Here is a 281,667-nt window from a genome sequence, read left to right on the forward strand (position 1 = left end):
TTAGCATTTAGCATAGCCCTACAGAAATGTTTTAATTAAATTGTGGAATATCGCTGAATAATAAACTGTTTGATACTTACTCGTTTTGTTCAGCAAGATAATCCTCACAGATGAACACCACTTTTGAGATTTTCGAGGCGTACATTAAATCGCCCGAAGTAAAATGCCATTGCTCGGCTACAAAGACACTACATTGCGGTAGCATGACTTTAATAGACCTGAAGAAAAAGTTACACTTTTTGGGAAATATGCTAGTCGCTTTCTGTTGCAGATGACAGGCTTTATCAGAATTGTCCATTATAGCATAAAAACAAGAAACAGCTGTCTTGGCCCTGACAAATGGTAACAAAATCTACAGAACAAGCTCAATAATATTTCAATAATAATACAAAATATTTAAATTTGTGTAAAAATATCTTTTAGTTAGTGTAACATCAACTTAATTAATTTTTATGTCACTGACAAAAACATGCAGCGTGTTCATCATTGTTCATCATCAGCTTTGTCACTGAAAACATTTTGACTTAAAGGAGGACAAACGATGCGATACGATATTTTGCACACATCCAAAGACTGATTCAGGCATGTGTTTGGACCTATAAAAGGTGAATACATTAAAAACATGACACACATCATAGAAGGAAAAGCACAAATGTTGCTTATTACTAAATCTACTGTATAATGGCTGGGTACAAAATCTCTATTATGAGAAAGACCTATCGGACTGAGTTCCATTATCAAAGGTCTTCTACACAAGATTGAAATCAACATTAGAATGACCCACATTAGTGCCATTTTGAGATGTGGAAGGTATTCAAGCTACGGTTATTGATACTAGAAGGAAAACATAGGGTCGTATTTTGTCTGTGTCTTGTATTTCCATAGAAGCCAATCTCACATTGAGCTTGAAGCAAAAGTAAGTCTAAAAGTAATGCTCCTATGATTTTAACCATAACAATTTATCTGTGTCTCTCATTTTTTAGTTGCTTTGAAACAGCTTTTCTTTTTTGTATAAAACTTGAATATTAACACTGAAAAAAACACATCATATATATACACCTAGCTTTATATGTAATAGCCAATTAAATAAACACATAGGGTGTATACAAATCTGGATTGAATTCATCTAGTCAGATTTAACATTGCAATAAATGGGAAACTTTACATTGAGTGTTGTTTTAGAACTAGATGGTTACATATTTACATGTAAATATTCAGGGACATCACTATTTTTGAGTGTCTTGTGTTAGAATTTAGTTTGAATTCTTTAGTCATCTTGGTAGTTTGTGTTATGTGGTTTACTGTCCAAGATAATGTAGACTATTCAATGAAATTACAACAACAATGTAGGCTAATGAACACATAGAATGTCAATCCTGTCAGCAGATTAGAAGGTTGAATTAGGCATAAAACCCAGGTAGTCCTCAATTGACAACCATTTTAAGTCCAAAACTTTTTAAAATTCCTCTATTCTTCTAAATCAGTGCATGAAAACTACAGTGCAATTATGTTTAAGACACCCACCATAACCCTCCTCTCTGCCTGTGCATAAAGGGCACACTTTCTGCGATGGCACTGGACATAAACCATGAAGTTCAGAATCATCCAATACGAATATATTTCCTAGGACTTGCATTGCTATTCCACCGTATACGAATAAATGTGCAACAGCACATTTGGGCCTCAGGACCCCCTAAAGTCACTATTATAGCAAATTATTTTTTCGGTGCAACATCAGCATTATTCTTACTATTTACTATTACTGATTAATATATTGTATTGTTGTAATGCCTCTTCCCTTACAAACACAAGTAGGCAATTATGTCCCCCCAAAACTAAGAAAATGGCATGCAGTAAGCCTAAACCTGGGTTTTTATGTGGGGTCCCTCGGGATCTCAGGCTTGGGGCAGCTGCCCAATTTGCCTGGGTGGGTAATAAGGAGATCAGCTGAGATCAGGTGGAGGTCGTGACTGGGCCGCACGGCATTAAATCACACCATGAAACATTCAATGACCCTTAGACATTGTATGGAAGCATCTTTGTTACTGATGTTTCTTTTTTTTTTACTTGTAAAGAGAGAGATAAAGCATTTAACGTAGATAAACAGACAAACATCACGTACTCGCAGCAGATCAGATTTGGACGATTCGCTGCACCGACTGTAACTGTTCCTCGGCAACCGTGACGTCACTGCCCCCACCAATCGCAGAGCTCGCAGGACTGACGTTCCTATCGCGAGGTTATCACATTAGCTTGGTTAGTTAGCTAGCCGCGAAAAGCTTGACTGTGTAGCCGCAGTTTACAGTTTTTATTCTTCTTAAAGCACTGTCTGGACTGCGCACTGCTGTTTGGTTGTTGTCTTCTCACGCCTGCAGAGAAAGGATAATCGCCGGACCTTGTGTTTGCACGGTAAGTTGTGTAAACGCACACAGTCTGCTAACTAGCCAGGGCTGTTGCCCAGGAGGAAATGGGTTTGTTTTGGAAGCGTCGGAGAATTTCAAAAATCAATTTTTAGTGGCGCTAGCAAGCTCCCAGACGTTATTTACGCGCAGAAATATCAGGTCTGTTGTTTTGGTGTTAATTTGTCATTTTGCCATAAGTGTGTGTCGTCCATGTTTGTGCTCAGTCCTCAATATCTATCTCTGCACGGTGGCAACGTTACTGTTCATGTAGGTACAAACTGTGACCAAGCTGTGTCAGTCTTGCTCACGTTTGGCTGCTTTTCCAATGGCTTTCCCTCTTTCCAGGATCCCAATGATGAGTTATGCTGAAAAGCCAGAAGACATCACAAAAGAAGAGTGGATGGACAAATTAAACAATGTTCACATACAGAGGGCGGACATGAATCGGCTCATTATGAATTACCTGGTGACAGGTGAGGCATGTAACTGGAAGGCAGTTACTTAGAGCTGAATGTACAGATTGTACAAGTGTAAAAAAAAAAAAGAAGAAGGAGTAATTCATTAACGTCCTTAACGTCTTTGTCTGTGTCTGTTTCTTATCTGTTTTCAAGAGGGTTTCAAAGAGGCTGCAGAGAAGTTTCGGATGGAGTCTGGGATCGAGCCAAGTGTGGACCTGGACTCTTTGGATGAAAGGATAAAGATTAGAGAGATGATCCTGAAGGGACAGATACAGGAAGCTATTGCACTTATCAACAGCTTACACCCAGAGCTGCTGGACACCAATCGATACTTGTATTTTCATCTGCAGGTACATGTGCACAGAGCTTTGTGATTACATCAGTAGTTCTCCTTTTTACATGTACCTCTGGCAACTGGAAAGTAGTTGGTACCAAATGATGCATTTCATAGCTTCGCTTAAGTGAGTTTGAGGAACAGCAAAAGTATTGAAGTGTATTTAGAAAACTTAAGAGCCGTTCATCCCCTGTAGGTAAGAACCCAGGCCAAGCCATCACTGAACATAATGAACATTTTTCTTTTTTAATAGGTAAATATTGTGACACTAGATACAGCTTTAACTTAATCATTCACTGCCTGTGCTTCATTTCCACTCTTGCAGCAGCAACATCTGATTGAGTTAATCAGGCTAAGGGAGACTGAGTCAGCGCTGGAGTTTGCCCAGACGCAGCTGGCTGAGCAGGGAGAGGAGAGCCGCGAGTGTCTGACAGAGATGGAGAGAACATTAGCCCTTCTGGCCTTTGACAACCCAGAAGAGTCACCCTTTGGAGACCTGCTCAACATGATGCAGCGGCAAAAGGTTTGTTTGTTTTTATGAGTTCTTACTCAGATATTTGGTTACAATTCACTGTGTCTGCTGATTGTTTGATTTGCAGAAAAACAAACAAATATGGGCAGCAATTATCGGGTGCTTTCACATCTTTAATAATCCTTGTAATATTATTATTATTATTATTATTATTATTATTATTATTATTATTATTATTATTATTATTACAAATTCATATTTTTAAGTCTGTTTTAGCATCAGAGCTCCCGTTCTTTTTATTTCTGATCCACAGACTGCTCAATGTTACATGGACCCAGTGGGAAAATCTAGTTGAGTAGACAAGTCCTGTCGCCCTTCTCGTGTTTATATTTATGTTCCCTTTTGTCACAAAGAGTTCATGAAGAAATAACTGATTATTATAAGTGTTATTATTATTAGCCCCATGTGTGTGCATTTGCACAGGATAAGTGAAAGCTGTATCGTACTTTACTGACATAATCTCCTGGATGTGATGTCAAGGCTCTGTTAAGCGACGAATGAAGCATCTCTTCCTCAGAAGCCAAATTATAACCATAGTTACAGTTAATTTGTCTACTTTAGTTTCTACATGTGTTAGAAGCAGGGTGGGAATTTCATGGCGGCCATGGCCCCGCACTTTGGCCTTGATGCCCCATGAAAAAAAATCATTGTACGGCCACAGTGGCCTCTGTGCCCCTGGCCCGGTCAGCGTAGTGGGCTTGCCCTGAATTACAGCCACCTGAGTGCACAGTAGTTACTCACAGTAACTTCAGTGAGTTCGCGGTTCGTGCAGGTGGAGTGTCATCATCACGATGATCTCACGTCAAAGCCTCTCACACAGCAGCAGCATCTCAAAACGTAAGAACAACACTTACAGCACAGCAAGCGAGCTCAGCCAGTTTTGATATGATACGTAACTGACTTATGTGGTAGGATTTACTTTGGTAAAGTTGGAAATATATTCACAGATTCAAACCGCCGAAACATTGTTTAAACACAAATGATGACTCTTAACTACCATAGTAGTAAGGTAGTCAACGAGCTACAACTGTATTTTCATCAAAACGAGCTCCTCCAGGCTGGACATTAACACTGGTCTCTATGGTCAGCCGTCTGTGAGACGAGGGGAGGGACCGTCTGCAAAGTGCAACTCCGAAAAGAGATTCTACAAAAGATATTCAATAACTTCACTATTATTCACTGTAGTGTCACCAAAATCATTCCACACATCAATGGTCTCCTGCTGGTTATTATACCATTTTTTGTTTTGAAAAAATGTGCTTTGCCATTATTATTGTATATTGTATTATATTATCTTTGATCTTTTAATACAATATACAATAATAATTGTAGAGGACGTCTGTCTTAGTCCTGTGCAAATTGGCACCTCTATGATTGTGGGTCATATTCTGTTTTTCTGTTGTCCAACAACTGAAAGCATAAGAAATTTGACTGTAGCTCCTGATATGCTCAACAGCAGTCAACGGCTATGCTGTGAGATCATTGACTTTTCATATGTTGTTAAAGAAGGTTAGGAGCTATGCACTATATGAAACACAAACGAGGAAGTCATTTCTAAATCACATCAGGTCCCCAGATGAACTACATTCTACTATAATTACAAACAGAGGTATGTCAGAAAAGATGCATCTTGTTCAACAAGTTTTTTACAGGGGGTATTATTGTGGCATCACACAGAGGAGGATACAACCAGAGCACTCTGCTGTTTCAGTTGCATTTTACTTTCTGATCAGGGAAAAAAACTTTACGCTCAACTACTGAGAAGCATACATGTCACCATGTTTACCAAATTATACACAAATCGCTTATAATACTTGTTTATTATATAATCGCTTCCTGAACAGTTCATGAATAGCAAATGGATCTAATAGTACACTTAGCTTTTTAGATAAACACAAAAAAACCACCTCATTTGACAGCTGTTATACCAGATTTTAAGCAAACAGGCAAATGCACAAAAGTTTGTTCGACCATAAACAGGATACGCATGAAAGAACCTTTGAATGAAACCGGGTTGACTGAATTCATTCCTTTTGTGTCAGACCACATAAAGCCATTCAGAGAGCAGTGAATGCAGGAGATAAATGGGTGGACTAGATAATAAATAATTCTCTAATCTCGACCAACTTTGATGTACAGGTGTGGAGTGAGGTGAACCAAGCTGTGCTGGACTATGAAAACAGGGAATCGACGCCCAAACTGGCTAAACTCCTGAAGTTACTGCTGTGGGCACAGAACGAGCTGGACCAGAAGAAGGTGAAATATCCCAAAATGACTGACCTTAGCACGGGCACCATCGAGGACCCCAAGTGAACACAACAGCAGAGAACAGCCACCTTCCTCGTCCCCTTAATTTATGATCAGTCAGTGACTGTGTGACAACCAGGTAACATATATGTATAAACAAATGCTACATTGTTTTTCATGTTTCATCCATGAGAGGTAAGACTTAACTCATTGTGCAAACTGTAAATTGCTGTATTTGCAAATTGACAGAAATTATTTAGTTTAAATACTGATCCTGGATTTTTAGATAGATCTCAGAGACAACAAAATTCAAATTGCTGTTTTATATTTTGTCTTTCTAATGCCTAAGCCAGTAGTATTATTTATTGTGACCATTTTCCCCACTGAGACTTTATTTTGCCAGAAAGAGAGACGATGGTATACATGAGCAATGTTAGCAGTGTGGCATGCGTGGAGCCAAAAGCTGAGCTCCTCTGGATGGAGGGGAGAACAACTGTAATGGTTTAAACTTCGAAACCGCAGACACACAACTGCCCTTTTTCTAGTGAAGGTATGTTTAGATCGAGATGACACACTGCAAGAGTCTAGATTGTTTCAAATCAGAAATAAGTTTAGAATTTAAATTTCTTACACAAAATGTGAATATTTTTCAATTAATGGAAAGACAGTTTATCAATGTAATATACTTTTAATTAATATAATATTTTATGTTTTTATTTAGTGTGATGTTTGAAGATTTGCTAAAAAATCAACCACTTGCATCCTACACCTTGAAATTTGATTGTACCCTTACAGTACGACGTCTACGGGATAAACTGGTTTGCAAATTGATCCTTTCACTTAATGTTAGAGAGTGATATCCGTCCTGACTGACATGTTGAAGTCGGAGATGGGTTTCTGACTGAGCATGCACTCCCCCCAACATGTTTCTAATGGTTGCTTTCGGTTTCATGTTACAAAAGGTTGATGTAAGGAAGAAAGCTCTGCCAAAACTCATTGAAGGTGGGACGATGAGAGAAAGAGCCGCTCCGATCAATAGATGCAAATGAACGATGGGGTCAATCACAGCAACTCTGAGGGGTGAAATGTTTCAAATCTATATGGACAGGTTCTTTGGTTCATTGGCTTTTCTTTTGGTCATTCATATAACGATCAAATGCATTTAAATTTTGAAGGCGTCTTGAAAAGGGTCACAGAACTTGCTGTTCATTTTGCCACTTTCAAAGCCGTTAGTATTTTAACTTTATCTGCATGTAAGTGTATCTTTTTGTTTCAATGGGGAAAGGCACTTGTGCTTGTTTATTTTGTTTGTTTACTTTTATAAAAAAAAAACAACAAACTTGCTGCTAGTTGTCCATCCTTAATTTCTTTTAAGGTTGTATTGTCTTTATAGATATTGGCTTTGACAAATACTGAGACCCAGAGAGCTCACATCCCTTTTATTATTCAACATTTTTAAGATCAGATTTGCAGTTATTAAAATAAACAAAACTTTTGTGAACCATACAAGAGCTGTTTCTTTCTTCTCCATTTTCTGAGTCTGCATGTGCGCAGATTTTGAGGGAAGTTCCACTGATAATTTTAAGATATACTGTAAAATATTTCAAGAACTGAAAATGTTGTTAACAACCGAGAGCTTTATAATCAACAAATACGTCTCTGACATTTAAATAGAGGCGTAGGCAAATGTTATACCCAGTAATAACTCTGCCCAGACCTCAGCTGTCAGCCTTGCAAATCAGGTGCTCAATTTAAGTTTTGTCCCAACAAGTTTGACCTGTTCCGGCTCGTCTGCCTGTAGAAATGAGGTAGAGCAGCAGCACTTCTCTCCGTGGGAGAGACTTTCACAGACGACAGAAAAGGAACCAGTGTTGTCTGAATGGCCGACAAGCACACCTCAGGAGACGGCAGGAATGACTACATTGGTTCTATATTGGATCCCAAGATTTGCTCGGCTAATGCCTGTTCTGAAGAGGAAGCAGAAGACCCACACCTGTGGCCCAGGTGAGACTAAGACAGCCTCAAAACACCACACTGAGGTTTATTTTACACGCTGTCCTGCTGTTTCTAACAAGATTCTACCGAGCTGTACTCTTGTATCTGAGCTAAAACACAACTGGTGTTTTTAAGAATAACAATGTGGAATAACAAGGACCCTGATATCATCACAGAGCATATATCTGAAACTATTTCTTAAAAGAGTAAAATGTGAACCGTGTGTATGAGACGAATAGATACCTCGATTTAAACTGACACGGCAAAGTCAAAGACAAATAATGACATGCATGGCTGGTAGTTCATTGGAAGAGAAGAGCTTTGTTTGTTTTTTGCTATGCTGGTGGCATGGCTCTGTGGATGGTCAGTCTGCCAGTTGGCCTACTGCTTTGCTACAGACTGAAATATTTCGAACAACCATTGGATTAATTCCATTCAAAAAGTTCCCTTTCCCGACTTCCTGCTCAAACTGTAATGCTTCCTGTCAGGCTGAGACCATGACAACAAGGTAACACATAAATAAAGAGCATTCCCAAAAATTAAACGGCACATACATGATCATAATTTGTATTTTTTTAATCACTACATCTGGTGGACCAAATTGAACTGTACGCTGATCAGCCTTGGTCTTGATTATGACCTTTGGTAAAGATACCTCAGAGGAAAAACGTGCAATCTGTTAAAGGATAAGTTCACAAAAAAATGAAAATTAATCCATTGTATACTTACCTTCGTGTTGATGTAATGTCTGGTCAAGTGTCAAAGTCCACAAAACATTTCTGGAGCCTTAAGGCAAACCAGCGTTGCAGCATTCTCCTAAACAGCTGATTTAGAACGGGACTTGCTTTAAAAGTTTGACTATTTAACAACCCCAAAAAACCTAAAACAGCAATTTTGCTTGCACTCTGGCATAATCCAAGTCTCCAGAAAGCCCTGAAATCCCCAATTGATTATTAAAAGATGTTATTTACATCCTCAATGCACAGTCCAGCTTGTCTATGTCAGATGGGATGCATGCTTATTATTTTAGTTTAGCAGCTGCAGTGAAGATTTTGGTGAAAGAAAAGGCCAAATGTAATGTAAATGTCTTTTCAAATCAGTTCTGGACCTCAATCAGTTCAGTCATGTGTTTAGTGTTAATATATGCTAATATTTATATATATAAAAAAATCTACTTAAACAGCTTCATGCTAAAATAATTGTGACCATGTTAGCAACTGTTGATAGCCTTTTGCTTAGTGCTACAGAGCAGCTAGCGGTGGTACTGCCCGGCTCTGTGTGTGTTGGTTTGTTGACCTTTACCTTTGTAGTTGCAGTAACTTTGGTTACAGCTTTGATCCATTATGTTTGACATCATCAAGTAAAACCTGTTTCCCTTCATGCTTGAAGACCGCTGGCACGGAAATGGATCCCGACACTGTTTATGGGCACCTGCCTGCTCCTCTGTGCCAGGATGGTCATGCCGGTCTGTGCAGTGTCTATGTCAGCCTCTCTGAACTGGAGTAAGATCGACACTGGGCTGGTACTGGGTGGATTCTTCTGGGGTTACTGTTTGACTCAGATCCTGGGAGGACATGCCAGTGACAAGTAAGCAAGCCAGCAGCCTGTGTTCAAATGTATTTCAGTACATTTACTACAACTCTGTACCTCTACTTCACTACATCTCAGGGAAATATTAAACAGTGTGCTTCTCTACATTTATCTCACGGCTTTAGTTACTAGTTACTTTACAAAGTAAGATTTTTGCAGACAAAACATGAAAATGTTTGTTGTTGTTGATACAAAAACAGCCGTAGCGAAGACATCACTTTGGGCTCTGGTTAACTGTGACAACATTTCTCACTTTTTGCAGAATATTCATAAACCCTGAATCAGTTAATGGAAAAATTAAATACCCAATTAATCCATTGGGAAAAGAGATATAGAGATGTAAAGGTATTAACTTAACTTGTCTATTGGTAGTTTAAAAGGCCATCATATAGTTTAGAAGAAGAAATTCAAACTCAGGATTTTAATATTTAAAATATTAGTGAGGTGACAATACAAACAAACAATTTTTTTCCATAACTGAACGAACAAGCTGTTCTCAGAGGACAATACGGTCTGAACACTTTCTGAACCAAGAAAGGTGGCAGGGTCCGCCACATATAAACAAAGTAAAACAGTATGAAGCTATGTCGTCCTTTAAGTTCAGTTTGTTTATTCAGTTTAATAATCTTGAAAACAGAGAGTTTGTTTATTTAGTTTGTTTCGGCGTAAAGATTTTTCTCCTGATTAGAATTTCTTCCTCAAAACTCCACCGCGCACCTTTAAGTAAAGGATCTGAACACAGCATTGCTGATCTGATGAACTTTATAGAAGACTGAGTGTTTATTCAGGTTTGGATTTTTCAGGCTTTAACTCTGTGATGTTTGTTGTTTATTAGAATGGGAGGAGAGCGCGTCCTGTTCATGTCTGCAGCCTCGTGGTCTCTCATCACAGCTGCTACTCCTCTGCTGGGCCACATGGGCTCTCACACCGCCGCTCTCATGACTTTGGCCCGATTCCTGATGGGACTACTGCAGGGTGAGCACCGTACCGGTCACAGCATAGGAATAGGCAGTTAAAGGAGTAGTACAACATTTTCAGATGCAAGTGCAAGTGCCTGTTCTGCGTTCAGCTTTCTCGAAAATTGCTCATCCGAACTACTTTATATATGACACTGCGCTTTAGAAAGGCGAAGTCGCGCCCCCTCCGGTTTGCCCCATGGGACCTTATCACGAAATAAATTTGTACAGTAGTTAATGAGGAGAGACGAATACAGTTTTTGATCGTGTTTGGATTGTGCCATGATTTACACATATGATGTTTGTCAATTAAAAAGATAAAAAGTCCTAGTTTTTAATGATAATGAAGTGTCATTATTTTTGTGTAAGACTGTAAAACACTTATTACGATCAACATACGACATCAATACCGACTGCACTTCAGTGGAAGGAGAGTTTGTCAGCTTGGCGAGTTATCTGACATACAGGACAGGCTCAACAGGGTTTCGGTGAACATTAAATGAGACGTCACTCGCACAACTACTGGGTGTGTAGACTGTATAACCACATATTTTCACAGTCTTACCTGTCAGTAGTTTCATGACAAACTGCCACTTTGTGGGGCTGCAAATGTATCATGTTAAATTGACAATTTGACAATTTGACAATTTGAATTTGAATTTGAATCTTAATTTATGGCACAATTCAAACGGAATCAAAAAAGAATTAATTACTAATTATTATTATTAAAATAATGTAATTTTTTGAAAAAGTGGAAGGTCCATGCCTCTGTGTACACCAGCCAAGTGTGAAGGCGATCGGATGAACGGTTGTCAAGAAACTTTATCAACAGACAGACATACTGAGATTCCCTTTTAGTTAGATAAGTGAGTTCATTTTCTTGCTAAGAGATGGATAATAAGATCTGGACTGACAGCAGTTTCCAGGCAATGAGCAGGGATGATGGGAAGCCACTGTTCCTGGCCAGGCTAGCTGTTTCCCCCTGCTTCCAGTCTTTATGCAAAGCTAACCCATTGCTTTACATTTCATACTGTGCAGGCATGAGAGTTGTGTCGATCACTTCATCCAACTTCTGAGTGAACACACATTTCTTCCAAGTGTGAAACCTTTTTAATAAAAGCTCCTGTGAATCGCAATTGGTGACTGAACTGTACCAGCTCACAGATTTTCCTTATCCACTAATGTCCTCCAGGTGTTTTCTACCCGTCCCTGGCCAGCCTTTGCTCCCAGCGTGTAGTGGAGGGAGAGAGAGGGCTTTTGATGAGCACCATGAACGCCGGAGGCAATCTTGGGTATGTTAAACTTACAAGCTCATCTGTGCTTTAACACACCCATCTATCTCTGGTGACATTTTTGTCTTTGATTTTTGTTTCTCTGTCAGAATGTTGTTGGCAGGCGCGCTGGCATCCCTGTTGCTGGACCGGTATGGCTGGGAAAGCGTGTTCTATGCATCTGGTTTCTTGTCTGGCCTCTGGGCAGTCATTGTTTGGAGGTGTTTCTTAAAAGGTACAGCAGCTACACTTGTCAGTCATTCCTGAGTAGCACACTTGCACAGTGGCAACACGGCTTTATGGATGCCAGTGTCGGTCGCTCCACCACTTACGGGTATACGGGCTAAAATATTCCATGATATTTTGACCAATTTAGTTTTTTCAGGTCAGGTACAGATACTGCAGCTGTAGCTCAGCGGGTAGAGCAGGTCGGCTAGTGATCGGAATGTCGCTGGTTCAAATCCCAGATCCTAACCTTAACCCTAAATCCTTGAGCAAAATACTGAACCCCAAATTGCTCCTGATGAGTGGTTGGCACCTTGCATGGCAGCCTCTGCAGGGCCCTGCGATGAGCTGGCCACTTGTCCAGGATTTACCCTGCCCTCGCCCGGAGACAGCTGGGATTGGCTCCAGCAAAAACCCCCGCGACCCCATAAAAGGGATAAAGCAGTTACAGACGATGGATGGATGGATAGATACAGATACTAATTATCAGTAATCAAGGAGCACGATAATAGATATTTGTATCTGACTGGCAGTAAAAATGAAAATCTTGGTGTGCGTACATGATGGAATGTAACTATATTTATTTGATGACTTTGGTAACTAGTTACTTTGCAGATCCAGGCTATTCAGTGTTGACAGACTATTACCTGTGATGTGTAACCAATCAGAGTTGTGGGTGGGACCGTGAGTTGGACTACAGCCTGAGAAAGAATGCATCCCCTGAGCCAGAGTGATGCATTTGGAAACTAGAACGGCTCTACAGTCCCCTTTAAATCAAACAAGCCTGAATTTTCTTTGACCAAGATCCATACACTATTCCCTGAGAAATTAGCAAACATCTTGAAAGATTCCCTCTCATCTCGCAGTGTCAAAGAAAAAGAAAAATCAGTCCAGTCAACGATTTATCTGGATTTGAACCAAAAGTTAATGGGAATCTTTTCTGGGATGGGACCCGCTTCCATCCAAGATCTGTTGAAATCTGTTTATACAGACGTGACAAACACGCCGTGAAACAACTCAACTGTTGGATTGACTGTCATGACATTAGGTAACACACGTTCATGCCCCGCTTAGGATGAATTCATAAACTTTGTTGACCTCTTATCTTTCCATCTGGAGTGTTTTGTTTATGCAAACTAATGACGTTATCATCAGCCTCCGCTGTTCTTTGTGTTCAGGTCTAATGGTGGCTAGCCATGTTAGTTTGTGCTCTGTTGCTAAAACATGCAGTAACTTTTATACAACAGTGTTACATAACGTGTCGTGTGTGCTTCAGGTGAAGTCGCCCCCAAACCGATGCAGCTGAGTAGAGACTCACAACATGTGTCACTGATGCGCTGTCTGAGGCTTCTGAAGGTGCCATCCGTCTGGTAAAGCTCACACTCTTCAGTCCTCCAGTGTTCATCCAACACATGCTCGCTTGACTTCTCAGCCTGATCCCAGCTCCCTCTCTTCTCTCTCAGGGCCATGGTGTTTGCTCACATGTGCATCTCCAGCACTTCCTACACTTTATTGTCATGGCTGCCAACATACTTTGAGGAATCGTTTCCACACGCCAAGGTATTTGTTCTCTCCACCATGTGTTGTCATTAAGCCTATAAACTTCCTGATCTGTATGTTTTGATTGTTCCACGTTGACACTCCAGGTTCTAGACTGAGGCCAAGTACACTACATTGATTCAATTCTTCAAGAAAACTGATTCATGTTTCTCTCCAACTCGACTGTTTGTGCAGGGATGGGTGTATAACATAGTTCCATGGTTTACTGCAATCCCATCAGGAATTGGTGGAGGATGTCTGTCAGATCATCTCATAAACCAAGGTATTAAACAAGAGTCTTCATTATTGTGTTGTTGTTTTATCAGGTTTTTCTTTTCTCATAGAAACAGAAATATTAATACAAATATTAAAATCTCCTGTTTCTTTCTCTGCAGGATATCGTGTATCACATGTGAGAAAGTTAATGCAGGTAAGTGTGGGGAAAAAAAAGTCTGTATATAATTTTGTTAATGTGATGAAAGGTGTGTCTGTGTGTGGCGTAAAGGTTTGTCCTGACTCGCTGTGTAGCCTTTCACGTTTTGAATTTTTGTGTGTGTTCCAAACATGTGAATACAAGCCTTAAAGCTTCCGGAGGGCACGTAGAAGAACTGTGAACCACTGTTGTCTTTTGGGACACGCTCACTCCACTCACAGATTCTCTATTCCCGTCCCGATGTTGTCACACTGCCACTCATGATGAACCACTAGTATTAAAGATTTCATGTAAAGATTAATTGATCGGTGTAAAGCCTGACTGATGCTTGATAGCAATATTAGAGAGTATAAAACCCTGATATTAATTTAATTGCTGATATATGCAAGTTTTTTGCAATGAAATGTGGTTTTCAAAGACTATAATCACACAGCAGACTAGTCCGATTTGTCCCTCAAGTCAAGAGTGTCGGCACTGATATTTGCAAGTGATCAGGCTGAATTTTCTGGTCCAGACGCCAATATATCTGAATAGGCTGCTATGTTGTAGGTTGTATTTAAACTCCGTTCACTGGGGACGCAGCTCTCCAACATGGAGACACGATCAACTGTCCTGCTCTGCAAACCGTCACTCGTCAGGTCGAGCGGCACATAGTTTACATCAGCGTTCAACGCCAGGCTGTTGTTCTCTGAGTCGTCTTCGTATTTCACGCGCTTGCACATATAAACTGTCGAACTGAACAGCTTGACTTGATTAGGACTTTTTATCTCTTTTATCTCTTGTCACTCGGGTTGTGCTTGTACACCTGAGAGGCTCCACTACAGAAGTGATAAATGAATAAATATAATGTATAGAGAAATCAAAGTTGTTTGTCAGTCTGCTGGTGTGAGTGATGTATTCAAGTTGAAAGTTTCTGATTGATTGTTCCTTTAAATATCCCACCTGTCTGTCTTTTCATCCTCAGTTCCTTGCCATGGGTGCATCGAGTGTGTTTATTCTGCTGCTGTCCGGAGCTGTCACATTCCCCTCAAGTTTGCTTTTCGTCTGTGCTGCGATTGGTCTGTGCACCTTCACCAGCGGGTACGTTACTGTTGGAAAGATTCTGTCTGTGTGCTTGAAGGAAACGTTTTACCTAAAGATGAAAATTCAGTCATTATCTTCTCACCTTCATGCTGACGGAAAGTCAGGCGAGTCTCCAGAAGCCCTCAGGTCCCAAATGAACTTGAGACGATGTTATTTACAACCGCTACACATGTTGAGGGCTTATTGGGGACTATTTCCTGCAGCGGATGAATACACATTTGGTGCTCTAGTTGTTGTAATGAAGGAGTATGTCGCTCAGTGCAGCAGTGTGGCTCTTTTGTGTGTTGTTAACAGTTTTTTTTTTACAACAACAGAGTTCAGTTATTTTAGCAACACTGATTTCACTGTCTGTCCACAATCCTGCATGAAATCGTCTGCTATATTGTTGGAGGTGCAAACACAGAGATGCCTTTTCTGAGCATGCAAAGAAAATATGGAGTTGATTTTCTGTTTTTGAGCAACGTTTGTTGACTGAAGGATTGTTCCAACAAAGTCCTTGGTGACATTTAGTTAAATGATCCTCAAGAATCTCCACCAGTGGACAACAGAGACATTTGAGACTGTTGACCGACCCAGTGGCTGATGGACCGATCACTCAGTGCGGCTCTGGCTTGACTGGATCTTTTTCTAGAACAGCCTTTCACCCACAGTGCTCCTCCCTCAGGCTCTTATTCGTGGCTCAGGAATTTAAGAGGTGCATATTTGTCGCTCCTGTCATCACTTTTCATCTGATGATGGTTCACACAGCTCACAGTCCACCGCTTTATCATGGTTTTACACTAGCACCGGCCAAAACTAAATATTTATGAGTGATAAGCTGATTGATGACAATCTCAACAGCGACAACCTCTTTGTTTGCACCTCCAACAAAAATGGTGGATTTGCTGACAGTTATAAAAAGATGAACTACTGCCAGACTTACTTTTTATACACACTGTTTTTATAGTGTTGTAAATAAGTAAATTAGAGTTAATCGTTATTTGTTTTGTCGTTGATTTAACTGTTGAGGTAAGGGCGTCTGTTGTGTTTCAGTGGCGTGACTGTGAATGTCCAGGATCTGACCCCATCATGTGCTGGTGCCCTCTTCGGTGAGTCTTTATCTGTATTTATGTGTCATAAAACTGTGATACTCTTTTTGCTAATAGACATTTAATCAATATTTCCTTTTCTGCAACAGGTTTTATGAACATGTGTGGTGCTTTTATGGGTATGTATCTAAGTTTTTATTTTATTTTATATACTTTTTTCAATATACAGGAAGCACCTGTACTTGTTAACTAATGAATCTGGAATTTAACGGTAAATTCTCAACCCAGTCACCAGAATAAATGTTGGCAGTGGACATTTCTGACATTTTTTGTTTCTCATTTTGCTGACATTTCAAATGTCTATATAGTCAATTTTAATTTGTATCATGTGTCGACGCTGTGCTTATGCTCTGGTTAGGTGTAGGCACAAAAAACACTTTAGTATTTTAATTAAAAGTAGGACTTTTTTCCTAATCTTAACCAATTTTGAAGCCACAAACACGAGAGCATACGTCCCAACTTCTTGTCAAAAATGTCTGTTTTTGTCGCCACAAACATGGCAGGAAATTGTCCCAAGCTCCTGTAAGAAACACAAAATTTCTGTGCAACAAACACAACTGGAGATGTCCTGACTTTCTGTAATATATATCTTTTTTGGGTCACCACAACTATGCTGGAGATGTTCAAATATATTGTTTTTGTCACTACAAACATGGCTAAAGAAAAAAATGGCTTGAGAAGTCCCGTCTTCCTTTAATATATATGTTATTTGTCACCATGAACAGGCTCACAAATGTTGCAACACTGTCTAAAACCTTCGTCAGCCGTGTGGCCTACGTAATGTGAACATCATATGGCGTGTTTTTGTATGGTACGCTGCTATGACGTGTACAAATGTCAACGAAACAGTGGTTTGCAGAAACATTAACTGCCAACATTTCATCCTTGTATCTGGGCTGAAATTCCCAGTTGTAACTTCCTGCTCTGATCTCACATGACTCTGTTTTCCTTGGTGTGTTTCACACAGGACTGATGGTGGTCTCCGCGTCGGGTTACCTGATTGAGGTCACGCAGTCGTGGGTCAGCGTGTTCTCACTCATCGTTTTAATAAACGTCACGGGCCTCGGGGTTTTCCTCATCTTCGGAGATGCTCGTCGCGTCGACTTGGACGGATACAGAAAGATGGATGTGTCTTGACCCCGTGTTTCAAATACCAGTCCGTATTTGATTGCGAGACTGGACATTACAATTAGGTCTGTATCAACAGTCAGTCGAATTAACGTTAATTTGGACTTATTCTTTGCTGAAACTGGCTGTGAACAATCCAAAAAAAATTACAAAGACATTAAGGTGATTGAGAGAAATAATGCAGTGTTGAATGGCTGTTATTATTAATGTTTGGATGAAGGAAAATCAGTTATGGTGATCCTAAGAAGTGGAAATGCTGCACACCTCCTCTCCTGAAAATGAAGGAAATTGAACATTGTGCACAAGTTTTTGTTGTGTTTAAAGTGAGTCACTTTAGAAAACACGGTCTACTAAATGTGACTACACGGTGCAAATGTTTGTGAGTGTTTGATATATTTTATGGAGAAAGTTTGACGTGCTCACAGAAATGTTTACATTAATGATGATTACAGGACCAATGTGAGTTGCTGGTTGCAAAGATGGTGGATTAATTATAGCGAAATCTTTAAAAGGGCCAAATTAAAACGGTCTATTATCAGAACTGTTGGAAGGAGACTTTAGGAAAGATGCTCAAATCCACTGAAACTAGTGAGGTGCTACTCATGAGCGAAGTGTGAACAAAGATTTGTTCTGACAGGTAGTTTGCTTTAAAACAGTCCTTTGAATGTGTATTTATAATGACATATTTTTAGATATTTATTCAGCAGAACATTTTTTAAAGAAAGCTCTTCAGTTGTTGTGGTATTGTACAGTTTGGCTATGGTGACACTTTTGTACATGCAAGATTAAAATATATTAAATTGTTAATGAACAACCTTTATGATCCAAAAAGACTCTTTTTGATGAAGAAATGTTTGTTTTCTATGTGAATCTATCAAATTACATGCAGCTTCCTCTGGAGCCACAAGCCAAACACTTTATGCAGTTTGCACGCATGTTTATGTAGTTTTACTCCCCAAGACCTGTAAACACACTATAATGACTCACCCAGTTGTAGTTACATCAGTTGAAGGACATAATGAGTGCAGAAAATAGAGAAACTTAAACGGAATTATTTATAAAGTTAGAATAGACGAAAACAACTATACAAGAGCAACAACCAGTCCAACAGCCAATTGAACATAAATGAAATGTGGCTACAGAGGGAGGCTGGTGAAACACGTTCCACCAGGACGAGATCAAAGACCGACAACTTGGAACTGCTTAAAATAAATCATTTCAATGGTTTGCCATAGTGATGAGTCAGAATCATGAGATTTCTGTTTGTATCATAGTTTTTGCTCTTTGTCTCAAAATGTTGACGTTTATCTCATAATTCGACTGTTTGTCGACTCTTAGATTTTTTAAACTTGCAGTTTTTATTATTTTTCTCATTTTTTTTTTTTACTTTAATCTCATAAGATATATTTTTCATCTAAATTTTGGCTTTTTATCTTAATATTTTAGTTTTTGAAATATAATTTTGACCTTTTAGTTCATAATTTCGACTTTTTTATCTTTAGGTTTTTCGTCACATAATTCGGATTTATTAATCCATAATTTTCGTTTTTTTTAATCTCATCTCTTAATATCATTGAGTTTTTTTTTAGCTCATTATTTTGGTTTGTATCTCAAATTTGAGTTTGTAATCTCATTCATTGACCTTTAGCCTCATAATTTTTTACTTTTTAGCTAAGAAATTTGAATCAATTATCATAATATATATTTTTTTAACCTTGTAATTTGAACTTTTTAAAATATCATTTTGACCTTTAAACTCATAATTTTCCATATTAGTGTATAATTTGGCATTTTTTAATCTCATAATTTTTGTTTTTTGCTATAATTTTTACTTAAATTTTACTTAAATCGACTTTAAGATCATAATTTGAGTTTTTAAGCTAAATTTTGAGTTTGTCATTTCAATATTTTGAGTTCTCATAACTTCATAAAATCTTATTATTTTGGCTTTTTAGCTCAAAATTTTAACTTTTTTTAGCGGTTTAGATTTAGATTTTTATTTTTATTTAATCTCATATTTTTGGCCTTTGAGTTTATAATTTCATTTTTTAGTTTGTTATTTCAATATTTGTACTTTCTTAACTAAAAAATGATTTTTCATCTCATAATTTTGACTTTTATATCTTAATTTAGATTTTCTATTTTAACTTCACTGATTTATCATCTGATAATCACGATTTACTATGGGAATATTTTTTTCCTCAAGTTTGACATCGTTTTTTTGTTTTGTTTTCTGGCAGAAATGGTCTTCCATATACATGTTATCTGTCCTGTTTCAGCACCCTGGTCAGCGTCTGTCACAGCCCACAGTGCTCCTCTGTCCTCAGGTGGAGACATGTGAGAACACATACAGGACATTAGGATGGTGGAGACATGTAAGACCACATACAGGACATTAGGATGGTGGAGACATGTAAGACCACATACAGGACATTAGGATGATGGAGACATGTCAGACCACATACAGGACATTAGGATGGTGGAAACATGTAAGACCACATACAGGACATTAGGATGGTGGAGACATGTCAGACCACATACAGGACATTAGGATGGTGGAGACATGTCAGACCACATATAGGACATTAGGATGGTGGAGACATGTCAGACCACATACAGGACATTAGGATGGTCTGATGGACGCTTTAATGGGGGCTGGCGGCGTTTAGCGTTTGACAGCGAGGAGTGGATTCACGTCATGACGTCATCGCTCCAGCCTATGAGGACCCGGCAGCACGCTCATCAGGACAGGGAGGCTTTGATGTAGAGAAATGTTAAATACAAAGAGAAACCAGAACAAACAGTCTGGTGTGCAGCTTCATCCTGCAGGTGAGATCCGACCGGAGCGCGTCTTCATCTCCTGACAACGCGCCCTGACAGGACATCATCACCGGGCCTGTCCGCCTCTCTGCGCCGCTGCCAGCACCGGGGACGCTATTGTTCGGCCTGCTTTCACCTCCATGTCCGCCTCTTTAAATCACATAATGCGCAGGGATGTTTCCACCGAGGACTGTCAGCTGTGGAGCTGAACAACAGCTGCTGTGTTGCGGAATGAAGGCGCGCAGCTGCGCACACCGGAGCTGGAGCTGAGGAGCTCATTATGATGGCGTTAGAGAGGAGGTGATAACAAGGACAAGGAGAAGAAGAAGAAGAAGAGGAGGAGGAGGAGGAGGCGGACTGATGTGTGATTTAAATGTGATGTTTGTGCTCGAGGCTTGTTTTATGCGTGGCCTATAAAATGCAGATCTCTTGTGAGGACATTTTAAATATGCATCGCGTTTAATGGCGCTCAGGCCTGTCGAGTCATTGTGTGTGTGTGTCTCAGTGCGTGATGGTCACAGTCAGACGCGAATAACAGCTCCAACTTCCCTCGACCAGGGACCAGGGGGCCGCTCCTCGTGTTCACGGCGGACCTTGATTTATTAGCCATACAATTAAGGCACGCGGTGAATGCCAAGAGAGGAATCCCCCTCCACCTCCTCCACCTCCTCCTCCACCTCCCCGCGTCCTGCAGCATCCATGAAGAGCTTTAAAACATCTGCAGGAAAAACAGCAAACACTGTGTTTCATCACCAAAATGGAACCAGATTGTGATTTTCTTGAAAGGTTTTGTATCATTTTGTAAGATGTTGATGTTTCCATGAGGTTGTCACATAAACCAGGAGTGCTTCTTTATTTCAGGGTGGATTGTGGAGCATCAGCTTATTTATATATATATATAAAAAGAAGACATTATTGGGGGTCGACTGACGTTTTTTTTCTTTTCTTTTCTGGGCCAATACTGACACTAATTATCAGTGATCAAGATGACTGTTAACTGATGATTGGAACTGATTTCCATTTTCAGTGAAAATAAAAGATCTTGGTGTCAAAATGTAATAAAAAATCAGCGAGAAAAGATAACACTTACAATTTTATGGTACTTGAGTGTTTCCATTGTTTCCTGCTACTTCCACTCCTCCACATTTACTCGGTAACTCTAGTGAGGAGTTACCTTGAAGATTCAGATTATTCATTACTGATGGGCTTTTACTTGTAACCAGTCAGAGAGTGATGTGGGCGGGACATAGAGGACATTTTACATTAAAGGTGCACAACTTAGTTTTTAACTTATTAATCAGAAGAGACAGATCTTCACTGACTGATTTCTTTCTGCCTAAACAAACTAAATAAACAAACTCTGTTTTTGTGACTGAATAAACGGAATAAACAAACTGATCTTAAAGAACAAAACAATCATACTGTTCACTTTGTTTATATGTGGCGGACCCTGCCACCTTTCTAGCTTCAACGTTCAGGGGACCTTATTTTCCTCTGAGAATAGCTCAAAATAAATATTTCTGAGTTAATATTATTACCTCATTGATATTGTCTCCAAAACTACATAGTGCCCCTTTAATCTATTTCATAAGCAATCAGAGACAAACAAAAAACAGACACCGATAATCAGACAAATGCTGAATTTTGGCCCTGATAATCAGTTTATCCCTATTTATTATTAAATTATCAATCCCTTGATGTAGTTTAAATCAGAAAGTAAGCAGGTGAAATCCTAATTTATAAGGTCCAAGGTGATCTGAAGTTAAAACATTTGTCAATTTATCAAATTACTCGATCAACAAAATATATTATCTGCTACTATCTTAATAGATTCGTCTTTTCAGGCAGACAAAAAAAAAATGCCCCAAAAAATCTGAATTCAATTGTGAAGATTTGTTGAGTTTCTTTGTCATATGACCAGTAAACTGGATATCTGAACAGCTGATTAGACAAGATACACAAAAGTCTGACCAACAGTCCAAACACTGAAGACATTCAGCAGATTAAGATATTCAGTCCTCACGATGACGAGGCTGCTACCGGAGAGGACTGGGAGTGTTTGGTGAATAAAGTTGAACGCATCAGCTGTAAAAACAATAATCCCACTATCTGTGCTTTTGATTGACTGCTGACCACCCCGCCCGCTGTACCTCCTGAACAACAACTGCTGCTGAGAGAGTGAAAGGTCTAAATAAACATCTGAAAGTGCCCGTGCTCCCCTCTTGTTCTCGCTCGTAGATACCAGCCACCTAAATAAGGCTGATTTTTTAAAGATCCGTGCATTATTCCCTGAGAAATTAACGATAAGGGTGATTTCATACAATGTTAAAGACAGAAAGATATCCGTACCAAAAACAGATCCATCCTCCATCCAAAAAGTAGTTTTTGTGTAATCCTGCTGACAAACCAACAGACACGGGTGATAAAACACAATATATAATAATAATAATAAAACATCTGACATAATAAAAAGCCCACAGAGTACAGATAAGTATATCTTTAATAATGATCATGACCAAATCTAAGAATGTGATGGTGACCTCTGATACAACGGATATTTAATTCAGGGATGACTTAAATTTTTTTTTTCTTTTTTGCATAAATTTTTCTATATTCCAATAACCAGTAATATAACTCTGATTGCTCCACAATCATACTCCCTCTCTTTTCTTTCACTCTTGCATACACACAATACAGCAAGCAATAAAAAGAAGAAAAAAAAAGAGTCACAAACATATACCATATAGGCTAGTCTCTGGGTTTTCATACACTTGACAATAAATCAGTTAAGTATAATGCTACAGTTAAACATTTTGAGGCGATCTCAGTTAGAAATGCCGGTACATTAAAGCTTACATTGTCTGAGGATGATGTGGACAGGTTATTATAGCTATGAAAATGATGAGAATGCCAAGATTATAATCATGTTAAGAGAGAACAAGAAACAAAAACAAAAATAAGAAGTGACAGGCCTGGCTTGAGTTTTTAAAAAGCAGTACATGCTACATTTTCCTCCAGAATTTCACTAACAGAGACCTCTGTCGGAACAGCGAGGGGAACAGAGGGAAAGTAAAGTCACAGGGAGGGGGGGGAATCAGACAGAAAGCAAATTTTGTGTCGATAAAACCTGAACTCATACAGTATATTTGTTTTTCCATCCTTTAAATAAGAAAGAGAGGGACCACCTTTAAGAGCAATTGATCTCTAGACGTCTTTTCCCTGAATCTCTATAGCTGAAAATTTTGAGGTACAATTCTGGAAAAAAAAAAAAAAAAAAAAATTACAAATTTCATTTTGTACTAGTGCTGAACAGAAATGTTAAGGCTCCACTCTGGAGACACGAAATCCCACATTTTCTCCACTAAATTTAAATCAGTTTATAAGCCAGGTGATACATTATTCAAAATATTTTTCTAACATTTACGCTTCCTAACGTCACAACCTTGCACGATTAAGTCTATGCATACAGAAACTCTCAGTGTACACATTCCTCCACCAACGTAAGACGCCCCCTCACATTGAAAAAAAGGGGCTTTATAGAAGTTGTTTTTTTTCTTTTTTCTTCTGATAATATAAAATACAACTGGCCACACACAGATAGCAGACATTTGTCAATAAAGTGTTGTTCACTCGTTAAGATTAACCAATACAAGCACTTAACATTTCTCCAACACACAAACCACAAAGTGAACAGTCACTGAATATCAGCAGCATGTTGTCAAGAGATTTCCAAAAAACAGACGTGCAGATATTTGTTACTTATATTTAGTTTAAGAATGCAAGTTCCGGGGTAGCGATAGAGTTTTATAAGGCTAAAAAATACAGAAAAAACAAGAAAATATATATTATTGAAGCGATTCGACTGGTGGAACTAGCTTCATCCCTGCACGCATCTTGAAGACTAGGGAACCAGGAGCAACGTGGGTCAAGAGTTTGACGTGGGCCGAAGTCAACAAAATGAACTAGAAAAAAATATTAGTTTTCAATTTCTTTATGTCCTCGTGTTTCCTTTTTAAATCTAAATTTCGTTGGCAGCCGTCTTCTGTTTACTTCTGACGGTCCTGGGGAAGAAAAAAAAAAAAAACATCAAGACATTTTTAGACGGATTAATCAAGATCACATCACTCGCACATAATATATTTTAGGACAACGCTCATTCTTCGACATCACGCCAGACTGCGTAACAGACCCGCTGGCTCCACATGTCATTGTCACATTTGGTCTATCCATGAAAACAGCACGACCTCTTTTGTGGTCAAGTTAACAATCAAAGACATCTGCGTACATATTCAAAATAAAGGCACCAAAACTACTTGGTTAGGTTTACGAGAAGGAGTTATGGTTTCGGTTAAAATAACCGCTTCCTCAAAACCACCACCAGCTGTTTGTCTCACACAGATGCTGGTCACTTGTGTGTAACTCCTATAAATAATGGGGATGGGACGGAAACCTGCTATTAAAACAGGCTCTGGGGCTAAATTATGAAATACTAATACACTTCTTTTAGCGGTACTTTTTCAAACATTTTGGCATTGCTAGGTGATTGACAGCACTCCTTTCCACACAGACGCCCTTCCTCAGTGTGTATTCTGGCAAAATTGTTATGAAAAAGAACCAATGAGAATACCAATAAAGAGCCAAATTGAAAGAGAGTATCAATAAGATCAGTAGTATCGATAAAATCCTAACGATACCCATCCCTAATGAATTAAACCTAACCATCTCTGACCTCCTAACTCGGACTAATTAATTGCTTCTCCGATTGTGGTCGTCATTTGCTTCCATCATTATTGACCCTTTCTGGTACCATAACTTCATATTCGCCTGTTCTTTTCACAACTAGGCGAGCTGAATTGTCACCCTCACACAACTGAACACTAGTGGAACTGGAAGGTCTCTAACACACTATGGCATGAGACGGTGTTTTTCAAACGGTGAGTAACAAAAGTGTTAGCTATCACCAAGAGACGCTCAGTGGAATTATTTCATGAAAATCTGACAATGTTACGTTATCATTTTAGCATAAATAAATGATGTACAACAGTAGAACACATGTAATTGCATCAAATATCAACGTTATGTCTTCTTATCTGTGATTCTGCATACATTTGTCTTACAGTGATATCTGTCAATATCAGGCCAAGCCCAGAAAGAGAGAGAGAAATAAGTTAACATTACCTGATCAAGTCGGGATCGGTTCGGTATTGAGGCAGGCTCATAGCTCTGTAAAAAAAAACATACAAAGTCTTACTGAAGAGACACATTAGGAAAGGAAATCTCATCACGTTAAACACCAGAAAAACTTTTCAAATAAAAAGAACGACAACAAGCTAACAAGTAACGGAGTGTACAAATATCATTAGGCAGGGAGGGGGTGGTTATTTTCTTGCTGAAGGGAGGGAGTGGTCTGTTTTGTGAGAACAGGGAGTGTCTTTCAATTTTATATATCTGCCTTCCTTTCTAACATTCGTACATAAAAGGAGAGACAAAATCAACATGACAGCTTTTATGCGTGCCATCCGTCATAAAGGTGTGCTTTGCTGGATACAAAACAGAGGTTTTGCCTGTACGAGCGTTTTGTTTTCATCATTAGGGCCAAGAGGCACCAGAGTAACATAAAAGGAGTAGCTGACTGATGTGTCAGCCCATGTACTGACACACTGTACTGTACTGCTTTGATAGCATCTTTGACATCCACTCGAACTAAAACTGTCATTTTCTTCGCCTGTGACCCGACATTCTCCAACCTAACGCTAGTGAAAGTGTTTGTATTGATGAAATATTAAAGCTTTTTGGATTAATTAGATGTATACACACTCATGAAAAAGGATATTTCATTTGTATGCAAGGAAGTACACCACGCACGCAGGTTTTCTCAACAGTAAATACTGCAGACAAACACTGTGATTGGTTGTAAAGAGGAAATTAACCAGTTAAATTTTTTATTATTTTGGAATTAAATCCGAGTCAAATAGAGGCTCCACTTCAGTCATTATGGTTTGGCCTCTGTACGTCTTTACTCCTCTAATTAAAAAATGTCATGTGTTGAGTCTGAAGGGAATCACTACCTTTTTCACCACCTCCTCCTCCTCTTGCTTCTTCTCGTAGTGGGAGAAGTCATCAAAGATGGAGGTGGTGTGTTTGTACTGGGCGATAATCTTGAGCACCTGCTTCGCCTTTTCCAGAGGAACCTCTTGAGTGTCACGTGAATTGGTGACTGGCTTGTTGTCATTGTTCTCTAGGCGGATGTGGCGCAGCTGGCTATTTGGCACGTCCTTTACAAACAACCAGTTCACATCAAACTTGCCCTTCCACTTGTCCTGCGCCCAAACGCCAGCGCTGGTGCCGTAGTCCACAGGCGAGCGCATTTCGGCCACGCCGCAGAAATGACCGCTGCCGTTGACGCTGAACAACAAGTAGACGGGACCTTTAGCGTTCATAGCTCTGAAGGCTGAGTCCAAACGTTTGTTGCCGTGCTCCGTGCTGCACCAGATGGAGTACTTGATGGAGCGGTGGATGTCGTCCTCAGAGTAGCTCTTGATGATGAACACGCGGCCGTTTTTCAGGTTCCAGTCGAACTCCTTGGGGTTGTAGCTGTGGGCTGCACGCAGCTTCTCCAGCACAGGGTGGGACTCTGATCCCGGCTCTGGGGGCACGCCCCCACCCCCTCCACCTCCATTACCAACACCGCCGCCGTTAGAGGAGCCGCTGCTGTCCAAGCTTCCACCGCCATAGCACAAGTTGCGGTTGCGTGGGGCTACCCAGCGGGTCTGAGGTGTTGGAGCAGAGTTGTGGTTCTGATAGGACTGTTGAGGAGGTGGAGGACCCTGCATGGTCATCTGCTGCACAAGGGACTGGGCAGACTGCAGAGACTGCTGGAGGGGGGGTATGAGACTGGGAGCATGGGAGTGAAGCTGGGGCTGGTGTTGGTGCTGGTGCTGGTGCTGTTGGTGGTGGTGGTGGTGGTGGTGATGGTGGGGGGGTAAAGGAGGGGCCATTTTGGTAATGGTCCCTTTGTTATCCCATGTATCAATGTCCATGTTGTGTTTAATGGGGGGTGGAGGCAGAGCTCCACCGAGGGGTGGTCCAGGTTTGTTCTTGGTCTTTTGCTGCTGCAGCTTGGCAGGTTTGCTCGCGATAGCAGCCCATGATGTAGGTTTCGGCGGGGGCATCCCAATTGGTGTGCCACCGTTGCCTGTTGCGACAGCCGCAGCTACACTGCCACCTCCACCAATCACAGAACCACTCTTCAAACCTGAACCACCTCCTGTCACATCCCCACCTATTTTGAGGCCCAGCATGCCCTGCTCCAGGCTGTTCATACCTGGAGCCTTGCTCAGGGTGTCACTATGAAAACCTGTCTGGCCATCAGGGACTAAGGTGCCTCCTAGAGAGCTGGGTGGGTAGCTGTAACTGCCCCCGTAGGCTGAGCTCTGAGTCTGCTGACCCTGAGAACCGCTGGTGCCCCAGGCTGAGAAGGCCGGGTTCTCTGGGAAGAAGTTAAACCTGTGAGGATAAATGCTGCTGCTGAGCCCTCCTGGCTGCCCAAACACTGTGTCGTGCATGAAGTGATGGTCTCCATTGCTGAGGGGGGCATAGGGTGTCAGGTAGGGGATCGGTGGGTCACCTCCTGTAGACCAAGGAGCCTCACTGAGCGGGTAAGGAAACCCAATGGAGGGGGCATAGTAGCTGGACAGGTATGGGTCTGTCATGGATTGATAGCTGTTATTCTACAGAAATAGAATGAAGCAGAAATAGAAGGAAGATAATTTGTTAGGGCGGCAGACTGCGACAGGAATTAAATCAAAATAAAGTGATTTTAGGTTCACAGTACCTGATTAGACTGACTGGTAAGATAAGGCTCAAAGTCATTATCATGGACTGTATCCTTCTGGTGGAGGGAGCCATTCTGCACTGAAACTGGAAAGGCTGCAAAAAAATCAAAGTCTTGTCAAAGCTGGAACAATTTTTTTTCCAAACAGGGCTGCACAGCATGGTAAGAAAATAAATCTTACTGCGATTATTTTTGACAGATATTACAAGTTTATGATTTTTACATTTTTTCAGAATGATCATGTTTATCTATCACAATTTACATTTCACTGATTAAAAGATTTAAATCATGATGACATCTTTTCCGGTCTGTACCAAACACACATGTTGTCTTAAATCATAATAGATAAACAGGATTTGTAGGCCAGGGCGTCTCTGCAACACCACAGGACTTCAACAGAAAGCTAATTTTACCTTTAACAAGAAACTGAGGCTTCTTGCGATTTAGATGTTGCACTCAGCCATGTTACGGTTTTGGTAACATTTCAATAAAGTGCATCTAAACAATAATGATGCCAAGTCTAATATGAAGTCTAACATATCTGCATTGTACCAGTTCTGGTAAATCAGAGACTTATCACATAAAAGAATGCAACTGTAATTCTATCTGCGCTACTGCCACTCATTCATTTCTAACAACACAGTGACAGAGCAGTGTGAACCCCGTTACAGCTGTACTGAAAGATACAGTCCGAGAATTTAAGGGCAATTCCACCAATTTTACACATTTAATAGTGTTAAAGGGTCTTCTGGAGAACTACTGTATATGCGAAAAAAGTAGTATAAAGTGTTTTGTGGCTGCAGAGGAAGCGGCATATAATCTGATGAATTGCTCCCAGTGATGCCTCTCAGTGGCTACGTTGCATTGTGGGTAATGTACGAGCCAGGTTTACTAAAGCAGTCCACTTGGGTAGCATTGCAGTCCAACAATATTGCCTTTTTCCCTCCTTGCAAAACCTGGTGCCTACATTGCCCACAATGCAATTTAGCCACTGAGCAATATCACTGGAGGCAATTTATCAGATTACATGGAGCTACAAAAGGCCCTTTTTAAAAAAAAAAAAAAAAAAAAAAAAAAATGTTTTTCCACATGCAGTAATACTCACAAGACCTGTGAACACACTTTAATGTGTAAAATCGGTCGAGCTACCCTTTAAAACAATCAGGATGTGTAATGATTAAAAATAGATTATCCTGTCTGTCCAAATGTAACCTTTAGTGGAGCTGACCTTTTGAAAAGTGAGAGGTGTTTTACAATGATAAGCTGTTTGCTCTCACAATGATCTATCTTCATTTCACTATGAAGCAAACATGTCAACCAAAACGCTGCGGATACATTATTTATTGCTATGTGGTTATTGTTTGTGTTTCTCTGATGACATAAGGGCCATTATATACGACACATGAGGCATCAGGTGACAGGTATGTAAACAGGTTTGTGTGTCATATTTTGACAGAGGAGCGTCTCTTACCTTTGCTTGCATCTTGTCCTTTCGATGTCTTGGTGGTCGCAGTAAAAGGAGGCACACATGTGAAAGGGGGGATAAAGAAAGCTGGCATGGGTCTCCAGTGTTTTTCAAGGCATCACACATTATCCTAGCTACACATTGAGAGGTTTAGTCGTCTCATCTGAAAACCTGACTGACACAAAACGCAACAATAGAAATTTAATTAAAGAAAATACCGGGCCGTGTGGTGTGACAACATTTCGCCAGTGAGGTACCCACTGGAAGCTGTGGTCCAGGCCTTTGGTTACCAGCAGAGACCAGTTTTCTAGCTAACCTCCCCTCTCAGATGGCTAACTAGCTGACTAGCAGGCACCGTCCTCAGAGGGGGGGATGCACACACCGCACATCTCGCCTCTCTGGAGATATAAAAACCCGGAGCTCTTCTCCTCGCGGCTTACCTGAGGGTCAATACTAGCGGCAGACATCATTCATCCACCAGGTGTTGTGTCAGTTGAAGCCTCGACAAGACGTACAGTGTGTGAGCCGCACAAAACTCCGCTGTGTGCTGAGGCTAATAGCTGAGGCAGAAGAGAGAAGCTGTTCCTCTGCGTTACTTTGCTAACAGTTAAACACAGTTAGCAGCAGCTGTTAGCCGCTGTCTCTGTTCGGCGCGGACAGTTTGCTCGTCGTAGCCCTGCTGGCACTCCGCGCTGCCCTGTCGACATTAATCCTGCGGGGCTTCAATCCGCTCCGACCCCCTCACCGTTAAATTAAAATCCAACCAGCCTCGGTGGCCCTGCTCACTTGCCCCAATGGCAGCTTCATCCGGGGTCTGCGAGGCGGAACTGACGTCGGTGACGTAGACGACGCATCCGCGGCTACCTAGCAGCAGCAGTTGGTGCGTTCCATAGTAACCGTGTTTACATTACATTACATTTACCACCTGAAACACGCGATTTTCTCATTATTTCAGCTTTTAAAATGAATATAAGATCAATCTTAAGCCTGTAAAACAGAGGCAGTGCAACATTTTAGTTTCTTACCGAGACAAATTATAAGCAGTAATGTTAAAACAGTACAAAAACACAATTTTCTCATCATTTCAGCTTTTAAAATGAATATAAGATCAATCTTAAGCCTGTAAAACAGTGGCAGTGCAATATTTTAGTTTATAACAGAGACAAATAATAAGAAGTAATGTTCAAACGAAACAAAAACACCCTTTTCTTATTATTTAAGCTTTTAAAATGAATATAAGATCAACCTCAAGCCTATAAAACTGTGCAATATTTTGAGATTTCCAGTGTTAGTATTTGAGAAGTGATGTTAAAACACAAAAAAATTATTGTGCTTTAAATGTGGTTCAGAACAAACAAACAAATGAACGAACAAACAACAAACAGAAAAACATACATCTCCTTTGAGGTAGTTAAGGAGGCATCCGGGACAAAAAACCCCAAACAAAATGAAAACAAAATCACTTCTTACATATCTTACAAATGTTTAATAATAAACTATTGTGTACAACACCTCGATACAAACTGTATTGTAGATGTGGTTTATTTCATGGTACACTTAATAAGTTGGTGTGGGTGGGTTTTCACACTAAAATTACATATTATTAAATTATGCATTAAAAAAACATTTTAAAAAATGAGCTACTTATTTACATCTTTTTAAACACACTTTTCTTTTGTACTCGAGTGCTTAATATCCAGTGATTACTATCTCTTTCGTTCACACATGCACACACACATACACACACAGAGGTAGATTTACATTTAGCTTTACAGCATTTAGGGGTCGGAGGAATAACACATCATATAGTAATACACTGATAATTCCCCTCTTGACTCCAAACAGTGTGTACACTAAGTTTCGCATTATTTTTTATTTGACAAGCAGGCAAAAGCAACTTCACGATCTTCAGTTGTTTCCCCTTCTGTCCGGCTTTTCTTCAACCATTTCTTGTGGTTATTTATAATCTACGCAAAAACATAGAAAAGATACATTATGCATGAAATGTTGTGTAAATAAGATGGAAAATGAAATTAAAAAAGTAATAGCCATCGTGCCACTAAACATACCAGCAGGTCAGTAGAAGAGCAACTGAGAGGGTTTGGATGGATGATGGAATTCACCAATGAAATTAACTGAAATCAAGTGAGGAAAGAACAACGTAAAAAAAAAAACTCTGACAGAGAGCAAAACAACCTCTGTGCATTAACAAAAACATGACAATATGGAATGTCAAATTATGTCGAAATATTCCGTTATATTTTTGGGATAAAACAACTCTAAAATGTCTGGATGGATATTGTAATTATGTGCAGAATAAACGACATCTGTGGTTTCTATAATTGATCAGCAGCATACTTACAGCTGTCCTCCTCGTCTGAGAAAGTGCTGACGACGTAGCAGGCGTAAACAAATCCCAGGAGCTGCAGAAATTAACATAACAATGTTAAAAAGTGAGTCAACACAATTAATCACGCAATTATTGTTCTTTCTCTGATCTTTAAAGGCATTATTCATCAGAAAGCACACTTTAGATACACTCTCCTGACAGCAGGGCAGCACAGGTGTAAATAATAAATTAACGATGACAGAATTAAATTTAGCTGCTTTGTTGGTGTTATATTTAGAAACCCCTGCGTGTGACGAGTCAGAATGTCTGGTGTGTCTGCAGATCTACAGTCTTTGTGCCGTGAGAGAAAACTCACACCAGCTTGTATCAAAATAATCAGTACACTGATTAAAAAACAAGATTATCTTGCGGTTTTTTCAAGCAGGACTGTGTAATTATCACCACACCAGTTTCACAGGAAATTGTTGCTCAATCACATACAAAAAAAGACATATTGCATCTGATTCGTATGAAAGGAAATGGACGATGGGAACTGAATCTTGTTTCTTATAGTGACATAAAAAAGTCATGAACAAAAACTTGAATAACTGACCCTAACTGTAAAAAAAACTAAAAAACAGAGTAAAGCAGAGGAAAAACAATGTATGGTCATATTTATATTGATTTAAACAGGAAGGCAATTTTTTTTTTTTAAATGTTATAAAACCTTTGTTGTGTGAAATACAACATGCTGCTTTCATTATACAATAAAAACAGGACCAACGTCACAACTTTTTAGATGTTCTATAGATATTTATCATTATTTGTTAATGTATTCGTTACCAATTCAACACAAAGCAGACGGATGCCTCCTCAGAAGCTCTTCTTCTTTTCAATGGCAGATTTTGGTTACTATTTTTACTAATAATTACTTTTTTGTTTGTTTTCTAGATGATTAGTTGTTTTACACATCAGAGTTTGACAGCATTTTCCTTTGCTAGTTATCTGTTTAAATCAATTATTGTTTAGCATGTTTAGTCTTGTCTAGTTAGTATTTTCTATCGTTTGGGAATTTGGGTACCGCAGTGTGGACCCGAGGTTATAGAGGGAGAAGGATAGTTGCAGGTCCATGATGCACCTGGGTGGGCCTATGTTTTGTTTTGTTTTTTACCAGTGCAAGAAAATCATGCAGGATCCTTTTGTTCCTTGTTCTTTGCTTGCTTTTTGGAAAAATAAACCATGAAAATAAAGGAACCTTGAATGGACATTGAGCTTCTTTGGCCTGCGTACAACACAAACCTACGGTGCAGCAGTGGCTGTTTGATTTGTATTTTGAAGTTTGATTTAGATTAAAATCCATCCTTGCGGCCAGTGTACAGTAATGTACATAATCTGGATGTTTGGGGTGAATACATTCGTGCAAGCAACACAAATGATCCTGCGATCAAGATTGCTTTACAGATAAGGTAATGGTTTAAAGTTTTAGTCATGTTTAGTTTAGTCTCATTAGATGACTTTCCTATCTCAGGAGCAGCCACAGATAACCAAATGCATAATACCTTTGAGTCAACTTTGTTAACAACAAAAAAAAATCCTGTATCAAACCAAAGTCTAGACGTTTTTAAACACTTTGAAGCAGAATTCTTTAGTGTTACATCCTCAAACTAATGTGACAGCCAGCAGTCTCACCGAAACGAGGAGCTGGACGATGCAGTGCAGGATCTCTATGTACTGGTATTCCAGCCAGCAGCTCAGCACCGTGGTCAGCTCGGGGTTCTGCTGGTTCTGCCACCCATCGGAGGGAAGGCCGTCGCTCCGCTCACAGCCCGGCCCGTTGTCCTTCCACCACGAGCGATGTGACGACACTCCCAGGGAGAGGATATCGCTGTCCTGCAGGGAGAAAAACGGGCAGAGGAGATGTGAGGGCGACTCCTGAGCTCTCAGGTTCTTGAAGATATTTCTGCTTTAATAGAGCGCAGAGAAATCTGACCCGCATGGAGGATCAGGTGCAGCGAGAACCTGATATGTTTGAGTATGAGCCTCGCTTCCTGTCTGGAGCCACTACTAACGATTACGTTCATCATCTATCACAATATCATTTTTCTTTTATTTCATTTATTTCTATTATTAATTATTGTATAAAAAACATTAGCAGCTGTTTGGTCTTGCTCAGTTTTAAATATGTCTCTGAAATAATGAGGACAAGAAGCCATAAAACAGCAGAAAGCACAGAAACAACTAAATGAATTGTTCTTGTGATGACTTTGATTCAGAGGATGTAAATATCTGTGTGAATGTTTCAAACTGTAAAAAGGAGTTATTTGTTTTATGTGCTATTGGATTTAATTCCACATTTAAATGTTCATAAAAAAAAGGATGTTAAAACTGTTTTACAAACGTGCTTCAAAAAAGTCGGGATGCTGTGTAAACAAAAACAAAATGCAGTCATTTACAAACTGTTTTTACTGACAACACTCATGATGTGTTCCTGATCTCAGGTAGTAATATCCTTCATACGGTCATGTGTGTCCTTGTGAACAACTGAGCCTATTTGAGGATGTCCCATTCGTACCCAATCACAACACCATCACCTGTTTTGGAGCATTCAACAACTTTTCCCAGTCTTTTGTTTCCCCTGTACCAATAGCCCTTTTTAGATGGAAAAGGCGGCACATTTGCTCCAAGGTAAGGACAGCAATGTGCCGGCCTGTCTTTCTAAAACGGAGGCGTAATATTCCTCCTTTTCCAAAAGCCGCCTCTGAGGTAGGCGTAAACATGTGACGTGACGTGAAGCTCGAAGTTCAGCTGTGAACAGTCACAACGAATTTGACTTCAAAATAAGAGCTTTACATTGCACCCCATTGGAGTTTAGAACTGGGTTCTTAGCGGGGGGCTTTTAATTTGAAAGTAGCGACCGTTCTCAGCTTGCCGACACAACAACAAGCTAACCCAACCAAACAGCTACAGAGACCAAGGAGACGCTAGCATCTCCCGGATCTCAGCAGCTGTCCAGTTGTTCATCTTAATGTCCGCGGATTAAATGATGGACTGACTGCTGTGATCAGCTGTTTCCTGGTTTTAAAACTCCCCGGCTGTGGGTCGCACAACAGTGCAGGTCATTGACACCTCCGCCCACCTCACGCAGAGGCCGGCACATTGCCGCCTCGTTTTTAGATAGCAGGCGAGGAGGAAATAAGTGTACCCTCCGAGGTGGAAAATCAGCGGACAAAAACAGACCCCCAATTTGCCGGCCTCTGTCTAAAGCGGACCGAGCCGCCAAAAGTTCAGGCAAATTGGCGGCTTGGTGCCCTGTCTAAAAACGGCTAAATTCTTTAAAATTCAGAATAAGTACATGTTTAAAAAAATCAAAGTTGTTGATGAGGTAAAAAAAAAACATATATAAAATAGAATGTGATAATTTACTTGTCTTTTTTGACATATACGCAACTAAAAACAGTGAAAAGAATATAGGCTGAATGCAATCAGGGCTGTACGTCAGGTCCTCAGATCCTCTGACTCAAACCTCTGGATTGTTCTTGAGGTCAGGACTAAAAGGGCACAGAGAAGAAGCCTCTGATCCAGAGTTTCTGATTGTTATTAACAGTCTGCTCAGAGGCATTTATTGACACTTTCAAATTAAATCTTACAACCCAACCGGTCGAGGCAGATGGCCGCCAACCATTAAGTCTTGTTCTGCTCCAAGGTTTCTGTCTGTTAAAGGGCAGTTTTTTTCTTGCCACTGTCACCAAGTACTCGCTCATGGGGGAAATGTTGGGTCTCTGTAAATAAATTAATCAAGGTGTGTATGGTCTCCATCTGCTTGATTTGGAGAGTCTGAAGAGATGACTTATGTTGTAATTTGGCGCTTTATAAATAAAGATCGTTAGATTGACGTACTCTTGTCTTCCTCATTAAGTGTTTTTACATGACGGTTGTTTTATCTTGTCCTTTCCTGTCTGTTTAATTAAAATTGACTTTCTTGTCTTTATTGTTTCATTATAAAAGTTATAATTATCTGCTTTTATGGTAAGCACTTGTTCTACATAAATAAAGTTTATTACCAGTCGTATTATTATTAAAGGAAGGGTTCAGTTTATGTCTAATAGCTTTGTTTGCTCTCCCAAGTCTCACAGAGTTATGGCTTGGCAAAACAGCACACAGTGAAAAAAGAAGAAGGCAGTTACGTAATTGATATAACAGATTAATACCAGTTAAGTGCTGTATAGTTACGGAAATTGAATGCTTCACTTCACAGTGACGAGTCCGGAGAGAAAGATAAGAATGATGAATCTTAAAAGCTCTGTCGTAGAGCCGAGCTGCTGGCAGGAAGAGGCCTTTAAAAGAAAAGCTGCACGGATCTATAAAATATCAACAAATAAAAAGCAAACGCCCGTCAGAAGTTATCACAGACAAATGTGTTTAAAATGCTAATTATTAAAAGCATGTCATTCCTATGACGCCGAAACCATCAGACATTTTGCATTTTCACTTGATCGAAGAGAAATATTTGTTTTCAGCATCAACCAAGACAAAAAAGAAAAAAAAGCCAATTCAATATGTTCCCTGCTGCAGATCTGAGACGTTAACAAGCTACAGTCACTTCACAACACTAAACGTTTTGCACCTGAGAACAGACACATACAGTCAACATGCTGTTTATTCATGTCACTGGTTCTGAAGGGAGGTCCTGAGCTGAACACTGTGTTTATGAGCTGAAGCTGCCCGACTCTCTAATTATCCGACGCTCTACGTGACCATTAAGACTTACCTTTGAAAGCCCTCCCAGATCCAAGTAGAGACAGCTCACAAAGACATTCCAGCCAACCCACAGCAGCATCCACAGCAGGTACTGAGGAGACAAAAGGTGCGTTGATTACAAAGGAAATGAAATCTTCCACGTGGTCGTAGTGAAGCACTGCGCTGCTCTTTTTACTGACAAATGCGCTGAATCTGACATGAGCGGTTTACAAGACAAATATGAGACATCGCAAGACCATAAAGGGGATGTTTCTCTGAATGTTGCCTGTTTCCTGTGACATACTGATCACTATCATCACGTCAGGCCTCCAAAGAAGAATAAACGGTGGTACAACTGAAAAGGGATTCTGAATCTCAGTGGGAATATTCCTGGTAATATAAATACTTTTAAAAATAGCTCTCACACCGTTACTGTCGCACACCGCCTCCATACACACGACCACAAACAAACACACATCTCAGATATCTAATCAATAAATACTCCAGTTACCTCTGCACATCACAGCAGCTGTTTTCTCTTGATTAAACAGTTTTTTCCTTTGTTTTCTGCCCATTTTATACTTATATGTCACAACTGTGTCACGTAAATAATAGAGGAGTTTCTTATGGTTGACCTTCATCTGTGATGAGGAGCTGGACATGTTGCTAAATATATTAATTCACTTCTTTTTAATTATAATAAGAGAGAGAGTTAGATGAGATGAGATGATCGATTTCACTCTCTTGACTTTATACTAAATATGAATCCACAACCAGGTTAGCTTAGCTTAGCATAAACACTAGAAACACGGGGAAACAGCTATTCCTTGCTCCATCCACCGGCAACAAAATACACCTGCCAGCTCCATTAAAACTCAATAATTAACAAGGTTTATGTTGTATGTTTAATCTGTAAAACAAAGTGTAAAAGCTTCAACTTTGTGGTTTTATGAGAGGTGATGTGTGGGACTGTTTTTAGTTGCTGCTCTTAGGTGTAGGTGCTAAAGAGTTTTATCAACTTTAAATCATTTGTCGACCATTTAGAGGTAATTGTTTGCCTCAATTTCTTTTTTAAAGTAAGATGACTTTGCAAGATTTTACAGTGTAGACAACCGCCAACCTTGACAGCTATTGTTCTGAACGGTTTAATAACTACTGAACAGCTCGTGCTTTAAAAAACGCATTCTTTAAATCCTTTAAATGAAAACTTCCTTAAGTCAGCTCTGTTCACATTAAAGGTGCACTATGTAAGAATTTTAGTTGAATAACATTCCAAAAAAAAAATATCTAGAATTATCAACTGATGATGAAGAAAAAACAGTTCTGACATTATGATGTCTTCGTATTGATGTTACAGAGATATCGTCTCAAGTTAGCGTGCAAACTAGCTGGTCCCAGTCGAACATACCTGTGCTGGTAAACAGTCTCCTGGTGCTTTGAGCTCCCAGTCCCAGACCACTACATGCACGGCTAACCAAGCTAACTAGCTAAAAGAAGCTACAGTTACTCTGATGATATGCTGAAAATGTAGAATTGTGACTTTAAATGATCCAGACTTGAATTTAAGGCTCTCCTGAATCACATGGCAGTTTCCTCACCATGATAACGTAGCGCGATCTGTACTGGATGACGCCAAACAGGCCCAGGATGACCACGATGACGTGGAAGAAGTTGATCATGATGGGCGCCCACTGGTAGCCGAGGAAGTCAAACACCTGCCTCTCCAGCGCTGTGATCTGTTGGGGAGCAGAAACAGTTCAGACACCCTGATGATGACTTATAGAAAAGATTTGTCTCTGTCAGGTGGGGCGGTGTTGCCCCGGGAGGCAGTTAGGCGCCGATTCTTTGCTCGCGTGTCCCTCATAAGTTGTCAAGGCAACTGAGCCATGAGGGACAAGGCATGCTGGGAGAAAAGACAGACGTGGTTATAGTGCTGTGTCCTCCTGAGGGTCGGATGAAGAGGGGGGGCAGGGTGGGAAACACAGAGGAGGAGGAGGACTCAGTGGGTGCAGCCTTTCATTGTGGTGGTTGTTGTGGAGGGCGGTCAGAGGGCCTCCGACTACAATAGAGCACAGTTCACCAAAATAAACTTTAAATAGGGCTGTAGCCAAGAATCATCTTCAATATCGATCAATCTGCCAATTGTTTAATCTAAAAAATGTACGAAAGTAGTAAAACATGCTTTTGATACGTCACCAGAGCTCAAGGAGACGTCAGCTTTTCTTTTAAGCAAACTTGCCAAGATTTCTATTTTTTACAAGTTGTTTTGTGCATTTTTTTGCATTTAAAATAACTAAAGTGATTAACTTAACTATTAATAGTTCATCAGCCAATTGATAAAAGCACTAATAAGCTCAGATTTGTGTCTTTTATTTTCTTTAGTTTGCAGTTTATGCAGAGTCCTTGTTTGATCGTGACAATGTGAATGGAAGGTCATCAAACACAACACCGAAGAACAACGAGCTGGTTTGGTGATTATTATCAAATTATTGTAATCTGTAGTGTTAATGTGAGAAATGCTCAGACACTAAACGAAAAGTGAGGTTTCAAAACACCAAAAAATGAACTTTACTGTAATCAGTAAGAAGTGTTAAGTCATCAGAAAATGTTGCTTTTACTTGTATTTTTTAAATTAAGTTGTCCAGCATAGAGGAGAAGACAGTCCTGATGTGTGAACAGATGTGTTGATATCGACGCATCCTGTGTAAAATAAACAGAGAAACATCTTACCAGCTGCAGGCAACACAGGAGGATCAGCGTGCATCGCGCCGAGCAGCAGCCCATCTTCCTCTCCTCTCTGGCCCTGATGATGATGATGATGAGGAGGATGTGGGGTCACAGCAGTGAAGAAGACTCTGGTTATTTCTTTACAGTCGCCCAAACACAGAGAAGAACCTGCGGAGCTGTGGGTCCATTACCAGACGTGTGAGGAAACGCTCAGTGCACTTTACCTCTTGAGGAAAACACGTAGGCTGCCCCTGTGTGCGAACTACAGAAGAAGGGGGAGGGTAGGCTGTATGAGGGGCCATCAGTGCCACAGAGGAGCAGGAAAGAAGGGGGGGAACCCTGAAGGACCTGATCAGGATCAAGAGGCAGTGACGCGTTTTATAGTGGACTGTGATGTCTGTGAGGAAACTCCAGGAGATATTTTAACATCAGTCAGTCATACTGTGGTTTAATTGTCTGAATCACGTGCCTATTAAATACTTGAGGTTCAAACTAGTAGTGATTGCACAGAGTAGTAGAGAAAGGATAAGGACAAAGAGATAATTGTGTTAAAGAGGTCATATTGTGCTAAATTTCAGGTTCATTCTTGTGTTTGAGGGTCCTCGTAGAACAGGTTTACACACTTTCATTTTCAAAAATCACTTTATTTTTCCCATATGGTGCATTGCTGTATCACCCTTTTAGGTGCTGTGTCTTGAACGCACCGTTTTAACTACAGAGTGAGACATTGTGCGTCTGCTGAATCTTTGGTGAGAGTTTTATGAACGGTTCCTGTCGATTCGCTGCAATGTGATCCTTTGAGTCATCCGCAACGTCAACCAAAAGTGCTTGTTTTTGCTGCTTCAGGCTGAGGTTGTTATTCCAAGGGTCCGGCAATGATTCCTTGTGTTAGTCTTGTTAGATTGTAAGATTTGTTTGGTGAAGATAAGAGGTAGTTGATTCTGTTTTAAGTTATAATTGCGTTTAAAGCTGCACTTATCGTGGTTTTATATACAGCAGCAATCCGTCGAGGTGACCTCTGTTATCGGGTGTTTCTGTTCTGTGATGCCGACTGCTGACTGGGGCTGGAGAAGAAATTACTTTACTTCGTGAGCGTAATGTTACGAGGAGGAGAGGCGGACGGCGGGGAGGGAACCGGACTCTCTGGTGAGTGCTGAGTTTAGTGAGTGTCGACCTGAATTCAAATACTTAGACACACACCAGCGACTTGCTCGCTTACTAACATACATTAAAGTAATCTGGCTTTTTGGGGCAAATGATCTTGCTGTCAAACGTGCTTCCCTGGTGGTGAACACGGCATTAAGGCATATCACTAATATTATTATCTTTTATAGGTGGGTCTCGCTGTTGTTTTGTTTAGCAGCACGATGTTCTGCTTCCCTGTCGCTGCTACGAGCTGCTGCTCCAGAGGGAGCGCTGACGGTCACCTACTGCAGGTAACACACTGACTACAGGTGAGCACCTCATACAACCCCCCCATCAAAAGACATGAACTATCCCTTTAAACAACCACCACTGATGATGAAAATCTACCTTATGTGAATCAAGGTTTTAGTTTTATTCCTGTTACGTTTACGACTTCCTTCCCCAGAAGATTCAGCGACAGGCAAAACACGTGTGATGATGTAAACAAACAACTCAACAAAAGTCTCGTTTAGACGTGTTAACCAGAATTCTCACTTTTTTAACTTTTTCTTTCTCTCTTAATTATATTACTCCTCTGTTTTTCACCCTCGCTGTGGCATGGATTGACCCTCATACAGCAACACCGTCTCCTGCAACCTGATAGGTGGTTTCTCTCTCCAGCAATGCCCGCAAGTCGTCAGCAGGTGGTGTTAGAGAGGTGGAGGGTTTAGGGGGGCTTTAAAGGTGCGAGAGAGTGGCGAGGTTAAAACAGGATGAAGAACAAGACAACAGTGGAGCACTTTTACATGTTTACAACATTTAAACTGTGTTGTAGAGGAGATGAAGAAGACAACATGTCAGGATGTCTCTGAGCCGAGGGGTCAGGGTGAGTTAAGAGCGGCTGAAGTTTTTTGTGTTTTCACTTTAAAAACTCTCTCTCATGTTCGGAGAGCAGCAGTTTGACCTGTTGTCTCTCTGATGAACCTTTTTTTTTACTTCTATATTATAATAAAGTCAGTGTAAAAAGATCACATGCTGGTTTCATGTCAACCAGATGTTTCAGAAAATATTCACTTTTAAATACAACAAAAATAATTGAAAACATTTAATAACAATAATTCAGACTGGTTGATCTTTACGGTCCGCGCGTAAAAGTAGGAGCTGGCTGTGATTCAGACTGCGGTCGCGCTGATTGCATCACTCTAATAGCTCCTGATGCGCTTCATGCACCTTTAGCAGGCTTTGAGAAACATCCTCCTGAGCCGGAGTCAGCCCCGCTCATTTGACAGCTCCACCCGCACTTCCCCGTCCTTCCGAGGGATGACGCTAGAATCAAAAGGCGAACTAAAAATTGGGGGGTCTCCAGCTCTGCCTGTGTCACATGGAAGCACAGTAGCCGAGCCGAGGGGATGCGAGTACAGATGGAGGGGGCTTGAGGGACTGTGGAGGAGAAACCCTGGCACTTGGAGGTAATATTGGACATCCAGCGGCGGCAGGTCGGACTCTTCCCAGCCTCCCTTCTGGCTGGGGAGCGGAGGAGCGCAGGGACGGGGCGCACAAGCGGGTCAGCGGGCGCGCAGAGGATGTCACATGCAATATGCTGCATTCGTGTTCCGTGAAGCCCAAGAACGCCAAGTTATCGCCTTTGATTGATTATGCTCGCGGGCAGCGGCTGGTCCGTGTGGAAGCAGAAGGACGCGACCAGGGTTGACGCTGCGCCTCCCAAAATCTCCGAGCTGAGTGAGTACAGGGATGCTATAGCGCAATGCTCTGTGCCTGTGGCTATGTGACAGGCTGGAGGGAGGGAGGCATGGAGGGGGGAGAGGAAAGGGAGGGAGGGTGGGGGGGTCATTCATATGTGCCTATAGATCCCGTTCGATAAGCCGCACACGCAGTCGGCGCACGGCATCCTTTTTATTTCTGAGCCAGGGGGGATGAAGCCGTGCGCGCTTTGGCTGCTTTCCTTTGTGCTCGCCCTGCCTGCCTGCCTGTTTTCCCCCCCTCTTCATCTGCTCCGGTCATACATTTAACACACAGACACGTGTGCAGCCCACCTCAGCCTCACTGCATCGCCCCCTTTTTTAATTTTTTTTCTATGTTGGCGATTTAAGCCCCGAAATGAGCGGATTTGATCAGAGAACTTCATTGTGATTTGACGCGAGGAAGGCGCAGGGAGCCTCCAATCACGCGTTTGCTCTGCGCCCGACAGTGAAGCATAAAGATAATTAACGTCAGACCTTCCGTTAACATTTGCACCCCTCCCCTCCCCTCCCTTACTCATAAATAGGGGGTGTGGGGGGGGGGGGGGGGGGGGGGGGGAGGAGGTGGACTGGCTTTGTCGTGTAAGTTGCCAGCTGACCTCAGGGACACAACATCCTTTACCATCCCCACTTTGATCTGGAAATGAATCGGAAACGCTTTGATGATTAGAGAAAGAAAAGGAGGAGAGAGAGAGAGAGAGATGGAGAGAGAGATGGAGAGGGGGGTGAAAAAAAAAATATCTCAGGCTCTACAGGCTTAATGAAACATGATAAAAAAAAAAAAACCCAGCACACTGCATCAGCTCGAAATCCCTCATTCTGTCCTTCTCTCTATGGCCGCCTATAGCCTCCACCTGCACACATCACACCCTTCACGTTTTTTTCTCCCCCCCCCCTCCCTCCTCCTCCCTGCCTCAGCTTCATCTGAGTAGTTGGTTGGTAACCTGTTGTCAGCATCACTGCAGTTGGAGGTGTCAGAGCCCAGAGGCGCGGCGAGCCGGGCAGCCGAACCGTCACCCAGCGTGTGATTGATGCCTGCTGAGTGGGTGCCATCATGAGCCACATACATCCAACCTCCCCTGACACACACACACACACACACACACACACACACACACACACACGCACACACACTGACACACGAGCCCTCCATTCTTTTATCCTTTATCCCACCGAAGCGTAAAAACACCACTGCGATGATGATGATGATGGTGATGTGGATGAATCCATTTTTGAAACTTTCAGCAATCTGTGTTGTTGTTCTGCCTGTTTTCAAGGTCCCTCATTCTGTCAGAGCAGCTGGGGGGAGGGAGGGAGGGAGGGAGGGGGGAAAGAGGATAGAAAGAAAGATAGAAAAGAAGAAGGGTTGTGAGTAATGTGATCAGAAGAAGACATCATAATTATTCTTTAATTCGCTGTGAATAATGTCAGCCGCTGTTTGTATCAGAGGCCAGCGTCGCACAGATAAAGACAGAGCCTCAGCTTTCTTCCTCACAGGGGCATGGTTAATCGTTGTTGCAAGCAAACATTTGACCTAATTCACATTCTCACACAATAGCAGCCTCCTCTCTCTCCCCCCATCTCTCTCCCTCTCCCTCACACACACACACACACACACACACACACATTGCTGTTATTTGTGTCACACAGAGGGTGAGGTTTTTGCTCCACATGAACTCCCAGGTGGTTTATCAAAACCTGAGCAGATTCGGCACAGAGGCCACGGCCGGCTGGCAGGCTGGCAGGGTTTGCTGAAAAAAAAAAAGAAAAGCAGCTCCAGTGTTATTAATTATGAACACGCATGTAAATGCAGCGCATGTTCCTAGAAAATTATAAGCCTACCGGTGTTAATTGCAACAACTGTAGGGCTAAATGTGTTCCTGCGAATGTATTTTTCATGAGGATTACAGCATAATTCCTTGTTTGACTTCGTGGCCTCGTCAGGTGCCGTGAGCGGAAACCATCCACGTGTTTTGGAACGTTCAGAGGGGGAGGAGAGTTTGTTTTAAAAAAGAAATCAGTCATTTGTTTTCGTTGAATTTTAAGCCAAATATTTCACACAGCATGTTTTTACACTGAAGGTATTTAAGTGATCAGGTCAGATCGAAGTCAACAGGTGATGTGTTTCCGCCATTTACGACTGCGTCCAACCATTACGCTCCTGATTAATTAAAACATCTTTTAGTATTTAATAAAACACAAGAAAACTGTAAAAAAAATCCAATGAGACAATGTCTTCATACGTCTTGTATTCTCTGATGAACAGTTTGAGATGTAAAGAGAATCTATTGACTCTAACGTAAGACGAGAAAACAAAAAGTCTCACATTCAAGCTCAAACAATTGTCTGTCAAAAGAAAGAAAATTCATTGGAAACTATTTGGATGATGATGGATTACAGGGATGTACCGACATGTTTGTTCTGGCTAAATATCGATACCGATCACTTGTAATCAAGGAGAGGAACAACTGATACTTGCAGCCGATGTACATTTGCGGTCAAAAATAAAAAAATCTCTGCGTTAAAACTTAGAATAGACAGTGATGGAATGTGACCACATTCAGTTCACTCAAGTACTTAAATGTTGAGGTATTTTACTTGCGTATTCCTGCTGCCATCAGAGCAAAAGTATTTTATTTTCAAATGAATTAACTTTATTTATCCGCAATTGGACACAAAAACAAACCCAGATGATCAGCCAGGCTGTCATCTATCAACCCCTAATCGATTAATCATTTAAATCATTTTTCAGACAAAAACATCGTCCAGTCTTTTCTCCATTAATAGTAAAAACAACAGACGAGTCCATCGTGAAAACAGCTGCGAGTTGTTGAAGCCCTTTCACAGTTTAAAGCGATGTAGCTTGAAAAATGCAAATCAACAAATAACTAATCGTAGTAGTGGATTCATCTTCCAATCAGACTGATCAGTTAACGGACAAATCTTCATCCATGTTGTATCATTTTGTAAATTAAACTTTCATCCACTCCTTCACTCACCTGTCACGTCTGCTGATAAGTAGATTCATTGATTATTTGATAAACAAAAACAACACACATTTGATTCCTCATTTGATAGTTTTGTTAATTATCTTTTGGGAAATTCTTTTTGTGTCACGTGATCATCAGTGTGCCTCACATCATCTCCAACAATCGTCTGATCCATAAAAATGCCCCAAATTCCTCAGTTCCAGCTGGTCATGAGTGAGATTCTGATGTCTTTCTTTGTCTTATGTGATTAAAAATTAATGATCGTGTTCGAACAAACCAGTTCATTTGTCCACATCGTCTTTGGCTTTAGGAAACTGTGACGATCATTCACTTTGACTAGTTTCTGATAAACTGCAAGTCACCAGTCCTACTTTTCTGTTTTTCCACTGACTGAAGAAGAGAAAGAAATAAACAAGGAGCTAGAACAACACTCAGTAGATTGTATACCTCTGCCAAGGCTCAACAATCCCCTTTAATTCAGTCACATCTCATTCAATATCAAACTCGATGACCCTGTATCACTCCAAACTCCAAACCACCCATCATCGATCACCAGATCTCGTATCTGCATCAAACCTGACTTTTTTCATCGGGATTCCTGTATTACGCCCTGAGAAAATCAACAAAAATGTTGAAAAGTGAGATGGATCCATCCCGTTTTCCGGATCAGCACCAAAGGTTCTTTTGGTCTATTCTGGGCTGAGACGCATTGTCCCACCAAGTTTTGTGGAAATCCGTTCTCTAGTTTTTGTGTAATCCTGCTGACAAACCAACAAACAGCCGGACAAGCGTGAAAACTAAACCTCCTCGGTGGAGGTAGTGAAGGAATTTCTTTTCAAGATGCAGCAAAATAACCTAAACTTCTCAAAAACATCTTAACGTCTTAATTTGCTGATGTTGGTGCGTACACCGTTCCTAAAGGTAAAGAATGAACTTCTACTTTGCTTTAACTGAACATACGCTACATGTGAATCACTGAAGAAAGCACGTACTAATGATCGATGATGCTCCGGTCTCCTCGTCCCTCTTGGTGAAAGTAGCCGTCTGGCCCGTGATACATGGTCGTGGCAACACCTGGCAAATCTGCACCTGCAGGTATTCGCTGGTAGTTTGTAACGAGCACACTGAGCACCACAGGCGGGGGGGGGGCTCTCTGAAGCTGAGGTGGAGGGGGGCTTTGTTTAGCAGAAAAGCAGCCGGGGGAGGACCGCTTCTTGCTCTTGCTCTGAGCACTACGTCCAATTGGTTGGCTCTGACGAGGCAGCTCTAGGGCCAGAGATTACACTGCAGTGCTGAGGCGTCACTCTGGCTGAACACCGCAGGCGGAGGCAGGGGGATAGAGGGAGAAAGAGAAGAATGGGTGGGGAGGTGTGGACAACACTCATTGAGACAGGGAAGGCAAAGGGAGAAGGCCGGGAAAACCTTGTTGGGAAATGTGACAGCTTCTTCTCATCATCTGCTTTCAGCGTCTTCAAACACCTGCCACGAGAACTCCCACGCATGTCTTCCTCCCCTCCTCGCTCTCCTTTCTTTTCCTCCACACCTACACCTTTCCCCTCTCATTACCCTTTCCGTCTCCGCTCCTCAGCTCTGTTTGTCAAATCAGCACAGATATAATTACACTGACGCCGTTGCTACTGTAATTCAAATTATCACGGCGTCACAGGTGCATATGGTTCCTTTAAGTCCAGCGTAACATTTCACACCGCTCGCTCGGGAAGTGAAGTCGAAGCGCAGTTGGATAAATTAGTGGCATTAAAAGCAGGTCGCAGTCTGCGAAATGTTTGCTGGCTGCTGTTAAAATACACCAAAACAGTTTTGATAGACGTGCTGGGAAAACATGTTCACTGCCGCTGTCACTTCCCGAAGACATGCTCAAAGAAGTGTATAATTATGTTGGATATCCGGCGTATGAAAACATGACTTATTGATAGATCATATTAACAAGAATTGGCATGGCGCTAATTTGAATTTGGAAACAAAGCAGTCGTCTTCCGGTCAGGACGCCCCGAACTCACAAAGAAAAACTACAAGCGGGCGTGCAGGAGAACCACCGAGACGTCCGAGTGTGAAATTTGGTGCATATTGGATTTCATGCAGAGAACAGCTGGGTTCAAAGCTGGATCTGCAAACAAGAAATGCAAATCAACCCAATGCCTGTGAACCTTTCTTGTGCAGAGCCTGATAAACTGTCCCATCCGTACTCTGCCTGTTACAATAGAAAAGCAAACACATAAAATAGTGAAAGTCAAATATTGTATTCTGGAGAAGAAACCTTCACAAAGAAAGCAAATAAAAGATTGAGGGAAAAGTTCCACATGGGTAAAGCTTCAGTCAGCGTAGATCATTGAATCCAACAGTGCTGATTTTATTGATCTAAAGGGGGATATTATAGCTCTAACAGGCCACGCCTCCACTGACAGATGTTCCTCTTCTTCGTCTAAAAACAACTAGACCTTTATTATATATTTTTGAGTTTTGGACTTATATCATCCCAAATGTTTCCAACAGCATTCAAACCCAGAGAAATCCACATGTTCACTCAAGATAACGTGTGTTTTCTGATCGCCTGCTGCCACTCCCTACTGCGTCAGCGTGTTTGATTTCAGGTCATCCTTCACTAAACTCAGCACTCACCAGAGACGCTGGTTCTCTCGATTCTCTTCCCCCTCTCCTCTCTGAGCAAAGTGCACTGCTAACATCAGTTTGCAGGCTCCATAGCCAATTAGCTAAATATTTAACAGCCTCTAAATGCGTCTGCAAGTATCACATGTGGACCAAACTCTTCAGTACCACCAGTAGACGACATGATCCCCCTTGTTAGCTAAATTCCATCCCACCTTCATCCCCTAGTTGCAGAGAGCGTGCATGGGCAGAGGGGTTGTTTGGATGAACAACCTGATTGATTGATCCTCTATCTGACTGAGGTTAAACAGAATCTAAAGCCCTGATTTAGGCTCTGAAATATCAGAAGCCTAACTGTGCCGTGTGTTGTTAAATCTAATGCGTTGCCCATGGTGCTAAAGAAACAGACGGTTCTGTAAATGTGCCTTTTTTTCTTGTCCCCTCATGTCAGTTTGGTCTTGGATCTATAATATTCACTCAACTATATACTCTACAGTGTAGTGCCACCTTTCGAAGTGTAGTCATGGATGAACCAGACGACCATGGAGACACACTGCTGTCCAAAGTATTGTTATAGTGTTACTATATTGAATCAGTAGCGTCCATGTTGCTAAAGATACACCAGTAAGCACGCAGGTGGTCGAGTGGTTAGAGCGCATGCCACATATGCAGTCGACCCTGGTTCAATTCCGACTGAAGGTCCTTTGCTGCATGTCACATCCCCCTCTCTCTCTCTCCCATATTTCCTATCTGTCTACTGCTTAATAAAGGTGTCTATGCCAGAAAAATCTTTAAAAAAAAAAGATACACCAGTAGACTAAACCACCTCTGTAACAACTTATTTTAGGCGAGACATGACTACAAATATCTTCTCGAGACAAGTTGGCTTCAGCACAAGTTTGTTTACTTCGCCTCTAGTTCCCCTGCTGGTGTTCAGCCTGCCAGCGGCTGTCAAGCCAACACACTGACGCCCCCTCCAACCATCTGAGACGGAAAGGATCATTTCTGATATTTCCCCAAGGACCTTTATCCCTTTTAATAAAGATTTTTAGCAATACAAACAACAAAGGATCACTTAATGAGGTTTCAGTTGGACTCCCATGTCTCTCACTGATGGCACAATGTGTGACATGTCGTACCTGCTTGTTCACTGGACTGCTTCCTTTATGTGTGCAGACGGACCTTCAGGGTTAACTGTTGTTAACAATAACACAGAATATCCTTCAGTAAAAGAAATTCCACAGGACTCTTTTTCTTTTGAAGAAGCTAGTTTCTTTATTTCCCTCTTCCGTCTGTGGTCAAAACAGTAAAACCCTTGGTAAAAAAAAACACTTTGAAGTTTACCCGAGAAGTCAGATCAGAGTGACTATCTAATGTTTTGATCAAAAGTGCATTAGACCAAGACTGGTGATGTTTTTCACAACGCAGCTTTGAGCACATCTGTGTACGTCGGCTCTGGTAAACAGACCACTGACGGACATGCCAGCAGATGTCGGACTGTCTGCCAGTCCACAACTTCGGTTCACACCAAAATACCACCACAACTCTTTGACATTAATTTAAACAGACATTTATAAAGCTCAACAGTTAGGTGATCGATCAACCATATTTAAACGGCGGCCATTTTCTCAGGGTGAGAAGCTCAATTGCTGGGATGCTGTCACGCTGCTGAGTTCCAGGTGGCGAGTGGAATAAACGCAGGGAATCCGACACATTGTTAAAATGTCATCCCAATTCCTGATCAATCAGAAGGTTAACGATCATGAATATTGAAAAGGAAAAACAACATATTCGATAAGCCGTAAGCTAACCTTATCTCCTTCACTAACATTACTGTTGGATTACATCCAGTGTTAAACAACTGTGTCCAAGATGTGCTCAGATATTTTAGATTTGGTTTTACGCCTTACCGGTCTAGGAGGTGTTTGAAAGCTGGCGTTAGCTGTTGTCTAACAGGTTAACAAATATGTTGTTTTACCTTGAATTGTAGCCCGATGTCCCGCTGGATTTTCACTATCAATTGTCTTTTCGGTGTCTGATCAATCAGGACTCGGTGAAATGATAACAGTTTGTCAGGTTCCCTTCCTTTAAAGGACTTGCAATCTGAAACACTACGTTTGAGCTTCCTAAATGGCTGCCGTGTGAGTACGATCTATCACTTTTCATCCGACATGTTTCTCCAATACTTTTTATGGCCTCAGATTACTATTAGCAATAGTCTGTTTGTCAACCTTACGCAGTGTTATTGACTCAATCTTGCTTTCTGGATAACAGCTGAGCCAAAGGGTGAGTGAGCAGAGTATCTCCCGCTGCTGAACAACTTCTCCGTTGCGTAAGAACCTTATTTATGATCCCATGTGCCGTATCGTAGGCAACTGGATGTGTTTCAGTTTCTTGAAGACGTTTCACCTCTCATGATTTCAGAGTCGTTAGGGCCACAACGACCCAGAGTCCAAACTCAGAGCTCGCACGTGTCCTTAAGGACTCTGTAAGGACACTCCCACACAGGGTTTAAAAGCCTGGCAACTCCTCCCCAGTTTGTTAGAACTGAAGAAGCCTCTTGGATGAGAGGTGAAACGTCTTCAGGGAAATGAAACACATCCAGTTGCCTACGATACGGCACTAAGAATGACCTGGAAGACTGAGAACCTCCATCAACTTATGTGTGATTGTTCCAACTTAAAGTAAAATCTCAGATGTTGGCAGGGAAACGGAATAATTGCTTGACGTTATACTTTGATCGCAGAAACGCATGAAAATAAAAAATAATGGTCTTTTCTTTGGCAAGTGGCCATCGTATAAGTGGGAGGCAACCGTCTTTTGCCGCGTTGCACAGTTCTGGCCTCCCCATCGTCCATTAATTCCTGATAATGAACGCCTCGTCGGGCACTATCCTTTACTTAAATCACAAGGTCATGAGCCGATTATTTTAGTGTAGAAGAGGCTAGAATGAAGAAAAACGTACCAGCAAGTCATTTGAGCTGCTCCAGATTGACATGTTTGCTGTATGTGGACAGAGCGCCCAATAATGTGGTAGTTTTCTCCTAAAAAACAACAACGACCGTAGTCTTAAGGGGTCCATGATTTAGCAAACAGTCAGAGAAGACACACATTGTTCACCAGGCTACAGCAAATGGTTATCTGAAGAATTAATTCTGCCTGGAAGCAAAGGATCTATGTGGAATCCATTCCTAAAGCACGTTGTTTAAAGTCTCAGATTGAATCATTAGCGAGGACGAGGGAGGAAGAGTTTTGTCTGAATGTGTTGTTCGAAACTGAACAAACACATGCGAGACACTCGGATCAGACGCAAACTCAAAGTTTCACATCGAAAACTTCACTTTGACACGACTCCCTCAGGCTGCCATTCAGTTCTCGCTGTGGCTGATGGACAAGCGACACACACATAATAAACACACATGGAAACACACAGTCACAGCAGACAGATGGCGTGATTTGACAGAGATTAGAACAGGCTTGTTTGGTCTTTCTGTTACAGCTCTTTGTTTTTATTGTTTATTTGAAACATATTACACTGCCAAATGTGAAATTGTCTGGCAAGCGGCGTGGAGCAGAGAAGAAGCAGGAAATATGTTTCTGTCGGCTCGCTCTGCTTTCATACTCGTCTCCTTCAGTGGTTCAGGCTCAACTGGCTGCCGGCATGTTCAGCCTCTCTGTGACTCATTGTACCTCCTCAATATGTATGTTTGTTCTTATTTGACTGGTTAAAACCACAGGAGATTTGTATTTACTCCCATGAATTGTAGCAGCTACCTGACAAACAGATGAGCAGTTGATTCTCTGTGTTTTCATATATACTTTTTCATTATGGAGCCGCTTTTAAATGTATAACTGTTGGATTACTTTCAGGTGCAGGCTCACTTTCATGCTGTGTAGACCTAGATACCTCAAAATCTTTGTTGGTGAACAGATATAATGTTGATGTCTATGTAAGTGTGACACACAAAGCTCAGTAATCCTTCAGACAAGGTAAAGCAGAAGCACATGCCGGAGGCATAATGTCTGTTCACTTCACTGCTTCAGCGCTGGATGGGAATTCTCACGTTTCCTCTTTTTCAAACTGCTGGCCCCCCTCTGCTCCCTCCACCGTGAATATTTTCCTTCTGGTTCCGCTGCTTTGTTAACCTACTTAATGTTTTGTAAAGGTTAGATAATTTTGTAATGAAGCACCACTCTTTGCCTGCAGATCCCAGTGACACCGTGGCACTTCCCTGCGTGCATGAGTTGTAAGGGTGTGAGTGTGAGTGTGTGAGAGCAAGTGAGCGCCAGCGCTCCCACATGGCCTCCATGCAGGACGGGCTGAACTTCACGGCTCCTCCCTACGGCAAGGTCCTGCTGCTGGGTGCTATCGCTGCTGCCTCAGCCTTTGTTGTCACGATCCTCATCGTGGTGCTCTGCGTGGGCTGCCAGAGGTGAGAGCACGCACTGTGCACACATGCATGACCACACACACACATACACATACACACTGTTTACACATGCACACAACAATAGTGGAAATCCTTTACTTCAGAAAAAAAATACTCAGTTACAATTAAATGTAGGATTTACATTTTTAATTATGAACTTACTTTACTATTTCTGTTCTGTTTAAAAACGTTGAGTTGTGCACTTGAGCTGCAAACTTTTGATAAACGTAAAATGTGTCCCAACAAACCTGACAAATATAATATATGATTATAAATGAAGCATTCTTGGTGCTACAGAGATGTCCTGACCTAAAAATCATCTAGACATAAAGAAAAATGCTTTAATAACATAAGAAGCATTTTTATAGTATTTAAAACAAAAATTACGATTGATATATAATTTTGTACATGAAAATACTCAATTACTGTGCTTCAAAATTGTACTCAAGTAAACTACTCTTCAGTAAATGTAATCAGTTACTCTCTACACTGGCACGCACACATGCAGAGATACTCTGTGTGTCCTTCTCATGCACGCACACACGTGCACAGTCACGAGATGACTAAGACACACATGGACGATGACTCAAACACACACAAGTGCATCACTGTAGTAAGTGTCAACCTGTGTGACAGAGCGGTTGTGTTTACCACAGGAAGGGGAAGACACACAATGTTCCCGGCGAGGGTGGAAAACACCGTCTCATGGACATGGTAGGTATCAGGCGACGCTGCCCCTCCATGATTTTATGTGTTTGTGTTCGCTGCAGAGGTAGCTGGAGTAACTCTATTCATCAGGGAACAATATCATTCAGAGGACACCTCTTCAGTCTTAATTAGTGTTTAACCGGGCTTTTGTGTGTGTGTGTGTGTGTGTGTGTGTGTGTTGTGTTGTCAGGGTATTCTCAGGCAGTCGAAGCTGCGGTCCATCAGCAAATCAGACACTGAGATGAACAAGATGAACTGCAATGGCAAAAGTGAGTCCATCTTTCACATACAAATCCTGACCTGTGTGCTCTGAACGCCACCTCACTCCACCCTGGTGAAAACCTTGTTATCGACCCCTAACGAATCCGAACAGACGGGTTCCCTGTTTCAGCTGCATGACGAAGCACTTTTGACGCCATCGGAATAAAGAGATTTTTGAGCGAAAGGGGTAGAAAGTTTGTAATCCCGCAGCTCATTTAAAAGCGTGAAAATAAAAAAAGCAAACAGTTGAGCTACAACGTTTCTACACTAACAGAATCAATATTTGTGTCTGTGAAATGGAGAATTAATTGGTCGATTTCGCAGCAGATCAATGGCATGACAAGCAAATACATAAATGGAACATGTTCTGATTGTGCTTCATCCGCTTTCATTAATGCCAGTCAACAAAAAACAACCCCTAAAAATACAAATGAACATTTAGGGAAATCATCTCCGAACAATAAAACGTGTCACCACGCATTTTTCTCCGTGCGATCCGTCTCTAATCCGGCCCTAAATTTATGCAAAACCTTTTCTATATTAAAATTTAAGGATGCTTTGGAAGAGAAATTTACCCTAAAACAGAATTCACATCGCATTCACGGCTCAGCCTTATTCCACTGGACTGTTCGGGCTCGATTTATGAACATGCATCTCTCTCTCAAAGACAGAAATCAGAGAGCCAAGACGAGTCCTGGAGCGCCATCACTGACAGTCAACAGGGAACTGTGTTTGTGGGCACTGTGACAGTAGCCTGAGAGCGTTTGAAGGAATATAAGCATATGTCCTGCTTCATGTTTGTCCTGCTTCCACTGCAGTGGAATGAAGTCAAGTTGGACGCAATATTCTCAAACATCCACGTCAGCTCCCAGTTAACTGTCAGCTCCAGATTTTACTGAACCAGCGAGAGATTTGTCCACGTTCAGATATCTTTGTTGAATTGTCCAGCGCGAGAGAGGAAACGTGTGTGAATTCTGTTTTCTGGTGGGCGTCCTGTATCTGCCTTGCAGAGGCAACTAAAAAGAAACGTCCAGCAAGCATGGACCTTCTGCTGCTGCTCAGCTGCCGGTCTAACTCTGACCTCCGTTCTCAAGGCAGGCAGCTTCCCCAGATCCCCTCTGGGACTGGAGAGGACGGAGAGCACACTTACTCAGAAGTGGGCCGACGCTCCTCCACCACACGTACTGACGATGCCCTCTACGCCATGGTAGGCAGGGCCGGGCAGACGGACACGCCGGCCCCTCCGGCAGTCCCTGCCAACACCCCGGCTCCTCCTGACCCAGACGGGGACGTGGAAGGAGGGCTGCCCGAACCAGAGGCCCAGGTCATGACTCCACCTCACCAACCAGAGGCGGCCGAGTACGCCTGCGTCCGGAAGCTGAGGAAGGCAGACAAGGCGCCCCAGAAGAGGGACAGCGGGACGGATATGGGGGAGCCGCCGGCGCCGCCTCCAAGACACGCCCCGCCGTCGCATCCCGCCCCTCCTCCACCACACCCTCACAGCACGAAGTTGCCCCGCAGAAACGTGGATGCCTTCAATGTCCCATCATTCCCAAAGGTTGGTAGAGGAACTTTTCTTTTTAATCTGATGATGTTTACAAAACAGTTTCTGAGCTTTAAAGTTCATACAATGGATATAGTGCTGTAGTTAAACCAGATCAAGGCAGGAAGACCACGAGACACAGCTGAAATCTAATAAATGAAACTCATGTAAAGATTGTTTTAGTTATTCTTGTTTGGGATAAGTTTAGTTAAACATAGACCTTTTTCACATGGCAGCCATTTTCTTTTGAAGTCATGCACGGGGCGAGAAGCTTTAATGCTGCGATCATGTCGCGTTTTCTTAGTTCCAAGTTGGTTAAACTGGTGAAATCTGACAAATTGTTATCATGTTACTACTTCCTGATTGATTGGCGACTGAAAAGATGGTTATAGTGAAAATCTGGAGGGCCATATTTCAAAATAAAACAACATATTTGATGCCCCATTAACTAACGTTAGCATTCAACCACTTCCTAGCTAACATTAGTGTTTCACTTCGAGGTTCAAATAGATGCAATCCAAGATGTCTGTTCGGTTAACTAAAACCTTTCCTGACATATTATAATACAAAGGTAACGTTAGCTAAGAAGCGGTTGCCTGCTAATGTTAGCTAACAGGGTGAGCAAACGTTGTTTCACCTCGAAACATGGCTCGATGTCTCTCTGGATTTTACCCATCTATTGTATTTTTTTTTTCCTGATCAATCAGGGAGTAGTTAACTGATATTTTTTCAGATTCTCTATGTTTACGCGACTTGTAACTTGAACGCAGGACGACAACATTCAAGCTTCCCACCCTGAGGAATAATGCTGCCAGGTGAAAATGGCTGCTGTGTGAATATGATCTGTTGTGCTATTTATACATGTGTAAGCAACTTTTGAGGTGACAGGTCATGGAGAGATTATTTTATGGGTGGGTAAGGATTAGATTAAGTCTTTAGATTAGATTATTTTCATGGAAAGAGATTAGATAAAAGGGCAGAAAACATGTGATATGTGACATGTAATTTAATTGAGAACCATTCATTTTGTTATTTGATGTCATTCAAAGGCAATAGCTTCACATCTTCCTGATCAGCCTGGACAGCATCATCGTGTAGAGGTGAACAGGATTCAGTTTTTTGGGCAGACGGAAGTGATGACTGGAGGGGAGAGAAAGTTAACAGCTAAGTCGTGTAGTTAGTTTTTTCTCCGGAGGTCCGAGGTGAGATCATACAAAGCAGATCAAGACTAAATCAATGCACTGACTTGCCAGGAAGGCCCTAAAAATGGATGGCGATGTCTGTCAGTCAGTCATCTGGACCGAAACACTTTGGGATGATCCCCTGATCTCTCCTCTGATGTCACCATGAGGTTGACACTTAATGAAATAGCTTAGATCCAAAAGGGATAGCCGTGAAATCTGGTACATAAAGTCATATAAACCCCCCACCATGAACTGTAATAACAAAAGACCTTCGGACTTTTCACAGTCAACCGATCCATTTTAGTTTTTTGTCTAAAACTTCGGTTTATGACCTGCACAAATAATGACGTCCCATCAGCCTCAGCTGCACTTTGTGGTAAGTGCTAATTAGCAAATGTTAACACGCTAACCTGCTAAATTTAGATAGTGAACACTGACTGTGTAACATCACCATGTTAGCATTGCCACAGTGAGCACGCTGACATTAGCATTTAGCTCAAAGATCAACCGTGCTCACGTATGCACAACCTGATATCACTGCAGTGGTGTCGTTCATGACACATAAACGTTAATGTTACTCCAGGACTGTTATTGAAACTGACCAATCGGGTTTTTGCAACGTTGTAGCGTAGCCTGGAAGAACACACACACGGGGGGAGTTGTCCTTTTTCAAATATACTTTATAACTTCTACACTTAACCCACTGAGCCACTGACAGTTTGCTCCAGATGTGGACTTTGTCCCAGTTTCGTAATATAGAATTCCTGGAGCGACATGAAATATGATGTCTCGGGAACTCCACCAACACGAGCCGCAAAGCTGTGACATCACAACCGCGTGACTGCTGCGTTGCAATGATGGTCCTGGAACAACATTAATTATGATGTTCTGGGAACAACACCAACCGAGTTCAATCTCACAGAGCTGCTAGCATCACTGGAGCTGTTGGCAGGCATTAAGATTAAAATAGCTCTGTGTTAAAAAAAAAAAAAAAACCCACAGGGCTTTGCAGGGCGTGTTGATGCAGGTAGAGAGAGACTGACTCTCAGATGTGTAAATTTGAAGGCTATCAGATGCCAAAACGCCGTGCAGCCAGTTATAATTTTACAAATCTGGACACTTATCACAGAATCACTTTTTATTTTTTATCTGTGGTTGTGGGTTGTAAAGTAAGTAGTAAAAATACAGAGTAGTTTTCACGCCATAAATGTGAGCACAGATTCACATCAGTGTTCTGTCGGCACACGCACATTTCGAGAGGAAGGTTATGTTTGTGCTACGGAATTATGTTATAGTGGCATTTGACGATAAGGCAGCAGATTTTTCAGGACATGATTGTGTCGCTTTTAGCATCGAGCCAGATTGAAGGATCAAGTTTCACCTGAAAATGAAAATTGAGTCATTATCTACTCACCCTAATACAGATGGAAAAGGCGAGTGAAGCTTTTTTGGGCCGCAAAAAACATTTCTGGAGCTTCACAGCAAAACAGCGTCGCAGTATTCTCCCAAACAACTGAAGCGGATGGTGGAAAAACGACAGAACAGAAACATTCAACGGCTCCATACAGACGGTCCGGCGTAATCCAAATCTCTGGAAAATATCGAGATCTGAAATCGAATTGGAAAGACGTTACTTACACCAATTTTAAAGCAGAAATCTTCATAGTAGCTGCTGAGCTAAAAGTGTTAGCGTAAGACTCGTCTGAAGTGAGTGCTCAAACGTTTCAATCAAATTTGGCACCTTGTTGCCTCCAGAGACTTGGATTATGCCTGGCGAGCTGTATGGAACCATTATATATGTTTCGGTTATTGTTCTGTTGATTCAAAACAAGTCAATATACACAATGTTTTGCTGTGAAGCCGCAGAAATCTTTTGTCAACTACGACACTCTACTTTTTTTATATTTTCCCTGTGGTCGTTGCTGTTGCCCCTCTGCGTTGACGGACCGGCCTCTTGATGGCTGCATTCTTCCATGCAAGGCTGGAGTCTGTCGTCCAGTCTTCAGGCTCATTTATGCTCATTGTTAGATTTGCGTATGGACATGGACGGAGCCTTCTGTCATTGCTCTGCGTTAACTTCGTCTTTATTTCTACACGTTTTCTGAAAGCTTTCGGATACAGACCAACAGAGCGGTGCCTCCGATAGCCACGGGGAGCAGCGTAGCAGTGTAGCCTAGCAAGACACGGCCGCAAGACAAGAGGAAGAAGTTTTAAAAATGGTGGACCTTTTTGAGGAGGGCTAATGTGAGCTGGTGAAAACTTTAAACATCTTTTCCTGGTCACAGAGACAGACAGTTACTGGGAGGACAATGACGGTAGCGAAGAAAAAGTGGCTGTCTCTGAGTGGCGCCTCCTAGTGGTTGTATCGCTCAACATCCACGCCAACGGACGCGCCTGTTCTCGTATGTAAAACGATCTTAAATGAGCCTTTAGCCGAGTTTAAACGCAGACAGTCCGTCAGTTTGGTCTTCCTGAGGTCCGATTGGCAGGCTCAGTTGCCGGCTGCACTGACATGTAACAAATGTCTTTGCGATGTTTCATCCTGTAGTTCTTTGTCAGCATCAGTATTAATATGCGGCGTGTAGTCCAGGTACAGCGAGCGGGATCTTTCTGTCAGATTTCCTGATGATGCTGCGGAGGATCCACACGGATCGTAATTGTGCCGGTGTTGCAGTTTTCTCTGCACTCGGCTGCATCGCAGACGGTGTTGTGATATGTTAGCACGTTCGTCTGAAGTCTGGGCAGCGAGCTGTGTTTATTTGTCGAAGAGTTCTTGGCGATATCTCTGTTTTCGGCAGTGTCACCCCCTCCATATGTTCGCAGCAGGAGGACTGTCAGCTTATAATGTGGGTATGAGGCTTTTGTGCTCCCTTCCAGGTGACAGTGGGAGACCATTTGCTGCCCCGCGTGAGGTCAGCGAGGTCGCCGCTCTCTGCCGTGACCCGAGTTCAATAACACGCACAGTTCACAGGCTTACATGTGTACACAGTCTGCTCACAGGGCTGCTCGCCACTGACTTTCTTGCGGATGACGCAACATGTTGAAATTGAGTCATCCAGAATACAGAGCGCACGCTTCCTCACGTTCAAGCTCCACCTTCCAGGGAAAATCTATTCAACGCTTTATGAAATCCAGCCAATATGTGTCTGATGGCAGCTCTGTGCTACGACACTTCACTGCATGTTTAAAGTGGTTCATATTTATCTATTTTTCTTCTTTTTATTAACCCCACTGGATCTGGTTTTAAAAACACAAATACTCAAAGAAGACATGCATGATAATGAGCTCTGCCCTAAATGTAATTTCTTGTTGCTGCTGACAGGAAGTGATGTTTATGGGCAACGGAGAGCAGTACATCTGGAAGCCTCCAGAGGATGAGGAGATGCTCATGCACCAAAATAAAGTCCTGGGACCGTTGGGTGCTCACACAGTGGAGAATATACAACCGTCTGCTGCTGTGGTGAGTCAGTGTGTGCGTGCTTCTCCTGTCTGTCGCTCGGTTTATATATTAAATTCCTGCGTTGAAGCTCCCTGTTCCCCGTTTTCCCCTCAAATGTAGGTTACTTCAATATCACACAACACATCTTTTCATGTTGTTTTACAGCATCAGTGCTCTGTAGCTACTTGAGGAAGCACTTCAAGCTGAGATAAACAATATAAATACCTGGTGGAAGGTCGTTCAATAAATGTAGAGCTGTCCTGGATGTATTCCAAGAGTCTTACAACAATCTGAATGAAAAATAACGTTCAGTGTGCTTCAGATGTTTGACTCGATTTCATCATTTATAGACAGAAGCTGAGAAGGACACACGTCGTTGCTCAGTTTGTGTGATGTGAGCTGTAAGTCTTTATTTTTTATTGTGCAGCAGATGGAATAAAAAAAAACATGAAAGGAATAATTCAGTGTTTTGGGAAGTAAACTTAAAGTATACTTTGCTTTGGGACGATTGTTGACGTTGTACAGAGCCAGGTTATCTGCTTCACCCTGTTTCTAGTTTGTATGCTAAGCTATGCTAATTGGCTGCTGACTCCAGCTTCATATTTAACCTACACACATAAGACTGGTGATGATCTCCTCATTTATCTCTCCTGAAGTATTCCTTTCCTTTCTGTCTCTAATCTCGGTGATGTGTTGTCTGCCTGCAGGTGGCTGAGATGTACTCAAAGGTGTGCAAACCAGGAAAGAAGAAGAGAGCTGTGCCAGGGTCTCCCCCAGGCAACCAGGGCTTCCGGACCTTGGGTCGTGGTGACCGGGACCGAGACCGGGACGGGGGGTTTAGTGTAGTGGTCAAACCCCAGACGTGGGCCCTTCAGGAGGGCAAAGCGGTCGGAGGGCCCCTTGACGACCACTGCTACGAGTCCATCGGGACGGAGGAGTGCGATCTGGCCTACGAGAACCTGGAAGGTGGAGGTGCCTGGAAGCGGGAGAGGCCCCCCAACACTTGTGCCACCCTGCGGCCGAGGAGGAAGAAAGCCCAGCAGCCCTTGCAGCAGCAGCAGCCTCCGCCGCCGCCGCCGACGCAGCAGAACCCCAAGTTACAGCACCTGCCTGCCAAAGCCCTGCTGCTGCCGGGGGAGAACCTGTACGAGAGCATCGGCGACCTGAAGCAGGGCTCCGCCACCTCCAGCACCACCACAATCTTCACTTTCAACGATGGCATGGAGATGTATGTAACAGGGCTCTGAGGTGGCGGCTGCACTGTGACCCCTATCCTTCCAACGCAAGGAGCTGAGCGAACGCCACGAGGAGTGACGGCTGAGCCCCTGTCATGCTCACCCACACATACTGTTTACATTCAAGTCATAACATCATGCCTTTCACAGGCTCGGAGGCCTTGGGGCAGTAATGTTGATCTGTTATGACCTGGGCTGAATACAAAGTCCAGTCTATAAACCTTATAACGAATCCAAAGGTAGTGAATAATAAATGAGCACAAGACCACTGCAGAGCAATCTGTAGGTGACAGTAGCACTTCTATTTTACTGATACATATGTGCAAAGCACAATAAAGTAAAAAGCCTAAATTCTTCCTCAATTCTAGCGGGTAAAAATAGATGTTTACCTGGTCCTATAGCAGGACTCCTGTTTGGGGGAAAGACACGTCATTGTGTGAAATCTTTTGGTAGCACTTAGTCTGTCATGAGCAGGCCTTCCCTGTAGTTAGTCAAGATGTGATTCAGGACGGCATCTAAATGATATAAAGGAATGAATTACTAATCAAAATGCTTGAAAGCTCAGGGACCAAGAGAATCAATTATGAGAGTATTATAAGAAAAAAAATTGCACACATTTTGCATTCCTCCTCGAAGCTTCGACTAATTTAGACCATCATTGTATTGAAAGAGCGAGCGTATACTTTCCCTCTGTCATGTTTCGTTTCATCCTACATGGACTGAACACTGTCTCCACTGCCGTCTGTAAATGAAGTGTTTTACTTTGTTGATCCTGTTTCTGCACTTTGCCTGCTACAAGTTGCATGCTAAAAAAGTGAAAAAAAAAACAAAACAAACAAAAACAAAAACAAAAAATCAAGCACTGTCATGTGGTACCTCTATATGAATGTTTTTTATTTTGATTTTATCGTCGTTGGTTGTTTATTTATTTATTTTTATTAGTGTGTTGCTTTATTTCTCTGTAGAGCACAAAGCCAGTTAGATTGAGGACGTCTTTGGCTCAGTGGGACTCTGTGCAGCAGAGAGGAGAGGTAACGCTCTCTCGCCCTTTGGCTGCCGCGCACACGGCACAGACGAATCAAGACTAAAGACAACTGCTCACGTGCTAAAGGTGGAGACAGACCACTCATCCGCCCGCCGCCACACTCACTTACACGCACTTGCGCACACGCACGCACACACACACACACACACTCTAACACACACCCCTCTCTTGCTCAGTCCTCACTCATACCTGTGGACCGTCCATCTACGTAGTCCCCCGCCTTGTGGTCATATGAATCTGCTTGGGTTTCACCATAGTGCAGCTCGGAAAGCTACAGTAGAACTGATGTGTATTAGCAAACGTTCATGTCTCATCGTCATTCCATCGATGATAAACTCTCTCTCTCTCTTTCTCTCTCTCTCTCCTCTCTCTCTCTCTGTTATCAGTGTTAAAAATATTGCAGAAATTACAAAAATGTGAAGCAAAACGGTTTCCCGCTAAGCAGCAGAGCATCACCCCGGAAGGAAAACACACACTCAAAAATTGCATCCAGATCCTGGACAGTAACGGTGATTTCCATTCGACCAAATATTCCCCCCCGCAAAAAAAAAACAAAAAACAATGTGATTATACTGTATGTTGATGCAATGTGTATGTACATTACAAAAGAGAAAGAATAATAAATATATCATCAGTGTCAAGAAATCTATCTTTTTCTATTACGTTTAATTGTGTTTTGGAATGACTTATCTTGTGACACAGAAAAACTGCAAAAACAGCTGCAATGTAAATTTTCAGTGTATTCTGTTTGTTGTTTTTTGAAGCCATGAAGCTAACGGTGTGTTCTTGGAAAAAGCCCAGCTAAGTTAAATGTGGCAGCTAATGTTGTGTGTTTGCTATTCAGACTACAGGGTCTTGTACTCAGAAGCGTGTAATTAAGTGCTAAGTGCAAAAGATTGTAATGTTTTATATCAAGATTACTATTCATGAAATGTCAGTCAAGTTTATACTTTTGTAATAAAGTGGCACTTTAAAAAAAAAAAGATGTTTTATCTCATAGTGTTTTTAAAAATTCAGAGACGCTGTCGACGCCCTTAAGAGTTCACTCGGCCTTCTACTACGGACGGATCAGACTCTTTTTTTTCCTCCATAATCTTAAAAAGCTGCCTGTAGATTTTTCAGTCCAATCAAAAACCAAGAAATATACGTATGCACTTATATACTTCAGGTCAAACTGAGATGATTGTTTCAAGAAAAACGCGTGATATTCTCTGTTTTACAGCTAAGATCTGCTTCTATTGTCCCTCGCTTCTTTGTGTACAACCTTACAACCTCATTTCACATGGAGTACGAGTGTGTACGTGCACGTGTGTGTGTGTGTGTGTGTGTGTGTGAGTAGCCTTCCCATGTTTTTTTTATCAGTGTGAACGTCTGTGTGCACGTGCACGGAGTAGCAGGGTCTGCGTCTGAGTAGCTGTGTAGGGAGAAGTGGGGGGTGAGGTGGGGAGGTGGGGGGGGGAGAGAGAGAGAAAAAAAAAAATAGGTCACCCCTTAAAACAAAAAGCTTGCAGTCAACATCGCAACCGTCTGCTGAATTTTCATTGGCCTGCTTGTCTCCATGGTAACAGGTTAACCTTGAGGCAGTAGTCACATGGGCGAGCGAGTCTTCTGCTGTCTTGGAGAATACAGCGTGCGTCGTATGACATCCGTGATCACAGTGTCACCCATTCGGCGAGGAGCTATCGCATCAGGGGGGGGGGGAAAAAACAAAACAACAAAAAAACAAACGTGTAGGAGGCAGGAGGATGCTGCCGCTGCTGCTGTAAGGTGTGAAGATGATACAACATTCACAGCTCATGTGATGTGTTAATCTCGCCGTCGGTGAGCATGAATGACTGAATAAATACATGAATGAAGGCTGCCACATTCAATGAAGGTAACTGACAGTGAGAGGACGGAGGAATCGGAGAGATAACGCCGAGCATAAGGTCACAAACCGGCTGGGAGGAATCATATTATTACCGAGCGGGAGCACGAGGTTGCGTCTCGTGTTGGGAGTAAACAGTGTAAACACAGCAGGGAGGGGGAAACTCCAGAGGCTCCAGGTTTCTTTTATTGCTCATTCCGTCAACCCTGAAATCACATTAAACGCCATCACCTTACACACCATTAACTGAGCTTTAAAAACACGTTGTATTTCTGCACCAGGTCAGTCGGTTACAAATAATAAAGCCACAGGGATGATTTCATTACTTCAAAACTCACATTCGTGACATCAGATTCAACATGTTTGAACGTGTGTGTGTGTGTGCGATGGAGGTGACGCAGGTGAGTCTGCACGCATTCCCCTGTAATGTAAAGAGACACTGGGTGCTCAGAGGGACACCCTATAAATCACACTGTGGAGAAGCTTAATGTGAGCTATACTGACCCCCTCAGGCTTTAGAGTGTATCACAGAGAGCAGGCGGCCTGTGTCTGAACCCTGAGAGTCACAGGACCGTGGAAAATACTCAGAAGTGAGCGTGTGACCGGCCGTGACCTCGAACCGACGACCCGTCTATCGGTCCAGACGCACAAACGCAGACATGACAGGTTTCAGGTTGAAGTAGAAAGAGGCAGTGAGAACCGAAAGGGGAATCAAACCATTGGCAGATGTTTTTTCTACTACTCTGAATTTAACATTTATCTTTCAGGCATTCTGCACCTATTATGTAATTGTGTTAACCTACCGAGATTTAGATTAATTTGAGAGCCGTATTAATTCCCCTTTGTGATCGTTCTCTCACATAACATGTACAAAAAGAAAAAAAAAAAAATGCCTCGTTAGAGCAGCGTAAAGATGAATGACTTTATCTCTGAACATATTTTTTGCACCAGCTGTTCACAAACTCAGACTCTTCAGCCTATTATTAGCTCCAGTTTGGGCCTCTCATGTATTAAAACATTAGATCTGAGTCACAGAGCAGTGAGTCACATTGTCCTGTCCTGAAGGAATTTACAGAACACTTCAAAGACTCTTCTTCAAACCATCAGGAAGAGCAAATGTTCAGTTTGTTGCCACTATAAAAAAAAAGGTTTTAACACGTTATACAAGTTGTGACATATCTTCTTGCTCAATTTGTACCGACGGTGGTCCGAGTCTGACTGAAAGTGACTTTGGGGATCGCTTGTTGGTTGATTTCTGCTTTTTAAGTGAAAACTGGATGGAACTGGAAGTTAAGAGTTTTGTACAGGGACGATAATGTCCCAGGATGAATGTCAGCAACTTAATTTTTAATTCTCTGCTCTCACCCGGACGATTTTTGATTTTGTTCCCATCAGCCTCAGCGAGACCAGGTGTTTAGTTCTAAGTAGCAAATGCAAGCTCTCTGACATTATTGTCTCAAGAGTGAACATAGTAAACTGTGGCAGTACTGACAGGAATATGCCTACAAGCCAGCACCAAACCACATTAAACTTTCACTCAAAAAATGCTTCTTAAGATAATAATGAGAGTGAAATGTACTTCTTTTACTGCCTCTTAAGTCCCCAATGAATTGAAACAGGAAAAAAAAGGTGTGTACAACAAAACCTGCAGGCACCAGGCTAATGAAAGGCAACTCTCTTGATGCAGGTAACCTAGTGGAATATTGACTTTTGACAGTCATTAAACGAGGTTGTAGAGTGCTCGCAAACTCCTTCAATTAGAAAAAACAAGTTCAGCACAGAAAACTCAACAGTGTTTGAACGACATGAATCAGACTGACTAAACCCTCACCAGCGGGAGTCGTCACACCCTGGTCGGCTGTGAGCTGAACGCTCCGGGCTGCTCTCTGCTCATCGATCAGGAGTCAGTCTCCTAACTCTGCACACAGATCTGAATCTGCTGCAATCGATCCAGAGGGACTGTGCACTTCAGCCAAATAACACATTGTGTAGCAAGTGCTACACAATCGACCTGATGCGACGTGACTCCATGATAACGAGTTAAAGCGAAACTCAAGCCCTCGTCATGGCAGCCCAGACGTGTCGATCCCCGAGTACATCTGGACTGCCATGATGACGGCGAGCGGAACAAGCTACTGCTAGCGTGAGTTCTTCAGAAACTTTCTTTTTAGTAAACTCTGTGTACACAAACAATGTTCTCAGTGCTCGTGTTCATGTGTAGAGAACCTGGTGATACTACGAGCAAAGTTTCATGTTGTGTCGAGCCTTCTTACTGTTTTAAAAATAGAGATGTTGATGCCAGCGTAAAAGTGCCCCGTGCACTCCCAATGAAAATGAGTTTGAGACAAAAACTTAAAAGTGCCTCTTTCGTCATAATTATGCTTTTTAGTTTGACTCATATACAATCACAAAAAAAGCCTAGGTTGCATTTTGGCGAGAGTTTCACTTTAACACTGAAAATTTGACGTCTGGTGCGATCTTGAATATAATCATTTAGAATAATCCAGCGATTGATTTGTTTTATATCGTACGTCAAAGGTATTAACTTAAATTCTAATTAGCAAATGTCAGCTTGCTAACATGCTAAAGTCAAAGTGAACATAGTAAACAATACCTAAAATTAATTGTCATTATACCAGTTAACACAGTTGTTGGTACAGATGTTTGCTAGCGACCAATTTACACAGCTAACATGTTGGTTAAGTTTTATTGGTGCAGCCAGATTTAATAATCTGGTTTTACACTCTGTAGCAGTTGCTAAGATTCATGAACAGCTGGTGCAATCTCAATGAAACAATTTAGATGACAATAATATTGTTATTGTATCACTGTACCTCAGAGGTAATGGCACTGTTTCACCTCTTGTGACCCTTCTGTATGAAACAATGACAAACACGCAGCTGTAAATAAAACAAAACATCCCTCATGCATACAACTTCACCGAGACTCATCCGTCATATAAGAGTACAAAAATTCATGTGCAGTACACAAAAAGTGAATAGAATTATATAACAGTTTTTTTCTTCTTCTTCTGGTTTATGCCTAAAGGGGAATATGCACAACAATGGGAGTTTTCAAGTAATGTTGTGTTTTCTTTCACAGAGGCTCACAGATGTTTGTGTCAGTATGACGGCTGGTCCTGGTCGTCGTCACTCAAGCTGTCGATCCCGTCTGTCCCGAAGTACCGGTCGCCAAAGTCACCTGAAAGCACACGACAGTGGAGCTCCTGTGTAAAACTAAATGTTTAGGAAAAATGTAAATAAGAGCTGAATGTTGTTTTTTCTAAAATGAGAAAAATTATTTCCTGAACAAACAGAGAGACTAATTGATCGGTTTAACACAACACATTAAATATTCATCTTCGTGTTTGCATGTTATGTTTAATTATGTAATTGTGTGAAATTATTTATGCCTACAGACGACCTACTGGTATATCTGATATGCACATTGTGCAGTTTAGTTACAGCGGTGATCAAGAGCAGCGCTGGCTGCAAATCTGAAGTGACACCACCATTAAATTAGAATCCGCTGGGACATGAAATGAAATCTGTCAACTTGAAACAGAAATGTTTATTATCTTTTATCATCTGCGACGAGCGTGGATATTTCAGCGTCCTGCATGAAACTAGAATCACACGCCCGAAACCTCACTGAAGACAGAGCTGTATGCTGACGACATCTTCTGAAACGCTGTTTTCTTATAATTTTATTCATCTATCATCTTAGAAACACTCTTCAAAAGCAGAGAGGCTCAAAACAGGCAAATAAATTCTACTCTGGATAAACTGTTGACAGAACGAGTGAGTAAATGCGTGCGATGGCTTACCGATACCAGGAATTACATGTAAAAAATCGTCCAGACTCTTGTCCACGGCGGTGGTGATGATTTTGACCTTTGGGAAGGCGTAGGCCACAGAGTGCACCCCGAGCTCTGCCATCAACAGCGACACCAACGCGATCCGATCCTCCTGCACCTCGTGATCCTGCTCAGCAACACACATCACAGCAACGACTGTCATCATCAGGAGGATAATTAGCAAGAGGAAAGCAAGGGAGGAAAATATTTGACATTTCTCTTCGCGGAGATAAAGTCAATCTAACCTCACCAGGACAAACAAGTCCAATTAATAACCACCCAGATAAAAAAACTGGCCCAGAGGAGAGGGGCCCTACTGCTGTCTCACTGAGGAATAATGATGTTAATCTCCACCCACCAATAGGACTCGTACTGCCATCATGGCAGCAGCGCCGGTGGAGACTGTGCTGTCCATTAGGATGACATGATCTTCGCTGATGTCTTTGGGCAGACGCAGGTAATGCAGCTGGCGAGGCCAGAGAGGAGGAGACAGGTTACCATGGTTACAAAAGCAGGAAGGGCAGTTACCACGGAGACACACATCATGTGGAAGAAAGGAAAAAAAAAAATACAATCAAAACATTTTTTTCTTCTGTTTGATGCGAATTCTGAGACAGCGTCCAAAATCGAGTAAAGTCTCCAGAAATGTAGCACACAGCAGAGCCTCACGGGACGGGGGATTGGTACTAAATGACTCATTCTATGTACCTCCGGTTCGCCAGAGTCAAGGTTGGTCTGGATGAGGATCTTGCCGATGCGGACGTCCTTGCACACGGCCCTCAGGGCGGGCTCCATGGTCTCTCCTGCCCGCAGGACCGACACACCGGTGATCTGTGGAGACGAGGCAGTGGAGCAAGTGTGACGACAGAAACACCCGAGGACGCGCACGAGTGGAAGTTAATGAGACCTTGTGAAACAAAAACATCACTCACCCCTTTACCGTTGTAGCTGCGGCCCTCGTACTGCTGACCCTGTGGAGTCTGAACCACACATGTCTGTGAGAAAACACAGAAGAAAAAATGTTTTAATACACAAACACACTACTCTGATGGAAGCAGACACTAGAAAGGTGCCAATTAAAGGATGTGTCTGCCTGCATGTGTAGAAGAGATCTTGACAACGTGTGAAGCATTTCTGTAGCATATACAGTTTATACGTTTGTTCTGAATTACTGCAACAAAGTTCATTTTTTGCTTTATCACATTCTCCACAAATGGTGTTCACTTTCCTTTAATGCCATCAATTTTCCACAGATATCTTTCTGACACCTTCTAACAATCCAGTGATGTCAGAACGGTATGAAAATAAACTTGCACTGACTTGAACTTTACTCTACATCACAGGCAATACATCAGACACCTTCATTGTTGTCAGGTGCACCGTTGAGAGCTATTACTGCTTTGAAAACTCTTTCTTGTTGGTACTTTCAAACTATGACAACTGACATACAAGAGTCGGCTGCTTAAAGGCCTTGTTTTAAGAAACAATAAGCAAACACGGGTTCTGGTAAAGAGATACGTTGAAGAAGGGATGTTGCTTGACGTGTGGCACTTGAATGTACCAAAAAGTGTATTTGAGGTAGTCTCTGTTTTCACAGTGTCTCTAAATCAAATTCAATGTCTCTACAGGCAGATTTTCAAATGAGATTAGCAGGAAATAAAAGTGACAGCTGCCTGGAAAGAAGTACGTATACATTTGAAAAAATCAGCAACTGAAAAGACGATGGATTAGCTTCAGTTAGTCAACAGCTAACACTAGCATTCAACCACTTCCTAGCTAAGATTACTGTTAATAATGCACAATATGATAAAGGTGTAAGTTAATTCTAAAATATCAACACACATCTTGGACACATTTCTTTTAAATAATAAGAAGAATGTTAGCTAGACAGTGGTTCAATGCTAATGTTAGCTAACAGGTTTTCAAATGTTGTTTTACCTTGAAATATGCCCAAATGTCCCTCCAGGTTAACATTATTCATTCTCTTTTCAATCATGAAGTAATAGAATAATATAATTTGTTAGATTATTTACGTTTACACAACTTGTGACCTGAAACACAGCAACAAAACACTGTCCCAGAAACTGAGCTTCCAATCCTCAGGGAAATGGCCGCCAAGTAAATCTGGGCTATCAGTGAAAATGTAATGAAATATTCATAATTGTACATAGTTGTACAGCTAGATGCCACTGAGTTCCTACAAACTGGACCTTTCACATTAGTGTGGAGTTTAATCACTCTTTAGCTTCTTTGGTCTTTAGCAACTCTTTAGCCACAAAATGCTAACAAGCTAGTCGTTAACTGTGTCTGTCTGTTGTCTGTCAGGGTCAGGGGATAATCCTCTGTGGGTTCGTCTCCTTTTCTGTGATCCAGTGTTAATATGAAAATTGATTAAAGCCAATTTGATTAATACTAATAATGAGAGGTTAAAGTCCACCCACCTGAGATGGTAGAAATGTTAGCGCATGTTCTATGAGAAGCCGCATTAATCTCTTTGAGTAGAAGATGAACTCATCTCGACTGGTTTCTTTATTCCTGCAGCACAGAACACAAGAGGATTAAAACTCATGTTTATTGTGTGAGCCGATACAAGGACTCGTTCTTGAGCACACGTCGGTACCTGATGATGGTGTGCAGACCTTTGACCTGCGGCGTGCTCTCCAACACGCTGAGCGTCTGAGGCAGCGGCTGGTTCTGCTGAGCCGAGGCCAGGAGCGCCCTGAGACCAAAGAAAGGTTGTTCGGATCAAAAGGTTGTTTTTTTTTTTAACCGTTTGTTGAAATGAAGCAGTGTGGGTTTAAGATGGCAGCGTCAACATTCACACCAAGTCACTAAACAGACACACAGAGAGGGTGAAGGCTCAGTCTGAGCACGGCAATCACACAAAATCTCCAAGGTAGAAGGTAAATACCTGACACTGAGCTCACGCTGCATTAAGAGAGAGGGTAAGAGACAGACAGTGAGATGAGGTAAAAAAACACAGATAGTGAGAAGACTTCCTTAGTCTGTCTGTGGCTTCGTGCCCTATCAACAAATATATGGTATATACAAGTTCCTGAAACAGCTGCAAGAACAAACGCTGCATTTTTGGGACTATTTTTCCAGCTGTGCTTTTGGTTCTAATGAGCATTTACAGCAGCACGACCGACTGCTGTGTGGAAAAGAAACGAATATTTTTGCCCGGTGAAGCAGTGTGACTCACTGATTTGTACGAATGGGTCTGATAGCTTGTTACATTTGGGATCCAATTCTGAGAAGGTAAAGGTAAATTACCCAGATGTGTTCAGCTCAGCTGCAGATAAATCACTGATCGTCACTGTTCTCAAACTGTGAGCTCCCTCTAGACGTACACAAAGGAATCTCAGGAAAAGTTAATTGAATAAAATGTTTAATACTATCAAAATACTACAAAACTTCACTCTGAAATGTAATTTAAAATAAGTTTAGCCTTTCCTGTAATACTTGTGTTTCAGCCGGTGCGTAGTCACGTGTTCAATAAACAAGCTGTTCTCAGAGGAAAATAAGGTAACATAACACTGTTTGAAGTAAAGGTGGCAGGGTCCGCCACATATAAACAAAATTAAAAGGTATGGAATTGTGTTGTCCTTTAATCTCAGTCTGTATTCAGCTTATTCAGTTGTGTAGACAGAGTTTATTTATTCAGTTTCTATGGACATAAACGAATTTGGTCAATGGAGATCTTTTTTTCCTGATTGAAATTTCTACCCCAAAACTAAATAGCGCACCTTTAACTTAAGTATCTACGGCCTATTTAGACACACAGATAAATAGACAACATCAAAACTTCAATAAAGTCTGAAACAATTCAGATTTGATCTTCATCCATAGTGCCGTGTTGGTGAAAGCTTCTGGACAACAATATGAACCATAAGAAGAATATGGTGTGTCCTACATTCTGATTTCATGTCAGCTTGAAGCTCTTTATTCTCTCCTTCTGTCAGTATGTTACAACTTTCAGACACACGGTGGCGCCACCCTCTTATATACCATCAGTGCTGTGGCCACTCACCTCCTCCAGCTGGCTGTGAACATGCTGGACTATCAGATCAATGGCCACCATGTTCCCACCACCTACGAGGGACAAAAGAGCAGAAGAGATGAGTGCATTTGGAGAAGTTGTTGGTCTGCATGTTAGGCAGTAAGTCAAAAGTGTGGTGAGAAAGTCTGATTGTTTTACCTCTCGGCACAACAATATCAGCCAGCCTCATGGTCGGCTCGATGTACTGCTCGAAGGCCGGCTTCACAAACTTGTTGTACTGCTTGATGACGCCTTCGATGTCTCGCCCGCGCTCTGTGATGTCCCTGCGGAGCCGGCGAACCAGCCGAATGTCTGAGTCTGCGTCCACAAAGATTTTCATATCCAGGAGCTGCAGCAGGGGGAGAGCAAACAGCCCTGAACGGTTCAATAATATTCACTTCAGCAAAGCAGCTGCTCAAACAACAATAACTGTGGGTGATTGCTTTGCTTCACTCCAAAAAATTCTTCAAAAAAGACGGTAAGAAAACAAAGAAAACATATTGCCTCACCTGAAGAAGCTCTTTGTCCGCAAAAGACATAATACCTTCAAATATAATTACACTGGCGCCGTAAACATTTTTCTAAAGAGAGAGGAGAGAAAACCAAAAGGCTTCAAAGTAGAATAAAGAGTCGGTTCAGCTTTTATAAGATTAAAGAGGAAATGTTTTTAAATAATATTTCATTAAGCCCATCATATATTTTCGAGTTTGGGAATTCAACAAAGAGAATAACTTATTGCCTCAATACTTTGTTCTTAAGGACAGGATGCATATTTAATCTTCGACAGCTAAAAGTTATAATCGAGGAGTTTTCTGACTCACCCAGTCTTTCTGTCGCCCGTGCAAGGTGAAGTCATACACCGGGATCTTCACACTCTTGCCCTGCTTCAGCTTTCTCAGGGTGGCAACCAGCAGCTCGAAGTCGAATGCCCCCGGATGATCGAAGTTGTAGTCGTTACTCGCTGCCAGAGCCTGCTCCTCAGGAGATAAGACCTGGAAAGCACAACCAATTATTAAGCATGTCTGATTTAAAAAGCATTAGTTTGACATTTTGGTGAATGTCATTATTGAATTTGCTGAGAACATCGATACAATTTTCATGTCAGTAAAAGAAATATGAAGCGAGGATGCTTGATTTCCCCCTTAGAATACGATGATGTCATGCTGAGGTCTAATCGCCAAAGACTACTCACATTTCACATCTTCGCTGTGTATGTGTCAGTGTGTTACGTTCACAATCTCCTGACTGAACTGACGGAGGAGAAAATAGACCTGATCTTTGTCGCTCTGGATGGAGATTATGGATGCTAAAGGCCAGGTCCAACAGGATGAGAATTAATTTTATCTCTCATGTCTTTAAAATGTCAAAGGTAGAAGATGAGTCACCTGATGATCAATAGTCTATATGAGCTCTGTAGGTGATCTTTTAATTATGGATGACTGCGCAGGATGACGATAGCTGGATATTCTCTAGGTTTTATGTTATGAAGTCGCTGTACATTGTTTCAGGTGTGAGGAGTTCCAGTTTGTCTCTAACTATTTTGTCATTAATGTATTTATTATGTTAAGTCAGTGTTCTATGTTTTTGCTGGAAGGGAAGGAAGGTGCGGACAATAAAGTTTAGGTTTTACCTCTATAGGTGCAGTCTGTGTTGGTTCCGGGGGGCTCACTGAACCCCCTAGTGGCCATTGCGAAAAATGCATGTGGGGGACTTAAATTGTATCTTTATTTTTATATTAACACAGAAATACTAATGAATTTATTGTAATGCATTGTCTATGATAACTCTGGGTTAACTAATTATGTGAGTGTGACGGCTCTGATGGAGCTCCGGATTCATCAGGTGGACAGCAGCTTTACTCCAAACACTTTTACTTTTTGAATCTGGAGTGTGTGTGTGTGTATTAACATCAAAATAAAAAAAAAAAGATGTAACAATGTTGACCATAAAGATGTCTGAAAAAATGTCTACTAATCAGTTAGCCTCGGCCCGTCCTATCACATGACACCACTCAGAGCTACCAGTGTGAAATGCTAGCAGTGCGGCTAACTAGCTAGTCGCTGTGGAGAAATGCTGCACCCTATTCAAAAGTTCAAAAACCGCACCTTTGCTGTGGTTTATTGGACCTGATTCAGTATTGAGAGAGGCTTTTTTGTTTTTTAAGTGTGTGCCACATGATAATTAATGTCATGGTTCATAATTATGTTTTTTTTTCTTCTTTGCACTGAGGGAAAATGCCAGACGTGTTTGTCTCCTTTTCATTATAAAAGGTATTGGGAAAAAACATAGAGATAATTAGAGACGTAATAAAGAGTGGCGGGGACCCTTGCACATGTAGAGATGTCGTCTGTTTCTCCATGTGTACGAAATATCTACACTGTGATTTGCGGGCTGTGATCTAAGAGCTCATTAACGCCAAACTGTGACAGCAGTATAATGATGCTTTGAGGTGAATTTCGAATCACATAAGATAACAAAACATTCCATCCCAAAGATGATTATTTCCTCCTACAATGAACCCACAGATAATTGGTAACAGCCACATAAAATGCATGACGCTCTCACCTTGTAGAAAGAATCCATAGACAACAGCACAACCCACGGCACATCCAGAGCCTCAATGATCTTATTGGCCACGGTGGTCTTCCCTGAGGCGCTGCCCCCACACAACCCTGCAGATCCACACAGCATTTCAATGGGCCATTATGTGTGTTTTTCAGAGTGTGTCTAATGTTGTCTGGCGGTATGCATGTGCGATGGCAGCATAAAGTGTTTATGGGTATATAAAGACACAGCAGTAACACAGGGACAGGTTCTGCAGCTCAGAGCTTGCGTTTAGCACGAAGGGGGTGAAAGGAGAAAACTGTCAGGAGGAGTAAAAACATCATCATACCGATGACAAAGGCCTCTTTTGACTGCGCCCCGTGCTCGTCATACCAGGGAGGTCGGCCAGCGGTGTAGATGGTGCGTGTGCCCGTGCGGAGCAGAGGAGGCTCGGTTTTACTCAGTGAGGTAGCGCTCTTCCTGCGAGGGGCCCCGGCGGGGGGCAGGAGCCGGTCCAACGAGTCCTCCCCACTCCCACTGCAAAAACACAGACAGCAGGGCAGGTTACAGCCTGAACACACAGACGATCTCACACAGGTGTAGTATTTCTTCTCTATTCAGTCTGCAGTATCAGACATCTGCCCAGCTCATTATAAGATGTTTAAATTATTATTATCAAATCGCTGATGATAGTTTGACAACATCTGCACATGAAATCCAGGTGTTACACATTCAACACACACACAGGTACTAAAATATTCTCAACAACATTAAAGGAGCTCTGTGGAATTTCTGTCATTTGTTTACGTTAGCGTGAATTTCTAAACTAGTGTGAGCGACTGTTGCTCTCTGTTAGCGGAGCGAAGAGAGGCACTGAGATGAGGCACTCGAGAACATCACATCCTTAAAGTGTCGCAGACCACAGAGGCACAGTTATGCCAAATGAGTAGTAGGGAGCCTGTTTGTTTGTTTCTGGTGTCCACATCTACACTACAGTTGCTTAAGGAGAACGCTGCAACACTTTTTTCGCTGCGAAGATCCAGAAATGTTCAGTGGACTATGAAACTTCACTTGACTTTCCATCAGCGTGGGGCTGAGTAGGTAATGACGGAATTTTCCTTTTTGGGTGAACTGTTCCTTTAAAAATCACAACCACAACCAACTACAAGAGTAAAACGCTGCCTAAATAATGACGATGAGTGAATACTAATAATGTAAATATATACTCTCGGATATTTGTCTGCATTGAGAAATTAGACTTTTACTACTGTAACTGTCTCATGCAGTACCTTTACCTGTAGTGGTGTATTATTGGTACTTTTACGTCAGCAAAGTATCTGAATACTTCTTCCACCAATGCCTGGGCTGAATTAATGCTTCTTTTTGATTGACACAGCTTACATTACAATTAAGATTACGCTCTCACACCGAAGGTTTACTGAGGAACAAGTAAAAGTCAGCTTAGTTTGTGCGTCACACAGACTCACACACATACACACAAACACACACACACACACGCACACACACACACACACACACACACACAACACACACACACACACACACACACACACACACACACACACACACACACACAAACACACACACACACACAGCGTCCCCACTGGCTGTAATTAGAAATCAAATGAATAACTCTGTTTCTAATGTGATGCACAACCAGATGTATACGCTCACGCTGCAACTGGAAGAGAGGACTAATGAAGGTTTTGCATATTTAACCGATGCAGTTTCAAATGCTTGTTCAGTAATGACACGGTGAAGGCAACCCCTCTGTGGCTGAGCACAGATAAACAACACAATCTAACTCACATCCCGCTGATCCTATGACCTCTCAACAACCCCTCTTTAGAGAGTATTTATAGCTCACGTCCACGGTGTGTTTGAGTTTTCAAAGGAGGAAAACTGGCATCCTGTCCTGTCCGAACTGAAGCAAGCAGACATACCAGCGGTCCGACCTCAGGGACCAACAGCCTGAGATTCTGGCTCCTGTGCAGTCCAGCAGGGTCATATCTGCTTCAGACGACCACTTGCGACCCTCCAGCTTCACAACACGACGGGCCGACCACAGAGTGACACTGACACTCGCTGAAGTTAAACCACAGGTTTGTTTCTAATCTGCCCTTACTCTGTCTATTCACACTTCTTTATCATCTGAAAATCTGACTACTGTTCATGTCTTCATGCTCCTGCCCATGTGTCCTCTCCATCCACCTGCGTCTGTTTGAGTGAACTAAGAGGATCACAGTAACACTGGCAGCAAAGAGCTGCTTGGCTGGTATTAATAGAGGCACCTGTAAGCAAAAGCAGGACGGAACGGACGTCTTCTGCTGATCCTTCCTCTTAGTTAGCTGATCTGATCCACAACACATGCAGAGGGACACTGAAACAACTCTTAACTCTAATAAAAATGTCCTTCACCGTTCTCCAGAGCTCAAGATGAAGTCTCAAAAGTTATTCAGTTTACAACGATCCAAAAACTGAGTGAAAGCAGAACATTGGAGACTACTGAAAAATGACTTCAAAGAAATAATAAAGCAGATGGTGATGGACTTTTAGAACACATTTCCAGTCTAGTCACTACTGTGATGCTTCACAACACTTTGCACATTCACCCATCCACACACTGACGGCAGAAGCTGCCATACAAGGTGTCGACCAGCTCATCAGGGGTGATACACACAGTGACACACCCACAAACCCGTGGACCTCCCAAGAATACTTGGCAACTGGTGGTAACTCTGCAGATTACATTCTGCATCAGAGCCAAAATTTGGATTGAATAAAAAAAAATAATTCAGATAATCAGAAAAATGCTAAAGATCAGATTCAATGATTTGTTAACCCCTATACACTATTTACATACATGCAAATATATATTGTATATTATATATTTTATTATATATGTATATATGCATAATATATATTAATATATATCTATATCTATATATTAATATATAGTTAATATATATATATAGAGTACTGTTCATATGGGTGACTCTTTCTTCCTAATTTTTACCAAAGTATTAACATATTAGTATTAACATGATATCTTTACTTTTTACTCAAGTATGAAAATTGGAGTACTTTTAACAACAATGCCACCATTAATGTTATGTTTAGCAAAAGGTAAGAAGAGTAAAATATTTTAAATACATTACACCAAAAATGTTCAGAAAACGCAAAGTAAAAGTGTGGATATGTCAGAGAATAAACAATCAAGTGAAACAATAACATATCCCAATAGTCTTAACCACCTCTTACTCCTGAACTTCAGGGTCTTTGCATTGTTTTTAGACGGAATAGTCCTTTAACACATTTTGTAGGTTATTAGGTTAATCTATAATCACCAGAATAACGTCTAAAATCCACACTAGCTTTACAGTCGATGTAAACGCAACGTTTTATGCCACAGACAGTCATATAAATATAACGAAAGCTTTACTTTATGTTTATTTTACATTATATTCTCGGGTTTTCGTCATTTGGGGGTCTGTGACGCACAACTGTGTCAACATGCAGCAGCTCACCTACTTCTGAAGAGCTCCGTGTTCACAACGACTATGACTCATCTACAGCTCACTGCGTTCACCATCCTGCACAAGAGCTCCACAGACCCGAACAGACAGGTGTTTCTGTGTCAATGTACAGAGTCGACACCTGCAGATCTCCGTGCAGTTTGCAGGAGGAGGGGAGTCAGTGTGGTTATCGCTACGATACAGGCTGAGGACGCTGCTGCAGCTGCGGACTACACAACAATAACAACACAACAACACAACACATCTGAGCGCAGACAACACACACAGACACACAAACACTCACAGCATCATGTACCTGTCCGAGCGGGACGACATTATTGTCCCGCACTCCGTTTCCATGGGGATCTTGCGACCTCGGAGCCGGCGCCGGCTGGTTAAAGCCATTCCTGCTTGCTTAACAGCCCCCGTTGGATTGTGGGTAATGTAGTTTATCATCACGTGTGACGTGCTCTTCTCCCTCCCTCCCCACAGCTGCTCTTGTCGAGGGTAATGCTACACAATCCTGACCTTTATGGAGGCGTTTTCAAACACACAGCAGTGATGTTTTGATATTTTTCATTTATTTGTTTTTATTTATTATAACATTTAAAAAAAAAAAAAAAGAGCAGACAGACAGAGAGAGACAGAGAGAGACACAGTTAATAATTCATCACACATTAGAGCAATAAATGGACAGATTGTCACGGAGCGTCTTCATCACAGTTCATAGTCAGTCCGTAAAGATCATGTCTGTTGTTTCAGCTGCCGGCTTCCACTTGACGACAAAAGTTCTGCACGCCGCCACTCGCTGGGTGTTTTTTATATCTCACAGATCTGATTCACATGAGCGTATTTGAGGACATATCCAATCATTCAACAGCACCCAGCTTCTTCCAAAAACAACTGGCTATGATATATTTCCAAAGGAACCTGTGAAAAACAGAGAGATTCTCAGACTTTTCAATGCATTCAAAGACAAAGTTCGACAATTTAAATTCTTTACCTTAATTTATTTAAGTTTTTGTTCTCCTTGTTCTGTAGCTGTATGTCTATATCTGAGCAAACACACTCAAATTCCTAATGTGTGTACGCTAAATTAAACAATAAAGCTGATTTTAATTCTAATTCTAATTTTGGGGAATAATCTTATTTGTTTCCCTGGTGGAGAGTTACATGAGAACATTGATGCCACATTTATGTCATTTAATTTAATTTTGACTCTACTGCCATTGTAAGTATAGTTTAGTTAAGCTCACTAAGTAACATGTTAAAACTCACTTGTTTATTTCTACAAAAATAAAGTGTTTAAAAAACATCAAGTTGCTGGTTTGCAGTTGTTCATCCATGTAAAACAGCAAATTGTTGTTTTTCTACAGATTACAGACATGAGTTTAAACAGGTTGATGTTTAGAGCTGTTGGGCAGATTGTTTTTACCTTTGAACATTGCCATCTCGCAGTTTCCTCCCTGTGTCACAATTCTGTATCGGTCCTGATTTATTACACATTTTCTCTTTCTAGATATCACAACCTGTTCCTAGCAATGTACAGCGTGTAGTCAAGATCACTGTTAAGCTTCATTCTGCTCATTAAGTGACAAATTACAGAAATTTAGAGAAGAAACAAGAACTTCAGGCGTCTTGGAAAGAAGAATCCCTGCTTCTTACAGCGGGATTTAAAGGACAGGTGCGTGCAGTTTGTATAATCTGTTCTGGCTTACATGAAAATGGGACCCAAATAGAGAATCCAGGAGAGCGTCAATGAAAAACAGGCAGACAAACTAAGGAAACACAACACATTCAAATAACTAAACCAAGTGCAAACAAAATAGACAACACACGAGGAACAAACACAGAGCAAAACCGACAACAGAAGGCTAAACAGGGACAGGTGAAACTTTACAGGACAATCACAAGGGAGAGAAAACGAGACGAAGCCAGGAAGTTACACAACATGACACATGACGAGGACGCTTACAAAATAAAACAGGAAACAATAAAGCTGAATCCCAACATCATGACAAAACAAGGTCTTTGAAACTTAAGATTTTATTGTGAAGGACCTCCAGACCCCCACTGTGAAATCTTTTGAAATCCTGCCTGTTTTTGACATGTGAAGGTTGGCAGGTCTGTGTGCTAAGCTAAGCTAAGCTAAGCTAAGCTAAGAGTCTGATGCTTCATGCAAGAATACATGAGTGCAGTCGATCTTCACATCCGACTCTCAGCCAGAAATCAATTAGGCATATTTCCCCAAATTTAAAACTACTCATTTAAAGTCCGGGTTTGAGATTTGAGTTTTGAATATTAAACACACTCCCTCACCTCTGCTGAGCAGCTGCAGGTTGCGTCCCTCCTCCTGCACCTGGAGCTGCAGCACCTGCTGCAGCAGCTCCTGTCGAAGTGTCTCCTGTACGAGTCCCATCCTCTCCAGCTTCTCCCCGTTCAGACGCAACAACGCCCGGCCTGGAGGAAGAAAGCAGACAGTTCAAACATACATTCTGAGTTTATTTTGTAATTCACATATTGTCTGATTATCTTCGCAGTGTGTGTGACCTGTGATGGCGTGTTGGGAAAACGCCTCCACGTAGGTTAAGTAGTTGTGCGGACAGTGTTTCTTCAGCCATTTGCAAACATCTTGTTGTGACCAGAGAACGACGGGGCGGATCAGGCTGGGCTGTGTTGGGCTCGTGTGGTATATGCCATAATTGTCACTGGAACGGTACTGCAGACAGACGGAGAGACAGAAGAAGATGGACGTGTATTAGAAAAAGAGTCCAACCATTCTGGACATGTTCTTATCCAGTTTCCTGCTGATTGCGAGGCTGTTGTCACGCCTGAAGTTCGGTTCATTTGGTTCAGACCCAAAACAAATTACACACAGTTGCATTTTCAGTTCTGATTTTTTTTCCTGTTCACACTTAATTCTAACAAATGAACTATGAGGAGTAAACATGGAGTTATTCATTGGACAGTTTTTGGTGATGTCATCCTACATCATGAGGATCCTACAGCTCTCTACAGCAGTTTGTGCAGCACTTTGATGCTTCTGATGTGTAGAAGACATTTACAATAAGCATTATTAGTATTTACTAGACTGCAAATATACCGCATGATATAAACAATGACAAACAGGTAGCAGGGAACAGCACAAAAAGATGGCGTCAGTACAGTGATGATAATCAAGGAGAATACCTGCACTGACATGAAGCGTCTATGTGTTACCATACAATGCTTTAACAGAGATTATAGGCTATAGATCGATAACAATACTCTCTGAAAAATTCACAATCAGCAGATGGATTTATTAGAAACTTAGGATCCTTTAAGCCATATTGTGCCTCACGATTTATACCTGGATATCCTGAAATCTAAAGGCACTTATTCAATATCAATATTGTAGGGATGATTATGAATACTTTTACAAAATAGGATTTATGATCAATAATCATCAGTAATGTGGATATAGAATGACAAAGTGTGTAAAGGCAAGTATTAGAACAAGATGAACAGTCGGGTGAGTTTAGATAATTACAACACTTGACTGTAATGACACCTTTAAAACCAGGAAAAGACGACTCGTACGTCACATCACAATATAACGAGATCCAAAATCTATGTTTGTTTACAGTCTCATATCACAATGAAGACATATATCGTATTATTGCCCTGCCCTGGCATATATCATATATTTGATATAAATAATCCTGTGGTTGGAAGGGAATTGACACCCACCTTTTTCAACGGGGATTAAGTTAGCTTAGCATAAGGATAGAAGAGGGGTAACATCTGCTAACCAGCACCTCTAAAACTCACTTGTTCCATCTATACACCTCCAGAGGCTGAGGTCATACCATCACACTATTCACTCTTCAGGTTGTAGGAGGTGGAGTTATGAGACAGGACAGGCTGAGACTGGCTTGTTGTCATTTAAACCTCGGATAGCTCTGCAACACCATACACAGACGTCTACAGACGCTACACTACAATCACACATTACAGAAATACTTTGAACAGAAGCAAATAAGTCACTTCCAAAATGTTCCGCAGGATCCACGAACGCACATTGCTTTTCCTCACCGCACATGATGAGTTGCTTGTAAGCTGAACATTCAGCGACAAACCCTTTCAGACTGACAAACACTCAGAGGTTCAGATGAACATAGACGGGCCTATACATGACGAACTGAAAAGGTCCTCTATATGAGCAGGTCTGAAACTCATTAAAGCACACAGCACACCATGCAGATCAAACGCTCGGCATAGATGTGAACTTCCAAGTAGTCTGGAGGATCAGCCGACATGCAGAGTGTGATCATGAGATCCAGCTCTTTAATCTTGAAAGACGCGCACCGTGTTGAAAAAGTGCGGATGGCTAATCGAACCGGCTCTTTGATCAGTCAATCCGTTTTAAAATATTCAGCAGGTTCAGCAGTTTTCAGCTCAAGATTTCCTCAGATGAGGGAAGAAAAGGAGAGGCTGGCTCACATTTAACACTCAGCGGGGGAAAGATTGGTGCTTGATGTCGGAGTGTTTCAGAGTGATGACTCTATCTCATCGAGTGCAACATTTGATTAAAGACAGAACACGTTCCAGCTCAGACACATACGTTACAATATGGTGTGACACTAATGTTTCAGTACACACTTAAGTTGTCATACTTTGAATATCTTTACATCTACAACTGAGTATCCTTTACAACCGAGGAGTCATTAAAAACAACCTTTACACTTTGCTTTAAAGTCCAACATAATGAGTTGCTATCAGTACAAAAACGTACTCTTACAAGTTAGTCAGAAATCCGGCTGATTTTACTCCTCGATGAAAACGAATGTCTAACAGTTGGCTCGAGCATTAGTCTCGTCACACTTGATTATGTTAGAGTAATGAGGCCCAACAAACCAAAGCACAACTTAAATTGTTTACATGCAGCACAGAGAAAAGCAGCTTGTTGGGACTTCACTGCTCAGACAGAGTATAAATAATCATTAGTCAAGTTTGAGTGTTGGAAAAAAAAGAAAAAAGGGACACATTAATGTGTTTTATACACAATATCATGAGGACGCAAACAGCTTTCAGACGTCACTAGTTCACGTGAAGTCCATGTAGAACAAGTTTAATACAAATGACAAGATTTTTCTGGCATTACATTCTTCAGCTGCTTAATTTTTGGACAGAAAATTGTAGAATATGCTTGACACCATATTTATTTCAACAATAAACTGTGAGCACATGAACATAGACCTGAATTGATCCTAAAATATATGATACTGATGAAGAGAGCTAAGAGTGTTTGTAGATAATAATGTTGAGTCTCATTGCGAGTAGGGACCCCACAAAGAGAAGCTACAGTTCTTGTGGCTAATGGCGATCTGGATAACAAACACAGACACATACAAAGTCTGAAGTGAGTATTTTTACGCCTCCTGACTGATTTCCAATCCACCGTTTTACTTCAAACCCTCCAGCTCAGTGCAGCACCTCCATTTCTGTCGTGAGCAAAAGTCTTTCTCACCTCACAACCTCGTTTTTACAGAACGTACTGTCAGCTGGATTAGTGACAGGTGCTGCCCAGAGGTGGGACGTAACAGAGTAAAAATACTTCAATACTGTACTTACAGTGAGTGGATTTGATAGGCATCTATACTTGACTGGAGTATTCATCTTCTGACAAACCTTTTACATTTCTATCCCTAAATTTAAACAAAAATATCTGTACTGAACACTCCTTACATTATTCAAACAGGCTCTTTACACTTTTAATGCATCTAAGGGGAATAATCGCTAATTTTTACCCGTGCATATCAACACACGGCAGACAAAAAGACGTAACAAGACAGAAACAGACAGAGAGGGGTGCTTGATTAGGGATGAAAGGCGTGTTAGTGTCTCGTATCTGCAGCCTCTTGCCTGGATTCTCTTCCTTCCTCAGTTTGTCGCTGTGATCGAGACGCTTCAACAACCAAAAATGTGGCTATTTGACATCCTGTGAATGAGACTCAACAATCAACTATCCTTCTGTTGCCTTTAGAAACATCTCAGACAAATCCTACTCATTCTCCCTTTAAGTTTAAACATCTCTGATTTATGTTAATATGATGTAAAGTTCAGTTAGTTTTGCACAGAAATGGCCAGCAGAAATGACCTACAGAGGGAAACTTTTTACTTTTATACTTTGAGTACATTTTAGATTCTGTACTTTGAGTAAAGACGTTGAATCAGTACTTCTGCTTTTACCACAGTCTTGTTTTACACAACTATCTGTTCTTCTACTTGAGTGAAGAATGTGTGTACTGTTGTCTGAAGTCCTGCATTTCTAGTTCTTGTGAGTTTGTGAATATTTTAACTTCTGCCTTTACACCGAGAGATCCCTCTCATACTGTCTAGCAGCTAATTCAAGAGCCATTTCAATGTCGCTGCGATGTGAACATATTAAATATGAAGCAAACATTCTTCTCCCAGTTCATCAAAAATTAATTGTTTTTTAACGTGACAAACAGGCAGCGTTCACGACGCAATATTGTCCCCAAATATCTTAAGTAACCATTTTGACTATGGCTGCAAGTAATGGCTTTTCTTGCTAACTAATCTACCAATTATTTTGTCAATGCAGTGATTAACTGTCGGGCCTGAAAAATGTGAATAATGGCCATCCCATTTCCTTAAAGCCAAAGGTTACCGTGGCTTGTTTAGTCTGACAAAACGTCCAAAATCCTCAATATTTAAAGACTCACAGTAGAACAGTTTTGCATTCTTGCTCAAAGATTATGTAAATGTTTCATCAAATACTCACTGATCTTTTTCTTCCAACAATTATTTTGTTGTTCTGTGTCCACGGTTATGAAACATAAATGATAAAGGTATTAAGACAACAGAGCACTGCTATAATGAGTATTTCCTCCTTTTCACAGGATCATTCTCAAACCAGCCTGTGCATTATCAGTGAGGAGTGTGTGGCTGCAGAGAGGAAGAGTGAAGACGAGACGACATCCAGAAAAAGATTAAACTAAGTGAAGGACGCAGAGCTGAACTGTGTGAGAGGCAGCGACACTGTTCACACGTTCCACCGCTGCACGTCTTTCAAAACCACACTTCTGGTTAAGTTTTATGCTCCTCAGAACAAAAATAAACCGACCACCGCATCATGTGCGTCCAAGAGGATTGAAGCGAACAAACAACATACTGTATACGAGTCTGTTATCAGCGCGGCCCAGTTGTGTGTCTGCAGCTTTGGCTTCAGCTCATTACCGCCTTTTAAAGAGCCGTCCACGGGGTGAGGACAAAGGCACGGGCTTTCTGACTTGTAACTACGGGCTTTAAATGAGGCCGGTTTACTGCACAGATGGATTGTCGCTGTGGACGGCGGTGAGCGAGCGAACAGACGATGCCGGATCAGATAAAGAAATGAGCATCAACTAACACATTTTAACTGGAGAGGCGACTGGGAGTGGATCTAAAGACGTTTTCATACAAACAGACAATGCTTTTACTTGTAACAATTAAAGTAAACCTGACAATGCTGTATTTAACTAGTATGAGGAAGCAGTTGTCACGATACACAAAACTGGAATTTCTTACTTTGATACAATATCTTTAAAATGATCGATATTCAATACCGTTTTAGAAATCACAGGGAAAATGTGATGCAACATTGTGGACACACAATTATAGACTTTTACTACTTTTCTTCTACTTTTTTGGTAGAAATTCATCACAATCAACTTGTCCTGAGGGTTTCATTGTTTTATTGTTATCGCTTTAATCCGTCAAGGTTTCCTGATTAAGCTGATTTATTGAAACTGGATGATCTTTTACAGCACAGCAGCTTGAATGAAATTTTAAAAAAACACTTGTTTCATCTGAGATACAACTCAGACGAGGTGTTTTTGAGACTGTTTCTTCCCTGTATATCTGATATGTTGCTTATGTTATGTTGATTGTGTCTTATATTATATTTATGAGATATTCTGACCTGAGATGAGACAAATGTACTCAGTAAGATTCAGAGTTTTTACCCTGTTTCTCTGAATAACAGTCTTTTCAGCACCAAGGATTCAGTATCCAGCTCGATTCTGTGTCTTTTGTAACAGACACAGTGATGCTGCAGTGGAGCTCGACTGTTGGAGGACCTGTGCTATTTAAAGCCGGACTAAAAGGCTGTTTGAGCCCACCATCCCGCTGGGGAGAGAGCAACTGCCATTCTCTACTAACAAAGTGCCCATTTGCAACAATGGATGGTGACCGGCCACATTTGCCAGACTTATGATTTTTTTTTCTTCGAGACTTTTCTGTCAGAGGAGTCTGAGCGCCGAGCCACTGAACGTGAGCGAGGAACGTTTTCATGTGCAGTCGTGTTGCTACGACAACGAGGATTTTAATTGTTTTTAGATGAAATGTTTAATGTTTGACTTTACTTATATTAGGGCAAACTGCGAGATAATGAAATGTTAAGTTAAAAACACACAATACGAATACTTTCTTGGTGTTGCCATGGAGCCGTAAGGATCTCTTATTCCATAAGGTGCAAACACTATTATTAATAAGGATCACAATGATTATTTTTAATAGTTCGTGTAAGGATTCATACAAAACTACTGCCTGTGCTTTGTGATTCTACCATTCAGAATCAAACAGAAAATGTAATTCTCCTCACTTATTATTCATGGAAGTTAAAGATGAAATGAAACTGCAGCTACTTTAAATATGTTTTCTGAAAAAGGATAAAGACGGGTTTGTGCATGTATGTGGAAACACACTGCTGAGAGACTGATATAGTGTGCAACTGATTGTAGTGTGTTGTATACTCTGCTAATTATATACAAGGCATGCTTTTCCGTAGCATTAATCATTTAAGATATCTGTTGTGCTGCGAAGTTTCTATTACACATGATTCGTGAAGCCAGTTAAACTAATTGCTAATGTTAGCACTGATACAAGGTTGCATGACTAACATCGCCATCACTTTTGCCTCCTACTACACTATACTACATAAATGAATGAATCCAAGATGCAACTAAAGTCCTCCTGCAGAGGCGGACTAGTGTTTCTGTAGTCTCATTTCACCACCTGATTTTCAAGGACACATAAATGCTTCATGATTCACACTTGGATCATTTACTGACGTACCTTATGTCGCAGAACGCAGTGTGAAAATCTCTTAAGCTTGTGTTAACCACAGATCTGATGGCATCTAACTGAAACCCATTATTTCTTAGAGAAGAGAACCAGCACTGCACAAATGCAAACTTATTTCTGTGTTTTAGGACTCCTTCCTGTGGCACTCTATAACTATGCGAGTTGAACAAACGCCAGGGATACATGTGGACTTCTTATCAAAAATTAATTCAGGTTTGCTGCAGAGTTTCTTCTGAAGCCAACACATCTCCCTGACTTTGGAGAATGTAGAAAGCCCAGGGGATAATCCCGGGTGTGCTGTTCGACATATTGAGGTGGTGTAAATGTTCAGTACCTGCAGGGCCTCTGTGCCCGGCTGCTGCAGCAGCTTCACTGTTCTGCCTCCCGCGGTTTTCTGTCCACGGCCGTCATGCCAGGTTAGGTTCCCACCTGTCCGTCGACTCAGCTGGTGCTTGAAGTCCTCGGGCAGAGCTCTGTACTCCACAGCTGGCCTGCAGAAACTAAAACTGGATGCCGCTGCAGAGGTAAAAGCAGGAGGTATAATGATTAGACAGCCGGATCTGCCTGTAACCGCAGAAATTGTAAAAACAGCGTGAGACATGCTCTGTGGAAAAAAACCTCCCTCACTCTGCGTGACTTGCAAACAAAAGAGTTGAACCCACCTGGACACCCTGTCATTCAGAGATGATCTCATTACAAACAGCCTGCTCACACACGCTCCATTGATACGGAGCAGGCACGAGGCCACCCTAAAAGTAATCTGAGCTGGACGAGCTGCTCTGTGATTTGGGGAAGTCAGCGTTTCGGTTCCACTATAACTTTTCGGAGGCCTTGCAGGTGAATGTCAGATCAGTGAGACGAGTCACTTTCTCATCATTACGAGGCGGCCTGCGGGCAGACATCCAAACCCAAGTCAACAGCAGGTGGCTCACCAACATCCAGTAATTAAAGAAAGTGTGGAACTACAGTAAACACGCCGTTACTGGCACAGACCCTGGCAGAAAGCCACGGGTCATTACTGATTCATGTGCCAGATTGGGAGAAATTTTCTTAGCGTGTTTGAAGCTCCTAGTGCAGCTGTGTTTGTGTGTGCGTTGCTGTGCATTTTTCGATGCCTTAAATTGACTAAGAGAATTTGAAAAGAGGACAGAACGGGGGAGACTGCCGGGGGAGAACGAGGGTTTGAGGAGATGAAAGAGTGTCTTTTTGGTTTCCCAGCTTTGTGCCTCTCCTTTCTGTCATTCAACGTCGCCCCGCTGAGAGCGCAGCAGAGCCGAGTCCTGCAATCATCAAGGCGAAACCAGCAGCATCACATTATTATGAATAAAAACCCTGGATGCGATTTTTTTGGTTTCTTTGAGGTGTGACTCCAAGACCCTGTACATCTGAACTCTCCTCCACAGCGTTATTACTCCCCCAGGCTGCTGCTGTAAACGCAAATGAGCCCCTTTCCCGGATTAAATACGGATAATTAAGACCACTTGTCAGACGGAGTTTTTCACTTCCTTTACTTTTTTGCCTGTTTGTGGGAGCAAAAAGGCGCTCATTAACCAACACATGTACAAACAGCGGGAGGTGGAGAGGAAAAACTCTTTCATGAGCAGAAATCGTATTGAACGAAGTGAAAAGGTCTCCGCCTGCCTGCAACACGCTTCACACGGCGTTTCAGCTGAATCTACGCCGCAGAGTAAAGCTCATATTTGCATCTTTGGCACTGAAAGAAACAAACACTGATGCACTTATAAAAAGAGCTGCAACGAATAGTCGACTAGCAGATGGAAAGATGAAACGTTTGGATCGGCTCTCAATCGTTTCAGTCACATCTCAAGCAAAACTGTCGCTGGTTGTGCGAGGAATTCACTCTTTTATTAAACATCTACGGTAGTAAATGAAGATTCTTCGGCTTTTGGGACAAAGTTAGAGATGTGATGACGTCATGTAGGGATCTTGGAAATTGTGGTAACATTTTTTGACATCTAATCGACCAAAACGACAGCAAAATAATCAGCGGATGAACTGATAAAAAAGAATAGTTGTAAACAGGAATGCAAGATAAATTAGAAGCAAATGTATATTATTGGGCCTTGAAACTCTGGCACAACAAGCACAACATTTACAAACTCTGACACAGCGGGCGGCTGTTTGCAGCTTAAAGGTTGGTTTGCGATCCAACAACGAACACAGAGAAGAAGAAGAAGAAGAAGAAGAAGAAGAAGACTATGAGATCGTCCATATTTGCTCACTAACATCCTCGCCTTCTTCCTGCAGCTTGGAAACCTCTTTTTAATCCACAACAATGTGAAATCATCGGTTATCTAATTGGCATGAAAGAAGTCTACATCATGCATTGATAGTTTTTAGTTGCAGCTCGATTGAGAATAAAATACAAACGTATACAAATCCTACACATGGAGCCTTTACTGGCTGAGTCTCTCTGCACAGGCTGACCTGCTCAGACTGGTCCTGCTGGTCTCTGGTGGAGAGCTGTCCAGTTCAGCACCAGTGACCAACCTGCAGGCTCCTCTTGTGTCTCACAATCTCCTTATTTGCATGAGTCTAAAGTTATCCTAACCTGACTGTGTTGCCTTTGTCCTCACGTTCTGCAGTATCACACAGCTGTAATGTGAACCCGAGGAGCGCAGTGACAGCAGAGGCGACCGCACACAGCTGGCGAACCGGTTCCGCAAGTACCGAGTCAAACAAAACGAGCTGCAGCCAGTTTCCCAGCTGAATGGAGGGTCTTTAAAGAGCGTGTGTGTGTGTGAGATATATATATATATAAGCAGCAGAAAAGCGGCCTACCGTCCACAGCCATGGTGTTCGTTAAAAGCCGAGGTGGGGTCTTAGTGGCAGTCTGTCATCGTCTCACGGAGCTGTCGATCTTCCTCTCCGACACACACACACACAAAAAGTTTCATGGAGCTGCGTCCGGAGCTCCGCCGCCCCACATCCTCTCCCGTCCCCTCTCTCGGCTCCGACTGAGAGGAAAAATGCCTCCAGATCAGCTCACGTCGCGCACAAAAAATCCGCCGCCGGTGTGTTTGTGTGTGAGCTGAAGTTGTGTTGTTGAGGAGGAGACAGGAATGTCCCCGAGCAGCTGACTGGCTGGCTGACAGACTGACTGACTGGTTTCGCTGGCTGGATCGCAGTTTATGTGTGTTTGTGTGTGTGCGTGTGTTTTTAAATGTGTCGTGAGAATCAGACGCGCGCCTTTTTCTCAAGAGCCTCCATGAGCGCACTGAGCTCAAAGTGCAGCCCCGGGCCCTGTAATTAACGCAGCCAGTGGAGTCTCTGAAAAACAGGCGGATGAAAAGGCTTCTCATCGCTGCAGCATCCAACTTAAGGAATTCCCCTTTCGCCCCCCTCTTCCTTGAAGAAAGGGAGCTCTGTGCGCGCCTGTGGGCAGCAGGGCCCTTCTTCTCTGTGATGGACCCTCTATGCGCGGTTTTTGTCCAGGAGAGCTTCGGGACATCGACCCGCAGAGACCAGTGAGCGACCCCATCCTCTCTCCCCACCAGTTATTAGCCTACTTTACTGGTGACAGGGGATCTGATCACGGCTGTGGGTGACTGAACACAACCGCAAACAAGCCATGACTATTCAAGAAGCATCCAAGTGTCACAGTGTTTCATCAGCTAAACTAAAAGGGGAATAGCACTTTATACTAACCATAATTAATAAATGGTAAATCTAGCGAGAGCCAGATCTTCTGACATCCCAGAGGAGAGCAGAGGTCAGAGATGAACTTTTTAACTAGTAGGATTGAAAAGGAATGTATCCTCACTCCTGTTTATCAGCCTGACTGCAGCAGCGATCTACAGAGGCGACCTCCACTGTCAGGAGTTTATGTTCTGTGATGTAGGCAGCCGAGTATCTGGACACACTGTTGAAGGCCCGTTCATTCCTACGCATGAAGCCAAAATGGCTCAAATTCCGAGCTATAAAATAACTCAGGTCTTCTGTGTCGTGAGGACTACAGAGCGTATGCGCTCGAGACTTCCACCAGCTAACTTCAGGAGAAATAAAATGAACTGGATATACCCTGTGCACAGCAGCACTTCTCTTCTGGTAGCAGCTAGAAGGCAACAATAATGTTTGTAGATTAAAAAAAATAATTATTTCAATATCAATATTCAAGCACACATCAAGAAACCGCTGACTATTGAGTGACTAGGACAAAGTTGCATGCAAAAACGTGTAGTTAGTTCCATCGTGTTTTAAATGTAACTGTTAAAAAAGATTGTCAGTCGTATCCCGATGTGCGCCAGAATACTTTTTGGATATACAGAAATAGAAATAAAATGGTATTAATTTTGTGGCTCTAAGGCTTTCCCAATTTTATCTGACTGGATGGCCCAAATTATGACTGGGGGTTGTGATGCTAAAAAAAGAAAAAAAAAAAAGAATCCACTGTTTAACTGCAGCTTCGTTCACATGGAAAAAAAAACTTCTTGGGTCTGAGTGCATCACGTGATGATGTAATGACACAGTTACACGATGAGAGTCTTCCTGGGGGCTTGTTGACAACCAACTACAGCTGACAGAAGAGAGAGAACCGGAGTTTCTGGTGAGTGCTGAGTTTGGTGAGAGTTGACCTAAATTCAAACAACAGACACCTCACCGTGTGCTTTTGCTAGCTGACATTAGCTTCCCACTAATGTACAGTAAAGTAATCTGGCTGTTTGGGGCGAATAAACACTGCAAGAGTAACACACATAAACACAAATGATCCGCCCTGTTGGTGGTGAAAACACCATTAAACAAGTACCGTTGCACAAATGTTCACTAACAAGTTTTATTCATGCGAACTTCAGTCTCGTTGAAGAATTCTTACATACTATATCTTTGATTAAATAAACTAAATGTCCTTTAAATCACAATTGTAAAAGTTCATAAACATCAGTTGCAACTTTAAAATAAACAACTGCTTAATAAATGGTTCATTTATTCAACATCTCATTGTTAACAGTGAAACAACTACTAAATAAAGTTAACAATGCATAGTTAGAGGATCAGAAGAAAATAAATATACAATGCAATGTGGACAAATGTGATTTTCAGTTTGGTCACTGCATAAAAAGATGGTGCAGAAGGACCTTTTTGACTTCCAGTAATGTGGCCCATACATAAATTATAATAATAAAAAAGATAATAATAATGAGAATCTACTTAACTGACATTCATATATCAGATCATATATCATCAACAAAAGGGAGTAAGAGGAACTTTCAATATAATGTTTGTGCTTCGTCATCAGTCTGAATCGAGGAGGGACGCGACTGATGGGGAAGAATCTTCCAGTGCAAATAAGGCCGACATATAAATATATATAAAAAAAGACCTTAAAGAAAAACAAGGGCAAACTGAATCTTGTTTATCCACTGCTACAAATCTCACCAGATCTTCAGAGGGACTTGCCCCTGAAGCGTCTGGACTAAAGTGCATTTTGTGGTTCTCCTCTGTTTATTCATAAATATCTCATAATTTTGCATCAGTGTGCTCTGGTTTTTGAAATCTGGTTGAAATCTACATAACAGCAAAAGAGAGACATGACACTGCAGCTGTTTGTGTCATCAAAGTGGAACCAGCAGAAGAAAAACAGAGTTTCTGCTCAGACTTAACTACGATTGTCCTCATTATGGCTGGAGATTATCGTGGGGTCAGTTTGATCACGAGAGCTGATTAAAGAGATTAATAACGTGAGAGCGAAGTAAATGAATGTGTGCAGTCTGATGGACAGACGGAGACGTTACATCTTTCTTGACCTTAGTTTAAAAACTTCTCAAACCCCCTAAAATATTAATAAATGTATTTAAGAAACATATGAACAAACCGCCCTAGTGGAGTTCAGACTTATTCTCATTGTTGTGAGATATCTAATAAAACACAATTCAAAGACTAAACAAACACACAGATATACAGTATGCTATTGTTCAGACTGCGCCAGATCAAAAAGTTCAAAGGAATAGTTTGATATTTAAGAAAATACTATTATTCACTTTTCTTCCTGAGATTGATACGACAAGTGTTTGAGGAAGTGTTAAATATATAAATACAGAGTTCACTACATTAACTCAGAAGTCTTCATTCTGTGCGAAAATAATTTAAGTGCATCACCACTGAATAAATGTTTTTTATTAAGTCGGACCTGGATGTGTGTCCTTCACTGTGATTATACTCAAAGCCTCTTCTCTCAAATATTCCATGCAGGTGTGTTTTTACTCGTGTTGCCTGATTAGGTGTCCTCTCAGGGCAGCGTTGAAGAGCACAAACACTGCTCGATTTGCATATTCCTCTGTTGGAGTTATTTTTAATGCATCCATCATGTTGTGAGGCAGCTTACCTCCCATCATTCTTGTCATTCTTACTAGTGCACACCTCATGTAATTCCAAGTATAGCTACAAAGGTTACTTAATCTACCTACTGCGTCATCCACAGAAAGGCTCACTTGTTTACATGTTATGTCTCCTTTGTTTAATCCATAAATGAGAATTCGACAAACAATGAGCGTTTTAGGACAGAGCTAGGCGGGCCAGTCTTTATGCTACGCTAACCTAACTGGCTGCTCCAGCTTCATATTCACACGCACACCACAAACATGACATAAGAATGTAAATTACTTCTATTACTTAAACTTCTGTGACTGTGATTTATTGGAATGCCGCACTACAACATAGTCAACAGTTGTGACAGCGTCGGCTTGTAATGTCTTCACCTTGTGAGTCTGTGTAAAATGTGTCCCAGCAAGAACTTCCACAGAAGCGGTTTTGAATATTTTGCCAGCCAAGTGTTTGCATGTCTGTGTGGCCCTTTCTTTGCCACCGCGATAATATCACAACCATAACAGGAAACTTTACAGGCGTGAAAAATAAAGGCAGAGTTCAAAGATGGGCGTTGTCCATGCCAGGGTGCCACAAATAAGGAAATGCCCTCTTCCTTTTAACACCCATGGTTCACATTTGTGTTTCCTGAAGACACCAACAAAGAGCGGCAGCGATAATGTATTTTTGTAGGCTGACTCAGATGTTAGCGTTGCCCCAGTTCCCTCGACAAAAAGCATCGGGGATTTTGCATCTTTCTTGGATTTTTGTAGAAAATAAACACAAGTTTATGATCAGCAAGATAATCTTACAGATGACCACCACTTTTATGATCTCTGGATAAAAAGCTGACGTTAGGCTAAGATTACTTCGACGTCACTCACACTAAGTTTCCTAGCACACTATAATATACAAACTGTCCTATAAATTTAGTTAGAGCAGTTTCCAACTAAAGTCCATCTGAAGTGAGTGAATGAGTCTCCGTGTTTAATGTCCCAGACAACCTCTGTAGCCTCATTTAGCCACTTTTTTTTTAAGTTCAAGCTTCAAAATTCTTGAGTTGGCCAAAAGGTTTCATGTTTACAACAAAATGAGTCTCTGAACTTTAAGATTTTATTTTAGGCATGAAACATCGAAAAAACATTGACTTCAAGTCGAGGGAACCAGAAGTTCAAAAAGGTTGAATTATATCTGTTTTCTTGTTTCAGGGAGTTTATTATTTATCGTAGCAGGAATTTTCACAAAGACAGTTTTGAGTATGTAGTTAAGACTTCTGAGTAGTCCTGGGTCAGAATGTGAACATGTTGACGGGCTGGTGTGATCCCACTGCAAGGCGATCACTAGTTCGATCTTTCCTTTCAAAAACAAAATTGTGGATGTTTAAATTTTCTCCAGGATCTGCAACCTTTTCTCTGTATGAAGTTACTGCCCTGCTCGCAATGTAAATGGTGTAAGACTTTGCGATGGTGTCCTGATTTCACACTCCCTCTCTTGGCTTACAAGAGGCGAAAGATGCCAAGTGTTGACTCAAGGCAGAACTCCCTGCTGCTTGTGATTTTGCATCATGTGGTTGATGTTTATTTAAAATTACTCCGCACTAGAAAACAACAGCCCCGTCAGACATTCTCTCACATCCTCCCACAATCAGAGCCTGAATCACTCACAGAAAAACCTCCCATTCATCTCTGGTGATCATCCTCTGATTTCTAAAAAAAACAAAAAACAAAAACAAACTATGTTGGCTGTAGCGCTAGTTGGGAAATAGTCACAAACTGCACAAAGAATAATAAACTGGGCTGACTAGGTTTGAGTTTAATTGGCTGGGTGTGGGTTGGAGTAGCTTCTTCATCAGACTGGAGCGCTGGGGCTCCTGTTAAACTTTAAGCATGGACACATTTGGCCTGGTTAGTGCGCTAAAAGATGAAAGGGAACTCTTGAATTAATAGTTTCCACTGGAGGGATCATCAAAGAGACTCAAATATTAATAGTATACATCTGAGGTTTACTCTCAGCAGCTGCCTTTTGTTTTATGTTTAATAAAGGAATTCTTTTACATCATTGTTATATTTAAGGTCCTTCCAGAGCGGTCCAGTCAGTCCTGCCCGGTCTGCTACATTGAACAGTACTGTACTGTAACACCGCGAGCAACAAGGCAGAGTTCACCGTTTCTTATTTAGCAGTAACTTTACTCGCTTTTGGAAGCTGGTGATGCATTTGGGAAAAAAAGAGGATAGGAACCGAGAAGGCTGTTTCTCATCCGAGCATCTAAACCAGCAGTGAACACAAGGGGGCAGTCTCATTCTGTGTACAGAGAAATACTGTACTCTGTTGGTACTGAGCAGCAACATATTCACAAATCCATAACTACATACACACTCCATACTGTATTTACTAAAAGCAGCTCAATGTTGGCTCTCTAAATGATGTAAAACAACATTATAAAATGCGTCACTTTGTCAGGTTTCTTTGATTTTTTTCAAATCGACCAGCAGTTTATGACAATCAAGAATGGCGCCCAATGTGTCTCTAGTTCACTGTGATGTTTGGTTTGCTAACGTGTTGACTATATAGGCAACTGAAACTGATATAACCACATTATTATCTCCTCATCACGGCATCTACTACAGTCTAAGGAGAAGGAGATGACTGGCTGCTCTATGAAATACAGATATGATGAGAACTGTGTCAGGTGATCTTTCGAAAATGGGAAAAAAAGAATATTTCAAAAAACAAACAATTGTCAGAAAAAGAGTCAAACTAGGGAGGGAACAATAAAAAGCCTTCAATATAGTGGCTTTAGAATAATATTTGTTCTTCACAAGGGGTCCCAACTAATGTACTGTATCTGCTGGATGCTAATATCAGCTGGTACTGGCTTATCACAGATATATTAGTATCAGCATGTATTTTATACGGTGGCCCTGAAGTGCAAATCACAACGGCAAATCAGAAAACGGTACCTACCTTTTCCGGTTTGGTTAATGTCATGGTGTTTTCTGTTTTGTTGTTGTGTTTTCTGTTTTGTCGTTGTGTCTTCTGTTTTGTTGTGTTTTCTGTTTTGTTGTGTTTTCTGTTTTGTTGTTGTGTTTTCTGATTTGTTGTTGTGTTTTCTGACTTGCCGTTGTGTTTTCTGTTTTGTTGTTGTGTTTTCTGTCTTGTTGTTGTGTTTTCTGTTTTGTTGTTGTGTTTTCTGTTTTGCCGTTGTGTTTTCTGTTTTGTTGTTGTGATTTGCACTTCAGGGCCACCGTAAATTGTATCGATGGTCTGGCTCCCTCCCCATTAAAAGAGTTTACACAACTGCACTCAGACAATGGGAGGACAGCTGGGACAACCAACAGAGCAAATCAGCCCTCTCTCAGTTCTCAAGAGTTTTATAAGAGAGAGCTGCAGCTTCACTGACTAGAAATTCAAGGTGAAATCAACCTGACCTTGTACCCACCGCACACAAACACAAACACTTACTCCAAATCTCTGGTTGTTATTGCTGTAGTGTTCTAATGTCACTGTTGCTGAGATTGCCGATGTTGTTGTTGTTTAGTGATTATGTTTTGTCTTATAACTGTGTTTGGATGCTTTGGAGATGTTGTCTCTGTCTGCTGCACAGGCACTACAGTTGTAAATGAGCTTATAGCTAACTCTGGATAGACTAAGAGACTGTGCACTGTCCCTGTTAAGTCAACAAAATAAATACAGAGGGACTTTTAATGCAAACTGTAATCTCCACCCATTTCAACTGTTTGTTTAGAGGTCCAGGGGGGGAAGCTCATCTGAGGTGCAGCGCTAAACATTTAGCCACCTTCTCTTTGTTTAGACTTTATGGAGATCTCTTTGTCAGTTAAACATTAACTTACTGGTGGATTTTGTTTTGTTAGATTTGGTTTTAAATCTAAGTTTGATAAATTTTATTAAGGGTTTGCAAGATTTACCACTATCAATCATAGAATTTGTGTCAAAACATCTGACATGACAACATGACAAAAACATGACAAACGATACAGTAAAGATTTATGGACAAAAAGTTTTGAACAAATCATTGAAATAAACGTAGATGTGTGAAGGCCAAAAGTACCAAAAGAGAAACGACGATAAGGGTATAAATAATTGGGTTTCTGTAGAGCATTGTGGAGGTGTGTGTGTGTGTGTGTGTGTGTGTGTGTGTGTGTGTGTGTGTGTGTGTGTGTTGGTCGTTTCCAGATGTGCACACACTGCCAAGGGGACTCTGGCAACAGCAAACAAAGCTGAGATTCTTGGCAAACGTGTGAAGTGTGCCGTGACCTCTGGCTCTCATGTGGCCACTAAATTAGGTTTGTTCAGGCCAACATTTGTCTTGTCTAATGAACACATTCTTCAGATGGTGACAAAGACAGAAACATTCCCTCGAAAATGTCTGTAACTAAACTAAAATAGAGCAATCTTACGTATAGAGGTTTTAAAAAAAAGCACATACATTTAGATGCACCAGCGCACAATCAAGTTCACTCTTGCCTGTTCTTTCAAACAGCTGTGAACATATAAAAACGGATATAGGCCACTCCCAACAGTTTCTCAACCTGATTTCCTAGCATTCCCTCTTTACTGGTTAATCTGATGAATTAAAACTGGACTCAGTATTCTCTAATTCATTATGTATCTTCTCTCCCAGTCGGGTCACAGCCATTGATGGATTAAGCTGTTTATTCAGAAACTGGTATAATGAGCAGACGGTGAATAAATGAAGAGATCTGGGTCATGCAGTGTTCTTAATAACAATAATGCGTATTATCATAATTTTTCATTTAGACAGCATTTTTCAAAAACAAGTTAAAAAGTGCTTTACAAAGACATTCAACAGGACAAATTACAGATAAATATGACGACAGTACAATTCATACAATAATATAACATGCACAGATTGCTAAAACATAAAAACAGGATTTATCAATTGAGGAGAAAGTTCTAAATTTTAAAGAGAGATTTAAAAGAAGAATCAGAATTCTCCTGCCTGATCTAAAAATGTTCAGGCAACCAATGTAAAGATACTGAAAATAGGTGCTATGTGAACTTTCCCTTCAGCCCAGGTGCCAGTTGCTATTACCTTATTACCATATCAGGAGGTGGACTTACAGACAATAAGCCTGTTGAGGCTGCATTTCAACATCTTTAAGTGTGAGGCCACGGGATATTTCAACATTTGTATGTTTAACACCGTTAGATATCATTAGCAGACATCAGGACAATTTCCAACTGTGTTTTTGACGACAATAAACAAAAATTATCGATGGGAAGATGTTTATGGTGACCCTGACAGAACATTTAAGCCAAAAATTATATTCTCTTAACCCGAACCAAGAGGTTTTTGTGCCTTAACCTAACCAGACCATAAGCACAGCGTTGTCACAAGACAGACATAGAACACTCACATTAAAGAAATGCAAAGCTGCAACATAAAGAAACGTAAAGTTTGCTTCCCTTCTCTTCAATTTCATGTGTAGTCATGATGTATCATTTTAAACTAGCCGAAGTCTGGAAAGGCTGTATTGAGTGGGACAGAAATACAACATGTTACAGTAATCTGAGCGTGATATAACGAAGCATGAATGACCGTTTCCAGTTTCTTAGTGGATTGAAAAGGCCTCATTTTTGAGATATGACGAAGCTGCAGAAAGCACAATTGAATTTAATTTTGTTGTCAAAGATAACAACAAGAAAAGGGTTTTAGCACTTCATAATATTGGATAAGTTGACTTCAGAACATGATGAAAACCTTAAAAAGTTATAAAGCTTCCAGGCTCTTTGGATGCTGCTCCAAATTCATTTGTTAGTCCATCCAAGTTCAAACAAATGCTGAAAAGTGTTATATCAGCCAGCGCTGAAAAGCCAGGAAAGCCAGAGCCACACAGACCACCGACTAGACACACATAAAGAGATTTACAGGCCAGCTCAGAATTTAGACCGCTTGTGTTAAAACTAAACAGACACAAAGAAACCGAGAAGGGACAAACACAAATTCAACTGCCCATATGTTACACAGACTTCCTTGTCTTGACTTATGCGCAGTGTTTTTTCATGCAGGCAAATGTGTCCTCATAATGAGTCGATGTCGAGCGGCCCATGAACAGCTTAAGTATGATGTATGCGCTATGACGGGCAGGTGAGTGGAAGTTAAAACAGCTGTGACTGTGTGATGCCATTCAAGGAAAACTCTGGGTGGAGCCGCTACCGCCTGCAGAATAAAGCTGCACTTGTTTCTCAGCACCGGAAAGTCCGAGCCTGGACGGTTGTGTGCTCTGCAACATGTTTCACATCATACAATGAGAGCTTGTTTACACATCAAGAGAGTAAAAAGAGCTCACGTAGAATATGTAACACACACACGCAGTGTTGTGTAAGTGCACTGAAGAGAGTGTTTCCAGGTAGAAGAGGTGGGACCTGGTACAAACAGGATACAGGAAATGGGTGTGTGTCTGAAAAGGGTCAGTCAAAAAACCCCTACAAAATAATGGACACAGTGTCACTCTTGTTCATAATGAGGTCATGTCACAATGGTCACAGCAAAACAGTTTTCAAGAACGTCTGGTATTACTGGTTGTTGTACATGTATGTGCTCAGTGGTGGCAGAAGGAGTCAGACGCTCCATTATAAGTAAGATTGCTTATTTAACATTGTCCAAAAGAAAAAAGTAAATAAGCGTCAGCCACATGTTACTTGTTTTGCAGAAAAATGGTCCCTGTGACATCATTACACTGTTGATGGTGACGCATCAAAACAACACTTTACTACCTACAACAACCAGAATGCACCTCACCGGCCCAATAAGCACTCCCTCTGATGGGCGAATACTGCGTGTTGGGTGGTGCTTTGGTTTGGCTCAGAGTCCGTTTTTTTAAACAGGAAACTGTAAAGTCGTCAGCCGGAAACACACAATATGATATTACAGCCAATCAGTACACTTAAATATGTGTTGGAAAACGTTTTAGGTATGAAATTGACAATGAACAGGATTGGGTTCATATTTGATCAGCACAATTTAATCTTAGTTTTTTCAGCCTCTGTTTTTACAATACCAAAGGCACATGTCTTGATGGTGGATGAAACCGGAGTACCTGGATAAAAAACCTCGCAAGCATGGGTTGAATATGCAAAGTCCAAAAAATACATAGAAGTTTATCAGCACTTACTACACATGACCTGTTTGTGTCATCTGGTATTTGTAAATGTGAGGCTCTTTTAAGGCATCTGATGTATAATTTTACGTGCTGCTTGGATGAACCTGAGAAGAGCATCATAAAGGCTTTAATCAGCGGGAGGAAGAGCAGCTCTCGTAAACATCAAGGCTTAGAAAACACAACCTACTGATTTTATCAAATTAAAGGAATAATTGTTCCGTTCTTTTTACTGGTCTATTGTCTATTGTTTTTTATTTCTGTGGACCCTCTGCCAGTCTGAAATAAAGTTTGAATTGAAAAGACAGCTGGGCAAAAGAGTGTGGGCACTGTGTGCAGGCAAAATGGAGAGAAGCATATTGTTATTTGTTTTTAAATAAAGTATCTGAAAAGTTTAAAGAGGCAATATCTCTTTGGTGGAAGTGACATTAAAAATAACACAGCCATCTGAAACATGACAAAAGGCCCCGAACAGACAGTGATTTTTCAAAGGGGTCATAATTCAAAAGGGTTTGGAACCACATTAAATAATGCATTTTAAAATCTTCCATTGTTTGTTGTTGTTATTCTTTGTTCGTAAAAGCTAAATCTCAAAAGTTAAAAGTAACTACAGCTCTCAGAAAAACATAATGAAGTAAAAAGTACAAGCTGACTTGAAACACAGACCTCCAAATTATTGAGTTGAAAACTGTGGTTTATTTTTAAAATGACATATTTTTCAGTGCTTCATTCTACAACATAATAGGATACAGCGTTGAAAGAAAAGTGAAGGACAGGCCAAAAGGAAAATGTCAAAGCTTTCAAAAACTTTACCTTCATCCTGATTTAATTTATTGGCTTTCATTTTATTTACAAAAGTATTACGCTTGTCCTCCAAAGGCTGATATCTCAAATTCAATGTTTTACTTGCAAATTGTTCAAGTAAACTGATTTCGATGAGCACATGTCTCCATCTAAATGGCCTTTTTAAACATAAAGTGTTCGAGCTGAGGTCCAGTGCAGAGGTTTCTGTCTACACTCGGGGCGGTGAACTGTACAAAGACTTGTGTTGTGAATGAATGCGTGGGCCTGTGGGGCGAAGCACTCAGGCATGGGTGTGTACTGTCACAGCCTTCAACACAGACTTTTTATTTGTGTTTGTTCCCGTTCCTGGAGGTTTGCTGTTAGGTCGGGGTTGAATATGTGCCGCTGTGCATGTGTGAAGAAAAACAGCTCAAGATGTTTCACAGATTTCTCTTGAGAGACGGCCGATCCGTCATACAACCTAAACAATATCACCTTGCATCGAGCATATGTGGCATACAGGTTTAATTCAACATGATATATTTTGTGTAGTAATATGCTATTACTTCTGTACTCTTAATTTCAAACGGAGGACTTTTACTTGTAACAGAGTATTTCTACACTGTGGTATTTCTACTTCTACCTCAGTAAAAAAATCTGAATACTTTTTCCACCATTGCATCATTGGTTCATGGAAAGTGTGATGGGCGTAAACTCTAATGCTGTATATAGACTACATGATTCATTTAGACAGATTAATGTATAGTGATTGGATAATTAATTGCAGTGTGAAATTACACTGTATGAAAACTTAATGTTGACATTAACAATGACTGACATTTTGGGTATGACGATGTAGAAGTGACTTTGAAGGAGAAACTTTTCTCAGCTCCTTTTCACAGCAGATATTTTGCCTCGTCACAGCAGGAGCAGCACAGGTGTTACTAATGACATTACTTATGGCTCTGTTGTAATCAAGTGTCCCAGTTAGCTGTGACAGTGTGACAGAGAGCCAGCATGAACAACAGCAGGACTCTGGAGCTGAAGCAGCTAACTGGATTTCAGTCATCATTAATTTTGTTGGTCACACCCGTGCTGTTCCTACTGCGGAATGTCAAAATGTCTTCTGTGAAAAAAAGACCTATAAGGTTAAGACTTAATCATAATCTAAATAACTGTTCTTTATGTTAACATGTATTTTCTCCATGGACAGTTTTACTGAAAGAATTTCAAAAATCATTTGTTTCTACTCCATAAACCTGGCTATTTTATCTTATTTTATGGTGTTAATAATCAACAAATTATTTTCCTTGACATCAAAATGAATTAAATGATGGTGATGTTTTTGTGCTGTTAATAAGTTTTCCTTATTCCAGACTGTACCCAACTTCTCGTTCCCTGCTTTTCTCTTTGTATTGTTCGCTTGTTTGTTTTCTTTGAACTTTGTCTCTTTTCTTATTATTGTTTGGGTTTATATATCAGCATAATTTCAGCCAAGTCACCTGAATAAAATGTTTCTAGTTCATATGTCGATAAGTTCCCATTTGGATATGTACAATATTGACATTTGTACAATCAGTGTCAGATCTCGCACAGGTTTATGACTTGACTTTGAAATTGGGAGTTAGAGGGGATGTTGGTGGAGTTACGGGCAAGAAAGCTGCTAAGCCAGTAACTTCAGTTCAAGGCTCATTTCGACATTTGTAGGTCTAAAACCAGTTAAGATACCCTGAGACAGTTTCCAGCTGTGTATGTAGTGACAAAAATAGGTATTTCATGCCAGACCGTGGTGTTTTCCTCACCAAGAACAAGTGGTTTCTGTGCCTAAACCTAACCTGACCATAACCACATCAACTGAAATCAAACCTAAAGAAAGTTTCTACTGTTGGTTTGAAAACTACATTCACTTTGTCATTGAATTATTCTTTATTTGAGCCAAAGAAAGAGGCTATTTTGGGACATGTCTTCATGTTCTACGCTCTGGATGTGATGAGCCACTTCCCCTCTGGTTTGCCGTGATGTCAGCATGGGAAAATAGCTCATGGGAATTCAGCCTCTGCTCTGATTGGTAGAGTGGCATCCAAACTAGACATATAATAAAAACTGGACTTTCTATAAACTTGCGTAATACAGAAAACCACAGGAATAACTCAAACTGGGAAGGAGAGGGCTCTCTTCTCTCCTCCGGGCGTCACCTTGGTGTTACTTTGAGGGAGGTTGAGTGGGAGGAGATATGCAGATGGTGCCAGTGGAGCCCTATTAGTGGCGTCTGTAGTCCACCAAACTCACAGTGGACTGTTGTCACTCCAACACAGTCCACCACACCCACAGCCAGTGTTAGGGTCAATGCTCACAAGGTGGCATTCTGCTTCATAGCATAGTCAAAAAGGTTGAACTAAAGAGACTCAATTACTTTTTAAGCCTTTTTTAAGATATCTTTTAGCAGTGCAGTCATTTCCATTTCAAGTGATCGGAGAGGAATATTTAGGGTAATATTTGCCCTTGGTGGTGGATTACTTTTTCTTCTTTGAGATCACCTTCACCTCAGTTTGAGGACTCCTTTCTCCAAGCTTTTGATTTTTGATACGAGGATATTCAAGGATGCATTTTGTGACGGCTGTGAGTCATTTTGTGTTTATGACTTTATTTCTGTCGCTGGTCGAAACCAAGTTTTACAGACCGTTCCAGTTTAACCAGTATAAAGCTGGGTTCAGTCAACACCATGATCCAGGGAATCCCACCAGCAGACACAAGTAAGTTCTGTCTCTCTGTCTGCATCACGAAAGACTTTATATTTCAATATGTAAATCATAGTAATGTGTTTCACCTTGTCTTTGTCTCTTACTCTCTCCTCTCTGAAAGGAACCACTGTGCCTATGTCACTGAAAAAACAGTGTCCTTCACCGTGCAGGACGGGGCAGCCCCGTATGTAAAAGCTGAGTACAACAAGTGCTCCTGGGGTCAGAAATGTCCAACTCTCCAGTGAGTAACAACAGCTTTTATCTCCTGTTGATGTGCCTTAACATAAAAGAAAACTCCACATAACTTCAGGGTACAAAATACCACAGTTGAGTGCATGTTTATTATTAACAGCTGGTTGTTTCCCTCAGGTATCGTCTGATGTACAAACCACTCTACAAGGTGGCACATAAAACTGTCACAGAGCTGGAGTGGCGCTGCTGTCCTGGGTACTCTGGTTATGGCTGTATGGAAGGACATCCAGTTTACCAACACAACATGAAAATGATGCCACCTTTCAAGGGCCCACCAATGAAAGGCCCACAGTTTAAGGGCCCACAGTACAAAGGTCCAATGTTCAAGGGTCCCATGTTCAAGGGCCCTCCTATTAACACTGCTGTGAAGGCCAACCCATGGAGCCAAAAAGGACCTCCCATTAACGGCTTCAACTCTTATCCAATGCGCCACTTTGGACCTCCAAGGTCCGCCTACCCTGACACCTCCTTTGAGCCTTTTCCGTCTGAGCCAGAGCCGATGCCAGAGCACCAGGAACCACATCACACAGAGCACGACCCAGAACACGAACATGAGCTTGAGCATGAGCATGGCCAAGTACCAGAGGAACATGTACCAGAGGAACATGTACCAGAGGAACATGTACCAGTGGACCATGTACCAGAGGAACATGTACCAGAGGAACATGTACCAGTGAAAATCCCTGCGCCTCTCTCTGGTGGTGAGCAGCCTGAGAGTGAGACCATAGGTGTGTCCTTATTCCACACTACATAGTAATTTTCTGTGTTTTCTGGAAAGTGCATTTGATTATGTAATAGGTCTGAGCATAAACCTTTCCCCTCACAAAGTATTAAGAAAGACCAATACAACATTTTCTCAAAGGTCCATAAATGGAATGATAGGTAGGTGGTTATTCCCAAGCAACATATTTGAAATGTATTTATTACCACCAAATTACCATTCAGTGTACTGAAAATTACCCCAATATTATCTATCAATAATATTCTGCTATTTCCCAACAATAAGCTAATCAATTAATGGTAATTTCTTTAATACATTTCCAGGAAAATCCCAACTAGTTTCTGTCTGACTTCTGCAGGTCAGTAAACTAAAGTACATATTTTAATCATTGAGATTCTGACTTATTCAACAATCAGACTCTCTCTCGCCTGCTGGCAGGAAGTTGGATAGAAAGAAGTTGGGATTGTCCTGGAAATGTATTTAAGAAATTAGCATCTTTTTATTAATTTCTTATTGGGAAAAAAAGCAGAATATGACTGGTAATTTACAATAAAGTAATCCACCTCTAGTTCCCTTTTTAAGAAATTGCAAATAAAGTTACTTGATAATTACCACCTACTTGCCATGAAATTTACCCCAAACTCTATGACTTTGGCTCCAATATTAATAGCAATTTTTCCCTCTTCAGGCCAGACCCTTGACAGTGAGACAGAGGAACGAATATTTCGAATGGAGGAGGATGTTCAACGTCTGAACCAGGGTCTGGAGACCCTGAAGGGAACCGTGAATGGGCTGGAGGACAGTCTACGAGCCTCGCTGAGAGAGGATGCCAATAGGATGCTGTCGGCTCTGCTCTCTGCAGCCCCTGGTCCTGTTCCTGCTCCAGCTGTAGCCTCCAGTCCATCCACTATGGGGTTTGTAGAGATTCCTGGAGAAGATCCTGAGATAGGAGGTCTAGATGGTAGACACGTGTTTCCAGGCCTCACAGAACTAAATGTGAGAGTAGAGGAGCTCAGGACAGAGCTGCAAGCCAAGACAACAGAGCTGCAGGAGATTAAAGCAACAGTGATGGGACATGATGGAGCACTGAAGAAGATGTCGAATAGAGGAGTGGTGTCAGACTCCACTGCCAATCTCAAGGGACATGCCCAGAGTGAATTGGAGAAGTCGATGGACGCCAAGCTGAGCGAAGCCAGGACAGAAATTCTTGGTGGGTTTGAGAAACGTGTGGAGAGTGCAGAGGGCCGATGTGAGGAGAAAGCCGGAGATTTGCGTCGTCAGTGCCAGAGGGAGCAAGGTGAGAGGCAGGAGCAGATGGAAGATGCTCTGGCGGAAAGTAACACAGACTTAAGAACAGAGCTGAGAAGCCTCCAGGCACAGATACATGGTTTACAGGCTGCAGATGGCTGCTGTGGTGGAGTGAGTGGACTGGCAGAAAGGGTGCAGCTGCTGGAAACATCAGTGGCAGGCCTAAACCAGTCCCAGGGCCACCTGAGAGTGGAACTGGGTGGACACAAGGACCACATAGAGGGAATGCTTGCGGGGCGTCTTGAGTATGTGGAGGCAAAGCTCAACCTGACTGGGAAGATTAAAGGTAATGAGTCTGGAAGGAGAAGTGGTATCCCATACAAAGCTGAGACAGGACAGGGTCTGGAGGACAGAATGGAGGGTAAGTTGAGGGCTCTAGAGGGCCGTTTACTGACAGCTTTGGAGGAGCTGGGTAATGTCACTGCACCCGCACTGCTGGAGGGTCATGCTGTCCCCACTCTGGAGACGGAGCTGGAGTCCCTCCGAGGGAGACTAGAGGTGGATGTGGACCGAGTGAAAAAGCACCTGAGCAGCCTTGAGATTCTCTGCTCCACTTCTTGTTCCTCACCTCAAAACCCATCCGCCATCCAGGGAGACTCTGCAGCACCAAGTACAAACCTGGCATCAGAGCAGAATTTGAAGGAGGTACTCAACCTGCAAGACGACCGTTTGAACAACCTCAATGTCACACTGCAGCACATCCTGAAAAATCTGACTCACAGGAACGAGCAGGAACAAGCAGAGGCAGATTATCCCATCAAGGGAGAGCTCACAATACTCAAATTCAATGTCCGCTCAGTCAACCACACCCTGAGAGACCTCCAAGATTCCCTGGGGACAGTGGTCCACCAGGTGGGTCAAAGCAACAGCACCTGGCATGAGAGAGAGGCTCGTCTGGCCCAGCAGATAAAGGGTGTGGTCCAGCTGGTTGGACATCAAGCTTCCATGCTCGGGGCAGGTGAGCGCAGGCTGACGCGACTCAAAGGTGAGCTGCAGACGATGAAGAGGCGACTCGCTCAGGAGGTCCAAGGGTGCCGGAGCACAGCTATGGGAGTCCAGAAAGAGGTCACTGAGGTTGGAGGGCGTGTCGCCAGTGTGGAGGACCAGTGTAAGGGCCTGAATTACTTGGCAGAAGACCTTGAGAGAATCAGAGAGGAGCTGGAAGGACAGTCCAATGGTCTTCTTCTGCAAATGAATGGGACTCTTTCCAGTCACACTCAGCAGCTGTCTGAGCTGAGAGGCGAAGTCAGAAACTGTACCTCCAAGGTGACGCCAACACAACAGAGTTTAGAGTCGGAGGTAGAGCTGAGACGAGGGGACACCTTCACTTTGAATTAGCTCAGTTTATACGGACAATAGATTTCAAGAATGAATGAAAAAGGATAAATGTTTTGCAGGTGTTTCAGGGGTCCACTAAAAAACCCAATTTCATTAATTGAACTGTATAATACAAAGGTTTTGAACCTGCACTGACATAAGGATGGTTTTAGTTTGCTTACAGTATAAAATGAAAATGGCAGCTAATTCCGACTGCACTAACAACACAAAATCTGAATAAATGTGTCATAATGGTGCTAAGATTAAATGTTTGTTGTAATGGACGATTATTTATAGACCACCAGCGATTGAATGAGTGACAAACAACAGTAAACTGCACCTGTGTTCCTGTACTGTTTCTGTAAAGCTTCAAAATAATTCTTATATGAGCATTTTAACAATGTTGACATGTTTAAATTTTGTACTGATTTTTCTACAAGTATACATGATGTTATGTTTCTACATGGTTTTATTTCTTGAGCATTTGTTTCTATTCTTAATGTAATAATGAATAAAATATAAAACCTATTTCATGCTTCATACAGTTTAACTTCAAGGTTTTTCATTACTGCCAATCCTGACAATAAACTAGTTTCTCTACTTTTAATGTTTTCTTGGCCATTTCACACAAGAAGTGGTAAATACTTGGAGAAAAAAACAAACAAACAAAAAAACAATTTAAGGACCTTGCTGGTTTCTGAATTGGATTTTATAAAAAACACCAGGCCTAAATTTGAGAAACCAGTCATGTTTCACTTTAAAAATGAGAGGTGTTGATGCAGAGAAGCAGGGAAACCACAAGAGAGCAATAGAGAAGCATTAATACTGTTGACTACTGGGGACCAGAGAGGTTTTACTCGACTATGTTTATGCAGAGAATAACAGTCTTTCTTCCAGAAATCAATTTCATGGGGAAAGCTCTCCCTTGCCAGAGGAAAGATCGCCATATTATTGCCAAGGTGATACAGAAAGACAGGGAGGCATTCTGTATAAAAGCCTGAATCTTTGTCTCTCTCTGTCTAGGCTACAAATCTACCGGGCCAGCTGTCTGAGCACAGTTCTCATTGGACTTTACAATAGAACAATAGGCGACCTTGCTAATAACCCTCCCCTGTTAGTTCCTGTTCCCCTATCGGACAAACAACCATTAAAATGACAGCCGTGTGGGAGATGAGCTTACTGCTGTGTGAAAACATATTAGCCGGAGACATGTGGTGAATAATAACGATGGAAATGCCAGCGAGGAAAGCAGGGCAGACAGACAAGATAGACACCAAATTTATTTTGGGATAAGTGAGTGATGGCGCAATGTCCAGACACAAATCCAAAGCTTGGTAATGATCCAAGTTCATAAAGTGAGACATTCCTTCCTGAAGCAACCTTTCACAAATCACCTCCAAACAACCTTCTTCCATTACTTGAAATGTAAATGTATCATGAAATGCCATTTAAGGGGAATAACTGAATGATAAGGCAATGTTCTCAAACCCAGACACAAAATGACACACCATCCTCTCTTTGCTACCTGCATTACTTCGGGCCCTTGTTACGTCGTAGTCATTGTTCAGATTTTCTTATTTATTTCCTGTATTCCTCCCATACTTCCTTAAAGTTCACACCTCAAACAAGCCCAGACAACAACACATTAATCTTGTTTGTTTGCAAGTAGACACTTGGACGGAAAGGGCACTCAGGGGCTCTGGTGAATTCCGTCTCCTCTGACTCAGAGTCTCTTTACTGCTCACTCATGGATCCGATTCCTTAGTTATATGCTCCCTGCACGGCTCGCAGACTGTCACTGGCTGACGCACACATCCACACTGCAAAAGGCAATGCTGGCATGAAGACAAAGGACAAGGGATGTTTGAGTAAGCAGAGGGCTGCAATCTTCTCAAAAGCGAATCATCGTATACAATGTCCTCTGCTGAAGCGTGAGGTAAAGGTGACTTTTTGTCCTCATTATAGTGATGGTCAGAGAAAGGACAGTGTTAATCACAGTTGGCTATCACACGAGCGAGCTCAGGCGAGGGTCGCCTTAAATCAAGGACTCATAGCTTCTTGGTAATAAGCTCCAGGATTTGACATCTTTTAAGAAGCATTAATGCGAAAAGCTGGAGCCTTAGTTATTGTTCATAAAAACCCACGTTAAAGTGTGTCTGAAATGATGACTGTACAGTAACCCATTTCTGAAATAGATTTAGTCTACTAGTTTTGTCTAGAGTTTAGTGCCTAAACTTAGACGAGGATAGAAGCGGGGAAAAGTGCACAAATATCTTATTGTCTTTTACTTTACTGCACATCTCTGAACTATCTTATGTACAAGAGCAGAAAGGTCAGATGTGGATATCCTGAAGACCAACAAACATCTGTTTTCTCTCACAGCCTCTTACTTTTTTAAAACATATTGTGAACTGCACGCACAGAATGTTTTTTCTGCCGCTACGGTATCTCTCAATCAAGACAACAACAAAAAAAAAAGATGCAGTTTGCTGATGTCATGAAGCAGTGTGGGATCGCGGAGATTTTGTATTCACTGTTAAACCACTACCGTTGCTGCTGAAAATCTGTCTGATGTGACTCTTTTTTGAGACTCATCTCCTCATCATAATAACAAAGTGCAAAGTGCTTTACATAAATAAAATTTAACAAAATACCACAAGGAAAGAATATACAAGGAGAGCAAAATTAACAAACATTAACAAATTAAACAAATAAAAAAGCGTGCAAATCAGATACATTCAGGATATGCTTTTTCGATTAAAGGTACAGTGACTCAGACGGCCTTAATTCCTCTGGCAGCCCTGATAGCAGAAGTTCTTTCCCCTCTTGCCTCTCACTAAGTCACTGTCTCTTTTTCTCTTCTCTCTTCTCTGTCAACGTCCTCTTTGGTCTCTTGGTCGTCATGGCACTCATAAATGCTGCTCAGCATGTTTTTCCGTTGCACGTCTGGCTCCGATTCTGTTCCTCATTCGGGCTTCGCACCTGAAAAACCTCCCCCTCCTGGAGGTCCAGAGCTCCTGCGATGAGGTGTACACACCGAGGCTCACCAGCGGTGCTCCAAGCAGAGTTAGCTCACAGCTACAGTAAATTGCAGCCACAGCATACAGCAATTACAGGTTTGCTTGAAGGAAAATCTATAAATCACAGAGAGTTGAGGAGGAGCAGCCGGAGGACATGAGAGGGGAAAACCAGAAACCATTAAAAAATATTATCCAGTTTCAAAATCGCTGATAGTTGGTGCTGTCTGTGAAGTTCTGCCATAATGTGATCTTACAAAGTGCAGAAACAAGTGATAGAGGGGCGAGAGGCTGATGCCGAGACACCATTCACCCTAATACAAGACACTGTCGATGATTATGAAGCTGTTATTTTAAGATAAACTGCTTAAATAGTGTTGCTTTAAACTGGCATTCGACAAGTTTTCTGCTTCAACACATCATTATGAAGTAAATGTTGATTTCACTGTGTCATAGATAAAGCATAATGTAACCATCTCGCTATCACTGTACAAGTTTGTCAGGCACACGTGGTCACCCATGAAAAGAAAGGTTGACTGGTGATCCATTTCTATCATTGACTAAATGAGTGAATAAACTCACAGCGGCCTGTTGCCATTTGAAAGCAAAATTGATTTTGCTCAGCTTTACACAGTGCGTCATACAAACCCTTGCGTCATCATGTCATTCAACAGGAGGGCACCAGGCAACATGTGTGTAGCTCTTTAGTCAATGTCGTCTCTTAGCTAATTATTATTTATGGCGACTGGAATCTCTTCAAGAATCATCTTATCTGAACCTACAGAGTCTCCTTGGATGCCAAGTGTGAAGGACAGTCAGTAATCATATCAAGGCACCAATTAAATATTCTTACAAGTCACAGAATCCAATACATTTAACTTTCTCCCACAGGAGGCTTATCAATCTTCTTAAGCAGCTCTGGATTGACAAATTGGTGTATTGACAAAATGTCAAACTATTCCTTTAATGACCTCATTACTGCATGTTACTATTATAAAAACGTCAGACAACAAATACCATCAATACTGTGATTTGTGTGTTGCTTTCTACTTGTGAGATCGGTAATGATGTCAACCTCGAACACAGCTAACCTTGCATGGTGTTAATTAGCTGTGCTGCTTCCATAAGTGACTGAAAAGCAGAATGAACAGACCTATGTGCAGTATGTGCAACCAATCAATTTGCACATTGTGTTAGTTATATGAAGTGAACCATTCTGTTCTGTTCTCCTTCGAAACTAATGAAGCTCACTCACTCTTTGACAAAACAACAGGTGAAAGTGACTGGGATGGAAAGTATTTTCACAGCTGGAGGCCAAACAGAATTGCTGGCTTACTGGGTAGACACACTGTGCTGAATGATGTGCCATTACAGAGGTAATGATAAGAGCTATCAAACCGTCCGTGTCCTGATTACAGTGTCGCTGTATCATGTTCACTTCTTATTCAGCGTTCATCTGTTTCATGTTCATGCTTTTACTTCTATAGAATTTCCAAGAACACTATTTGTAAAGGATAAAAGGACTTATGTCTAGGCAGGATTTGGAAAAACGTATCCGTGCATTTATTTTCAGCAGGCTCGACTACTGTAATGGTGTCTTTACAGGATTCTCTAAAAGATTAATCAGACAGCTTTGGCTGATTCAGAACGCTGCCGCTCCAGTCCTAACAAGAACGAAAAAAGTAGATCACGTCACTCCAGCTCTAAGATCTTTACACTGGCTTCCTGTCAGTCAAAGAATATATTTCAAAATCCTGCTGTCGGTTTATAAACCACTGAATAGTTTCAGGACAAAATACATTTCTGATCTGCTGCCATGAACCATCCAGACCTCTGAAGTCGCCAGGAACAAGTCTGCTTTCAGCCCCTAGAGTCAAAACTAAACATGGAGACGCAGCGTTCAGTTATTCTGGAACAAACACCCTGAAAACTGAAAGTCTGCTCCAACTCTCACCTCTTTTAAATCAAGACTGTAGACCTTTCTGTTTGCCACAGCCTTTCACTGAAGCAATTTCAAAGCTTTGAGTTTTATTTTCTAGTCTTGTCTCTTTTATACCTATTCCTTTTTAGCCTATCTCCTATTTCTTAAATGTTGTTTCTTTATGTCTTCCTAATAGTTTCTTTTTTTTAATGTATTTTAAATGAAATTTTTAATTTCTTTTCAATGTATTTTTTATGCTTTGCGTTTCCTTGTGTCTGAATTGTGCTATACAAATAAACTTGCCTTGCCTTGCCTAAAGGATAAGTTCAACCAAAAATGAAAATTCAGTCATTATCTACTCCTTCCAACGCTGATGGAGTGTCAGGTCCACAAAACATTTCTGCAGCTTCACAGCAAAACACCAATGCAGCATTCTCCCCAATAGCTGAAGTGGATGGGGACTTGTTTTAAAGATACTAAAAACTGCTGCCGTTTGAGTTCCTGCTACAAAAGGTGTTTCTTGGACCACATTTTGCTGACACACACACACACACATACACACACACACACACACACCTTCACAATAATCCAATGTCTCCAAAAGCCCAGAAATCTGAGAATCATCTGATGTTGTTTAGTCACTTCAATCAGAACAATGAAATAACAAGTATCTGATTCTTATTCTGTTAAAGATTTCACCAGGTTTCAGGTGATTTTTCACTTTACTTTTATCTTTATCTGTGCCATGTTTGAAGCCCAAAATAAACATGTCGGACAGTGAGTGATGGAGTGACCTTAAATGTTCCGTTGTGACTCAGACTGCTGTGACTAAGACATTCTGGTAATTTTCTCTCTCTACCAAGGTAGAAATGTCTCTGAAATGATAATCTAAACCCCATCATAACACAGAACCGTGAATGAAAAAAAATCAACCAAAGCAGCAGCTTATGTGAGTGACACTGGAAACTAGTCTGGCACTCGGAGAGCTCAGAACTCAGTCGAGGCTAATAGTCCACTCTTCTATGCAAATCTGCAGGCTCAACCTTCACGGTCAGTGTTACTGCCTGTTCCCCTGGTTGTCTGAAAATGTTTTGTTCATATCTATGACAGAGTTTATTACAGACAATTTACATACGGATGTGACTAAGAGTGTAATTAGCTGCATAATATGTGCATATTTGTGTTTAGAAAAAAGTTTGGTGATCCACAACGACTGCTTTCTGTATGAAGTTTGAGCAACTACACTTGCCAGCTACCCAGTGGATGAACAGTACCTATGAATAAGGATTGCGACATTGATCCTATTTCTACATTTGGCAATGTTTTGTCACTACCAAACTGAACTTTACAATCATCAACTGGACTATAAGGTGTATGGAATTTATTCTGCCATCTCACAGAATTAATGACAGCTAAAAATATTTTGTCGACCCCAAAATTTAAAGGGTTGTTCCCTGGCTCATACCACATTCTTCCACTAGGGGTTTCATAGATTATCCAACTAGTCAACTAACAGATCCACTAGTGGACACTGTGCATTGTTGTGGATAAAGGTGGAGTAGTAAATGACAACATAATCACATCATAGTCAGCTAATCAGAGCTTTTGAGAAGACTTTCTAACAACAGATGGTGGACATGACTTTAGTTGTTGTTTAGCATATATTTGGGTATACAACTATTTTCCACAGCTGAGTCACCTGGATATATTGTCAGCAGCTTATGTTTCTGCAAACCACAGACACGTCCAAGGTCGACTTTCATACCAGTGTTGTTTTTGTCAACGATGACGATGACAAAATCATTTTTGTTGACGCCCCTTTTTTTCATGACGATAACGAGACGGTGACGAGATAAACATGGCTCTTTGATGACTAAAACATGACGAGACGCGTGTGAGTTTTTATTTGACGAGACGAGAACGGATGTAAATGTTAGTGGGTGGTCTGTCAGATGTTCAAAATGCATGACATTTCCGCTGTCTTCGTTGTCCACTTGTTGTCGTAGTGACAAGCTAGGAACGGTCGCTACTTTTAAATTAAAAGCCCCCCGCTAAGAACCCAGCTCTAAACTCCAATGGGGTGCAATGTAAAGCTCTTATTTCGAAGACAAATTTGTTGTCACTGTTCACTGCCCAACTTCGAGCTTCACGTCACATCACGTGTTTACGCCCACAGATATATGGAAGTATTGAAATAATCCAATAGTATTGGAAGGTGCTGTTGGACAGAAACCTTTTATCTCCATATTTCAACTTTTCAACTTTTTTTCCAACATATTTCAACTGTTTTCATGAATCTATGCCCTACTTCATCATACAAGAGTGTCACACATAACTTGTGAAAATAGCAGATCTACACGTTCAACACATTGCAACACATTGTGAGCTTGTAGATCTTATGTACTAATTGTCCTAAATTAATTTGTTAAAAGACTATACTTCTTTTGTTTTTTTAACTAAAACTGACTAAAACTAGACTAAAACCTGTTTGAGTTTTCATCGACTAGAACTAAATGACTAAAATTTGACTAAAACTAAAAAGCATTCCAGTCCAAAAGATTAAGACTAAGGCTACGTTCACACTGCAGTTACAAGTGACCTGAATCCGATTTTTTCGCTCATATGTGACCCATATCTGATTTGCTTTTGACAGTGTGAACAGCACAAGTCGCATTGAATCTGACATTTCCTAATCAGATTCAGGCCACATTTAAATGTGGTACTGATTCGGATACGTATTGGATTTTTTTGAATGCGACCGCAATCTGAACAGCCAGGTCGCATTTAATGCGACTTTGACGTCATTCTGACCCGCGCTGCACTGTTTTGTAAATGAATGACAAATAAAGTTGATTGAAAAAAAGTGTGCCACAGGCGGGAGCGAGCGGGAGCCACGAACATAATCAAAACAAACATGGAGGACAGCAGTGATCCTGCTTGGTGTAACCAGCCACATCCCGATCCCACCACTCCTGGCTCCGACGCTGCATCCAAATACTCCTCTGTACGAATGTTGCCGCTATTGCTCCGCATAGAGCCATCATTAAAGTATGAATTTTCTTTCTCCTCTTCCTCCTTCGTGATATCACCCGCTCACAAATTTGCCGGCTGCCGCCACACACTGTTTTTAGCATTAAGCCATACAGTCCCACGTTACCGGTTGCCGTTGCCATGCTCGCTTCCGTAAACACCGCTGTGGCGTGATGTCATCAATGATCAACTGCGCATGCGGGTCACTTCAGGAGCGTGAGCTGTTCACACAGCAATCCGTAGACAGGCCGCATTTAAAGAGGTAATGTGAACAGCCAAACAAAAAATCGGATTTGAGCAATAAATCGGAATCGTGCATTAGGACCTGCAGTGTGAACGTAGCCTAAGACTAAATCTAAGATGGCCGCCAAAAACAACACTGTTTCATACCAAACGTGGCATATCATTTTCTTTTATATGTTTATCAGCCGACTTTGTCATCAGGATATGGAGGCGGCGTTATTACATGTCACAAGGCTGCCAAGTGGGGAACCGTTTTCCAGCCAATTTTGTGGCAACTAAAGACTGCTCTGCTCACTTTTTTGGAAACAAATCCAGTGTTTTTTAAGGAGACCTGAGGACTTCTCAAGCCATTTCTGTAGCGATCAAAAAAGGTAGGTGATTTTAAGTCAAACCATGATGTTTTCCGAACCCTAACCAAGTTATTTTTGTACCTTAACCTTAGATAAATATAAGCGAAGCTTTGTGACAAGAGAAAATAGAAAATGTAACCTTAATAAATGTAAAGTAGCAACATAAAGAAACGTTCCATTAGCTGACAGTTATTCTGGTGATTGGCTTGTTTTCTATGTTAAGTAAGATTTAATACAAAATCATTGCAGGTATTTCAATAAGGAAAGCAGTTGCTCTGTTGCTGCAGTTAAACCATATCTCCAGCTCAGAAAAGCCTACAGTGGGTTTAGTCAAATCAGATGTCAGATGATTTGTCAACACTTTCACCTGCTCCCAGGTTGGTCCTGCCTACATTACTTAATCATTTACTGGTTAAGTTTGAGACCTTTTTCACCATAATTGATCGTTGTTTAGGGGGGAAAAGCAAATATAAAAACTAGTCGTTGAAAAGATCTATCCAATAGGTTGTCGGCTATCCTGCTGACAGACAAACTAACTAACACACTGGAGCGAAGACGATAACGCAGGAGGATGCAGCTCATAAATCACATCATGGATACAAGAAGAGACTTCTAATATGAAATTGATTAGATTGGATTCTTCCAATGCCTAAAACGTGCTCTGCTCATTTCCTTTTTCCTCCCCGTCTACACAGGCAGAAGGTCAGATACATTGATTTGACAGTTGATAACTAATTATTATTTTTTTAAAACACAGAAAAAATGGGTTTCATCTGTAACACATTCATTATTCCACATTCACACTGAAAGTGTTCACTGGCAAGAAGCAGGCTAAAACATTCCAGCAGCGGCAATTAGTCATATTGCAGCAGCATCGGATTAATATTATAGCCCGAAGGTTTGGAATTCAGCCACTGAAAATGTGGAGGAGTGGTCTCTGCTCTCAGTCCACTGCAACGTCTGACCTAGCAGAGGACATGTGTGTGTCGCTACAAAGCTGACTGAAAGCAATTCAGAGCACCCACGCCTCAGTGATCATATTTTCCACAGAGGGGTGGAAGGTAGATCATCATTCTGCTGCAACACAACAATACGTTTATTATACCTTAACCAATTAAGGTCATTTTAATCAGTTGTGCTTTATCTTGAGGCAATATTGATGTTTGCCTCGGGTGGATAACTCTGGGTAAACAAGGTATACCAACATCTATATATATATCTATTAATGGTCTAATTTTTTCATTTTAAAACAAAGCAGAATGATCTTTATATCACTGTTGTTCATCCTGTGAGGTACACAAAGGTGCTATGATTATATGAAACTGAAAGAGCTTGAGACTGAAAAGAATGAGCCTGTCTACCTTTAGAACCACATTCCTCGTCTGTAGAGGTGACATCCAATTAACTTTCTCACCTCGCTTTAAAAGACTAAGTCCAGCCAAAAATCCAGTCATTATCTGCTAACCCCCCATGCCGACGGAAGGTTGGGTGAGGTTTCGTAGTCTGCAAAACATTTCTGGAGCTTCACAGCAGACAGGCCTTGTAGCATTTTGAATAAGACGGAGATTTGTTTTAAAACATTAAAACATTACGAAAGTAAACACAAAACTGCTCCATACAGCACGGCCAGCATAATCCAAGTCTCTGGAAGCCCCAAAATACTACAACTGACTTGAAAGGACGTTATTTACACCCTCTTTTCATCTGAGATCTTCACCGTAGCTGCTGAGCGAAAAGTGTTAGTGTGCACTTGTGTGAAGTGGGTGCATGAGGTCGACTGCCTGCCGAGGGTGTAAATAACGTCTTTTAAAATCAATTTGGGATCTCAGGGCTTACAAATATTTGGTTTATACTAGACAAGCTGAATGGAGCCGTTTTATATTATACAAAACTTCACCCAACTTTCCCTCTGCATGAGAGTGATGATAATGAAATCATTTTTCATTTTTTTAACGTTTAAACCTGCAATACCTAATTTTTTGGAAACATATTTAGAGTATAAAACTGACAACATCATAACAAACTTATTTACACATGCAGAAGTTAAAGAGCAACAGTGTTATTCACTTAGAGTAATGTTACCATGTTTACCTACTTTGGTATCTCCCAGCTCCTCTTTAGTTGCTAAATGCTCCATTAGCTAACAGCTGTGTCTGTATGCAAATAGGTACTGAGCTGTTTATGCACAGAGTGTTTATAGAACCTTTATTTTGCAGAAAACAGCTTCCTGTTGCTACTGAAAACGTTGAAGAGCAGTGAGAGAACCAAAACAGTAAATGTGTGGGTCTGGAAGATAGACAATGAGCTGACACTCAGTATGAAGCCCTGAAAACAGTGGGGGGCTGCAGATTCAGGAGATAATTCTCTGCAGGCGCGTCATAACAAATATTATGACACCGTTTACACAGTCATCAATTACGTTGTCAGTTAACAATAAGACAAAAAGCCACTTTGACAGTTATACTTCCATTAGCAAGAAAATCAAGTATTGATATGAAACCGCTGGAACGAGAGATAAGTTAAATAAGTCAGATTCAAACTGAGGTGGATGTCAACCAGAACTGAACAAATGCATGCATAGCGTGTAAAGAAATGATTTTGTGGGGGCAGTGAAGTAAAACACTTCCAAAGTCTAATCTGCTGTCCATTTGGTCTTGTTTCATTCAACCATTTCTACCTTAGACTCACAAAGCAAGACTCATGCTGCGTCCCAGTCGATGTTGAAATTGCCGACCTCTGACCACCAGGTGCTCCAGTTACACAGCTTACAAAAGCTGCCAAAAAAACGTGGCTGACTGTGACAAAATGATGTGTCTCTGGCAAGTGTGCACGTGAGTGAACCCTCAACAGTGCAGCCGCCTTGCATGAAAAACAACAAAACAGAGGAGGGAGAAACGACACAAGATAATAGACGCCATTATTCATTACATCTGTGCTGTGACGTCAGACAGCTGCCCCCTCACGAAGGACTGATTCCAACTTTAACTGGTGCTCCATTGTATTTTTTCTAGTATAGGGGGACTGAAATGTTCATGTTTTCTGAAAAGCAGCATTTGGGTTGTATTTTAATCACACAGGTCCCACCTGTCTACACCTCTCCTCCCTCCTTGGCACACAGAGAGGCAAAGCAAATTTCAAGGGCAGGAAAATACCGAAAGGTCGGAGCACACAGTCACAAAAAAAAGGGCCTGCAGAGACTACAGCCATGTGAGCAGCTCTGTGAGGATGTTCTTATGCACACACATGCTCTCAGGAAAATCCTAATGTCAGCATGCTGATGTCTCACAGATATGTTTACCATGTTCACTGTCTCAGTTTAGTTTTATTAGCAACATAACACTTGCAATTTTGCCCTTAACATAAACTGCAGCTGGTGGGAATATAATAAGACTTGCATGTATTTGGTCATAAACTGAAGCCATTTCTATATCTATAAATTTGAAATTCAATGATGGCATGAGATAAAAAGGGACGGTATCAACAAAGTTATTACAAATTGTCCTTCAGTAAAACATGACTGTCTTGTCTTAGATAGCTGCTAGAGGTCATGAGTTTTTGCCCATCCATCGGGAAGAAGTCAGGATATTTCAGGGTCAGTAAAAGTTTGACCTGCTAGCGGCAGTAGAGATAAAACAACAACGAACAAACAACAACAGCAGTCATGAGAATTCATCCTCTGGGGGTCAAAAATATCTGTGACAGGACTTTGTTGCAATCGATCAAATAGTTGTCATTCAGATATTTCATCGCCAGGTCAAGCTGCAGCATGGCGAAAACATCAGCGTTCTTATGAAATCCACATGTAATGATGGTGTGGTGAAAAGTGATCGCACTCATGTTCACCATGTTCTCTCATGATTTCCTCTTGCGCTGATCATTTCCTGCCTACTGTCACTTCTAATGAAGGGACAACACACCACAGCCGACCACTGGCTGCGACACTACGTTCCTCTAAACGTGTCAGAGGGAGCCTGAGAAGGACCAGGCCCCTGTGCCCGAGTATTAATATGACAGCACTGCTCTTTACAGCTTTGTGACAGCCCTGCAGCTTCGGCACAGCTCAGTGAGCGAGCCCACGCTCCCTTAAGCAGCTTTCCATGACTGTCAGTCGGCGAGCAGCGTCGCTCCAAGCAAACTGGATGGGCGGGTATGATAAAGTCGGGTGGCACAGCGCTTCAGGTGCAGTTCAAAATGCTCCCCAAGTCCTCACTAGACAGGACTTACTGTGTGACTGAGGAGGACAATGTATTCGCACAAGTGGCTATCACGTTCATTATGGACCTTTAAATTAAGTACAGTCACCTCAGAAATCTCATTCCAGACGTAAAAAATGTTGTTATTCTCAGTAGACACTGAGATAATTACCAGGAGCAACAGGCACTCACTCAACACAATCCTCTTCACATAAATTAACCATTTCTTCACTGTGAACTATTAAGAACACGATGAAAGATGGTCATAAGCTGCCTAATTTCTTTCTAACACTATTCGAAATTACAATCGTCCTTCCTCTCACTCTGAGCTTAAATTACCGCTTTGCAGGCAATATTAATATTCTGTTGAAATTCGCACTCAGAGGGAAAATCATTCAAATGCTAAATGGGACCGAAAATCCACCTCGACATCGTTGCATCCACACATTTAAATCTATACTCAAGAGCCAGTTTTCCCTCCACTCCTACAATCAAGTGACACACACACACACACACACACACACACACACACACACACACACACACACACACTGTTGCTGCTGAGGAGAGTGATCTGGGGAAGCCCACCTTGCGTGCGTTATTCAGATACATGATTCATACGTGTTAAAGAAGACAATTCATCCTAAGTGTAGAAAAACAAATCAAAGTGTCTGGAATGAGAATGAAGCTGGAAAGTAGTGAGTTAGGATGGATAGAGGGAACGGGGTGGGGAGTGGTATTTTGAGTCATCAGTGACACTCAGAGCCTGCCAGTATTATGCTGATCCCTCTCTCTCTCTCTCTCCCTCTCTCCCCCGTCTCTCTCTCTCCCCCGTCTCTCTCTCTCTCTCTCTCTCTCTCTCCCTCTCTCCCCCGTCTCTCTCTCCCCCGTCTCTCTCTCTCTCTCTCTCTCTCTCGGGCTGACCTGCCATCACTGTGGGCTCTCCGTTCTACATCAGTGGGGCTCAATGCATCTCCAATAAGGATGAGTGCTTGTGCTGTGTGAGGGAGTGAGTGCACGTTCACCTGGCTGCATGTTTGGAAGTCATTGAAGAGGAGGAGAATACCTTCACCGGACTCCAGATTCAGGTCCATTCCTCCTCCCCTTCCTCCTCCTCCTCCTTCTCTCTCTGTCTGTCTGTCCCTCGTCTCTGTCTCCTTTTTGGTGGCTGGCCAAGCTCCTCGCCTCTGTGTCCTGCTCTCCACCTGGCCTCCATGAGTTTAACTGAGGACAAGCCATTTCTCCCTGGAAGGTAAGCAGTGAGGCGTTAGTTGGGTTGTCTTTTCTATTCAGTGAAATACAAAGAGACTGGACATTGACAAAAAAAGGTAGGATTGTTGACGGTGACGCACTTGTTTGACGGTCCGAATTTTGCTGATGTTGTGCTCAACGCTTCCAATAGATGAATAACATCATATAGAAGCTGACGTGACCCTGAAGTAATATCCGTTTTTTTTTTGTGCTATATTCTGTGCAGTGGGTCTGGTAGTTTATTCTCGACTCGAGTTGGTTGTTATCTTGCAACACTCCCTCTTCATTGATAACATCTGGTTGTGTTAAAGGGGCATTTACTGAAGGACATTAAGTGAAATTGTTTTTTAATGGATGTAATATGCCGATGAAATGAAGCCACAGACATCTCGGCCAATTTGTGGGATCTGAGGCAGGATTAGTGATGAGATCACTGATCATCCCTCTCTGTAAAAAAAAATAAAACAGCTGCTTTTCTTAATCCTTCAGTCAAAGTTGAATCTATATTGACTATTTTAAACACAGCCAATCGACTCACGCTCAGGCTGCTTCCCACACATTAATTTTCCGCCGGCATGCATGAACTGCCTGTTGTTGTTTCCTGCACATTCATTTGTTTGTGATAGACAATCAATATGTGTTGACAATGACTGATAACGGTGGCCACAGTATGATGTCTTTCTGTTGGATACAACATGATATAACAAAGTGGATGACCTTCATCTGAGGATCAGAGTCAAAGGCAAATAACAGAATGAAACCAGCTGTCCTTGGCAGCAAGACATTTGCCCATCATTGTCTTGTTTGCCTTTCCGTACTCAATCAGATCATGGTTATGTAATGTGTTTGTGTGATGAAGGGGAAGCAGTTGTGGTAGAGTGATGGTGACTTGCTGGTACAGAGGCGGAATTGTACGTATCCATTTGTTTTGCATTCTTTGTAGACGCTGTCCCTTCTGTAAGTACGGACAAATAACATTAAGGACATTCTAAGCATCCAAAAAGAGGAGGTCTGAGTATGAAAAGTTATTAAATTAGCCCTAAAATGACCAGTCTTTGTATTTTCTGCTTCAGTTGTCTCATGATAAATTGTGTCTGTAGCAATCGGATATCAAGAGTTTCCGTTGTCTGGAAGCAAATCAGTGCTACCACTAATCCTCCTCTAACTTCTGTACAGATCTCTTTCCCCTTCTGGTAACAAAAAAAACACAAGGAGAGAAAATCTGCAATTACAAATATTAGAACCCTTAAATCTGAATATTTCCTTTGGGAAGTTATTTGTGGTCTGCATTCAATTGTGTCCACATTCCTCAATTACCCGTCTATGTAGTAGTTTTCATTGTTAGTGGCTACAGTTCACTCTCTTTAACCTACTGAACATACAACATTCCATTTTATTGTGAAGCAGTGAAAGGAAATGCTACGTGTTTCTCACAAGGTTAGAGCTGACAGCGATCATTCATCACAAGTTTGTCATAAAAAAGTCATTTGCCACATTTCTCATAAATAGATCAGCTTTAAATGTTGCATATATGATGCTTTGATGGCGCCATATTGTCTCAAATATCTATGTAAATCTTGTTTTTATGCTTTCACCATTACATTAAATGAACATTTACATGTTTTTGCACCATTCATATCTAAAATTTAGCATAATTTGTTGTCCTTTGGTATATTTGGAATCAGGGAAATTATTTTGAATTAATCACTGTGAATTTGAGGTTTGCTTGGGCTGAAGAGGTTTAATAAGCTTCTCTGTCAAAGTGAATTGTAAAGTGTTAATTTGTAGGAAATGATTAATAAATCTGTTGACTATTAGGTTTAGATTCTAAAGCCACGTGTTACAAAATACTGTGTAAGAACAAAAACACAAGTGTAAGTGTAAGTGAGCTTTTAGCCGGCTTAAATACTTGAGCCACATTATATATCATGATGTTGCCATTATTTTTGACGGATTGCAATACGATTCAGAGTTAGTGGTAATCATAACTTTTGCTTACATCTGAAGAACATGACTTGTAGGCCAGGGCATCTCTGCAGCACTGCAGTACTTTATTTCAACACTGTTTTGTCAAATATTTGGTTTCATCCTCTGAGGGCCATGAATATCTGAAGTGAAGTTTATGGCAATCAAATTGTTCTTGAGATGTTTCAGTCTGGACGGATGGACGTTTGTTTGTTCATGATAAAATCAATGTCCAAACCTAAACACCTGTAGAGTCATTAGGGGGTCAACTGATTCAAGGTCAGATCGCTGTTTACAATTCAACATTTAGACTATTCCGCCATTTAGTAACTTCAATATGGGTGGATTTTGTTGAACCAGTTGTTGAATAGCAATAGGTGGAAGCTCCACAATTAAAATGATTATGCTGTATTATGCAGTTTATCATGTAACTTGTTGTTCACATTATCTGTTCTTTTAACTCCTGATGTAACCTACTCTGATTTTGCATCGAACAAAGATCATGTCAGTGATTAAAAGAGTTTTCTAATGGAAAAACATCCAACATATGTCACATATTGTTAATGATTAGCCGATAATCAACTGTTAAATCAGTCAACTTTTAATTGAAGAAATTGCTTAAAATGTGCGTCCCTAATTAAATAACTATACTACAAAGCATCCTAAACACATTGTGCTGGGCGAACATTGTATCCTGTGATCTTTCTCCACGGTCATTACATAAGATGTGTCACAGCATGCCCAGTCATGTCTAAAAGAGTTGCCTTCAGCTGACTTTTGTCATCCTGCTAAAACAGAGTAAATATTGTACTGTGATGGCATCACTTGTCACTGTCAGTCTCTCTCAGATGAGGAGGCAGCTACAAACAGCGAGGGTGCACACAGCCCACCTCAATCTGTCAAAGGTCTCACACGGGGCCCTCGGGGGATGTGCTGCACAGCTCACTGTGTGTCAAATATGTTGAAGTAACGATTTGTGCTTAAATTTTGCACATTTCAGTGAATCGTTAGCTCGAGGAAATACTAATGACACAAACAGATTGCACACAAAAATATGTGGACTACAGCTGCAACAACTGAAGAACAATCAATTGAGCACTATTTTGTTAATGGTTTTAGTCGTTTTTCAGGCAAAATGTCACATTTGCTGTCTTCAGCTAAAAATAAAGTAAAGATTTGCATTTTTTTTTTTTTTTACTTATGACAGTTAATGAAATGTCTCCAGGTTTTTAACTGTTGGTTGGACAAAACAAGAAACTTGATGAAGTGACTTTGGGCTCTAGAAAATTGTTATGACAAATTCTAATTTTATTTTTTATTTTTTTACATTTTAATAGACTAAATGTGTCTGTGTCCTCGGTGGAAGTAATACAAATATATCCTTGCAATGCACTAATGAAAACAGTATAAATGCATGAGGGACCAGGCATGTCAATCAACTCAGGCATACAAGATATAATGTGACACTTTACATTCAGAAACATAAATATTTCATGAATCATTATGTCAAAGGCACAAACACTGAAGGCTGCTGTGAACGTAAACAGACTGATTTGATTTGGCTTCCATTAAACAAACACATGTTTACTCTCACAGAGTAAGAACCTCAGAGGTGTATGAGAAAAACTCTGCGTTTCAGTATGTTGAAGGGTCAGATTTAAACGCGAGTCAAAGATTGAGATATGCCTCTGGCTGCCAATATATGAAAACCATGCAGACACTGACATTGTTACTGTCACTGCTCATGTGACGTCTTTGCCGCTGCACTCAGAAACCATGACATGCCTGTCAGCCTTTAAATGGCTGCTTATCTCCTCCGACCACAGCCATCTAAGAGTTATAGACAGTCCTGGTTTCAGTAGCATCAGATGAATCTCAGCTTTTTGGATGACATGTAGCACTGAAACTTGTCACAAAAGTAGGGATTACTCGTCATGCTGACAGCAGCAGTTCAGCCCGGAGAGATAAACTTTTTCCCCGGGTAAATGACGCAGTCAAAATGTCTCCACAGAGGCAGCAAACTTTTGCGGATGGGTCAGGGCAGAGTACGATAAGGTGCAAATGTGCATAAAAATAATGGGGTACAAAAACCAGGTCAGCTTGTGATAGATGGTTCATCCCCTACATCATCATTTTGAGGCCGATGTCCATGTCTCCCGCTCAAAGGCGTCCAATTAATCACAGCTGAACAGAACAGTTATTCAGCCGGGCTCAGCGACACGATAACAGTGGTGTCACAGCTCAGCCAGTCACAAAATACTCAATCTGTCACAGCGGACCAAAGGCACAGTTCAGCTGGTTAAGCTCTTTCACACTCACGTGGCAAACGGGTCGTCTTGGTTTTGCTACTCTGGTTACATAAACACGATACAGAGCATAGGAGATATATTTGGTAGTTATACTGTGCGTCTGTTAGCGCTAACGAGAGGCATCGAAGTCATTCATGTTTTAAACCAAACACAGATTCAACTCCACACTTATTAAAAAAAAGAAACACTGCTTTTTAAATTATGCAGTGTGGGATTTGTTAACAAAGTGAGGGAGATACTGCTCAGTCAGGCTTGGCGGAGGTGCTGGAGCTTAAAGGCCGGCACACTTGAGAGATATGCATACACACACTTCTGATTAATGCAAGCTTTAAATATTCCAGACGTGACAGTTTCTGTCCAAGAGCTGGCATGAGATAAAACATCTTTTGCACGGATCTGAGTGTGCAGACGTTTTCTTTCTTGAGCCTTCTTGCACAAGAAGCTTATAGCTCCGGAAACACTAGCACATACATTCCCTCCTGAAACTGTATTGTGTTTTTGTCATCATTCGATCATACTGTTGTGACAGGAAAAAAAATCAAAGAAGAGAATTTATGACTGAGAAAAGAGGTACACACTGTGTTTTTTTTGGTCCAATCAATCATTACTGACATTTATGAGAATACACAAGGTAGAAACTTCATGGCTAAAGCTAATACAGTGGAGTAATCTTTAGCGTTTGTTGAAACTCTGCATTATATATACAGGAATTTCTGTTATTTAGTCTACCCGGACTGATATAAATGGGGTTGACAAAATAATAGAAACATTGGAAACATTGTGTATAATATGCGTTCCTTAGTTTAGTTCTCCAGTCCCTCTGGGCTGTGTGCAAAAGGCAGGCTACAATTTGTTTAATTTTTTTTAATCCTCTTTTAATTGACACCAACATGGCAAGACCCACCCTTCTCTACCTGTGTTTAACACATACTTGTCCCTCCTAAAATTATGGCAGTTGGAAACTAAGATTTACTCTTCGTAACATAAAACGCAGCTTAAATGTTTCACGTGTAAATGCACATTTAAGGTAAAAGTTAAAGTGATATAAATGATAATGCAACACACCACAGCTAGATAAAATGGGAAATTATTATCTAGATAACAAGACATAATGCCAATAATACTTTTTTTCTACTTCATTTTTAGTTTACTCTTGTACTTATCTTACATCTTTTGTTATTCTACTGGGCAGTGGTTTTTCCATTAACTCCTTAAACTCTCTTTTGTATATTTCACTCCTATTTAACACACACAATAAACTGGGCTCAGATTTTGACCCTGCCCCTCAAACCCACTGGTTGTTACAATATTTTTTTTTTGGAGCAATCACACAAACCCAAGAATTTTCTACTGGATTAATACAGTTCTTTCTCTTCTCATCTCTAATCTTATCTTAAAAAAAAAACGCAAACAAGGATGAGACCAAGTGTGTAGAAGGAGCTCTACAATCATGACCAAGTAACCAAATACGTAGAATATTAGTGTTACAACCACTCACAGCGCTAGAACCAAAACTAAAACCGTAACCCTGCCACAACAGCAAAATAAGTACAGACGAAACACTGAAATAATTATAACTCAATTCTAAAGTCCAAAACAATTTTGTGGAATTCTTCCTACTGAAATATATTCTAATTTACACAGTCTACTGTTCCTCTTAATAAGTAATGTGATAAAAAGAATCCAAAGAAAATGTAATGGTTACATATATACACACACACAAACATATTCTATACATGCAGCCACTGTAATCTTGTTTGCTTTGCATATCTGCCAACTTACTGATAAATCTCCCGTCTGGCTCAAACCCATCCCATAGCGAATTTGATTTATTGATGACAACGGACTCCTTTGTTGTGCTGACATGACAGCAGAGTTCTTTGGGTTCGAGTGGCACTAAAACTGCTCATAACTACTTACTCTGCTGAGTCTCCTCCACTCAGACTGACTGGACATTTCGTCATTGACTGGCGTGCTGACTTGCATAGTAATGAAGGCTCATTCTTTATCCTGTGTGATTGCCTGAGTCCTTGAAAGTCAACGTTGCCTCTGCAACATCTCTGCTGGCACCCCGAGTATTGCTCCATAATCGTCGTCTGCACGGAGCTTTTCCTGCCCCGTTTACATTTCTTTTTTTTTTTGTATTCTTCTATCAGGCAAAGCGCTGCACTGAATGACAATCATCATCTTGTTTACAGATATGTGGGTGAGGAGATGCTGATTGCTTAGATTAAGAGTCTGTCTCATAACAAAGAGCATGAGTGCCTCCGACGTGCTTCAGTTGATGCTGAGAAGAGGCCATTAAGATTCTTCCAACAGTTCTATTAGGTTAATATATTAGCTGAGCATCTGTCAGCTCTCTGCCACGGCAGGATGAACACCCTCTTACCTCTGCTCATTATGTAACTATTCTATCACTACATGTGCTTTATTCCATTTGTCTGTGCGCATGACTGCATCATGCGCAAACCTGTGTTAGCTTGAAACAACACTGAAATCTATTTTCTGGTAAATCTGAGCTCATGTAAACCTAATCGTAATTGTTTTGCTCGCCGGCTCTCAATCTTTCCTTTAATCCTGAAAGGCACAATCTAATTCTTTCCATCTGCCAGTCTTGTGTTGTATATTTTTCTATTTAATATGAATTGTCCTCATCTTTCACACAGGATTATATTTTCTGTATTAAAGAACAAAAGCTATTTCGTCTCTACATCTGGTCCCCGGAGGCTGAGAGTATTGTGCAACAAAGACAGGAAGACAACTCGAATTACAGTCAACAGACAGCATTGTAGATGAATAAGTCACAAAACTGGAGACATGCATATTTGCTTCAACAGGCAGGGAGGAAATATCTTCTCCTCCGCTTATTAAATATTTGCTCAATTTTGAGTGTTTTCAGTGAGTTTAAAAAAGTCTTTAATCACTGCACAATTCACAATTAACCTGTGTGTGTGTGCTCGTGTTAACATTTTCAGATGGGAAATGCTTCAGACACATCTGCTGTGTTTGCCTCCTCCATCTCCAAGGAGCACGACATCCTCATGGGTTCCCTGTACAGCGCGTTTTGTGAGTCCGTACAACAAGCGAATCGCTGCTGTGTTGATCCATGCATGGATGATGAGTCCCAATAGGTGCACCATCTCCAGCTCAGCTCAATCTGTCTTTATTTTGTTTCCTTACAGGTATACTGTCCCTCATGGGCAACTGCATCCTGCTACTTGTTGCATATCACAAGCGGTCGACCTTGAAGCCAGCAGAGTTCTTCATAATCAATCTCGCCATCAGTGACCTTGGGATGACACTCTCTTTATTCCCGCTGGCAATTACATCATCATTTTCACACAGGTATCTCATATTCCCCTCGTTCCTCTATATCTTATTTCTCCAATCTGGAGAAACATGAAACTCATTTCGCTGTTAAAACTGAATTGACTTTAAATGGCAACTGCTTGCAGGAATCTGCAGGGATGCTGGAAGTCAATCTATGTAATGACACCATATCAAATGCTGCAAAAACATTCACGGTTTCTGCAACAAAGGAACAGATCACCCAAATGTCAGCGAAAGTTTCGAAGTCCACAAAACATTTCTGAAGCTTCACAGCGAAAAGGAGTTGCAGCGTTCTTCTAAACACCCGAAGAAGACGGGGGACATGTTTTAAAATGTTTCCAAAAAGAAACATAAAATAGCTTGTCTCCTGAAACCCAAATATATTTAACGTTATCTACACTTCAGCAGCTACAGAAATGATGTCAGGTTTAGAAAGGGTTTAAATAACATCTTTACAGATTCATGTGGGATCTCAGGGTTTCTGGAGACTTGGATGAGCTGTATTGAACCATTTCATGTTTTCATTTTGGTTTTAAATCATGTCCTCCGCTACTTCAGGTGTTTACGAAACTGTTTTGTTGTTAAGAAATTCCACCCAACTTTCCATCAGAATTGGGGTGAGTAAACAATGACCTTTTTTCAATTATTTATATGTGTATATATATATATATAGTGGTTAAAAACAACATTTACATTAATTTTAGAAGTGGAGGTGGGTTACATACCCATAACCATTTTATCACTCACACAGGAGACAATCAAATTCATTGATCTTCCAATGCGAATTCAACCCACGGAGGTTTAGACGAGACAACTGTCACTCTGCTTGTCTTATCCCCGGGTCGTCAAATACTGGGGCTTTGTGCTGGTGTCAGTATATGACAACCTGGAGATGAGAATAAAAAGTCAACCTGTCGTTCTTCCAGAAGTCTCGCCTTGTTCTTTTAACAGACTGCAGACTGCAGAGTAGTTCATACACTTCACTTAATCAAACAGTGCCCTGATGACTTTGGTTATTTTAAATCAGTGGGTTGCTTTGAATGTCCCCTCTTTACTCTGACACCTGTGTGATAAAAGCCCTGACCTGCTGCGAGAAGCATCACAGGAAGTATCATGAACTTACACATACTGATAACTAAAAGGTAGTATTCTGAAAAGGTAAAACCTCTCTCCTACCTGATTTAACGGTGTGCCACACAGTTAAACTCACTCAGGGAGGAAAGTTGTATTTAAAGGAGGTCAAATTATGCACATTTTCAGGTTCACACTTTTATTTGGGGGTCCTCCTTTTTTTCATATGGTGCATTACTTCAGCATCCCTTTTCACACTATGTCTTGAACACTCCGTTTTAGCTGCAGAGTGAGACATCTCGCCTCTGTTAAATCTATGATGAGAGTTGCACGTAACAGGCAGGATGTCGCCAATCAGTGGCAGAGCACAGCAGCATATACAACTGTATGCCTGCTGACTGACTGGAGTGTATACATTTTATAATTTATATATATATATATATGTATATATATATATATATAAAAGATATATAAAGATATATATTCATATGACGTTTGTTTGGAGTTGAGCCTTTACCTCCGTAACTTATGTTCATCACTACATAATAGGCATGGACTTTGGGACATCACAATAGTTATTTAAAATACATATTGTCATGTTAAATAAAGGCATTTTGATCCTCCAGCGTGCCTTGGATTATTTTTGAGGATGACTTGCATTTGACATTCTTTCTCAAGTCTTTATTCCATCCATGCATTGTGTTGTGCCCTTCATAAAATGGATTGCCCTTGTTCTAGTTTTCTTAATTGTGATACGTTACTGCTTTTGTAATCTAAATATATTTTTAAGTTTGGACAACTGGTCGTCCAAATAAAGCAATTTGAAGATGTCACCTTGAACCTGTGAAATCGTGACAGGCATTTTTCATGACTTCCTGACGCTGTAACACCCAATGAGGAAAATAATGAGGAAAATAATCAGGAGATTAATTGATTGTGACAGTGAACGTTAGTTGCAGCCCTCACCTCCATCATCTTTCCATTTTCTTCTTCTCTCTGCCTACAGGTGGCTCTTTGGAGAGATCACCTGTCAGCTCTATGCTATGTGCGGAGTGCTGTTTGGCCTTTGCAGCTTGACCAACCTCACAGCTCTGTCCCTAGTGTGCTGCCTTAAAGTCTGCTTCCCTAACCACGGTGAGGGGAGATTTTATTGAACAGCATGACAAGTGAGGCAAAAAAAAAGACCACAATAACTGAAAAGCATCTTTTTCTACCTCCTGTCTGATCAGGTAACAAGTTCTGCTCATCACACGCACGCCTCCTGGTGGTTGGAGTGTGGTGCTACGCGTCGGTCTTTGCTGTGGGGCCCTTGGCACAGTGGGGGCATTACAGTGCTGAACCCTACGGCACAGCCTGCTGCATTGACTGGCACGCGTCCAACCACGAGCTTACAGCGCTATCTTACATCGTCTGCCTGTTCGTCTTTTGCTACGTGCTGCCCTGCACCGTCATCTTCCTCTCCTACACATTCATCCTGCTGACAGTGCGCGGGTCACGTCAAGCCGTCCAGCAGCATGTGTCACCGCAGACCAAGACCACCAATGCGCACTCTCTCATTGTCAAGGTCAGAGGATGTGACATGTGTGTATATCACTGAACACAGGTTTTACAGATGACAGGATTTGAGTAGGATATGACACAGTAAATCATTCAAAAGGTTTTAAAATGCCATGCTGATAACTTGATTTAGCTTTTCTGGGATCTGCTCATGCATACAGTGGAGTCCAAATGACTCAGACAACCAGTCAAGACGCTTCTGTTTTACATTGCTGCCTCCACCAAGGAGGTTATGTGATTCGCAAATGTTAGTCGGTTGGTTTATCAGCAGGATTACACAAAAACTACTGAACAGATTTACATAAAACTCGGATGGAGGATGGGTCACAGCAAAAGGAAGACCTATCATCCGCCCTGGCCGATTATTAGGGACAATATTCTGCAATTTCTGATAATCGGTATATTTTTCTGTCAGATTGCTGATTAAATAAACCAATTTTAAAATGTGCTACTTCGCCTTGGAAAAAAGCATCTTCATACACAATGTCTAGCCCAAAACAATGACCGACAGTTAATAGCCTATAAACACTGAATAATCTGAATCTGCAAAGAAATGTATCGAATAATTGAGTGGAGAGGAAGTTTAAAGTAGCAGAAAATGGAAAATACCTCAAAATTGTACTGAAGAGCAGTACCTGAGTTAATTGTATTTAGGTTTATTTTCATCACTGGTTAGTAGTTTATTACTTTAATACTTTATGACACTAACTAAATCCTCTGCCTGTCCTGTTTTTGTGCTGTGTGTGCATGTGGAAATGTTTCTTCTCTATAGCTGTCAATAGCTGTGTGCATCGGCTTCCTGGGTGCCTGGACTCCATATGCTGTCGTGGCCATGTGGGCTGCTTTCGGAGACGCCACACGGGTTCCTCCTGATGCGTTCGCCATTGCCGCTGTGCTTGCCAAATCTTCCACCATCTACAACCCCATGGTCTACCTGCTGTGTAAGCCCAACTTTCGCGAGTGTCTCTACAGAGACACATCCATGTTGCGCCAGAGGATCTACAGGGGAAGTCCTCATTCGGATCCACAAGAACGCTTTGCCTCCGTTTCACTGCGCAACAAGGACATGAGCATCTCCACGCGCTTCTCAAATGGACAACAGGAGAGCTACGGGGCGTGTCTGCACTGCACTGAGAATGCAGCACCGTGTCATGTGACCACTCCCCAAAGGACTGCCTGCATCCTGACTGGATCCAGCTACAGAGAAGTGACAGTTACCCAGCTCTTAGACAAACCACAGGCGGATTTTCTCTAGTGGTACAACCTCCTTCTATCGTGAAGCAAACAAGACGGGACATGTGCTCAAAAGACAGAGATTACTGGGCATGGACAACACATCAACATAAGGCCCACATAAGTTACTGGAACGTTACTGCATGGCAACAACACAGTCTCGTAAGGACCTTTGATAGCATCCCTCCGTGAAGTCACTCACAAATGGCTGCTTCATTGTGAATAGATTTTAAAAAATCCACAAGGTGCTTCATTCATCTGAGAACGAGTTATATACATGTGATGTCTTGATGCCTGATTCTGTATCAGTTAGTGTCCGGTTTCGTTTTAATGTACAGTGATGTAACTGGAGTCAGAAGGAGCAGAAAATGAGGCAGCTGGGCTCAAGGTTTATGAGGCAAATATGTGACACTTAAGGGCAGCTCATTATATTTCAAGTACAGCAGGAGCATAATTTGTAATTTGAGGACAAATTGTGTTTAATATCTGGCCTGCGCAAAAAAAGACATCATAAGAAATTAAGATATGTGGAATCATTTTTACGGATTTTAAAGGAGATGGAGAATATTGCTGTTCTTTCAGTGATAGCAGACAAAAAGGTTAATGTGTCATCGAAGGACGCGTAAGGTTGACCTAAAACGATCGAGTGTTCAGCCCCCGTAGGCTTGAATGTCGACGTTTTGTCCTTGTCAGGAGTGGAAACCGTTGTAACAGAGACATAAACTCGAACTGACAGCTGCTGTTTCCTGTAAGGAATCAAACAACCAACTTTTAGCAGCCACTAGAACCCTACAGGGGCCGAGTATCAGAAACTTAAAAAGAGATTTAGGTGGAGTATCACCGATGTACATGATGGGGCTCGACTGTGCCATGTAGCCTGAAGTCATCCTCCAACAGTGGACTCTGAAAACCGAGCTAGCCCTCTGTAGACCTTCAGGCTGTTTCCAGATTGTGACAGTATCTTTTTAGGGAAAGCAACCCAAGTTGCTCTCTTTCTTTTAAACTCTTGTGGGAATGTTATCTTGATAGCTTGATATCATCAGTTTAATACTAAAAGGGATACACTCTGTAAAGAATACACAACGCTCATTATATGGGTGACACCTCAAAGATTTCCAAAACAATCATCTGTAAACAAACAGAGCGTTGGGAAGTCCTAATTTTTAAAAATATTTATTATAATTATATATTTATTTAAGTGTCCAGGTGAAAAACTATGGAAACAGATTTTTTTTATAGTAGCCTAAAGCAATGAAAATGTTTCAAACTCCTTGGTCACAGATTTAATAACTGATGTTACCAAAAAGAAACTTAATTATCTTTTTGATTAGCTTTAATTGACAGAAGTGAATATAATCTCTAATTTATATTGGATTATAGAGCTTCTTATGTGGGTCCTCTACTTCTTTTTTTCTCATGCAAGCATTTATGCATTTACTGTTAAAATGAAGCCATCAAGTAAAATAAAATCACAGCACAAGTGTAAGACTGACCTTTTTTTGCCCTACCAAAATAACAGACACAGCCTTTAGCTGTGTCTTACTCTGCGTTCCCTTTTTAATGTGGTACTGTGTTGTGTGGCTTCATCGTGTGTGCATACAAAGAAAAGAATATGGTTATGTGTTCATATCATTATCAAAATCAGCTCCTGTGCAGCCTTATTTACTAAAGAAATAAAAGCATTGAATAATCGCTGTGGTCTGATTTTTCTGGAGAGGAAGGTATTTGCATTTTCTCCCAGAAAGCAAAAAGGCTCAGAGTGATGAAAGTTCTTTCATTTAATATTTTCAGAATAAATCAGAACCTGAATGAGTCTTATTAGCCATCACATTAACACCAAAATATACGGTAGAATATGAGGGAGATGGTAACACACAATTACTTGACATGGTACCATAACAGATTATAGCTCTTAAAGTAATAAGTAAGTAAAGCTATTAAAGTGAGTAACTTCTAAAAGATATTCTCTATTTTTAACACCACTTGATTTTGTTTTCCCTCATTCTAATTAACTATGAGAACGTGTTGCTGTGGAAACTGACACTATTCATTAACTTGAGAGCACACTGGGTTCACATTTTCCTTCACTTTTAAACAATGACATTAGTATTTTACAAGATGACACTGCTTGTATTTCTTTCAATTAAATATACTAAAAGTGACATTAAAAAAAGTCAACTAAAAACAAACCAACTATATAATCATTATTACCTCACTTTGAGTTATTTACTTGCATGGCGGCAAAATTTTGAATTCATAATCATTAAAGTCAATAAGACAACTGTCAACACAATCGCCAGGACAAATGTTAAAAAATGTATGTTTCTCAAACCACCGATCTGTTGAAACTTGAAATGTTTCTTTAGGTTCAATGTTCAGCTTCATCTTGTAACAATACTGTGCGAATGGTCTGATTAGATTTAGAAACAAAAAAGAAACACCTTTGTTAATGCTAAATAAAAATGATGTCTTAGCTTTGAATACCAGAAACACACGTTGTTGTCTTGTTAAAAACACCCAGTTTTGTCCCAACAAACAATGGCAGAAGATGTCCCAACTTCCTGTTAAAAATATTATTTTTTTGTCACCATGGACACCACGGATATTGTCCCATGGTCCTATTCAGATGTGTCACGCTTATAAAAGCTGAAACACAGTCACCACCACCATCTTCTCTGAACCTCCCAATATGAAAATCTGGCCATAAACATGCAATGTGAATGTTATATAACATGTCAATATGGTACGTGACAGGTACATATATATATCAGCGGTTTGTAGAAACATTAACTGACGCCATTTTATCCTGGCAACCAAATTTGCAATGCATATTTGTCTTAACTTCTGTATAATCTGTCGATCCATTGAATTATTTGTCTGCCTAATCTGACCAATCTGTACAACACTGTCATTTCTGATCTGACTAGCTTAATCTGGGAAGGCATTATATTGAGTGGGTGAAAGACTTCTTATTTAATGTTCTGTAATATTCCCATTTTAATGCAGCTTTATCTCATCATTGTGACCACTGAGGCTGCATTCTGCAGAGGAGTACTTTTGAGCACACTGACAAAAATCATGATGACAGCAATGCTACAGCTGGGGGGTTTCCAACCCTTTGAAGATAATAAACATGTGCATCCAAAAGCACATATACAAAAACACAGTGGAGTTTAAATCATTCAAATACAAAACAAAGATATGCCCTGCAGATAGTGTGTCTGCTGAAGTGATCTTCATCTATCAGAGCTGAATTGAACTGGAATAAAATGAAAATGAAAACCCTATTTGCCAGCAGGAAGCCCAGGCAAATATGCATGAAGTTTCAACTTAGATGCAAAGTAATTTATTTCCTTCAGTGTAAAAAAAAGTCTGGGGGATAAGCTTTCCTTCACAATTAATATAGGCAAACATTGAAAGTGAAGCCAGAGGAGGAATTAAAGAAAAAGAAATGATACGGCACATTACATTTAGAGAAAATTGCAGATTATTGCTACATAGGGGATATTTATCAACCCATAAACTTAATCTAAAACAATGATTTACCTTGCCAGGTTTTTCCTGCCGCATCCTTCTGTGTGCAAGATACTTGATTTTGGACTCTGTAAGCTTCTTTTCTAGAAACAGATGGAAACTTTCCGGTTAACACGATTAGAATTATTTCCCAATACACAGATGTAGTGAGAGTTTACCCAGTACAGCATCCAAAAGCTATAACCAAATGCTTTAATTGGGATTCACTTCAAAGAAAATGAGTGTGGAATTTGGATTAAAAAAACAGTACTGCACATCATTATCCTCATCTGACTTTCCTCTCAGAAACCCCATCATCTGCCTCTAAAACATTGTCTCTCTCTCTCTCTCTTGAAATCCAGACTTGCAATACCAGCTCGTCTTGTCCAGCAACACAACCCCCCCGGCACACAGTTAATGCAAAACACAAACTTATTTTGGCATCTTTAATTCTCCGCCTGACGTCGCTGCCTCAGTGGTGACTAGAGGACAATGTTTGTTCATTTTTGACAATGTTTGTGAAAGAAAGAAAGAAAGAAAGAAAGGAAGATCAAGTGATCTTCTCTGTGTAGAGTTTTCTTCACCCTACCTCTTGGCTGAGAGGTCCTTGTTATGTCGGAAAGGGTCATCTGGACATCAGGCTAACACCCTCCTGTGTTAATAAAATATACTGGTCAGGATGAAGTGATACACCAAAAAAGATCTTTTTAATCACCGCCAGGGTTTTTGTTTGCGGCTGTACTTCCAATAAAGTTGAGCTGACACGATTAGTTAATCTAGCAGTAAAGTTGGGGGAATTATAATCAGCAACTGTTTGGAATATTTAACTGTCTTTGTCATTTTTTAGCAAACATTTCCTAGTTTCAGCTTCTCAGTATCTCCAGGTTGGTCAGACAAAAAAAAGATACCACCTCGGCCTTTAAAAATAATATCATTTTGCATAATTTTGTATAATGTGACAATAAAATGTATTTGATTTGGATTTGATACTGTATTTTACATTTCTGCTCAATGAAAATTAAGAGCAGATAGATCAGAGATCGACAAAGAAAATAATTAGCCAGTTAATCAATGATAAATAAATACCACTTGCATTTATACATGACAAACTCAGGAGCAAACATTGCCACAGAGTAGAAACAAGTCTCAAGAATAAAACGTTTACTAAAGCAGCTTTTTGCAAGCCTTTTGTATTGGACTGCATTAGATAATATGTGTTCACTGTGTCAGCACTACTTAGCCTGTTCCATATTTTATCCATAACAATGTGATAAGAGGTTAAACTTAGACTCAAACTCCAATCCACAGTCAGTCTCTCAGTGATGTGCTAATGCCTGACGCCCTCCAGTGTAGATAAAAAGAAGAGCAGGAGGAACAACTATCAGCCGAAATAGCACCACAGGATATTTACCCCAATGTGTTTTTAATATACATTAAATATCTTGAAAAAAAATCGACAATTCTGGCCCATAAGATCATTTGGATGATTTGTTCCTTGCTGTTTGCCTCAGTCCCGTCCATCTATATTCTACTAATCAGTAAACAGTTATTATATTGAAGCCAACTTTATGTGTATATGATGAAAAAAATGACATTTGTACATATTGCATAAACTACAAATAATGACCACTTGACGTGTATTTATTATTGACTGCTTTAAATAAACATTTGCAACTTGTATCTAACTGAATTCAAACTGGTGAACAAGTAATTATCAGAGTATCTAGTGGCAGTCACACAGCATGATAAATCTGGAAAAGTAAACGACAATTGCTTTCAAAATCAATTTAAAAGAATCTGCCCACTTGAGATAAAGCTTGTTAGAGTCCATTAGGTGCATCAAACCACTGAAAACAAACTTGATGGTGACCAAAATGACATAACTCCCTGCCACTTCACCCATTTGATAAGTACTTTAAACGAAAATTTTAGGGTTAATAAACATGATATCGCTCCCTTAAAATGCTAAATACATGATTCAAATGGCTTGGCTGTGGTGGTTAGAAAAGTCAAACTGACCTCTTGACTGCTTTGGAAGCAGTTTGCCCTTGCCAGTTTTCAACTACAATAGTTGAGACATTACTGTTATTGCATTAAAACATTAAACCGACCCGCAAAATGCCAAAATTATTTGTCCAACTGTCAAAAGACACGATTCAGGATATGTGTTGTTAACGGCTACTATTGTTAGCTAGCTAGCCTAGATGTGCCAATGTTGCATTCCCTTGCAAGTCAGAAGTCGGAATTTACGGCACCATAGAATTTATTTGGGCGTTTTGTTGAAAGTAAGTAAAAAATAGTTTAATAAGTAATACAGTCAGATACAAAAAGTAGGTGATGTCATGACATGAGACAGCGGACACATTATTAAACTAAACATACATGTATAAATAGAGTAGGAGTAGTAGATTAATGTTGTCAACCGACACATTTATTAATGTTTAAATAAATCGCCTTTCTAAAATCCCAGCCTGATATGAATGGTCAAAACAACTGTTTTTGGGCGGAAGTCGGAGCTTGGTTACCGCTCGCGCTGATTCGCACGCTCCAAACGTCAAAAGCGGCAATTTCAAAGTTAAGGTAGGAGGTCCTGCTGATGTGTCGGCAGCTCGGAACGAGTGAATTAGTAATGAAAATAGCATTTTTATATCCTCACACAGATCATGAACTGTGTTACAAAACATGCCGCCATGATGTTTAGCTAGCTACATATGAAAAACTAGCCTGCTGTAGTCCTAACGCTACTACGTAGTTAGCTAACTCCTAGCGAACGCAGCTAGCTTAGCCGACTTTGACCTTAATAGTTTGCTAAAATCAGTTCAATTAATCGCATTCTGTCGGCTAAACAGCCAGCGACTCATTCTGATAAGTTGCTCAATGTCAGCCCATTGCCTCATTTAGCAGACATATCAAAGAGGTTTAAAAACAGTTGTTGTGTTTGTCACATTTGACAGCTAGCTTCGGTTCTCCGACATGTTGTTCTATACACAACTCTTCACGTCCAAGCGGGGACCTCTCGCCAGAATCTGGCTAGCAGCGCACTTGGAGAGAAAACTCACCAAGGCCCATGTATTTGAATGCAACCTGGAAACCACTATCGAGGACATTATTTCCCCAAAGGTAAGACTGATAACACCGTATAATGTGATAATGTGCAGCTAAGTAATGGCAGCTGTCTGAGATGTCTTTATCTTTTTTAGATGAAAATCAGTTTGCGGACTTTTGGTCATCTGCTCATTGGTGTGGTCAGGATCTACTCGAGAAAAGCAAAGTATCTCCTTGCAGACTGCAATGATGCCCTGGTTAAAATTAAAGTTGCATTCAGACCAGGTAACACATCCTGTTTGTTGTGCAAGTGTTGTCAATAAGTATTGAAGTTGTAGTGACAAAAGCACGAAAGGGTTTGGAAGGGCTGTGGTGTTAGAATGGACTGACTGACATTATTCAAGATTCAGTGCTTTATTGCCATATCAACACAGAGATTAGCCGTCCCACCATATTAATTATTTCTAACGAAGGGTAGGAAATGACATATATGGCCAACTTGATGCATTAGAGGGAAAAAGAACATGTGAAATAAGAACAAGTTATGTGTGATTTTAACCAGAATGGCTTTTTTTGTTTAGTTTCTGTAACAGCTTTAAGAGGTCAATACCTGTAACAGAAAAAGCTGACCGCTGTTTAACACAGGCTGCATTCACAATCTAGTGGTAGAAAAACCAGTCATGCTGAATACATTGTTTGTTTGTTTGTTTGTTTTTAAACCGACCATTGCAATCCTCATAAAGTGAGCGCTCATTACAGGACTGTTGTATTAAACTCCATTACATTTAGCCAAGTATACCTTTATAAACTGTCAACTGTGTAAATGTAAATACTAGTAAAAAAAAAAAAAAAACTTTCAATGTACCAATGAGGACACACCACCAGAGGGTGACAAATACTTTATTTAACCTATTTTGGGAAGGAAGGTCTCAATGCAAGAATGTTACATGCATGATGATGTTTCATGTACAGTACCAAAGACTGAACATTTTCTACAGGACTCAGACAGAAAGTAGGAACACATTTCCGCAGCTAAGAAATCTAAATTAACAGATGTCAGATGTCTACTAGATATGACTTTTTAGTATCTGAAAGTAATAACAATCTCCCTTGGATTTTTCTATCCAAGGCAGTGGATCATTGGGTTGTGTTTATAGTTCTACTAGTTTCAAGTCTTTATTGTCATTGTGCAAATCAATGAATCAGTGAGGCATCCTACCGAGCTGCATAGGGTAGTATATAGATAAAAGTAGTAATAAGAGAATAGAATAAAACCGCTGTACATGCAGTGCATATTTGTGTTATAGCCCTGTGTCTCTTTCTCAACACACCAGGTCAGACAGATATGCCTGTGGAGGGGCTGGAGGCCACAGTAAAAGCAATAACCTTGATCGAAGATTTCACTGCCTTTGATGCCCCGCTGCCAGACCTGAGGTACAGAGCAGCTTTTAATACACTCACAGAGCTGAGTTTAAATTTGTATCACCCATTGTTCTGTCTGTGTCTGTACCATGTTGTCTTCATACTGGAACACCAGTAACATCGATGTAGCGGACCACTTTTTACTGAACCAGTGTCGATCAGAAGAAATCACTCTGAAAGAGGATTTGGGAAATGGCTTTCTAAACCTGGTAGATTTTGGTAAGAGAAAGTTTGTTTTCAAGTTTTGGTACTTCATGATTTGTTGTGAATTATTGCATTACTGCTTAAGATTCTAAAATAAATTGGGCAATATTCTGTGCTTTTATTGTTGTCAAGAAATCCCACGATGAGTCAAAAACCAACAGTTAATTGACTCTAATTAGGTCGTATGTGAACCCAGCCAAAACTTAATACAGCTATTTTCTCATTGCCATTAAGCTCCATTGTCGTCCAAAACAATTATAAACAGATACATTAACCACACATTAAACTCCTGAGCTTGACAGACAGGCTGAGAAAACTGAATGTAGTGGGAGACAAACGGGTACATTGTGGTTTTCATGGTATTTGTTGACATTAACAAAAAAAGCTACATCATTAGCCTTCTCCTCTGAGACATGTTTTTCTGTGCCGAGCTGACACATCATACTGACTTTGCAATTTGTTCCCTCCTTTTGTGCGCTCTGTAGGAGATGAGTCCCAGAGTCACCAGTCTGGCCTGCTGGAAATGAGCTTCCAAAATGGAGATGCTTTTGGGGATGAGGATAAAGGGTTCGACCTACTTGGTAGTGATGTGAATGATTAGTTTTTGCCATATTCTTTTGAACATCATGTGCTGAAAACTAACAACAGTTTTCAGTAGATAGTGTTATTTGAAACACATTGCTGAAGTCGGATTTGTGTAGTCAAAATATCAAAATATAGATATATATTGATTCTGAATATTTGACCATTGATACTCCAGTACTGGCTGTGTTATTGTCGCTCTCCTCTCCAACAGTGAGTTAATACATGCACTGTTGCAGCGCCAACTTTGCCCCACCTCCTCCAGAAGAACTTTGATGCCGTTGTTGCAACAAAGTTGAAATTAGTGAAGTTGGGATGAAAAAATATGTATTTTTATTAATTCAATTACTGAAACAACGGTTTAGATAAATGGCTGTTGTAAAAAATTGCTAAGGTTTTCTTGGATGTTTAAGACACATTTCAACCCAATCCAGTTAAACTTGTGATCCGTAGAATACACATACAAATATGATTACATTTTGCACAGTGGGCCACACTCTTTAGTTAAGAAATTTCTTAACTAATTCAGAATACAGCCTAACGATTTTGCAAGGGACCATAAATTCAATAGAAAGTTTTACATGTTTTTGTCCTCCAGAAAATCCATGATACAAACAGAGAAGTTCTGAATTTTGGGTGAGTTTGCCCAGAAGTTAAAAAAAAAAAAAAAAAAAAGTGATCAATCTCAAACCTTGAGGAATTGCCCAATTTCACAATTCAAGGGCTTGATCCTCTAAAGTCAGCTGCTGTAGACCAAATATGTCATAACATGCTGATAAATGATTTTTCCACTGTTTGTTCTTGTTCAGATATGAAATGGATCAGAGGGTATTAAGGGAAAATAAAGTTGGTGTGGAACAATTTCCAGTTTTCTATTATGTGTTTAACTGAAATGCTCTGGAAATTGCACCAGTTTCCTGGTAGTCTGTGCACTTTGTCTGCAGTTTAAGAGCAATGTCTTGGTCATAATCTGTGAAATATTTGATTTCATAAGAGACTGCAGACAGAGATAGGGTTTGGTCTCTGTAAGCCTAGACTGCCTCATTTGGGGAGAGAGCACACAAATTCAACCTGGCCTTCATGTCCTCTGAAGGACTCAGTGTTCGTGGGCTGTGTTTTTGAAAGATTAAATACTAATACTATATCCTTGCGCTTATGTCAGTGTTGATACTTTTGATACTTTGGTAGTAATTGGTTCTTTAAATTTTATGTGAACTTTTCTAACTTTTAGTTTTAATGACCCTGCAGACTTTCTGACAATCTCCAGTGATCATGCTGAGTCTCCTGACTTCGTCCGAGAAGAAGATGACAATCCAGAGAGTTCGGCATTAAATTATCAACAAGGTGATAATAAGTGCTATTTCTGTACTTTGTTTTTTCAGCTAGGGTTGTTTGTGTCTTTGAAGACTATGTTTTATAGCAGCACCAGTGTGAAGTGCTGTTATGTTTTGTTCAGTAAGAGACATGTGCATTCAGACTCTTTATGTTTTCCAGATGCTGACAGAATGGAAATGGAGACCCCGGCACTGAGTGAGACCACCCTGCTTGTCAATGTGGAGACAGCCTTCGCCCTTGAGCCTGTGGCCATCACTCGTAGGCACAACCAAACAACTCTCAAACTGTGTTCCTTTAACTCACAAATGTACCGTGTATTATGCAAACATCAGTTGAGATGCTGCTGCTGCTGAAAGAGCTGGCATCAAACCCCCTGAAACCACCACTGACATAATTCTGAACATCATTCTGCAAAGAGAGCCAAACCCAACAACTTCAACTTCCAACTACAAATTCGTGTCACACAAACGGCAGATTCTTGATACTTGATACAGCAAAACAAGAATTCTAATGACATCCTACTGTTTCTTTTCAGCAAACTCAGAGATGAAGAGGGGGAACAGGAAACGCAAGCTGGTTGTGGACCACATAAAAGAGCTGAAAAATGAATTCATCAGAAACCAGCTTTCTGACTATTCTGATCTGGTCACCATGTTGGACATGGCCCCACCAACTGTGCAGCTCATGCAGTGGAAGGAGAGCGGCGGTGTAGACAAACTCTTTGCACAGCCATGTTCTACTGTAGTAGCGGCACAGATAAAGGAGGTAAAAAGATCAACAATTTTGAGCAATTTTGGCCTTTATCATAACAACAATTAATCTATCAATTACAGTGAAGTTACTGCTGTGACCTTTAAATCCCATTTTGCTTTTGCAGATCTTTGCCAAGAGTATTTTTGAGGTGAAACATTTCAGAGTGTGTGAGGAGGTTGAGGTGATGCGCCAGGGCGGACAGGAAGGTAAGAAGTTGCTATTCAAACAGTGAGATGACTGTAATTTCCATTATAGAAACATTATGTCTAAAATGTGTATTTTGTTTGACACTGTCACTGAGTGCAGCACAAATGTTATGAATTAAAATCCCAGGTTTCTGTAACAATCTGCCAGATGAAATGTGACATTGCATCCTAACTAGAAACAAAACTTGTAACAGTGGTACATCTTGAAAACTTTGGGCTTTAAGCTAAAACTTTGCGCACAAATCAGAACAGTAACAGCAGGCAGAGTTACCATAACCTGAACCAGAGACGATAACACCTGGCTGTAACATGCTACCAGTAAACCTCTGTGGAGTCAACAACTTTGCTAACACAGCCAAACATTAAGCAAGTGCAACAACAAAAGACATAGAATTTAGCAAGCCAGCTTATATTATAAATATCACCATTCAACTGCAACAAGTCCCGCTCAGAGTCTGTCTGCAGCCCTTTATTTAGCAAAGCTGTCACCATGGACTAACTGGAGGGGGATGACATGCAGCAAAGGTCAGATTCAAAACCTGGGCCGCTGTAGCTAGGACACAACCTCTGTACATGGGTCTGCCAACTGAGCTACTGCACTATTTTTTATGCATGACTGGTGTTGTCCCATATTGTCTCATATAGTTCAGAGGGATTTAAGTGCCCTCACCACAGACGTCAGTGTCGTAGATTCGTCAATAGATCCTGAAAAAACACACAACACTGAGCTGACCGGCCTCGATCACATGAACGACAGTCAGCGTGAGGGTTACTCCGAGATCACACAAGTAAGCATGAGCATGTCAGGTGAAGTGGAGGTGTTTACATTTCAAAAAATATTAATTAGTTTTATTCATGATGCCTGGTTTACCTTCTTATCCTTTTCTGTGTAATCTGTGTGGTTTGTCAGGATGAAAACAGATCGGACTTCACTCATCCAGAACTCCCATCAGAAGACTCCATGTTTGTCCACCCATCATTCATGGAGCGGGAGACTCAGTCGACCTCCCTTCACACTCAGGTGCTTGTGAACACACACACTCATGGTTACAAATAGAAAAGTGCAGGGAATTTTTCTCTGTTGGAGTTCCACATTGCAGTTCCCTTATCTTTGGAATGAAAGCAAACTAATATTTGATGGTTATCAGCAAAAATGGCTGATTCAGTGGACAAGCTTCAATCTGTCAGCGTTTACCAGATGGCGGGTGTTAATTTCCCATGCTGCCTTGGCGATGTGCCCGGCATCACCCACTGAAATCCTTTTCTATCTTGCAGTCGATGCTGAACAGCCAGGACTTTGAGGACAGGAGGATAACCAGGCGTGCACAGGAGCTTCTGAGCAGTCTAAAAGTACGGAACTAAAATAAATGTTCAGGCATGAGAATCGCGGTAACGCTAAATACCCCATCTTACGTATGTCTGTTATATGATGCATTTGTAAAGCCTGCATGGTCGTGACACAGGAGTGGTGTTCCTGCTTTATTCAACACTGACTGGCAGATTCAAATCTAAAGTCACAGTAGACAGGGATTTAAAGAAGAGGAGGCCGGAGCAGGATTAGGGATGATGCTGCTAAATTAAATTCTCTGTTATTTGTGTGTACGTGCGTCTGTGTGTGTGTGTTCAGAGCAACAGTGACACCAGGTTCAGCCTGGAGGCGCTCTGTGAAGGAGGAACTCGTTCGCAGGCTGCAGCTACTTTCTTCTGCCTGCTGGTCCTGAAAAAACAAAACGCCCTCAACCTGCACCAGAGTGCTCCCTATAAGGACATCTTTGTCACACCTGGACCCAAGTTCTGTGATTGATGAAACAGAAAACAGGTTATAATGCGTTGCAGTCATGGTCGTTCTTGATTTTGTATGTTTGTGTTGTGATGTCAGTTTCTTAGAGTTCACTCGAATAGCTTTCTGGACTAAATGGTAAAATGTTTGACTACTTTGATTATATTTCCTAAACATTTTTATATTTCTGTGTGTGTGTCTCTTGTACATACTTCTGCAACGCTTAATAATAACTGGTATGGTATGGTATATGGTACATTAATAGTGAATTAAACTTATTTTAACAAAAAATGAAACGATTTATAAAATGTGTATTTAGTTATTGATTATTGTGATGTTGCAACTGATTTGTATATAAACCTTTACAACTGCTTAATCCTGTAAATAGGTTATAAAACAGCTTATTTTGCTATAAATGTAACATTTATTGGTGAATGTTATCATTTTTGTTGCTTGTTCTTGGCACTTGTCATTTGTGAGACTTTTGAACAGTACAGTGAACTGAACATTTTGTCTAGAGCCCTTTTAATAGGCCTCTGACATCGTCCAGTATCGGACACGATATATGTTTCACACCCTTAGATATTTTAAAGGTGGAGTTTGTAAAATAATTGATTGTTGAGTGTAATTTCCAGGTCGTCTTGTCAGACGTCTTGGGTTGGTGGCCGGCCGAACTTCCCACCTAAAGCATGACTATTTGACAATATGAGAATGAGACTCGATTCCGCTTTCATTTTAAATTATCTGCAAGAGCCTCTGAATTTTTTTTATTATTATTATTGTTTATTACCACTAATGTCTGGTATTAAGTAGTTCTTGTGTTCTTTCAGTACTGAAATGTCATGCACATTCAATTATTAATGTTTTACATCTGTTCATTCTAAACACAGGATTTGATTCAGTGAACTTCATCTGAAAGAGAAAACCTACATTTTTGTGTTTCATTGTAAGCAAGTGTTGCAAAGTACAGGTGTTATTAATGTGTTTTGCATCGTTCTGTTTTAATAGGTAAAATAAATATCTGGCATTTATATGAAACAAACACGACTGAATGACTGGAAGACTTTTTTTGTGACTAATGTTTTGGATATGATGCTCAATTAATTTATTAACCTGCTCTTACTGTGGTCCATAATATTCAGTATTCTTTTTTCCTGCAGCTTAAATCCAGAAAACTAAGACCTGACTTCTGCACAGCACTGAGCTGTATCCCTCGCAAGAAACGGGGTGTCTAATGTGAGATTATACAGTGTCAGTGGACTCAAATCATTTATTTATTCATCTATTAGCCTACAGCTTGGCAGAATTTGTGTGTCCATTTTATTCTGTAGTCACTGCAGGCGTGACACCACACGCTGGGTCAGCAAAGTGATTTCACAGGTTTATATTATGATTTCAGGAGACGACTACTGATGTTGACTTTATGTTTAGAAGGCAGAACAAGGACGTTACACAGCTGGAATTCACTGAGAACTCATGGTACTTTTTATTCCACTACATTTATGTTAGTGACACTTGAGTTACACTGCAGAATAAAAGCAGCATGAGAGCCAAAGAACCAGTGATTCTGATAACTGGCCGGGTTGATGTTACAAAGTACATACGGATGTACATATATTCATAATTTACCTTTTACTTGTGAGGTTGATACTTAAAGGGTAACTCCACCAATTTGTGCTTACAGGTCTTGAGGAGTACGACTGCATATGTTTTTTTAAAAGTAGTATAAAGTCTTGTGTGGCTCTAGAGGAAGCTGCTACTTGATTAAATGTATTTCTGTTGTGAGGAAACAAACTTTTTGTCTAACTGGGCCCTGCGTTAGTCAGTGGAGGACACCCTGCACAATCATCCGTCACATGAGGGGCCGAACACGGTGCACCGGTCCAGCTGGACACTCCTCCTCCTCCTCCTCCTCCTCCTCCTCCTGGCTGCTGTCGGTGCTGGAGGATGAGGTGGAGTTTATATAAACTAAGCTTCACCTGTCAGACAAGCATCACTCCGGCCTGTTAAACACCGTCGATAAAGCCATTTAATGTTTGGCTGCCAGATGAAGCGTTATCATCCCCTCCTGTCTCTTTAAGAAGCACCGATGCAGCAGACGCAGTCGCCTCATTTCATCTCCGGGCTTCATGGCTGCAGGATGGACTCTCATCAGCACCAGCAGCAGCAGCATCTCCTCCTCCTTGTTGCCACCAGGGACTCTTCAGCCTCCATCAAGTCCGGCGGGAACCGACGCTTTCCTACGATGCACAACTTCCACCGGCCGAGATGGTAGTGTTGTTTCACAGTGTCAGTGTGGGTTGTGTTAGTCTGTTGTGTGTGTGTGTGTGTGTGTGTGTGTGTGTGTGTGTGTGTGTGTGTGTGTGTGTGTGTGTGTGTGAAGGGTTTGTTGTGAGACTGAGACAGCAGGTAACATCCCTGTTAAGTAACCGTATGTAGGACACAGCTGGGGGACGGGACGTGTCAGTCAGCTGTTTCCTTCAGAAGAGACCACGATGCGTTTTTGTTTTTGTGTGTGTGTGTGTGTGTGTGTGTGTGTGTGTGTGTGTTATGGAAAGTAGTGAGACGTCCTGTGTGAGGACTCCTCTGTAGTCAGATAGAAACCAGATCACACTTCTTTCTTTCTTTCTGTCTGTCTGTCTGTCTGCTGCTGTGATCATCCTATCAGCAGACCTGCATCGCTTATCTAACACTTGCTTTCATTGTGGGCGACAGAAATGTGCTGATGATGATGATGATGATGATTGTGATGATGATTCAAGGACGAAGCGCAGCAGCCACCTCCTGATGTTTCTTTCAAACATTCAGCGTCTCATTTTGCGTCTCTTTCAGCCCAGTTTCATCCTCCTCCTGCGCTGCTCGCCTCCACAGTAAACACTGACACTCACACTTACGTAACATGATTGCGTATTTCTCACCAATAACGTGGCCGCCACTTGTTGCGCAGACAGAAGAGGAGAGGGGAGGTGAGATGTCTCCCTGTCCTAGAATTTAAATATAGGGACTAAATGTGTCTTTTTATTTTCTCGTTATGAAGCAGCAGAGTTGTGTTTCAGAGGTTTTCATCCAACAGCAGGTGTTTGATTTCAGGCCCCGGATCAGCAGGTTCCCCCTCAGGTGGGCTCAGCTGCATGGAGTCAGGGACTTTTGAGGAGAGGAGAACATTTTGTCCTCATGTTTTATTATTTTTTTTTTTTCTTCTCAGAGGAGAGCTGTGAGATTTTTTTTCTTTCAGCTGGGTGATGACAGAAGCAGACAGATGTTCTGCTCTGAAGCAGAGATGTTGAGTCCAGTCTCTGTTTTGATGACATGACAGAAAATAAACGACTTGAACCTCTACTGGGACTCTGAAGTTAAAAAAGACGCGATGACTCGGATGTGTTAGTTTAATGGCTGCCAGTATTTCTATTATTTTAGACTTGAGTACGCTTTTATAATGTTATTTCCTCTTTGGTTACATTTATTTCGCTGAATTGTAGTGACATTTCAATTCATTGTCTTGCTTTTTGCACACATTAAATTGAAACATTGAACACTGAAATTAATAATATCCAATAATATGATTGTTAGAAAGTTGCTAATACTTTAAAATGACCGAATACTGCAGTAAGACGTCATATCTTGATCTCACTTTATTTGAGAGTACACCAATAAGACATAATAAGCTGTACTTTTTGTCAAATTAGCCAAAAACTAAATCAATATGGTCTTCATTAGACTGTAAACAAAAGACAGTTACACCCTAATACACTTTTTCTTCTTTAATTTGGTTTAACAGTGTCTAAGTATTGGTATGTTTTAGGTTTAATTACGTTTGGTTTCTAATTGCAGCATGTTTTAGGTGTGTAGTTTGTAGTGTTTGTGTTTCTCCAACTTGTCCAAATTTTGCTTTTAATGTCTTGTTAGGTTTTTTGAGTGTTTTTTATTTTCTAATCATAAATATATTGTTTCTATTTTTTGCCTACTTTGATACAATTCCGACTTTGAATATTATTAGTGTGCAGTAACTGTGTCTGGTTTTAAAGCTGGAGGGCAGCGGCCACTGAGACAACTGAGGTCATCCGCAGGGTTTTTTTTTCTGTGAATTCAACAATATGAACAATCTTATATTAAAAGACTCACACATGGTTGATATTTTACAGGCTTTTTTCCAGAATGTAAACTTTATTTTGACAGCTATTACAAACACAAACGGATGAAGGAGGAGGGTTAGCTGTCGAGTACCTAATTTGGGGGAAAATAGACACATTTTGACTCATTTAATCAACAAAATGTATCAAACTTCTGGATTTGTTAGAGTTTAATCAAAAGATTAACCTTAAATTAAACATAATCTTAAATTATAAAAAATTGGGATTATAAATAACTGAAGAAAATAATATAAACCTAGAAATCTGACCAGTGTTTGTTACCAACTCTTTTTGATAAGGTCAGTAGTCAGTATTGAGTAATGAGTTCTGATACCTTGCAATAAAGGATGAATAAAAGATGATATGATTCAACAGTTAATTGTCAATAAAAAACAGAAAATATCAAATTTATATCTAAAATCCTGACATGGCAGTGTGTTTGAGGAGGACACAAGGAGTCGGGGCCTCTTTAGTTATTTGGACCGAGCTACAGGAGATCACAATGAGTCTAAACCAAATGAATTCACCTCGGCCCAACTAACAGTAATGAGAAATTCTTAATTTACTGCAGGCAGGAAATGACTACGTTAACTCTGTCCTGCCAGTCTCCAAAGTGTCAGATTTTCTTTGTCTGTCCTCAGTTAATGTGAAGGTTTATCATGTTTATCTGCAGCTCTGCAGACGGCGAGGACACAGCTGAGAGAGAGGCAGCTGCACCGACTGTGGACTCACTGTGTCCCCTTTGTGTCAGCACAGAAAGGAGGCTTTATTTGCTACAGGCCTGGACGAGTTTTGTACATTAGGGCTGGGGTTAGACTACTGTGGCTGACTTACAGCGAAGCAGCACATAATGACCGGGCTGTGTGTCGGATAGAAAACGTCTCTCCTGTTCTCCTGGGATTAATTTTTCTTCCAGTTGTTGTGGGACATTTGTGATGTGGATTAGCATCTCTGATTTGCAGGGTTTTTTTCCCCTTCTAATGCGTTTATGTAACGGCTATTCCAGTCCAGCTGTGAGGGCTCCTAGCGTCCCTCTCTAGAGGAAGCAGTGGAGAGGCTGGAGGTCCCTCGCACATCAATGTCTCTCACTCCGAGTCGAAAAGCCTCCTCAGGTCAGCGCAGGTACTGTTCGCCTCCCCCTCTCCTCACTTCAGTTTCAGGATGATGCCGACATGTTTGTGTTTTTGTAAATGTGTGTAATGTCGGTCTCTCCCTGCAAGGCGCTCGGTGGGCACTGGTGGCGGAGGTGGGCGATACTCTCACAGCGACACATCCAGTACCCACACCTACCCGGGCCGGGTCAGGACAGCCGATGTCAGCCCCACGGCCAGGACACATCCAAGTACACCCAGGTAAGATATGACGATGGCGATGATGTGATGGACTTGTTGACCTCTCTCGGGGTGTTTATCAGCTGAGACTCCAGCAGCCCTCTGCTTCTCTCATCCACTCACATATACAGAAACACATTTTAGTTTGGTGAAGTACAATAAACCAGAAAATTACCGATTCCAGAAGAAGTTGAATGAACAAATCTCTGACACAGTGCCAACAAACGACGACATTACAAGCTTCACTAATGGTTTCTTGCAGGGTTATTGAATGGGATTTCATAAGGCTGCTCTGGCTAACTCAATACATTGTTAATTAAGTGAAATATTTCTTTTATTTCAGCAGTTTTAAAACCATTTTTTCTTTAATATACACTGCTGCTCTGCAGACAGAGTTCCCTTTGTACGCTGCAGGTTTGCTCATCCCCTGCAGGGCCGCGCTCAGAAGAAGTTTGATTAATTCGGTGCAGGTTTTATCATAATTAAATCAACATTATGTAACTTTTTTTAATCCCAAAATAACAGCGTCAAAATCATGTTGATGGTTCAGTGTCTAACAGGGTGAATATAGTCTCTGTCTCAGCCACTCTGCCCCTGTATCACTTATTTCTGCAGTATGTAACTTCAGGATCACGGCGTTACACACATGTTTACTTCAAGATTCAAGTTTTCAACACAACATTATAATGACATAATTAGTTTTGTTTGTAGTTAGCACCTATATTATATCTGAGAAACTGTTACTGAACTGGGATTTGTGTACATAATGTTGCTTTAACTACCAGATTTCTTCTATTTATGACATTTAAGAGATAATATGTAAGAATTCCGCGTCATATATGTTGCTGAGTTGTGAATTTACAGTGTTCCAAATGAAATCCACAACTTTATTTAAGGTGACATAAGGATAAGAGAAGAATTTAAAACATTGCCCCCACGTGCATGAACTTTTCTGCCTGAGTCATGTCAGACAGATGGGATTATTTGTGTTTATTTGCCCCAAACATTCAGATTACTTTACTGTATATTAATGATAAGATAGCAAGCAAGGACATGCAGAGGGTGTGTGCATCTGTGTGATTGTATTCAGGTCAACGCTCAGCCAGTTCTGCACTCTCACGCTCTTCTTTTGACTCTCTCCTCTCTGTAACATTACGTCATGAAGTAAAGTACATTTCCCCTGCAGCTCCAGACAGCACTCAACATTACAGACCACCCGACAATGGGAGACACCTCAGCTGATCTATGGAGTCAGGCTGATAAACAGAAGCGAAGATAAATCCACTTTTTAATCTCAAAACTTTACAAGTGATCTCTGAGCTCTCCTCCCGTCGGTTAGTGGCTCAGGATCGGAGCAGAATCTGATGTGATTCGGGGTGTTTATTCCTCCAGAAGGTCGGGCTCTGCACCTGACTCTCTCCTCCAGAGCACAAATAACATATTTAAAAAGACACACTTGACCTTTCCACACATCTATGTGTTGATTCAGGCGTCAGGTGAAGCACACAGCCTGCAGTGACAACCATGGGATCAGGCCTCCGACCCCGGAGCAGTACCTCACGCCTCTGCAACAGAAGGAGGTGTGTATCCGACATCTGCGAGCCAGACTGAGGGACAATGTGGAACGACTACAACACAGGTGAGCCTTATCTCACTATTAGCTCTAACGTTCAGGCTAAATGTAGAATTATTTCAGCTACATTTAGTGGTGACACCCTATATTGACTTATCCTTAATTCTTCGTCAGAGACTGTGAAATAGATGAGTTGAGGACCCAGCTGTACAGGATGCAGGAGGACTGGATAGAGGAGGAGTGTCACCGTGTGGAGGCCCAGTTAGCCCTGAAAGAGGCCCGCAAAGAGATCCAGCACCTTCAGGAGGTGGTTGAGTCGGTGAAGTCCAACCTGAACGTTCGTGAACAAGACCCCCACGATCACAAGCCATACTCAGGGTTGCAAGCTCGGCCGGGGGGGAAGTCTCGCTCCTGCGGCTGCTCCCCAGCCAGCACTTTGAGCCGCGGCGCCACCCACACCCGACTGAGCAGCGAGGCTCTGCAGCTGGAGCGCGGCTCAACTACTCCCGAGTCAGGCCGAGCGTCTCGCCCAGCGGGACAAACCCACCTGCTCCTGGAGGCGGCCCTCCTGTCGGAGCAGCTGCCCCCGCAGGGACACCTCCGAGGCCCCCCGACTGTGCCGCGCTCCTCCACCTACGAGAAGCTGTGCAGTGGGGGGGCGGTGTTGCCATTCTCACACTCCTGTCACACTCTCAGTAGCACCTGCAAGTGCAGTGCCCACGCCTACCTCCCCCATCATCACTTGTTCCTGCACTTACCTCAGGAGGAGGCCCCGGTGACATCGGCACCTGCAGCTGCCCCTGCTTCTGACCCCATCCCCACTCCCAGTCCTGCAGCGGAGAGGAAGCCGGAGGTGCGCTCCCAGGCCTGCAGCCCCACCATGAGCTGGCTGTGCGAGGAAAGCTGTGCCGAGGAGCTGAGCGTCATTTCTCTAAAAACAGACATCCCCCCATCAGAGCCACACCCGATCCATCCACCGTCCTTACCTCCTCTGTCCCTCCCCGAGCACTCCTACAGTTTAGAGCCGCTCCCACCCGACAAACCAGAGCAGGTAACAAAGACCCCTTCAGAGCCACACACCTGCCAGCCCCTCCCTGCTGCCCCTCCACTTCCTGTGAGGCAGGACGCTACAGTAGTGGAGATAGAAGAAGACGATATGGATGAAACGGAAGTTGCGAACGAAGATGGGTACTCCCCTCAGCTCTGCCACTGGAGCCGCTACTTCCTCGTAGACCTGCTGGCGTTGGCGGTGCCAGTGGTCCCCACCATGGCGTGGCTGTGCAGAGGGGCGCAACGGGACGTCATGCCGGCCTATCACATCGGGTCACTGCTGAGAGGCTGCTGTGCCGTGGCCCTCTACTCGCTTCGACGCCGGGGTGCAGGCAGGGGAGGGAGGTCCGCCAGCATGAATGGAACAACATCCATCTGAGACGTCCTGCTCAGCGCGACACGAAGAATACAACTCCCAACCTCTGCAGGCACAGCCACAGCGATGCTAACGTTGCTTCAGTACGTTTTGGTTATTGCCGTGCGCTGGATATCTCCTCGTCTAAAGGTTTTTAGATTTTACATGACGCCCTCGTGATTTTGTGGTCATGCCTTGCCTTAGAGAACAAAGGATTAGTTGCACATAAACCTTTCATGACTCGAATATACTTACTGCTTCTGCCTGCAGTTTAAGTGGTTTTTCTCTTTATTGGAATTTGCATGTAGCCCACAGTTTTGGTTTGGTCTCTCTCTTGCTTGAATTTGAAAAAAAAAAAAAAATAAAAAAAAGAAGCCCTGACCTGGATTTACACGAGCCATCTTCTGGGCAAATATTTTAGGTTTATTTTTTGGTGAGAAGACGTAGAGGGAAAAAAATGTCAGAAGCCGAATGCTCCTCAATAATCACGTCTTTTGAAATCTGTTGTTTGACATCAACGACTTCCCAAAAAATCAGAAAAAAAATACAAGACAGTCAGTCACGACTCGTCCCAGTGTCCAGAATGATTGTTGGCAGCGTACGTTTCAGCAAACCATGGACATGTTGCAACTTTTTAATTACTCTAGGTTCAATTTTGATTTTTTCTGTTGTGACAGAGCTGTGGTTATGTTCTGGTTAGGCACAAAAAAACACTTGGTTTAGAGTTTGGTAAAATTTTTAGGCTTATCTGGTTCCCTCGCCACAAACACAGCTGGAAAATCGCCCCGAGGTCTCCTTAAAAACATCCAGTGGTTTCACAATACGCAATTACACAATACGACAATGTTGATACGAAGAGTGTGACGCCTACGAACTTGAAGCCTCGCAGAAAAATAAAATGCCAACATTTTATTCTGCCGACTGGGCTGCACGAAACTGTTACTAGATTTATAGAGCACACTGAGCGGAAGGCATCCATTTTTGTACGTCAGTCATTCCCACCGATGGAAATGTTGAACACGGTTTGAAGCCGTTGGGACTTTCACCTTCTGAAAAGTAGAGCATGTGCATTGAACCTAGTACTCAGGTGCAGAACAGACAGATCTTGATCTTTTGCCAATAAACAAAACATGGGAGTTTAAAGCTGCACGGACTCGATTTCTTTCATCCTGTTTGGGACAATTATGATAAAAGCATAAGAACATAAAAATGAAAATTCAGTCACTGTCGAATGAAACTGATGGAAAGTTGGGTAAAGAAACATTTCTGGAACTTCACAGCAAAAAAAGATGGACCACAAAATTGTCACATGACGGTACTTTCTTGATAAAAAAAACAAGTTAACATGTATAAGTGACCTGAAAATAAAGACTTTTACATTATAAATTCACATAATGGAGATGAAACTAAAACTCTACATCACGTTAGAGGGTGAACAAGGCACTGTGCTTACCCTGCAGGACGGCCTTCATAGCAGTTCGGGTCTAAAAATAAAGCCTGGAGGTGGATGTGTGAGCCGAGTATTAATACGCACATGACTTCTAGTGCACCGTTTACTGTACGTGCACCATAATTCTATAAATTAAACGGAGATAAGGGGAATATGCAGTTAATTGTGATCCACATTGCTGAATCAATGAAGGATGAGCAGCTTTTTATTACACAGCCAGGATCCAGAGGACTTAAATAAATCAATAAATGACTCAATTAATATGTCCTTCAATGCTAAATTAAATTTATAGATATGAAATGCATTAAGAAATGTTAAAAGTGAAGAGACATAAATATTTAAAAATGAATGAATCAATAAATAAAATGGAAAATGATATATATAGTTGAATTAATGTAGAGGTCATTAAATACAGAGGGACATTAAAGCAGGAGTTCTAATTATGATACATTCATTTATGAATCAATACCTATATTTTAATGCTATCTTCAATACTAGTTTTGGTGCATTAACAGACACATTAATTGATTTCTAATTTTGGCAGTTTGAGTAAGTGTTGACCCTCGATCAGTCTGGATAAAAAAGCAGATAAACAGTGATGAACTGCAGTATGACAGAATTTTGCGATAATACCCGGGTGTTTTCTGCGTTCTTGGAAAACAAAAGATGCTTTTTTTTCCTGTTTTCTTTCATTATTTTAGCGCCGAATTACCAGCAAACATGAATTCATACATCAGCAAGGATACTCTGAAAGAAAAACTGAGGCTAACCAGTGAGATAAAACAGCAGCTTGTGTTAAAATTACTCTTTTATTGTGTTCAGAGTAAGGAACAGACCGTTTACAACATCCACAGCTTGTTACAGACAACTCCTTCAATTAAAGATAATCACAAACCCCAAGATGTGCCCGTGGGGGGAGCTTACCATGCACATTTAGAAACCTTTTCACCAGACACAAAGACCTTCTTTTAGCAAAAAAAAAAAAAATTAAGTCTTACAAGCAATCAACAAGACAAATGATGTCCAGTTGTGAATGTTTCAGCAAGAGTCACTCTGCTGTTATAAATTAAGAATTGATGCTGCAGTATAGACAAAGAAAATCCTACATCTGCAGGGAACTGTAGGCTGTTCATGGCAATAATGTGCTTGATTCATGAATCCCTGTTTACGACGTATTACATACCCCTTTTTTTTTTTTCTAATTCAACCGGATAACAAGTATCACAAAGGTAATTCATAGAAACATCATTGTGTGAAACAACAATTTACTCTTATTTCTACTCAAGACAATTCATTACCCGCAATCAATACAGTTTTTTTTTTAGTGTAAAGGCCACGGAGCCACAGGAATGAGACTGATTAAATACTCATGATCTAAAAGCGGGTCCTGGTGGCAGACGCGTTTTGTAAAATTTTAAGTCAAATAAAAAAAAAGAAGATAAAACATCACCATAAAAACACATAACAGAATATGACAAAATACATGGGATGGGATGGGATGGGATGGCCTATGACTTATTACTTTATGGAATCTAAAAGTATAAGATGAAGGATAAAGTTTTAAAGCAAGTGACATAACACAATTTGTATCTAGATGGAAAGGAGAGTGAACTTGTGAAGCTATAGACATAGGTCCTATGCAGGGATCAAGGGCAGGAATCATCTGTGAACATTTTTCCTCCATGTTCCCGAGATAGGAGTCAACCTGCAGCGGGGAGAAAAGACAGTCTTAAGTGAAGTGATTAAGGAGGAGAAGCGAGAGGGGATTACAGGATGTGGAGGCGAAAGCTCGTTATGCATGTACAACTTAATCTCTAAACATCGGTGGGTAAATTCAAAGGCTAAACGTAAAGTCACTGTTGGATTTAGAAGCGAGAGCGGTGCTGAGAAAGGCTTTATGTTTGAGGTGACAAAAGAAAAAAACCCAGAGTCATCCGTCGCCTACACTTTGAGATGCTTTAAAGGACGAGTTCACCCGAAAATTAAAAGTCAGTCATCATCTAGACATCTTAAAAGCGATGTAAAGTCAGGTTCATTTCTGGATCTTCACAGCAAAAATAACACTGCAGCATTCTCATTAACAACTGAAGTAGATGGGAACTTTTTTCACAACATAACAAGAATATTAAATTGGTGCACACTGCTCGACAGGCATAATCCAAGTCTCCCGAAGTCCCGAAATCCTAAACTGATTTGAAAAGATGTTACTTACACCCTCGACATGCGGTCAAGCTCGTGTATCCAAGCTAACATTTTCAGCTTAGTAGTTACAGTGAAGACACGGCTCAATAAAGACTGTAAATAACATCTTTAAAATCTATTTGGAGACTTTGGGATCACTTGAGACAGACTGAATGGAGCTATTTTATGTTTTGTTTTGTTTCTTTTCTCACATGTCTAACGAGAATGCTGCAACACTGTTTTGCTGAGAAGCTCCAGAAATGTTTTGTAGGTTATGAAACTTCCTCTATCTTCCCATCAGCATGGGCATGAGTAGATAATGACTGGATTGTCATTTTTTTTTTGGGTGAAATTATCCTTTAAAAGCTACATAATTAGTAGGGCTGCACAATTGCTTGAGCATCAACATCGCAACCGTCACATCGCAGGAGTGAAATGTCAAGTAAGCCTCAATCGCTTCAGCGCTTTCACACTTCAGTTGTCAAACTGAAATGCAGGATTACAGCACAGTTTAAATTTAAACAATTTTGCCACACAGTCATTTATCTGCCACTCACTGGTCGTACCCAGGTTGACTTCTGCCTACTGTGACATCACGTGAATTGTCTCTGTGTGCAGAAAGTGCAGAAAACTATATGATGAAATATATAGCAATATCAGTTTTTTTTTCTCCAATGTCGTGCAGCCCTTATAATAACCCCACCTACGCAGTTTATAACGCACATACAAATTAAGTCAAACTTCTCACCCTGAAAATTTGAGTGGAATTAAACAAAGTGAGTGCGCGAGTTTCAGGCCTCCAGGCCGATGAGCTCCACGTCGAAGGTGAGAGTGCAGTTCGGTGGGATGATCCCCGGGTGCCCTTTGCTGCCGTAGGCGAAGTCTGGCGAGCAAGTCAGCTTTGCTCGCTGGCCGACACTCATCTGTGGAAGAGATGGAAAAGGTTTAACTAAAATATTTTTACAAGGTTATTCCGATGCAAGGTCAAGTTCAGACATTCATTTATGTTCTGTTAGCCTCACAGACTGTAATGGAAGATGGGTAGTAAGTATAAGGCTGCTGTTTGTAAAGGAGTAGCTCAAGGCCAGGAGATATCAGCGACTGAAGAAAAGGTGGACATCATTAGTTTTATCGAGTCAAGAAAAAAACAGTCAAAGCCGTGAAATTTCTATGGAGGTTTCTTTGAAGACGGTTATTCAATGTAGGTTTGGAAGGAAATATCTGTGGGTGTGTGATTCTCAAAGCATCCAACAGAAGGAGGACATGAAAGTGGATTTTTGACTGTGTTCAGTTTTGGTGTCTGCTTACAATAAATCTTCTCATCAGACCAAGTTGAATCCAGTTGTTTTATTGAAAAATAACTGAATCCTGTGAAAGAGGATCTGAGCTTGAGATGGGATGTTAAAGGCTTTCATCGTTGATTGCGATAATACATTGATTGCGGTGAGTTTTCACGAAGGGGATAATCATTAATCAAGATTATCGTGACTATCCTCACATGAACCATTTGATGTCAAGTCTTACATTTGTTTCCTGAATTTATTTTGAACTGCTTAAGCCTGACACCACGGCAGAAGGCACGTCTTGCACATATCCCCCACAAAAACATGATGAATCAGATGTGTGTAGACACCACGGATTAGTCCCGATATTCAGTCTTTTGAGCCTGCTCAGTCGTCCACACACTTCACATGTATTTTATATATTAACTTGTATCAGATGACGTTTTTAAATTGTGTTTCTTGTTGTTTTGTTCTGTAAATTTGTCCCCTATTGCACGTCTGTCTGTCCTGGAAGTGGGATCCCTCCTCTGTGGCTCTTCCTGAGATTTCTTCCATATTTTTCCCCGTTTTTTTTTTTTTCCCCCCTCATTCGAGTCGAGGCTCTGAGGACAGACAATGTGTAGATTGTAAAGCCCACTGAGGCGATGTGATTTTGATTTCGGCCTTCGTAAATAAAACTGATTAGATTTGATTGTTTTTTACTAAAAGGAGTGTTCTATCTGCGATGGAATACAAAATGTAAGCTGAAATGTATTCCAGTACGTTTTTAATGCAGTTGTATTTACTGTCTTACAGTTTAAAGAATATCTTGATGATTATCTGGATAATATTGTGTACTGCAATAATAATTTCCAGCTCCTCTCCCACCTACACATCTGGCCCTGGTGAAGTGTTCCTCCCACAGTAGTTTTATTGCTGCAGCTATTAAATCAAGTAGTCCACAAAGCACTTATAACATACAGATACATACTGTCTGACAGATGACTACTTAAGTCATTCTGATTTTGCATTTCCAGTGTTGTAAACAAGCTCCTCACCTGGGCTACTCCTTCTTCCCAACCACGAATAACCTCCTGGTGTCCAATCTTGAATTTGAACGGCCTTCCCCGGGACCTCGACGAGTCAAACACTTTCCCATCCGGCAGTGTGCCTGATAGAAAACCAAGAGAGAGGGCGGCTGGTGAGCGAGCAGAACCCGGGCTGGTGGGGCAGCCCTGTTGGGGTAACTACATCCTGGCGCTAACTCGGCTAGCGTTAGCATAACGGGGCTGGCAGCAGCTGTGGAACCGTTAGCTCGACCACTCCTGTGTGCTTCAACACGCCTTGAATACCGATAAAACGTCCACACTTTAAAATACTGAGCAAATCACACAAGCGAGCTAAATGCTAATATCCGTTTCCCCGTAGCTTGTGTTAGCCCAACGGACGAAACGAGCGATTTGTTAGCTAACTTAGCTGCGATGCTAGCCAGCAGCAGCAACAACAGCAGCGAACAACCAGTTAGCCGCTGAAACAAACGGTTTCCTGTTTCTATTTACACATAAACAACAAGCTTTCACTCCTCTAGTGGTAAACGAGATATGTGTAGTAAACGCCTCATGTAAAACACAAGATTTAGCCTCCGGCGTTTCCGCCTCATTCAGCAACCCGAGCCGTGCTACAGCCTCCTCACTCACCGACATAGTGCACCACGACGCGCTGCCCCTTCTTCGGAAATGTCTGTCCTGGAAAAAAAGGGAGAAAATACAGAAACCCGTGTCTAATAACGAACCACACATGATCTGAAGTTAAAGTTAATATCGTGCTGTTAAAAGAGGCAGGTCGTTCTCACCATCGCCAGGACTTATGGTTTCAATTTCTACTCCCATGTTCGCTCTTTCGTCGCCTTCCTTGTCGACCACCCTACAATGCGAGCGGAAGCAGGAGTCAGGGGCGGCCTGTCGCCGAGCGGGTGGGCTCAGATCTGGGGAAGAGACACTCCAGTGGAGGCATGATGATGATGATGATGACAACACATATATTTGTAAAGTGTTTGACAGAGTTATATTATGTCAATTAAAACTTTTTAAAAATAAATATTGATTGATTAAAGATCTTGATTGTTTGATTGAAATCTTTGTTTAAAGACCACAAACAAGCAAACCAACAGAAGGAAAGTGCAAAACAAAACAAGTCCGTTATAATAGATACAGTCGGCAAGCAAGGGAACGCCCACAAAACGTCACATCCGGTTCGCGCCGAGGGGGAAAACAAACCAGTTTCCACAATGCCCAGGAGCTGCTGTGTGCCCTTTTGCACAACAAATAAGCTAAAGAATCCACACCTAAAGTTTTATATTTTGCCAAACCGAAGCACAGAGCCTAGGAGAAGAACCCGGTGGCTTCAAGCGATCCGTCGGGAGGATGAGTTTGGCCACCTGTGGGATCCAAAATCCAAACATGTGTACGTCTGTAGTCAGCACTTCATTACAGGTATGACAACGTTATTCACACAAAAACAGTGTTAGATTGTTTCGTAGTTAACATGAATGTTCAATTACTAGTTTTAATTGAAGTTAACTACTACGTTAGGCAGGCTACCTTGCCTCGTTACAAAAGCTAACAAGTATACAAAAATACAGCTATGCTAACAACACTGGTGGTAGCTTCCGAGCTTTCTGCAGTTAAAATGTATTTCATTATCTCCCCTTCTCATTTCGTTTGTGAACTGTCTTGCCCTAGGCTTAAAAAACGAGGACATAGCCCACCCAGACTACACACCCTCGCTGTTCCCACATAAAAAGACAAAGTTTCCCAAGTCAGTACTTCAGAGGCTGGAGAGAAGGAGGAAGCGTGAGTGTGTTCAGTCTGCCCAACCAGAATCCCCAACATCAGAGGCCCCAGCACCAGAAGCACTGGCACCACAATCTCCAACATCAGAGGCCCCAGTTCCAGAAGCACCGGCACCACAATCTCCAACATCAGAGGCCCCAGCACCAGAAGCACCGGCACCACAATCCCCAACATCAGAGGACCAGGCATCAGAACCCCTGGTACCAGAATCCCCAACATCAGAAGCTTTCTTACCTCTTCAGGATTTAGAGAGAAAACAACTTAATGAGGAAATTTATAATTTAAGAAGAGAAAGAGATGAGGCCATGAAAGAGCGAGATGAAGCCATCAGAGAATTGAAGACGTTGAAATTTTCGGTAAACACTGTAAGAGAAAATGACATTAAATGTAAACTCATGACAGGCCTGTCATGGACAGTATTTGACACTCTTCATCAGTACCTGGTACAGTTTGTAAAGGTACAGAAAACATCCAAGCTGTCAACACAAGACCAGCTCTTTATTACTCTGGTGAAACTACGGCAGAACCCCTCAACCGATTTGATGTGTGGAATATTTGACCTGGCACATAGCACTTTCCTTGACGTGTTCTCCCGCTGGTTGGATTTGATGTACGCCAAAATTTCTTTTTTGATTAAATGGCCTGATAGAGAGTGTATCAGAAGCACAGTACCAGCAGAGGTTCTCTTCCAGTACCCTAGAGTGACTGCGATTATCGACTGCTTTGAGATCAGAATTGAACACTCAAAGAAGCTGAAAACAAGGTGAGATGTTTTTCTTTTTGATAGCATGCATAAAGTGTCGGGTTTTTGTAATACTTACCTGGCTGTCTGTGCATATGTACACAATTTATAGATCAGTATAACTAACGACTCTCTCTCCTCACAGAGCAATCACCTACTCCAAATACAAAAACTGGACAACAGTGAAGTACTTCATTGCATGTCACCCATCTGGCTCAATCACATATCTCTCCAAAGGCTGGGGAGGGAGGGCTTCAGATGTGCACATTGTAAGGAACTCGGACTTCTTATCTCAGAAGTTCCACCATTCAGGAGATCAGGTAACAATTTCACTGTGTGCTTTATGAACTGTTTTTTTTTTTCTAATTTAAGTCTTATTTGTGAATTTATTATTTACCCATAGTTACCATTTTTGAGCTGCTGGTGAAGTAAAGTAGTGTTTTTAAGTATTTGGTATGTTTATTTTAGATATTAGCCGACAGGGGCTTCACTTTGAAGGATGACTTTGCTGTTCTGGGTGCACAGCTCATCACACCGTCTTTCACGAGGGGCCGAAAACAACTGTCAGCCGAAGATGTTGCAAATTCTCGTGTCACTTCGAACATCAGAATTCACATTGGTAAGTATAGAGTCAACAGTCAGATTCATACAGTATGTACATTTGAATGTTTTTGGTATTCCTAGTGTGCTGCATCATCAAATCACTGTTGCTACTTGCCGCTGACATGGTTCACATTTCCCTAACTAAATTAATTAGTGTAACAGTACAGATCCGGGTTAACAGTGCTGAGACGTTATTCAATTAATCACATAAACGAGTACCTGTGTAATCCCTACTTTGTAGATAACATTTTATCTTAAAAACATGTTATTCTATATTTAAATACATTGAACTGTTGTTCACATTTAGAGCAATATCAATAGAACAGGATAACATGAAGTAAACAGGGATCTTTCTTCACTTTAACATGAAAAAGAAACACTAATTATAGGACACAATACAATGATGATATAACGATCAACTGTGCTACTCCTGTGAAACTTAAACATAACAATGTAGACAAACAGCATTTTAACAACAAATATGTGATATTTGGTCTGCAGAGAGGGTAATTGGTGCCCTGAAGAGCCGGTACCACATTCTGGATGGCCCACTTCCTCTGCGCCTGGTGAAGAGACTGCAGGATGAAAGACAGAAGAGAGAAGAGGCCATGATCGACAGAATTGTGCATGTCTGTGCAGCACTAATGAACTTGTCTGGCAGTGTTATGTACAACCGTCACAGAATCTGAGAGTAAGAACAATGTGCAGTGATTTAATAATGAGCATCAGAGAACAATATTTTATATAACAAAGTTGTTCCAATTGTGCCATTTAACAGGTTTCAGTGGAGACATAATAGATCTTTCTAATCCAAACCACCTGTTGTTTGTCTTTCCACAGGTCCCTGAACTGATCTCAGTGCTGCTCTGCTGCTGCACACCCTGTCACCCTGCCTGTGTTGCCTGTCACCCTGCCTCTGTTGCCTGTCACCCTGCCTCTGTTGCCTGATGTTCTGCTGCCACTTGTGTTGCCTGATGGGTCACTCCCTGTGCTGCTTTCGCCTGGACTGTGTTCTGCCTACTTAGCAGAAACATATACAGTGCTTAGCATAAATGAGTACACCCCCTCTGAAAAGTATGTCTGTTTTCATGTTGTAAATAAATGTATAGGCTTTGTGATATTTGATTTTGTACATATAGTCTAGTCTATGTTGATACTGAATGAAATAGCTTTAATATGCTTCAAAATGAATTGGTATATATGAGTTGTGCTGCTTTCGACTGAACTGTGTTCTGCCTACTTAGCAGAAACATATACAGTGCTTAGCATAAATGAGTACACCCCCTCTGAAAAGTATGTCTGTTTTCATGTTGTAAATAAATGTATAGGCTTTGTGATATTTGATTTTGTACATATAGTCTAGTCTATGTTGATAATGAATGAAATAGCTTTAATATGCTTCAAAATGAATTGGTATAAATAAATATGTAACTGCAGTCACAGTGACTTATTTGTTGCCATTTTTACACTGATAGGAAATTCAACCACCTACCTGTGCATCTTTCAGCTCCTGAAGTTTGTGGAGTATGTGTTGTGACCAAAATGTTTGCATCATATTAATGGCACCACTGATGAAGTCCTCATCTCTTTGTACTCTGAATATCAGGCAGGTCTGAGGAGTCCAAGTGATGAAGTCTGCATACATTCGTTTGGTAACAAACATCTGCATTTGGACCTATCAAATGCAATGCAATCTTCATAACACTAATATTTACATCATAGACAGTATGCCATGTGTGGATAATTATCTTGGATAATTGCACAAAATGTTGCAGACTTATTAGAGGTGTGCATGTATATGCAGGTGAAATATTGAAATACCTGAGTGAAATATGCATGGCTCCTCTTTAAGCTTGTCAGGCTTTCCAGATGTCCTCTTTTGTCCTCAAGCCACTGTTGGTACCCAGTAGAGGTGTCTTGCCCCCACCTGTAAGGACACTTAGCCTCTATAACACCCTCACCACAGCAGTCACAGGAAACATAGCCGTCGCATGAAACCCCCAGGTATGGCATAGTTTGGCAGATGCGGAAGCCAGCCTTTCTGATGACCAGGTTCTGATGTGGTGCATCTACTGGGGCACAGATGTAAATGGTGGAGGACAGGTTGGCTGTGGGACTCCCAGCTCCAAGAGTATATTGGTAAGTGTCAATGGCATCTTGCTCATGGTGTCTCCCCCACTGAATCCAGGGCTTCATTATTGGCCTGTGCCTTTGTTCACATATGGTGTTGATCAGTGACTTGCTAGGATGTTCTGTAGCTGTTAAGACACGGTGGGCTATGGAGCCTGTAATGCGACCAACCCGCTCTTGATGCCATTGCACACAGGATGCCTGATGGATGGTTGCTCTCTCCACATTTTCAATCTCCTCCTCAGTCACCTCATGCTGGCTGAAACACCATGGCTTCTTAAAAGGCCTGGAAAAATCCTTGAAACTATTTAATACCACAGTGTCAGGTGATCTGTCAGCCAGCATAGTGAGGAACTGCTGCTGCTGTGATAAAGAGGCTTTTGGGATAGGGGCTTTCCTTTTCCTTTTTTTTGACGCCTCGTCCTCTGTGTAAAAAGATGTCTCTGCAACAAGGGCAGGCTCAATCTTTTTAACACAGGTCTTGTTCCACTCACAGGCTTTGCTTGTGCATGGCACTTTGTTGATCCCCATGCGGACACACGCCTCTAATTTAAAAAGAACAGCAGCCACATGGGAACAACTTTCACCAAGACTGAAAAGGAAGGAAAAAACATTAGCTCTTTGATCACTAAAGATATTGTGACTAAGATTTTACATATAGGCCTACTGCTTATCCAAAAGAAATGTCACCAGGTGACCGCCTGTTGGCATTTGTTTTGACACCAGGTGGTGACATTTCTTTTGAAAACATTTTGATATATTTGGACGTATTTATGGCACACACACACAAATTAATGAACACATTCACAAACGTACCCTGCCATGCAGTTGCAGTGGGCAGCGATGACAGTACCCTCTCCCTTTACTGCGACCCACGTCTGGTGCGGCTTCTCTGTCACCCTCCAGGATGGCTTAACATCACTTCGGAACAGGTAGGTATCCGAGGAAGGTAGCTTATGATGAAGCACAACTCCAACAAAGCCACTTGAAAAAAAGTTGTGTGCCTCCAGGGACCGGTAGTTCTTAAGGCTGTTGTGTGTGTAAATCCCTGCGTGATAAACCCAGTCGTAACCGTATTAACCGTAACTGTATGCAGCTCATGATGGCTATTGTGTAATAACAACCATTGTGTGGTGAACAAATTCAAACGTGATAATTTCCATGTCAGACATAGAAATTATGTTAGGTTTAATTCATCAGTTAACGTGATTTTGCCTCTTACCGGGTGATTCAACCAGGTAGCAGAAGATATCAGGGAATGAAACTTCAGGCCATTCAGTCGGATCATTCGTCCACTCTTTAATAAGATACGGACAAGAATCCGATCCTATTAAAGTGATCTTTTTAAGGTATCTATCCCTGTCAATGGGCTGCAGTGATTCAATGTATGACATGTTCGTTTATAAAGATTTGAAATCCGCGCTCTTACAGTGCTCCGGGTGAGGGGGAAAGGATTGTTTTCCCCCTCGAAATGCCCCGCCCCCAACTGTGACGCGACTGTGACGCGACGCCGACTGTATGTATTACATGTCCGAAGAATCGTGATTTATCTAAACCCACCTACTTTCCATTAATCTTGATCTGAATCTGATAATTGAGCATAGGCTTCTTTATTTAATCATAATTTATGAATACGTTAATAAATAAATCTGAAATACACACACACACACACACACACACACACACACACACTTATATAAAAACAGCCCTGTTATAAAAACAGCCATGTTATAAATATATACATATACTATTAGACCAAATTTTACTATAGACCAAATTTGTTCTGCAAAATATATTTTTATCTGTCAACCATTTATCTGTATATTGTAACTTTAGAACAGAATTTAACATTTGCTGTTTCTGTGTTTCAGTGTGAGGCTGTGAAACCAGCAGATAAATGGAAAACTCAGGAGGCCCAAAATAAAACACTGATAAAAGCAACAGAGGATGACGGAACTACGGAAGTCCTGAGGGGCGAGTAGGAATTTCTTTTTTCCTGGTGCTCCATTTTCTAAGTAAAAAATATTTTTTGCCATCTTTAAGATGAAAAAAAACAAATTTCAGAATATTTTTTTTTTGAAGAGAGATGTTTTCCAATTTTTGTAAGAAGAAAAATCAATTCAGATCCAAAAATAAATGATCATTTCTTAAACCCATCAATCAACTTTATTTAGAAAGCAAAACTGAAATACAAAAGTAAATGAAAACAAACAAACATGGGATATTACTCTAAACAGGCTTTTTTAGTTTCATGCAGAACATTATATGAGAAGACTGACACCATTGTCGTGTCTGCACACTAAATATGAAGCCAGAGGAAGCAGGAAGTTAGCTTAGCTTAGCATAAAGACTGGCAGCAGCTAGCAGCTAGCTGTGCGCAAAGTTGAACAAATCTTCCTTCCACTACGTGAAAAACAACAAGTTGTCGTTTCTACAATAAGGGCTTCGTACAGACAGAACAAAAAAGATAATTGGTGTTGATTGATAGACTCTATGCTACCTGCAGGCTGATTTTGTTACCTTTGGACAAGGTTAGCTCTTTCCCAACATCTTTGCTGGATGTTGCCTCAATATTTAGCATGCCGACCCCGTCAACAAAACACTGTTGGCAGTGTATGTTTCTGCAAACCATGGATATGTTGAAACTGTACATTTCTTTAGGTTGAATTCTTTACCAATGTTATAACAACACTGTACTTATGAACCGGTTAGGTTTTAGGCACAAAAAACACTTGTTTCGTGTGTGTAAAAAATCCCCCACTTTTGCCAAAATAACAGTTTTTTGTCACCACAAACACGGCTTGGACACACACCAAGGTCTCCTCTAAAATATCTAGTGGTTTCTCACTTACATTTGAAGACACGAGAACTCTTGGCAAGAACATAAAAGCGTCTCTTACAAATCATGAAACTGTGAGGTGCCTCACTAAACCCAGGAGACTTTAGATTTCACATTTGACCTGCTAGATGAAACCCCAGGATCGTTCTCAGGAACATTTCTGTCTGATTTATCTTCTCCTGGCTGCTGGTACCGGCTGAGTCTCTGCTTGTGACACTTCAGATTTACGTCTGACTTGACAACTGATTTAGGCCCGCTGTATTCTCCAGAGCAGCTCCGTGATACATCAGACGGGACAGATGACTTGACGGAGCATTTTTTATCATGCTTGTAACAACGTGGTGAGGACTTTGACTTGTGCGCCGTCGTGTTGGTCTCAGTGTTAGAATTTGAAGTGGTTGTCACATCATCACGAGGCGGCTGCACATTCGCTGGTCGCTCTGAGTTGCGTTCTCTTGTCTCTGATGAGGATGATGTAGCTTCTGTGCTAAATGAAGAATGAAGAGAGAAATATTAAAGTCTGTAAGTGCAATAGAAACAAAACATGGATGCTGAAATGCCGAGGTAGTATTACAAGGAAGATGTGTTCAAGTTTTAAAGGAAATATGAATTTTAATGTTTTGCTAGTTTTACTCTGCACAGCTATTTCAGTACTTCGCTTTGATTTAAGAGTCTGAGAAAAAAAAGCAGTTTGATGTTTTGGGAAACACTTTTTCACCATTTTGCTGAGTTTTGCACAGAGCTAAGCTAGCTGTTCCCCCCCGTTAATGTGTTTTAGGCTTAGCTCAGTTAACATGCTCCTGGCTGCAGCTTCAGTTAGCATTCAAACATCACAGTGACATCAGTCCATTCATCTAACTCTTTGTGAGAGTACCATTACTTTTATGTCTCATTGGCTTGAGTGCAGAAGCAAAGCTACGTAGCAAACAAAACAATGGCACAAAGTCCTTGAAAAATGCCTCACAACTGTGTTTGACCAGGCTGTGAACACGTCACCGTCTTCACAATAAGTTTATTTGACAAACTTGTAAGCAAACCAGACCTGCCAGATATTTGTGCAATAGTTTTGCCCCTTGTGTAATGCGTGTTACGTGTTACATTTCCCCAGAAGATGAAACCTGAAGGACAGGGGTCGCAGGTTGGGAAATTTACAAAGCACTGCACAAATCATAAAAGGGTCAAAGCAAAACTGGTTCCTTGGTGTCTAAAAGGTGGCAATGGGAAATAAAACCCACAGCCACCCACTGAAAATGAACAACACAACCAAAGGTGAAGCGGGAGTCACTGATCAGAGAGCCGACTGATGGTGTCGACTCTTTGAAAACACACGACCATCTGAGCAGGTGAACTGCAATCACCTTATATCGTCTTCCATCTGACTGACTGCAGCCAGCTGAAGGTGAACATCAAAGGTTCATCCAATATCTTCTGATCACCTGTTACATAAATCTTAAGAAATTGCAGTTCACATCAGGACCTCGGGGAATCTCTGATCTGTCCATGACAGTTTTTTTGTTGTTGATAGTTTTCCCCAAACTCTCATTGTTTCTGTGTCTAACATTCCCAACGCTGAAGCAAACTGTTGCTTATTTACGCATGCAGCAGTTCCAGGAAAACACTGTCATCCATTTTGAACCATGTTTCTGTCGGCAGTATCCACTCCCTTTTAGCGCTGTTAAGTGTTTTTAACAAATCCTGGGGGACATAGCTGCGTCACAAGCTGCTAAATGCTCCATTATGTTCACCTGCTAGTGGCTAAATTCGTCCGCCTGCTCCTCCGTGCTGAGCAGGTTGTGTTCAGTGAGCTTTTTCGACCTTTTGCTGCCTGCTTCAGCTGAAAAAAAACAACAGCTGCCGAACAGCTAAACAATGATGTGTACTCTTGTTTCCATAATCTGTGAACATTTCAGATGGGTTTTTTTTTCTTTCTTTTTTGTTCCAGCCAATTATCTTGTGTGGGTTGTCTTCGCCTCCCTCCACTCGGCGTGCCTCGACCTGCTCAGTCTTCGCTCTGGATCCGCACTCTTCACACATATTTAATCTACTTGTACTTTGACATTGGAATCTGTTTACTGTTTTAAATTCTGCGCACGTAACATGTCTGTCCATCCTGGGTGAAGTGTTGTTCCTCTGTGGCTCTTCCTGAGGTTTCTTTCCATCTTTTTCAGTCATGCTATAAGGGCGTTTTTGGAGGGGAGTTTTTCCTTTTCTGCTCTAAGGACAGAGGGGAGTCGAACACTGTACAGCCCACTGAGGCAATGTGATTTGTGATTTTGGCCTATACAAATAAAAATGACTTGAATCTTGCTATAAGGATGCAGGGAACTGCAGATTTCAGGCGATAGATTCTCTGCAGGTTCAGCACTACGAGCAACCCATTTCACATTTTCATTTCACTATGTAAAAGGCTCCATTACGGCTGCTTTAAAGACGGCGTGTCGGCTTCATCCCCCGAGAGGTTTTATCTGCCACTCACCCAACTGTGGTCGGCTGCTCGTGGAGCTGTAAAGATTGCCTCTCATTGATTGGGTAGGAGCGAAAGAAGACCATCCCCATCAGCAGCAGCGCGATGGGAACCGGCGAGAACAACACAACCAGAGCCGTCACCACTCCGTCGCCATGGTTACAGGCAGCCGCTCTGTAGCCCACAAAACTGGAGACGAGGAGAAAAACAAAAAAAATCTGACGGACCAACAGATGCACACACGTAACCGAGAAAAGTGAGCCGATGGAGGAGTGACTCACTGTAATGTCATGGTTGAGATCCCGACAGACAGGCCTCCAGCCAGCTTACTGCAGAAGGCGTAGCAGGAGAAGAACAGAGGCTCCAGGTCTTTGACGGATGGATATCTCGCGGTGAAGTCATCGACCACATCAGGGAGCATGGACCTGTGGCACAAACACAGCAAAGCTGACATATCACACACCAAAACCACATGTCAGCTTAGTTCTGACCGGTCAACAAAACACAGATCGTCGCTAGAATATTCATCAGTGACCAGGCAGGGTCAGGTAGAGGCAATCTTAAATGATTCATGTGCGCCGAGTTCAGTTCTGATACTGATTGGATCTGACAGGGGCCTTGAAAAAAGGACGGAGAACTTTGTGTCCTGGCGGGGAAATTACTCACCAGGGGAGCAGGAATATGGTCGCAATGCTGAATCCCATCAGAATGCACATAATCATGAAGACTGGCAGGTTACTGGGAACGCAGGCGACTATAATCGAAGCTGGGATGAAGAGCTGACAGAGACACAAACAGGCAGGTAGGTGTGCAAATATTCAGATTACTGTACAGGGACATGAGAAACAACATAAGGACACATTAATGAACTTAATGCAGTAATAATCATTCATTTACAGTTATATAAAACAATTATAAACATTAAGTAACAAACAGATGAGGTCGCTCATGGTGTTATCCCAGGTCACAGTCACTCAGGTGCAGTCTCACTCATTTAGCGTCTAAAATAGGTCCCGCCCACACACGCGGTGACGACAGCAGGTGGTGCGCGCCGGAAAGGTTCTGTATGGCTCATTTCGCGCGCAAAAATAAGACCCGCCCACAGCTCAGTGAGTGCGATTCGCGCCTAAAGTTTAAATGTGGCTGTCTGGTCCTTACTCTGATCAGAACAGGTACTTAAACTATTCTGTGTAAATCTGCTTTATTTGTACAGTTACCTGCTCAGTAAAGGTATATTTAGATAGACATAGATATAATTACTTTAATGATCCCAGACTGGGAAATTATTTAACTTAATTTATATTTGTGAGGTCGACTCAAGAGTTTATAGATCATAGATCGTCATTATTAACCTCTCTCCAGGTGAAATTAACGCTAATGTTACCTTCGTGTTAGTAAGTTGAAGCTAGTTATAACCTTGGCCTCTAATATCAGTGAGGTTTGTTTTTGCCTTAAATGTTTCTAAACTAGCTCTGAACAATTCGGCCGGAACATAATCCTCTAACCACGTCGAATTAAACGCATTATCAACGTTGTGTTTTGATCGGTGCACCAAACCTCATTGGGATTTTGAAGGTTTTTGCCCTGTCGTGTTTATAACCAGATTAATACCACAGTAAAATCAATTTGGGACGCTATCCCCAAACAAGTGAATAGTTTTGGTAAAGCCGGCATGAAAGCTTTTGTAATTAATTGACATAATCATTGTGTTACATCGAAATAAATCCATTATGAACTTCACATTTTGTTTGTGCACCAAACCTCATTGGGATTTCAAATGATTTTTCTCTGTCGTAAGTCATCATCTGGACGATGGACAAGTAAATAAACACTTGTTGATTTATGAAAACAGTGAATTTCATGACAAACATGTTAATTAACATCCTTATCCAGCATATACCAATTTTAGTACGTGTATTAATAAATGTTAACAACATGTAAACATTTGTAGCAGCCACTTAAAATGCTTAAAATACTTCACTTGAATCTTTATAAACTATTAAATAATTTACAAATTAACACCTTAGTTAACAGGAACATCATTAGTAAATGATTACTGGACACATTAGTTAACTGTTCACTCTCAGTTAATGATTATGATGGTAACAAATCTCAGTTAATGTACTTTATGTGTGTTAGAGGGACATGTGTTGTTTCTTACTGACAGTCCGATGAAAACTGTGACCTTCTTTCCTATTCTCAGAAGAACTGTTTGCCACAGAGGAACTGCGACAGAGGCAGACAACTGTGGAAACATTGAAATTAGAAATGCAAAATGCGTTGTGACTTTGTATCACGCACTGTGGGGAAACTATACGGCTGTAAAACCTCTTGGTGAGCAGAGTGTGTTATTACAGTTGCATCTTACCAGTAGAGCCAGCAGGAGGTGCTGGAAATGGGCTCCCAGCCCGGCTGCATGACTGCAAAAGAGTGCAAAATTACCCAAGGACATCTAAGATAAAACAGATACAGGACAGTTAGATAACCATTAAATACATGCACGACTTCTGAAAGCAACAAAAAAAAAAAAAACACACATTTAAAAATAGAAAAACCAAGTGAAGGTATGCAAAGACAATCATACAAGGATTATTGGCTTTATGTTCAGAGGAATGCAGCTCAAACTCTACCTGAAATGCAAGTGCACTGAACACAAAGCCGAGCAGCAGGCGCTGGTAAGGAATGTGGCACATCAGCATCTTCAGCGAAGTCAGATAGGGCGGTCGCACTCTGTCATCAGAGCAGAGAGGCGCTGCAAATAACCAGAGTGAGATGTCAGAGAACAGGAGCGAAATATCTGTGAAGACATCATGATGACATAAAACACACACATCTACCGCAAACAGCAGAACAACAATCATACAGTTTTATTTGTTGTGTTCTACTTTTATTAACATTGACCACTGGCCACTAAGTGAATGACTCACCACGCTGCTCAGTCACCCCGAGGAAGAGAACCAGACTGCAGAGGAAAAACAGGGCGCCCATGACCAGAGCTGAGGTCAGGAAAGCCTTTTGCTGGCGGCAGAAATACACACATTAAACATTTAAACATAAAAAAGACACAATTATTCCTCCAACAAACACACGTCCAGAGGCACAAACACCAGCAAACAGGCCTCCAGTTATGTAATCCTCATATGTTAGAGATTAATTTGCATTAAGATCACTTATACACATTTTTTCACTTCCTAGTATCCAGATTAAACACTTTAATGATTATTAATCGTTTCAATTCAAATTATTTACAGTGATTATACTGTGTATATTTTAGGTTCATTTGAATTTTCAGGTATCACGGCATAATACTTTCTGGAATTCTAATAAAGTGTTCATAATCTTCACAGATAAACACCACGAAGTGTAAATTAAATGGAGGTTTAAAGCTAATGTTAGGCTATAAACAGAATACACTGCGGCCGCATGACTTAAAGGTCACCAGCACTAAGTGTCTGACTACATATTTACTATACAAGTTATCTATAAATTGAGTGAGAATACTTTGTTTTGGTGTGAAGGTGTTTAATGTCCGTGACAACGTCTGTAGCCTCATGTCGCCACTTGTTAGCAACAGCTGTTTTTTAGACACTTAAATGCTTTATAGTATAATCGTGGAACATTTAATGATGTATTTTATGCCGTAGAGCAAAATATGTGAATATCTTGAACCTATTTCAGGCTTTTAACTGAAAACCAATTAATAAAAACCTTATTGACTTTGAGACAGGAGGACCGGGTTAGGATTGCACGTGCAAAAATGTGAACTGATTTCCGGGTTTTAGGACGACACGCTACATCACGCTACTAAAGAGGTACCGATCCTCTTGGCTACCTCTTGACGAAAAGTATATTTGATCTAAACTATTCTAAACTATTCTTCGTCCATCTTTATTAATGATCTAATTTGAAATTGGCGTCAGCTGTTTATTTCCATTAAATCTGCCTCCTCAACACTGTAGTTGTTTAATGTATGTTAAATGCACTTGATTTAGAACAAAATCCTGACAACATAAAGCGATGAACACACAACAACGCCTTTGTGAGAGAAGCTGAGAAGTAAATTACAGGGTAACCAGATACCCCTGAGACTGTGTGAGCACCATGTCAAGACAATGCTGCTCTGCTGCTAAAGAAATGTGAGCTGCCTCGGCCGGATTGACCACTTATATTTAACATTTCAAGTGCAGCGTATCTACCGTTCCCTGGAGGGAGGCGTTCTGCGTTGAAGACGTGCTTTGAGGTGTCTCCAGGTCCACGTGTTGACAGGCCTGTTGCTTCTCTGTGTTGTACACGGCGACAACTTGACCCTGGATCACAGACGCCAACAGCATCGCCACCATCTCCACACTCATTCCTGCCAGAGAAGGGCACAAGATCCCAGTCTACATTGTGCTCAGCCTCGTGGTCTGAGAGTGACGAGTGCTGGTGCTCTTACTGTAGGCCGTGGCCGAGTCTCTGTCTCTGTGATCTCCCCCCAGGAACATGTTGAGGGAGATGTACGGCACGTTGTAGCACTGTTAATGGGTGACAGGAGAAAACATGACAGCGATCGACAGCACGCGAGCGGTGTGAAACCCAGTCACCATGGTGACGCAGCTTGGAGCTAAATGGCAGCAGCAACAGTGAATTCAAGAGATGGAGAAAAATGTGGCGAGGGCAAAAAGAAGACCGAGGCACAAGATGGAGGACAGAGGACAGAAGAAGTACTCTAAACCTCTAATCCTAGAAATACTCCATTCCAAAGTTAAATTCCTGTATTCAGAAGTCTACCTTCATAAAAGAACATTAAGTATTATCAGCAAATATTCACTCAACAGTAAATATACACGTTTCTTGTAACAGATTTATTATCGTAGATTGGTTAGGGTACGAGTCTGTAAACAGTACTTTATTGTTGCAGCAGCTCTAGGTGGAGCTCTATCTCCATTTTAGTGAAATATTGAATAATTTGACCTTTTTGAGCTGCAAATAGTTCAAATAAAATCATTTGAGACGTTTAGGGGGTAAATCAGTCTTTTGTGGACCTGCTAGTAACTCATAGATATGTGAAATTTGTGCCAACTAGCCTGGAAGAGATGCAGCTTTTATTCCCCTTGTAATTGTTTTGTATTTTCTACGATTGTCATCTTAGTTTTAAAAGTAACTTGCTAACTGCAGCTGGAGGTGATGGCATAAAGGGCTTGCATGAAGTCACATGCTTTGGACTGTCGCAAAAATCTGACCCTTTAAAAAGAAATCCACGGGTCAACAAATGGTCCACAGGCGGCCGAGAGGGGCGGGGAAGGTCATGTTACAAACCGCTAACAAGTGGCTCATAAAAAAGTGATCCGTACATGTTAATTGCTCCAAATTGTTACACGGAGCCCTTTTAAATAACTGATGAGTGTTGGGTTTCAAAATAGAATGACGTTATCTTTGCTTAGATTTTGGATGTACATGATTGTTCCGGCCTCCTCAAGCAGCTGGGTGCCTGAAACACTGGCGCTGTCTTACACTCATGATGGTCTCGAACAGGCAGGCCGCCGTGAGGAACCACAGCACTCTGACAGCCGGAGACATGGAGCCTCCCGGCACGAACCACAGCAGCAGATAGGACAGGACACCAAACGGAGAGGAAAGAACCAGCCTGACAGACAAACATCGTGGGCTCTGTTGAATTCAGCGCCGGAGGGAGGCGTCCTACATTAATTCAAGATGATGTGCATTAAACATGGCGGCTCCACCAACCAACCATGGAGTGAGTTTGCCGATGGGCGTCCAGTTACTGCGGCCCACCAGATATCCAATCAGAGGGTCTGTCACGGCGTCCCAGGCCCGACTCACGAATAAGATCATGGAGACGTAGGAGGCCTCCATCTGTGAAATACTGACATGCTTTATTTTTGAGGTTCAGATTGAAGTGCAAGCTGCTGTTTGTGAGGGAAACGCGTTTACCTGCACAACATCCAGAAGGAAAATCTGCAGGGAAACACCCATAGCTACTGCGGTCATCTGATACGGGACCCCGCCCACAGCGTAACACAGCTTCCTGGCAAGAGGAATCCCCCCCGACCCCTGTGAAGACCAGAGAGAAGCAGATTGATGAGGATTTTAAAGGATAAGTTCACCCAAAAATGAAAATTCAGTCATTATTTTCATTATTTTCTTGCAGATGTAGAAGTCGAATAAAGTTTCGTAGTGCACAAAACATTTCTGGAGCTTCACAGTGATGCGGCATTCTTCTCAACAACTGAAGTAGATGGGGACTTGTTTTGAAAATGGAAAAAAAAAGACTAAATGAGGGGTGAAACTAACATATTTTCAAGTCAATTTGGGATCTTAAAGATGCTGGGGATTTGAATTATGCCAGACGAGCTATTTCATGTTTTTCTCTTTTTTTTTTTTTTACATTTTAAAACAAGTCCCCATCTTCTTCAGTTGATTCGGAGAATGTCGTGATGTTGTTTTGCTGTAAGAAATGTTTTGCAGATTACCTAACTTCACCCAACTTTCCATCAACATGAGGTTGAGTAAATAATGACTGAATTTGAATTTTCAGGTGAACTTTTCCTTTAATAATTTCAGTGACTGTTTTCTCACAGTGAAAACAGTGTGCCACCGTAGCTGAGTCTGTAAATTATACAAATGTTTCTAAAAATGCATCAAAACAACCCAGAAAAACTGCAATACAACTGCAGCAAGGGGTGAATTAACCTTCAACATCCAAGAGAGAAAACCATGAAATAATAAACTTTATCAGAGGAAAAATCTGCACACAAAAGATGAATATTTTCCTGTCCTGTTTAAATACATTTTTAATTTGGACAACTAAAAAACGTTATTGGCACGTCCATAACTGAATACAGTTTTGCCAATGCATTGTACTAATGATCATTGTTGATATTACAGCATAAAGAATATCAAAAGAAGTAGATTTAAAGTCTTACCCTCTGCTGATCTCCGCTGCATGACTCTCCGTCCTCGGCCTGTTTTAATAACTGGTTCTTTAATGTCTGTACTCGACTCGTAAAATCCTTGAGACAACTCATCCTCTGAGGTTAGAGAGAATGAAGTCACACGTGGACCTTCAGTTACAGTCGTCCTCCGCGTGTATTAGACAACAATAGCTCTCTCCATAATCACACTGTCGTATTGAAGTCTTGCCGACTGAAATCTGGTTGAACAACTTCTTTGTCTCTGAACATGAGCGGCTGTTATTATCCAGCCCACCTGCTCTTAATTACAGTGAGAGTGAGTGAGTGAGCTGCACGACAAAGATTTTTAAGTGTGTTTTTACCAGTGTTTTAAAAAGTACACAAAGGTCATACTTGAATAAAGATACCATGTAAAAATAATACTTTGGTAAAACTGAAACTCATCCGTTAGATTAGTACTTGAGTAAAAGTCTCTGAAAAATAAATGTAATTAAGTTTAAAAAATCAAGTAAAAGTAGTGATGGAATGTAACTAAGTACATTTACTCATGTCCTTGAACTTTATTATTTCTGCCCCTTTATACTTCCACTCAACTGTACTTTTTACTCCACTACATTTATTTGATAACTTCAGTTACTAGTTACTTTGCAGATTAAGAGCTGAAAGAGACAAATCAGCACGTTTTTATTTTATCATCAGTAATATGATAAAGATGACAAATAAATTTTTGGGGGGGATATTGGATCCAATAATCGACCAGACCAATAATCAGTCGATCTGTTGTGTACAGATATGTTATTGCCAGAAACTTACGTTTAATACTTAATAAAATCAATTAATATGAGATATTTTAAGACTCACTCATGGGTATAGGTAACATTCATTCTCACCAAAGTCATATTTTAAGACAATATCTTCATCTCCACTCAAGTTAGACGTTTTGGTACCATTTACTGATTATTTGATTATCAGAATCAGTGTTTTTAACAAAAAATCTGATTACTGAGAACATAAATCAACTTAAAAACTTGCTTTGTTGGCATGAATGCAGCGTGTCCAATAAGTATAAAGCAGCAGAACAGTAGCAGTATGGAGCGCTCTGACCTCTTGTGGAACAGCAGTGAAACTCTCCTCCATCAAATGAAGCCTGCTCTGCTTCTCCCTGACAAGCTTATAAACAGGAAATACATGAAGAAGAGTTTCAAAGCGACCTCACCCATCACATAGCCTACATTAAACGGACATATAACAATATAAAACAAATGTAAGAGTAACCGAGAGGATGCTTTCATCGTTCAATTTTTAATGCCATTAAAGTCCATTTACAGCCCGAGATGAGACGTCCTCACTGTGAGCCACATGAGCTCCACACAAAACAGTCAAAATAACATCAACAACAAAAAAAAAAATCATTTCCTGCAGTAAAAATAACTGTTTCTGTTTGTATGACACACACACAAAAAATCAAATATTTTAAAAAAAGAAAAGAAATGAATCAAGCTGAAGTGAATTACTTTTCAGACGTATCATCAGTTCAATCACAGGATCCCATCAGTTCATTGAAATTTTCACTTTGGTTTGAAGCTTATTTTAGACCATTTAACACCTGTAGCCTCCTATAAGTTGGTGCTTTTAGTTGCATTGTCCTTGGCGTGCCGGAGTCCGTACAGCCATTTAATCACTCTCGCATTTCTCTCAATAACAGAGACACCGTAGGGAACACGCTCAGCCGCATTACCAGCGCCCTCCTCCTCCTCCTCCTCCTCTTCATCCTCTCTGCCGGAGCCGGCACACTCGGACCCCGGAGCGCTCACACTGCGGAAACGAGCCATGGACACAATGTCAGAAGTCGATCCGGTCCACTCCTGCAGGTCTGCTGGATCCAGACCACACAGGTTGAAGAAGCGCTCCAGGTCCGTCCCGGCTCGGGAGCACCGGTCGCTCATGTCCGACTTGGACCGGGTCAGGGAGGGGCGCTTCCTGGAGCTGGAGGAGGACCGACGGGTGATCGCTGGGGAGGGAGGAGGGAAAAGGCTGAGGTTTGGGTGGGGTGGAGCCGGGGTGGGGGTTCCAGCTGGAGAGGAGGGGGGGCTGTCTGGTTTCGATGGGGCGACGACGGGTTTCAGAGGAGAAGGAGGTGTTGTTGTTCTGGAGTGGAAGAGACGCAGGCGTGAGGTAGCCGGGCGGAGTGGAGACTGGGAATGTAACGGGATGGGCTGAAGGGGCTGCCGGATGAAGTGAGGTGGTCTGCTGGGTGTCCTCACCTGAGGCATGACGTCCACTCTGCGTACCGTCCCTGCAGCTGGAGCTCCAGGAGAGCCGGAGCTCTCCAGCCTGGCAGGTCCAGAGGCTTTTAATCTCACTTTAGCTGGACTGGACCAGTCAGGACGTGGCGGTGGACACGGCCTCTCCTTCTTCTGTTGCACCCCTGCAGGTGTGGGGCAAGGAGCACCATTAGGAGCTTTACTGTCCCCTGAGGCTGATGCATCATTCACACCACTGATCAGATTGGTCAGATGCTCCAAGTTGAGCTGAACTTCCTCCTTCTTTGCTTTCGTTGGAGTCTGGGTCTTCCTAGTGGGCCTCAGATCAGTACCAGGGCTCAGCAGAGGCTTCCTCACATCTGGAGCCCGGACCGGCTGCTGTTTGGACAGAGCCACCTGACTCTTGACATATTTCGCCTTGTCTGCTTCCAGCCTCTCCACCGCACTCTGCCTAGGTGTGCCCGCTGTTGCCGGGAAGCGCCGGTAGAAGTCGGGCCCCACAGGCCCTTTGGGTCGCAAGCGTGGCGGTGTAGCGACAACAGCAGTCCTCCCCGGCTGCCTTGCCGGGCTTTGAAGAGTCTCAACAGGCATTCTGTAAAACTAGGAGTACCTGTGCCTTTCTCTTTCTCTAGTTTGATTCTGCAGAAGTGGCAAAGTTATCCTGTCTCGTGATCAGCTCCACTCCATGTTTGAGTTGGGACGTCAGCATCTCAGTTGTACTTCCTGTGGAAAAGAGACACATCAGTGTGAGTGTGTGTTAAAGACAACAAGCACTCTCAGACAGGACACAGCCAGCTCCACAAACACCCTCCACCCGTAAACCCTCCTCCGTCTTTCACTGCAGCCAATCAGCCTCTCGAGGTCCCCTTTATCTTACAAGTTCATTGGCTGCCGACGCTGGCGGATTTGAACAATTACTCGCAGTCATCCATCTTTCAGCGGACAGACACACAAAAAAACTGACACTTCATTTTCAGTCAGTAGTGGACGGCCTGGGAAAAGAGTGGCACAAGTGTGTGTGTGTGTGAGGGGTGATGGGGAGGTTCAACAGGACAGCTGTCAACAAGCTATTGTCTGGAGGCAATGCAGAGCAGATCACACACACACCAACAGCTGCCATGGGAACAATGGCTCCTCATCTTTAAATAAAGCAGCCAGTTGCCAGCAGGGTTTGTTAGTGAGCTTCTTCCTGAACTACAAACCTCTGTGGGTTAAAGGTGCAATATGTAGTTTTTGGGAAGACATTTTTAATCAGGAGGGAAAGATCTTCACTGACTAAGCAAACTAGAGAAAAAACTCTCTTTGCTTTCACGACCGAATAAACTGAATAAACAAACTGACCTTAAAGGACACATTTTCATTTTACTTTGTTGATATATGGCGGACCCTGCCACCTTTCTAGCTTCAAACAGTGTTCTGGGGACCTTGATTTCCTCTGAGAACAGCTTGTTTATTCCATCAAACTCATTCATATATTCTTCATTCTTCAAGTCATAACAGAGCAGTGCAGCTTAGCAACTGTGGTGAAGATAATAAAAAACAAACTTGATAAATACATTCACTCTTTCTACACTTCACTTAAGATGGGCTCCCGTGCGCATTTCGAACAATCTGCGTCTGCCGGTCACATTCTCTACATATTTGCCATTCCAGTCTGAGCCAGGCCAAACTCCTGCTGACAGAGCTGATGGAAACTTCCCCTATAACCTGCCTCCACGTCTTTCCCCCCCCAGTTCACAAAAACAAAGTGCTCTCCCTTTACCGGTAGTGGCAGCGAGCAGTGGCAGCACCACCATGATGTGTATGATTATAAGGAAGCAGGCTGGTGTTATTACAAACCATAGAGGAATGTAAAGAGGTGGGTCAGACAAACAAAAATAGAGCCACTAATTTAGTGTTTCTGAGTCAAGTGCCAGCATGTTGAGCTTCCTGAGGGTAAATGACAAAGAGAAGCAGGGAGACAAATGAAACAGAAACAAAAGAGGCAGGTAAACAACAAAAAGAAAATGTCCCTCATGTATGCACTCAAGGCCTACATACCTGGTCTTGCCCTGACAAGCTCAGCTCTGCCTCTGTGAAGGTAACAGTTGTAGACAGGTTGTTTTTTTAGTCCTCATATTTAAAGAAAACTCACCTTGACAGTCCCGGTTGGTCTCCACAGCCTCTCCTGGGTTTCTGGTTTGATCCCAGCGAACACACTGTGCCGTCCTGCTGAACAGAATGTGTTTGAAAGCAGCTCAAGAGAAACCTGTTTGACAACTCATGTGTGCTCCTCCTGATCCCGCCCCCTACCTCCCGATTGGTCCAGTCACTCTCCTACAAGGATATGAGCTGACTTCTTTAATCACATGACCCCCTGCTTTTGTTTTACGTTGCTAGATGATAAGCGCTTTGTGTGTGCAGGTGTCATAAATCCTCCACACTAACTGACTCTTTCTGCCGTTCCAAGGTCCTTGTAAGGTGTGTGAGAGTAAGAGTACAGAACAAGACCAACAATTTAAACAAATTTAATATCACCATAAAGTTGCCTCACACATTCAGAGAAACAGAAACTGATATTATAATCTCTTCCTTTGACCCAGAATAAAACAAGAAAGAACAGCGACCTACACCAAGAATATAAAAATAAATGACTTTAAAGGATAAGGTCAACCAAAAATGACAATTCAGACATTATCTACTCGCCCTCATGCTGAGACAAAGCTGGGTTTCATAGTAATCAAAACACTTCTCGACAGCATACTCCTTAACAACTGAAGTAGATTGTTTTAAAATGTAAAACAACAATGACAAATGGCTTCAGAGATCCTAAACTGACTTTATTTACCCTTCAATGTGTGGTCGAGTTTGTGCATGCATGTCAAACAGGGTGTATGCTAACGCTTTTAGCTTAGCAGCCACTGTGAGTGTTTTTGCTTGGAAAGGGTGTAAATTACGTTTTCTACACCAGACGAGCTGCATGAAGCTGTTTCATGTTCATGTTCATGTTCAGTCCTTGTATATTTCAGTTTTTTAGGAGAACGCTGCAACACTGTTTTGCCATAAAGCTCTAAAAATATTTTATGGACTACGAAACTTCACCCAACTTTCCATCAGCATGAGGGTGAGAAGATAATGACTGAATATCATTTCTGACTGAACTCATCATTCAAAGTGTTTTTTGATTAAAAACATGAATGTTTACAGACTTTGCAGTACTTTTTTTGAACTACACAACACATGCAACAAACTTCACATTCGTGATCTCAAAAGCATAGAACTACCACAGTTTGCTGAAGCCATCCATCCCATAATATTTGGCCATTTAGTGTTCAGAACTGTAATATATCACAGCCATATAAAATTGCACATAAGAGCACGGGGCAATGTTACAGTAGACTAAAAATAAGACATGTTTAACATTTCTTTGTGTGCAGTCAGCTCCTGGTCATGCGTGCTGCTGTAAGTTTGCATATGTAAATGATGGTGATGTTAAATATTTCACTTCAGGATAACAGCAGTTACTGTTCAAACAAACTGCAGCACAGGTGTGACTTCTCTCTTGGATTTTCAAATATAATCCCATCACATGTTAACAATAATAAGTCCACATTCATCACTAGTCACACGGTCCATACACCATTTTGTACACTGTAATTCAGAGATCCAACAGTAAGAAGAGTAGTTAATAAATTAATTAAAGAATGTGTTCTCGACCTGCTCCAAACTGGACAGTGTCATGAGATAACTTCAGATGTGAACTGGTGCTACACATATAAAAATGGATCGATTGATAGACAGTAATTTACGGAATACAGCCGGAATTTGAAGGTAGCTGCAAAAACATAGAGGGCAGCATATCACCAGAGAAACTCACAACTGCTGCTCTTTGCTAGCTGTGCTTGGCTGTAGTTAGCTATCGTTGGCTGATTAGCTCATGGCTCAGCTAGCTGTGGAACCAGTGGCCCTACAGTTTGTCTGGATCAACAATCTTTGACAAACTGTTTTTTCTTAATATTCTGTTGAAAATGTTATATTTTGGAATGTTTTAAGCTTAAATTCAGGCCATATCTTACAAATTGATCTTTGAAGTTGGTGACTTTTCTGAGGTTCCTTCCCTTTGCCTAGTAAAGTATCAGGAACAAAGTGTTCCAGCTTTGGAGAGTTTGCAAGTGTGTGTTGGATTTACATCAGCATCGTAAAACAGCTTGAGCACCGGAGTAATGAAGGGCCGTTTGTTCTTCTTGTGCACCATAATTTAGAAAACAACATGCTGCATTTTGCAGTTGCTAGCAGTTGGGGGTTAGGAGATAGCACAGTTTTTATCTTTGTCCTTTGCACCAAGGCTGTGAGCTCTTCTCCTCCGTATGCTGCCTCTCAGTCCCCCGTCTCTCTGCCCCTCCCTCTCTTGTTCCCCCTCTCTGTCTTTGCCCTCCTCGGGTGGCTGTTTTCGGAGCTGGGGGGGCAGAGGTATGGGCTGTCCCAGAAAGAAGCCCTCTTCCTCTGAGTCTGAGGATGAGGAGCAAGTAGAACAGTCTTCATGTTTGTACTGGCCTGACTGCAGGGTCAGTGAGGAAGTGCTGGAAGAGCCTCGCTTGTCCCTGTCTCGCTCGCCCCTCCGGTCCAGGGTGTCCAGTCGAGGCCGTTCGGACCGGGGGTGTCGGTGGCGCCTCTCTGCTCCAGGGTAAAGAGCAGGGTCGGAGGGGATGCGACAACGGCTCCACCCTCGCCGCAGACTCCGCTGGTGATAAGAGGATCCATCTGGGAATCAAGACAAAAACTCAATTAACTTCCAAGTTTCATGAGATGTGTTAATACTCAACCCTCTCAAAACCTTTTCTTACCCAGCAGATCCATCTGCGGTGGGATGCCTTTCTGTAGATGCAACCTGCTTCCGAAGCCCCCCTCCACCTCATCTTCCACCTCTTGCTCATTTTCCTGGCCCTCCTGCTGCTCCTCCTCATTCTCATTCTCATCTTCATCATCATCCTCTTCAACAGAGTAGCTGCTGCTGATTGGTTCTCTAAAGCTTACCCTCGCCGTGCCACTGCGAGACAGCGGCGGCAGAGGATCAGAGGGTCTCTCCTCCGGTGGGGGGAGGTCTGGCAGGGGTGACTCCCCGGGCATCAAGTCACGAGACTTAACGGGCAGAGGAGGTGGGAGGATGGAGGGATTGTCGGGCGGAAGGGGAGGTGAGTCTGATGAGATGAGGTGGTTCACATGGGAGTTTTTCTGAGGAGGAAACACTGCGGAGACAGAAACATGAGGGCACCTTGTCGTTAAAGAATACGTTTGACCAAAAACTCACCCTAATGCTGACAGACAGGAAGTTTTTTTTGTCTATGAAACATTTCTGGAGCTTCGGAGCAAAAACAGTATTGCATCATTCTCTTCAACAACTGAAGCAGCTGGGGACTTGTTTTACTACTTAAAAAACAACCAGATATAACCATAAAATGGTTCTATGCAGTCCTGTGCTTGTCCTGTGTTAACCAAGTCTCTGGAAGCCCTGAGATTTCAAATAGCTTTTAAGAGACAATATTTACACCCCTTTTGAATCTACAAAAATGTTTTGTTGACTACAAAACTTCACCCAACTTTCCATCAGGATGAGGGTGAGTAGATAATGTCTAAATGTTTGTTTTTGGGTGAACTTACCCTTTAAAACACAGTCAGGTTAGATTATATAATAGCGGCTTGTTTTTATATCAGGCGTTGGTTTCTGTTACCTTGCATAACTTGATTTGTCCTTTCCACCCAGTTCCTGCAGTCTTTAGCAGTCGAAGTTCCTCTTGAATTAAGACCTGTTAGTCCAGTACCTCCATTCAGCTCTCCCTGGAACTGAAGACCACTGACAGGAAGTTTGATCCCACAGTCCTCTGGCAGTAAACTGTAATGTGGAAGGTCGCTGGGCCAAGATGGCCCTAAGCCATTTCCTAGATGAATGTGGGGAAGAGGTGAGTAGGAGCCTCTCGGGTGAGGATGACCACCGGGTGAAGGAAGTCCGTTTTGAACTGGAGCAGTGCAGTGGACACCTGAAAGAAGCAGAGCAGATAAATGTGTGAGAAAAGTCTCTCTCAGGGACATTTATTGCATTGTGACCTACATATCATCTGGATATCACACCAATGTACTGTGATCACCTCTGTCCTCCACTGCAGCATGGATGCAGTCTTTTGCAGGAGTTATAGGGGGTCTGACGCCCTCTAGTGGCTGCAGTGGAGAACCACACTGTGGCTGCTGGTGTTTCTCTATGTTCCCACAGCGTCTTTGCTGAGGCGGTCTGCTCTGCAGCGCCGAGTCACAGGAGTCAGAGTTGTTGGGGTCTTCACCGAGCGAGCAGGGCCTGGAGCAGAAGATGAGCCCCGCTCGAGGGAGGAAGGGACGGCCGAGAAGAGGCAGCTGACAGCGGGCACAGCAGAAACACACTTCCACCGCATGCCAGTGCTGACCCTCATATGTCATCTGACCCTGGTCGATACCTGAGAGGAAATTATTTCATGATTACACAAGTTAGACTGCACATCGGTCTATATCATCTCAGAATGTGTATACAGTATAAATATATATCAACAGTACTGTACTATACTTTACTACAATTTTGATTGGCTCAGCCCCGTTTTAACTACTTGTTCTCCTACAAAACTGAATTCATGCTAGCTAAGTTCAAAGACCTAAAACATTTTTTGGGGTGCCTGACTCTCCTGTATTTATTTAGTTTTTCCTATTATATTCTAGCTGTCAGTGTGAAGTGCTGTACATCATTCGATGCAGGAGAATCTTAAAGGAGAACTTTGGCCGTTTTTAACTCATATCCCTGTTGATCGAGGTTACCGAGTGCTGTCAGTAGGAAAAAAAACGTGAATTTTTTTGCACAATATTGACCAGATATCAGGACGGCAGCTAAAGTGAACCTATGGGGGCAGACAACCCCTAAGTTTCACTTTCGGTTATGTCTGCCCCCATAGGTTCGCTTTAGCTGCCGTTCTGATACTCAGTAAATATTGTGCCAAATGTTCTCGTTATTTTTCCTAATGACAGCACCTCCGTAATCTCGATCAACAGGGACATGGGTTAAAAACGGCCGAAGTTCTCCTTTAGGTTTCAGTGTGCTTTGTCTGAGAATGGAAGAAGTTTTAAAAAATGACACAAATTTTTCACTGTGAAATCAGAGAAAACCCTAAGAAGTTTAGGTTTGTTTGTTTTTTTATTCAAAAACATGTACTTGAATGTTTTATACTTACTTGCCAACAGTGGATCTTTTCAAGTTATAGCCATTTACTCAAATGTCATCCTCTATGTCATTTACTGACCACGCAGATGTGTCCAACAAAAGTTCAGAGTAAATAGAAATGCTTTTTAAATCTAACAGAGGACACTGATGCAAAAGTGATTTTTTTTTTTTCAGAGAAATATATTTAATTGTGACCATGAATAACAACCGTTGTGCTGTGAGGAGTTTTGCTGAGATATTTATAATTTCTCCATGCAGCTGGCATGAATGACATTTGAAAAAACAAGGAGGGAGACAGCTGGTCCAAATATTATCGTGGTTGCATTTTTTTTTTAAACCTCTTTTACGAACACCAGGAGGAGAACATTTTTTTTTACAGACTGATCTGAGATGAATCAACTTACAATGAGCTTATTCTCAGTGATCTCTGGTTATTAAACTGCTCTTTTGTGCAAAGAGATGATAATTGAGTAATGAATTTCTACAGTGTCTCTTTCATTTAATGTGTCTCTTTGTGCTGCTGCAGTCTTTCCATCAATCTGACGGCATGCAGTTCAGACTTGTGCCGTGCTGGAGGTTTTAAAGAAATGTTACTGGAATCTTACCAAGTCAGATGTAGTAAGATAACTGCTGAGGTTTTTATGTAAAGTGAGTCAGGCAATAAATCAGAAACTAGACCAACGTATTTAATTGCCATCACTTTATGTAACAAGCTGCCTATCTGACAGGAGCTTTATTTATTTGCTTTCTTTCAGACGAATGGCATCACTTCAGTTATAACCACCCTAGTTTGCATTTATGAGCAGAACATAAATGTATAATAAACAGTTTATAACACAGTATTATGTAGTTGTGAGCAGATTTAAATGTTTGTCAACAGCTTTAACTACTTTGTGGGCAACCAAGTGGACAATGGTGTAAAAACAAATAATGAAATAATAAAATAGTGAAACATAATTGTAAATATAAAATAAGTTGCATTAATTGACACTTAAAATGTCCTTACATCTGCTAACAACTAAATTATAGTGAGTTATGACCCATTTATTAAATGTATGATCCTAATAAATCCTTCACTTAAAGTAAACTGTCACCAAAGAAAGAGTGAATATCCTGTTCTCCTGCATGATAATGACTGCTAGCTGCATGCTAAATGAGTTTCTTTAGACTTATTTCATTACCTATGTGTTCTCCGCAGGTATCACAGTACTCAGCGTACAGTGACTCATAGCAGGAGCAGCAGTATGGCCGACTCTCTCTCATGATGTAACGCTGGCCGCCGAGCGCAGCCTCACACTCAAAGCAACAGAAGTGCTTCATGTGCCAGTATCTTCCTTCTGCCTCTGTGCATTCATCAGCGAGAATAATCTGGGATTGAGAAACAACAGTTCAAGACAGGGTGACAGAGGTCACTCAGCACAGCAGTGGTGATTTCATGACTACAGTAGTAAACAAATTGCAGTCGTATAAATGAGTAGTGAGGATTTGGGTTAACAAGATAGGGGAAAAAAAAATTTAATCGGTACCCTGTTGCATGCTTCACCATCCTCTGAGTCTAAATAACACTTGTGGGTCAGTTGTGCCAGATCTATTAGTCAACTACGTCAACTAATCTCTTAAGTCACACTGAGAAGCCATTCAAGAAAAGAAGATGCAGACTGAAAAATCTGCAAATATCTCATGATGAGGTCTCCCCTCACAAAACACCTGACAGGGTCTGATGATTCATTAAAGAATCTTTCTAGGCAGGTTAAAAAGAAGCCGCATGTCCTTCACATCTCACTCACAACTCTTCTTGCTTTCTTTTTGAAGATTTTATTAATAAATGTTGTGTTCACAGTAGAGAGCAAAGGAAACAAGGGATGCAAGTGATTTAAAATGGGAACAAAGGGACCTGCTGCACAACACTGCTGCTGAGTTTATTCAACATGTTGGGGATATTAGTGATAGTCACCTCATCGCAGGCCTGGCAGCGAGGCTTGAGCCTCTCAGCATGGTGCCGTCCACAGTAGATCTGTCCATCCTGGTAGAAGTAGATCAGATCGACTAACAGCTCGCTGCAGGAGGCACACTGGAAACATTGAGGGTGCCAACAGCTGCCCTGTCCCGCCCGACTGGCAAACACTGCTATGTCTCCACCGCAGATCTGTCTGCCACACTGGAAAAATAAATCTGGTTAGGGTGGTGCAGAGGGAAGGAAGTTAGCTGGTGTATCCTTCAACAAATGATGAACGCTGCAGTTTGCTCATACAGCCCTGTAATCAGTAAATCCCAGTATGATGTGGCCCCTGAGCAATGCCTGCACCTACTTGCACCTGAACTTCCTCGAGAAGAAGAAAGAAATCCCTCTTCTGCACGGCTCTGATGTATTTTAAAAGGCTTTAACTGGTTGTTTTTGAGCTTCATATTGGCCTGTCTCATGAGAGAATCTGCCATGTTTTCTGAACCTAAATTAAAATCGTGCTCTACCTGCTGGCAGATGGCTCCGGTCATCGTTACTGGGAAGAGTCTGACGATGCCTCTGCCCAGGTTTTCCCTTTTTCTCTGCTGACTGAACAAACGCAGCTCCTTCTTCTCCTCCTCGTCCAGAGAGTTACAGTACTGCGGCTGCAAGAAACGCATAGATATGCTTGATGACGTGTGCATCATAAAGTGAACATTAGAAGCACTGGCTTTCTAACAACAGCTGCTATGTAGCAGTTGAAAGAAAAGCTCAGAATCAATAATAGTAATAACACAGTATTATTGTGTTGGGATTTAGCAAACATGCTAAACTGAAGGATTACGTGCATTTAGCATGTCACCACACTACAATTCAACAGGAGCGAAGCAAAAAACTAGAACATCCCTAAATCACAGTGATGTTACCTCACTGTCGTGGGCTGGAAGCTGGTGCAGCAGTTGTTTGATTCGGTATCTCTCCCCTGGACTGTTCACATAAGGTATCCTGTCCTCTGGCAAGCAGCTAAAATACTGGTATACCTGCATGAGGAGACAAGTGTGGTCACAGAGAGGCCGCAATGACAGAAGACAGAGAGCAATCTAACCCATTACAGAGCAATTTATACAATTACAGTCATAAATCAAACACTGAATACTTTTTTCCCATGGTTATAAAATTGTTTTGAGTGTGTATGAACATGTCCAAGTGGAAGTGTGCTTCATGCTTGTGTAGCAATAACCTTTGTCTCGGCTCTGCATCTGCACCACAATGTGGTTGTTACCTGTTCGGGCTTGAGCCCAGGTGGGACCCATGAGTACTCCTCGGAGGCACAGCCCGAGTCGTCATCAGAGATGGAGTGTCTCTGGAAGTCTGATACCAGTTTTGTCATCATCTTTTCCAGCTGTCCCGGCACCGAGCGCACGGCATGCTCCTCTCGCACACACTTGCAGTGCACACAGATCTTCCTGTGGAGACAAGGACAGCTTCAGGCTTCATCCTCTGAGACTCTTCATTGATTTACAACAGAAGCTAAAGAAGATCAAACGTCACATACTTCAGGAAATATACGTGGATGCCACTCCTGATGCCTTGGGTTCAGAAGGTGCAAACCACAGAACTAAAACTTTAACCCAATTTCAGATTTATATCAGTGCCTCATTTCTGGAAAGACATCGAAAATATAGGATTTGAAGGATTTAAGAGGATCTATTGGCAGTAATGGAATATAATATTCATAATTATGTTTTTAGCATATGACAACTAAAACAAAGAAGTGTTGTGTTTTCATTACATTAAAATTAGCCTTTTATATCTACAGGGTTGATTACCATTCACATTTGAAACAATACCACTACCAGTACCAGGAGTTTGGTACCATACCTCTTAACTGTACTTTACTCTGTCTGTAATGACAAAAATGTAATTTCAAGTTTAACAAATAAGTCACCAAATACAAAAGGAGGAAGAAGGAAGCTCTTCAAAGACCCGAAGGCAGCTAGAGAAACTGTTTTCACTCTGCACACTTTTACTCAACCAGGGTATCTGGACTGAAAATAAGAAACTGATGGAATACCAGCACAGCATTAGACTAAAAAATATAAGTAACGTTCAAGGGGAACGTTAAAAAAGCAGTAAAGGGCAGCAAGTCTGCCTAATCCAAAGAAGAAGAAACACTGTCACTGTCTGTAATGTTGTTGTTGTCACTACAGCAGTGTTTGCATACTGTAATATTTCCCTGTAAATATTATTTACATGCTAAACCGCACGCACTGTTGTAGCGCACTGAAGGGCACGTTGGTCAGGAATTTCAGTTGACTTTCAGGTTATCAAACATGAAGCACTCTTCAGCTCTTGGATGCATTTTATGTCTGAGGAGGTGTCTCCTCATGTACGGCATGTTGCCCTGTTCAGATTTGTATTTTGCAATATTGCAGCGTGTTGCCCTGACTCACTGCAACTTCTTGCCTGGGTGACGTTTCACTTTCTCTCTATAACGATAAAGACATGCTCTCAGGTACCAAACTTTGGCACAGATTATTTTTACAGGAGTCAGTATTTTGTAGTGCCAATGTAATTAGGTCAGTACAGAGTTTGGAAATGAAACCGAGTATTTACTTGGTTGCATTTTGCAACCACATCACAATATGCCACTAAATCCAACACAAAGTCCTTTTTGAAACCTATGAGTATGCCAGATGTAAATATGACTCTTACGCTAAGGTGATAGAACCAGCAATAATCCCAAAAAGCTCTGAAAGTAACTCTGTTTACACCACATTCATATGGGCACTCCCACAGTTGGTAGCCGTATACATTCTGAACACACTTTGTGTTGGAGACATTTAGACACAAATCAGCCCACACACATTCTTGAGGTTGACTCAACTACACTAGCAGCCAAATATTACTAATAAAACAGTTGCTGGGCCAGGACACAAACACAAAACCTCCAGATCATTTAAAACAAACTCAGAATCTTCATAGAAGAAACAGTACACAGTGTAGTGTGTAGCATTGTGTGTAGTGGTAATGCATTTTCACAATTGGAGTGAACTCAATTAACCACAGATGTTATTGACAATTAGACAATCCTGTTCATGCCCACGTTACACTGACACCTCACTGACCGGATCTGCATTAGGACCAGCACGGCCCAAACAAGCTACTACCAAACAAGCAGGAAATGAGGTCACTGACATAAGCCTGGGCGTCAATCCCGGGGCAGTTAAGAGCAGGAGGTGAAGATGGGAGCAATAATCTCCCTCTGCCTCATATTACACCTCATCATGTCGTCCTCACCGCATTCAGTCCGGCGGTGGGTGTGACTCTGTGCGTGGGAGCGGTGGAGTCAGACTAAAGCGCCCAGGGGTGAAAATGAGGTTTAGGTGTCGGGCATGTGTGTGGATGCGACAATATGGCCATATGCAGCGTGTATTGCATGTGTGCATCTCTGTTACGATTGCATAACAGACTGCCAGCTGGCACTTGTGGCTCAAGTTCGCAAGGCACAAAGCTGCTTTATTCCACCACCCAACCCCCACACAAACCCAAAACAGCTAGCACACAAACACACAACTGCCTGTCAACTGCAGGAGAGCTCCTCTTCTAATCAATCGACTGATGAAAAGTCTTCCTCTTTTGAAATGTTAGCAGTGGCCGGTAATTACTGCATGCCACTGGAATGTACACCTCTCTCTTTACTCAACACAACTTCATTGTTGTGAAGTTGACAAAACAGGGACTGCCGCTATGTGATCCCAGTAGCTTTTTCTCTCTTGCAATGTGTAGCTGGCACTTTATAAAGCTATGATCGCTAAGCAGGTAGAACCAATATAAATACTAGTAAACACAACACGCCAGCTTAGGCTAAGCCATGTTGGCATGAATCTAACCCCAGCTGTACGTCAGTATGTGTGAGTCTTTGTATGCATGTGGCCTTTTTAGCAAAAAAAGGGGGAGGACAACGACACAGATGCCTATGTAAGTGGGCAGGAGGACAGAGCTGGGGACCTGGCATGATGGAACAGATGGCAGTTGCACCACGTCTCACCCTGTTCCACCCCACCAGCCAGCCCCCCCCCCACATCCACCACCAGCAGCCTCTACATGATGAAAGCATTTGGAACAGGGATATAATTACCAGCGGGTGCCAACCCTCACATGCAACCTTCAGTAATTGGGAGATGACAAAGAGCCAATCTGAGAGAATTTGGGGTTTGTAAACTTGCAGGAGAGTCTCAAATTATGTCCCTCTCTCTGCAGGCTGCTCTCCTGTTATAATGCCATTAGGGCAGAGTTAAACTTGATACACTTCTTCTGTGCAAACCATAAACCAAGGGGGCTTACTACATATACAAGAGACAAAATGTTGAACCCACACATGAGCAATTCAGCAGCGTCAAAGTTTACTGTTATTTATGTGATTTCTATTTTGGTGGTTAGATCGTGACCTCAGTAAACTTAAAAGAAGCACATTTCTGAAGGGTATCTCAACACTGCAATTTACAAACGCCTGCTGTGCTGAGCCCTGTCCTGTCCAATTATTTGAGTCACAATCCTCTGATGTAATGCGACTGGTCTGTTTCGACTCTGTCTGGTGGCTGTGTACCACATTTTTTGCTGATTGAGGAAAAAAATTAATAGGAAAGATTCAAATGAGGAAAAATCCAATTAAATATAGTTTGATTATCCTGGTTGATTTATAGAGCAAGAACAGCTATGACGACGTCAAGATAGATGTCAATTTGGTTTATAATTTTGTAAAGGGTGAAATGTGTCAAACTCCTGTTAAACTTCCAACTAAAATGATTAGTCACTTCAGAGAAATCTGAAATTATAATTGATTAATTGTGTAAGTCATTTTAAAAGCAGAAATGTAAAACATTTTCTCATTCCATCTCCTCAGATGTGAGCCTTTGCTGCTTTTCCCCTGTTTTAAATCATCATAAATTGAATATATTTAGGGCATGGTCTGTTGGATAGCCATTTCATAGAGAAAACAACTAGTTGAGAAAATAATTACTGTACTTCGTTGTAGTTCCCCAATTTAATTGCCGGAGAACACCTATGAGCTTTAGAGCGAGGACTCTAAATAAAAATGCCTTGACAAATCTGACTGATTAAGAATTCTACATCTTGACAACATCTGTGATTATCCTAGCTATCAGAATGTACTGCACTACACTGAGTTTACAACCAATCATGTGTGTTAGTAACAAGGAGACACAGTGGAAGCTGCTTTGGACAGGAACCAACAATCTGCCTTTTAAATTTGCTTTGCTGGACCAAAATGTTCTTACTGTGACTGCTGGTGCAGCTGGTACTGTTATTGTTGTTAATTATGTTTACCACCTAAACACAACCCACTCATACATATCAAACTAAATTATTATAAATAAAATAATAACGAAATAAACTAAAAATAAAACTCAGGTACAGCTCTCTCATGCTGATGGAGTATTAGATGAAAATAATGAAGAGAAACTAAATATTGACAATTTTTCCGGCTACACTGCGAAACACAAAATATCTCAATATTTTGAAACCTCAGTAAATGCTCAGACTGGGAAAGCATGAGGTGACAAAACAAAATATCACAATTTTGACCAAATACCTCGATATCAATATGGTGACATTAATGGAGGGGTGACTATTGGTAATTTCACAAAATACTGACACAAGGACATGTTTGATAAATAATCATCAGGTATGTGGATATAATGACTAAGGGGGTAAAAGCAAGTGGCATCATGCATCCCAAAATGTACAATGCCAACTAAAGCAAATTAACTAAATCATGTCAAGCTACAACTTCTTTGCTGCTGCTTGATACAAAAGAAAAACATGCACCATATGAATATAACCATATCCAAAATATAAGACAACATATAGTCTCATAACACAAAAATGACCATGTCAATATTTTGCCCAGCATTAAGCTCAAATAAACTTTTGTAAATCCAACAGTCTTAATTAGCTTTGGCTGCTGGGGGAGATTTTAATTCACTTAATCACTTTCATTTTCAAAAGTGACATCTCCATGGAGCTACCATATATTTCTTCTTGCTAAGATACATTGTAGGAGCAACAACCCTAACTGTACCTTACATCATGGTCCACACCTAAAGTCCCCACAGTATGTACTTAACAACATAAGGTCACTCACACACACACACACACACACACACACACACACACCACACCTACACACACACACACACACACACACACACACACACACACACACACACACACACACACACACACACAAATCCCTCAGTCTACCCACATCTCCCAACTTAATGATTGTTTGAGTTTCTAGTCCCTCTAATCCAGTTAGACTGTAAATATGGTTTCTTCAGTACCTGCTATAATCATGACAAATTATTCCAGGTAGGCTTGTTGACGCTGTCCCATCCAGACTTGTCTTCCAGCGAAACCGTAAAAAGTTTGCATCTGATAGACGCTGACTACTGTCAGCCTGTTGTTCAGTGAGAGCAGAATATTCTATGGCAGCTCCTTCTCATGTGATAATTTCTCTGTCTGCTCGGCTCTTTTCAATGTCCACGCCACCCCCGATTCCCGCCCTCCTCCGTGCTGTCAGTGGGCTCAAACAAAAGGCTGGGTCATAACCACACACTGCAGAAAATACGAAGTTCTCATATGCTCATTTGATTTTTAAATTTACTTAAAGAGATAAGCTTAAGTAAACAAGCCACAGGCTTTTCTGTTGTACATTTCAAATTAGACTTCTATTTACTCATGCTGCCTTTGTAGATAAGCGACAAATGAGTCCAAGTGACGATCATGCAGAGTAAACTCACTGTGTCTTTTCTACTGTGACCAGACTGCTGTAACTGATTTTATAACAGATGGACGATTGTTGCTTTGATGCAGTTATTAATCATGGCAACACACAGAGCAGATTTCTAGCCTATGAGCAAAGATGTGCTGTGCAGTATTTGTCATATTATGCGATCATGATGGTGTGCAAAACAAAAATGTGTGGCTGGTGAAATATCACGCTGGCAGCGTGACGTTCAATCTTAGTGAAGTCACGACACTCATCTGTCTTCAGTCAGTATATGAGGATGAGTAACAGATAGTTGATTCATTCATTAGTCACCCTACAAAAATACGCAACTAGTTTGACACAGAGTGAAACACTGCCAGCTTCTTAACTGTCAAGAGTTTCTGCTTTTCTTTGTCTTGCAAGATAGTAAACTGAATCAATATTTTAATTTTGTAATGTTGATCCATAGAATATGTCACGTTCTGCTCAGGGAAGTAGCAAGATATTATACTATTCTCTTTAACATTTTACCGAATATTATTATCAAATTATCAAATAAATACAGTGTTTGTTAGGTATACAAATTACGGCTGGGCAATATAATGATATTTAGTCTTTATCGTGATATAAGAATACCTTATCTTGTTTTTAAAGGCTCCTGGTTCTACCAACTTAGTCATTATATCCACTATATCACTGATGAGCATTGGTCAAAATGTCATTGTGTTTATCCCCTTGTGTCTAATGATCACATATAGTATGATACAGACATGGCTGTATCTCAGAAACTACAAAGAGTTATATAACATTTTTGGAACCATCGGGAAAAACCTCAATTTCAAGGTGTGCTTTGATGCAGTGTAAATAGAATATTTAGTATGTCAAATGGATGGTAAACTTCAAATATGTACCAATTAAGACATATGTGAAATAAGAAATTTTAATTGTGTCATGTGTAGCCACATATCTTGGCAGTTTCCACAGCAAATTTGGTGTTTCTATCTCAAAAGGTATTTGATTAAGAACATCGTGATTTGATTTTGTCGCCCAGTTCTAGCTTTTATGGAGTGCTTTTCTGGAAATTTCAAAATATTGAGATTTATATATCATACATATATAGAATATATTACATAGCCTAAAAATAATGCCTTATCTCCCATCCCTAATCGGATATATCGTAGCTCATTATATAGTTATTAAACAGTTCCGTATAGCATCCCAAAGATAATCCTCTGCTTTAACTGTGTGCTGCTGGTGTGATAATCTATAAGTGAGACATACTGCTGTGGGGTATAGTGAAGCCCTCCTTAGATCTGATTTTAAGAAACAGATGGGCTTTGTCCTATAAGTCTCTGCCACTAATTTGTGACTGAGTAATTGCCACATGGCCACCCAGACTAATAGCAACGGCAGCTTTGAACACTTTTGAAGCGTGGCAGGGACCTGCGGGTCAAAAGTAACTCAATTCACTAGCTGCTGGGCAGTGGAAGCACCATCTGCCCCCCAACGCATTTGAGGCTCGGTCTGAGAAAGATCAGGATGAAGATGGATCACTTCCCTCTCAGCGAGTATCAGCAGCTAAGCCTGTGGTCACTTGGATGATCTTCTCCGTCAGAGAAGGTGTGACTCTAAATTGGTTATTAAGGAAGATGTAATTAGCAGCAGACTCCAGGGTCTTAAACACTGACCCCCATAAATCTCAATCATTGAATCACTTTCATTGTCCTCATTCTCCTGGATCAGCTTGAAACATCTAAACAAGACATTTCCCTTTTTAACCTCACCCAAAAGTCATCTCAGATCTGTCCTCTAGACAAATACATAGCTGAAAATCTTCTATAAGCAGTATGTTCATGCTACGGAGATTAAACATACTGTAAACAGATCAATGTGTACAGAAACTAGACTTACACCAGAGTGCTGCCGGAGGTAGAGAGCAGCACACGTGTTTTAGATTACATCGTAACTTCTAAGCTTTTTGTCTTGACCTGAATAGAGGGAACAGAACTGAAAAAAGCTAAAAGATACAATTACAGTCTTTTGGTTACATGCAGTATGCATTCCTCTGCCTTTTGTTTTATTCTCTCCATCACTGAGCCACAGCCATGCAGTGCCCATCTGGCATTGTGAATGCAGACTTTGTAACGAGAAATAAATCTTTTTTTATTCAGTCATCTAGCTGTGTGTCAAACAGGGTGATTGTACTCTGCAGTCTTAGAGTCTGGAAACACTAAACACAACACAATGCACTTGGAGACTCTTTGCTTCTTTTACATCAAATAAATACGATGTAATAAAGAAATATTTATACCCTTCTGTTTATATTTGACTCTTCATGAAATATAAATGTCACATTGAAAAGCGTAAGCAGCAGTGAAAGGAAGGGGAGACAATGGGGGACACAGAGGGAGGTATGAAGTGTTCGAGAGGGTTACTATCACAGCAGTAAGGCCTGATCTTATTAGCGTGATTGACAGGATTAGACTAACCAAGAGACCCAACCAGCTGGATATTCACTAAAGGACGAAGTAAGAGGAAAGAAAGGGGGCTCAAAGGAAAGAACGCAAGAACCTGCTTAACAGAATTAGCTGAATTGTTGTTTGGGAGGGCCTTTGGCAGTTGTTAACAACTCCTGAACAAAAAGGTGTAAGAGGTATGTATGCTGACTTTTCAAGTGTCTTCTGTCTACATTTAAAAAATAAAGACTTTTGCTGCCCCAACAGTCTTAAAAACTCTCCAAACACTCAAACAAACAATATGGACATCCTACGAAACACTCGTCCATCTGGTGTAGGGCTTGTCTTTTGTCCTTAAAACTTGTTCCAGATGAACACTCAGCTGATCTGCTGCTGGACTCAACACAAACTTTAAATAGGAACCAGTTCGGCAAAATTGAATGGTTGCCATTTTTAGTCACCTTGTATTGTGACACTGTGTGTACTGTCTATATCAGCTTAGTGATTAAAAGTAGTTGGTAGTTTGTGCTTTATCCCATTCTTCAAAGAGTTAATCTCAGGGCCCAGACACACCGAACCAACATGAAATAAGTCTCAGCCAAGAGGCTACAGATGATGATCAACTAGTTTGTATATATTGCGACTGCGTGAGAAATAGAAAATCTTTGTGGTGATAAAGCAGCATTTTCTGACACCACTCTTGCTAATATCGACACTTTCAATCTTAAATATGATATATATGATTAAAAGTTGCAAACAGCACTGGCGCAGAGGCGAAAATCAAGGCGAAACCACACTAAGTGGGCAAAACCATGCACTACAGCGACAGCCTCAAGGCGCTTTTCCTTTCTATTGCCGGTATTCACTGATTTGCTTAGCTGAAGAGCAAATCAGAGGGACTGATGGGCTCTACTGACTATTCTACCTCCGCCAAGGGCCATTCAGTGCCAATGGTGCAGGACACACTGTCACAACTTGGACCAAAGTCATTCACCAATAGTTTAGCCTGGTGTGTCAGGGCCCTTGAGTGTTAACAGTTAATGTATCAACCCTCAATTGATGGTATGAAATATACCTGTAGTGCAGCTGTTGTCATGTTCACAGATCCCTCAAAAATAAATCCAGCAAGACACTGCCCACGTGAATAAATACACCAACACACTTACAGCACTGTTCAGTTCCAACTGTTTTGTCTGTCTTAAAAATGGCTGCCACTGACGTCAGCCCAAGGCCAGGAATTGGTTGCCAGTTTGTTAAAGTCGTTGCCAGTGGTAACCTGGCAAATCTTACTGTAAACCCTGTGTTGTATCAAGCCACAGTGCCTTTTACCTTAAAGCCCTCTGGTGTGCAATCCACCATATGGCCTTAATTTCAGTACAATAAATGACAAGCACTACTCTGACATAGGAAAATGTCTTAAGTCTAATTCTCTGGAGCCCAGACGTACAGCACATGTTGCAGGACGACAGTAATCAGTAATCCTGCTGCTGTGTCGCGCTTCTGTTTTCACATGAAGATGAAGTCAACTCAAACAAAATGCAGCTGCTTCTGTTGCAGATGTCAGGGCTTAATGGCACTGAGCCTATAGTCCTGATTCTTTAGGACCATGGGGGTTAGGGAGGCTGATCGGCTCTGTGAATATGACTGACTGGGTCATGTTTGTTGTCTTTTAATGTACAGCACTCATCGTGTACACAGATCACGGTTAAGCTGATTTCCATTGGCTGTAATGTTGCTGTTCTAGATAAGAGATGAAAATACACAAACACAATGACACTGATTCTTATAGATCTATTCATTACACTTTTACGTACCACAGAGAAGAAACAAGTGTTTTTAAGTGGAGTGAATAAATCAGATACAGATAAATGTTCTTGTTGCTGACAGCTGCATATTATATCTGACAAACAGCCACAAAAAAAGACCTCTCTTTGGGCTGGATCTTAACTGGCCTCATCATCAGAAATCTGTGTAACACATAAAAGCTTGTGTGTAAAAGAATATTCAAACTAAATCAAAAGCATAACAAGCCAATAAATGGTTAAGGTGCCACATCTTGTGATTACATATTTAAAAAGCTGATTTTAGACCTTGGTTTTGGTTATTATCAGAAGTCACACCAGATCCAAAGAGCAGCAGGAGAAGGTGTAACTCTACCAAATGTAAATAAAGACTGAGGCAAACATTTCCTGCTAAGGTTACAAGCAGCGTACAAGACCCCAACAGTTCATACCTCCAGCCATGGACACGGAAGCCGGGGCACTGGTCCCCACAGCGCATACACGGCTGGCCTTTGTCCGGGTCCTCTTCCTCCTGCTGAAAACATAACACAAAGTCACTCCAGCTCACAATGTCTCCCAGGGAGCACCATTCATACCTGTTCCCACAAGATAGTTAGGTTAAAACAACATAGTGAGTACATACAGTGGTCGCTAGACATGGCCGCAGAATCATCAACATCATGTCGAGTGAGTGAGTCCAGTTAAGCCAGGAGCAGAATGCACTTAGAATCCATTGCTTCAGCCTTTACATCAGCAGTGTTTGTGGTGGAGTGTGGGCTACCCATAGATTTCTCATGATTCGCAAAATGACGACAATTCATGAAAATCCTGTGTGCTTGAACTGGCAGAGATATAAGCCATTAGAACTGTTGCACGGTATGGTCACAGACAGCGATGCGACTGACAGCGTTTAAAGGGACAGTTCAACTGAAAATAAAACAACTTTCCTCTAACCTGTAGAGCTATTTATCCATCTGGATTGTTTTTATGCGTGTTGCTAAATTTTTGTTCCAAAATTAAATCAGTGCACGAAAAACAGTTAACTTCACTGGGAATATAATAAGAAATAAGCCAATATACTCTCTCTGAATAACATTCCCTGAAAAATGTATTTAGATCAGCTCATATCAGACAACATTCATGCCAAATCTGTGAAAGGCCAATATTGTCCGATAAAGACTTTTGCTGCCCCAACAGTCTTAAAAACTCTCCAAACACTCAAACAAACAATATGGACATCCTAAGAAACACTCGTCCATCTGGTGTAGGGCTTGACTTTTGTCCTTAAAACTTGTTCCAGATGAACACTCAGCTGATCTGTTGTTGGGCTCAACACTTTAAATAGTAATCATTTCGGCAAAAATTGAACGATCGCCATTTTTAGTCACCTTGTTTTGCGACACTGTGTGTACTGTCTATACCAGAGCTGGGTTCTAGCCGTGTACAATCACTTGTCAATGCAATTCGGAATGAAGACTTATTCTTATTCTGAGTGTTAAACCCGCAGCTTAATTATATCCACATGTGGGTTTTAGGAATGCTACACTACCAGTATAGACCAAATTACCGTGACGACACAGTAACAACAGTTACTTCCAGGGAAAATACTGGCTGTTGTGAAATTATCTATTTTGTTGTCATCTTGAGGCCCCACAGGTAAATTAGGTCTCCATTCCCATGTTAGTGAAAGATTTGTTTTCAAGAACCTATGACAGCATCAAACATGCATTTCAGATGCTAAAGTGTGATGTGGGGCTTTTCTTCCTACGATTTAATGTACACACACATTGTGCTTCAGTCTGCTGTATAATGATGGGATATGAAGTACAGTATAATGAGGCAAAAGACATCTCAAAAATTCCTTTTGCCAAAAAGTGCTGAGCTGTGTATCTCACTTCGCCAACAGCAACCGAACAATGTAGCACTAAACCAACTACCTCATATCTCACTTCTGATTCAATTCCTGCAGCCTAATGTGTGTGTGTGTGTCTGTGTGTGTGTGTGTGTGTGTGTGTGTGTGTGTGTGTGTGCAGACTATAGACTGCAGACATAGGCCTCTTTTTAGAGATGAGAGGAAGGAAGCAGACACAGGATGAGAGCTGCACCCTTTCCCTCTCCATGCAGTCTCTTTGTCTCCACTTTATTTTTCTCTCACGACTTTATTCTTCAGTGGGACAACTCTTCTATCTTCTGCTATTTTCTGCATTTTCAGCTCTTTATTGTCTATTTTTCAACCTTTTAGAGAGGTTCTGTGACACAATGTTTCAACCTCCATAACTGAGAGAAGGACGAGCCACACAAACAAATTGCACATCAGGATGCAAAATACTCACATGCAAGCAGACGCTAATGACATTTAACGAGTGAAGCAATAAAATGCAAGCATGTGACAGAGTGAGGTACCTGTGCATACCTGCTCAACTGTGTTTTGATCGTCTTTTTCCAACCACACATGAGGTTCAACAGAAGCTTTAACCAACAAACATCAGTATTCATGCCAAGCCTGTTTTCCCATGCAGAGTTCTCTATGAGATCACTGAAGAACCGCAGTGCAGTACTTTGACTATCACAGAGTTTGCTTAGCTTATCTCACTGATATCTGAGGGTCGTAAGGGTTACTCTATGAGTTGTAAGTGCCGCACAAATGAAATGAGAAACCAAGAGAGCAAATAGCAGCTTGCTATCTTGTACTTTTGAACATAAAATCTTTTTTGTTTTGTTCATGGTTCCAGTGTGGAGATAATGGGCTGCTTGTATAAGGCACTGCTGACTGTATCCAGTTCTGTAGGAACATGAACTCGTTAGTCCAGAATAGTCCTACATGACAGTAAACTATAATTTACATGTTGTTTTGAAGCGCCTCGCTGCACACTGTCTGCACAAGCATCCGTCTCGCTCCCTGCTGCCTATTTAATCGCTTATTTGATTCAAATTGATTGTGGTTAACAGCAGCAGGTATGGAAGGTGACAAGACGGGCTAAATGAAGCGAACAGATGATTTCTGGGTGACTGGACCTTTCACTTGTTATTTACTTTGGAAGGTGTTCCTGAGCTGTCACATTCATATGCTGACTGGGCCTGGGAGGCACACACGACAAAATGCCTGTGTGTTTAACACTGATATACAGCAACACTCCTAAATAATGCACATATTAAAGTGACACATAATGCAAGTTAACAGCAGCAGGATAGAAAACACTTTTGGAAATTATACCCGACCTGAAGTGATTACTCTTCAGGATACTACAGGGTGTTACTTACTTTCCATTCATACAGGGAAGAACTGAAATGACACTTTATATGCTCTCATTTGCAGTGTCAGTTTTCTCCACTCAGGCACTCTTTGACCGTCTCTTTTTAAGTCAAGCCTACCTTTACTAGTTTACTTTACAATGCGCAACATTTAATAAAAGTGGGATCAGCACTCACATGATTTATTAACAGCAAACAGATCTAGAAATTATGTTTTAATTCTTCTTTTTGCAATAACCCATTTAGTAAGGGATACTGAGGAAGCTAATGTTTAAGGCTAATTTCCTCTGAACATGTCTGGTGGTGCTCTTAAAAAGATTGTGAGTGCCAAAACAGAACCTCTTGACCTCTTAAAAAGGTATATAAGTTACAGGCCTGAAGAGCCACCATCACAGTTTTAAACTGCTTAAGTTAAAGATGGTTATATTACACATGGAATTAGACAGGTTTTAGGTCTGAGGTTAGACATTATATTTGGTGAGACACACAGTATAACTGAGTGTATAAATGAGGGTTTACGGTAGTTAAGAGTTATCATTTATAGCCTTAACACCTTGGCCAGAGAATTACAGATGAAAAGTAGCCTTTTTTGGAAAATTATAGTGTTTACTCATATTATCATCAAGTGTTACATTAATTCACTCTGTCCCTTCCTAAAAATACTGAAATAAGATCGCCATCTTGTCAACCTTACAGAGGTCTGAAGAGAATCTTACCAAAAATATTAGGAGTAAGAAGATTAGTATTAAGATAATAAGATTTCTCAAAATCCACATAGCCATTTGATCAGATGTGAGTTTGATTCATCTCTAGCCACTGAGGTTTTTATAAAATTAGAAACAAAGAAGATCCTCTGTGAATAATACAATTTTTCTGACGTAGCATGACAGCCCACTGTATCTCTGCCTTTCTATAATTAACTTTTGTCCTGGAATGTCTCTTGAATTCTGTGAGGTTGGCGATACAGAGATCAACCTACATTAGATTAAACTCTGCATAATGACTTGGACTAGCTCTAAAACAGTTTGATAAAATGCTGACAAGAGTTTCAACATCATAGCACTGACGCTCACTCTCTTAAAGACAGATGGTAATTATGAGTTACGCACGGGTTCTGAGATGACGTAATGAATAACGAAGGATTAGGAATCCTGAGAAAAGCTTTACATTTACTTGAAATATTAAGCCTCATTGCGGACTAAAAGATAAGAATATAAACATATCAGAAGATGCATAAAAACCTGTTAGGCTGCTTCACAAGATCAAAGTAGATTATTAGATGGAAAAACATCAAAATCTTAGCGCCTCGCAGCTGTTGTTTGTTAAAAACAGACTTTAATTTGAACAGACACGAACCTTTAATTTACATTTTAATGACTGTGTTTTCATCAAAACACAGGACGACCTTGAACATTAGCCGCTGCAAGTTGGGTTAACATCTCCTTGAATGTTTCCTTATCATGATGACAGTGTCTTGAATGTCAAGGCTACACAGAGACTTGAAGCTTTCATGTGTGTTTCCTCTCAGTTTTCCAAGAAAGATAATGTGTCGTCAAGTTTGTGGCCCAACAATGAGGTTTGGCTTTTGTGCTGCAAGTTAAGGATGTGATGGGAGTGGCGAGAGGAAGTTTCTTCTAAACTAAGTGTGGGTAAAGTAAATACAACATTAACAAGTTCACATCAGCTCACATGCACACACTGGGGCCGGCGTCAGACTTTTCATATCAGCTCCTTTGTTTTCACTAAGTGGGTATAAGGTTTAATCACATGACGCTGCCTCGGTTTGCTTGAGCTCTTTTTTGTTGCTACCAAGTAACCGTGTAACCAGGCAGGTAATGGACAAACTGAAACCCTGCCAGCTTTGTTACCTCACACCAGAAGGCACTGGTTCAGCCAGCCCATATTTACAATCACATCAGGGAATGGAGAATTAATACACCTAAATTATGTCATTAGGCTCAGGCTAAATGAGTGATTCTATTCAGGTGTGTTTAGTTTATCAACCTCAGTGACAGGAGAGAGAGATTATCATGTAGGTTTTGCTCTTCTCCTCTATGTTGTGGCGTAGAAGGGGTTAACCATTAACAAAAGGGGTCAGAGGTTGGGGGCCTTTGCTGCCTCGGCATGCCGAGTAGATGCACCTCTCCTCACTGGACAGGATCAAACAGACAGCCTGCAGCCGACTCCCGCTCTGTGGCATAACACTTCTTGTTGCTCTTATGGTTTACACACCACTGCTTACTTCTCCTGAGGCCAACGCAAACAACGATCTTTAACAACGGCATGGTCAAACATAAATACAATTTTCTGAGCATCAAACAGATATTTTATTTGTGACAACACTACAATTTATTTAATTGATAGTCTGTCTTAACAATCAGTAATTGGTTAATCATTAATATTATATAAAATATATTGGACATTTTTATATGAGACACTGTTTTAACCACTGAGATGATCTATGTTTCATGCAAAAATTAGAGCGGCCACATAAAGAGTTAAATGTAATAGTAACAAAGTAAACACTAAGTTACTAGGATGATAAACTCACTGTTGTGAGTAGGAACAGGAACAGTTCTTATAAAACGCTAAAATAAATTACAGCAGATATCTTTTTTCAAGGGAAAGCGCAGGTGAAACTAATAACATGAGTGACAGCTCCATTCTATGTTAGTGAACCAGCATGAACAACACAAGGAACTGAAGGCAAAGCAGCTAAAAGGAATTTAGTCATTGTCAGGTTATTATTTACAGCTGGGCTTCTCCTGTGACATGTCAGAATATCTGCTGTGTGAAAGGCTGTTGCTACACACTCCTCAAGTCGCTATCTAAAGGTGTTGGGTATGTTTTTGGCCAAAACACATATCCACTTTTCCTGCATATTGGCAAAGAGAATATGTTAACAACACTGTATGGTAGTATTTTTTATTATTAATAAAAAATGTGCCTAAAAGGTTGTGTAGTGGACATGGACTGGAATACAAGACACAACACACAGTAAAGGTTGATATTCTGTTCTCAAATCCTGTATTACAATTTAATTTACAAAACAGTCTCAAATAAACACTGTTGAGGATTGTCATTCAACGCTGATCTCATCATATTCATAACCTGAATTGTCATTTTTAGCCTATTAACACTGAATAATCAATAATAAAGCGATAACAGGTGGTTTTGAAAAAGTACATTTAACCTCTTGGAATTTTATAATAACAATTAAATTTAGTCCCTAAGATAAGAGAGTGAAGAGCCAGCGTGCTACTGTACAGATATTCATCTGTAATTTCATGCAGCCACAACAATCAGATAAGCACACAAATGTTATTACCTAACATTACTTAAGAGTATTGCAGTTTTTAAGAAAAGGAAGTAATTTCATCTGTATAATAGTTAGTGGAGTTAAACTAAAAGGTAATTTGTATCTAATTAAACTTTAGTTAATATATATTTCACAGTTAATAAAGAATTATAGGAGCATTTATCAAGCAATTGTTTATTGTGAAGTTGCAACTGGTGTTTATTCTTATTCTAGTTAATGGTAATACATTTGGTGTAGTTAAGCCACAAACAATATTTAAATGACCATTATTAAGTTGCTAATGAATATAAAAACTTACAGATGTGATAAAATGGTCTATAAAGCATTTCTTTTGATATAACTAGGTAGTAAAATGTACCATTTTGACCAGTTTCACCAATGGTGAAATTTCATATGATATCTAATTACATTGACTGTACATCTATTTATTTAATCTAAGTCATTTTAAGTTTGTTAAAAGACTACAGGCAATATAACTGCATGTTACAAAAGTGTGTAGGATACACTTTCAAATGTGTAGACTTTCGTGTTGTAACATTATTTAAAAGTCAGCTTTCTAGTGCTGATGTATCTGAGTGTTGCATTAAATATTAATGATGTCCATTATCACTTGAGGGCAGTTACTGTGTGTGTCAGGTGGGAACAGGTGTCTTGAGGGTTTAAATGTTGTTAAAGCAGTGACATTAAAGATATAGTATAACATGCAAACTGCATGATCTAAGCTTATTAAATAGGTGTCCAATAAATGTACTAGTGCTAGTTCATAAAAAAAAAGAGGTAGTATTATAGTCTGGTTTGCTACTAGTCAGCTGGATTCACGGTCACTGTCTGGATATATTCCAAGTGTGCTGGGGAGCCAGATGTTTCATGGCCGCACAGCTGTTAAGTCTAGTCTGAAAACAAGCTTCATTTGTTCAGTAACCTGACCATGTAGGCTGTGTTTTGGGCAAAAGTCCAGCAAGGGGATAATTTAACACATCGTGAATTGTTGTTCTAATGAAAACCTGACAAAGGCAGTAAACATGTTCAGGTTTCAGCAGCCACCGCATCCCAACCTGCCGAGGTAGAAATCTATGACGTAGCCTGACCCCTCCTGACTATACCTGGGGCGCCCGAAATGACTCAAGAAACAAAGAATGTCGCTAGGGCTTTCTGCTACACAATATAAAACATTCACTCAGAATGTAAATAGATACATAAAAAGCCCTTTACTTTAAGTGCAGGAATGGGTGGGACATTATCCAAACAACTATTTGGCGACACAAAAGCCAGGTGAAGGTGGGAAAAGTTCCGCTCGGGCTGTTTTCTGTGTTGGACTACAAGTTCATTTCAAGTCTACTATTAAAGTGACAGAGAGAAGGGCTTCAACACCGTACAAATAACCTTTACGTGTGTTTTGTATTAAAAAAAAAAAAACATGTTGGAACAGGTTACCAAATATAAGTTGTGGCAGTCATTAAGAATTAAATGTAGAAAAAAAAAGATACTTACCGAGCGGTTCGACCGTCGCTTTTTAGACCCGCGCAGGAACATGATGTCGGTTGGTTGGACGTTAAAAACACATATGAGTCTCCAAGTGAAAGCGAAGAGAAGAAGCACCGAGGTCTAAACGTTAAAAGTCACTGAGTCTGTGTTAAACTACATGATGTTCCCCTCAGACCGCCGCAGACTCCTCCTTCCGCCTGAGCTAACTACTTCGGCTACTCAACGGACAAGCTAGCCTAACTGAAAAACACTACTTCCGTCGGAGCTTTCAAAATAATACACTCATCAACACACATGTTCGACATTTATTGAGCAGAGACAAAATGAAATCCCAAACAAGCACTATGTTTTCATTAAATGCATGTAACATTATTTTACAGGTCAAAAATTGTACAGAGAAACGCTCTTAATTCAAACTGATAACGTCCCGGCTTTTATCTTGAAGGTGGGGTTGCTTAACCGCCATCTTGACGAAGCTCCAGCTTTACTCCTGCAGTCCATAGAAATGGACACAGACAGCCAACTATCCCAAAGTTTGGCCTGTTCTTCACCCAGACTACAAGGAATTTAACTAGTTTACACACCCCCTACTCTCTCATCTCCCCTACTGTGTAATTTATACCATATTTAGTCTTTATTTATCCATCTGAAGAGAGTTCAAATAGGGGAACTTTCAACTTCCCAACAAATATTCCTAAATAAATATTTTAACAAGGAGATATGAACACAGATGTGTGTGGGTGAAAGTTATTCTTACAAGCCGGCTGCTGCTTGGGGAATTAGTTTGATAGCAGTCAGTACTATGACCCCAAACAAAGGATTATCATTCCACTGCAGGTCTTTAAAATGACATGGGTAACAGACTGTAATGATTATTGGAGTTGAAAGGAAGCAGGAGGAAAGGATTTTCATAAATGCAACCTAATCTCAAAATGAAAAGAAGGGTACAGCATGCAATAGAACATTTTCGGATGAGATTAGAGATGCACGCTTGCACAAGGTCAGTAAAAAATGCCGGCAGAGGGTGTGAAAACATAGTAGTTCCTGATAACATCTGAACACCAACAGGATAAGAGACTGGAGCAAACATCACCAAAGCTACTTTTGTGATGTTTGCTTTTGCAGTGTTAACTCTTACCAGCTTGTGCCCCAAGCTGCCAGGACAGGAGCCCTTTGATTAAACATTTCATTTCACTGTAAATAGTAGTATGCTTCCATCTAGTGGCAGTGTGACTTAAGGCAAGTTTAAGTTCAAATATATCACGCAACAAATGTAATCAACACAAGCTACAAAAACAGATTTTTTTTTTGTTTTAACAATGGCTTTTATTTCCCAAAGCAAGGCTGCTCTGAAACTTGAAATTACAAACTGCAGACTCTGTGAAGCATGTTAAAAAAAAAGACAAGTAGGTGATGTTTTACTTGTAGGTGTAGGTGATGTTTTTACCACCAGAGGGTAGTGAACACTTAAACTGAAAACATCCACATAGTAAAATTCTAACTTGTGGAGAAATGCACCTGTCTCATCAAAAAAAAATAAAAAATAAAAAATAAAAAACACTGGACTACTGGTCGGTATAAAATGTCAACAGAACAATTTTTTGCACTCTCAAAATGTGTTACAAATGTAAAAAGAAAACAATAACAACAACCTGAGCAAGAATCAAAGTAGATGAGTGAAACCGGAGGATGAGACTGTAATTCAAATGAACATGTGGTTGATGGTTAATGGAACGTCTACAGCTTCTGATTGACCCAAACTAAAATCAGTGTAGTACAAAAACAGCCAAAATATTTCTCATCAGTTACAGTAGGCCACTTCAAATGTTTGGAAATAAAAGATGAGTAAGATGAAGACACTGGTTAATTTGAAAGACACTTTGAAGCAACTACAAGGAACTTTCATTTTGTCTGTTTAATTACTGACTCATGTCTATGTACCTGCTCTATCGCTGTACCTTTAAGCCTTTTATTAATCGTCAGGCAATTCTTGTCTCTGTGTCTTTGTTGACTCTGCCCCAGAATCAGGCATAAGAACAAAATATAATGTAAAATATATTTCTCGAAAACAAAAAACCTTCCTCATGCTTCCTTTTAAGTTGCTAACGCACTACAAAGCTTGCCTGGGATGTTAACATTAGAGATAGAATTTCTTTTCAGAAAATGCCAATAATAGATAATTTCCCTGCTTCTCAAACCAAGATATCGATCAATTAGACCATAATTCTACATTTTTAGTGTATAACCTGTTGTCAATGCACACCTGAGGCTATAATTTAACCGATAAAGATATATAGCTGATACTATTTTTACAGGGACAGGTATAAAGTTGAACTGAATAGAAATATCTTATCTTCTTGCTGATGATCTCATTTACTTATGTAGGCCATCTGTTTTAAATTGACACTGTTTCCTAACCAGTTAAAAACTCCTTGTAGCTGCTTTAAAGCACTGTGACACATGGGGAGCACTCTACAGAGCATCGATTAAATAACAAGGAAGAAAACGTGTGACCAGCTGAGAAACCTCACTGAGTATACAGAAAAACACACTAAAGAAATGCACAATAATGTTAGACAATTCCTAAAGCACCCATCCATTGTGTACTTCTAAAGTTCAAATGACACAGTTACTCCTTACAGTTACTACTTACTACAGCAGTCCGTCAACAGTAGACACGTGTATTAGACAAGCTGCTTGCTGCTATCAACCATTGCCTGTTATTTACAGTTTTCCCTTTCGAATCAGTGGTACATTGAAGTTGGAGTAAATCTTTGTGAGGGGGAATTCCTCATGCAGTAGACACGATTTTGTCTTACATGCAGGCTACTGCGTCACCCTCTTCTCAAGCAAATCTCTCATCTGTTCACACCATACAGTAGCGTTGGTTAAACTGTGACCTGTTCATTTTACTGTCCATCATCCTCTCTTATCCACTCTTACGTTAACGTCTGCACAAATTCCTCTTTGTTCTCCTGCTGCCATCTTGACAGAGGCACACGTGTCTTGGGAGTGTTTAAACTCTGTCATCTGTAAACGAAAAGAAAACTTGCTGTATATACGAAACAAGGATTGTTGTCAGTGTGTCATGACAGAGAATATATGCTGCTCTCACCGGTGGATGTTGCTGTGTGCTGCCTGGTGCTCTTTACTTGTAGAAAGATGGTGTAGGTATCATAGGCAAACAGCAGACCAGCTATCAAACCAAACACCTAAGAAACGATAGCTCAGGATCAGAATCACAATAAAAATCACTGGTAACATAAAATGCATCAAAGTTTGGTAATACAAGACAAAGCAAGAATTACTCCAAAATACTGTAATCTATTTTGCATTATATGTATCTCATATTTTCTGTTACACAGTTAAAGCCAAGTGCAGACTGCTAGACTTTCAGGACCTCAGAATTGTTGTGCCCCTCACACCAGAAGACAGTTTTAGTACCAGACTTCTGGCGCACAACCTACATAACCGTTCTCAGACAAGATTATTCCACATGTCCTGCTATTGGGCAATTGGAGTTGGTTCCTTTAAGTGCAGAGTGCAAGCTAAGCAGGATGTGAAGCAACAACATTTTTGCATAACAATGAAATGCTTCACTGTATTGATATTTTAGTAAGACAGCTGCTGTGTCAACAATAATCATTCACTCTCTACCAGTAGCTTGTATGTGTTTTGTCATTCCACCACCATGTTTCTTCCAATGAAGCATGCTATTATGTTAATAAGAGTCTATAATTAGTGGCTGACTGATCACTTTGGTACTGTAGTTGTGTGTGGTTCCACTGCCTCCCTCCACACCTCCCGTTGACGTAAAAGAATGTAATTCATTTTCATCTCAGACTTATCTCCAAGGTGCTTCCCCTACAGGTACATACTTTTATTATGTTGATAAAATCAAACCTGATGTTGAAAACAAGATTGGTACAGCTCACAACAACATGAAGCGATGTCATCGAACTGCTTAAACCAAATTTCCCGTGGATTCTGTGATAACTTTTGGATTTTTCGTGTAAGTTCTAAGAAAGTGGTTTGAGATCAAGAATTATGGCAAAATCTTGCAGTCTGCAAATGACCTAAACAGGAAGGAAGCATGAAATATGATTTGCGATGCATTACTCAACACTGACCTTTTCTCAAAGTTAGTCAAACCATAACCACCTAGGGGTTTCAACACCTAAACTATAACTGAGTCACAGATACTGCTTGATGGTTGTCAAAACAAGCAACAAAACATTTGCAAACATATAGAAACATTCGGTATCCAGCTCATGGCTGCTAAACTCACCCCGCCTGCGATACGTGCACCGTCCCCGGACCCTCCGATCACACAGATCAGAGAAGTGATGATGTACATGAGAGCACCGATACCAGCACGGAAAAGATCCTGCACAAAAGATGGAAGCATAAGGTGAAGCGTTGTGCTACTCTGCATGTGCGTGTTCATCACTGTGTGTGTGGAATGCTTGCTGTAAGACATGTAGACTTGGACTCACGCTCCAGACCCAGTTGACCACTTGGATCTGCTTGTCGAGATCCATCATGAAGATTGCGAAGAAGACCATAGCGAAGACCATCTCGCAGATGGCCACAGCGGAGTAGCCTCCATAAAGGGACGCAGCGTAGCAGATGATGATGATGAAACTGATGATCTAAGAGTGATTGAAGTGGGAGGAGAGGTTTGGGAAAGACAGTAAGCACACAGATTAATCATTTGACGTGAGTAGAGGAGTGTTACACCACAAAACTACAAGATGCTGCCTAAATTCCTCCCATCTGATAGAATTCCCAGCTCAGGTTTGTATGATTTTATAAAACAGCTGACGATCCGCTGATAAGGGACTTATCATCCCAGTTCTCAGTAACAGAAAAAGAGCTGTGTCCACTCAATAGCCCGACAGTAAATCACTCCTACAAAGCTGTCATTGTTTCATTTACTCCACTCAGTTCACAACTCAACATCAACAGAAGAACAAAAAAAAATATTTTTTCTAAGCAAAAATACTGTTAAGGGAGACTAGAATGCATCACATCACATGCTGCTCTCTTCTTAGATTTTCAGCACGTGTTTGTTCAATCAAGATCATATTTTTCCATATGAGGGAAAGAAGTCTGTGTGCATTCTTCTCAGTCCATTCCACTGAAATGCTGCCAATGTGAGAAAAAAAAATCATAAACTTAGGCTGCCTACGGCCTTGAACCAGTATCACCCTTTTTTTTCCAATACTGCTATTGTTGCTGCTGCGAAACTGTGTGGGTTGATTTATTCACACAACATGTTACAGCTGTGAAGGAGTGGACATTTCAAATAGTCCTTCAGTCAGTTAAAGCCTGACAATCTAATGTACTTGTAAACACTACAATGGCATAAATTTGATTGTCCTTCTCTACGACACAGATTGCCCTGCTCATCGACATATTAGTACATTTACATTTTCTAGATTTGATAGAGTGGAGTGGAAAGATTGCATAGCCACCTACACACTGTGCCAACAAGTGTTTGAAGGTTTGGTCTATCAAACAATCAAATATCCTGCAATCCAAAATCCCGGAATAATCAATTCACTACAATGTAAAACAAGAAAAATCAACAAACATCACATTTGAGAAGCTGGAACAATTTAATATTTGGTATATTTGCTTGAAAAACAATTAGGTGCCAATTAATTGTTCTACCGAACAAATACTCTAACTATGACTAATGAATCTACTAATTTATGGAGCTTTAACAGACTTGTGCGCATGATCACTTACATTACATATAGTTATATTATTCTATCTTTAAAATTGTCTGTAGTATATGTATGTTATGTATGTGTGTATATGATCCACTGAGCTGAAATCATCAATATTGTGACAGCCCTAATAACAGTAAACATAGTAAGTAGAAAAAATATGTAGCAAGATTAAAAGCAGTCATTTGTATTTGACATAGGTGTTATTTTAAAAGGTACTGTGTGGAGTTCACTACTAGCTCTAGTCATGCCAATCCTTGTTGTCTTTCCAACAAGCATCCACCCGAGGGAAATGGGGTGATGCGATTACTCCCATGCCAATTGTTTTCAGGCAACTGCACTAATCAATAATTGGTGCCGGGGACGTTATGAAGAAGCATACTAACATGGAAACAAATGCAGACGACGGCAAGCAGAAATGGATGTAAACAACGCAGTTTTAAAATCGTTTTATGGGGGAGGAAATGTGTTCAAAATAGTAACGACTGAGTTGGACCTCAAGGATACTCAATGTGTTGGGTAAAAAGACACTAAACTTAAACACAACTTTTGTTTGTTTACAAGAAAAATGCACATTGCACCTTTAATGAAAGTGATTTAGTTTATAGGACGAGAACAGTGACTTTATATTCAGGCATAATTGGGATTGTGAACAAAGCTGAATAGAAAGTAGAAACATTAGCTCTGAAACAGTTGATTGGAAAACGTTGTATAGGCACTGAAAAAAATACAACGTTTCAGTGCTTGTGCGTTTTCAAATATACGTTTCAGTTTCAGTGTTTCCCTTTAGACTCTGATGTTTATTCTCAAGAAGCTCATCTTGCACAGTGCAATGTTTTATTCTCGGACACAGACAACTTTGTGGCGAGTGTCAAATCACAGCGGCCTATATGATACATACACACGATGTAACTGAGGCGACACCAGCCCTACATCTGTCACTACTGCTTCTCCTCCCCTCAGCCCGCAACTGTTACGTAAACACGCAGCCAGTCAGCCAGTCAGCCAGATGCATCAGTAGTTCATGTGTTCTCGAGACTGGCACAGGCTGCCTCTGTAGAGCAGCGGGCTGGCTGAGGCCGTGGTCCTACACAACAGAGGCTCTATTCAGGCCAGAGTCGGCTGCTCTGAGGGCAGCGGCTACTGAGGAGGCCGTCGCACAGAGCAACACCCACAGCACAAGAGACCCTCAGAACAAGACAAGCTGTGAGATGTTGACACCTTTATGTTTTCCACACAGCAGCGGATCTGTTTGGGTCAGCTTTTAAAATCCCAGCTAGGATCTTTTCACATCCTTATAATGAGCTGCTCTTTAAAAACTGACCGGAGGGAAATTGTTGCTCGCCTAATTATAGTCAGCAGCAACATGAGAGCCAAAAGCTCGCCCGTGGTACAGTGACACACAAAACAGCAACAGTTGCTAGGGAAGTCCCGTACATTTTGGGCTGGTTCTTAATAGTAGTTGTGACTCACCAAAACGTATTACCATGTGTGTTGAGAGGCAAATGGAAAGTTTAGTTTCATTTCATCACTCTTCTTTCTTTCCAGTCATCTAGTCATTTTCAACTTTGGTTCCCTAATCTGAAAAGACTGCTTTCCAGTTATACAAACATGTGACGACTTCACATTCATAAAATTCAAAGCGGGTTGAAAGATCAGCCCGCTGCATGACTCATCCTGACTTATCGCTACTGGCTCAACTGTGCCCAAAGACAAACAGAAATTTGCACTACATGGGTGTGTGTCTGTGAGCTGTAAGTTGAACTGCAGCTTCAAGTATTGTCATGTCCTATGACAGCCAGAAAAAAGGAAAAACAAAACAACTTGTACGCGTAATTTGGCAGTGCGTAATGTCAGCTCAAAAAGGAACATGTAGTTATGTGTAGGGTTGCACCGTTATATAGTTTTTAAGGCATACAGTGATGTGAATGCTGACAGTTATCATACTCTGTTCATTTGTTAACTACAGCATTGAATTCTATTGTATCACTGATCTCAAAAATAGATATGTTTTAATATTTTATTACGTTTCCTGTATGTCATGACATGATATTCTGTGAAATCATAATAAAGCATCTGTTCAGCCAAAACAACTCTCTGTTTACATTGCTTTAATGTGGTTGCTAATCTACTTGGCGCCCATATCAACAAAACATCAACACCTAAAACCACCAGCAGCTCGTCCTTTGGTTTGTGGACAAACTGTGTGAGTCACTCCTAGTAACTGCACTGTCTTCGGGGAAAGTTTTATCTTGGTGTAACAGAGATGCCTTAAACTTGATTATTTGAGTATGGACGCATATTACCATAGGCTCATGGGCTATTTTACAGTTGAATGCACATATCCTACTGCTGAACACCGGTAAATTCACTGTCTCACTGATGTTATTTGCTGCACGTCTTATGTCTATAGGTATAAACATCCTAATGTGCAGGATTTTTACTTGAGGACATTTAAAAAAGATTACTAAGATTACCAACAGAATGTGCAAAAGTATTAGTTTTGACGTTATGTATTGTGTGACAAGATATCAACTAAAATTAGCTTGCTAACCAGCTAACCAAGTCTCCTGTGCAAGCAGTGTAATCACTCAGAGCTCCAAGTCCATGCATACTTAAATCATCTTATAGCCACTAGCTACACAGCTAACTGAGATAACTAGCTAACCAGTAAACTCAAAATAAAGTGACCAAAAATAAAATAGCGCAATATCAAATAGACTAACAAATGCAGTGTAGTCCAAGCATAAAGAACTCCACACATCAATCAACAAACAACAGTAAGCTATAATCCCATCCTGTAGACTTTTGGTTTATCATCTGGAAGATTTAAACCTCAGTAATCCTGACTGCCGTGGTTAAATACCCAGTTTCCCATCAGATTAAACATAATAAGCAGTAATAGCATTTGTCTTCCTGTTTCACTCCCACACCCCTCTCCCTCCATGCCTGCACTCAAAACTATTTCAGACATCCACCATCAGCGATGACTTCCTTTACAGATTACCAGGCTCCAGTAAAGATGTGAGTAAGAGAGGAAACAACGAACTACCGAGTGTATCCAGTGAGGCTTGAGGCTATCCCCAAATGGCACACACCAGAGAGATGTGTGTGCTAAGTAATTCACGCATTCTTCGTCCCCTGGACTAAACTTCACACACAGGCTGGAATTTCCATTACCTCTGAAAAGGAAAAAAAAAACTTAACAGTGGGTGGACCTCTGACCACCAACATCTGAGAGCCTGCTTTATAATGAGCCTGTTGAGTTCTGAGGGAAACTGTTTTTTTATCAGCAATAGAAAGGGCTTTCTACAGTTTTAGAAAAAAGTGGAGTGTAATAACTCAGTAGCAGAATAACTATTTCAGGACTTTGCAAGCAACTGTGAGATACGTGATGATATTCCAATGCATGAGTCTGGTTAAAACCTGACGAATGTTGTTTCGAATTGCAGAGCTGAAAGGGGAATTCCTTTTTTTGTGTGTGTATGATTGATATTATCAAACATGTCAGAATTGGTCCTGTAGATTGCTTCAGCTGACAGTTGTGACATGGCTGCAGTTAAATGCTTTGGGGCAACTCTGAATGTCGATTTTAATACCTACTAAAAGTGCTCGTTTAGCCTACTGACAGGCTGAAGTTGTTATTCTAATTGTCTGACAACAAAATGGAAAAGATTCCCAAGGAGACCGACCCTTTCTGTTACATAGTAAGAACCTATCTGTAACCAGTAGGGCTGGGCATTGAATTCTGATACTTTTATGGCACCAGATACAATCAAGTATCTAAAAATGCCTTGTCATTCAATACCAAATTTCAGTACCTAAGGCGTTAATCTCATCAGCGAGCCAATAAGCATGCAGCATGCTTGTTGTGCCGAAATTGAATAGTGGTGGTGACTAGCTGACTTAGGGCATGCAGAAAACCAACTAGGTTATGCAGAGACAGGGCTCACCACCATTTATGTGTAATATTTTGTTAAAACAGATGTCAGAAAATTGGTATCAAAAGGGTATTGTAACTGTGACGGTCTGAGTTGTTATGGTTGCCAGCAAAGGCGATCACCTGGACCTCTTCTGGAACTTTTGCTAAGTATGAATAAAGTCCTTACAGGCAAGTCTTGTAAGCCATTGTCCCATAATATGGGCTTTAAACAGGGTTGGTTGGGTGTCATATAACCATATCTCCTGTGTAAAAGACTTTTCTATGTATTCCATGCCCTCCTTGATGTCTCTGATATGAATCAATACCACATAAGAACATGTTAATACAAAACCCAGGTTTAAAAATACCATAATTTCCCTTAAAGTGAAGAATTTCATCTCACAGTGAGTCATGTGTAAAAAGAACACACCACCGTGAAATGCAAACAAAGGCAATCATGTGCACAGGGGCGTTCAAGGACAGTGTAAATAAAAAAGACCTTCCCAGACAGGAAGTGGTTGTAATCTGCCAGAAAATGGGAAACTCAGAACTACAAACCTAACACTCACATTATTGTTATAGTATTTGTCATCTAGTAGCTGTGTTGACTAGAGCCGGATGTACAAAGACATAACGTGTAAAAACTCAGAAATTCAGTATTATATGTTGTATTTTCTCTTCACCATATTATAAGACACTTGGGGAAAGTGAGATGCCTGACAACAGTCAGTTAACCCATGTGACCTCTCAACTGCCATTAACGCTCAGCATTTGGCTCCTTGGTGCCAAATGAGAAAACAGTGGAGCACAAGTGACAGGTGGAAACCCTTAACCTCTGTCCATGATCCCCCCCACCTCCCAAATCACATGCCTCTCATTCCCTGACTAGACCTGAGACAAAACAGCTTTCCAGAAGGAAACAGAGAATGTTAGTGACATAAATTAAACAGACATGCTGCTTAAAAGCATTAGACTGAGATTACTCTGCTCTTATAAGTGAATAAAATCAATAGCAATCATGAAGGCCACATTAAACCACTTTACAATGTATGAAATATTGATTAGTTTGCAGGCTACTTACGCACAACACATTATACACAGCTTTGTAAGCAGTTGTAAGCGTTTGTAGCGGAGCTGTGCTGAAACTAAAAGTTCCATGTGAGCTGGCGGGTCCGTGAACTTACTATTTCTGATGCGAGGATGACTCCTTTCTGGGTCTTCACGTAACTTTTCAGCTTCTCCAGGCAGTTAGCACCGGAGCCGCCCGCGTTTGTATCAGCCATTCTGCAATAACTTACTTATTACTACCGACAGTATATTAAATAAAAAGCCGACGAACAGCGTTTGAACAAACAAACTTGTCTTCAGGAAGAGTTTTATGAAGACGTCCGGGTGTTGACCGTTGCTCCCGCTCAAGCTAACGTACAAGTTTTTTCTTGGTTGTTTTTTTTCCGCCGGTCGGATGAATCAACGTCTCCGCTGCGAAGTCTCGGTAAAAATGTCACCTAGCTGAGTTCATTCCCGTCTACCGTAGCTCAGAGGAAACTCAACTTCTCACTGGAGGAGGGAGGGAGGAGCTGAGGAGCTGGGCGTTGGCTTTCACTTTCCTCATGAGGGCCGCTGTTGGCTCCGGTACCGCTCAGCGGAGCGGGGCTGCTCTCGTGATGCCTTCACGGGCTCCTCGGAGACTCCGCGGGAGACCTGTTGCAAAAGTAATTCTTTGCTGGTTGACATTTTATCTGTTTACAGTTCATACTTTTATTAAAGTATTTTTGAGATACTTGCACTTAACATCAGCATTAAGAAGGCGAATTTCCCCAAGGGAGCTTAACAGAGTTCCTTCTTCTTCTTCTTCTTCTTCTTCTTCTTCTTCTTCTCCACAAGCTATGTGTCAGCTACGTTTAAAGGCATTTCTGCAAAAATGTGTACATTTGCCTTTGTTTCCATACTGGTAACAGACAGCTTTTTAGCTTCATCTTACCATTTTGAAACAAATACCTATTGCACGGAGTAAAAGCTGAAAAAAAAAATCAATCCATCCCTGTGAGCCTTGCTGACCGTGTTATGTTCGGCCTGCCACCAGGCTTGATTATTCCCAGAGGGATGAGAGTGGCTGTATGGCACAGAGGAGGTGGGTCTGCCAGTGCTCAACCAAAACAGGAAGAGACATTGTTTTCCCCTGAATATCTGCAAGTAACGGTTGAACAACTGGAGTATGGAACAATATAACACGGCAAAGGAAAGGAAGGGGCTTCAAGAATATTTTGATGCTAATGCTATTTTTATGTTCTATCTCTATCTGTTTGTTTAAGTACAGGTTTAAAGGGCCAATGCAGGGCTTTTACTTGTAGTGGATTATTTTTTACAGTGTGGTGTCACTACTTGAAATGCCTTGATTACCTAATCCAGGATACCTCCCCTCTTCATACTTGTTCAACTAAGAATGTGGCATTTACAATAGTTCCTGAAGGCATCATGTCCTAATTGGTGGGTCTTTTTTTTCCACTGTGTGGATTTACATTCCAGTTGTGGTTGTGATTTGCAGGTTTTTATTATGAGACACAGCTGTGGTAAATAGCTCACATACAGATTGTAAAATCTAGGTAGACAGTGAGAAGTTTTTAGAAGAAACATATTTTTAAATTACAGTCTTATTTGTTTTGATAACTCATATTTAATAAAAGAAAAATTTGCATATTAATTTAATTAATATGCTCTGTCTGTCTTCTTGTTATTTTTGGTATCTTATCTTGTAATTTTTGGCTGAGGAAAACAACTTCAGTTATAGAGAAGACAGGCTGCGCTGTCTTTGTGATGGGGCAGCGGTAGAGAAAGAACTACATTTCTTATCACAATGTCAAAATCACAAGCATATTAGGGAAGAATTCTCTCAAAAGTTTGAAAAAGAGGAAAAAATGTCCTTAATTTGACAAAAAACAACAAAGAAAGAATGTGCAGAGCTGCCTGCTAAATGGGAGAACAACAGAGAAAACATGCCATATTTCTTTTTGCTGCCATCACCTTCTTTTATTTGTTTTTATATTGATGTTTTATGATACATAATGAAACAGGATGCACAGTATATGTGATGCTATATACAGTATGTGTGTATGCATGTTTTTGTTTAGTTCATCTATTTCTTTATCAATGTAACTCTATTAACCAATGTAATTGTTAACACTTTTTTGTTATTAAATTTATTTCATTATTTCTTTCTTGATCTCATTGTGCTTTGGCTAGACATGTAAAAAGGAAAGCCAGTAAAGCCTATTGAATTTAATTAATACCCTTCCTGACCACTAGAGAGTGCAAGGTGGGGTCCTCTGATACTGTAACAGAAACTCACCACCATCTTACAAACTGCACCTTTCAATGTAGTTCATTGTAGAATAGTAATCTTTACTTTTGAGGTAATTTTTAATGTTTAATTTTTTTGTGACAAACTGAGCAATTTGAAACTTAATTTTAAAAACCTGGCTCGACCAAATAAGCAGAGAGACAAACTCCTGAGAACAGAAAAAACACATTTTAACCTTCAACAGAATAATTTCAAGTTTATTTCATTTTGTTTCACATGGATCCCATATAATAAGAATACAACAGAATTCTGGAGAGTCTTGGATTTATTTTTTTTCTCAGACTTATCATTATCATAAATACTAATATGAATACATCATACACAATAAACACAGCACTATCCAAAGGCGTAGAGAGTACCACAAGACATCATTCACCACTAACAACAGAGTATATTTCATTTCAGCATATTTATAAGAGCTACAGTGAAAGAGAGAAAGAAACAGAGGTTCACGGGGAGGACTGGAGGAAGAGAGAAAGCCAGGTGTGTCTACACCGCCTGAATCAAAGAACCCTGATTTTAAAAAAAAATGAGTGAATCCAAGGCTGTGCGATGGATTGATTTATACTGAGAGATGTGCAACGATTCATCCTGATGAGGAACGTGGAAGTGAAAAAAACAACCAATCAAGACACCTCTCTTACCATTTGGCAAACACGATCTTGTAGATCCAAACGGAGGATTGGCAGTAGGACAGGTGTGTTTTTTTTTGTTTGTTTTTTTAAATCTGGAAAGAAGTCATTATTATTGCAGCACTCACTTTGTGCTTTAAGGAGAATAATAGCAGAGCTGCTGTATGTGCTGTGCAGTAACCACTACGATGGTTCAAACGTACTACGGTATTAGTGTGTGGAGTCTAACTTTCCTGCAGCCTTGAGCCTCAGCCTCTCGGATACGTTTAGGGATGCTTTAGGATATTAGGATGCATGCAGTAAATTCGCTTGCCTTCAGAGGGAGAGAAGAGATAAAGAAGGAGTGGAGGATGCAGGAGAAGAATACACGGAGACATATTGTTCAGACGGCCTCGTAGTAACATGTGTTTTCTATGGCGTTAACCCAAGGTCTTTAAAGTGTAATATACTTTATTCTCATTTACCCTAAAGTTCATGTTAATGTGAATATGTACGACACTGTGATAGAAACACCAGTTAAAAAACTATATGACTCTGTCTTACAACTTTCTGGACCACATAAAAGGCGATCAAAACAGGACGAGGTTTCATCGACAACATCTTTGCTTGATGCCGTTACATAAACGAATAAAACAAACACACGTCGCTAAAACGGTTGTTCACGGCCCCGACTTCACAAAAAAAAAATGTTCATACTGACAGCACACTATAGCAGTTTCTGAAAACAGCACGGCAAATATGAGACGCTACCATGCTCACTAATTTTCCTTAACCCTATAAGATTTTTTGATTTTATATGTCGGGATCTAAAAGTATTCTGTGTGTCGCAAGAGTCAGTCCTTGCTTGACAATGACATCTGATGGAAAAATATATATAAAAACATAAAGTTTAAACAACCGACTACTATCAAATATCCACTGTTGTTACTAAACATCACTCTTTTCTCTGCTTACTTTTTTAATATATGAATAATTCTCTTCTTTCAATATTTGTCATAGCATTTCCCCCAACCCCCGTTTCTCAAATCCTGTCTGTAATGCTGATCAAAATGAAAAAAAACATGATGATAAAATTAAAAAAAAAGATGTTAAAATACTCTGAGATGAATAAATCAAAACATTTCTGTGGTATGGATTATTTAAGGGAATTGTAGGGCAAAGGCTAAAACTATGTGAGCTCCTAAACAGAACCAAAGTAAATGCAATTGAATAAGTCTGTGCTCAACATTTTGTTGTATAACAACTTATATGGAGTGCACAATTATTCAACTGTGTACACATAATCTTATATATCAGCATGTTGATATTTACACAGCACAGACAAATACATTCTCCCAAGTTAAATATTACTACAATGTTTTTTTTTTTTCTTTTCTCCATAAATGTAAGTCTTTTCCATTACAAGATTTCTCTTAAATGTTCGTCAACGAATGTTTTGGTATTTGTATTCAAGTTTTTCTCGTATAACCAAACAGACAATCCTCTGTTGTCTTCTACAGTTAAATACATCACGAGAATAAACATCATGTTACAGCAAAGACCCGTCTCCCCCCCTACAGGACCCCCCCCCCCCCCCCCCCCCCCTCCCCCCCCAACACATCCTGCTCCCCCACTGGTCCTCCCCCATCCCAAGCCCCACCAGTTTCTGCCCTCCAGGTCTCCCTCCCTCCGCCTGTCAACTCACAGATACACAAACAGACAAACAGAGGAGTGTGGAAATGCAGGTGGTGGTCGAGAGCCACCCTCCAAAATCACAACGTCACCCTGGGGAGAGGAAAAAAAAGAGGGAGAGAGGCGGGAGACAGAAGGGGAGGAAAATGTTAAACAAACGAATGATCACATGTTGGATATATATATACAGAGCTCTGGTTGAACAAATATGGGATTAAAAGAACCAACATGATGATATTCTGGAAATCATAAGTAACCACGGTGACGCCAGAAAAGGACAATAGTACTGTATTTATGTAATATGCTGTTTATTAATAGGTCAGTGTTATGTTGTATATGCAGAACAAAACATTGAAGAAAACTGAAGTTTAAACTTCTGTAAAAATCTGATGCACTCCTCTAGAACAGAGCGAAACAAAGAGAGGCCCACGGCCCAAAATTGGCCCGCCATTAGTTCCAATTTGGACCGCCAGATGTTTCAAGCAAAAATCAATTAGACATGAGATATAGAAATAGAACAAATACTTTTTTTTGTGAAGTAAAAATGGTCTCTAAATATATAAGATCTCTATCTAAAAACTACTTTTTCATAATCTGTGCATGACTGGCAGGGTGACCCTTTGCACAGGAAGTCACAATATCATTATTGTCCTGATACTAAAGGGATGACTGTTGGTAGAAGCAGAACTCCTCTTATGTCGATTTCTTTCGGCTGGCTGAGTTTAGCTTTAGGTAGGGAACCTTTTCTGGAGCAGATTTTGTTTGCATTGAACGTATTGAATGTATTGAACTGTTCGACCACTGCAGCTTTACTTTTGGTATCTTGTAAATCCACAAGGGTCGCAAAAATAAAATAAATTGAATCATATCAATAACTGCCCTTACTTTGTGCCCTAAGAAATAGCGAGCAAAATCCACCCACGAAACTAAAATTTTGACATGAATGTTAGGTAGATGTCCAGTGGGTTATTCTAAGAAGTAGGCGAGTTGTCAACTTTTATCAGCAGGGATGTACCTGGTTCATTAATAAACCTGTGTCTAGCGAACTGACTCTTTTGGTTCTTTCTGTTTCAGAGCGATGGTCAGGGTTATAGACTTGCACAAACCTCGGTCAGATAAAGCATCATTGAGTCAGGTAGACCGACATACTCAACTAAACAACCCCTCTCCCCCTGTGCTCGCTCCGCTGCTAAGGAATGTAGACATGGGGAATGCGTTTTGTTTTTTTGCTAACCTGAATTTACCTACTGACTGTAAGCCCCATAAATCACTATTGTGCAATTAACCCCTTAAACTGTGCTTGAAATGAAAGACCAGCTTAAATCATCACCTCAGCCTCTTCTAACCAGTCCTTACGCTCGACGTATGTTTACACTCACCATCCTTCAGCTGTGGTTTGGCTGGGCAGGCTCACATTTGATTAGAGTAGGAGGTGGGCTGCTGCTGCTCATAGCCCTGGCTGTAACCTTGGTCCTCAGTGTAGCCTCCCTGCTGGCCGTACTCTGGCTGGTACCCTCCCTGGGAGCCGGCGTAGGGATCCTGCTGACCGTAGCCTTGCTGGCCAAAGGAATCGGGGGCGGGCTGCTTTTCCTGCGATGGGACGTATGTTCCAGAGAAGGCAGCCATCCAGCCGGTCTCCTTGAACACAAACCACAGGTTTCCTATCCACAGGATCAGGTTGATGAAGCCAAAAGCCTGCGGAGAAGAGAGGTGTTTAAAGATAGGTTCATGTCATTTACTGTAAGTCTTTTTATAGTTCAGACTCTCTGAGGAATCTGGGACCCACCACAGAGGTGTTGAGGCCGGAGACCTTGGGATCGTAAACCTCACGGCAGCGATTCTCTGGTTCCTCACAGGCTGCGATGTAAGTAATGACTTTCTCCGGATCAGTGGCTGTTTTCACGTCTGACAGGCCTTTAGCCCACGCACATGAGGAAACCAGCCAAAAGAAGGCAAATACCGCTGTCACAACAAAGTCCTGCCGATAAAGAAAACAACATAATCACCATTACTACCAATAAAAACAACTTGTTATTCATTTCAACACCTGCTGCAGGACGTGAATGCCAGGAAGGTGCGAGGTTTAAACAAACTCACGATCTGGGGCCCCTTGTTGTTCTCACGGTACTTCTCCAGTACGAAACAGTATGCAGAGAGGGCTGCCATTGAGTAGAGGAAGGAGAAGACAGCGATGGTGACAAAGAACTCAGCTGAGGAGGAGTAGTCCCCGACCAGGAATAGACGTTCGGGTTCCCCTGCCTTACAGGTGGGAGCATCAAAGTAAACCTGATGGAGCCTGAGAACGGCAACACAAAGAGAGAGAAATGAAAGAGGGGCAAAAAGGTAAACGGAGACACAGTTCTCATATGTGAAACACTTTGTGATATCACTGAGGAGGCAGTGTTTCTCTAGTATTTGTTTAAACAGTTTTTTATTTATCTTTAAACCAGATATAGATAACTTTTTGCTTTATTTGTTATTCAGCATATAGATTGGGTCCCTATAAAACTCGATCTCACTGTGTTGTTCGGCCTGCCAACGGGCTCAACAAAGCCAAAGCCACAGACCTTATTCATATGGTGGCCATTTTCCCCCCGACGTCACGCTCCGGTTGGGAAACTTGAATGCTGGATTAATGAGATGCTGCTGTGTTAAAAGTTGCAAGTTGTATCAACGTGGGTAATATGACAAATGTTGTGGCAGTCACTCAGGAAGCGGTGAAATGATAAAAATTTGTCAGATTGCCTACATTTATATGACTGAGGAAAATGGCCGCCATGTGAATATGGTTGTTACGTTGTTTTCCCTGGTAATGGTTGAATAACTGTGATAACTGAATAAATATGTACACAGAACCAAGATGTACACCACCAAGATTTGAGACGGTTCAAAACTGGCATTCTTTCTTGTAAATCAAGAAGTAAAAACACCTGCTTACTTATTAATACAACTGGATGTTTAACTCAAGATTGGGGTTTCTAGGTCGAATTGGTTGTTTTTCGCTTTTGACAGCAGCCAGGCTGTTAGTGCTGGCCACGTTTCTAACACTGTTTGTGTGACAGTAATACCTCAATAGGCCAAATTGAGTAGTTCATAATGTGTGGAAATCTCCTAACTGCCGTAACTTCATATTCAACGTATAGAAATGAGAGTGAGGTCAATCGTCTCATCTAACTGTGTATAATGTTTTTTAACTATTTATCCTATTGTAATTACTCAGATATAATCTAATGATCTTGTTAGCTAAAATAATGATTGTACAAATTAGAAATATACACCTTTATTATTTATAATTCCTTGAAAATTTATTAAATTGAATTTAACATATACCACAAAACACAAGGTGGCCTATGTTCTTGAATTGGAAAAAAATAACCTACAATTCTAATCTAATCTAATAAAAATCTAATCTTTTCAAAGCTCACTTCAAAACTGGATCTTACTTGTGCTATCACAAACATCAAGTGTGTGTTTACAGTTTGTAAGAGCCTACAGTTAAGCGTGTTTTTCACATTTCTTCTACATTTGTGACAGCGCGAACGACAGAATACGTACCTGAACGGATATTCAAATTCTACTTCTATGCCCAGGTCGCTCTCTGACCGGTTTTTACACTCCACGCTCATCTTGAACATGCCGGAGTAACTGCCACATGTTGAGAAGGCAAAGATTGCAAAGATCTGCGGGGAGAAAGTGGAAGAACAAAGACACAATGAGGATGTGACGACTCATCAAGTGACACAAAACACACAGAGTGCTTGTTTTGAATCACACTTTCCTTCATACTGTATTCAACAGTTTGGAGATTGTAACTGTAAAGAGCTCCAGTGTAAAACAAGTGAAAGCTGCGGATTGTGCTCTCGCTCCTCGTAGTGTCTGAAGCATACTGATGCTCCACCAGTCACGGCGGGTTGCTGAGAAATGCGCACAGAGTGCAAATCAATGCAGTGTTATCCCCAGATTACACAGCAGAGGCTGCACCTGTTGCCATGGTTAACATTAAAATGTATTGCTTTTTCTGCAGACGATTATTTTCTGTATTTTGTGGTGAAACACTGATTTGTGCGTTCATTCAGGAGCACACACCTCAGTCTTGTTCTGCAGCTCCTGCTCGCAGCCCGGTGTAATGGCGCAAACAGACTTGCGTGGAGATAATCTCACGCGCTCACACACACAGATTAGACAAATGAGACTATTTTTACCACACCCTCTCTACGCTGCAGGCCAGATCCGATTGGATGGAAATCCAACTATTAATCCGACGGAGGTGCTCCACCATCTGTCACCAAATACTCTAATACAAGCTCCTGCGAAGCCAGTCACAACACACACACACACACACACACACACAAACACAAAGGCACGTCACTTTCTTCCTATCTCTAGTACTGTCGAGTGGCTGCGGGCATCAACACACCAAACTATTTAGAGTAATCTGTTTGTTGGATTTACACACACCTGCTGCCGAAAGTGAGCCTCATTGTGATCGCTTTTACTCATCCTCCTCTCTAATTTGTGGGTTTTTCTCGTGTCCTCTCCTAACAATTCAAACACCCCCCCTCCTCCTGTTGTTAACACGTTTTAATAACCACGCAAATGACTGTAGATGACTGTGGCAGCATTACTGTGTGGGACTGCTGAGAAAGTTTATTATGCATTTTAAGCAATGAGAAGAGCTTTAGAGTTAAAAAACTGACGCACAAAAAAGGTTTTTTATTATTGTCACAGTCTCGCTTGGAGCTTTGGACGCTGATGTCACAAATCTCATTATGTAATACTCGTGGCTTCATTGCAGTTTTGTGCCTGCATGTCTGAACTGAGTAACGCCAATGTAAATGCACCTTGGACAGTCACAATGCCCAATTCATGTTATTATCGATAGAAGAATATCAGCTCATTTACATGCAGGTGAATGTGTAAAAAAACTGTGCATGCATTCTGGGGCATATTCATTTGTGTTATAAAGTCTGTGTACTTTAACTTAAACTCAGCGCTGAGGCTGTCAGACTAACACTGGTTTTGCAGGTTCATCACAAACGAAAGTATTGGATGTTTAGAAATTTTGACCAAATGGTGGTGCTAAATTTTGTTGCGAGATCACAAGAGAGGAAAAATCAAGGCCGCCAAAGACATCTTCTCACAAGATTCATCTCCTGTGAGCAATAAACAAAATATTGTGCCAGTGCAACTGATTATTATTATCATTTAGTTAGTTAGTTAGTTCATTCTGGATCAACGTGGTAGACCAAGAGGACCAGATAAATGGATCTAAATAAGAGGTGGCATACCACAGCTAAGAGCTGTACTTTTATGGTGATACATGAGTGGAAGGAGCGATAAAGGAGGAGGAGGTGGTGGAGGAGGAGGAGGAGAGGGCCAGCCAGACTGAGAGAAGAAATGGTGGCACATGGAGTGTTAGGTGCCATGGTAACACTATTGGCAGCATGACACAGTGAGGAGGCAGAGGCTGGTCTCTAGCCCTCCTGGTATGCTGGATGGTTGTCAGCTCTTCTGTGCTGAGAAGATACACAATCTGAAACACTCAGACACCAATGATTTGTCTGCTACTGCTTTTCTCTCATTGTCTGTGTGTCCTGTCTGATCCACGCGTCAGTAAATCTAACTGTAGAGCAGGATGTCTCATGTGTCTGAGCGTATATGGATTTTTGAAGGAGATACTGATATTGATATCTGAAAGGTAGAAAAATCAATATATAATGTAACAGGCAACCATTTGTAGTATTTGATATTTGAAGGATTTGTTGTTTTACAGCTGGAAAATAAACTTTGCTGTCTGGTGAGCAAACTATGTCACATAAATACTGTTTTTAAATTATTTTTGCCATTTTAATAAGCTGATATTTACGGCAAAACCCGTATATGTGCAATAAACTGATCATTTCTAAAATATAAGCCTGTACAATTTATGTTGTTCTAGTCAATATTCTGTCACAATATCCAATACTAAATTTGACTATTTACTGGCCAGGAGATTATCAGAGCCGATATTCAGCATTTTTGAGATACTTGAACTTATTTCCATTTTCTCCTACTCTATACCTCTACATACTGCATTCAAAAAAAATATCTAATTCATCTGAGTGAAAAAATAAACAAGCAACACATTGTGATGATCAGAAAAAACCTGAATATTGGATCCGACAATCATCCAGACAGGTCCCTGGACGACTAGCATAAAATATCTCTAACACACTTAGTTTACCATCTCAGTTGGTGGAACTAAGATTTCTATTTTTATAACAAATATATATCGATATCTGTCTCCATGATTACTAATAATTGGCAGTGGTATGGGCCGTAAAGAAAACAAATTGATCCTTAGCTCAAATGCAACTAATAGCAGGGTTAGCAGCTCCTGAAATGCCGATGCACAATATATTTTCTGCACAAAAGTGCAAAACTAAACACAAGCTGTGTGAGCCGTCACCAGAGGCCCTGGAAAAACGACCCCAGAGTGCGCCTGAACAGCAGAAGCCCCTGAGCTACAACAAAATCAACAGCCTTTATTACACATCGGGGACTCAACCAAAGTGAATAAGGCTCTTTCTTCATGTTCTCACAAAACAGCCTTTTTATGTTTGCTGGGAATGAGTCAGAAAGCGAAATTTGAATGCTAATCATATTCAACATCGAAGTGCCATCCTGAAGCTGGAGAGGCAGGAGGAGGCTGTTCTCTACCTAGTTGTGCTCTGCACACTACAATGTATTGTCATCGTGTGGTCATTTCTGAGGTTGATAAAACTACGTTAGCTAGCGGTCTGCAAACTTTATCTCTCAAGGGGGGTCTTACTTGGTGTCACAGTGTGCTAGAACATGGATTAAATTTACACCGGAATATCCCTTTAAGACATATTAAATACCTTTTAGAGTCCGTCACAATAAAATCCTCCTCAAACCTGCAGGGGCTCCACAGGTAGTTTCCCTGCAGGTAACGTTCAAGTTACTGATGCCAGTTTATACGATGCTGAGAGGTACGGAAGCCCTGAGGGGTCAGTGAAGATGTTTTTTTATTTCTGGTGATCCATTTTCTGTCTGATCTAAATTATTTTCTCCCTGTGTTGATGAGCTGACAGCTGATGGTAAAAACACTTTACAGGATCATCTGTCAAAGTTCCTCCATTTTTTTAAATTTTTTTTTTAATCTGTGAAAATCTGTGAATCTGTGAAAACTTTTATTTTCTATGACAATAAAAGTTTCACACATGAAAAACATTTTCATTTTTTCTCCTAAGGAACTCATTAAGGAACCTTAAATGATGATGACGACAGAACTTGTGTCGAGGTGTCGAGCTCGTTGGTCAACAGTATCTTGTGGTTTAGACAGTTTGAAACGCTGCAAATCAGGAAGAAGAACAAGACTCTTCATTCAACTGTGTGAACATACAGCACCAAGTTCAGTCAGAGATAATCCTCCTGCCAGCTCAAAGCTTGTGTCTGCTGTAACTACGTGTCTGCACTACTTTACACTTCTTTCACTATCTTCTATCTATCACTATCTAACTTCCACATTTTCATCCAGTTCACTCTTAAAATCAGGAACTAAATGTCTCAGCAGTGTTGTGCATGAACTCGGAGCTCCACATCAGCTTTATTTGGGAACTGAATGTCTTACAACATCCATCAAATCTAGGCTTTGTCAGCACTATTCCCCAGAGAGAGAGAGATGGAGAGAGAGAGAGAGAGAGAGAGGGTGGGGTTGGGTTGGGAAGTTGGCTAACACTACATGAGTCCCGCATCCAGAAATCTGTTTAAATCTCACACACGAAGCAAAACCAGTGCTCAGATGCTTTCGCGAGTCATTTTCATCTTCAGATGTAGCGAAGATTTCTTAAATCACAAGCTCACACATCCTCCGCCCACATACTGATTCATCTCACTTCTCTCTGCTCTCAAATATGAATGTTAACACAAATGCTGCTTTGTATTTTCTATGAAAGCGCATAACTGGCCACAACAAAAAGCCCAAAAAGGTTTGATTCTACTAAACAGAAGCATCTTTGTCCTCGCTGCATGTTTCCACTGGCTCCTCTCTACCCTCATAACAGCCCTGTGTTGCTGGTTGTGCATGCCCATAATAATCCAGAAAAGGCAGCAGCAGCTCCAGCAGCTCCTCCTCTAGTCTGACGCTGAGGAACGCAGGCTCTCTGACAGATGATTCATGGGCCTTGGCCTCCTGAGCGGAGCTCCTGATTGGTGGTTGTGCTTGCTGTGACCCAGGGAGGCAGTGATGAGGTGCTGGCACACTCACACAGCTCCAGGGAAGGACTACAGAGTCATGCAGCACACTCATTCCTCTGGCTGCTCTCTGGCATATCTGCAGAGCCCATTATAGTGTGGGACTCTCAGAGATGCTTTGGCACGCATGTTCTCCTCTGGGGTGGGTGAATAGTGGTCTCGTACTGAGGATCAGGGGTGCAGCTAAGAGTTATTGGTCCCATGTGCAGGAAGGGCAACCCCTCTTCAATCATACCCTCCCAAAATGTATACATAATTATATTGCATGCATATATTTATTGATCAATTATCATGCATATAGAGCAACTAACATTTATTTAATTCGCCAATTATTATTTTTGGATTAATATATCTATAATTTAGTCAGAAAATGTCAGAAAACTATGAAAACAGCCCATCATGAGCCCAAGGTGACCTCCTCGGATAGCTTGTTTAGTTGTAGCATTAGCCAGAAAGTCAAAGATATTCAGTTTACTATCTTACATGAGGAACAGAAAGAGAAACATTTGGGGATTTTTGGTTGAAAAGAGACTCAAACCCTTTCTGTCAATTAATTGACTAATCTCTGCAGCTCTATAAATCCCTTCAGCCATTATATTGATGATGCTAACTGGCTGCCATAACCAGAACCAGTTCATAACATCACATCATTGTTTTAACGTAAGACACACGTTAAAGAGGCCCTCACTTAGCTGCGGGGCCTGCGTGGGTAATTAGTACCACTATTTCCAACACTGTGGTGCCCCAGCTGCAGAGAGGCACCACTCACCCTGCAGCTTCTTCAGTGTGAGCAGGCTGCTGCTGCTGATAGAGGGCAAACAGCGTGTATCATGAAACATCATGAGGAGATCTGAGAACAATATCCTTAATGTGTAATCTTCTAAAAATGGCTATGATCGTTCTTAGAGAGTGATCTACAAAAACAGAACTTGGGCTGCAACTCACAATTGTTTTCAGTAGTTAATTAATTGTTTTTAATTGATGAAACCTTTGGGCTACAATGTGTCTGAATATAATGAAAATGTTGATAACTATAATTTTTTTGTCACAATATCTGAAAATAATGAGTTTTTGATTAAACACGGTGATGACAAAGAGAACATCCTTACATTTGCTTGGATTTTTTGCTTAGTAATATAGTTGTCGTGGTTGCTAAATGATACGTTTGATTTAATCTAATTTCATATTTATTTACTCAAATAATATTATTTTACACACCATACTTACACATTTAATGAAAGAAACAGGAGCAGGAAGTAGAACAATGTATATTATCTGCCTGTTCGTCTTCATAATAACATAATATACTGTAGATGCAGATGGCTGCACCTTTCTTTTCACAAATCATATAAAAATTCAAAAGACACAATCAGTCAAAGTCACATCAACAGTTCATGATGTCCCGTTATTTTTCTTTGTAAGTTCTTTTAAATTGAACAATATTTTAGGTCATTGTCATGTAAATACCACAGTTTCACTCCATTTACTAAAATACAAATCTCAGTGCACCCAAATTAAACTACATAACATAATATGTGGGTACGACGAAAGGTACAGAGAAATATTTTGAGGCACAACGGTGAGTCCAATAAAAAATGTTGGGCTACACATGACACATTTTTGGGCACTAAAATCATTGCACCCTGGAGTCCTGAATTCTTGATGTAGAAGGTGCATACAGACTTTTGAAATTAAATTTCCTTCTGTGCTCCTCATCATTTGAATTTGATATGAAGAGCCTTTGCAGATTTCTTTGTAATAGTCAATTTCTGGTTTACACATGGCTATTTTAAGTTAATCTTAAAATTTTACTACAAGTCACTCGAAAAAGTGTCTGCTGGTACGCTGTAGTACATACACCTTGTTTAAATAATATGAAGAGAAGCAAAAGCTCAACTGTCCCTATTCTTTGTTCAAAATAGCTTATTTACACAATAAGATAATTGTTTCAACCCTAAAAAATAAATGTTCAAATTTTTTTGCAAGGTAAAATATCTTGTGTAGGCCCTGTTAATGATAGTCTTACCCCAAAAAGTATTTTTTTAAAAGAAGCCTCTCTCCTACAGTGCAGAAATGTTACAATCCTTGAGCAGTAAGTCAATTTAAGCTGCTCTTTTCATACATGAACTAACACCTGAATAGTTTTCTGGCTGCATCATCTGGTGGAGCAGACTGAGCACATGAAACAGAGATGGAGAATTAACAACACATGCATGCATGCAGAGGTCGTGTCCTCTGAGAAGGATTTGACGAAATGTCATTATATTCCTCAGTGGACTGACACAATGCTACTATGAGAATGACGTAACACATCCTGCTGGTGTCTCCTGAACAGGCCTGCTGGAACAGTATTCCCATCAGGTAGCAGGAAACTCCTCATTCTAATCCTCATTATTGAATATATTTCAGACAGGAATTATTAGACTGCAGATGGAGTTATTGTTATATATCTGTAGACGTCTTGTGAGAGCGGGTTCGGCTGTGAACACATGCACTGTTAAGCCCCGTACAGCTTTATGACCTCTGTGTGACAGAAGGTCACAAATCTGTCAGTAAGAGACATGGCCACATTATTTATAGCAAGTGGTACAAGCTCCAAGTGGTTTGTGCTTGTGTTTGGTTGGGAGGGTTACTTTAAGAATACATTCAGATACAGTTACTAATTAAGTGTAACTTTTTGTTACTTTTGGATTATACCAGTACCCAACATGCAAATAAAGACATGAGAAAATACACATCAATAAGATTACTTATATTTATTCCCTTACAGAATACACAATTGTGTATTTGGTTTCATAGTGATGTTGTGTGACACTCGTGAAGTGCTGCATGGTTACATCATTCTTTTTTATGAAAATGTAATCCTGTTGGTAATCCCCTTTTGTTAAGTAAATGTATCTGTGACCGAATTTATTCTCTATATTTGCTGTAACTTTAACAGAATCCAGTTACTTTTTTTTGTATCCAAATTCCATAATCCCGTGACATGTATTCTGTTACTCCCCAAGCTTGTTTATAGGTAATAATTGTATATACATTTTTATTCAAGTGGAAAATATTCACACATTAGTGGTATTTGTTGCACTCGCAAATACATAGAAAAAATAGGAGACTTACCCATTGTAGAATTTTAATAAATCCCAGAGGTTGTTTGATTATGGTGAACTGCCCTTGGGCCACCAACTGTCGGGACAAAAAAAGCAGAAATTAGTTTTATTTTTTGACAAATTTTACACCGACTCTTCCTCTCACTGTGTTATAACAGCCTCTCTCAGCAGATCAGCCATGACGGTGATATGATGATGCTGATTAAACACATAAACCTAATTACCTCAGCCTCATAGCCCACAGGCCTGGTCTACTGCTGGCACCTGCAGGTGTTTGTCACACGGTGGTGAATTTCTGCCAGTGAATAAAGCGACTCAACTGTCACAGCTGGTGTCTTTGTGGGCCTACGAGATGCTACAACTAAGGTACAGTCATTTTGATACTGACTTCAAAATCTATCATGTGTGTGCATGTGTGTGTGTGTGTGTCAAAACCCGATATCAAGACTGATATTGACCTATCAGAAATATCAGTATTAGCATATATCTTGTCCAAAATGCACTGATATGCACATGTTTTTACTGTTAACTACCTAATATTTCTAATAAAATGTTTCAGCATAGCATCAAAAGTAAAAAATTCTGATATTGATTTATCGGCTGATATACACAACATTTCTGCAATGATGACAGGATGTGGTTTTGAAGCACTTGTGACAAAGATATTTAGCAGAGGCGGGATATTCTATACTTTAACAATGTACGTATTGTTTAAAATGACATCAGTGCACCGAAACGTACTGAATTTACCAGGAAATTAATGATTATAAGTTATCCCAAGCGTCTTTGCATCTCTGCATTATCATCTATAATGTCTTTTGAGTTTTCAATAGAACAATATATAAGCAGATACTGATATATGCGTGAGAGGGAATTATTGGCCAATAATATCGGCCAACTGATTTTTTGGCTCATATATTAGGCTCTAATATCTAGCCGACACATAGAGTTTAATGCGAAATGAATTTATAGTTATTTTATATTAGTTTACTAGTCTATTACATTTTCACTTACTCTTTTTTATTACTTTCTTCTCTATTTATATGTTATTCAAATCTATGTATAGTGTGATATTTATACTCTAGAAAGAGCTACTGAAATGTACCAATTTCCAGTCTTGGATCAATAAAGTATTTCTGATACTGAAACCTTTCTTTCCAGAGATTATCATGCAGAAAAAGATGTTTTGGGTCATTTTTTATTATGAACTCCAACTGAAGTTTATTGTATCAGTCATTTTACACAATAAAATGCCTCTGTTAAATAATTTTGGCACAGAAGTTTGATAACCACAAATCAGTGATCACTGCAAATGTGCAATGTGTGCATAATTTTTTTTACTATCTTATACTGTTATCAGCATCAGCTGATATACTGATATTGCAATTCTTCATCCAATTATATACGGTATTGGCTAGATTAGGACAGAAATATATTATTGAATATTGCAATATTTGCCATTCTATTAAATATTTTTCACAATATTGAATATCAAACAGCTGTACGGCATCTTCAGGCTTTTATTTTGAAAAGAAGATGACCACAGATTATCTATCTATCTACAAAGAGTAAAGAAGTGAACAGCATATTGACCTCTGAGATTTTTTATTCGTACTATTAATCAACATAAAATACAAATAACAAACTAGAATTATGATAATATCGTCTATCGCGATATTTGGGCAGGACATAATCGGGATTTAAATTTTGGATATTGCTCAAATCAAGTATCAGCCTCAAAAATGTGGTATGGGTCAGCTGTCTTAGTGGGAACCAATTTGAATTTGAGATATTTTTGCAAAATGAGGACATTTTGGCCCAGCCTCCATTTCGAACAGAGCGTTAAAAGTCTGTTTTTAGGGTCAAGACTTGGTTTTATTGTTTAGGTTAGAATTAGGTTTTAGAGGAGGGTTAGGGTTGGGACCGGGGTTAGACACTTGGGCACTCAGAGTCCTCACACGGATATAAGTACAAGCATGCGTGTGTGTGTGTGTGTGTGTGTGAGGAGCTCCTTCCAGCACCACAATTAGACAAAGCTGATTAACTGGCTGTTTTTCTCTGCTGCACACTTCACGCCAGGCTCCTGATTCATCCGTGAGGAAAATCTCGCGCAGCCCGTGTAATTGGCGAGGCGAGGGGAGGAAGCATTTGTGCGCAGGTGAATGCGACACACCGCAAAGAAGGCGGTGTGTCCCTGCTTGCATCAATAAATGGCCGCACTGGAATAAGCAGCGGCAGTGATGGTTTTTCTCTCAGGCTCATTGTTTCTCCTCCACACTGCCAGCGCCACGGATGCCCAACATCCATATTTAACAGATGACGCATGAGCTGAAATCACGTTTCATCGCCCTCTGACAGCATGATGTCCACTTATTTGTCAGGAAAAGTCTTGTTGGCTTTATCACGAATCACAGCTATGTGTGAGATGAGCCGATCGTGGCCACACAGATGCAGGGGACAGTCCTCTGGGCCTACTGCGGCTATCGGAAACCACCGAGGGCCTTGGAAATTAATCAGATTCCCGTTTGTTATCTTAGCAACAACGGGTTAATTGAAACGTGAGCGGTCTTAATCAATTGGGCGAATCCCCGGAGATAATAGGCTGCATCCTCTCCCTTTTGCTTTTGCTAAATGTCATCGCTGCAGCAATCTGTGGACATCCTACACATTTTCGGACTGTCAGCGGGCCGCTCCATCACATCGACTGCAGCATCACTCGTGGAAAACCGTCCAATTACACCTCGCCCCGTCGTGCCTTTACACCGCTGCATTTTTTTTTTTTTTTTATTTACAGTTTTTTTTTCAGATGAATGTACAATTCACAATTTAGACCCCAATGCATCGAAAGCAGCGCATATAGAAACATAAGGTCGGCGGACGTGCTAGAAAAATAAATCAATATTTGCGCGCACGATGAACAAAATCAAGCAAGATGTAATTTACACACCCAGACTGACAAAACATTCATGAAATAGATGATTTTCCCCCCAAAGCCTTACCTGGTTTACAACATCCATCTTGGCCGCTTACTCGCTGATAAGAGGATCAGAGGGGCGGAGGGGGAGGAGGCGTCTCATCCGGAACAGCCCAGGGGAGGAAGACGCACAGGAGGAAGAGCTGGCACTGCGTCACGGGCAGGGCGAGGACGCGCGAAACGTCGTGACGTCAGCCGAGCCATTGGACGTGGAGTAAACGCGAGCCGAGCCGTCCGTCCAATCGCGGCGCAGCTTTATTCTGAGGACGCTGAGAGCTGCCCGCGGGTTATAATGCAGAGAGGAGCGCATGGTGACTGTTCACGCTTTAGTAGACAGGAGGAGTGATGTAGAGGGGAAGTAAAAAGGTCGCTGACGGTGCTGCTGGTCATTAACAGGCTGCAAGATTGTATTTTTAGACGAATATGTTTCTCCTTTTTAGTAGATCTGAACATAACACCTTGGAGAGGAAGTTCAGGGAGAGTTCAGGTTTTTCTGCTTTGCCTTCATGCAAATACGCTCCCACAAAAGGATGAATGTTTAATGTAGCGCGGGTTAGTTTTGCACGATTCCTTTTCTCTTAAAGGGGAAATGAAACCCAGATGTTGTCCATCTGCCGAGCCATTAACAGCTGATTATATAATTTCCTTTTTTGTGTTCTGCTGTGGTTTTTCAACATCCATTATAGCACTGCTGTGGAAACACAACCCCAAAGGACCTTTCTGCTGAATTATACTGTTTGAATTTGTGTGTTATTACTGCACAAGAATAGTTACAGTGGCCCTCAGTATAGCACATACGTCCACCAAGGCCCAACAGCCCCTTTATGTACTCATTCATAGATAACAGCTTCCTAAATATACACATTTTCAAATGTGACAAAAATTCCTGGATCCACACCAAAATTAAATGGGGTCTATTCTGGGCTGAGACTCATCCTTCATTTAAGTTCAACGTAAATCTGTTCTGTAGTTTTTGTGTTATCCTGCTGGCAAATCAACCAAATGACGGATACAAGTGAAGTGGAGGTAATAACTATGATAAAAAGAGGATGTCGTATCCACTGCTCTTCACTCAGTCTCCACACACCTTAATGTCATATCCACTGCTCTCCACTCAGTCTCCACCCACCTTGATGTCATATTCACTGCTCTTCACTCAGTCTCCACACACCTTAATGTCATATCCACTGCTCTCCACTCAGTCTCCACACACCTTGATGCCGTATTCACCGCTCTCCACTCAGTCTCCACACACCTTGATGTCATATTCACTGCTCTCCACTCAGTCTCCACCCACCTTGATGTCATATCCATTGCTCTCCACTCAGTCTCCACACACCTTAATGTCATATCCACTGCTCTCCACTCAGTCTTCACACACTTTGATGTCATATCCACTGCTCTCCACTCAGTCTCCACACACCTTGATGTCATATTCACTGCTCTCCACTCAGTCTCCACCCACCTTGATGTCATATCCATTGCTCTCCACTCAGTCTCCACACACCTTGATGTCATATCCACTGCTCTTCACTCAGTCTCCACACACCTTGATGTCATATCCACTGCTCTCCACTCAGTCTCCACACCTTGATGTCGTATCCACCGCTCTCCACTCAGTCTCCACACACCTTGATGTCATATCCACTGCTCTTCACTCAGTCTCCACACACCTTGATGTCGTATCCACTGCTCTCCACTCAGTCTCCACACACCTTGATGTCGTATCCACTGCTCTCCACTCAGTCTCCACACACCTTAATGTCGTATCCACTGCTCTCCACTCAGTCTCCACACACCTTAATGTCGTATCCACTGCTCTTCACTCAGTCTCCACACTCCTTGATGCCGTATCCACTGCTCTCGACTCAGTCTCCACACACCTTAATGTCATATCCACTGCTCTCCACTCAGTCTCCACACACCTTGATGCCGTATTCACCGCTCTCCACTCAGTCTCCACACACCTTGATGTCATATTCACTGCTCTCCACTCAGTCTCCACACAACTTCACTTCAGGTCGGCATTCAGTACAATCTCACCCATGAAGCCGATTGGAAAACTTAACACTCTGGTTTTTAGTACCACACTCTGCAACTGGATATTGGATTTTGGCCACACCAAATCAAACTAAGCCATGCTGATTTGTTTTTCCCTCACCAGTTTTACTGCACCGAGCCCTGCTTGCAACGGACCTGCTCTGGAGTAAGGCCAAGCCACTTATGACCGCCATTTTTTTAAAACTAGGGATAGTGTGGCATTTTATTGACTCGAACGGAGAATAAACAAAAGACTTTCATCATGGACACCAAATGGAAGCAACAGTGGTCCATGGACCAGTCATATCTTGAAGCCAATAAAAAGCATCCTGACTGAAAACATCACAAACTGACATGGTTTGCGCAAAGCCCAGGACAGGGCGGCTCTACAGCAGGTGATTAAAAGCGTCTAGATCATCAATGGTAGCATCAGTGACATCAGTGAAGTGAGATGTCTGCACACAACCTGAAGGATACTAAAGATCAACACCCACACCAGCCACAGTCTGTTCACCCTGCTGCCGTACCACCAGGCTACAGAGCAGCTTCTTTCCTCAGGCTGTGGGACTCCTCAATTCATTATCCACAATTCATCATAAAAACATATTTTCTCATGTAACATAAAAGGAATACAACTTACATTTCGTTGTAATATCACAATGAAGAGACACATACATTTGAGAAAACAATGCTTTATTTATAGTCACAAAAGTCGTAAACCAGAACATTTCTATGAGTTTTGCATATTTAATATTTGAAGATATTACATATTTTAGTATATATGAATATTTCTTTAAAATAGCGACTGTTGGGCACTCACCAATCAATGTGTTCAACTGAATATCATTGTTTGTGTAACAAAGTAAAAACGTCTTATTGGTCTAATAGTTTTATATATTATGTAATATATTTACATTATGTTATGACAACAATTCAAGTAAAGTATAAAATGAGATTACAATGCAAAAAATGTTCTTTTGTCATAATGATAGCAGTTTTCTTTCACATGCAGCCTCACGGATATAGATTCGAAACACATCTTCATCGAGTGGTTACCTCGTTGAGTCCTGCCACAAACTGACATGTGCTCTTTAAATCAGTGAGTGTGTGCTTTTGTGTATCATTGTGTTAGCGTATGTGTGTGTTTTGGCATTCATAAATAAAAGCATATCTTACCCAACACAACATCTTACCTCGGGACAACAAAGACAGACAAAATTGACTTATTGTCTTATTTGCATCACATCATTCTTACACACATGCCATCCAGTCCACTGTCTTTTCTCTCCGCAGCAGATTTAAATACGCACCCCATAAGATTTTGTTCTGTTGAAAAACTCTGTCCCTCACTTTGTTTCAGTTTTGCTGATCTCAGTATGAAATCACACAGTTCATTTCATCGGCCAGCTCGTCCTCAAAGCGAGAAATCGACTGACTGGCTCCGCGAGCTATGAGGTCAGCGGCGGCGCTCTCCATCTCGTCCAGGCTCATGTGACAGGCTTCGGCAATCTCCCGCTTGGCAAAGCTCACAAACTTCGGGTCCCTGGCGTAGATGCCGAGACCCTCGGAGATCAAGATCTGACATTAGCAGAAAAAAAACAAAGAAAAAACAATGATGTAAGAGAGAGATTATGTTTCTAGCGGCTCATTCTCTATCTCTAACATGCGTGTCTATCTGATTATCATTATGTCTAATGCAGAGAGACATGTATCTGCTGAAAGGATTACTTAGCCAAATTAAAATGCCGTCAGCTTACCAGTGAGTAACTTTACTATTGTTTATGATAACGTTAACAGTTCAGTCGCAGCAAATGCACTTGGATTTACAGCGCACTTAGGAGAATGAGAAAATATTAAACACTTAAATAAGAGGGATTCCTCTCAGTGGTGCAACAATACCAGTGTCAGAATTAAAAATCTATTTGCTGCTATGACCGACTGATGAATTGTTTGTTATTTCTATTAATATGTTAAATCCATCATAAAACAATAGCTGTGTGCCCGTATGAACTGATACATGTTTTGCTTTCTGTGATCATCCCTCCTGTTCAGAATAGATGCTTTTCTACTGTGCTCCAGTTTAAAGGGACCGAACAGAGGTCCTGAAATCTTATTGACGCTAAAAAGTGATGAACACGGCTGGGACATGCTTGTTTTTGCTGTTGTTTGTCCAAGTACAAGTGTATTAATCACTTTTTTTTATCCCCTGGAAACACTTTCCCTTTTCGTCTGTGTTACTCGCAACCTTTCTGTTGTTGGTTAGGTTTTCTCACTCTGCAGCACATTTCTTTTTTCCTGTTATTCAAAATTTGTGTGTGCATGTGTTATAAAGTAGAGTAAAATGTTTTTTTAATTTGTTTGTGTGTGTGCTGAGCTCTCTGGGCCACCTTAGATAAAGGATAACGTCCTATGTTGCTCTGTGCCAAAATCTATTCCAAAGATTATCTAACGCTACTACAAGGTTTAAGCGATCAGAATTAGTCAGATCAAGTAGGGATCTTCTTTAGTTAGACATCTTTTGGTCAAAAATGTTCTTTATTGACGTGGAAATTGTCATTCACATGTGAAGAAAGCCAATCACCTGTCAAATTCAAATCTGAAATAATTAAATTTTCTAGTGTAAAAAGTTCTGAAATTGTGGTTTTCACATTTGAAAAGACAAATTTCCCAAGTTAGGGTTAGTGTATATACAGTGTATATGCTTATTAATTGTACTTGCTGCTGGTCGCTGAAGGTTTCTTGCTTACAGAAATCACCTGCTGCATCTTTACTCACCGACTCCACCAGACTGTTTGCACTGCCTTTGTCTATGAAGCCCTGGTTGACCGGTGGCATCCTCACGCTGGTGAAGGTTCTCGTTTGTCCGTGGTGCCAGCCTGGCCGGCTCCCTACAGGGAGGCTGGCAGAGCCGTCGGTCCACACCGGCTGGGTGTTGCCGGTGTTCTCGTCCATCAGGAGCATGGGGGTGTAGATGAGCTTTCCCCTGCGTCCCGAGGGGTTGAGTATTCCTGGAAGAGGAGTGGAGCCAGCTGCTGCCGTGTTGGCCCAGGAAGCGGACGACATCGAGGACACGCTGCTAGGCCGGGAATCCAGGCTGTGCTGGTTCTGTCACGAGAGCAGAAGATCAGTGAGACACACTCAGTCTACAAATGTTAACATTTTGAGGGAGTGTGTGTGTGTCTGTGTGCGTGCGTGCCATTGTTTTACCTGTAGACGGGATCTGGTTGGGGATGTGTTCCCACGGTAATTCCCTGGGATGGTGAGGTGGTTGTCTACACTGCTCTGTGGCCTGAGACACTGGAAGTTGAAGGCAGGTTTATGACCTGAAACAAAGAGCAGGAAAGTGTTAGGAAGCTGGCCAGGATGCACCAAAATAACCATATGTTGAGGGAATTAGCATTTGCATGGCTGTAACAGCCATTCACCTCCCCTGTTTATGAAAATTTGTTTCAGGACAAATTTAATCACCATGTAAATCTTCACACCTTTGCATGAATCGTTTGTTTATAGGGCTACAAAATGAATCTAAATATTATTGAAATTGCAGATACTGAGAAAGAGAACCAATATTGTTCTCCAAATGTAAGAAAACACCTTTGTTTGGCACATTAGAGTGATTTTAATAGTTTTTTTAGTTAAAGGAAAAAGTTGTGATGAAAAAAATTATCCTTCCAACAAATTGGAAATAATTTCGCCGTCGTCAAGCTGTCAAAAGATTTGCGAAAATGTTTTTTTTTTCATACCGTGCAGCGTGTGTTCAAACTAAAACTGGCCGTTAAGTCATAATTTCAGATGATGTTCTGCTTTAGTTGTGAAAATGCACAAACAAACTATCACAAACCAAATGACACAGTTTTATCATCCTGTGTCTTGTTACTGTCTACTTCCTGCTCAGTGTTCTGTTTCACTCCTGTGTTCTCGTGCTCCTCCCCGACAGCTGTCTCTCATCAGCCTCGTTATCACTGCCCTGTTCTCAGTGTCTCGTTAGTTTCGTTTGTATTGAGGCCTGTGTTGTTCCTTCACCCTCTGTTTCTCTGTCTTCATATGTTCCCTGAGTTCCAGGTTTGTTCTTGATGGTTTCGTCATGGTTTTCTGATCTTTGTTGGTCTTCATTCTTTATAGTACTTTGGTATTTTTCTTTCTTTTTTTTTTCATGGTTCGCACTTCGATTTTGGACAATCAGCTCATTAAATTGCTTTTTGTTACACTACCCACCTGCCTGGATGACTTGTACTTGCGTCCTTTCCATGTAACTGTGACAAGAGGGCAGCAAACCCTCATATTGGAGAACTTGGAACAATAAAATGTTTTTATTCTTGCGTGATAATGACTTTTTTTGTAGTTGCAAGTTATTAACAAAATGTCATTTTGTACTTCGCTGACTTTACAGAGGTGTTTAATGTACAGAATTACATTACCAACACTATGCCCTGAAAAAAGATGGAGGACATTTTAAAAAAGAGCAAAATTAAATGCACGTGTCTCACCTCTCGGTATGGCAGGAAGTAGCCGTCTCCTGACAAACTGTGCGGCTCCATTTTCACTTCCATTGTAACCGTTCCCATTGTAACCGTTGATAGTGCTGCCATTTTCATTGCATGTACCTCCGTTGCCGTTGTTGCTGATGTCGTTTCCATTGTAGCCGTTGTATCCGTTCTCGTTATATCCATCCATTGAATATGGCGTGGGGCTAGTGGCGACACTCCCTCCGTTAATGTTGGCGTCCGTGTAACCGTCGCCGACGTAGCCGTTGGCATCGTGAGTATCGTAGGGTATCTCTACGCTGCTGGCCCTTTCCAGGCTCGGTTCGTTGTAGCCGGTCTCAGTTGGTATGGGAGAGACAGCTTCTGGATACACGTACCTGTAAGATCCACACCAAACGTTTAGCATGAATTTGTGTTTTTTTTTTAAAGGAATAGTTGCTTGTTTCCGGCAGAGAGCTAGAAAAAAAGATCTATACCACTCTCATGTTTGTCTGTTAAGGGGAATTATGGTATATTTAAACCTGGGCCCTAAACTTTCATGTTCTGGTGATGACTCATATTTGGCAAAAAGTTTTGGAATTGCTCCAGCAGATCGCATCAGCTGCCAGCTTTCCTTTGGGGAAACTCTGACTGTCAGTCCATTAACTAAAAGTGCATTTTTTGTCACTAACAGCTTGACGGTGTTATTCCAAGCGTCTGACAGCATTGCAGAAATGATTCCTACAGAGATAGACTTTTTTCTTATATATTAAGATCCATTTTGTAACCAGAAACACAAGCCTCGCTCAAGGAGAAGGAGGACTTTGGAGGAAACTGTACGAACTCACCTCAGTGTAAGACGAGAGGCGATGTGATGGCTGGGTTGTTGGTTTCGTTATATCCTGTTTTATTTTAGTAGGTTTATCCTCATGTCATGTTTTAGTTTCCACATCCTGTCTGTGTTTCTTTCTGCCTTTTATCGATAACCCTCTTAGTTTGTTTTTGATCATCAGGTTTTGGATTTTTTTTACTGGGATATCTGCTCATCATTAAAGCTCAACTTTTGCTCTGCAGCCCAACTGTCTGCATTTGGGTCTGCTTTCTACCAAACATGACAGGCGAGCCTTGTCTCTCTCTGTAAGAATGTCTTACATTATGTTGTGGGTCACTTTTAGTGGGCGTAACTTTGATTGCCAGAATTAAATCGCAGCTGTGACACGGATTCCAGCTGAGGAGATCAACTGGTCCAGTTCCAAAACATTTGGTAAGTATGAATCAATAACACACCAAAACATGTAAATATATGGCCCAGGTTTAAAAATTCTGTTATTGCCCTTTAAAATATGAAGCCGGACCTAGGAAATGGTTAGATTAGCTTAGCAAAAAGACTGAGCTCTAAAGATCACTGCCTTCATACTGATCACTGTATCTGTCTCCTCACTCTCTTGCTCGTTACTTACCTGTCGACTGATGCGACACTGGCAGCATCAACCTCACGGTTATAAACCTGCTCAGGTAGTCCCGGCGTAGCTGGCACAACAACTTGTTCCTCAACTACAACCTCTGGTACAACTGGTGTCTCTGGGGGAGGAGGAGGAGGCAACTCGCTGATGGAGTCCACCCTAATCAGGAGAGAACAGGCACATCATTAGGATTTTTTTTTATTTTATTAAAGTTCCAATGTGTGAATGTACTTAAAATGTACAGCTTAAACACACCTGATGACGGGCAGAGGTTCGGACCTCACGGGCTGCTCGGTTACAATGCTGATGCCTGCCAGCTCTGATCCTGGTCTCTGGTGCTCCTGCAGGCCCGTCACCTGCTCTGTGATCACGCCCTCGTCGGCTGGTTTTGGTTCGGGTTCCAGGAACACAATCGTCTGCTCCACCAGCGAGTCTATGGGCGGCAGCGGCGTGGTGGCCGGCGTGGTGTTCACCGAGGTTCCGGCCTCGCTGCCGAATATGTCGTCGCCTGTCATCTCTCCCTCTGCACCCTCCTCGTCTTCCAGGTCAGAGGCCATCGCCAGACGCATCTCTGGAGCCAGGTCCTGCAGCGTCCGCAGCCCTTGCTAAACATCGCCACACAGGATGAAGCCCGCATGTTAATAATGAGTACCCAGTGAAGGTCCATAAAGTCAGCCTTCTACTTATTGTCAATCCATTTGGATTAAAGGTCCAGTGCGTAGGATTAATGGGGGATTAAGGGGCAGAAATGGAATATAACATTTAACAATAATACAACAATTTTAGCAGCCACCGTAGGGAAAGGTGAGACAAGGGCTGTTTGACTGGCTGCAATATGCATCCTAACCACTTGATGCCACTAAATCCTACACACTGGATCTTAATTCATATATGAAGGCCCAGACACACCAAACAGACGTAAAAGAACTATTGGCAACAAAGGCTGCGTGTTGTGTCGTCTCACGTCTCCTGTCTAAATTATATCTAAGTTATCTAAATGACAGTATGTCAAAACGTGAAGAAGCAGGGACAGAAAAAATTAGGAGAAAATTAGAAGAAAGCAAACTACTCATGGATATAATATCATTTTCTTTATCCGTTGTTTTTCTTGTGGATTAATTTCTCAGCTGAACAGCCAGTTGTGTCTCTCATCGACCATCCTGTCGATTCTACACGCTCGATTGGCCAAAAAGCTACTAAACAAGGGCCGACTTGTGCCAACGGTGCGAGACACACTGCAACAACTAGGACCTTCGAAGACCTACGAGCGAAACTTTTAAAATCAGAAAAAGTACATTACACGTGAGGTAGGAACTTCCAAACTCCAGCACCTCCAGTTAACATACACTGAGAATGAACTTTGAGGGAGGCAGTGGAGGTCTCATGTCTAGTGATAAAACTTAAATATGTCTAGAGAGCAACGTTGAACTGAAAAGCACAATATACGTCACCTGCAGAGACGCGGCCTTGTCCTTCCTTTTGGACTTCCTCTCCCTCTCCTTCCTCTTGCGGTACTTTTTGAAGTAGTCCTGAATCAAGAAGCTGGCATAAAACTTCCCACAAGTCACCTCATCCCCTGAGAAGGAAAGAAAGAAGTTTGCGATGAAAATACGGAAGGACGAGAGGGACTGATGGATGACGACGTCTTAAATTCTTCTGTTTTTCAAGCAAACCGTATATTTTAGAAAACTGATGCAGGTATGGTATTTCACGAGTTGTTCTGATTTCTCCTTTAGCATTGTTTTCATCATGGCTGACAGCGATGCACAGTTTTTGATTCACCTCTAGGGGGAGGAATGACTTCATCAATGAGCTTAGGTTTGGTGCGCTTCCAGAGCTTCTTAATGATCACCTTCAGCTCCTCATTCTGCTGGTCGATGGGACCTGAGGGGAACAAAAGCAAACAAATCCTTCAGGTTAAACGGCACACTGACAACACAGGGTGAGCTACTCATACATGTCTGCGTATGAGGTCTGACCTTCAGTCTTGATCTTGAGTGAGGTGCGCACGAGAGCGAACAGAGTAGCGCTGAAGGTGACTGTCCCGTCTGGGTGCAGCGGGACGTTCATAGCAACCAGTCTCTGAGAGGACGAGAGGGTGAAGCAGGAGGAGTGAGATCCGTCTGTTTGCTTACGTTCTTAGTATCAAACAGCCCTGAATTCTTCTTTACTTACCTTGCAGGCAACACGGTGAGGACACAGTTTTCCAAAACCGAGCGGTGGCTGAATCCTGCGCAGCATCGTGACAACGTCGATGTGTTTTATACGACCGCTGCGAGTGGAGGAAAAACACCACAGTTAATGTACGATGAGGATATTCTCAAAACCGAGAAAAAGAGAAACTGGAGAGAAATGAGTCTTACGAGGCCTCTGGATCGTAGTCGGACCAAACCCTCTTGAACTCATCCAGGTGGTGAGTACCGAGCACGGTCCAGTCTCTGGTCAGGTATTCAAAGTTGTCCATGATGACGGCAATGAACAAGTTGATAATCTTGAGAGAGAGAAGGGCAGAAACACAACAATAAATTGTGACTAATATGTCACATATAATGCATGAACTGAACCTCTACTTGTAAGTAATGTGTGGACTTTTGCCACCTCTGGTTAACTGCACTGATTGTTTTTATTACTGGTGCTTTGTTGTTTAATTGGTGTTAAGCCGTCCGAGACATCCAGTTCTGTGAATTTTTGTGAAAACCTAGTTGGACTAAAGGATCAGGATCTACTTCAGCAGACAGGAGGGTCCTGGTGGGTCTGAGCTAAAGGTCAGGGACCACACACAGACTGATGGATGTCAGCTGTCCACATGAGGAGAAACCACAGAAGGAATGCAAGACACACTTAACGAACATTAGACTGGTTGTAAATGAGGTTTCAAGCAACACACGAGAGCCGCGACTGAGATAATGGTCCAAGCAAAGAGGGGGTGCATCAAATGTGAAACACCAACATCTCTGCTTAATCTGACTTTTTCAATTTCAAGATCCTCGGCACCATATTGAATTACACTCTGACAAGCAAAACTGTTTTTGCTGAATTTCTCTGCAGATCTGCAAAAGCTAAAAAGATTATTATTCAACTTTCTTTCTTTATACTTCAGTTTAGACCCTGTTCTGCTCTCTAAGTCCTCTAAGTTTAAAGTTACTTCCATTATACCTGGTCAGTGTCTTAAAATAGCACTAAGGTGATAAAAATGTTAGCAAAATATTTAGGCCCCCTTCAAATCAGGATTTTGTTGTCTGGATTAACAAAATCCACGACGTGGAAGAGCTGGGAACTGGAGACGACAGGGTTAGCTTTTTAAAACTCGGCAGCTGTAACACTATCCTCTCTGCTTTCATCTGACTTTGATCCCACTTGACCCGACAGCCTGTAAAGCACAAGTCTGAATTAATTAAGTCTAAATTTAATTCGGAGTCAGGAGGCTGTGTTAAGTTTCATTAAAGGAGGGAAAGTGTGTTACTACAAAACGATCCGAGGACTGGGCGATTAGAAAAAACGGAGAGGAAGGATCCTTAATCCTCCTCGGCTTCGCTCACCAGGTAAGCACAGAGCATGAAGAAGCTGATGAAGTAGATGTAGGCCAAGTTGCTGCCGCAGCTGAACTCTTCACCAGGCTCAGTGTCGGATTCCGGGTCACAGCGTCTGCCGGGCAGAGCTGCCAGCATAATCTCCTGCCACTGCTCTCCAGTGGCACATCTACGAGTACACAGAGAGAGGGCAGCATTTCCACGTGAGCTTGTGAGATTCTTTCAAATCTTGCTTTAGAGAATGAAAGTATTTGGAGGAAAGATAACACTTTTGAGAGGATAATATCTGAGCACGGGTTAAAAATCTTTACATGCTAGCAGCTGTCTTGTTGGCTCACCTGAACAGTACCAGGACCGCCATGAAGAAAGTCTGGAAGTTGCAGTTTCTGTTGATATGTGTGTCGTCATCAATGGCCACTTTGCCAAACGTCTGAAAGGAGAACAGTGCCGTTGGGAACAATCAGGTCATTGGAATTATGTTTTGAAAAGGAAGAAGAATGTGTGGAATAAAAGAGGGGATATTTTCTGATCACGTGTTTTAAATCTGTCCATCATGAGTCCTACAGTGTTACAGAAGTGCAATTCATGACCCAAAATGCCATTTAGCGGCTGAGTGACTTCACTGGAGGCGGTTTAGCAGATTAAACAACTTTTTTCTTTTACATATGTAGTGGATCCTCCCAAGATTTGTGAATGAACTGGAATTACCCTTTAATTATATAACAAATGAATGCTAGTTGGTCAAAATGAAACCATGTGAAAGCCTTGATTGATCAGAGAGACTCACCTGCATGCCGATCACAGCGTAGATGAAAAAGATCATGGCAATGAGCAGACCGACATAAGGCAGAGCCTGAGTAGAATGAAGTCAAAAGCTCAGTTACCAAAAAAACATGTGGTTACAGGTAAACATACAGTAGAAAACAGTTTGTGATGTGTGAACTCATCGTTCTGCGCCGCACTGACCTGCAGCGACTTGACAAAAGTCCAGAGGAGGGTTCGAATGCCTTCTCCTTTGCTGAGCAGCTTCACCAACCTCAAGACTCGGAACAAACGGAAGAAAGTGATGGACACTTTTCCACTTTCTCCTTTACCCTAGAGACAAAAACGTGTTTGGACAATAACAGATACAAATCAATATATGTTACAGTCTGTTACAAGTCTGATACAAGCTTAAATACAAAACCTCAGACACATTTGGAGCTGCGGCGTTGAACTCTCACCTCGCCGTGACCGCCTCCTCCCTGCATCGATGTTTCAGGCGAGCAGCAGCAGGCAGAGCCGCCACGTGAGATGAAAGAGATGAAAAAAAAAGTCGTCAGGATCAAATACAAGTTGTTATGTTTTGAACAATCGTCAGGATCATTCATTTCATTTAATGATTATTGTGCGTTTATTCGGTTAACTGCTAACACAACTCATGTGACGAAGTACAAGAGAGAGGAAGGCGCAGAGCCAGAGCTTCGGGAGGAATAAACACCCGGAGTCACATCGGTTTCTGCTCTGATCTGAAGCCGTTTACAGACGAGAGGAGTGCTCAGATATTGTTTTTAAACTTCTGGGATTAAACAATGGATTTATCTTCACTCCTGTTTGTCAGGTTGGTGGACTTTTGTGGACTTCCTTCCTCACTCTATCCTAGAAGTCGTGGTGACATAAAACACACCTTTACTTTGAGCAAAACTCGTGGATCTGAAGATTTTTGAAAACATTTGGGGGGATTTAATCTCACAGCTCAACAAAATCTTTGACAAAGTCTACATGTTTTACACATTTTAATGCAGATTTTTGCACAAATGTCTCTAACTGAAGGGTTTTTGACAGAGATGACACAACATGTGACAGATGGATCTTGCAACTTTTCATTTTTAACGTTAAAATCTTTGAAATAGAGACGCTGGCCTCAAAAGATCAATCTGTTTACTTTGACAGAGACAGAAATGAGGGCCACAACAGGATCTTATCGAGCACTTAACACAGTGTGCACAGATGATACTGGAACACTTCGATTTCAACAACATGATTTTGAACTTCTAATATTGATGATTTCATGTCTCTTCCACAGTAGCAGAGGACACACTGTGAACGTTTGAGCTTTCGTCAGCCAATGAAACTCCAAGTATGAACAAACTTACACTAAACTCGGAGACTGCGATATCCAGCACGCTCCCAACGACGATCAAAGCGTCGAAAGAATTCCACGGATCGATGAAATAATGCTGTAAATGAAAGAATAACGAAATTGAGAGTCAACAACAGGGCGGTCGTTGTAAATGCGACTTTAAAAGGTACACGAGTGAAAATCTCACATGAGCCCGCAGAGCCAGTAACTTGATAATCATCTCGATGGTGAAAACCACAGTGAAGATCATGTTGAGGAGGTCCATGACGGAGGTGAACGTCTTAGACTGCTCGTAATGCTGAGAGAGAAGCAACAACAACACAAAACGTCACGTCGCAACACTGGAACAGGTTGACGTATTCCTGTATTTTATGGCACAGTCGGGTGAAATGATACCTGAATGGCCAGAGTGAGCGTGTTTCCCAGAATCAGCACAAACATGATGTATTCAAACTGACTGGAGTTGATGATTCTCCAGAATTTGAGCTGCGACGGGTTTTTAGGAATGTAGATCTTTATAGGTTGAGCTTTCAGTGCGTAATAGACACACTGACGCTGTAAAAAAGAAGAAGAAGAAGAAACAACTCAGTTTTATTTCTTGTAAATAATTATTTGACTGGAAAGAAGAGATTGAAAGGTTGGAAAGTAACCAACTTGATTTTTGTTGAGCTCGCAGTTTTTGAATTCGGCCTCTCCCTGCTCTCGAAACGTGATGATGACAAAACCCACGAAGATGTTCATCATGAAGAAGGCGATGATGATGATGTAGATGATGAAGAAGATGGAGATTTCCACTCGGTAGTTGTAAATGGGCCCTCGGTTTATGGCATTGGCATCCACAGCCCGGTAAAGGAGCCTTTCAGATGAAAAACACAGCAGTGAGGAAACATTTCATGATTTTATTTATTTTCATGGGATTTATTGATAATTGCAAACTATCCTTTGCGTCAGACACGACGTAAAGTGACTACTCACTGCGGCCAGCCTTCAAATGTGGACACGGTGAATAGAGCCAGCATGCCCATCAGCACGTTGTCAAAGTTGAAGTCGCTGTTTTCCCAAATCCTCTCTTTCACCATGGGGTGGTTCATGTCCCCGTCTTTATAGACCACAAACGTTCCCCTAAAATCAAACACACGCACACACATTTAACGACACGTGACGGCTGTCAGGTGCTGTACATCGTGTAGAGATATGAGAAAGAAAGAAGACTGACTTGCACTCATCGGGGGTGTGTTTGGCTTCGTCTGTGCAGCTGTAGAATCGGCCCTGTAACATTAAACACAGGAAAGTTAAACCGTTGGAAACTTTGGCATTATTACGAAAACAACCTGTCTCAGCAAAACAAATTTAAGTGCAAAGACAATCTGCTTTTCTTGTTAGAAATGCAACCAAATGTATTAGGTTATATTATTTTTGATAAACTTTATAAAATATGTGACTTTGTAAATGTTTAACGGGGTAACGAACCATCTGTATCCTATTACATTTCTGAAGTAACATTCACGACTCTGATAATGTGGACAGTGAGTGTAGAAATTCCTCCTGTACCTTGAAGAGCTGAACTCCAATGCAGGCAAACATGAACTGAAGGAGTGTTGTGACAATCAAGATGTTGCCGATGGTTCGGATCGCCACGAACACGCACTGCACCACGTTCTGTGAACACGCAGACAGCACGTGTCAGCATCACACAGCAACAGACGTTACATACACCAGATAATAACAAATGAGACGTAGCAGTGCACGTACAAAACAACACAACAACCTGCAGTAAACACTGACTCATTCGATGTTTGGGGAAGATAGATGGAAAAGATAAACAGAAGAGAGCCGTCTACCTTCAGTCCCTTGGCTCTGTTGATGGCTCGGAGAGGCCTGAGCACTCTCAGCACTCTGAGGATCTTGACCACAGAGATCGCACTTGAACTGAGAGCAACAATACAAACAGGTTAGAGTCAAAAGTACAAAATTACACCACGACTGAATCATTTCGTTTGACTCGATGCGAGAGAGTTACCCTCAAACTTCAAAACGTTAATAAGACATCACTGCTCCTGCACATCACGGCTACACTATTGATTTTTCTGCGTTGGACAGGTTTCTACTCACTGTAAGAAGAAAGAGGTGAGCGACACGCTGACGACCAGCAGGTCAAGAAGGTTGAAGGCATTTCTACAGAAGGAGCCAGTGTGCAGAAAAGCTCCGTAGACTAACATCTAGACACGAACGAGGACGTGAAGAATTAAAGTTAAAATCTGTCATTTTAAATGTTGAAGAAATGTAAATTTAAGACTCTGCAGCTGTTACCTTTAGCACGATCTCCACTGTGAAAACTGAGGTGAAAACATAATCGGCATAACCGAGCACCTGCGGATGAGAGAGATTAGTATCAGTATTCGGTCTTGTTTGTTGTGCAGGTAATGATGAGCAGATGGTCTGCGTGCAACCAAAAACACTAATTAGGCTTCCGATGCAGTCGCTCTTACTATGTTCCTGAATGAGTGGGATTTGATTGGATCCTCAGCAGCCAGGGAAATACTACTGAGGATGATGAAGATGAGGATGAAGTTGGTGAAGTATGGGTGATGGATGAGATTGTGGCAGGCAACTCGCAAACTGAGAATGGGAAGGAAATTACAAAGAAAAGTGGATGTTTTCATGTTAAAGCATGCAACAGAAATCAGTTGGAAGTTATAGGTTATAGGAGTATGGTAGAATTAGGTTAGACGTTTTGATCTTAGATTACCAATTTTTCTTTCCAAGAAGGAAGAAGGAGCTTCCATCAGGGATTGGAACGATCTTCTCTTTGGGCCCTGAAAACTCCGGCTTCAATGGAGCAACTCCTAAAATAGAATTAAGAGCAAAAGGAAAGATGTGACAGACAGTTTACATCTAAGTCAGCATGTTTGCTGTTCCTCGTGCAGGGCGTCAGACTCACCCTCCAGCCCCTCGATGGCCCTCAGCTCCTCGTTTTCCTGCCAGTCATCCTCTTCGTTCTGAAAATGAGACAAAGATCAACCGTTTTTGTTTGGAATTTTTAAAAACGTCCAATATAATGCAAGAAAAAGACCCAACAGTCCCCCTTTATTCAATCGAGCCTAATACAATGTCAAACTTGTTAGCCCTGTATCACTTTATATTTTTAACCAGCTATAAGTGCTTATTAACCATTTAAGCTCACCAGATCAAAGAGCCATACCAAACTGAGCTCACTTGTAGATACCAGCCACATCCAGCTGATTGTATTTCAAGATCAGTGTTTTATTCTGTGATATATTAACCTTAATCGTTATCTGCACCAAACCCATCCTCCATCCAAGGCTGGTGGAAATCGACTGTCTGACTAACTAACTGACGGAAATACCAACCAACCACCAACCAACCAACCAACCAACCAACCAACCAACCAGCAGACCAACAATCAACCAACCAATCAACCAACCAAACAACCAAACAACCAACCAACCAACATCCAACCAACCAATCAACCCAGCAACCAACAATCAACCAACCAATCAACCAACCAACCAACCAAACAACCAACCAACCAACATCCAACCAACAAACAACCAACCAACCAAACAACCAACCAACCAAACAACCAACCAACCAACCAACCAACCAGCAGACCAGGGTGAAAACAGTACTTCCTTGGTAGAGGCATAAATATAAAAGTATTCTGTACCCCTGCATCTTCATCCTCTTTCTCTTCGTCTTCATCCCACTCTTCTTCTTCTTCCTTTTTCTCTCTGAAAACAAACAAACAAATAGCAGGTAATTAAAAGGATGAGTCAGTCATAAATGTGTCCACTGCTCTCAAACATCCTTTCTTACAATGTAACAAACTTACTCGACTTTTTGCTTTCCGCCACCTCCTGCCAAGTTGTCTACAGCGATAGCCAAGAACACATTGAGCAGAATGTCTGGTCACAAAATTAAGGAGTCCAACTTGTTCCATTTGGATTAAAAAATTGTGACAGGAATTGCACAGCAAGTGCACAAAAAGCTGGAAAAAGGATACAGTTACCGCAGACGAAGAGGATGACAAAGTAAATGCACACCACCATGTTGGGGAAGATCGGCCCTCCGTACGCCATAATGCCATCGTACATCACAGCATTCCAGTCCTCTCCAGTGAGAATCTGTGAGGGAAGACCGTCAAAGAGAGACACAAAAGACAGATTGAGATACATTCAACTAATTCCAGGACGTGTTAAACAACTAAGTACATAGAGTGGGAATGTTTTGAGAAATTGAGGTGATCACCTGGAAGCAAGTGAGCAGAGCCTGGGGGAAGGAGTCAAAAGTACTTCTCTTCATCTGAGTCTCGTCAAAGTTGAATTTGCCTCCGAACAACTGCATGCCCAGCAGGGCGAAGATGATGAGGAAGAGGAAGAGCAGGAGCAGAAGGGAGCAGATAGCTTTCATGGAGTTGAGCAGCGAGTTGACCAGGTCAGACAAAGCAGCCCAGTGCCTGGAGACAACAAAAACAAAGACAGCATAGATCACACACAGAGATCTAATGACTGAAAAGCTCCCGATGTTTCAGTCACTGAACTCTGGCACCAATTACCGAGTCATCTTGAATATCCTGAGCAGTCGGATGCAGCGGAGCACGGAGATGCCGATGGGCGGGATGACCTCCATCTCCACAAGCAGTGTCTCGAGGATGCCGCCGCACACCACAAAGCAATCGAAGCGGTTGAACAGCGCCATGAAATAGATCTGCAGGCCAAACGCGTACATCTTCATCAACATCTCGAGGGTGAACAGCAGCAGCAGGACCTTGTTGGCTCGCTCTGAGAGACGAACAGAGAAAGAAGTCGTGTTTTTTAAAATTCCATCGGAGTCAATGTGTACAGCTGGTTGGGTTCAGGACCAAAAAACAAACCTTGCATTTCTGTGAGCCACTTTGGCTGTCCGTAATGCTCCGAGGCACTGGCCACTGTGTTGAGAAACACCAGTAGAAGCACCAGCCAGTAGAAGTTTGTGGTCTTGACGGCCACGCGGCAGTTCTTTCTCATTGTGTGATTCAGCTGGCACAACTGGTCACTAAAACAGAGAGAAGAAGAAGAAGACAGAAAGAAAGAAAGAAAGAAAGATTGTGAGGTCACAGTGAACTTGACCTTTGACCAGTTACATCGAATCATTTCATCCTTAAATTCAGTGGGATTCCTTTAAGGCATTCTTGAGATATTGCGTTCACAAGAATGGGTTGGAAGGAAGGACAGATGGACACAAATCTGGAGATGCGATACAATGTGACGTTGAAAGACTTATGTCCATGTCATAAATACAGTATAAAATGGAAAATCTTACCAGAAGCTATTGGCCATCATCTTCGCCCTGAGGAAAACAAGAAAATGTGAGTGCGAGCAATAAACTGTCTTGATGAACTGATTCAAAACAACATTATTATCTCTCTGTTGTCCTACATGAGAGAAGCACAGAAGCCGTTGTCATCATCGAGGTATGCGATATCGTCGTCCGAGTCTGACTCTGTGAACACGGAGATAAAACACCGGCTGTTAGAGATAATCCCGTCGAGATAAAACATAATAACAGGCAGTGACGGCTGACATACCTCCACCATCCTCGCTGTGCTTGTACCAGCCGAACTTCTTCATCATCTTCTTCTTTGCGATCGCAGCACCTTTAGAGTCAAACACAAGCCGATGATGTATACACGGAAAGCTGAACGCAGATGTTTTGGTTTGAGTGTGTGTACTTTGTGTCGAGTAAACTAACGTTTGTTTCCTTCCTCGTCCACATCCTCGGCCTCTATGAGCCAGTCCATGTAGCCGATCATGTCCTCCTCCATCTGCTTGCTCTCCTGCGCCTTCTGCAGCTCACCTCGGGCCACGGCCTTCTCTCTTTCCTTGGAGAACTCTCTGTGCGCAAAAACACAACCTCAAGAAAGTCAGGGAGACACATTCAAGGCAAACGTTACAGATGTGTGTTGTTTCTCAGAAGTGGAAGCAGCGACGCACCCGCTCAACACACCCAATACGAGATTAATGATGAAAAAGGATCCAAAGATGACGAGAGAAACAAAGTAAATCCACGGGATCTCAAAGCCGATGGCATCATTCATCTGTGCAGAGAGACGGAGAGAGAAAGTAGAAAAAGGTAAGAATTTTCAGCTGCCAAAATTTGTCACAAGAAAATGTACCGCCAGCTTTGTTGATAACTGATTAATCGTTAAATTCATTTTCAATGCAAAATTGTCAACAATCTGTTGGTTCCAGCTTATTAAATTTAAGGATGTCCTGCTTTTCTTGGTTACTTATGATAGTAAATGAGGAACTTTTTGGTTTTGGGCTGTTGGTTTGTACAAAAAGAGGCAACTTGAAGATGCTACTTTTGACATTTTTGACATTGTAGAGAAGAAAACAAGCCTATTTCACTACATTTCTTTAGAAGTGCCAAAAGTGCATTACCATCAGGAAAAAAGTGTCTTTTAAATCTCTTTAATCATAGAAGTGGGTACTCAGTTTGAACATCCAGTATGAACTATCTTAATAAAATGAGAGCATTTCTGTGCTTGGCAGACGTAACAAATGAAAGTGCGAATCAGCTTACTAATAAAATGATCAGAGGGACAGAGTTAGTTTGTTAAAGGGCCGCACTCCACAGGCAGGCCACCAGCTGAACAGGCCCGGACTAAATGATGAATGGATTAATCGTGAAAAATAATAAGCAGCTTGTCCGATAATGAAAACAATTGTCAGTCACATGTCCAAACTAATGTAGAACTGTGAGGTGTACCCAGTAGAGAACATCAGTCCAGCCCTCCATAGTGATGCACTGGAAAACTGTCAGCATGGCGAAGAAAATGTTGTCGAAGTTTGTGATGCCGCCGTTGGGGCCCTCCCACTTGCCCCTGCACTCGGTTCCGTTCCCGACACAGAAGCGGCCGCTGCCGGCAAACGCACAGGGTGACGGATCGTCTTCCATCATGAGACCTGGAGCAGAGAGCGGCAGGAGACATTGAGCTGACCCCATCGATAAAATACAGACGCTGTTTAAAATTTGCCGTAGTTTAGAGAGCTGTGGACCTGTGCTGATGGAGTAGCAACTCTTGTGCATCCTGCCGATGAACAGCTCCAAGCCGATGATGGCGTAGATGATGATGACGAACATGACCAGCATACCGATGTGCAGAAGGGGGACCATGGCTTTCATGATGGAGTTCAACACAATCTGTAAACCTGACGAGGCAAGCGCACACTTTAAGATGCTGCATGTGGGATGAAGCACAGGAACGTGAATTCAGAAACAAACTGCAACGAGTGACCAACGCACTTGGCACTCCAGATACGAGCCGAAGCGGTCGCAACACCCTGAACGCTCTGAGGGCTTTGACATCCAGGCCTCCGGGTTTCCCTGCGGCGTGATGGGCCTCTCCTGGCTTGTGATCTGTCATGGCTTCTGCTATCACACTGAACAACCTGCACAGACACACACACAAGCTGTCAAACGCTTACCAGACACAGAACATTTGACTGTAAAACGGCGACAATGCACGAGGCCCCAAAAATACCCGACAATGACGATAACGAAGTCGAGGAAGTTCCATCCGCTGCGTATGTAGGCGCTGGGGTGCATGACTAAGCCGTAGGCAAGAATTTTAGTGAAGGTCTCGATGGTGAAGATGACGAGGAAGACGTATTCAACTTGTTCCTGAGAACAAAAGAAAAGGAAATGTGGGGATGTTTGGCAAAATTGGACTGACCTTTTTCATACGTCAGCAAGTGCGTCTGAAAGGAATAAATTTAGACGAGCGCTGAGGAAAATAAACGTTATTGTCACAGTTCAACAAAGACGTTCAGGAAGTGGCATTAACTGACGTTTTTTTCTTTCTTTACATCTTGTGTTATCATTAAAGGCTGACTGCTGTTTTTTTCTTAACCTCTTAACCCACTGCCTAACGACACATGCTTAAGCCCGTCACCCGATCCCTTTTCTGCACCCTTCAGCTTAAAGCTGCTAATCACCGCCACCACTGTCACTCTGTCTTTTTACTTAAAGGCTGACACAATAATCTACGCATAATGTGGCTTAGTGTGAGCTGACTTGGAATTCACAAAAAATCAGAAACATTCGCCAAAAACTTCCAACAGATTGCGGGCCGATGGCGCTGCGAGGTCTGGACAGGAAGCGTCTGTCCGAACGTCAGCTTACCTCCTTTGTGCAATCCAATAAAGGGATCGACCGACATCTATCCGGCTGCAGGTTTAGATGCGTGTGTCTGCAATGCTTTTTTTTTTTTTTTACTAAAATCACTTCAAATTCAAATCTGAGGGCCACTTTTTTTCCTTTCACTAGGTAAAGATTGTTTCCAATGATGCAATATCAATAAAAACAACACAAATGTGGCTTTTTCTTCTTCTTCTAAATACACATAAAGCTGTTGTTGGCTCATTTTGGCTCATATTTTCAATGCACCACACATAAAAAAAGCCTAATTTCAGTTTGTCTACGAGGTAATTTGTAATTAAAGAAAGACAGAGAGAGAGAGAGAGAGAGAGAGATGAGACAGATGGTGGGGGTTTTAAGTAAGTCATGATCTCTGGCAGGGTCACCAAATGATGTCACGCCACAACTTTTCCCCTCTAATACTATTACCATCCAACAGATCGTTATTAACCTCCGCGCTAATTGTTGCAGCTTGTCTTCCAAGATACCTGACGACTGCTGCTCTTCATGACAAACTGAAACTGTTTCACTGACACGGCCATCACAAATCATGCATTTATCTATCTGCCGGCTTCCTCGAATGACCTCAGAGGACACGAGGAGAGGAATGACCTCAGGAGAACCACACGGGAGGCTCTTAGCAGGAGCAAAGCCTTGGGAACAGGAACATAAGAACATTCACAGAGTAAAAGAAGCTGTGAGATACTTAACTTCACATTGACAGCTTTATTCATTCCCTTTAAAAGGATCAAGTCGCTGCTCTAAACTTTTTTAATGTCAATTTTTTGACTGACTTGCTCCAGTGGGTCTCCTATAAAACTAAAAAGGTTTGGTGCGATCAAAGCTCCACCATCTGTTTGAAGTTCACATTTCATGTGATATTCTCCATGTTGGCTCGTCTACGATCTCTCTTCAAACACTTCTTTCACACGTCCTCTCACCGACTGATCTGAGTATCCTTTTGGCCAGGCATTACTGAAGCCAAGTATGTACAGCTGCATCAATCTAACGATAAAGCAAGGAATCTCTGTCTGTCTGTCTATTACGCGCACATCTCCAGAACAGTTCATCTGATCTACTTCACATTTGGCAGGTGTGTTTCTGAGAACCAATGGAAGTGCAGTGATGAATTTTGGCAATTTGGATAAATACTCTCACATGATCTCATGGGGAAGCAGACGTAAACAAAATGGAAATTAGGGCGGTGAAACAACTGTCTGAAGTAACACGGAGTGAGAAAAAAAGCATGGAGATGCAGTCAGGACAGGTTTTCATCTTTTTTATAAGCGAAAACTGAAGGTGAGATTTTGAGTTTCTGTCAACGGTAGTATGCTAGCTAACATTAGCCACAGGGGCAGCACCCTCAGATGCCCCAGGATGCCAGATCTAAAAATCCAGATTTTGAATTGTAATTGCATGTTTTGAAAGGTCAGAGCACAACTCATACAAAAAAGGGAAACAATGGAAGATACATGACTGAAAATACCTGCAGTCCTTTTTTTTACTCAATGTTTTTCCTTCAATTTAAAGAGAAAATTCAGTTTATACATTTGATCTTCTCTTTGTGATCATTGTCATGTACTTTTATTTTGAAGTTCCTTGGTCTCTGGCCACACACGTGTCTAGTTCCTGTGTATGTCTTTCTTTTAGTAACTCACCAGCTGGTGGTTGGTGGCGTTGGAGTCATCATCGGGGTACGGCTTGGTCACGCCCATGGCCACACAGTTGGCAAAAATGGCAAGTAGAATGAAAATATCAAAGGGCTTGAGGTCTGCAGTTAAGGCTCCAACAGGCACAACGGCACGATAAAGGTTCAACACACTCACATGAACACACACACATCTGCATCACACTAGAGAAGGATATTTCCACTCTACGAGTGCCAGTGCTGCCATGCGGATGGGGTTGCTGAGGGTGAGGCAGCAGAGGGCTCGGGGGGCTCTGAGGGCAGACTTGTTCGCCTGCATCGCCTTCTTGGCCCCCCCTCCCCTTTTCCTGGCCGAGCCAGTCGACCCCAGGGTGTCTGATTTTCCTGCATCGCCCCCAGGGGGGGCATCTGTTAAAGGATAAACAAACAATAATCATATTTCTCTGCATCCTGACTGTGAGAACTAAAACATGAAGGATTAGTTGTTCTGTCTGTTGCTCTGGTGGACGCCTTTACTGTCATTCAATCCCAACATGTCATTATTTCACTGCTTATTCCAGCTCTCATCTTATTACCTAACACAGTTAGGGGAGGATTTGAAACATGGCTGCAGTAACAGACAGGTATTCTGTCCTGAAGGCCTCATATTATAAGACCAGATGTGACCTACTTCTTTATTGGGAGCAGCTCGGCACTTAGCCCAGCACTATCCCCAGGAAGGCCCGTGAACACCTGTTGACAAGATGTACCCGCAACCTGAATAAGCTTGCGGGTACATTCAATATCTCTCACAGAGTAGAAGCTACAAATATGGACCGACATGAGCAGAAACTCTGGTGGAAATATCGAATGTGTTGTCAGCTGTGAATTTAATAACTGTGAGAGTTACACAGCATGTTTTTTTTTATGATGCTTTACCATCAGGATAAACCGTTTGACCAGCCACAGGCATTACTCATCTTCCACCTGCTCCAACTGCAACTTTACATGCTTTTCTATTGAGCATTTCCCCGTTTTCTCCCTCTCTCTCTCTCATGTTGTGCACATTCTTACAGACAGAAGCTCGGAGACATCGCGAGGAGTCCCTACCTTTCTTTGCCCCTTCCATGTCCGCAGTTCACCACCACGAGATCACCTGAGAAAACCCACCATCAACTCCTCAGGGGGGTCCTGCGATGCGTACTGGATCACAGATACGGAGAGAGAGAACTTTCTAGGGGTGCAAATGAGAAGCGCCCGTGTGCAGCCTGTCATCTCAGATCCGCATGCAGCGAGCCGGTGCAGCTCACAGGCTGCGGGCCATCCTGCTCACCGCCGAGGAAATCCAATTATGCCAGTTTATTGACAGAATCCAGTTTCTGGAAGTTTCTCTCCTTGGTTTTCTTATTATTCTTTTTTTTTTTTTTTTTTTGTTATCTGTGCAGGCGCATAACGGTGACGAATATTAAACCAAACGCGTCCCGGTATGCGCGGTGGTCAGCCGCCGGGATTAAACTAGTTGAGCCGTTTAAAAGGATGACAGTGGAAATCTTTCAAGGGGAAGGTGGAGGAAGACTCAGGAGGAACCGTGCGGCTCTGTGGGGCTTTACTGTAAACTTAAAAAGAATATAGGGATAGTAAAAAAAAGTGCTGTCACGGTAGAAAAGTTAGGGCGTTTCATTACAGTGAATTAGAGGAGCCTGTTTCAGCACCCTGGACAGAAGCATCCGATGGGTGCAGTACCAGGAGGGAAGCAGCAGGGGGCGCACTTCAACTGTAAATACAAGGACAGCAGCTGGTCATGTTTGAAAAGCCACTGTTATTATCTTCTAGTCTATTTTAGTCCCTCTAAAAGGAGGACAATGTGGAAAAAACAACACCACCAGCTCACGTCTTAAAGAACATTTGATGCCTTTATTGTTTTGTTTTTTTGTTTTTTTTTATCAGCTCTTGCCAGATAAATATATTAAGACATTACATAAATAAACATTCTTTCTTCCTATACACTGTTTGACAGCAGAACAGAGTGTCAAACTGCATCGTCTCTGCATTGTGCACATGCTACAATTTTAAAGGGTGAGTTCACCCCCTAAAAAATGAGAATTCAGCCGTTTGCCACCCGTTGGGTGAAGTTTCTGGGGCTTCAGATGGGAAAAAAACAACTGAAAGAAAAACAAAAAGGCTCCAAACAATGTATTCTACAGGAGCCCAGAGATCCCAAATTGACTTGAAAATACATCAGTGACACCCTATTTTAAAGGTGCACTATGTAGTTTAGGGTAAACGTTATTAATTGACTGAACGTTTTACACCTAAACAAACTAAATAAACAAACTCTCTTTGTTTTCTTGACTCAATAAACTGAATAAACAACCCAACCTTAAAGGACAACACAATTTCATTCTGTTTGTTTATATTTGGCGGACCCTGCCACCTTTCTAGCTTTAAAAAGTATTCTGTGGAGGTTATTTTCCTCCGAGATCAGATTGTTTACTGGGTTATGTAAAAAGTCTGAAGTGGGCGAACAAGCTCGACTGACAATTTGGGATGTTGGGGCTTCCGGACACTTGGATTTTTACCAGAAAATCAGCAAGGAGCCTTTGTTCAGTTGTTTTTTTGTTTTTTTTTACAATTTTAAACACATCTCCATCTACTTATGTTCTTTATAGGATTCCTGCAAAACCGTTTTCCTGTGAAGCTCCAGAAATCTTTAATGTAAGAAACTTCCCCCGACTTTTCTTCAGCATGAGGATGAATAAATAGTGACTGAATATTCATTTTTGGGTGAAGTTCACCTCTTAAGAAAACAGAGCGATGAAGCTTACAAAGTGCTTGGTTGCTTAATGGATAGTGCAGCGATCAAAGTGACGAGATGCATGATAACTTAAGTGTCTAAGTATAAATAACTAAAGCCAGAAAACACATGGTTTGCGCTCATATGTGACATAAATATTCATAATAACTAATAAATAACTATTCAACAAAGATTCAACATTACAAAAGCTCTCAGATGAGGAAAGATCTTATGAAGAGATACTGCAAACAAAGAATGTAATGAGGTTTTTCATCCATCTGAAGCACACACATTTCAAAAACAGACAGATTTTGCATTGATTGTCACAGTTGACACATAATTAATCACCTAGAAAAATATTTTCACTACTAATCTCCAGACATCTCATTTTTCTTATTACCTCCTGAGCAGCCGTGGAAGTGTCCTTGATTCTGGCTAAATGTGTAATAGCTTGTGAAATATTGTGGCGGTGCTTTGGATAGAAAGCTCTCAAAGCTCCTGTATAGCAGCCTCCGTATCAGTGCATGAATGTGTGAATGTGGGCTTGTGTTGCGAAGTGCTTTGAGCCGTCGGCAGACAAGAAAAGCGGGACAAATATGCCGTCCATGTGCCGTTTCAATTGACTTAACTTTCTGCCTTACAGCCAAAAAAATACTGGTTTCACTGTTAGAAATCTAAATCCGTGCACACAGGTATAAAATCTTTGGAAGCTTAAAGGAATAGTTTAACAATTTAGGGAATACAGTTACAGGATTCCTTTAATATGTCTGCAAGGTCTTTAATAATCAAACTGACGTTCGTTTCTATATTTCAAAACTAAATATGTCACCCCAACACGTCACAGAAGACTGAGGAAACATTTCATGAGATGCTGGAGGTGCAAACATGAGGTTTTTCTTCACATACATTCTTATAAATATCTAAAAATTACAGTAATTTACCCCTGAGGTATTTAGTGCAACTCCTTGACACCATTGTCAGGACGAGTATGTCCACCTCCCCGTGATCCTGGTACCCGCTGTGGTGTCCCCCCTGCTCTCTGCTCTGACTCACTGTGTCCACAGCTGGCCTCAGTCCTTGATTAAAACTGCCCCTTTGCCTCCTGCTGCTGCTGCTGCTGACCTCCATCCTTTGGAGGTAACTGACTGGGGTCCTCTACAAAGGGAACAGCTGAAGAAAACAAGAGTGAAGACATCCATGTTATCATCATAATCAAAATAAAATGTATGTTTCTCTTCGATGCACTTAACCCTTATTTTTAGTCCATTCCTGTCCACATTCACTCACCTGTATCCCCTTATTCACTGAACAACTCCCAAAGTCAGCTGTGTCAGAATAAATGAAGCATAATTTTGCATCCACTATGTGCGAAAGACTTTTAGCACCACAGTGACCACAAGAGATGTTTTGGTTTAGCAGAAGCGAGAGTTACATATCATCGTGGCTCTTGTGGCGCTTCCTTGATGCTGCATTTTCTACATTTGAGCCTCACACAGCTCAGCGGACTACCACAATGTTCTGCTACTTGTCAGTTGTGGTTATTCACTGATGGTTATCATTTTGCATAAGTGGGTTATTAGCAGTAATGCAGTGAGAACACTTGTGTTCAAGAGACCTTAATGAAGCCCGAGACTCTAATTACATTGCAGGAGTAGTGTGAGCGATGAAGTCATTTTTACTTTTCTTTATTTTCACCAGCAAAAATAGATTTTTAGTTGTAATTGATTATTATTGTTTTTATAATGTTCACCAGCTAGTTGTTTGGTGCTAGACAGGGAGTGAGCAGTTGCATTTTTTTTTTAACAGCTTTCAGCTTTTTTTGCTGAAAACAACGCTATGAAAGAGGTGAGAGTGAACTGAACACAGACAACAGAAAAAAATGTGAAATGCAAATGCTGAGGGGAACCATAGAAGTGATAATTATATGTGGGATCATGACTACAAGTGACACCTTTGACAAACAAGCAAGCCTGTGATCCATTGTTTAAATTAAAATATTGATTTAGCAGTTTATAATCTCACTTTTAAAACTAAATATGCTTCACTTACGGTTCTGAAACTGTTGTGCAGTATATCTGGTCAGGAGGATCCCAAAACCCTCAATGAGAGCGAGCAAAATTCCCCCCATCATGGCAGAGCCCATCATCGTTAATGGCCCACCTGGAGAAAGACACAAATTAATTTGATGTGGTCAGTGACACAGGAAGGTGGTGTCAAGTTCATTGTGCTATATAGGCTTCCTCTTACTGCGCGCTGCTAGGATGGCCCCAGTCAGTGCACCACTTGTTATGGAGTTCCAAGGATCCTCTTTCCCTCTCAGGCGAACCAAACCACAGTCGATAGTGGAGAAGAGCCCTCCCCACACAGCAAAGCTGCCTGCAAAACCACCAAAAATAATGAGTCTTTAAGGTTTTAATGTATGATTTTAGTTTTTAGGCAATGAAAATGTAATCATCAGTAATTCTGTGAAATGACTGGGCTCTAAATGATAACATTTACGGAACCTTTTGCGAGTAAAGCAGTTAATATTCATAACAATTGATTGTATTGAACTTTTATATGCATCATAATCACATTCAGATTCCAAAAGCTACAATAAAAGAAACCGTTCACGAAACTTCCTCACCTCCAATCTGTGGAGCTCTTATTCTGACAGCGTTTGCACTTCCTCTCAGTCTGTGTCCAACACCCTGTAACATTAGAGCGCTGTTGAATTCTGCCTTTAAAACTCGGGGAGAGCAAATACTAATAATTATTATCATCACGTGGTGAACTCACTGCCGGGGCATTACGAAAGCCCTTGATGGACTGGAACACCCCTCCTCCAATTGCACCCATGGTGAAAGCGCCTCCACAGTCATCCACTATCCTCCAGGGACTGCAGGAGTGCATTCAAAGAGAGAGGAAGAAAATGTTAAGAAAGGACAGAGCGTGCAATGTGAAAAAAACTGACACAAAGTGACATAATCTTACGTTGAGCTGTCTGAATTGTGGTGGAAAAATAGGTACCATAACAGAATTCACAATGTGCTACTGCAATTGTCAGTAGGGCTTCACAATTATTTAAACATTATCACAATTTTGCCAAGTGCAATATCCAGATCTCAGAAGCTCCGTCATAGCCCTCATAATACTACACCACCATCACAATTATTATTGTTACTGTTCTGCTGACTGACTAATCGACTGATCAACCGTTAAGGTTGATCAGTCGATTAGTCAGTCAGCAGAACAGAAATCTAACACAATTAGTAATGAGTGATTAATTGCTTAACTCTTTATTGAGCAAGGGTTTTTACATTTCATATATGACAGTAATAACAAATTAATCTTATGTAACGCAGACAAAGAAAACAATGAGAGAGAAAAAAAGATTATTAATACTTAATTACAGCCCAATGCAGGGTCGTTAAATACACATTAATGTAAGAAATTAAGCCTACCAGTCACAAAATAAGTTAGTACAATTAAATTTAAAAAGCAATCTAAGCCAGGAAGTCTGACAAGAAGAAGCCAGGAAGATAATAGTCACAGTTTCTGTCCTGGGAGCTGGTCCTGAATTTACCTGTGTTTGATATGATATGAGCCACACACCACTATCATAAGTGAAATATATTTTAGAGGTTATATTTCTGTACTATATCCCCAGCTGTTACTTGTAAACACTGATATATTTATGTAAAAGGCTGCTGAAGTTAAGACTACAGACGTTTTGTTAGCTATGGGTCCATACTGACCACAGCTTTATCTTTTAATATCCCTGACCCTGCACTAAGCTAACCGGCTAAACTCACAGAGCCTCCATGTTCACTCTCACCACGACGTAAATAAAAAATTACGAAGACAAAACTATCTACGACGTTTATAATTTTAAACCTACAACGAAGGGGAAATGTTTAAAACTAATCTCACCAAGGTTCACGGGCATATTCCTCCATGTTTGTTGTCGTCAAGAGAACAGCGTGACGTCATCACTGTGCGCGCCGTGTGCTGTTTGGGAAGTCGCATCGTTCACCCTCCTCGACGATCGAAGAAGCGATTTTCTTAAGAAACAGGTGAATTCTACTTGATTTATATACATTTATTTATCTCAAGAGGTGTGTGTTTTTGTGTTGGTGTAGTTTAAGATTGTGTAGGAAGCGCACAGGTGTTTATTTGTGGCTTTAGTCGTACTGCTGCAGCCATGAAGCTCATCGAGCAGGCGTTGTGGTCGCAGTTATTTTGCTGGGGATGATACACGTTATCGTTTACATGTTCAAAATTCAGTTTCTCCTCTTCTGTTAAAGACAGCTTTGTCTGAACAGCTAACAGTAGTCCAAGTGAACTAATGCTGAACACTGAAATGACTGGTGCCCCATTTTAACTGCTAACAATGAAGTTTTCTCAGCCAGGCACATTTCAATCCAGGTCCAGGGACATTTTATTACATCTCAGGGTAACTTTCAGGGGAATCACAGCAATATTTCTGTCGGATGATAAGTTACAAGCGTTGTTGCTTTGTGAGAATTTATGTGAAAATATGAGTTAAATAGGTCTTTTCTCACCATAGTTTGACTTTCTTCATTGTTGTGGTAAAAGTAGATGCACAGCACACAATGTGCATACAACTGCTACTGGAAAATGAATGTTGGTATCGGGGACATTCCTGTTATTGTCTAACCCTGCTACTATCTTCCCCATAAAGCCATCAACTACTTTGTTTTTTGTAGGATAATAGAAATGTGTGAAAATGCCTGTCACATTTTCCTAAAGCCCAATATATTTGTGATCACTTCACAGTCAATTAAGCTTTATGCAAGACAAAACCTTAATATATAATATAATGTATTGCAGTTCAATGATTCGGAGGCCCTTATTTGTGTACACCTGCTTCCTGTTGCTGTCGGTGGATGAATATTTGCAGTCGGGGTCGACTGATGTGTTTTCTTTCAGGGCCGACACCGAAATTTAGAAATCAAGGAGACTTAATTCTTAGGAGAATTAGAATCTTTGTCTTAGAAATTTAACAACTGGTGATGGAATATACCTGACTACAATTTCCTCAAGTACTGTTTTGAGGTACTGTACTTGAGTATTTCCATTTTCTGCTGCTTTATACTTCCTCTCGACTACATTTATTTGATCAATTTAGATACTAGTTACCTTGCAGATTCAGGTTATTTGACATTGTGTGAGAGGATGCTGCATCAGAGCCAAAGTAGCACATTTTAAGATGATACCGTTGAAGAGAAGGCTGAATATTGACCCTGATAATCAGTCTACCCTACTTGTTTGCTGTCCTGGTTTTTATCACGAGTTAATCCTCTCTTCTCTCTGCAGCAGGATGCCTCTACCTCCAGCCCTGATGGCCCGTTTGGCCAAGAGAGGGATTGTTAAACCATCAGAGCAAGGTAGTAGATGAAACTCTGTGTGGGACATTTCTCTTTATGTTTCATTATTTTTTCATGTGTCGTTGAATGACTTTTCGCCTCCGTATCATTCAGAGATAGATGAGGAGATCATTGCTGAAGATTACGACGACAACAACGTAGATTACGAAGCCACCAGACTGGAGAATCTACCACCCAATTGGTACAAAGTGTTCGACCCGGCTTGGTAAGTTTGCCTGTTGAAGGACCGTATTTTAATTTAGTCATACTGCCTTCTCATCCTTGATTGTAGTACGGCTTCACTACATCATAACTGCCTCGTGAGGAGTTGTACTGCATTTCTTATCATTAATTAACTTAAAATATTACTTTTTTTAATTTACATTATTCAGCATTCTTTTTAATCACTGATTCATAAATATTTAATTTCTAAAAAAATCTCCAAATGTATTTTTTTTCCTTCCATCCACAGTGGTCTGCCTTATTACTGGAATGTTGAGACAGATTTGGTGGCCTGGCTGTCCCCAAACGACCCAACCGCAGTGTTAACAAAACCTGCCAGGAAAATTAGAGGTATGTCATTAAAAAGTCTGTGTAACATTTTGATGATCTCTTATCATATACTACTCATGTCTGACTCACATGTTTATTGCAGGTCTGAGCGTCATTGGGCAAATAATCTCAAAATGCCAATTTTTGACAAATTCTGGCAGTGATTTATTTCATGACAGTCATCTTTATTTTTCAGTTGAGGGAGGAGATGAAAGAATTGAGAGGCAGTTTGAGAAGCCAGACAGAGAGCGAGAGCGGGAGAGAGACAAAGAGCGAGAAAGGGAACGGGAAAGAGACCGAGAGAGGGATGAAGGGAGGGAAAGAGACAGAAGAAAGCAGCGGAGAGAAGACATGGCCCCGTACAGCAAGAACAAAAGAGGTAATGTTTACATCTGTATCATTGGACACAAGCATTTTCAAATAATGAAACTTTTTACATGAATGGATTGTACTTTTTTTTTTTGTTCCAGGGAAAAGAGATGAAGAGATGGACCCCATGGATCCAAGTGCTTATTCTGATGCCCCAAGGTATTTTATATATACATATTTACATTATGAAACAAGAGAAGTCAGAAAAATTTAGTGTTCCCCTTCCATAAGGTTCAGACTTGCGTGACACAGGCAAAAACAGAATTGAACAGTACAGGCAGATATGTGTACACCTGTACTAGTCAAGCTAAATGGAACAATTCAAAGTCCTACAAGTCCTGTCATGGAACCCTAACTTTTCATTAGACCCTGTGTGACAACTGACCACACATAATATTTACTTCACAACCTTGTTTGTAACTCAGTTTTAAATTGACCAAGCTCAGACAAATGTGATAACATGATGACATCTGTTATTCCTTTCACATTAGACAAAAAACAAGCGCACATGGCTTTTGCCTTCAGAGCGAAAAGGGTATAATCTGCATTTAGTCCCTGGTCGAATGCAGGAGTCACGGGTATTTATTGCCTCCAGCTCAGATTGGCAATGTTGTTTGACTCAATTTAAGCAGCTATCGAAAATCGTTCAGTTGTTGTTGAATGTCTTGTTTTCTGGCATGTTTATAATGTTAAATGTTGATTTTGGTATGACAAAGTTCCTCCAGAGCCAGAGAAGACATGCCTATACAGGCACGACTAAAAGTAATCTGTAAACTCACTCTGATATATACAATTAATGCAGTCCCCTTTGAAGTATGAGAAGAATGTGTAAAACCAAATGTTTTATTTAAACAAACTTATTTGTCTTTTCAGGGGCACTTGGTCAAGCGGCTTGCCCAAACGTAATGAAGCAAAGACGGGTGCAGACACCACGGCTGCAGGGCCTCTGTTCCAGCAGCGGCCGTACCCCAGTCCTGGAGCCGTACTACGGGCCAACGCAGCAAACCAAATACCCAAAGAGTGATCAGAGCTCCTGGGTTCTAACAAAGACGCAGCTATACAGTTTGTTTTTCCCCTTTGCTCACATTTAAACATCTGCGTTACAGACTGACATTTCCTAAGTGTTTGTAGATGTCAGGAATGTAGGTGCTGAGCTTTTATACCACCAGCACATTCATACTCTTGTCAGACATGCAGAACAGTTGTAAATATGTTTTTATATGACCTTAAGATTGACTCTCCTGTTGTCACTAGGGCCATCCGTTGACATCATTTGCTAATAAATGTAAAGATAACTGTGAAAATGACTCATTGCAGCTTTTCTTTATGTTGTAGTGGTAGATCTTGTAATAAAATCTGTACAAATAAAAATCTTGACAATGTTTTATTACAAAATTGCATCTGTGTTAAAAATCTTGTGTGATCCATTATTGAATATTACAAAAACAACTGTTCAGGTGGGATAAAAACAAAGGATATCTGAATGCAAGTCAAACGGATGTGGATCAGTGGCCTGCTGCTCCAACATAGTGACAAATACAGTCATAGTCCAGTGTGAACAGTTTCTCCTCGTATCTGTCGAGCTGGACCATCGCTTTGCACTTGTTCTTGTCCCGCTGGAGAATACGGCCAACCTGGACAAACAGATTTAAATTCTTTGATTAGTAACAGTACAACCCAGTACACACATCCTGCGGGAAATATCATCCTTTGCTTACCTGTCCTCTGTGCTCGCCCAGTACAACCATTACAGCATCATATTCGCCTTTTGGAACAATGGTTTCCAACATGTTCTGATTCACATCTGCCACAGAAAGACGAAACAGCAAGTTATTCAATCATTTTAATCTGTTACTATAGCAACTATCAGGGGTAGAGTGGTTACCTCTCCACTAGTAATTCAGCACATATTAAATGCCCCTAATGTCTCTGTATCAACACAATCTTAGCCAATAAAGCACTGGCCATTTATATATAAATAAAACAATCCCTGAGGCTGTGGAGTTTGATAACACACCAGTTTAATACTTGCAATGTTTTACTCTTTGCAGTGACAACACACATACATGCAGGCAAAGTAACAGAAGCGTTGTCATTTAGAAATAGCTGAGGTCTCCCTATTGAAACAATGTACGCCTAGTAAGTCAATAGGAATGCACGAAATATGTGCCTGATAAATAATTGAAAATTCTAGCCAATAACTAGTATAATAATGCTTATATTAACTAAAAACAGAGAAAGAGGAGAAAACTTAGGGCAGCACGCAATACTGACTTTCTTACCCTCAGGTGTGCATAAACAGGTGATGAACTTAAATTAAATATCAGTTATTTTATCAGTATTGGCCATGAGAAGCAGGAAATTGTGGGTATTGGTTGAAAAAATCCTCATCATGCATCCCATTAATTAACCTACAATTTAATACAAGTAAGTAAATACATTTAAATATGTTATTACGAAAGCTACACTATCACAGAATTGTCCATATTTCATCAAGAGAATCATACATGTAAAATGTACTCAAATGTATAGAATAACAGTATAACAGAGCATGCATTGAATATCAGAAAACTAAAAGGCATAGTTTGACAGTTTGGGAAACATGCTTATTCATTTTCCTTGCAGAGTTGGATCACAATATTGATACCACTCTCATGTCTATGAATATACAGTAGACCTTCAGCAAGCAGACCATTTGCTAAGCTTATCAAAAAAAAGGGAAATGGTTAAATTGGCTTTGCTCAAATGTGGGGGAAAATGCTTAGATGCTATGCTTAGACCTTTCTAGGTAACACGCTATATTTCATTTTTCAATGACAGTCTGTATGCTAAGCTAGACTAACAGTCATCTGGCTGTAGCTTCATTACAAACAATCATAAGTGGTATCGATCTTCTCATCTACGCCAAAATATGAAACTGTTCCTTTAAATTATGAATGGCTGCTATCAGATCACCATGTATGTCTACTTCTCACAACAACTAAGAAGATATTTTGCTATTGCAAAGTGTTTTTTTTAATTTACGTTAATGTACCATCTAGAAAGCTTTCTGCATAGATGAACATAGACAACACAAGATGTACTGTATGTGCAGTAGAAACCAGGGTACCTGGCTCCATTGTTTTCATTATAACACCTAAGCTAGTTGGATGTAACAGGCACAGTAACAACACGATTGCACATTTCTTGCACAGCTCTAATTCGGGAATAAAAAGAAATGCCAGAGTAAGAGAGCCAACACACACAGAGAGACTGAGATGCCACTTATGACTCACCGTCTAACAGTCTTCCCTCTTCAGTTCGACACACACAGGTAGATGGTGTCAGGACATCCTCCACATGCATCTAGAACAGGAAAACAAGACTGAGCCCAACAGCTGTCTTAAAAACCTCAACACGTGTAATTAATGAAACGCTGCATCTTAAGATATGACTTTTCTTTTAGCTGTATGTTGAAGGCTCTTAATAAAACACAAATACTGACCATCCAATCAAGTTTATGCAAAACAAGTGACTTGCTAAAAAGCCTTGTTGGTTTAACAGCTCGAAACAAAAACAAATTACTTGATTACACCATCGACATTTCATGATCCCGCTGACAGCAAGCAAAAACTAAGGAGGCGTGTTAGTACCTTCGAGTTGTAGTATCGGCCCCCTTTGAAGGCTTTGTCTATGAAGCGAACTTTCAAGTCTCTCTGGAGCCAGGAGGGGGGAGCCGGGGGTCGCCTCGCCTCTTTCACTGGAGGCTTCTCTCTACAAAAGAAAAAAAATACATATTTACAAAAGGAAATAAAACATATTGCTTGGGGTAAATTAAGAATCATTGAAAGCACATTGCTGTATCTTCATCTTTTAATGGAAATGTACCTGTCTTGACTTGACTCTCTGTGTTTTCTCTTCCTCTCATCTTTTCCTCCATCTCTTTCTGAGGACTTTTCTCTCGTTTTCCTATGTTTTCCCTCGACGCCATTACTTTTCCTCTCTTTCTCCTCCCGACCCCGTTTTTCCCTCTCTCGCTCCTTTTCCTTCTCTTTCTCCTTGTCTTTGTGGGCTTTGCTGAGGCGACCTGGTTGATGGGAAAAATCTAGTTAGCATATATGACAAACACCCAAACAAATAACAAATTGCAAAGAATATTGCTACAAACAACTTGAAGTTCATTTAATTTCTGTTCAGAATACAGAATTTTTGGCATTTGCTGACCTCTAAATCAGCTAAAATGGAACAAAATCAAAGTTCATTAGCATCCAGATCATTTTCCATGAATGTTAACCTTTTCTATTTCATCTGCTCAGAGTTGCTTACTGAGGTCTTTGCTGTATTTGTCATATTCCTGGCGCCCAATTAGTTTGACAGCGTACTGGCTGACTGTCACAGTCTTGCCACCAATAGCCAGTTTCACCATAACCCGAGCGTTATCTGGATCAACGCCCTCAATCTGCAACACATGAATGAAAGTTATGACAAGTTATTCAGACAAAAACAATACAGAACCAGTTGCTGTGTGACACATGAACTGAATGTCAACAATGATGACTATGGGTGCAAATACATTTCTGATCAGCTCTACCTTGCCGTACAGTTCTTTATGTGCCCCGGACTCTACCAGCACACAGCCTCCTGGACCCATCACTAGTTCCTCTTCCTTTGCTCGCTCTTCTCCTGGTTTGGGGGGACGCTGACGTTTGCCTGGCTCCAGGTCCTTAATTGCTGAACGATCAGCTCCCAGGCCCAAACCTTTTGGACGGAGCTGGTGTTCGATCGGCTTCACGTCTCTGTAGCAGACAGGGAACAACAGCATTCAATCAATAAACAAGTAGAGAGATGGACATGGAGTGTATAAAGGAGGTTAGAGGTGGATACAGCTTGAGCAACACTTTTGTTTAAAAATAAGGCCACTTATTAAAATGATAAAAAACTCAAAAACTTAAGCAGTTAATTTGTAATCGAAATTGTTGCTGGTCGACTAATGAATTGTTTAACCTCAGACTTGAACACCACAGTGGTGCAGGTTAGGCATATTATTAAATCAGGACACAAGATGGTAACGCAACGCTTCAGTGTGTTACTTACTGTTTAAATGTGCGTCCAATACCTTCTGTTTTCGACCAGCCCATCCCCTTAAGCATAGCAAGTCCATAAGCATCAACAGGAACTCTGTCATAATCTGCCTCTGTCGACTGATAAACACATACAGTGACATCAGCTTTATGATAATCAACAGACATGCATTAAATATCAAACAACCAAAGAAATACAGATGCTATAATCTGCATTTAAAATGTGTATCAGGACTAAATGAGCAGCTTATGTAATCTTTTAGCTTTGAAACAGAGAAAACTGCTAGTGCCAGCTGTGAGAGACGCAGTTTGTGATGGCAGTCTTAGTCAGCCTTTTGGCTCCAGGCTGTCAGACTCAGCCTGGCTGACTACAGTCACCAGGCAGCAGCCACAGCAGCCTCCATCAGAGCAATGGCCCGGCTCATCTCTGTCTCCACTGAAGGCTGTCCTCTGAGGGAAGCTGGGAGCAAGCTCTCACAGAGGAGACTGCATTAAAATGAGCTCTGGGGCACAGTGAGAGAGGTTCCCCCGACTCTCATGTTCTGACAGTCACATCTAAAGTGATTGAGAGCGGGATGGGATGACAGCGGCGAGGCGTGAGGCCTCTGATGAAAAGCAACACAGAGAAATCTGATTGGTTGTCCACATGTCTCTGGGGAGAATGTTGACGCCTGTCTGCCACCCAAACCTTACTGTACACACAAAGTCATCCGTGCCCATACGCATGCGCACATCTATGTATGCACACAGGGGTGTTATTCTACTCAGTTGACTGTCAGCGCTTTCACACACTCAAATTTCAATCCAAGTCAAAGTAGCCAGTCCACAAGACATTTTGTACTGTCAGGAATTTTCATATGTGCAATGAAATGCCTCATTGGCAGAATATATTGTGATCTTTACATTGATATTTTAAACATTTATTTATTCTGGGAGGCTTCACTCTGAGAAATGCTCTGTTTTTAGGGAACACCCTGGTCACAATCACACAGTTACACATTCACATCTTAAGGCTGCTCAGTAAAACCTCATTCTCACCGGATGGTTGGGGTGAAACTGCCTTGCTCCAGTGCAATAAGGAAGGGACAAGTAGTACCTTTCACTTTCTCCACACATATTTATCCTGCTGGTCTGGGTTTTGAACCAGCGACCCCTCCAGTCACAAGCTCGCTTCACTAACCTTTAAGCCACCACTGCATAATCAAAAAACTATTATTAGAGAAAGGCAGCAAACACAAACTGCCAACAGTAGAAAGTCATGTCTTTCGTTTAAATTGAGACAGCAAACCATCCAATCTCCTTTAGCGCATCAAATTTCTCTAATGTTTGGGTGTACGGTCTATGACTGGAGTGGGCTCTCTAGTTCAACTGAAACAAAATAATGCTCAATTGTTTTCTGCTCTCATTTCAGACCATGATGTGAGGTCACCGAAATAAAACACAACTAACAAAATGGCCAAACCCCGGAAAGAATATTTATAACATATTTTGATTAGGAAAAAATGTCATACAAGTACTGTTTTTTTTACCCAACCAGTGTGTTGTGGATTTTTGTTGTGCACCCCTACTTCAAATTAAAGATCATTCCTATCACACAAGTAGTATCCAAACTTACAGATTCAGGCCGTAGATCCACCTTCACTTGATCTCCATCCTCAAAGCCATCAGGGACTTTGTTTTGCATCAACAGGGGGATGCTGAGGTTCAGGTTTCTCTCTGACTGAGGGCCATTCTGCCACTGCTCCAGCTGCCTCCTGGAGTCTAGGCGCACATATTGGAGATGTTTAGTAAACTTTGTATGAGAGTTAATGACACCTTTAGCCTTCCCACAAAGCGTGAACACAAACTATATTCCACCTCTTCTGAATGTACAAACCTTCAATGAGTTCTTTGACAGCCTGAGAATCCACAGAGTCATTGTCTTGGGTTGTTTCTACTGCTTTGCCTTCGCTCCCCTCGCTCTGGGGCGGTCGGTCTGCTTTGTGCCAGCGGTTCTTTTGGATTAGAGGGATGATGAGCTCTTTGGGCTTCTCGGATGGTTTTGTACTACGAAACAGAGATAATTTAAAGAGTTAGCAGGCAGGGCCGCTTTAAAAACAAAATGTAATAAACGTCACTGTCATATATATCAACATACTTTACCTAGACAAGGCATTGTCTAAAAACATTCATCATGTAATAAACAGCTACTTGCTAGCTATATCAAAAACGTAACCGTTACGCTAATGCTAAGATGTGTTTGTTAGCATTAGCATGCGAAGCTTACCTTTGTAATTCATTTCTGTCAATTCCGGTCAAATAATCTCTGTCCTCTTTACTCATCAACGCGTCGCCAGTCGACGATTTGAATTTGCTAACTGTCTTGGTAAAACCGAACGACACCGCAGGGTTTTTTCTCTCTCCCTGCTCCACGGAAGCGGCACCCGCATCTTCTCCGTGCGACGCCATGATTGTGTGTAACCGATAAAAGTAGGCGAAAGGAATTCTGGTAGTTGGAGTTTGATTTCGCGATACTTGTTTGTGTTGAGTTGTCGCTATATACTACAATCCCCACAATGCATCAGAATTAAAGGTATAGCCACTCATTAGAAGAGCGAGGATTCACAGCCTCATCGCGCACATTCAGCTAAATGTGATTATAATTTCAGGCAGGACACAAATACAGTTTAAAGATATTTACAAATAAAATACGACATTCTGTTTGTTTGTGATAACAATCAAATGCATTTAATTATACATTTTGTGGTCATGTTACATTTGTTACAGATTGTATCCCACTTTTAAAATCCATTGATTTATTTTTGGCATTTTTAATGTTTTTGTCGGTTTACTCGTTTTAAAATCATCAATGATTCTGTATGAATTGGAGTATAATTAATAGGGATTGTTGTGTTATGTTCAGGCCAATATGGGTAATGCGCATTATTTGCTACAGGAGACCTATTTTACATAAAATAATACAGATTAATACACTAATGAGCACTAGATGGAGAGGTGCAAAAAAAGAAAACTCTCAGAAGTGCTTTATCCGTGCATTATCAGATGCATAGAATACAGTAATGCATTAAAAAAAATAAAAAAGGGAAACTAAAACTGTTAAAAGGGTGGAATGTGAGAAAAAATCTTGAAAATAAAAACGATTCCTCACGCTAGCAAGTTGCCAAAGTAAAACTGAATTAGAATTAGTGGATGGTTTACAAAGATAATCCATAACAATAACATTGCGGGGATAAAAAACAAACCTTAACCACTCATAAAAGTTTCAGCTGTATAAAATAAAGATTCATTACTCAGTATAAAAGCCACCGATTTAATATCAGGCTCGAAAACCCCACATTATGATCCGGTTCTCACGCCTTTAAATCCTGGTTATAACTCGTAAGCGAAAAGTGATGCTGCTGATGCAGGTACAGAGAGACTGAGGATAATAAGGGGCGGTACTTTTAACTCTTTTATTCCCTCCCCTCGGTGCTCCTCAACTTAACACAACCTCCTCATTTGGCCTCTTTTAGTCCCTGTTCCTTCCCTTCAAAAGTGACTCTGGACGCAGGGACGTCGCCCTGATGGCACTTTCTACCAGACGAACCCAGCTTTGCCTTAATCTAATCTAATCTTCGGCAATTGACACTCCTCGCCCTGATTCCAGCGCGGCTCCAGTTCAGTGACACCTCCGGTCCGGTCCCGGCCACACAGGCACAAACCGACGCTTTTTTTTTCACTCTGATTGCCGTGACAGAATTGAACGGAGGCATGTTTCTGTGTGTGTGATTAAATTAACCTGCACGATCTGCTGAGCGGAGCCTGGAGGAGAGGGGGAGGAGGAGAGGGGAGAGAGAGAGCGAGAGAGAGAGAGAGAAAGCGAACATGAAGGTAAGAAACGTCCTCCCGGTTCAGATTAAAGTCCCGAACACAGACTCACAAGTTAAATCAGCGCATTTGGACCGCTGACATCCATCCACGTTGTGTTTTTTTTGCCTATAGCAGTGCAGCAGCTGTTAAATTTACAAGCGGACGCTGTCAGATTTGCCCGATAGTGTGTGTGTGTGTGTGTGTGTGTGTGTGTGTGTCTCTGTCTCTCTCTCTGTGTGTGTGTCTCCCTCTCTCTCTCTCCTCTCCTCTCCTCCCTCTCTCCTCTCTCTACAAGATCACCACAGCTCTCAGAGCATCACTGTCCAAATATCCCGTCAGCCGTGCACATCGCCTCAGACTTTCACAGACTCATCACTGCATCCCCACGTTGCTTCTCCATCATCATCATCACACACACACACACACACACACGCACGCACGCACACGCGCACACACATACATACACACACGCTGGGCTGCTGCTGCCTAAACTAAGCAACCCATATTTATTAAAAAGAAAAAAGTGCAGGTGTGCTGCTGAACCTCAGTCGGGTCAATGTATATAGACGCGTTCAAACGGATCCTCTTTGAAAGGCTCAACTGCTTGAAGAGAATGTGTGTGTGTCAGCGCCAAGGCAGGTCAGTATGGTGGGGTTTTTTTTTTTTTGCCTAAATGTGAGAAATTTGAGAATGTGTTGTGTGTAATCCAATTGTGTGTGTGTGTGTGTGTGTGAGAGAGAGAGAGAGAGAGAGGGGAGAGAATGTGTGTGTGTGCATGTAAACTAGTCAGTGAGAGGGAGTGAAGGATGTGGGTTTGTGTTGATGGAGGCAGATCTGAGGGATAGGAGTCATTTTTACCGATGAAGTTTAGATTTGTTGACAGCAGGTGTGATTATGTGTGTGTGTGTGTGTATGTGTGTGTGTGTATTAACCCTGGACTGGCTTTAAAAAGTTAGTTTAGACCCTTTTTTAAAATCATTTTTTTCTAACTTTTTCAAAATGTGCCTGTACCTGACATCCATGTCCATTGCACCTGAGTCCATTTAGCCATCAGACTGACTGTCAGGTTGCACTCATGTCGTTCAGGTGTGTGTGCGTGCATGTGTGCACGAGTGCCTGTCAGCTGTGTGTGTTTGTGTGTGTGTGTTGCTGCTGTTTGTTCAGGGTGTGTCGCCTGCTCCATACTTGTTTTGAAGTGTTGGATGTGTGTGACCCTGGCTGAGTACTGTGCGTCGCTCTGGGTTTGGAGAGCAGTCAAGGTTGCGCTGTTATGATTATGAATCATTAATTTGCTGGAGAAGAGAAGAGGAGACATGTGGTGTCGGAGCGTCCACACATGCTGCTCTGTTTGTCCTTAGTCTGCTCATGTATGGGCCCGACACCTGTTTTGCACTTTAACTGAAGGCCTTTCGGTTTTATTCTGCATCCTCCCCTAAGCTCTCGGCCCAAGTTTCAACCACTAGTAAGTGGAAATGCATGTCGACGCAGGAACATGACTTCGCTCTCGCTCTGCTAACAAGAAGGGAGGAGGACGGAGCGAGGTGCATCTCTCCTCTGTCGTAGTAATGCATGTCATCTGGGAGTTGTTGATTGTCTAATTATGTACCTCCTGTGTCCTTCGGCATCATGCATATTCATGCTGCTGTTTTAAGGTGTGGTGAAAACAACTATGAGTGTGTGTATGTGTGGACTGTGTGTTGTGTGTGTGTGTGTCTGTGTGTGTGCAAGGCAGTTTACCCTTGACAGGGCAGGGCTACGCAGGCATATTCTCCCATCTGTGGTCCAAACCTTTGCTCCCAGCCACTGCATTTGGATTCTGCAGTTGTAGCCGTGCTCTATTCTTAGTCCTCAACAGTTCATGTGGAGTCTGATATAAAATTTCACCGCCACCAACAGCAACATTCCCATGCTGGAGCCGCGCCGCTCGTTTGCCCCTTTACAGTGAGATTCAATTTGGGGTTAGGCTTAGCCGCCGTTGAGTGGTTAGACTCTGACTGAGGGTAGCGAATCAATAACTAATCAATGATAGTGTGTGTGGAGTCACAATTTACACAGTGCCATATTTGAAATGTCAAGACGGCGATGAATCCATGTATCCTTGAGTCAGATCTGAGTTGGACAACTGGGATCAATATCAGGTGGTGAGACAGGCAGCAGGAGCAGGCGAGGGGTCACCTTCACCCATCCCTACTGAATCAGCAGTATCTCTCTCTCACACAACACACACACACACACACACACACACACACACACACACACACACACAGTTGAAGGACTGCTTAGGTTACCAAGCTGCGACCTCACAAAAATGCTCATTATAGTGGACTGAACCCTCCTCCTCCTCCTCCTCATGAATAATTCATTTTGTTATTACGATTTCAGCCGCTCTTTCATAAGGTTACCGCTCCCTCCTCTGTGTTGATTCTTCTACTTTTTTCCCCCCCCAGTTTCCCTCTCAGGCTGGCAATCGGCTCTATTTTCCGTCCTCTGTTTTAATTTCCCTAATTTCTCCCGGCTTTCTGCGTCTCCCTCTTATCCATCATCTTTGTTGAGAAGCTGATCCCCTCCGTTTAATTAAACTGCTCTCTCTTCCTGATGAGGGCTCATCTCTGATTGCGGCGAGGGGCTGTAATGCATCCTGGCAGATTGAGTAAAGAGGACCTGTTGTTACAGTGGCACTCCTCAGAAGAGCAGAGTGTACACACAGCACTGCCCTGTGATGCCATGACCTTGATCCCGTGACGTTAAAGGTACCAATTCCCCCAAAGGCAGCATCACTCAGCATCA

General features: G+C 41.3%; 23 protein-coding genes across 45 annotated transcripts in view; 10 read left to right on the top strand and 13 right to left on the bottom strand.

Annotated features, from left to right (window-relative positions):
- Positions 1–2,210: 2,210 nt before the first annotated feature.
- LOC115584790 (glucose-induced degradation protein 8-B homolog) lies at positions 2,211–7,479 on the top strand. 2 transcript variants are annotated; one of them, XM_030422522.1, is made up of 5 exons: positions 2,211–2,409; positions 2,748–2,875; positions 3,014–3,210; positions 3,520–3,717; positions 5,866–7,479. In XM_030422522.1, the coding sequence occupies exons 2-5, from the start codon at positions 2,755–2,757 to the stop codon at positions 6,037–6,039; spliced, it is 690 nt and encodes a 229-aa protein (XP_030278382.1). In that variant the 5' UTR covers positions 2,211–2,409; positions 2,748–2,754; the 3' UTR covers positions 6,040–7,479. The 2 variants fall into 2 exon arrangements, with proteins under 2 accessions (XP_030278382.1, XP_030278383.1); XM_030422523.1 differs by lacking the exon at positions 2,211–2,409 and adding an exon at positions 2,436–2,561.
- A 124-nt stretch (positions 7,480–7,603) lies between these two features.
- LOC115584789 (solute carrier family 17 member 9-like) lies at positions 7,604–18,088 on the top strand. The gene is made up of 13 exons (XM_030422520.1): positions 7,604–7,977; positions 9,358–9,555; positions 10,394–10,533; positions 11,707–11,806; positions 11,896–12,020; positions 13,287–13,380; positions 13,474–13,570; positions 13,745–13,832; positions 13,945–13,979; positions 14,947–15,062; positions 16,098–16,153; positions 16,243–16,272; positions 17,121–18,088. Exons 1-13 carry the CDS (start codon positions 7,853–7,855, stop codon positions 17,288–17,290), a joined length of 1,374 nt encoding a protein of 457 aa, XP_030278380.1. The 5' UTR covers positions 7,604–7,852; the 3' UTR covers positions 17,291–18,088.
- A 4,495-nt stretch (positions 18,089–22,583) lies between these two features.
- On the bottom strand, positions 22,584–30,222 carry ythdf1 (YTH N6-methyladenosine RNA binding protein F1). The gene is made up of 6 exons (XM_030423765.1): positions 29,841–30,222; positions 29,407–29,434; positions 27,936–28,030; positions 26,170–27,831; positions 25,280–25,324; positions 22,584–24,162 (listed from the first exon to the last, which is right to left on the bottom strand). Exons 1-6 carry the CDS (start codon positions 29,868–29,870, stop codon positions 24,148–24,150), a joined length of 1,875 nt encoding a protein of 624 aa, XP_030279625.1. The 5' UTR covers positions 29,871–30,222; the 3' UTR covers positions 22,584–24,147.
- A 649-nt stretch (positions 30,223–30,871) lies between these two features.
- nkain5 (sodium/potassium transporting ATPase interacting 5) lies at positions 30,872–39,518 on the bottom strand. 2 transcript variants are annotated; one of them, XM_030423075.1, is made up of 7 exons: positions 39,197–39,510; positions 38,065–38,202; positions 36,498–36,578; positions 33,419–33,619; positions 31,763–31,823; positions 31,470–31,535; positions 30,872–31,367 (listed from the first exon to the last, which is right to left on the bottom strand). In XM_030423075.1, the coding sequence occupies exons 1-6, from the start codon at positions 39,248–39,250 to the stop codon at positions 31,477–31,479; spliced, it is 594 nt and encodes a 197-aa protein (XP_030278935.1). In that variant the 5' UTR covers positions 39,251–39,510; the 3' UTR covers positions 30,872–31,367; positions 31,470–31,476. The 2 variants fall into 2 exon arrangements, with proteins under 2 accessions (XP_030278935.1, XP_030278936.1); XM_030423076.1 differs by lacking the exon at positions 31,470–31,535 and having other exon boundaries at positions 39,197–39,518.
- A 1,558-nt stretch (positions 39,519–41,076) lies between these two features.
- Positions 41,077–62,183, top strand: LOC115585047 (uncharacterized). Of its 5 annotated transcripts, none has more exons than XM_030423078.1 (8): positions 41,077–41,204; positions 51,901–52,126; positions 52,780–52,837; positions 53,022–53,100; positions 54,187–54,650; positions 55,685–55,798; positions 59,142–59,279; positions 59,966–62,183. In XM_030423078.1, the coding sequence occupies exons 2-8, from the start codon at positions 51,993–51,995 to the stop codon at positions 60,503–60,505; spliced, it is 1,527 nt and encodes a 508-aa protein (XP_030278938.1). In that variant the 5' UTR covers positions 41,077–41,204; positions 51,901–51,992; the 3' UTR covers positions 60,506–62,183. The 5 variants fall into 5 exon arrangements, with proteins under 5 accessions (XP_030278938.1, XP_030278942.1, XP_030278937.1 ...); XM_030423082.1 differs by lacking the exon at positions 41,077–41,204 and adding an exon at positions 41,572–42,058 and having other exon boundaries at positions 54,304–54,650; XM_030423077.1 differs by lacking the exon at positions 41,077–41,204 and adding an exon at positions 41,574–42,058.
- A 3,576-nt stretch (positions 62,184–65,759) lies between these two features.
- uckl1a (uridine-cytidine kinase 1-like 1a) lies at positions 65,760–77,952 on the bottom strand. 5 transcript variants are annotated; one of them, XM_030423784.1, is made up of 15 exons: positions 77,685–77,952; positions 74,194–74,381; positions 73,866–73,972; positions 72,122–72,292; positions 71,810–71,881; positions 71,460–71,649; positions 71,292–71,353; positions 70,173–70,189; positions 69,882–69,980; positions 69,703–69,796; positions 68,194–68,256; positions 67,970–68,092; positions 67,620–67,727; positions 67,232–67,388; positions 65,760–66,606 (listed from the first exon to the last, which is right to left on the bottom strand). In XM_030423784.1, the coding sequence occupies exons 1-15, from the start codon at positions 77,834–77,836 to the stop codon at positions 66,527–66,529; spliced, it is 1,683 nt and encodes a 560-aa protein (XP_030279644.1). In that variant the 5' UTR covers positions 77,837–77,952; the 3' UTR covers positions 65,760–66,526. The 5 variants fall into 5 exon arrangements, with proteins under 5 accessions (XP_030279644.1, XP_030279645.1, XP_030279647.1 ...); XM_030423785.1 differs by having other exon boundaries at positions 77,697–77,931; XM_030423787.1 differs by lacking the exon at positions 77,685–77,952 and adding an exon at positions 77,397–77,678.
- A 250-nt stretch (positions 77,953–78,202) lies between these two features.
- Positions 78,203–138,266, bottom strand: samd10a (sterile alpha motif domain containing 10a). 5 transcript variants are annotated; one of them, XM_030423792.1, is made up of 8 exons: positions 138,097–138,266; positions 136,667–136,729; positions 136,111–136,176; positions 120,915–121,093; positions 86,844–87,025; positions 79,931–80,099; positions 79,700–79,840; positions 78,203–78,310 (listed from the first exon to the last, which is right to left on the bottom strand). In XM_030423792.1, the coding sequence occupies exons 4-8, from the start codon at positions 120,940–120,942 to the stop codon at positions 78,288–78,290; spliced, it is 543 nt and encodes a 180-aa protein (XP_030279652.1). In that variant the 5' UTR covers positions 120,943–121,093; positions 136,111–136,176; positions 136,667–136,729; positions 138,097–138,266; the 3' UTR covers positions 78,203–78,287. The 5 variants fall into 5 exon arrangements, with proteins under 5 accessions (XP_030279652.1, XP_030279650.1, XP_030279655.1 ...); XM_030423790.1 differs by having other exon boundaries at positions 136,111–136,181; XM_030423795.1 differs by having other exon boundaries at positions 120,874–121,093; positions 136,111–136,181; positions 138,097–138,265.
- Positions 103,116–107,548, top strand: emilin3a (elastin microfibril interfacer 3a). Its single transcript, XM_030423783.1, has 4 exons — positions 103,116–103,508; positions 103,618–103,737; positions 103,866–104,476; positions 105,158–107,548. The coding sequence occupies exons 1-4, from the start codon at positions 103,357–103,359 to the stop codon at positions 107,113–107,115; spliced, it is 2,841 nt and encodes a 946-aa protein (XP_030279643.1). The 5' UTR covers positions 103,116–103,356; the 3' UTR covers positions 107,116–107,548.
- On the top strand, positions 120,987–137,636 carry opn7d (opsin 7, group member d). The gene is made up of 6 exons (XM_030423789.1): positions 120,987–121,100; positions 128,349–128,439; positions 128,556–128,718; positions 130,781–130,908; positions 131,004–131,338; positions 132,104–137,636. The coding sequence occupies exons 2-6, from the start codon at positions 128,349–128,351 to the stop codon at positions 132,584–132,586; spliced, it is 1,200 nt and encodes a 399-aa protein (XP_030279649.1). The 5' UTR covers positions 120,987–121,100; the 3' UTR covers positions 132,587–137,636.
- Positions 138,267–138,567: 301 nt separating the features above from the next.
- On the top strand, positions 138,568–146,451 carry rad21l1 (RAD21 cohesin complex component like 1). Of its 2 annotated transcripts, none has more exons than XM_030422166.1 (14): positions 138,568–138,657; positions 139,032–139,197; positions 139,278–139,407; positions 140,457–140,556; positions 140,660–140,763; positions 141,234–141,329; positions 142,579–142,674; positions 142,825–142,923; positions 143,201–143,430; positions 143,543–143,624; positions 144,270–144,412; positions 144,535–144,645; positions 144,900–144,974; positions 145,252–146,451. In XM_030422166.1, the coding sequence occupies exons 2-14, from the start codon at positions 139,051–139,053 to the stop codon at positions 145,426–145,428; spliced, it is 1,590 nt and encodes a 529-aa protein (XP_030278026.1). In that variant the 5' UTR covers positions 138,568–138,657; positions 139,032–139,050; the 3' UTR covers positions 145,429–146,451. The 2 variants fall into 2 exon arrangements, with proteins under 2 accessions (XP_030278026.1, XP_030278027.1); XM_030422167.1 differs by having other exon boundaries at positions 138,640–138,703.
- Positions 146,452–147,310: 859 nt separating this feature from the next.
- On the top strand, positions 147,311–154,990 carry snpha (syntaphilin a). Its single transcript, XM_030422212.1, has 5 exons — positions 147,311–147,675; positions 150,541–150,656; positions 150,755–150,886; positions 152,355–152,504; positions 152,613–154,990. Exons 2-5 carry the CDS (start codon positions 150,613–150,615, stop codon positions 153,865–153,867), a joined length of 1,581 nt encoding a protein of 526 aa, XP_030278072.1. The 5' UTR covers positions 147,311–147,675; positions 150,541–150,612; the 3' UTR covers positions 153,868–154,990.
- Positions 154,991–156,083: 1,093 nt separating this feature from the next.
- On the bottom strand, positions 156,084–160,746 carry fkbp1aa (FKBP prolyl isomerase 1Aa). The gene is made up of 5 exons (XM_030422213.1): positions 160,589–160,746; positions 160,434–160,481; positions 159,795–159,907; positions 158,223–158,397; positions 156,084–156,998 (listed from the first exon to the last, which is right to left on the bottom strand). The coding sequence occupies exons 1-4, from the start codon at positions 160,623–160,625 to the stop codon at positions 158,266–158,268; spliced, it is 330 nt and encodes a 109-aa protein (XP_030278073.1). The 5' UTR covers positions 160,626–160,746; the 3' UTR covers positions 156,084–156,998; positions 158,223–158,265.
- Positions 160,747–160,939: 193 nt separating this feature from the next.
- On the top strand, positions 160,940–164,373 carry LOC115584655 (uncharacterized). Of its 2 annotated transcripts, none has more exons than XM_030422210.1 (6): positions 160,940–161,228; positions 161,478–162,351; positions 162,476–162,650; positions 162,856–162,949; positions 163,435–163,624; positions 163,774–164,373. In XM_030422210.1, exons 1-5 carry the CDS (start codon positions 161,024–161,026, stop codon positions 163,620–163,622), a joined length of 1,536 nt encoding a protein of 511 aa, XP_030278070.1. In that variant the 5' UTR covers positions 160,940–161,023; the 3' UTR covers positions 163,623–163,624; positions 163,774–164,373. The 2 variants fall into 2 exon arrangements, with proteins under 2 accessions (XP_030278070.1, XP_030278069.1); XM_030422209.1 differs by having other exon boundaries at positions 160,943–161,228; positions 162,799–162,949.
- Positions 164,374–167,205: 2,832 nt separating this feature from the next.
- On the bottom strand, positions 167,206–177,481 carry mfsd2al2 (major facilitator superfamily domain containing 2a-like 2). Its single transcript, XM_030422214.1, has 14 exons — positions 177,293–177,481; positions 176,301–176,420; positions 176,098–176,222; positions 175,860–175,992; positions 174,802–174,880; positions 174,563–174,720; positions 173,294–173,384; positions 172,997–173,118; positions 172,735–172,818; positions 172,528–172,611; positions 171,033–171,145; positions 170,648–170,791; positions 170,379–170,555; positions 167,206–168,389 (listed from the first exon to the last, which is right to left on the bottom strand). The coding sequence occupies exons 1-14, from the start codon at positions 177,392–177,394 to the stop codon at positions 167,990–167,992; spliced, it is 1,932 nt and encodes a 643-aa protein (XP_030278074.1). The 5' UTR covers positions 177,395–177,481; the 3' UTR covers positions 167,206–167,989.
- A 1,082-nt stretch (positions 177,482–178,563) lies between these two features.
- fam110a (family with sequence similarity 110 member A) lies at positions 178,564–181,855 on the bottom strand. The gene is made up of 2 exons (XM_030423930.1): positions 181,679–181,855; positions 178,564–180,267 (listed from the first exon to the last, which is right to left on the bottom strand). Exon 2 carries the CDS (start codon positions 180,133–180,135, stop codon positions 178,897–178,899), a length of 1,239 nt encoding a protein of 412 aa, XP_030279790.1. The 5' UTR covers positions 180,136–180,267; positions 181,679–181,855; the 3' UTR covers positions 178,564–178,896.
- A 180-nt stretch (positions 181,856–182,035) lies between these two features.
- Positions 182,036–207,993, bottom strand: prickle3 (prickle homolog 3). Of its 2 annotated transcripts, XM_030423928.1 has the most exons (11): positions 207,792–207,993; positions 200,182–200,264; positions 189,982–190,165; positions 189,626–189,739; positions 189,227–189,364; positions 188,712–188,915; positions 187,939–188,125; positions 185,667–186,005; positions 185,253–185,558; positions 184,368–184,769; positions 182,036–184,284 (listed from the first exon to the last, which is right to left on the bottom strand). In XM_030423928.1, exons 1-11 carry the CDS (start codon positions 207,831–207,833, stop codon positions 183,827–183,829), a joined length of 2,457 nt encoding a protein of 818 aa, XP_030279788.1. In that variant the 5' UTR covers positions 207,834–207,993; the 3' UTR covers positions 182,036–183,826. The 2 variants fall into 2 exon arrangements, with proteins under 2 accessions (XP_030279788.1, XP_030279789.1); XM_030423929.1 differs by lacking the exons at positions 200,182–200,264; positions 207,792–207,993 and adding an exon at positions 195,065–195,550.
- A 1,092-nt stretch (positions 207,994–209,085) lies between these two features.
- On the bottom strand, positions 209,086–219,062 carry plp2b (proteolipid protein 2b). Its single transcript, XM_030423932.1, has 5 exons — positions 218,627–219,062; positions 212,282–212,437; positions 212,074–212,172; positions 210,901–210,997; positions 209,086–210,815 (listed from the first exon to the last, which is right to left on the bottom strand). The coding sequence occupies exons 1-5, from the start codon at positions 218,723–218,725 to the stop codon at positions 210,802–210,804; spliced, it is 465 nt and encodes a 154-aa protein (XP_030279792.1). The 5' UTR covers positions 218,726–219,062; the 3' UTR covers positions 209,086–210,801.
- A 3,977-nt stretch (positions 219,063–223,039) lies between these two features.
- On the bottom strand, positions 223,040–237,615 carry sypb (synaptophysin b). The gene is made up of 7 exons (XM_030423933.1): positions 237,466–237,615; positions 234,477–234,542; positions 226,659–226,783; positions 225,201–225,399; positions 224,890–225,081; positions 224,483–224,798; positions 223,040–223,196 (listed from the first exon to the last, which is right to left on the bottom strand). The coding sequence occupies exons 1-6, from the start codon at positions 237,481–237,483 to the stop codon at positions 224,514–224,516; spliced, it is 885 nt and encodes a 294-aa protein (XP_030279793.1). The 5' UTR covers positions 237,484–237,615; the 3' UTR covers positions 223,040–223,196; positions 224,483–224,513.
- Positions 237,616–240,156: 2,541 nt separating this feature from the next.
- Positions 240,157–262,329, bottom strand: cacna1fa (calcium channel, voltage-dependent, L type, alpha 1F subunit a). The gene is made up of 47 exons (XM_030424358.1): positions 261,998–262,329; positions 261,127–261,316; positions 260,919–261,024; positions 258,605–258,744; positions 258,367–258,512; positions 258,120–258,272; positions 257,830–258,026; positions 257,052–257,155; positions 256,810–256,952; positions 256,646–256,714; positions 256,497–256,560; positions 256,381–256,407; positions 255,953–256,113; positions 255,635–255,860; positions 255,328–255,535; positions 255,083–255,203; positions 254,912–254,984; positions 254,747–254,810; positions 254,000–254,057; positions 253,808–253,904; positions 253,548–253,677; positions 253,369–253,428; positions 253,171–253,277; positions 252,900–252,987; positions 252,610–252,717; positions 252,275–252,327; positions 252,034–252,180; positions 251,713–251,914; positions 251,455–251,613; positions 251,246–251,356; positions 251,072–251,155; positions 250,160–250,180; positions 249,903–250,031; positions 249,724–249,789; positions 249,275–249,366; positions 248,946–249,105; positions 247,770–247,897; positions 247,582–247,678; positions 247,386–247,488; positions 247,189–247,290; positions 246,858–246,982; positions 245,662–246,011; positions 245,404–245,565; positions 243,968–244,341; positions 242,688–242,803; positions 242,256–242,585; positions 240,157–241,058 (listed from the first exon to the last, which is right to left on the bottom strand). Exons 1-47 carry the CDS (start codon positions 262,014–262,016, stop codon positions 240,852–240,854), a joined length of 6,177 nt encoding a protein of 2,058 aa, XP_030280218.1. The 5' UTR covers positions 262,017–262,329; the 3' UTR covers positions 240,157–240,851.
- Positions 262,330–262,779: 450 nt separating this feature from the next.
- Positions 262,780–267,649, bottom strand: timm17b (translocase of inner mitochondrial membrane 17 homolog B (yeast)). Its single transcript, XM_030423493.1, has 6 exons — positions 267,594–267,649; positions 266,460–266,559; positions 266,308–266,371; positions 265,929–266,057; positions 265,731–265,841; positions 262,780–264,851 (listed from the first exon to the last, which is right to left on the bottom strand). The coding sequence occupies exons 1-6, from the start codon at positions 267,617–267,619 to the stop codon at positions 264,763–264,765; spliced, it is 519 nt and encodes a 172-aa protein (XP_030279353.1). The 5' UTR covers positions 267,620–267,649; the 3' UTR covers positions 262,780–264,762.
- On the top strand, positions 267,620–271,342 carry pqbp1 (polyglutamine binding protein 1). 2 transcript variants are annotated; one of them, XM_030423491.1, is made up of 7 exons: positions 267,620–267,736; positions 269,001–269,071; positions 269,165–269,276; positions 269,523–269,623; positions 269,799–269,981; positions 270,073–270,130; positions 270,845–271,342. In XM_030423491.1, the coding sequence occupies exons 2-7, from the start codon at positions 269,005–269,007 to the stop codon at positions 270,993–270,995; spliced, it is 672 nt and encodes a 223-aa protein (XP_030279351.1). In that variant the 5' UTR covers positions 267,620–267,736; positions 269,001–269,004; the 3' UTR covers positions 270,996–271,342. The 2 variants fall into 2 exon arrangements, with proteins under 2 accessions (XP_030279351.1, XP_030279352.1); XM_030423492.1 differs by having other exon boundaries at positions 267,624–267,736; positions 269,004–269,071.
- gpkow (G patch domain and KOW motifs) lies at positions 271,343–277,516 on the bottom strand. Its single transcript, XM_030423490.1, has 11 exons — positions 277,298–277,516; positions 276,908–277,077; positions 276,647–276,792; positions 275,045–275,151; positions 274,542–274,746; positions 274,277–274,409; positions 273,839–274,037; positions 273,604–273,724; positions 273,247–273,316; positions 271,690–271,775; positions 271,343–271,605 (listed from the first exon to the last, which is right to left on the bottom strand). Exons 1-11 carry the CDS (start codon positions 277,477–277,479, stop codon positions 271,477–271,479), a joined length of 1,548 nt encoding a protein of 515 aa, XP_030279350.1. The 5' UTR covers positions 277,480–277,516; the 3' UTR covers positions 271,343–271,476.
- Positions 277,517–278,496: 980 nt separating this feature from the next.
- Positions 278,497–281,667, top strand: part of magixb (MAGI family member, X-linked b) — a 51,740-nt gene continuing 48,569 nt past the window's right edge. For 3 of the 5 annotated variants that reach the window (XM_030423119.1, XM_030423120.1, XM_030423118.1), the window contains exon 1: positions 279,186–279,519. In XM_030423119.1, coding sequence (XP_030278979.1) covers positions 279,437–279,519 — 83 coding nt within the window. In that variant the 5' untranslated portion in view covers positions 279,186–279,436. Of the gene's footprint in view, positions 278,902–279,185; positions 279,520–281,667 lie in introns of those variants that run through there. The other 2 variants (XM_030423117.1, XM_030423116.1) reach the window with 2 other exon arrangements.

The sequence above is a fragment of the Sparus aurata genome, chromosome 7, assembly GCF_900880675.1.
Source record: "Sparus aurata chromosome 7, fSpaAur1.1, whole genome shotgun sequence".
Lineage (NCBI taxonomy): Eukaryota > Metazoa > Chordata > Actinopteri > Spariformes > Sparidae > Sparus > Sparus aurata.

Excerpts from the sequence above, each read along its gene's own strand:
- ythdf1 (XM_030423765.1), bottom strand. The coding sequence starts at position 29,870 with ATGATGTCTGCCGCTAGTATTGACCCTCAG. Across the intron at positions 28,031-29,406 it reads AGGACAAGATGCAAGCAAAG|CCTTTCCAGTTTCAGTGCAG; the intron begins GTAAGAGACGCT and ends ATTTTTTTGCAG. Across the intron at positions 25,325-26,169 it reads AGGAGGAGGTGGTGAAAAAG|AGCTATGAGCCTGCCTCAAT; the intron begins GTAGTGATTCCC and ends TTTTTTTTACAG.
- LOC115584789 (XM_030422520.1), top strand. The coding sequence starts at position 7,853 with ATGGCCGACAAGCACACCTCAGGAGACGGCAGGAATGACTACATTGGT. Across the intron at positions 7,978-9,357 it reads GACCCACACCTGTGGCCCAG|ACCGCTGGCACGGAAATGGA; the intron begins GTGAGACTAAGA and ends TCATGCTTGAAG. Across the intron at positions 16,154-16,242 it reads ATGTGCTGGTGCCCTCTTCG|GTTTTATGAACATGTGTGGT; the intron begins GTGAGTCTTTAT and ends TTTCTGCAACAG.
- fkbp1aa (XM_030422213.1), bottom strand. The coding sequence starts at position 160,625 with ATGGGAGTAGAAATTGAAACCATAAGTCCTGGCGATG. Across the intron at positions 160,482-160,588 it reads AACCATAAGTCCTGGCGATG|GACAGACATTTCCGAAGAAG; the intron begins GTGAGAACGACC and ends CTTTTTTTCCAG. Across the intron at positions 158,398-159,794 it reads GGGAAGAAGGAGTAGCCCAG|ATGAGTGTCGGCCAGCGAGC; the intron begins GTGAGGAGCTTG and ends TCTCTTCCACAG.
- timm17b (XM_030423493.1), bottom strand. The coding sequence starts at position 267,619 with ATGGAGGAATATGCCCGTGAACCTTG. Across the intron at positions 265,842-265,928 it reads GGCCATCCTAGCAGCGCGCA|GTGGGCCATTAACGATGATG; the intron begins GTAAGAGGAAGC and ends GTCTTTCTCCAG. Across the intron at positions 264,852-265,730 it reads TGCACAACAGTTTCAGAACC|CTGTTCCCTTTGTAGAGGAC; the intron begins GTAAGTGAAGCA and ends TGTTTTCTTCAG.
- fam110a (XM_030423930.1), bottom strand. The coding sequence starts at position 180,135 with ATGCCTGTTGAGACTCTTCAAAGCCCGGCAAGGCAGCCGGGGAGGACT.
- rad21l1 (XM_030422166.1), top strand. The coding sequence starts at position 139,051 with ATGTTGTTCTATACACAACTCTTCACGTCCAAGCGGGGACCTCTCGCC. Across the intron at positions 139,198-139,277 it reads AGGACATTATTTCCCCAAAG|ATGAAAATCAGTTTGCGGAC; the intron begins GTAAGACTGATA and ends TATCTTTTTTAG. Across the intron at positions 141,330-142,578 it reads TAAAGGGTTCGACCTACTTG|ACTTTCTGACAATCTCCAGT; the intron begins GTAGTGATGTGA and ends ATGACCCTGCAG.
- opn7d (XM_030423789.1), top strand. The coding sequence starts at position 128,349 with ATGGGAAATGCTTCAGACACATCTGCTGTGTTTGCCTCCTCCATCTCC. Across the intron at positions 128,440-128,555 it reads TTCCCTGTACAGCGCGTTTT|GTATACTGTCCCTCATGGGC; the intron begins GTGAGTCCGTAC and ends GTTTCCTTACAG. Across the intron at positions 131,339-132,103 it reads CGCACTCTCTCATTGTCAAG|CTGTCAATAGCTGTGTGCAT; the intron begins GTCAGAGGATGT and ends TCTTCTCTATAG.
- emilin3a (XM_030423783.1), top strand. The coding sequence starts at position 103,357 with ATGCATTTTGTGACGGCTGTGAGTCATTTTGTGTTTATGACTTTATTT. Across the intron at positions 103,509-103,617 it reads AATCCCACCAGCAGACACAA|GAACCACTGTGCCTATGTCA; the intron begins GTAAGTTCTGTC and ends CCTCTCTGAAAG. Across the intron at positions 104,477-105,157 it reads GCCTGAGAGTGAGACCATAG|GCCAGACCCTTGACAGTGAG; the intron begins GTGTGTCCTTAT and ends TTCCCTCTTCAG.
- samd10a (XM_030423793.1), bottom strand. The coding sequence starts at position 120,942 with ATGGACCTGAATCTGGAGTCCGGTGAAG. Across the intron at positions 87,026-120,914 it reads GAATCTGGAGTCCGGTGAAG|CGGCATCCAGTTTTAGTTTC; the intron begins GTATTCTCCTCC and ends TTACCTCTGCAG. Across the intron at positions 80,100-86,843 it reads CGGGCACAGAGGCCCTGCAG|TACCGTTCCAGTGACAATTA; the intron begins GTACTGAACATT and ends GTCTGTCTGCAG.
- pqbp1 (XM_030423491.1), top strand. The coding sequence starts at position 269,005 with ATGCCTCTACCTCCAGCCCTGATGGCCCGTTTGGCCAAGAGAGGGATT. Across the intron at positions 269,624-269,798 it reads ACCTGCCAGGAAAATTAGAG|TTGAGGGAGGAGATGAAAGA; the intron begins GTATGTCATTAA and ends TTTATTTTTCAG. Across the intron at positions 270,131-270,844 it reads GCTTATTCTGATGCCCCAAG|GGGCACTTGGTCAAGCGGCT; the intron begins GTATTTTATATA and ends TTGTCTTTTCAG.
- uckl1a (XM_030423784.1), bottom strand. The coding sequence starts at position 77,836 with ATGATAAACTACATTACCCACAATCCAACGGGGGCTGTTAAGCAAGCA. Across the intron at positions 74,382-77,684 it reads TCGGACAGGTACATGATGCT|TGGGAGTGGGGAGGACTCGT; the intron begins GTGAGTGTTTGT and ends GTGTTTTTGCAG. Across the intron at positions 68,093-68,193 it reads GCAGCTACAACGGTAAAGGG|ATCACCGGTGTGTCGGTCCT; the intron begins GTGAGTGATGTT and ends TCGTCTCCACAG.
- LOC115584790 (XM_030422522.1), top strand. The coding sequence starts at position 2,755 with ATGATGAGTTATGCTGAAAAGCCAGAAGACATCACAAAAGAAGAGTGG. Across the intron at positions 2,876-3,013 it reads TATGAATTACCTGGTGACAG|AGGGTTTCAAAGAGGCTGCA; the intron begins GTGAGGCATGTA and ends TCTGTTTTCAAG. Across the intron at positions 3,211-3,519 it reads ACTTGTATTTTCATCTGCAG|CAGCAACATCTGATTGAGTT; the intron begins GTACATGTGCAC and ends CCACTCTTGCAG.
- mfsd2al2 (XM_030422214.1), bottom strand. The coding sequence starts at position 177,394 with ATGAGTTGTCTCAAGGATTTTACGAGTCGAGTACAGACATTAAAGAAC. Across the intron at positions 176,223-176,300 it reads TCCTTCTGGATGTTGTGCAG|ATGGAGGCCTCCTACGTCTC; the intron begins GTAAACGCGTTT and ends AGTATTTCACAG. Across the intron at positions 170,792-171,032 it reads ACCATATTCCTGCTCCCCTG|GTCCATGCTCCCTGATGTGG; the intron begins GTGAGTAATTTC and ends TTTGTGCCACAG.
- LOC115584655 (XM_030422209.1), top strand. The coding sequence starts at position 161,024 with ATGCCCAGGAGCTGCTGTGTGCCCTTTTGCACAACAAATAAGCTAAAG. Across the intron at positions 161,229-161,477 it reads TAGTCAGCACTTCATTACAG|GCTTAAAAAACGAGGACATA; the intron begins GTATGACAACGT and ends GTCTTGCCCTAG. Across the intron at positions 162,651-162,798 it reads TCCACCATTCAGGAGATCAG|ATATTAGCCGACAGGGGCTT; the intron begins GTAACAATTTCA and ends TGTTTATTTTAG.
- plp2b (XM_030423932.1), bottom strand. The coding sequence starts at position 218,725 with ATGGCTGATACAAACGCGGGCGGCTCCGGTGCTAACTGCCTGGAGAAG. Across the intron at positions 212,173-212,281 it reads TGGTCAACTGGGTCTGGAGC|GATCTTTTCCGTGCTGGTAT; the intron begins GTGAGTCCAAGT and ends TCTTTTGTGCAG. Across the intron at positions 210,998-212,073 it reads GTGCACGTATCGCAGGCGGG|GTGTTTGGTTTGATAGCTGG; the intron begins GTGAGTTTAGCA and ends ATCGTTTCTTAG.
- cacna1fa (XM_030424358.1), bottom strand. Across the intron at positions 253,278-253,368 it reads CAGTGGAGATCGTGCTAAAG|ATGTTAGTCTACGGAGCTTT; the intron begins GTAACAGCTGCA and ends GTTCGTGTCTAG. Across the intron at positions 250,032-250,159 it reads GAGGAGGCGGTCACGGCGAG|GGTAAAGGAGAAAGTGGAAA; the intron begins GTGAGAGTTCAA and ends TTTTGTCTCTAG.
- LOC115585047 (XM_030423078.1), top strand. The coding sequence starts at position 51,993 with ATGGCCTCCATGCAGGACGGGCTGAACTTCACGGCTCCTCCCTACGGC. Across the intron at positions 52,127-52,779 it reads CTCTGCGTGGGCTGCCAGAG|GAAGGGGAAGACACACAATG; the intron begins GTGAGAGCACGC and ends TGTTTACCACAG. Across the intron at positions 59,280-59,965 it reads TACAACCGTCTGCTGCTGTG|GTGGCTGAGATGTACTCAAA; the intron begins GTGAGTCAGTGT and ends GTCTGCCTGCAG.
- nkain5 (XM_030423075.1), bottom strand. The coding sequence starts at position 39,250 with ATGGGCTGCTGCTCGGCGCGATGCACGCTGATCCTCCTGTGTTGCCTG. Across the intron at positions 38,203-39,196 it reads TCCTGTGTTGCCTGCAGCTG|ATCACAGCGCTGGAGAGGCA; the intron begins GTAAGATGTTTC and ends GCTCCCCAACAG. Across the intron at positions 33,620-36,497 it reads ATCTGGGAGGGCTTTCAAAG|GACAGCGATATCCTCTCCCT; the intron begins GTAAGTCTTAAT and ends TTCTCCCTGCAG.
- prickle3 (XM_030423928.1), bottom strand. The coding sequence starts at position 207,833 with ATGTTCCTGCGCGGGTCTAAAAAGCGACGGTCGAACCGCTCG. Across the intron at positions 190,166-200,181 it reads TTCCGTGTCCATGGCTGGAG|GAAGATCTGTGTGCACTGCA; the intron begins GTATGAACTGTT and ends TTGTCTCCACAG. Across the intron at positions 189,740-189,981 it reads CTGGGCTCAAGCCCGAACAG|GTATACCAGTATTTTAGCTG; the intron begins GTAACAACCACA and ends CTCCTCATGCAG.
- gpkow (XM_030423490.1), bottom strand. The coding sequence starts at position 277,479 with ATGGCGTCGCACGGAGAAGATGCGGGTGCCGCTTCCGTGGAGCAGGGA. Across the intron at positions 275,152-276,646 it reads TGGATCTACGGCCTGAATCT|TCGACAGAGGCAGATTATGA; the intron begins GTAAGTTTGGAT and ends TGTGTTTATCAG. Across the intron at positions 271,606-271,689 it reads TGGGCGAGCACAGAGGACAG|GTTGGCCGTATTCTCCAGCG; the intron begins GTAAGCAAAGGA and ends CTGTTTGTCCAG.
- sypb (XM_030423933.1), bottom strand. Across the intron at positions 226,784-234,476 it reads TTATTAAAATTCTACAATGG|ATCTTTGCAATCTTTGCCTT; the intron begins GTAAGTCTCCTA and ends TTCTCCCCGCAG. Across the intron at positions 224,799-224,889 it reads CCGGCCTCAACACCTCTGTG|GCTTTTGGCTTCATCAACCT; the intron begins GTGGGTCCCAGA and ends TCTTCTCCGCAG.
- snpha (XM_030422212.1), top strand. The coding sequence starts at position 150,613 with ATGTCTCTCACTCCGAGTCGAAAAGCCTCCTCAGGTCAGCGCAG. Across the intron at positions 150,887-152,354 it reads ACACATCCAAGTACACCCAG|GCGTCAGGTGAAGCACACAG; the intron begins GTAAGATATGAC and ends GTGTTGATTCAG. Across the intron at positions 152,505-152,612 it reads GTGGAACGACTACAACACAG|AGACTGTGAAATAGATGAGT; the intron begins GTGAGCCTTATC and ends ATTCTTCGTCAG.